Source organism: Prionailurus bengalensis, chromosome A1, assembly GCF_016509475.1.
Source record: "Prionailurus bengalensis isolate Pbe53 chromosome A1, Fcat_Pben_1.1_paternal_pri, whole genome shotgun sequence".
In the NCBI taxonomy this organism is placed as follows: domain Eukaryota; kingdom Metazoa; phylum Chordata; class Mammalia; order Carnivora; family Felidae; genus Prionailurus; species Prionailurus bengalensis.
This window is the reverse complement of record NC_057343.1, coordinates 73,924,795-74,210,162: the sequence shown is the minus strand read 5'-3', so window position 1 is coordinate 74,210,162 and position 285,368 is coordinate 73,924,795. Positions and strand designations below refer to the sequence as shown.

Sequence of the window (285,368 nt, the reverse complement as noted above, 5' to 3'; positions counted from 1 at the left end):
GGGTTAAAATCTGAGAAGGGAAACATGACCAAAGGGCACATCCTTGTGTTGCTTCATCTGTTTAATCAGCTGCCCTGCTGCTTGGAGAGATCTATTACCAGAATCCCACTGTTGCGGTTTGGGATGGTATAGGTTCTATTAAAGAGATTATCGCCCTGAACTTTGCTTTACAAAGTGCCATTGAACACGAGCCTCCTGACGTGATAGACATACAACTGGTGTGCGGTGGCCAAGCCCTTGATCCCACTCAGATGAATGGCCAGCCAGTCCGATCGTGGGTGACTCTCTGAGGGCCAGTGGAGACTCCAAACAATAACCCTGACTGTGGGACTTCCGGGCTCCATAAAAGTCCAGTCTGCAGGAAGGAATGGGAGACAGGAGCGAGGGAGGTCATCTCGACCAGAGGGAGCTGTTCAACACAACCACTCAAGTCCCAAATGCCTGTTGATCTCAACAGAGCCATCCCTGATGAAACACAATAGGAAACAGAAAGCTTGCCTTTCACAGTGATCTTCACGGCAAAGGCTCAGAAAGCTATTAAACGTTCACTACTCCAGTGCGATACAGGGGAACCAAATGGAAGCCTGAGCAGTTGAACTGACCCACAACCTGCCTGTGTCTCTACCTGTGGGGGCTGAAGCAGGAATGTGCAGCTGGCTTCTTGAAAATGGCCCCGTGCATGGAGAAAGTGATCAGGATAGACTGAGGAAGGTGACAGTGGAAATCAAGCCCCAGCCTCCTGACAGTGACACTCAGGTGCTCATCTGTTCCCTGATCTTGCATTGTAATTAAAAAGAATGATTTTTGCATATTTAGGTATTTTCCATTTATCCAGTCTGATGCCTGAATTTGAATGCAGCTGAAGTTAAGGGTACTAATTAATTGTGAATCCCTCCAATACTTGAATATGAGGCCTCTCGAGCCTAATGTGCAAATTTATGTAAAAACAATGTGAAAATTAGAAATGCATTGGCACATTTTTTTTAACCAGAACTGTAGCGTTCTGTCTAGTCAAACAGACTGCTCATTTGCAAGTTGTCTATATGCAAAGCATTCTGCCCCTGGGAGCCTCAAATCTCCTTAGCAAGCCATCTGAAATTTGAGAACAGCTTTGTTCTGAACCTGCTTTCTACTCTCTACACTTTGTCTCCTTTGCTTCCAGCAGAAAGGCTAAGTAGGAAGTTCACCCAGTGACCCAGCAGCAAGCCCAGAACAGGAAGCCCATCCTGGGAAAAATCCCAGCCACCCTGGAGTTTCCCCTAGCAGACCAGACCTGGTGAAGCGAAGAGGCTGTTGGGGGGTAGGTCCTAGGCTAGCTTTTTCACTCTCCAGGGCTGTTGGAGGTGAAAGCAGGACAGCTGCTTTGGAAGCTGATCTCCAGTCCTGTGGACGTGCCCAACCCAGCCCAGCCCAGGCACTGGGGGGCAGAGCCCGAGCTGGCAGGTGCCGAGCTGCGGCAGCAGGGGGAGTGTTCAGCTCCTGCCCTCGGCTGCCGGGCACCTGAGCCAAGAAGTGGGTCAGAGGTCAGTGCCAGGAGATGCTTGCAGGGCAGGGACCAAGTCATTCCACACACAGGAGTGAGAGGGGAGCCCTTGTGGGGATTCCCTAGCTAATCATTTAGCTGTGGGAGCAGGAAGGGTAGTGAGAGAGTCGGGACGATTTCCCGGGAACTGGCATGCAGCCAGGCAGAGCTAATGGGAGCCCACCCATGCCAGCAAAGGCGGCTGTGAAGCATGACAGCTAGAGAGGAGCACTCTGGGGACAGAAGCTGCACCATAAGGAGTGTGAATCATGGTCACCCCTTAAGGACACTCTTCGACATTTTCCCAGCAGCTCAATTCCAGATTAAAGAGACAGTGCCCCTAGGCCCCCAGCAGCTGGGACATCTGACACAAATGGATCCCTTTGCCGGGTGCTCACAGCTCATGTGTACTCAAGCGATGAGAAAGGTAATTCCCCGTATTGAGTCACTCTCTAAATGCTGTTCTCAGTTGTGACCGGTAAGCTCAGTTTCCACCACCTTGGGTGCCATGGTAGTCACCCTGACATTGGTATTCTGTGGCCTTGATGCTCACAGTGTGGTCCTCTGGATCGGCATCATCGCCATGAATGCCAAGCTTGTCAGAAATGCAGACATCCTGAGGCCCACCCCAGACTTCCGGAATCGGGATTTGTGCTGTAACAAGACCCCTGGAGGGTTCATGTGCACACTGAGTTTTGAGAAGTTCTGTTCTAAGGTACTGCTAATTTTCACCAAGCCAGACTGAGTTTCAGGATGTCGAGGTATCCGCTGGGTAGCTTTGAATAAAGCACTTCATTTCCTTGACCCTCAAGTCTTCATCCGTAAAATGGGGATGCTCATCTTCCTTAATTTAACATGATTAAATTCGACAACACATACATCTTGACGCAGTCGTTGGATTGTAAACTTCCGAGAACAGGAACAATCCCTCTCTCCCTCCTTTATCTTCCTTACACACCAAATACAGTGTTCTGTCTGCAGTGAGGTTGACTATTTGACATTCATAAAAATCAGCCTCCCTTGGAACCTCTATCCACCAGCCTGTTACCTTGACCTAATCCTCTGAGGCTTATTCCTCTAAATAATTGTATTGTCTCTACCTAAAAAAAAAAAAAAAAAAAAAAGTGCTTTGTTACCATGGCAACACACACAGAATCGCTTCTGTAATTGAGGGTGGCTCTACTCATCAGCTCCCTTCCCACCAGACCACATAGAGAACAGTCCACCCTCCTGCATGTTACTGTCCCATAGGTTTGCATCAAGACCCTACAGATTTCTGAAACTTACATGTACTTTAGGAAAACTATAGACCAATACAAGCAGACCAGTTGATTCAGTAGGAAGGCTCTTGGAGGGAGGAAATTCAAGGTCTAGGTCCCAGTTCAGAGCCTGACACTATTTTGCAATTTAACTCAGCACAGGACGTGACTTTTTCAGGACCCAATCTCCCTTATATGAGTGAACAATGTGCTTTCCTATGGCTTACACCCTCCAACGTTCTTTCGTTTTTCTTAGTTGTTTTTAAGTGTCACTTAACTGAAATTTCACAAACCTCCTCAGCATTAAACATTAACACGGCTCTTTTTATATGGTACGGTTCATTATCATGCCAATAAATGATTAATTATAATTCTCCAGCCGGACCAACAATTTGGCAGGACTTTTATGATTCATAATTTGTGCTGTGTTGTAATGTTACCTCTGGAAACTGACATACTGGCATTTATTGTTTTTTATTGCTTCTCTGAGGTGGCTTTTGAAAGAGACTCAAGTGACACATGTTTGAGAAGGGTTTAAAAGTTGGACACGGCTGGATGAGGCATTATTCGTCTGGTGAGGAGTGGAAGATTGGTACTTCTGTGGATGCGTGTGACCATTTGGGCACCAAATCCAGCAATGAATAATTCAACAGGCTGTTCGGCCAGTGCCACGGTTTGCAATGGGTCGTCCTGTGTGCTGACTGAGAGCAATTTTAATAACATCCTCAGCGTGGTCCTGAGCACTGTCTTGACCATCCTCTTGGCCATGGTGATGTTCTCCATGGGATGCAATGTGGAAATCAAGAAATTCCTAGGACACGTAAAGCGGCCGTGGGGCATATGCGTTGGCTTCCTCTGTCAGTTTGGAATCATGCCCCTCACGGGATTCATCCTGTCAGTGGCCTTTGACATCCTTCCTGTCCAAGCTGTAGTGGTACTCATCATGGGATGTTGTCCCGGAGGAACCGCCTCCAATATCTTGGCCTACTGGGTCGATGGCGACATGGACTTGAGGTAAGCTATCTAAGCCTCTCCTACTGTAATCACATTGAATTAATCTTGTCACGAGCCCACGTCACTGTGATGTCCATCTGACCAGCCTGATCTAGGGTACAGCTGAGGAACTAAACAGAAGACAATAAGTGCATTCCCTCAACTTCCTGTACAGCTGCTTAGCTATTGGAATTTGGGGGTTATACTTTATATTTGTGGTTTCTAATCCAACTCAGTGAACAGGGAGCTGGATAGTTGCCATTTATCTTTGGGGAAAGACTCAAAGTGTTTCAAAAAAGAAGTTTTTCCAAGCCACGAGCACACCTGAGAAAGTTTGCCCTGTTGGTATCAGCAAAAACAAAACGAGAAACAAACCAGACCTTTCTTTGTGGTGATGAGGAGCTCTGAGTGGAATCACGCGATCCAATTGTTCGTTACACATTAAAATCTATTCTAAGACAATATCAATAGTTGGTCAACTCACCAAATACAGCCAGTTCTTTGAACAAGTTTTTTCTTGGTATAAAGCCTCAGGAGGAATTTGTACATTCGCTTTGCTTCTACTGGCATTAAAAGAGAAAAAAAAAAAAAAACCTGCAGCAGCTTTTTTTAAATTATGCTTACCTTACTATAAAATAAACAGAAAATGGCTTCTCTGCTTCCCACAGAGTAATCTAAATTGCAATGTTTCCCCAATTCATCCTGTGCCAGTCTGAACTAGCACCAGAAAAAAAAAAAAACTAATAGAAATAAGATGAAGCATTAACGTGATGAGACCGAGAATTTTAATGCCTTACGTTGAATAGAAAAACGCCTTTTTCCTTACCTGACAATTCCTCATTTCCTGGGAAAGGTATGCATTTCTGCAAAGCAGCCAGGTGGTAATGTAACGCGTGCTTATTAAATACTATACAGTAGGCAGTCGGCTCTGTTAATCACCAGCTACTATGCTCAGAAGAGAGAAGCTTAAGGCGTAGAAATGTAACCACTGGAAAATGTAAAGCTTTATTCCGCGTTGACACAGTGCCTACTGAGCACTGTGTCATCTCAGCTGGGGTTGGTCCCCCCGAAGATTCAGAAAAGCCATACAACCTGTATGGCTTCACTTCACATACTTTTCACTTAAGGAAATACCATCTCTCCTTGCAATAGATTTTTCCCCCTAAGGAAGTCTTGTAAAGAACAAAGGATGGCAAGCGCTGTTCAGGTTTAGTTAATCTGTGAACCACCACAGAGCCATAAGGCCCTTCTAGACCTCAACTTGGGCTGATCTGGACATAAGCACACAGAGGTGACAATTCACCCACTAAGCCAAGGGGAGTGACCCAAATTGAATATGGGACTTTGAATTCCACCAAACAGCTTTTACAGAGTATTTGTAACTTTTCAATAAAATGGAAGAGTCTTCTACCTCAAGAGAATGCCCCACGTGTAATCCGTTTGTAAAACAGAAAAGTATGCACGAGGCTGGGTTATTTGGCTGTTGGAACAGATTTCTTCCTGCGGGCAAAAACTGCAGGGACCTAATCTAAGCTCCAACTGACACTTTTCTGTGGTGTCAAGGAAATCTTATTTGTCTTGAAACAGATGATTATGTAATCCTGTCTACCTCGTATAACAATTCCTGTAAAAAAATAAAAATATTTAGGAGAAAGAGCCAAAGTAAAACTTGAAACCTTGGTGGAAAACAGCCAGCTTAATCAGTGTATGTGAATCCTTCAGCAAGTCAGAATAATCCCTAAATGGGACATATGGCAGTGAAATTGTTCGTTTTCATTCTAGAAAGTGTGTTCTCCACAGATGCCCCTTGTCTTGTGAGTAACACCAACAGCTCTCCAGTCCAGCAGTCACCTTGCTAGCCATGCCCCCTATCCAGACCTCAAACAAAACCCAGGAAAAGATTCAATCCTGCTTAATGTCATAAATGTTCCTTGCGCAGGACCTTCTTAATCTCCTAATCCTAGAGCTCTGTTGTGCTATTTCTCAGCACAGAGGATGAGATATAAGAAGTGGGGTGGAGGTAGGGACGCCTGGGTGGCTCAGTCGGTTGGGCGTCCGACTTCGGCTCAGGTCATGATCTCACCGTTTGTGAGTTTGAGCCCAGCATCAGGCTCTATGCTGACATCTTGGAGCCTGGAGCCTGCTTCGGATTCTGTGTCTCCCTCTCTCTCTGCCCCTACCCTGCTCATATTCTGTCTCTCTCGCTCTCTCAAAAAATAAATAAACATTAAAAAAAAAAGAAGTGGGGTGGGGAGCAAGGTGCTAGTGGGGTGGTTCGGTGTCCCACAGCATCAAGTGGCCCCAAAAGCCTGACCTCAAGAGAGAGAACCAAAAATGCCCACAAAACGAAGAAGGCAACTCACAAAGTCACAGCAGCCGCTGCGTCCCTTAATCTAGGGACAAACAACTCTCTAAACACAAATGCCCAGAAGACATCGCTGTATTTTAGCGGAGCAAATAATAGTGTTTATCACAATGGCTCATAATCATTGAAAGCAGTTAAATTATGCCGCTCAGTACGATGATGAGATGATGACATTATGCATTGCATATGTTAAAGGAAGAACTGGTCAAATATTCCTTTAGAGTAAGTTAAGAGAGTATCACCTCAGCTTTTGGGAACCAGTTTTCCAACACTTTCTATTCTTCTGGAGTCAGTTCTGTGCTTTAAGAACTTTACCTTCGGGGTGCCTGGGTGGCTCAGTCGGTTAAGCATCCAACTTGGGCTCAGGTCCTGATCTCGAAGTTTTGTGAGTTGGAGCCACATGTGGGGCTCCACGCTGACAGTGCAGAGTCTGCTTGGAATTCTCTCTTACTCCTTCTCTCTCTACCCCTTCTCCACTTGTGCACGCTCTCTGTCTCTAAATAAACAAACAAACAAACAAACTTAAAAAAAATTAAGAACTTTACGTTCTCCATTTCCACTGGAACCGTACCAATCGCAGCCAGGATATGATTGTTTCACAACAGGTATCTGCATTGCTTACCAGTTGCTAGAACAGATACCACACCATGCAAGCAAAACAACTTCATCTACAGTGACTTTCCTGGGTGTGCTTTCTGGGAGAAGAAACCAAATCAACCCCCCCAGCCCACCCAGCCCCCTCTCCCTCTCCCCTTCACCCCATTGTCCCCCTAACACTGTTGTCTCCCCCTCTCCCGCTCATCCCCTCATTCCCCTGCCACCATTTCTTCTGAACCTGACAAGCCATTGCATTTTGCAATCTCCAGTGAAAAAAAAGAATAGACAACAACAACAACAACAACAACAACAAACTTAACAGTTATCCTTAATGAAATTATAGACCTTGCTCATTGAAATACAGCAAGTGATATTTGAGCTCCTTCTCAGACTGTTCCAGCCTAGAAAAGTGTTGCAGGAATGTGAGTAGAGTACAGGTATTTTCACCTGTTCTAGCTGTGCTGTGGGCATTCTATACACAAAATGTTTCTGGGAGAAATGAAGGTGACGTTTTCAGGCGAATCTGCCGGTGGCAGGACCCATAGTCCAGAGGACACAAAGACACCTGCCTCCTTTGAGGCTCTATTCCCAGAGATCCCCCATTTTTGAATCTCCTTTCAGCCACACCATGCAAGGACTTTTCCTTGTCGTTTTCCTTTCTTTGACTTCTTGGAGGGATCCCTGCTTATGTACCTTTCCTCCACTCCCCCCAACTCCATCTGGAGTTGCCATCTACTAGCTATACTCCCTTATACTATTTTCCAGTGTTAATCGTTTCTAGATTTTCCTTCCACATCCTTTGTTCTCTGGCTAAGATTGCTACATTTTTCATCTTCCAGGTCAGTTCATTGTTCATTGTTTATTGTTATTTTAGTTGTTCAAGATCCTCCACCCTCTGGCTTATCACAAATTTGAAGCAACCTCTCCCATTTAAATCACATAAATGTCCAGTTTCTCTCTACTCTAAGAACTAACCCAATAGTATTCGACTTTTTCTCTTTTTCCCCTCAAAGTCACCAAGCTTTGTTTCTCTTATGTAGCATTTATTTTTATTTTACTAGCTAGTATGTATTAGCTCACCATTATGAGCCACACACAGTACAAGGATTCCACATACATTGGTGTATTTAACCCTCGAGATAATCCTCTTGAAGTCAGTACTATTATTTTCTGCACTTGACAGATGATAAAATTAAGGTTCGTAACCTTAACCCCAGTCACAGAGGCAGTACATATCAGAGACAGATTTGAATCCAGACCTAGCCAGGTATCCTTATCCAGACTCTTAATCTTTGTTCAACATTTTTTCTATCACTTACCATCTCCCCACTTTCTAGCACCACCTACATACACTTCATTTGATCTGTCAAATTTGGTGTTTTACTTCTAATATGGTAACAGTCTTTACTTTCCTCATCAGTGACTTCACCTAATTCCTCAACATTTAGTGAATTCTCATTTATTGTCTTTATCTCCAAAAGAAAAGAAAAGAAAGGAAAACAAATTTCCCTGGTGGCAAATAGAGCTAAAGCCAAAAATTAAAGACAAGAGATTTTTTTTTCTTTTGTTACCTTTTTCCTCATTCCAGCATAAACTCATGGTAGTATTTCTATTGTTGATATCTATGCTTCTTATAAAACTTCAGATTTTATTCATAAAAGGATTTTTTTTCTTTTGCTGATCTATTCCCCTACACTGCTCCCTAAAATTATTACCTGTGAATTGTTTTTCATCTCATTTTGAGTGGTTTGATATTGTTCTCATGTTAGTTCAAATGGCATCAACTTCTGGCCACCTGTTCTCTTGCCCCTCTGCAGTGCCTCATGGTCAAGGTGGCCCACTAAAGCTAGACTATTCCCTTCTCCAGCTGCTGCCATGTCCTACCTCAGGGCCTCAAGAAACTACTCTTGCCAAACTCAAAACCATAACACAATTTCATAAACTGTCTTAGCAATAATTTAAAATTGAAGCTTTCCCAAGGAAATTTGAAAGAAAAAACAAAGAAAGAAACAGTTGTTCTCAGAGTTTAAAATAAAAAATCCTTACCCTTCTCTTTACTATATCATCCAGGTAGAAAACACTGCCCCTCCGTGCACCCCTCCCATCCCCTCTACTCTGGAAAGCACACTGGACATACTGGAATAAAATGATTTTATTATGGTGATAAATTTAATTTTTTTAATGTTTTTATTATTTATTTTTGAGAGAGAGAGAGACAGAGTGCAAGCAAGGGAGGAGCAGAGAGAGAGGGAGACACAGAATCTGAAGCAGGTTCCAGTCTCTGAGCTGTCAGCACAGAGCTCGACGTGGGGCTTGAACTCACAGGCTATGAGATCATGACCTGGGCCTAAGTCAGCTGCTCAACCCACTGAGCCACCCTGGCACCCCATGATGATAATTTTAAATCCATTCTAATTTATTTTTGAAATAAAAGATAAAAGAGAGAATGTCAAAGGAAGGGAGAGAGCTTACAAACTCCAATATTTTAATTATAAGCAAGACTATTTCTGAAAATTATTATTCTGGTTTAGGATGCTGCCTTAGCATCCGTTTTTTGTATCTAAATTAAGTTAATCTGTCCCATAACAGATGGAACTTCTTAGAAATGTTTCACATACATCTCCAGCACTTGTTGGTGTTATACTATTTTAGCTCCACGAAGACAAGTACTTTTATCCTAAATTCTTTTTTTTTATCCTAAATTCTTTAAACACATTTTAAGTGAGGTCATTCCCAGTTTTAAAAAAAAATGGTTATTAGCCAAGTTAAGCCCCCGTTAAGCGTTGCCACCACCCTTTATTTTTTGCCAAGACTGTGCTTAGTTGGATCCATTAAAATGAAATTCCTCACCCCTAGCTGTTTTCCTTAGCACTATGTAGTGTGGTTTTGGTGTTTGTGGAGCACAGCAGAGGGCAGGGTCACAGGTGATGTAAATAATTCTGCATTTTCCTTCAAGCCCACATATAATACCTTTAAGAAATTACTATTCTGATAGTCTCAATGCTACAGCTTTTGGAGAAAGGCCTTTCAGAAAAATGTCTCATTTCTGGATCCTGTATTTTGTTGGAACACAACACATGTGCGCGCGCGCGCACACACACACACACACACACACACACACTATGGCTGGAGAGCTAATACAGTAGTTGACTTTTAATGAGAGTCTTGCATTATTCTAAGTACTGGACTCACTGGGTCATTAGTCCTCACGGCCTATGAGGTGGCAATAGTTATAATCTTCATTTCACAGATAAGGAAGCTGGCCAAGAAAAGTCAAGTAAATTACCCAAAGAGCATAGTACTTATGTAGTAAGTGGCTACACCTGCTTCCAACCCCAGCAGTGTCTGGCTTTAGTGCCTGGCCCAGACATTTAACAGGTCTGTTCCCCAGGAAGAGAATGTGCCTCTGTGCACATGGCCCCTTGAGGGGAACCAGGAAGACCCGCCACCCAAACACCTGTCTTCCATCCATTGTCACATTGCGGAAGATAGCACCATTCCATGTAAACTCCTCCAGGTCCAAAGCCAAAATCCGCTCACCCAGCCAGTCCGCTCATTAAAACACAGATGCTCTCAGGAGTAATAGTATCAAACTCTGGTCCTTCTGAACACACATTGGGTAAATTTCTCAGCGGAAATAGAATCCAGGCCCACCACCCCTCCACCCCTGCTTGCATATTTTCTTTAGTTCTTCAAGTCAGCTTCCTCTTTCCTTTTAAGCTACAGGCATTGGGGCAGTAATCTGTCTGCCTTAAAAAAGACACTGAGGCTCCCTCCCTTGGACATGTGCTCTCCTCCGAGGGACCAGGGAGTCCCATCCCATCTCAACACGCACAGACACAGCAAAGCCCCTAAAGTTTCGGCTGGTATAGATGTGTTTGCTTTTCTCTGATTGGAGATCCAAAGCGTGGTGTGTCCAAGAACCCTGTACCTCTTCTAATAATGAATTTAAACAGTCATTAACTGTCTGCTCTGATCCTCGAGAACCAGTGGAGAGGGAGGAATGGCCCAAGACAGAGTAGAAAAACAACAAATCCAGATCTCCGCATTTTCCCCAAAGCTGGGACCTGTACAAAGATGGGCGCATGCACACATCCGTCCATCAGCCTAGAGGACGCTGCTGGTTGAGTCTTCCGCAGGATTTCCTAATCACGAATTGCAAGATGAAACTAAGTCTCCCCCTAGAAAACCCAGGCGGACGTATCAACCTGCCCATTTCCTTCCAGCATCAGTATGACCACATGCTCCACGCTGCTTGCCCTGGGAATGATGCCGCTGTGCCTCTTTATCTATACCAAAATGTGGGTCGACTCTGGGACCATCATAATTCCCTTTGATAACATAGGTAAGTCATTCCTCTGCAAGCTTTCTGAATATTACCCTCCTGTTCTCTGTTAACTTCGGGCCAGGCCCAGACCCAGCTAGTGTCTACCTCTCAAACCAGCGGCCGTTTTTACCCAATCAGGATTTCGTTACAGGTCATGCCTGCGACTGAATGAGAGTTGGCAGAATCCAAACCCCAAACTTTGACCCCAAGGGAGAACCTGGTTTTCCTCCACTGCAGGTACTAGAGGGAGGGCTGACTCAAGGCACGGCCGTCTGGACCTGAGGAAGCCAAAATTGCTGATGCGCAAGAGGCTGTGTCCTTCCCGTAACGCTCAGTACCATAGTTCACAGGAACATGAGTTTGCTCCCAGACACGCAGATAGAAGAAATATAACATAAATATATATACACACATTCCACTAATGATTTAAAATTAGGACACCTAGTGAGCAATCGTGGGTGTGGTGCTGGGAAACTACCCAACGAAACGTAATATAGGTAACACTCGACTGTGAGCCACATCTTGACTCAGAAGTTCGTTGCCTGGTGCAGTCTGTACGTGATGCCCCAGGAGTCAAATCTACCAGTCATGACTCTGTCTCCACTCATTTTGCTCCGAGATGTTCACCCCCACCCCAAAGGGGCTTTTTTTTTTTCCAGTTTCCGGTTCAACAGATAATGGTGAGAAATTAAGTCATTTGTGTAACATAGGGTCAAGGGTAAGACAAGACAGCTCCTGGCCTTCTCAAACCAGGCATTTCCCACACAGCTGTAGTCATAAAAGATGAGATATAGGTGAGATAGTTCTCTTGCAAACAGGTTGTAGGGTGACTCCACAGAATGCCCTGCTATGCCTCATGCTCCTTAACTCTCAGTCTGCTCCCTTAGAAAGCACCTTCCTTCAGGTTAAACAATGTAGACTTCCTGCATTGCAGGCCTCTCAGAGAACCTGTCTCTTGAGTAAGGACTTTTAATTCTATTATTACTTATTGTTTAACAAAATAATTTAAGCTTCAAAATATTCTCGTCGAGGGGCACCTGAGTGGCTCAGTCAGTTAAGTGTCTGACTTCGGCTCAGGTCATGATCTCGTGGTTCATGAGTTCAAGCTCCAAGTCAGGCTCTGTGCTGTCAGCTCAGTCTGGAGCCTGCTTTGGATTCTGTGTCACCCTCTGTCTGCCCCATCCCCCTCTTGCACTCTGTCTCTCACTCTGTTTCTAAAATAAACATTAAAAGAAAATTCTCTTCGTGATATTCATTCCCTTCTGGAAAATACTTCATGGCTATATTGAATAATTCTAACTGTAGTGTGAATGACTTATAACACGTCCTTTTTTAAAAAAATATTTGTTTGTTTATTTATTTATTTTGAGACAGAGAGAGAGCAGCAAGCAGAGGAGGGCAGAGAGAGGGAGAGAGAATCCAAAGCAGGCCCCACAACACCAGTGAACAGTGTGACAAGGGGTTCAATCTCACAAACCCCAGAGATCATGAGCTGAGCTGAAATCAAGAGTTGGATACTTAAACGACTGAGCCACCCAGGTGCCCAGCGCTTCCTTTAATGTGAATAAATTTTGAAAGGAACAGAAAATGAGACAGAGTAATTAGCACCTCCGTGGAGGTAACGGTCATCAGGAAAGAGGTCAGGGCAAAAAGAAAAGAGAAAAGGGCAAGATTTTTAAAACTGTTAAATGAGCTAGCAAAAACAAAGATACTGACTCTGCTTATTCACCATTTTACCCAGGCCTGTTTTCCAACCTAACCTTCTTGCTATTGGTTTTTCTAGTCCGTTAAGACAACAACCCAATCACTTCACAAGTTGTGCTCGTTACTTTTTAGACAAGGAAACTAAGGCCCAGGGTAAAGGTTTAATTTGCCCCAAATGAGTGCTGAGCTGGAAATGCCCCCTGGCCTTCACATTCTCTCTGTGGTCAGCGCTGCCCAGCCCAAGTTCCACACAATGCCCACCCCACTGTGCAGGTGCAGCACCATAGCCAAGCCCTTCCCATAGGGGGTTGGGGTGGAAGAGGGCGTCTCCCCAGCCTGTGGCACCGAGAACACGGAGACCAGTGGCTGTGGGGTGCTGTCCCTGCTCCCCTCTGCTGTCTGTTTAAAAGTGCCCAACGCTATGAACCGTACACCTGCTTCATCACCTAATTCCCATGGCAGCTGCGTGAGCTACTTATAATTCTACCCGCTTCACAAAGGGGGACACCAGGGCACAGAGAGGCAGTTTGCAGCCTTCCCACAGTTGGTCAGGTTCGGACCCCAGTCTCTCTGGCTCCAGTCCATGACTGTCCTCCTCTTGCTTTTATCCAAATTTCTTTCCTCCCAGACCTGCTCTGGGAACTCAAAACAAAAAGGCCACGTTACAGTTCCAGTGGCCCAACTGCTTTCCCATCGAACTGGACAGGCGTTAGACACGTGCTGCACAGGCACACAAGGAAGGGGGAGAAGGAGAGAGAAACTTTACCCCACGGGGAGTCAAGAATCACACCAACCCACCTTTCTGGGTGAGAACCACACACTGAATTTGAGGAAGGGCAAAGAGTGTCTTTAATGGCCAACTTCTGGTCCCAGAAAAACTGTCTCTGGCCTCACCCGGTTGGCAGAGGAAACACAATTTGGGCAGGTGGTCCGTGCGTTCATCTTGTAGCCTTGGGCCTCCCCAGAGAGGTAAAGACTCTCAGCAGGAGGGGCCCCAGCCTGGTGGGGCAGCGGGGGAAGGGAGCCCCTTTCACAGAAGGGACACATTAAAAATATACTATACCCTAACCACACTGGCATCCCAAGCACAGTATCTGCACCTGGATGTAAGCTACCAGAATACAATCAATTCGGATCAAGACAGTTTCAACTGGAGGCCTACAAACTTGCCACAATTTAAGTAGTCTGGACACCCCAGGGAAGAAGTCTCCTCCCAAAGTAGCAGGATGTAAGGATACCCAAAGGAGGTTCTTCTGGAAGCTCTTACCAGTATGACCATCAACCACTCTTTTCCATATCCTGTGTTCCACCATTTTCTCCTACCATCTTTTTTTTTTTTTCCTGTTATAGGTTTTCCCGGCCATTACTTAATCCCTTTGAGTAATTTCTGGGACAAAGTAACTGCTGACCTTTATACTGCCAGGAGGACCAGAAGGCTACAAAGAAATTGTTTTCATCACTGTTGTGTTCATTTTAAATTCATGTTTGCAGCCCTGGGATCTAGAATCCATTTTCCGGTCCTCATCAAATCTTCTCCAATGCAGAGCAACGACCACCCTCGAAACTTCATGATTCGATTGCACTTTCCCCTCCTGCTTTAAAAGGATATTTGACAAAGAAACAGCCCGTGAGAAGTTGAGGTTGTTGGCACACAATTATGTAAAAGCAGTGATTGGACAAAAAATAGTTAAATAACATGGGGTAACAAACCATCATGTGATGGGAACAGCAGTAAATTTAACACGAGGAAATTGAAGCATGGCTCTTTTATCTGGCTGGGTGAGCACGTTCCTGCAAAGAATTATAATTGCTTGAGAGGTCGCCAAATATATTATCTCACAGAAAATTTAAAGCATGCTTTTTTCAACCTCCTCTCTCACCTCTCTGCTGTAGATTTGAAGACCCGAACTCAGTCTTAACCAGAAGTCATCAGCCCACAGAATGCCTGGAGAATTCTGAACTTTTTGTTTGGTTTCCACTGCCGTGATGTAACAGGCAGACATAAAATACCCACATACACCCCAAGAACATAAACACACACACAAAGTTTAGAAAGGTATTTTTCCCATGATATCAAGATCCAGAGACCAAAGAAGCCAAGATTTTGACAAACTGAAAGTAAAAGATTGGCAGTGTAGAGAACCCTAAGAGGGATTTGTACCATCCATGTTAGCAATGCTTCACCAGGAAGATTAAATCTTCTGCCGGGGTGGATCAAGGAGAGTTTTATTACTGTTTTGCTTGAGTCTGTTTTGTGGATTCAAGAAGGGGGACTGATATACTACCTAAGCCTTTTGCAGGCTGCTTACTGTTTTGTCTTCCTTTTTCCTGGGCTACATATTTTGTTGATCAAATTGCTCTCCTGTCATTTTCAGGTACGTCTTTGGTCGCTCTTGTTGTTCCCGTTTCCATTGGAATATTTGTTAACCACAAATGGCCCCACAAAGCCAAGATCATTCTTAAGGTAAGTGCCCCATGCCATAGGTTGCAAATACTCCACAGTGTGAGTTTCAATAATTGATCTTTCCAGCGACGAAACCGGTTTTTTCAGTACATCATAAACCTCCATCTAGCGAGACTTCAAGTTGTTAGACATTGCAGCGAACTCTTCCAGAGTGAGTGCCCTTCCTGGTCCCACCTACAGGGCAGGATTCTATCCAACTCAAATGCCACCTCCTGCTTTTACTCTACCCTCTACTCCCAGGGCACCTTGCTCTGATCTCTGTTCTGTGGGTTTGTACTATAAATGTATCTAGACAGCTGTTTTCAAAAATAGATCAGATGTTTCTTATCTCTGAATCCATACAGCCAGTTCAGCATCTGGCAATTGGTAGATATTAGTACCCATTACTAATTAGTAACCATTCATTAGTAACCATTCATTCCCCTTCAGGAACTATATTCTAGCTAGTTGGTATGGATATGGATAAAGTGGTATAGATATAGACACAGATGATATAAATACAGAAATAAATGCAGATAAAGATATACATATATATAGATGGAGACATATATATATCCTACTGATTGGAAGACAAAATAAGCTAGTTGGTGTTCTTTATTTTTCTGGACAAAAAAAAAGTTATAATCTCCAAATTTTCTTGCTGTGAAAATAAGAAAACAGTAACAACAGTGGCTTTTGTTTATATATGATTTGTTAACTTTTGTAGAGTTTTATATCCCTTTTCTCATTATCATCATCACAAAAGGCATCTTGGGCAAGACTTGATCCTCAAGTACACATGAGGAAAGCAAGACTAAGAGACGTTGTAAGACTTACCAAAGGAAGGAGAGCAGGAAGATTTCAATCTGGAAGCCAGGTGTTCCAATTCTTCCTGAGTGGGTTTTGTTCTCCATCACAGCTGTCGGGTCTGCTTGTGTCTTCCTTCCAGATCGGGTCCATCACAGGTGCAATCCTTATCGTGCTCATAGCTGTCGTTGGAGGCATTCTATACCAGAGCGCCTGGACCATCGCTCCCAAACTGTGGATCATAGGGATGTTATTTCCTTTGGCTGGTTACTCCCTAGGGTTTTTACTGGCTAGAATAGCTGGTCAGTCCTGGCACAGGTATGGTGTTTTGATCAATCATACTGGGAATCTGCTTCTGTAATGGTTGTTGTATTCATTTGCTAGGACTGCTATAGAGAAGTACCCCAGCCAGAGTGGCTTAAAGAGTTTTGAGGTTAGAAGTCCAAGAAGCAACGTGTCAGCAAGATGCTTCCTTTGGAGGGATGTGAGGGGGAATCTGTCCCAGGCCTCTCTCCTTGGATTGAAGATGGCTGTCTTCACACTGTCTTTCTTCTAGAAGTGTCTCTGTGCCCAAACTTCTCCTTCCTATAAGGACACCAGTCATACTGGATTAGGGCTCACCCTAATCATGTTATCTTAACCAAGTATATCTGCAGTGACCCAATTTCCAACTCAGGTCACATTCTGAGGTCCTGGGGGTCAAGACTGCAGCACATGCATTTGGGAAGACACAATTCAACCATAACAGCTGTAAATACTGATAAGACATTCAAAATCTTTCACCTGTAATAACATTCACCCAATCATTCTAAATAGACTCAGGTCCCCCAGAAATAAAATACTGACGGACTCTTTTGCTCAGATTCTTGGGGACCATTCCCCACACAATGCAGACTGAGTCCTTCCATTGTCTCACGTCCTTATTCTCCAGGCAGAATAACTTCAACAAAAGCACTTAGGGTGGCCTGGTGACAAGGGGCCCTCCGTCCAGCAACAGGCGGAGCTCATCAATGACCCAAGGTGCAAACATCAGAGCTGGGTTTAGCATGGACAAGTCTAGTACCGAGTAAAAACTTTTCCTCCCCTGCCAGACCATCTGAGCCAATAGGCAGAAAGAAAAGCAGGTGTCGCAGCTGCAGCATGCCAGACATTGAGAAAGAGACAAGCAGGGCTGGGCAGTGGGGGGTGTTACACGTCGTCAGGCTGATCTGGGCTTGCACTCTGACCCACCGCCAACTGACCTTGGGAACCCCAGGGCAGGCATTCACTCTTCCTCTGACTTTTCTCGTCTGGAGAATGGAGCAGTACCACCTTCCTGGAAGACTTTTATCCAGCTTTCATCAGAAAAACAAAGCCAATTTAACAATGAAGCAACTATAACAAATACTCTATCTTGAGTGTCTTCTCGGCCCCTGCTCTGTGCTCTGCACTGGTACCAAGGGCATAATTGGAAAGAATGAAAGGAGTCCCCTTTGAATTCATGGAACACTAATATAAATGATCCTGCTCTTTTCATATGTATATTTTTATTTACATATATATCTGCTTTAAGTGAATATATATTAAGCAATATTACACTGTATGTTAACTAACTAAAATTTAAATTAAAAAATATGTTCACCTAAAAAATAAATAAAAGATAAATGTATATATTTATTCAACATGTAATTTTATTTGTACTGAATAAATATACTATTTGTTAATAAATATTATTATATAACATAATATAAATAAATATTATCTTTATATATAAGGTTATATACATGCATATACACATATATACATATATATAAGATGTGTACGTACATATTACATATGTATATATCATACACACATAGACATATAGATATATTCCACTGCTCAATGGGCAAAATAAGCTAGTCAGTGTTCTGTGTTTCTCTGGACAAAATGATGTCAAAAACTCTAAATTTTCTTTAATGTGGAAAGGAGAAAACAGCAACACCGGTTTTTGTTTGCATATGCTTTTTTAACTTTTGTGATGTTTTATATGGCTTTTCTCACGATCATAACAATCATAAAAGGTGACTAAGCCAAGATTGTATCTATGTATATATAGAGAGAATATTTATGCATACTGTATATAATCATATATATTAAGAAGTTATTTATCCATGTAATATAAGTAAAAGAATATGTTGAATAAATATATACCTTAAAAGCAGATAGCGAGCTACATACACATACACATATAAGCACTTGTTCTCATTGTATCTGCTTTCAGTGCCATGCAATAGCAAAGCACAAAATAATGACTGTAAGAGCATAAATCCTCTCAACGCGTCTTGCAGGTGCCGAACAGTTGCTTTGGAAACGGGGATGCAGAACACTCAGCTGTGCTCCACTATTGTGCAGCTCTCCTTCACCCAGGAGGAGCTCAACGTCGTGTTCACTTTCCCGCTCATCTACAGCATTTTCCAGCTCGCCTTTGCGGGAATCTTCCTAGGCAGTAAGGAGTAATGCTGATCACATGGCCCTGGTGATACTCCCCTTTGAGAGACCCTCGAGTGGATAATGTGGCATTGTGTTCGATCACCTTTTTCTTTTTTTTTTTTTTTTTTTTGGCGGTGAATTGTAGAAGTTAAATTAAGTACCTTTTCGTGGGTGGAGAAATAAAGGGGTGGGAAAAGTCATCTCTACTGTTACCACGAATTCCCAACAGCTAATGAAAAGGTGGCAATTTTATCAGAAGATTTTTGTAAAGATTATTGTTAAGTGAAAAGTAAGAGAGGTTCATTCATCTCCACAAACTTTTCTTTTTCTCCAGTAATTAGGGAGGCATATTAACCTGTTAGGACCATTTTATTGTGTGTCTTTCTATATGCTTCTAAGAACCCCGAACTGGCTGTTTTTTCCAAATCATCATCTTCATATGCTTTGTAAATATAGGATATTTTTCACAAAAGTGGTATTCAAGAGATATTTATCAGGCTAAGTTATATTAGAAGACAGATACATGAGCATGTGCACGTGTACATGTATTATGTAACATCCATATAATTATAAGAGTTAAGGCAAACATGTTCTTTATTTTAGGGACTAGGGATAGCTAATCTGATTTTTTAGAAGTTTATTTGTTTGTTTGTTTATTTATTTATTTTGAGAGAGAGAGATACAGACAGAGAGAGAACGAGCTGGGGAGGGACAGATTGAGAGGGGACAGAGGATCTGAAGCGGGATCTGTGCTGATAGCACAAAGACTGATGTGGGGCTCAAACACAAACTGTGAGATCATGACCTGAACTGAAGTCAGACGCTCAACTGACTGAGCCACCCAGGTGCCCCTAATTTGATGTTTAATTTTACTCTGCTGTCGCATACACTTCTGATCCTTGGCCCCTGCCACCTGCTGGCCTTCACCTAGGTGAAGCTTTCCTTACATTTCGTTCCCCAAGGATTCATGATGTCTAGCCTCTATTTTCAAATTTTATCTTCTCTTTAAAACGAGACTGATATTTTATGCTTCGTAGCAATTTAAGAGAGGTTATATAGTGAAGGTGAATGACAGAAATAATGGGAATGTTATGTTATAGACTGCCTGGCTGTCCAGTGTTGTTTGGGTTTGGTTTAATTTTTCACTTGGCTCTCAAGTTCTCAAGCTCTCATATTCAACTTGCCTATGGGTACTAATCGTTCTCTGTGTTACTGTCTTGAATGTTATCCTCAAAGCAGAGTTTTCCTTCTAGTATAAAAGACTCCCTGGATCCATTTGAAACTTTCCACTGATTTATCACTGACACAGGAGACAGGAGTCCATGGCCTAATTACTCTGTTGTCTTGTATGATAAAGACATATAGCCAATTTGAGTACCTTGAGGTTTTTCCACATAATTAGCTAGTGATGTCTACTAGAAAGCCAGAGAAAGCAGTCTGGCTGATGGAACAATTAAGTGAATTTACTAGTTGAATAACTAACTCAAAAGGGATTAGTAGATAAGTGGAAGGAATGATGGGAAGGCAGGTACTGGTATTGGTCTTATACTTTCCCACATTTTTATAAGTAAGAATAAAGATGAGGAAGCCATATTTGTTGATACATACAATGCCTGGAAACATATTTTGGTGAAAGAATTTTTTGGAACAAAGAAAGTAAGGAAAGAAGGGAATGAGGGAGGAAGAGAAGGAGAAAGAAAGGAAGGACAGAAAGAAGGAAAGAGGAAGGAATGAAGGAAGGAAGGAAGGAAGGAAGGAAGGAAGGAAGGAAGGAAGGAAGAAGGAAGGGAAGGGAAGGGAAGGGAAGAAGAAAGAAGAAAGAGAATAAACAATTTGGTTAAATAGAATTAGTGGTGTACGTGTGTTGAAGGGGTCCTGGCTGAAAACAGTTTGTAATAAAACTGTTGGGCTATTTTAATTAACCAAAAGCTCAATTCAATAGATTCAATAGCTCAGTGGCTTCAAAATTAATGTATTATAGAAGTGTAGGGACCAACAAGGAGACATGGATCTTGACATACTAAGACCTTTGAAGCACTCCTGAGCACTGACTATTCTCCCAGGGCCATACTAGGTACCTTACTATTTTATTTCACTTAATGTTCACAACTGCATTATGAGATAGACATTATTATGTACCGATTTTAAGTGTGAAGTTCCAATGATATAATACTTTTTCTTCCTCTGTTGACTTTGTAACCAATGAGAAGTAGAAGAAAAAAAATCATATATTTAGATAACAAAATAGCACTCATTCAGATAAAACTTAATTAGAAAATATGGCTCAAAAACCAACGGGGCCTATGAAGACCACCCCTCTCCCCTGCCCCATACATGGGCCCATAGCGCTTGTCTACACACATACACTGCTCTGCTCCCCTTGCCAGGCAGTGTGCCCAGGTGAGCTGGCCTCAAAACTACGCTGATAGACGCACTGCCACCAGAGACCAGCAGCTTCCCAGAAGAGAGGAAGGCTGATCCCAGCTCAGCCAAGGCTCCCGCTTCGGGGGAAGAAAGGAGTCAAGTCAGGGAGAGACGGAGTGTGATTCCAGCACAAGTCCTCCCACACAGAGCACTAGACCTAGGTGTTGGACCCTGCACCGTAGCATGGACCCTATTTACTGAGGACTGTAATAAGTAGGAAGTGGTAGGCACAGAATACGTGCCTGCTGTCATTCTTGACGAGCACCCACCGCAGGGCTGATGCCTGCAGAAGCCATGTGAGCAAGTGCTCCCCATGGCTGTGCTCCAGGTCTTCCAGAAGTACCATGACTGGTGTGCAACCTAAGAATGGCTTCTGCTCTCTCTAAGCAGCCCTCAGCCTACAGGAAGTGCAAGCTGATATCTGAGCCATAGATTATGATCACTGCCCAAAGAAAGTTTGCAGCTAATTGATACGAACCTTGATTAACCTCCTGTGTCTTGCCTTCTAGTTTATGTGGCATACAAGAAATGTCATGGAAAGAACGACATGGAATTTCCAGAAAGCAAAGACATCGAAACAGTCTCTGGGTCATCGTTCTCAAAGGTGAACGGAGGATTTCAGCCAGATAACAAGTAGACACCAAGTGGACAAAAAAGAAGAATTCTAAAGTACACGTTCTGCGATAACAGTATCTGTTTGTTTTTGTTGGGATACTTGGCAGGAAAGGGTTAAGGTGAAAATTTAAATTCCAATTGAATCCATATATTGGTTTTGGTACCAAGTGACTGGTGGCCCAAATCCTTAATGTGACAAATATTTATATGTATATATGTACTGTCTTTGAAATATGCCCGAGAAATGTCCTCAGACCACAGACTACACTTGACACTGGTAACACTGAGAACCTCTTAACTCCTAAACTGGATTCTTACTCAGAATCTCAAAATGCAGAGATGAACACCTGACTTTATGTATCTTAAGATAGATGCAACGAATTATTATTGTTATAAAGTGATCAAGATTTTCTTCAGTATTTATGATTGTAAGAAGATTGAAATGAACATCTTCCACTGACATGTTAATTATTATTTTGAAAATGTTGCAACCTATTTATTTATATGACTTTATCATGTAACATGGACAAGTAGCTGACTTCCTGCATTAAAAAAAAAAAATTAGCCTTCTCCAGTGACAGTCCAAGAGCAAAAATAAGAGAAAAGAGTTACTAAACAGAAATCAATTGTCAAATTAGGAGTCCATAATGCATCAGCGATGTTATACATTGGTTGCTCTGCCTCAGGAGTCCAACAATGCCACTAGATTTCTTTTTTTTAGGAAAAACAACTCTTTCCAATGGCTTGAATTTGGCAAAGAGCTCTTCAAGCCCTGGAGAGGGGCTTCCTCAAGGTCTGCCTGCAGGGGGCAGGTCAACGTTGGCTAGCGTGACAGCTATGGAGCGGACAGGTTGCAGAAGCATTGGAAAAAAACACCACTACTCCAGTCGGTGATTTTAGTTCAATGGGAGGTCATGGCGAACGCAAGGAAAAGCACAAATAATAAAGACCCACTTGAAATGCAGGACATGAGTCAGTTAGATGTGCACAAGTGAGTATCGATAAAAAGAAACATGAATGTTTGAGGAAGAAGACGACATGCCCAGGGCCCAGAAGTAGGAAGGGCGCTACCAGATGGGTTCTCTGGATGCTGTAAGTAAGTGTCACAAGAGGAAGCAGGGAGGATTTGATCAATGTCACCAGGGGTTTAATGTCAAGGGGGAAACAACTGGCCACGTGTTGGGTCTGATTTAATTTCTTTTCCTTCATTCTGCGGCAACATGGGGCACATTCTTAATTCAGTTCATGGTGGTTTTGTTCCATTTTCCATTTGGAAATTCTCCCTGCCTCATAGATTTCCTTTCAAATGTTTTGGCTCCAAACGGCCTTTGGCGTTTGGGTGAAGCGAGTTCAGATCCCGCTGGTGTTCTTCAGCATCACAAGAACATGAACGTCAACCCTTAGCTTCCGATAGGGGGTGAGGGAGGCTGCTTTGAACACCGTAATATGTATGCCTTTTTAGATGAGGTTCACATTTACGATTGGATAAAGTTCCTATATTTTTTTTCATCATTAGATTTATTAAAAGGGACTACAGCTTTTTATTAGAGGCCAGTAGGGAAGAGGTGGTATAGATTTTCTATCAAGGAGTGTCAAAGAATATGCTTCTGATGGCGCAGAAGGAAAACTTTGAGTCTGTCTGTTCAGTGCCTCCTACGCTTTCCTCATCAAACAGAAAATAGGCAGGTGTGCTAAGGCCACTGTGAATTCATATCAGCATTTCAGCATGGCCAGACAAGGGTCCGGAAGCCAGCAGCTGCAGCAGGCAGGATTTTCCTCCCTGCAGATCCAAATATGTGAGACAAAACTTGGCTTTCTTACATGGTGTGGTATTGTGTGAGTTGTGCTAGAGGGAAGAAAAATAGCTGAGCTTTGTAAAATGACAGCTCTCTATTTTTAAATGAGCTTGAAAAGCCTATTAAATTATGTATTTTATTGCCTCTGTGAGTATCATATTAAATGAATATTTTATTTTAAAGGCTTGAATAAATGCAAATAATTTTTGTAATGTTTGGTCTAGTTGAGTCCTTGTGACAAGTGTCAAGATTTCCTCACTGTTCAGTTGGAGAGATCTAAATAAGGTGGAGTTTCTCTACTATGAAATTGTTCTCTGAAAATTCCCTGAAAGAAACTCTTAATTGAATCCTCCAGTAATTAGGTCTCCCACTGATATAGACTGAGGTTTGTCCCCAAGCAAATAATACAGGGGGAAACATTAATCAAAGACTTAAAAACAGTGTGACAATTATAGCTGTTTTAAAATAATAATAAAAGTATGACACGTACTTGTAAATAAAACCACCATCACTTTTTATGAAAAATATAGAGTAATATATATATTCTCTATGAATATATATATGTACATTCATATATATTTGGAGAGACATGGAGAGACTCCAGTGATGGCCTTAGTGCACTAAAATCTTTCACCAACAGGATTGAAGAAATTCCATACATGAGCCTCATCTGACGCCTCAAAGACATCACCCTGTTGTCCCTCCAGGAACCCTTATTACTCTCCTCCAGCAGGAAACAATTTATCTTTCTTGGAATTTTTGACAGCCCATTGCTTGTCAAGCATTCCCTTCTTCAAAAACCACATTCATTTAGAACAAGAGTCTTCATATTCTGGTATGAGTACTCCTGGGAGTTCAGGAAATTGTCCCTGGGAGTTCAGGAAATTGTCCAAGGAATGTGAAGGCATGGATAGGGAATCCATTTCCATTTCTCCATTTTCCATATGTGTGCTTTCCCAAAACTTCCATGCTTGGGATGCCTCAGTGCTCCACTGGCCCTGGGTTCTGCATCCCCTGGCAGGGCTCTCCCCCTTGAACAGGAAATCCCTAATCTACCTGTGGTGGACAGACCTGGGGGAAAGACTTTCCAACACCAGCTGAAGGAACAATTCAGAATATCAGTGTCTGTGAAAGGATTCTTATATTTTTAATGGATTACGTATTTATTTAAGAATCTAGAAGCGACATTTTTCCCTGTGTTGGAATATTTCAAATATAGAAACACTATAGGGTGGGAGCGGAGACAAATTTCCGTGAACATGCTAGCACTTCCATCCTCCACTTTTTACCCCAAAAAGCATCACTCTGGAGGGTGATCCAAACCCATACTTATACATTTGTCAGAACTGAAAAATGAGGGGCACCTGGGTGGCTCAGTCGGTTGAGCATCCGCCTCTTGATTTTGGCTCAGGTCATGATCTCAGGTCATGAGATTGAGCCCCCCATTGGGCTCTGCACTAACAGTGCTAGAGACTGCTTGGGACTCTCTTTCTGTCTCTCTCTGTGTCCCTCCCCGACTCTCACACACACCCTCTCTCTAAATAAATAAATAAACATCTTTAAAAAAGAAAAATGAAGTCAGGTGTTTTTTCCTTCTGACAGAAAGTCTGATTTGGCAGATTGGCATGTGAAGGGCCCCTGCTTTGCTAATTATGAAATACGAAGGGCATTTTTCATAAATTAGATGAGCTAACTCTGCAGCTCCAAGGTTTTCAAAAGTATATTTAAAATATATGACAAGATAAAAAGCATATTTTAAAAATAATTGATCTATAATATCAAGGGACTCTTACAACCCAGTAATAAGAAGGAAAGTAAGTCAATTTTTTTAATGAACAAACGAATTTGAACAAATGAGCAAAGAATGGCAATGAAGCAAATAAGCACGTGGCAATGGCCAATGAATACATGAGAAGATGTTCAACATCATTAATAGTTGGATAAATGAAAAGCACAATGAGGTGCTACTGCTTGCCCAATAAAATAGCTAAAATGAAGGACGCCTGGGTGGCCCAGTCAGTTAAGCGTCTGACTGCAGCTTAACTGACTGCAGTCCGATCAGGTCATGATCTCATGGTTTGTGGGTTCGAGCCCCACATTGGGTTCTGTGCTGACAGCTCAGGGCCTGGAGCCTGCTTCAGATTCTGTCTCTCTCTCTCTCTCTCAATCTCTCTCTCTCTCAAAAATAAACATTAAAAAGTGTTAAATAAAAACAAAAGTCTGGTCAGTGTTATAAAGATGGTAGGGGAAGCTAAGGAATGATTGTCCTTTCTGCAGGTAAAATACACACAAACACAAACACAAACATATGTATTAACTATAAGCATTCCTAACTTACCCACCTGGTGATTAATATAATGGGAGATGCCTTGGGTAAAAGGTCCCCATGCAAACATCTGAGGAAGCAGTACTGTGGACAAGAGGAGGCTAATAGTTGTAGAGCACTGAAAAGATAAAAGTTTCATCATGTTAAGTTTTGCTCAGGGCACAAGGTGGCAAGTTCCATAAAGGCAGTGACTATAACATTCAATTTTCCATATCTCTTACCACAAAAGCAGCTCAAGACATACTTATGAAATTGAATACACTGGCCCTGAATCAGATTATGAAAAATATTGCTTATTTTTCAGCCAAAAGAATCTTCCCCATAAACTTAAACTGAAAGTAATAAACAGAAGTTGCAGATATAGGGAATAGGAAAATTTTTTTAATTATTTCCAAGTAGTTACTCCCAAGCTATGAGTTGTAATATTTCACTGTGTACCCAGCATGATTATAATTTTTATTAATTCTCCCCAGCTTGTGCAAATTTTTAAGGGATAATTACACTATTTGCTGTAACAAAAACAAAACCTTACCATATAGCATCAGGTGGGGTTGGAAGGATAGAAAACAAAAATTAAAATTACATAATTCTTGTGTGCATAGTAGTTTTGAAAGCTTCAGATACAGATTTATTAGATTGGGTTTCCAGCTGCACATGGAGTCATGATTCAGACTATTCTTTGACTATTGAGTAAATACACATTAGGCACTACTTTAAGCACTCATTATTAACTCCAAGCAGAATAAACCCATTAAGAGTGAGTCTATCGGTTTATCAAGTGTATCTAGACTAGATTCTTAGGAATGTGTCTAAGTGTTACATTTATTCATTAGACCTCACTAGAATCCCAAAGTCATGTATTCATTATGTCAGGGAATTTTTAATGTTCTGTGTCAAATGATGTTCTCCAAAATGCTGAAGTGATAAAATACGATTAACTTTATAACCCAGGTGTTAATTCTCATGACATAAAAAGGGCCATGAATGACTCACCAGTATTATAAAGAGCTTTGCTACCTTTGGTCTCTAAATGCCCCATACCTTGTCTTCCCAAACTTCTAGCCCCCACCTCAACATTGACACTAAAAACTTGGTCTCTTTCTTCTTCACCTGGAGATTCTCCTGTTGAACCTGAGAAATTTTCCTCAAACCAAACACTGATGCCTTCCACAGGCCACGGGGCAAAGTCCACTGCTGGAAGCTGCTCTTAAATCCAGGTTCCCTCTGGGAGAATCCTCCATCTATGTAGAGCCTGAGGAGGTGAAAACAAAAGCACTTGTCCACCATGAACCAGCATCTCTAAAGGAATCCTTTTATCTTACATAACACACATCACATTAACTAAGATGGTGAAAATTATTTAATTTTCAGACTTGGTTATCTCCTTATTACTCTGTACTCTCACAGTGTTTTATGATCTGCTCTATCACGTGGCACTTCCCAAAGACTTGCTTGATTAGTCTTCTCTCTCCTTCTCCAAGCCTCATGAAGAGTTAGGGCTTGATGAATATTCATTGAATAATGGATACTTTAAAGTATCATAGACCTTTTTTAAAAATTCAAAGTATTTTTATTCCTTTTTCATACCACCTGGCCAAAGGTTTCTGATTTCTGTGTTTCAAAAACCATTAGTCCTACAGCAGATTATTTCATAATTCACAAACTATACACTAGCTTCACACATAAGAATCTGCAGCCCACTTACAGTTATACCTTCTCGCTCATCCCCAGTGTTTCCTGGCTAAGCAAACAAGCATTTATCTACAGCTGGTATCTCTTACTTAACTGAATTACAAAATCCTTGGAAAGACCTACAAGTAATGACAGTAGTTACCAAAGGGCAAACTGTATGATTATGCACTTCATGTGTCTAATTAGTACAAATGGGATCCTGATATTTATGGGGAAGATGTCTTCCACGAGAAACAACACTACCTTTGCAAAAGCAAGTTACATATTTGCAAAGGAGAGATCTTTTATTACAACTTTCGTACGTGTTGTCATCTCCTGAAGCTCACTTCCCGTTGTTAATTACATTCTGTTCTGACAATTCAGAAAAGGCCATGTCTGGTAGTTAAAATCTGGTCAGCAGCTTCATTTCCAAGGTAATATGCCTTATGCACCTACTCCCTGCCCCACCTCTTCTGCAACTCCCTTTTTCAAGGACTTGAGCATTTTATGGACTTGTAAAGAAATTGTATTATATCTAATGACGATGATGTACATCAGTCATAATCCTAAAGTTCTGCTCATTCCTCACTCCACCTTATCTCCTTTTTATGACTCTATTTTACTGTCATTGGGATTACTGAATCGTAAACCTAAAGGGGAAAAAATGTTCCATTTAAAAATATCTTTTATACTATGGGGGTTACGCCCATATTTTGAATCCTCATAACATATTGCATATCGGTTCTTTAAAATGTCTGTGTTGTATCACATGAAACTAGAATATTCAACTTCCCTTGATTTCCCCCTATCTATACATAACCTCCATGAAGTCAGGGACATTCATACTCAATGCTACGTAACCTTAACACCTAAAGTTGTGCCTCGCTCATAATAGGTACCCAATGATGTTGTTAAATAAAAATCTATGAAAATCTATTGTTGAAAATACTGACCTTGAAACTTTTTGTTTTTCCCATTTCCTCCAATTACCCTGCTCCTTATGAGTCTTCTCTTCACCTTTTGGTGGCACCCCGTACCAGCTGTGGCCATCTCCATATGTGTTTCTCGGCCCTATGATCATCAACTACAGTAAATAAGTAATATGTCTCATTAAGTTAAATGCAACAACTTTAACTTTACCCTGTTAGCGATTCTAATGCCTACATTTCCAACCTTGAGCTCTAATTTGAGCTCTAGTCCTGTATCTCTAATTGCATGGAGGGAATGACCACTGTAAAATGATGTCTGTGCTCTTCCTACCAAAGTTGACCCATGTACCTAATCCCATTCTTTCTATCAATGGCATTCTCCAAGCCAGTCCAGCTTGAAAATCTACCTTTCCTTTATCCCCTATAGCCAACTAATTACAATGACCAACTCCATATTAATTCAACTAGCATCCTAAACCCAGCCCCTCCCCTTCAGTTCCACCACCATACTCCAACTCTGCCCTCATTTTCTCATATCCAGACAACTACATTAGCCTCTTGGTTTTCCTTCCTCCAGCTTCTCTTCCCTTCAAAATCCTGTACACCCAACATTTGACAGCATGTCCACAAATATTAGGAGCCAAGCATTATTTGTTCAATGAATGAACGGATGGACGGGTAATGGATAAATGCTCTATCATAACATGTGCCTTAGGTATTTAGTTCGTAACAGTCACCCCTGTCTTAATACGTTTCAACTCAGGCTTCAAATCTGTCCATAATCTGACTCTAACTTTTGTCTACTATGTCCCAACTTCCTCACTGTCCCCGGTAGCTTACCCTAAGCACACCAGAATCAAGCTTCTCTAGCTCTGAAAGCACCCCTCCCTCTTTTCACACATGCAAAGTTTGCCCTATTACCTCCTGAATAGATGTCTAGAATGACTTGTGTCCCCCATTAGCCGTCCATCTTCTCTGAATTCCTATAACATCCCCTACACAATAGTAATAAATTTGGGCATTCTAATGTGCATTGTCACTGCACTATTTCTTGCACATATGTCTTTTTCCCTCAGCTAGATTTACATAATCTTGGACACTATGTCTTAAGGTCTTTTTGCTTGACTGACTACAGTGATTTAAGGGACTAGGTATTTCTTTAACTCTCTACATACTTCATTTTGCCCTTATATGCTTCCTATGAAGAATAAAAAGGAAACAAATTTTAAAGCAGAACAAAACCTACACATAACAGGCTCCTGAAAAGAGAGAGCACTGTATGTTCTACACCAATTGATTAACATGAAGCATAAAACCCAAGAGAAGCTTTATAAGTAGAACTTCCTAAATGCTTACACTGATAGCCAGGAAATAGAGTGGAAAAGTAAGAAAAATCAAAATTAGAAACAGAATACCTTCCCTTTCTGCTATTACTTCCTGAAAACGCAAAACTGACTTACTATTTATGAGTAATCAGTTTCAAATGAGAATATATATATATATATAAACTTATTCCTGTTCTTGTATAATACATATGTAGAGAAGTTTATTTAATTTGATGGTTTTCTATGTACTTAAGAACAAAAAAATCTGTGCAACCTGTTTCTTAAAAGCATCCAGTAATAGTAATGTCAAAAGAAAGACAACAAACACAGATAGAAATCAATTATCAAAGAAAGCACCATATAATTTTATTAAGGATGCTTGTTCCTACAACTCAAAAGTTGAAAATGCTCTTATCAGATAAGTTTCAAAGATAAGAAGAACGACTGAAGAATGAGTTTATTTTTGACCCTCCAAAGTCTAGCGGCCATTTAGTAAAGCATTAAAAATAATAAAGGAAATAACTCACATTTTTTTGGCCTCAGGAAATACTCTGTTGTTTGTGGAAGTAATTCCCAATCTTTATCCCCTGTTTTTTCAGATAATTATTTCAGCTTTCATTGGGCTTTGGTGCTCAATCATAAAATAAGAATTTTTGAGGAAGGATCCCAACAAAAATACTAATATGTGAGCAGAGCCACCCCCAGGCCATCCTGTGAGATGAATTGTATATCTTCTCCTTCCTGGGCATTCTGCTGCCCTCTTCCTGCCAGATGCTCGCTGTGGGTCATTACAAATTTCTACTCTTGGCTTCCACCACTTTCCCAGGGGAAAACTTATTCTCCAGAAAGGTCAATCCACTCAATATTTCATAATGACTCCTCATAGGTACTTGACTCCCCACTTCAATATGAACCATTTCTGTCCTCCAATGTCTTCCTCTGGCCTCACTACTTATGCAGATTTTACCCTTCCTTCAGGGTCGCACTCAAGCCCCACCTCTTCTGTGGAGTCCCCACCCTCATCATATTAGAGTCTGCAGAAATGCTGCAGAGCTGTAGCATTCATGGAAATGCTGTCTTCTCTCCTCAAGAAATGCCTACCTATTCCTTTATGACTCTCCTCCACTTTTCTCCTCCTGTTAACTCTTCATGTCTTGTTGAGAGCCTTTCATTTTGGTTATAATTTGTGCTTAGACATTTCTCGTGCCCCTGACGATACAACAAGCTTCTTAAGAGGAAGGCTATGTCCTATATTATATGACTCAACCACCAGTATGAGCAGTATCATAAATATGCCAAGAAATACTGGGCCACTCTATAGACATCTGTTTAATAAAGGCAAAGTAGTGGTCTAGAGTTCAAAGATCTGGAATCAAATTATGACTTTGTTACTTACCAGCAGCAGCAGCGTGACCTTGGCTCTTTTGTTTGCCCTCTACTGGCCCCAGCTGCCGCAAATGTGGCATACAGTGTCATCAGCTATTTTCAGTGTTGTTTTTGCTATTGTTAGGGTTGTGGTGTCGCCAGCAGCCCCCTTTCAGCCATAACCAGAGGACGGGCATGTTGGTGGTGAGAGACAATTCTTTATTTAAGAAATCTTAGCTGTCCCATTAAACCCTATGTAGAAATTCACAGAGTCTCCTCACTGCATTTTTCTGAAGTTTTTCTTCCAAACTCACAAAAGGAAAGTATGGGAAGGCAATAATAACAAAAGGAAGGAAACATTTATAATATACATGTTCACTCTTTAAAACTCAAACAAATGATACGGAAAAGTCTTTACTGTCAAATATCACCTTGTAATCATTGATGGGCATCCAACCTCAGTTATGAACAATATGCCGGCTTCTGGAGATGATTTTATAGTTCACTGCAGTCTTGGTCAAAGTCTTTAACCCATGACCCTCGCTTCAGTGAAAAGGTTCAAAACCATGTTCAGTCATTTCAAACCTAACATTTGCTTGCTTTGTGCTATTGGAGTCATTCTTCAGCATAAAGGTACACCCAAAAGGGATGTGGGCAGCCAAGTGGCAGTCCATGGGGATGCTAATATTTGCATGCCTGAGTGACTCTGATTCTCACATGCCAAAACAATTAAAGAAGCAGGAGTGGACTAAAAATTGTGAGAAATTTTTTTCTCTTTCTAAGTCATTGCTCACAGTTCCTATGCATAATTTGTTTTCCGTTATACAGACTTTAACATCTTGTTTACCACCGCTCAGATGGAGTGTTTCTATTTAGAAAACTTTCTGAGTCTCTATGAATTGATTAAGAGTGGGATTACAGAATATAAGGCGTAGTAATTATTCAGTGTGTGTGACAAATGCTCATGCCCAGGAGGTGAGCTCAGCCCAGACCTGTCATTCATCTAAACATTACTTAGTTATTGAGCAAACGCTATATCCCAGGCGGTGTGCTAGACATTAGGAGTACCTCGATTGCTTTGCTTCAGGATCCTCTATATTGTCTTTTAATTGTCATTTGCAATTCTTGTCCTCTAAACTGTCATTTGCAATTCTTACTTAAGATGATCTGATTGACAAATCAAAGAGGAACACAATGCACTCTCAAAAATCAATCTGAACTTAACGAAAAGAGTTTATATTCAATCTCACAACAATGTGATATGGTCAAATGAACTTCCTGTACATGGTATTTGAAGGTGTCCTATAAAAGCGCCTCTCCAACATCATTCTCTAATCCTCTCCCATCTTTCAAGACATCACCTATATTATCTTAGCTTATCTCAGTTAGTCATAGCCTCTACACCAGAAAGGCACCCTTTGTTTTGCCCTTTTAACTTTTATTTCACTATGTTTTCCCATCCTCCCCACTCTTAGAAAACATTCTTTTTACTCTGTCTCTGCCAAACTGAGACCGCTTTTCTCAAATTCAAGCAACAGATTCATTTCTCCTGTGAAATCCTTTTATACATAGTTTCCGTCATGATGTTCACTTGAATAAAGGACATTCCAATCAATCTCAAATAGTAGCTAGATGATTCTAAAATATAAATGTAAATATGCATTCACTACGCACCTTACACAGAGCAGCTGTATAATTAATATCTGATGAATGCATAAAAATTCCTTTAATTTTTCATCTCTCTACATGAAGATCTTTCCAGTACACTATCATTCTCTATTAGTGTACATTTTGGCACACCAACAGCTTTGCTATGGAGAGAAACCAATTGTACAAAGTTATAAAGACCATTAGCAGTAGAAAAATTGTGCGAACTTTGTGGAAAGAGAAAGTAAAGGTTGAGTCATTTGACAGTGGGAGCCACTTCAAAGGGGTCTTAGATTTTTAGAAGTTAGTCCTGGAGAATGTAGACTGAGACTAATATAACAGATGCTTGACAAAACTAGACCCAACTTCCCTATGGAAACACACACACACACACACACACACTCACACATGCATACAAAACAATGACTGGTCAAGTCATAAATTGGTGTCTTTTGTCTAGGAATTTCAGTGGTAGACAGATAGATCCAGGAAATTTGTGCAGAGAAATACAGCTTTCCAAGTTAGTCACCCAACAGACATGGATCAGCAGAGCAGTTACTGTTCTTAACTGGCCTCCCAGAGGTCTCCTTGGTCAAGAATGGTGGAAGCCAGCAGAAACTTCTCAAATTATGCCAGAATCCTGGGATTGACCTGGAACAGAACCATAGGGAAGCAGGAACAGAAGCTGTTTGTTCATTTGCCAACATTTACCTCAGCATGAAACTGGCAAGTAAAAAGTGCCAACAAATTTTTAAGACAAGTACCCTTAACTACACAATGGTCAGAAGACTGAGCACAGAGTCAAATGCACATATTTATAGCGCCCTCTCCTGAGCATTGGATCTTGCCTAATGTCTGAGAGTAAAAAAATATCACTTCATCAGTTTGGTGTCATAATCAACCCCACGATAAGACCTTCAATCAGACCATGAAAAGTTGAGACTTTTTCTCACATAGGTCCAGTGATGATGAGAAACAAATATTAAAAGGGAAAAGACAAATTGGTAAGACCTAACTCCAGAAAACAAAAGGGTAAATATATATCTTCACTTAGGAAACATTATGTTCCTTTCAGCTGGATGTCTTGTGAAAACAATGGCAAAGTATAATGACTTGGTTATTGGCCCAAAGATACAGTTTTCTAGAAAAATGTATCTCAGTATGAGGTCACTTGGGATAGTGGGTCACAATTGGGTGCTTAAGGAATTTCAGTTAAAGATGCCTCCTTTATTGCATCGCAATAAAAATATACAAGTTAATCAAATGCCACAAAATTTTTCCTTGATGATCTACACAGCTCACACCGCATTGTCAAGTAGCTATTTAAATTTACAACTTCAAAGCAGGGGAATTTGCTGACAGGTATGACACAGAACATCTTGGTAGGAAAACAGCCTTGAAAGCATTTTTTTTTCATCATGTTATCAGTATCCTCATTCCCACCTATGCCCACAGCCCCAGGAACTTCCAGCTCTTCAGCAATTAAGTGCAATCTGTTAGCTTCAAACACTGAAGAGGCTGAACCAGAGCCATCTTTGGACTCTACTGTCCAGATACTGCATTATCTGTCTACTGTGTGACTCTCCACACGTGCCTTCTTGTGTCCCCTTACTCAGCTGTCCCCCTTTTTTTTAATGTTTATTTATTTCTGAGACAGAGAGAGACAGAGCATGAATGGGGGAGGGGAAGAGAGAGAGGGAGACACAGAATCCGAAGCAGGCTCCAAGTTCTGAGCTGTCAGCACAGAGCCCAACGCGGGGCTTGAACTCACAAACCATGAGATCATGACCTGAGCCGAAGTAGGTCACTCAACCGACTGAACCACCCAGGCGCCCCTCAGCTGTCCCCTTTAAGCATGCCTGCTTCGCTGAATAGTGGCAGTGAATCAATGAGGTTGGGTTAAGGAATTCCCCCAAGTAACTTCACTGTTGGCCTTAACCAGTACTATGCTACTCAGCCCTTAAATATAAAGGAGACCAGAAAAAAAAAAAAGCAGTATGTCCTTGGTAGTCTAATTAATTTCTATTTCAGCACATTCAGTTCTTTTCCATGCTTTGCTTTTATCTTTCACTCTTATTAAACTTAATAATCTAACACCATATCTGATTTTTTTAATTCTATATATACACACGCACACACAAAAAGGGAGTTGGGGTGGGGGGAGGTCAGACACATAAAAGTGTGATATCTCCAGTCAGAGCCAAATTCCTAAAGGGTTAGCCCATTCAATGGCCAAACAAAATAAGACACAATCAGCGCTAACTTCATTTTCAAAAGTTCCCACGTGCAGGTTTTATAAGTGCCCAGAGGGATGAGTTACCCTCAATTGTGTCTTGTTTAATTTGGCCATTGGAAGGACTAACCCCTTTCTAACTTGGCTCTGGTTGTAGATATCACACCTCTGCATGTCTGAACTTGATTCTTAACTTGGCTTTTTCAGTGCACATTAAATGTTTCTGATTTGGTATCACTCTAAAGGAATTTGTAAGTGGTTTCTTTGCACTAATGTCTGGACGGATTGGGGTCAGGTGTGATTGGTGAGCTTCCACTATTGAATTATTTCACACTCCCTCACCCCCACCTAATGGCTGTAACCTCAGAGTTCATCTTCTGCGTGGGAGGCCAAAATATTCTGAGATCACGCACTGCAGAAGTTATATCTACACATTGCAATTACAGCAAAACAAAAATGATATGTTGTGCTGTTGAATACATGTGTTATCTTAGCCAAAAGCTTCTCATTAACACTTTTTACTTGGAAAAAATAATGAGGAATTGCCTAATGCAGTAGATGGTATTCAGAGATTAAGTCCTTGTTTCTGTCCATTTCTTCATTTATTAAATGGGGAGGCTACTATTTATCACAAAATTACTTAGCTTATGATTTAGTAGAAAGAAACTCAACTGGAATTCACTCTGAAATTCTTCATGAAAATTAATTGTATTTCTTTTTCCCCCTGAAAAAGAATAAAATTTGGCCTATAGAGATACATAAAACACAGCAATATAACCTAAATTAGAATGGGTGAGAGAGAAGAAAACTCATGTAAAGATACAGAAGATGGAGTAAGGAATGGGTTGATAGACCATGAGTTTCAAGAGTCACAAAACGGCATTGCGTTCCTGACTTACTGGCTTTCTAACCAGTGGTAAGCCATTTAACCTCACTTCATACGTGTAAAATGGAAATTATAATAATTTCTACCTTACTGGGTTTTTGAGGGAATCACAGAAGACTATAGATATGAAAGTACTCTGTAGAGTATAAATCCCAACAGGATACTTCACTACTATCATAAAAGAATTAGAGAATGATTAAGGGCTAAATTATAGTGTGGCTATAAGAGTTCATAGAAAAAGGATATTGTATGGATTATAGAAGATTAGAAAGTGTTCTTAGAGCAGGTGCAATTTGAGGTAGACCTTGAAGGATGTGTCCAGTTTGAGAAAGTACAAGGGAAGAAGAAAGTCTTCTGGAGAAGAGAGGTAGGAAGGGGTTGGGGGAGAGGGGGCTAGTGGGCAGCAAGATGAGGAACATACAGGTAAAAGCACTGGGACTGGAAGAGGGGTGCTGGGAGGAAACTGGAGGTAAGGCTACATCTCAGGAGATACGGAAGTAAGGCTGAGGAGGCTGAAGGAGCCCTGTCAAGGGCTGAATGTTGGCATCCTCCCCAAAATCATACATTGAAGCCCTAACTCCCAATGTGATCATATTTGGAGATGGAGTCTTTGGGAGGCAGTTAAGGTCACATGAGATCAAGAGGGTGGGACCTTGGTCTCAAAGGATTAGTGCCTTTATAAGAAGAGACACCATGTGAGCCCAAAGAGTTCATGTGAGCACTCAGAGAGACGGCACCACCTCAAAGCCTCAGAATAAAACCTACCTTGCTGGCACCTTCATCTTGGACTTCGGGACGCCAGAACTCTGAAGCTCTGCTGTTTAAGCTGAGTTTACCAGTTTACCATATTTTTTTTTTTTTTTTTTTTTTTGGCGATCCATGCTGATGAAAACAAGCTCCAAAGAGGGAAAGCCTCAAAAATCAGACAGAGGGATTTGGCTGTAGTTTCCTGAGGGGAGTGGCAAAATGAAAGCGGTGTCTTTGGAATGTTACCTTGGTAATCATGTGCAGAGTGGAATAGAACGGAATAAGGCTGAGAGCAGAGAGGCAAGCTGAGAAGCTGTTTCTACAATCCATATATAATGTGATAAAAAACAATGATCTTAAACTTAGCACTGAGAGGAAGAGAGCAAATCCAATGGGTGATTTCTAAGACAAGCACAAAAGTATCCAGTGACAGGGAATAAAGGGAGGGAGAGTCAGCTTGAATCCTAAATTTAGCTCTTGTCTTCATATTTTTTTTAAATGGATAAGAGGCTTGGAGTGAGCAGTTTGGATTGTTCAAAATAAGAAACTTGAGCATTATTATGATAATCATTGCCTTCTTCATTATTAATACTGAGCACTAAGTCTTTACTTATGGGCTGGCCAAAGATTAGGAAGCTGGAAGAACTATGCTCAGTTTGGCTTAATTCCAAGTGCTATCTCTAACTTCAAAGTTTCCGAGAAAGTTGCTGCTACATGGCCCTGCTTCCACATCTAGCAAAATAGGAATAGCCAAACAGTCCCTTCTCAAGCTCATAAGTTTATTTGTAAATGAGTGAGACAGCATATGTGAATAATGGGAGCCCTGCAAAAATAGTATCACACAAACATAAAAATTAGTATGCTGAGACACACAACCATTATGAATAAGTATTCATGGTCAGCAGAGCAACTAACCTTTACAAATTAAGCATTTTTGATCAGGAAACTTTAGGAATCATAACTCAGAATGTCATCGTTGGGCTACACATGAGTTCTTCAAAGAATAAACTTAAAATTTAGATATTTAAATCCTAAAAGTTTCCTGCTTCATTAAATCGTGTTAATGGATGTTACCTCGAATTTATAAAGTAACCTTTCTTTCTCAGAGTCTGTGTTTTTATCATAGTCATTCAAAATATATCCGAGATATAAGCAGAAGAAAATGTTATATTCATCAGAGCAAAGAAATTACATTATCATTTCTTCATTACTAAAAAATTGGTTAAGTCATGTATTCTTATGTATGTACTATAGACACACATGTACACATATGCATATGTATATAGACACAGATCTATAAACTCTAACTCAGGACATTAGAACTAGGGATAGTTTACAGGTCATCTAGTATAATGCTTTTATCTGACAGATGAATCCATTGAGACCTAAGCTTCTATATTCATATTTCACCAAAGAAAAGAATGGAGGCAAGAGAATTCAAGGAATTTAGCAAGGTCATGTCTTGGGTAAGCAGTGGAGCTCAGACTCAAACACGAGTCCAGTCTTAAAACCTGTCCTTTCTAAAGCCCAAACCATGAACTTTTCATTATGTCATGCTGCCTGCCTGTCTTCTTCCCAGCCTATAATCCTGGAGGTGATATTAGGAACCCAAAGCCACCTCAGGAGAACTGGGTGAGGCCTCCCTGGGCCCAAAACACCCCAAGAAGCTCTAGGCCAATCCCCTGTCCAAGAGAAACAGTTGACTTGGAGAAGATGCACACTTCTCAGATTAGATTTCCCACGCAGTTACCGAGTGGAAGTCAAAAGCAGATCTGAAACTGAAGTCCAGAACAAATACGTTAACTCCTGTTTCTTCTGCCCTGCCCCTTCCTCTGGCATTCCTCAGAAAGCAAAACTGGAAACTAAGCAAAGCTTGCCTTCTTAACCCTCAGAACTCTCCTCTGTGTCCCTCCCAATGCCCCGGCCTCCTTGTTGCAGACACAGTCAGGCCCACCCTCTGCAGCTGTGATGTGCGTGCAGCCCCCACCTCACTTGACATCAGAACCTTCATTTCCCCCATCTACTCTCTCAGGTTCCAAGTGTGACAACCTAACTGTTACAAAGACGAAGTTTTCCAGGGCGCTTGGGTGGCTCAGTCAGTTAAGCATCCAACTCTTGATTTCAGCTCAGGTCGTGATCTTACGGTTTGTGAGTTCGAGCCTCATGTCAGGTTCTGCACTGACAGTACAGAACTTGCTTGGGAGTCTCTCCCTCTCTTTCTGCCCCTGCACTGCTCATTCTCTCTCTCTTTCTCTGTCTCTGTCTCTGTCTCTGTCTCTAAATAGACTTTATATATATATATATATATATATATATATATATATATATATAATTTATTTAAAAAATAAAACAAAGACAGAATTTTCCAAACTTGTTTCTGTGAACAAATAAAAAGCTTCTCAACCTCAAATAGGTTTTGGAAATTTTGTTGACTGTATTTCTTTCTTGGAGATTTATTCTACACATACTAAAATCTTTGGGAAATTTATAGCTTAAGAGAAGAAGAAGAAGAAGAAGAAGAAGAAGAAGAAGAAGAAGAAAGAGAAAAAGAAAGAGGTGGAGGAAGAGGAGAGAGTAAAGGTGGAAAAGGACAAGAAGGAAGAGGAGGAGCAAAGTAAAAAAGAATTTGTTCCCATTTAACCAAGCGTTTGCAAAACCCATCTGCCCATAGACTCCTTTGTTTACATAATTTCTCAGAGATAATATCCTGTTAGGTACATTTTAGAAAAATTTACATTAAGATCTTTATGCCTATTGGATTAGTGTGCTATATGTATGTCTCTGCTGACATTTTGTAATTTAACTTGGACTTCCTAGAAATATACCTTAACCCAAGCACACACTCCCTGGAAGGAGAATCTTATGCAACTGACAGTCCCTTGAGGGAACAGTGAGTGGCAGAACCTCTCCAGCCCCAGAAAATGTCATCAGGAAATGCAGCCGGGCTGGCCCAGCCCCCCGCAGCCCGTCCCTGCCTGGTCCCATGGCAAACACCTACCAGGGAGTTAGGAGTCATGATGGCAGAGCGTTTTTTTAAATCACATTTTTCCACATAAAAGCATATGGATATAAAATCCCCGAGGAGAAAATTGAAACGATATGGTTTATCACCCAGTTTTCTTTTTGCAGCATTTATTGAAAAAGGCATTATCACATGGAACCCTTTTGAATTGCATTTTGATTTTGTAATTTTATTTATTCATGGTTTTCTGATGTCAAAGTGTGGTGAGAGTTTAAAATTCTATTTCAGATCCACCTAATTGTGTTTGAAGAGATCTATGAAAACAGTCCCTACCACGTGAACTGTCTGTGTTGTCTGGGCGCTGGGTGAGGGCTGGCACAGCTTCCTGCGGGACCCAGCCCCACAGGCAGCCCTTTCCCTTAACACCCCATCCTCTGCACAACTTGCTCAAACTGAGCCAAATAAAGCCTGATCAGCACACCTCATGAGGACCCGTGTCCCTTCACTCGTGCTCAACTACCCATTTGGAAATGAAATGCTACTGCTTCTGATGCTGTCTTTATGCAATGCTGGGTAAAGTGAAGCCTCCGCTAACCTGTTCTGTTTCTCCTCCTGTTAACTGTCTACGGTCCTAGCCCATCAGTTACTCCCTCTGTTCCTGCACCTACCCCTGCAGCTCCGGTGGTGGATGGGCTGGGGCACAAACAGGGGTGAAATTCCTTCTCAGGCAGCCTAGCTCGCAGCAGCAGTGGGAGAGGTTTGCTGAAGCTTCAGACCATCTCGTGATATTGTCTATTTGCTTCTTTCTCAGTCACCTAACATTCACTCTCATTCGTCAAAGGTGGCAGAGGTTTGCTGAAGCTTCAGACCATCTCGTGATATTGTCTATTTGCTTCTTTCTCAGTCACCTAACATTCACTCTCATTCGTCAAAAAGAAAAATCAAGAGCCTGTTTGGCATATGACGAGGGCATATGACAAATTACAACCCACGGGCTTTTGATACAGTTTGGTATACAACCTTATCGCAAACAAAATGTTAATAATGACACAGTTGCAAAACAACAGTGCAAGCGATATCTCGGGTGATATTTTACTAAACCTATTCACTTTTTAAAAAACCATTACTTAGCTCCTACTATGTGCCAGGCAATACGCTTGGGGCTAGGGATGAATGGATGAAAGGAGAGTCCTTGCTGTCAAGGTGTTCACTGAGAGTCAAGGGAGAGAGAGAAAATAATTAACCAGCACCTGCAAGGCAGCAGGACAAGTGCTTTGAAAGAAGTATTTCAAGGGGTGCCTGGGTGGCTCTGTCGGTTGGGCATCCAACTCTTGATTTAGGCTCAGGTTATGATCTCACAGTTCACGAGTACAACCCTTGCACGGGGCTCTTCAGTGACAGGGCAGAGCCTGCTTGGGATTCTGTCTCCCCCTCTCTCTCTGCCCCTCCCCTGTTCTCTCTCTCTCTCTCTCTCTCTCAAAAAATAAGTAAATAAACTGAAAAAGAAAAAGAAAGAAGTATTTCAAGAATGCTGTAGGAAAATAGGAATTCTGGCCAAGGAGAGTCTAGAAAGCAAGACACCCTGGGTTGAGTTTTAAAAACAAGAGGAAGTTGGCCATGGGGGTAAAAGAGAGAAAGACACTTAAGGCAGAGGGGGCAGGGTGAAAAAAGGCATGGAAGTGAGGGAGAAAATGCTGAGCCCAAGGAACTGTGTTCATTGGCCATGGAGAGAGCATTTGTTACACACTGGGTGTCAGGGAACAGTGACGAGACAGCTGGCACTGGTCCAACTATGGAGGACCTGGAATCTGGACTTTGTCCTTAGGGTAGTGGAGAGTCATAGTATCATTTTAGACAAAGAAACTATACCATTTAAACTGAATATTACAAATATCACTGCAGCAGCAATACAGAAGGAGTTCAAGAAAGAGCTAGTGAGGGGGCGCCTGGGTGGCTCAGTCGGTTAAGCATCTGACTCTCGATCTGAGCTCAGGTCATGATCTCATAGTTCATGAGATCGAGCCCTGTGTCAGGCTCTCTGCTGACAGTGTGAGGCCTGCTTGGAATTCTTTCTCTCTCCCTCTCTCTGCCCCTCTTCCGCTTGTGTGAGCGCTCTCTCTCTCTCTCTCTCTCTCTCTCAAAATAAATACACTTAAGGAAGGAAGAAGAAAGAAAGAAAGAAAGAAAGAAAGAAAGAAAGAAAGAAAGAAAGAAAGAAAGAAAGAAAGAAAGAAAGAAAGAAAGAAAAGAACTAGTGTGGAAACAGAGGTAGCCTGAACAAGAAAAGATTAGTGAGGAATGTGGGGTAATTTCCAAACTTGTGGCTGCACAGAATGAGGACATCAAGGCTCATTTGAATATTGTCCGCATGTACGTGGCTGTCTGAATGTATGTGGCAATGGAAGCCAAGGCAAGTAGAAGACAGGAAATGCAAAGTGGCTGAGGAATGGTCCAGAGAGTGTTGGAGAACCAAGGTTAATTAATTAATTAATTAATTAATTAATTAAGCTACTAGGGAAGCAGCCCCCTCACACTGCTACCCTAAGTAAAAGGGGGGTTTCTCACATAATGTAGGCAGCACAGACCTTCCAAGGACTGCATATATCCTTGTTCCAGTTTCCTTCCTAGCTTGGTAGTAAATCAATGTGAAAGCCATCTGATTTGTCATCCTTATCTACCTGCAAACTGGGAAACATTTCTGTGGTCTCTCCTGCCCATTTAATTACCACTTTCATTTTACAGATAAGGAAGACAAGGCTCAGAGGTTGAGACATGGCTTCGCATACAGGCAACAAGAGTTAGCGCCAGCCCTCAACTCTCACCTGCCTTCAGATCCAGTCATTGTTCACTAGATCCCACCGGTTCTGATAACATTTCCCCATCTGTTCTCTTTTTTCCTTGCAAACACTTTCTTCCAAATGAACCCAAATTAAAACTAGACACTCTTTACAAAACTTGACCTTGCTGCCTTCACATAAATGGGAATCGCATTGCACATTCTTAAAAAAAAAAAAAAGGCTTATAAAAAACACAAACCAGTAAAGATTTTTAGTTGTCCTCACTATGTGAAAGCTCAGTGTTTCTTTCCTGTTTCCCCATCTGCTATTTGGGAAAGATTAAAGAAAAAAAATGAATGAATGAATGAATGAAAATGTCAACAAATTTCAGTCAGGAAATACTGCCTTAAGAATACCATTGATCACAATTTACCTTGAAAGGAACCTGAAGGGAAAATAAAAATCAATCTAGGTGAACATATATAAATGGTCTGCAAATAATACGCTAATAGAATTTTCATGACTATGTAACATATCCAGGAATGAGTCCCAGGAAAACCCTAAAAGGCAACTGGTCTCAGGTTTAATATTTTGTGAGTCAAGACCACTGTAATCTTGAATCAAATATACTGAGAAAGGCGGGGGGTGGGGGTTGGAGAGGGCGCCTGGGTGGCTCAGATTGTTAAGCGTCCGACTTCGGCTCAGGTCATGATCTCACAGTTCACAAGTTCGAGCCCTGCTTCGGGCTCTGTGCTGATGGCTCAGAGCCTGGAGCCTGTTTTGGGTTCTGTGTCTCCCTCTCTCTCTGCCCCTCCCCCACTCGTACTCTGTTTCTCTCTGTCTCTCAAAAATAAATAAAACATTAAAAATTTAAAAAAATAAATATACTGAGAATGGGATCCCGTGTAAGATTAGGTTGGATTAGGGACACTATTTTTGTTTAATCCAGGAGAACAACTTTTTTTTAAGGCTTCAGAATGTGTCTCTAGTGGTTTATATTACTGTGCTGTAATGAGGAAAGAAATTAGGTCAAAACTCATTATCAAGTGGCATTTCCACAAGCAGCGAGGGAATACACTGTTTCCTATCAGACATTACATCCAGAGTCTGGATAGGTTTCTTTCCTGAACCTGAGCCTAAAAAACTACTTCATTTCCTCACCTTTTCCCAGCATTTTTAAGTATCCAAGTTTCAACAGGGACCACAAATAGTAGACAAACTACTCCAATTCCCTGGGCTGTAAAACTTATTTTGAAAAGCGACTTGTAAATTCAGCAGCTTGCTTCAGTTTCTTCCTGTCAACCAATAATGGCCAACCATCCCCATTCTTATGGACAGACAGAGAGAAACTATCACAGCCAAAAATAATTTACTTTTTTTATTTAGAATAAATCATTTTTGGCACAACTTTGCTTCCATTTCTTCCTCTCTGGAGGATCATTATGGAAGTTAGTACTCTGGACTTGAATTATCAGCTTCGGTTTTTGCTTTAGGGCCATAACTGTAAGTTACTGAGAGCATTAATTGTGGTATTCTTTGTTCCACTGGCATCTTTCTTCTGAGAACTCCAAGCTAAACTGTTCGGTGTTTTATCTCTTGAATCCTCACAGAAGCCCTGGAAAATAGAAATACTACAATGGCTAATCTACTTTTTAAAAATATGTGCATCCTTCTACCCAATGATGTAAAATGCCTCCCAATTTATAACTTTATAATCAAATGAGAATTATCTATTCCTGATATTTAAGGTTTTATAAAAACAGATATTTTATGTTGTTGGATGGATGGATGGATGGATGGATGAATACATACCATAATCTTGGTATATCTTATCCTTTCCTCTATTTGTTTTATACCTGACAAAAGTGGCTGGCTGGCTGGCTGGATGGATTGATGGATGGATGGATGAATAGATGGATAATGTATGAATGGAAGAATGGAGAGGGGAGAGATGAGTGGATAATATATTAGAAGAATTGAGAAAAAGTAGTTCCTACAAGGGCTCCATTCTTAACAACAACAACAGAGTGAAGAAACAATCTGGGTAAAATGACCCATATTATTTATACGACATTATATTTGCTACAACTTGATCTCTCCTTCTCTGTCTTAACCTATAAATCCTATTATCAATGAATCCACTTAATCGATAATTTAGTGAGCATATTACGATTTGTTAAAACTTAGTGTTTTATAAAGATACTTATCACCCTTTATCCTTCTATGCCATTCCTAATGACATTTCATCAAAATGTTCCTTCTGGAATAAGAGTGCAGTCAAATAACTTTTTGAATGTGATATTTAAGATTATAATTTTCAAAATGAATAATATATTTCATAACTTCAAGAGAAAAAACAAGGTATATTTTCTTCCTTACTGCTATTTTAGGATGACCTCTAAAAAGCCACTTTAAAATGACTACTACAGAATCACATGGTCATTCCTTCAATAATCACTTGAGTACATACTCTGTGCCCAGCACCACGATAGATGCCTTCTGTTTTCACATATTTTTTTTTCAACGTTTATTTATTTTTGGGACAGAGAGAGACAGAGCATGAACGGGGAAGGGGCAGCGAGAGAGGGAGACACAGAATCGGAAACAGGCTCCAGGCTCTGAGCCATCAGCCCAGAGCCTGACGCGGGGCTCGAACTCACGGACTGCGAGATCGTGACCTGGCTGAAGTCGGACGCTTAACCGACTGCGCCACCCAGGCGCCCCTGTTTTCACATATTTTTGAATCTACTCAGGAAACAGACAAACAAGCAATGAAAATATGGTGCTTGGGACCATAGGGAGATGTACACGTGTAGCGGAGACATGAAAGAACACCTTAGTCTGCTTTAGGGTGTCAGGAAGAGATTAACAGGAAGAAGTCACGCTTGAAGTAACACTTGAAGGATGGGCAGTTTGCCATTATCATTAGTAGGACAAGCGAGTGCTTGAGAGAACAGTATGTGGATACGTGCAAAAGTACAGAAACACGAGAGATTCTCATGTGTTCAGAGACTACAGGAACTCAGGTACTGGAGGAGAGAAAAGCACAGGTGGCAGAAGATGAAAATAGACACGTGAAGGGAGAGGGGACGATGAAGAGTCTTGGGTTCCCTGCAAAGAAATTTGGACTTGATACCACAAAGAATTGCAAAAAGAGACGCATCATTACCATCTTTGCTTGTATGAGCTGCTGCAAAGCCCAGCTCAGACCCCTGACTGAAGAAAATTGCATCTAATCAGCAGAGCCTGAAGAATATGCAGTGTTTCTCTATGGAGATGCCAGCTCACCATTATTTCAATAGCCATAGTGTCAACGTGGTCATCTTCACTCCAAAGGCTGGTTGCAGACCCAAACAATCTAAGGAAAAATCCATCCCAAAACTACTCTATTATTGGGAGCTGGCCCCTTGTAGCGTCTGAAAACCTGTTCTTGTTTGAACAAATAACCTAAGCTTGGCAAACTGGGATACCCAGGTGCATGTAAGTACGGCATATCCTCCGGGGATGTCAATTTTGCTCAAATCAGTGTGGCAAAAATAAACTTGTAGATATTTCTCAAAATCAATATGATATTTCAAGATTAAAAACCTGCGATTCAAACTCTTCCCCCAAACACCCACCTCAACCCCCCACTCCCAGGGGCCAAAGTCATTCCTCCATACAGTTATGGGCAACAATGTAAATGTCAGAAAATCCAGCGCTCCATGAATTAATGTTTGGAAAAGGATATGCCCCTGAGGAAGAAACGCATTCTAGGGGGGCTCACACATATTTTATTCTTTGCTATGAGTCAACATTAGTCCGTATATAAGTTAACACCAAACATTTAAAGACGGGAATAGTAGCATGTCGGATTTTCTCCTCAACAGTTTAGCCCTCTTTCAACAGTCCTGCCGATTTCTCAAGGTTATTTTAAGGATTAAATGAGGAAATGAAAGCACTCTGTAAACTGTAAAGTGCTACCCTGATGTAATGTTTCATTAACAAATTAATTTACAAATGGCTAGGACAAGGTGCCTTCTGAATGACGGTTTTGTTCCCACATGAACTAGAAAAAAAAATGCTCTGGTGTGGTCTACCCAGCAAAATGAAGGGCTGTGGCATTCCCTGATGTCATGGCACAGATGTGCAGAATTCCGATTGTCTACATCAGACAGTAGCAATCAGGCAGCGTGTGGAAACCCATCTGGTTCTCATATTGTCTGAACGAGGTGGTGAAGTGGAGGGTTTTTACTTAGCTGAATTTGAACAAATCCTCCTGAGCTTTTACCAAATGATTAAAGACGGTGCAAACTGTCCTCAGCCTAGTCCCCATGCTTTGATGTGCCCTGTCAGCAAACCCTAGGCTCTCACGTAAGACAAAGGCTAAAGTGGTGGATGTCAGAATAGTGATTCCAGAGCTCCTGAGTGATTTTACTGAATTGTCACTGGTTCATTCAACTCCAAAGTTATACGTGAGACATTGGAGGTGAACCAAACATAAACCAGACCTACCCAATTTTTAATGTTCTCAGCTGTGTCTTTGTGGGAAATATATTTCTTGGAGGTTTGCCACTTCTTTGTTGAGTGCCGTGGCCGGGGTTTCTGCTTAATAGTTGGGGGAGGGGGCTGCTGCTGGTGACAGAAACGCTAAAGCCAAACACAGAAGCCTAGCTAAAGAAAACAAACTTTCTCTCAAGAAGACGCGCAATTAGCTCCATGTGTTAAAAGAAGGAAGTTATTAAATTATTTAGTCGGGCATTCATGTCAGATGCAAAATATTTTATTTAACCCTTTCTAAGACCACAGTATGTCCTTACTGGCAGATTATTCTGTGGAAGTAAAAAGATGGAACGCTGATGGTAAATGAAAGGACACACTGACATTTTAAAGGATTAATCCTGGTTCTTGGATGTTTAGGGTTTTTCACCAGGGTTATCCAAACTGAATCCAGACACGTAAAACCAAATTCTTACGTAGACCCTGAAATGTACCCGATCACTAATACATGTGTCAAGACCTAGTATACATGAGAAAATCTTATTTATCTTATTTACTAAAAGGTGAGCCCAGCCAGTAGCCGTTTAATATGACACCCATATTAAACTGAGCTTTGCACAAGGCTGAGAAGTGAAGGAGATTAAACCTCTCAAGAAATGGATGTTGATGTTGATGTTTGGTCTAACTAAAATAGCAGCCTACAAGGATACTTCCATTCCTCAACAAGATGAGGTTGAGGTCTATCTCAAAGACTCTCTTGATCAGGTTTTATCACTATTATTAGTAAGAATGAGAATAGCAAACATTTTAGAAAATATTCTATGTTACAAAGCACTGTACACTTATACTTATTGCTTTAAAAATCTTATAAAGTGGACATGATTAAAACCATCATCTCACAGAGAAGGAAGCTGGATCTCACAGGAGGTGATGTGATTTGCCCAAGAATATACAGTCAGTAAGTGACAGAAGAGAGATTGAAACTCAGATTTTTATTCCCTATCTTAGGAGTTTCCTACCACACCGATCTTTCTCTTTTTATGTAACCGTGTGTCATTCTTCTGCAGGTTACAGAATAAAGGACTACAGGAATGGCCTTTTCAACTCTGAAACTTTAATGAACACCTTCAGTTGCATGAAACGTTTTCTTGCTGCAGAGCAATTGCTCACCCTGGTCTTTCTCATCAGTCGGCTCACCTTCATTTAGCTATTTTCCACTAGCAAGATCATCCTACCCCTTTCTTATCACCCTCCAGAGGCCCTGGCAGAAGAGCAGCAGAAGCAGAGAGAGGTGAACATCGTGGTTTCTGGTCCATAGATTCTGACCCCATCACATATGTTGCTTCCCACATATGTCATCCCATAGACATCCGATATTATATATTACTCCTTAGGAGAGAACACTACTTGACTGAATTTGCTCACATGATCATAAATGTGAAACAGGAAGTCCAAATTGAACAATTAAGTTGGCTGTTTATTGAGAAGTCATCATCTTTTGACTAAAGAGCACTGGCCAACGTGACTCATGCAGTGAGAATCCCTTTGGCCTCCCATTTCATAAGGAAAGGTGAAGAAACCAGATGCTGCCTGACATTCTTTGGGCTTATCTCTAAGAACAGAGATAAGTAAGGAGATATAAGGAGAGTGAGAATCCACTCCCAAATTCTTCACCCAGCTCTGCCCCCTCAAGATTTCCTGCAGGCTGGGAACTACCCAGTGGTCTTCAATGAGCATTAGCAGGGGAATAAAGAATGAACCTTGCTGGGTTGGATGCCTTCAGACCCAAGATCTTCTGAGACCTGTCTATGATGGGCAGGAAAGGCCAAGTAAATGTCCCTCATGCAATCTGGGGTGCTTCCATGGCCCATACAAGCTACTAACAACCCTCATCCTCTTCATATCCAGGATCTATGACTCCAACTCCTTATGTAGAGACTTTCAGATTTTAAAGAATAGACACAAACAAATCAACAAAATACTTCTTCAGCAATACTTAAACTTGATCTTTACACCTGGCTTAAAGTAAACTGTTTGCATATGGCCACCTGCAGATTATGTGCTAAATCATGCACTCATTATAGAGAAAAATGTGCATGAACTTATGAACAGCTCACACGCCTCAAAACAGATGCTTTAGAAAAACATGTCAATCATGGTGCTGGAAAGATGCTGACTCCTGGCAGCTTTGGAAATTGTTGGGTCTGTTATTCCATGATCAATTGTTTTGTCTCTATTTAATCCAATGTTATTTCTTTGGTGCATATTCACTCTTAAATCTATTCATATACTTCACCCAAGGATTTCGGCAGGCTTTTGAACAAAGTGTCCATCTGATACTTAACAACCCTCTTATCTCAGATTTGGTAATTTAGTTTTAACCAGCAGCACTATTTCAATGTCACTTTATATCTGCCCATAAACCGTAATGAGAAAAAAGCTTCGCCTTCCAAATTATCAATAGCACGAAGCCTGGAACACAGTACTTGCTCAATAAATAATTGTTGAGTAGAAGTGAAATGAACTTCCCCGGTGGGATTCAGATCCCAGCAATGAGGAGGCATAGTCAAGCCTACCAACTATCCCAAGGGGCATTTCAAACCTCTACGTTACCCTGCAGACAAGAGTTGCCCAGTAGGGACTCAGATGAGACAGATATTTCATCAGAACACTCAGCAGACACACAACGCTCTCCTTTACCTCAAAACTTCACATTTCAGTTCTCTCTCCAGTACAGCAGGTCTTTCTGGGAAGTACTTACAAAATCTTTTCTCGAATCAGAGGCCTCCTTCAATTATTTGCTTTTCTAACAGAAAGTTTACCCAAGGGAACACCCATACATTTTTTTTTCTTTTGAAAGACTAGGAAAGTACATATACTTTATTAAAAGGAAAAAAAAATTTCATTTGGGTGAAGGTTGAGAAGGCTGGCTGGGTGTTCTTGCCATCTCAACAAGAAGTATCCTTGTTTTTCTTTCCCTTTTTCTCTCTGGGTTGAAAGTTCTGTGATATTATGAGAAACAACAAAAGGTTTTTACATAAATCATCTAAGTGCTAAGGTGACAGACACACTGAGGAGAACAGAATTAATGTTTTTGGCTCTCAAGCTTCAACAGAAGAAAGCCTTTGTTAACTTCCAGCAAGGATCCTTCTGTAAGCCATTGTCTCACTCTTAAGCAGTCTTCTCCAGAGAAATAAATGACTTATCACTAGTTAGACTCTAGATGCCTTCCAAACCCAGAGCAAAAATTATGGCTTACAAATGTCTTCATATATTGTTTCTTTGAGTATGCTTTAGGATCTGTCAAGCATTTCATCTGGAACCTCAAGAAGAGCAGGGCTCTAGCCTAGGCTGGGATCTCAGGAGCTGGATCTGTCTTCACAGAGAGAGAAGGAAAGGCAAATATGCATAAGGTGGCCTCAGAAAGTAAGAAACTGTTCAGATATGTCAAATTCATAAGGAAGAGATAAGACAACACTTATATTTTTCAAAAGTGCCTGGTACATAACAGGCATCCAATAAATAATCAGTGAAGGAAGGAAGGAATCAGAGCCAAACTATGTGATTCAGGCAGTACCTGCAATTGCATATGCTCAGGATATGAAATGAAATGAAATCGCCTATGTTTAGTGTGCCATCCAGGAAGCATGGAGTGAGGGAAGGAGGTACTGGGGAGTGTTGGTTCAAACAACACCACACCACCCACCCCACAATTACATGGCAATCATGGTCTGGGTTTCTGTAAATCCCTTGGGGGGACTCCTAATCCCTTCAACAAGAAGCCCTCTTCCTGATGGACTGTTCATGCTATGTTACTGGGAGTCAAGTACTGTCTGGACTTGTTCTCTCTCTCTTCAGTGAATAGCAGGGTCTCAGTGCATCAGGGAAAGCAGGATAGAGTGGATAATAAGAAGGGCAATTGCAATCTACAGGCCACAGAGATGATCTCCTTCCACCTTTAGGAGTCCCAGAAAACACTCTAAAACTCTGGCGTAAGAAGCTGGTGTTGATGTAATAAGGAGAGAACCAGACATGTTTCCACCGCCCGGCCCACTTTACATATTGGGTCTCCCCTAATGGACTTCCAGATCCCTTCTAAGACACCTGTATTTCACCCAGATACTGGCTGCCCTCCAGGATGTTGACAGTGTTATGAAGTAGGAAGAAGGAGTGGGGTGTAATGCCAAAGCAGTATCTGAATGGATGGGGTGCAGCTCACATTACTTTGTGGTACACAGGTCAAGAGCTAAAAGGCATTACCATAACAAGGATTTATCAAGTCCCCATTTTATGTGCTTTTGGGGGGCCATTTGTTTATGGATGGGAGATGTGAACAATAAACACAAACATGGGAAGCCTCAAAGAGTGCCCCACAACATCAAGAGACCAATAGGGTTTGCTGTTTGAAACCTGGGTACACAGTCTAGGGCTACGGAAGCCCTCACAGAATACATCTGCTGTGGCTGACGGACGCTGCAAATGAAGTGTGCCCTCTGAGTAGGTGTCAGCTTCCACCAGAAAAACACACCACGTGGTGGTGGGGGGAGGGGGGTTCAGTGCACAAAATCAGTTTGTGAATTTCAGTCCACAAAATCAACCGTGCAAGAAATGGCACATATCTTTATTCTCTATAAATCAATTTAATTGTGATTGTGAGTCTACTTTCTTCCACACTCAGAGGAAACCTCCATCATTCCGGGGGTCCCTCTGGTAGCCCAGGGCTGCTCATGGTTCAGTGCCTTACACAGGAAGCCAGCTGAGTCGTGCCCTTCACCTCTGCCTCGTTCTCCGACAGACTTTCTCAGCTTCTGTGCCTGCCTGGGGCAGGGACATGTTTGAGGAAACTCTTTATGAGTTCACTCTGCCAAGACACAGCAGGCAGTCATTCCTTTTAGGAGACATCCCCTGGGTGCTGCTCAGGGGATCATGCAAATTCCTGCTGCCCCTCTCACCCACCAGCTTTAGGAACTTCTTTTACTCCGGGGAAAATTCTTCTCTCGTCATATTTCTTCCAAGGCACTTTGCTGCTTTCTAAAAGGCATTTCTTCCCCTGGGACTTTGGCTCTTAGAAACAAACAAACAACAACAACAAAAGGAATTTTGTAGATGGCTTCTGCTTTCCACCCTGGGGCCACAGAATTTTCCTGGGGCAAGAAACACAAAGGTAGGCAAACACTATGCTAGGGTGTTAGAACCACAGAGAGAAAATAAATAAACTAATATTTAGCTATACATACAAAAAGGATGGACCGGAGAAAAAGTCCGCATTAACAGTATTCCAGATTTCCTCATTATAGGTCCTTATGCTGGACACAGGTGGTGCACAGTGCAACATCTGTAGTTTGCCTTAACATAGGGCCCACAGAACTCCGCACGGCCATGAATATCCAACGACCTTGAACGGATAACTGGCCACAGTAACTGGCCAGGTCATAATCACCTAGCTTACAGAGCAGGCCTGGCCAGCATCATGCCCTTCTCCAGCAGCTACCTGCGTGAACCTAGAGCTAGCTGACTGTGCCAAAAACATGAATGGTTTTTGTTCTCTGCAGTCGAACCGAATAACCATATTTTTCCAGATAAGCATCTGCTGAGGGAGGCTGTATTAACTTCCTCAACAAATTGCCATAAGCTGAGCAGCTTTAAATGACAAAAATGTATTCTTCATTGTTCTGGAGGCCAGAAGTCTGAAATCAAACTGTCAGCATGACCATGCTCCCTCTGAAGGCTCTAGAAAAGAATCCTTCCCTGCTTCTTTCAGTGTCTTCTGGTTCCTGGCAATCGTTGGAGTTCGTTGGCTCAAGGTGCATCACTTCCAATCCCTGCCTCCACTGCCTGTGGCGCTCTCCTTGTGTGCCTAAATTTCCTTCTTCTTATAAGAGCACCAAGTCATATGGGACTTAGTGCCCATCTTAATGAAGAATGACCTCACCTTAATTTGATTATGCCTACAGGGCGCTTGGGTGGCTCAGTCGATTAAGCGTCCAGCTTCAGCTCAGATCATGATCTCACAGTTCATGAGTTCGAGCCCTGCGTCAGGCTCTGTGCTGACAGCTTGGAGCCTGGAGCCTGCTTCAGATTCTGTGTTTCCCTCTCTCTCGGCCCCTTTCTCTCTTTCTCTCTCTCTCTCTCTCTCTCTCTCTCTCTCTTTATCTCTCTCAAAAATAAATAAACATTAAAAAAGAAAGAAAGAAAGATCATGAGTATGTCGGCAAAGACCCATTTCCAAATAGGGTTGCATTCATAGGTTCCAGGTAGACATGATTTTGGGCAGAACACTATTCAACTCAGTATAGAGGTTGGAAACCCAAAGCAATAGGAAAGGTTGACCTCTTTTGTTATGAACTGTGTTCTCCAGCTTGCTGTAGCTGCCTGGGGCTGCAACAGTCTCGGTGCACTGTCACTGAATGTCAGCAGGCCCTAGACTAGCCTCTGTATCTCAAAAGCAGCCTTGAAGGTAAGCAATTCTCTACTGTTTATGAGGCTGCCTTTTGGGAGAAATTAATACAGGGTTTAGGATTCTCAGACTGGGATCTACCAGCCACTGAGCCTCCCTGCCAGCCTTGCCTGATGAAGGAGGAAATTAGAAACTCCCCAAGAAGGGTGTGTTACCAGCCACAACTCTGTCCTCCAGTGGTTGGGGGCAGGGATAACGTTTAGATTCAGAAATTCAAACTGTCAGTTATAAGTTCTAGGGATCTCATGTATTGTGTAGCAATTATAGTTAATAATGCCATATAATACACTTGAAATTTGTTAAAAGAGTAAATGTGGTATTCTCACAACACACACACACACACACACACACACACATACACACGCACATGCACACACACACACACACACACAGAGTAACTATGTGAGATGATGGACAGGTTAATTAACTTGATTGTGGTGGTCCTTTTACAATAAATACATATATCAAATGATCATGCTGTGTACCTTTGAAAAGAATGCTGTACAACCTACACATATACCATTCTTATTTGACAACCCTACTTCATTGAAGCTGGAAAAGAAAATAAATAAATTTTGAAAACTCAAAAAGAAGTTCACACACAAGTGGCCTTGAATAGTTCCTGGACTGGGACACCACCAGCCACTCTCCAGCAGCCCACACCCCAGAGCTCCCCTAAAGGTCTGGTTTAAGAAAGTAACCCTAACTGTTGCTCACTGCACTGGAGATCTGGTACATCCCATGGACTGACACAAACTCATTTTCAAGAGAGTAGATGCAGAGAATAGGGTCTCTGGGTCTGCCGTGGTAAGGTTGATGCAAAATCTGCTGGGTCCTGATTGATAACAGTGACTCTGACTGAAGGTACGTGGCAACCCCCAGTGGCCAGTCATTTGGAATGAACACGTGTGGAAGGGGCTGAGATCTGGACCACACTGGGAGTCACTGCTGTTTTGCAATTAGCCACTGTAGGACACGAGAGCAAGCAGTCGGTCGACAAACCCTTTGCCCTCAGACAGTTTGCATGAAGCCCTCAGCTGTAAATGGGAGTTAAAGCTACAGGGCACCAAAGGAGCAGAGGCTGCCTGATGCAGCCATCTCTGAGGCCCCAGGACAACCACAAGGCATTGAGAAAACCCTGCCTGCCTTCCCTGTTACCTTGGACAGTGAGACTCAAACAAGAGGTAAAGTCTGACCTGGCAGTCAGCAGGATGGCCCTGAGATTGCAAAGGAAAACCAAAGGCCAAATCCCAGGTAAGGTGGCCTCTGGAAGCAAGAAGTCATTCAAAAGCTATGAAGAATATAAAGACCAAATTCATGATGTAAGGAATTCACACTGTTGAGAGAATCAACCAAATAGAAGATGTCCTTTCTCTCCAGAGCATTGGCCTAGGAAGGGGGAGTTGAGGGCAGCTGGTAAGAGACCCAAGATCGGACATGTATGAAGAGGCCAAGGACAAGACAGGGTACCCATAAGAATTCCTCTCAGTTTTCTATAGAGTCATTTCTCAAACTTAGAGTTTATTATAACCAATTAATCAATAATATATTGATTTTACTATATATGTATATTTATTAAAATATGTGTGTCAGTTTACTCTGCCTACACACTTTATTAAGATGTGGCAAGAATTAGGGACTTTGGTTTCTCTAAAACTGTCATCTCCTCACATTTAACCAGTACACTGAAGTGAGGAAAAAGAATGGTAATGTTATTGTTTTTCATTGCAAAATATGAATTTCCCTTCTCTCCTTCCGGATTCTTGGGGATTGGTTCCTTCCTGTTCTGCTCCACTCCCTCAGTGAATCATAATTCTGCTAAGACTTGAATCTTCTGTCCAACTTTAGGATTTCTCTCCTCTCCGGGAGTTAGTCTTCTGGGACCCCAAATGTAATACTAACTGGCTCAACAATCCCACAGCTGTGCACAAAATAATTGATAGAAATCTATTCTCTAGATCTGAAATCATGTTACAGCTTAATCCTTCCCTATATCGGGGCCAGGTGCTTCACATGGTAAAGCTGGACTCAAGAGCCTTACACAAGTGAGATGAGATTTTTGGTAAGCCAGGCAAATCGAAAGATATGATAAAGAGTTCTCCCTCTATTCAACCAAGAATAGTGATAAGGCAGCAGCTTTCTGCTAATGCTGCCCAAAAAGCATGACTTTGTTTAAATTCTCTACAAGTGTCCAAAAGGAAATGCTGATGCAAATGAATATAATGTGTTTCTGTTAAAATCTGCAGTATAACTTTGTGGGAAATGTAAGCTTCATAAATTAATCAAGTAAAACTTATCAATGCATCAACAAATATTTATTGTGCATTTCTGTGCCCTAAGCACTATACTAGGCTTGTTTATGGAACAAACCTAGAAAAATTATATACCACCGTGTCCAAACCCTCAAGGAGTACATTTTTTTTAAAAATTGCATGAAAAGATAACTAGCATAAAAGCAATGGAAGAAATCACAAAAGGAAAGATAGACTGACTACATGAAAATGTAAACCTTCTATTTCTCAAAATACAAGCTTATCAGATGATATAACACAAAGTGAAATATTTACATAATTATGTTGCACCAAAGATAAGCTCCTTGATATACAATGAGGTTATGTAATATAATACACTAAGATCCAGTAGATAAATGGTCCATGAGCATGACTTTCATAAGTGAGGACATATAGTGGTTTATACATATTTGAAAAAAAAATAACCTCAGTAATTAACCAAAGAAATGAAAATGAAAACAAACAACAAAAAAACAATTTAGCAACTTAGCCAAGACATTTTAAACAATAAGGGAGAAAATACAATCTTTTTTTTAATGTTTATTTATTTTTTGAGAATGAGAACTCACATGCAAATAGAGAAGGAGCAGAGAGAGAGAGGGAGAGAGAGAATCTCAAGCAGGCTCCTCACTGCCAGCACAGACCCTGACATGGGGCTTGATCCCACAAACCGTGAGATCATGACCTGAGCTGAAAACAAGAGACACTTAACCAACTGAGCCACCCAGGTGCCCCGAAAATACAATCTTTTTTGTCTGAATCTTAGAAGTGAGGAAAGAAACAAATTACCACCTTTATCTCCCAAGTACAGTAACAAAATGGGAGAGGAAATCCATATCAATAAGTAATGGAAGCGAGAACCCCTGAGAAAAAATATTTTTTTAATTAATAGAACTGGAGAATTGAAGGTTCTTAGATGGGAGCAGATTGTAACCTGAAAATCTGTTCCAGCTTCTGAGAAATTAGAGAACAACTGTGTCTGTGGGGAGCTGGGAAGAACAAGAAGACATGGAAAAGACTTCGTGTCCTGGTGTTATAGTGAGCAAGATATTCAACTCCATCCTTACTGTTGAAATAATTGTAAGTTTCAAATGGCACTCTTTCATGCTGGGCATCGTGATAGGATAAGACTTTCCTACCAAAATTATACTGAAGCATCTCTGCAGGGGGCCAGGACTAGGAGGTCTGGGCACCCGGTTTGTAGCTGCTATCACTTAACCTGAGAGATTTTAGACATCACAAGGAACAGATGGGCTGCATAGTCTTCAAAATCCACCCCCCCATTGAGTTTCTCAAAAATATCAAGGCAGTCAGTCTGGGTTGTTCCTTAGGTACAAACCCATATGGCTTCCCAGTCATGCTGGGGGTAAAGCCGACATTCCTTCTAAAAACTGTGGAGGATAACAAGGATCCATGTTTGACGAGAAAACCATTGCTTCTCTCCGAGGACCTGAGCTGAAGCCTAACTACTACAGGCAGGACCAAGAGTCTTCTGAAAAGATTATTATGAATCATAAAAATAAATGAGCACCCAAGAACCCAGAGGTCTACTCCTCTCTCCTGGTCACAACAATTCAGGCTAGAAAGCTTTCAGAGGAGGTATAAATATAATTCACCATGCTCAGAGAAAAATGTCAACAATGCACCCATGCAACACCTGACTTAGAGCAATGAGAAGCACCCTCCCAAACAAGCTGTAAAGCAATCCCTCTAGTGTATAAAATTCTTCTTGGATTATTTTTGGTGGGCCAATTAGATATTGAAGAGCGAGTACTCAAAATAGTAACTTTGGTTTTAGAATATGGATCTGTGGCCCTTATTTCTAGTGATAATTAGCTTTAAGGTCATTATATATCTTTTCAGGGCACTCTCCATTCAAGATCATAAAAGCTTAACACACCATGCAAGACTTTCTGTCTTCTACAGGAGGAGGGAGGTGATCCCACCTACTCAAAAGGAGTGTATGCTCTTTAAGAAACTAATTGAAAAGACAGCAGAAAGCATTCTTTTTTAATGCACATAAAAAATTTTTTACATTTCCATCTGGCAGGATTCCTTAGTCTGTTTGAATACAACTATGGGTTTATATTCATGCAGTTCATGCTGTTAGGTCCAAAACCAAATCCTACAAAATCAAAGCCTGAGGAAAAGTCAATAAACACCACATATATCCATCATTGATTCCAGATTATTATTATGTTTTCCAGGGGACTGAAGAGGATAAAGGCAGATTAAGATAGAATCAACATATCTCAGGTCCATATATTCCTCATAAAAATCACTGACCCAAGAAAGCCAGATTTGTAGTTTTTTTTTTCTTAAACAAGCAGCTAGCATCCTATTAAAGTGAAATGTCCAATAAACAAATGATTCTGTAATCTGACAGGATAAAAAGTGTACTAACTTTGAAAATAGGATAAACTACTTTTTAAAAAATAGGATAAACTATTTTTTAAAATAGGATAAATTACTTCACATAATCAATTTATTGAGAATGGAATCCCACCGTTGAGTAATTCCTCAAAAGCTCTCTCAACAAAACATTAGCTTCTCCTCCAGAGCACATTATTAAGCTTGATTTTTGTTTCATGATCAGAATTTCACTCCCCACACATTCACAACAGAGTTTCTCACCTTTTCATTTCTGCCCCCAAATATGCTTCTCTTCCATCTTTCAGATCTCAGGAAATGGCACCATCACCCCCACAGTTGCTCAGGCCAAAACCCTGCTATCTCACCCTCATGCTCCATGTCCAAACCCTCCACAAATCCCATTGGCTCTACCTTCAAGACCTAACCAAAAACAAACTTTTTCTTCTCATTTCCGCCACACTAGTCCAAGATGCCAACTCCTCCCACCTGGACCATGAAATAGTCTCCTGACTACATTTCCCACCTCCGCTTCTGTCTGCCTTCAGACAAAAGGATACACGGTGCGTGGAACAACTTCTAGAAGCTCAAATAATATGATGTCACTCTTGAACCCACCAAATCCTCCGTGGCCTTCTACTACTCTCATAATAAAACCCAAACTCTTGACTATGACCAACAACAACCTACATGATCCATCCACTGCCCATCCTGGAACCTCATATCCAACCACTTGCATATTGTACTCTGACTATAACATTCTACTGCCAGGTATTCACACAGCTCACACCCTCATTTCATCCAAGTCTCCACTGAAATGCTCCTTCAAAAGGCCTTCCCTGGCAACCCTTTCTAAAATATTCCCTGCAGGGGTGCCTGGGTGGCTCAGTTGGTTGAGTGTCCGACTTCGGCTTAGGTCATGATCTCACAGTTTGTGAGTTCGAGCCCCGCGTCGGGCTCTGTGCTGACAGCTCAGATCCTGGAACCTGCTTCGGATTCTGGGTCTCCCTCTCTCTCTGCTCCTCCCCCACTTGTGCTCTGTCTCTCTCTCTTTCTCAAAAATAAACAAATGTAAAAAAATTTTTTTAATAAAAAAAATAAAAAAATAAAGTATCCACCTGCAACCTCTACTCTGTTACTCTGTTCACATTCCCCTCCCTGCTTTGGGTATCCTCATAGTCCTTATCACCACATATCTTTGTTCATGTTATCTGTCTTTCCTGTTAGGGTGTTAATTCTATGAGTACAGGATCCTGGTTGTATTCACAGCTGTATTCCCAGCCTTCTGGGATGTACCCAAAACACAGTGTCCACTCAATGAATATTTGTTGAAAATTTGTGCCATTTAATGAAGACAATTACAAAAAGTGGGTGAGATCATTGCAAGCCTGTTATCAGCTAAAATCCATTCCACATAAAAGATGTACCTTGGTCTAGAGAGCATGTGAAAATAAGTGCCAAAAGACAAAAATGTTCATTATATCAATTTCATTACATTATAGTCATATATTTTAATTTGTAATAACGTAATTAATATATACAATGTCAATGGCATTATACTTCTCAATATCCATAACTATCTCTTTACTTTTTTATAATATATTGGGCATGTGCTGGCTCATTTGAGCCAGAAAAATAAATGTTTATTTTCACATTGACATAATGAAATATTTATCCTCCTTAGATTTGGTATTTCAAATTCTGGGAATTTGTCATAAGGCAACTATTCAAAACTTGAGCAAACATGTAAGCATAATGAAAAAAAATTCACAAACAATTTTACAAGAAAAATCTAACAATACCCCAGAGGTTTTAATTTCCATCTTCAACCAGCTAAGATGTCCTGACAGGTTATCTGTCATTTTAACTGGTCAGGGAAGTCCCCAAACTGCTAGATCAATCCCTAATCGTTCCACTGAACCCAAATCAGAACACCTATGTCTTTCTTCTTTCAAAATCTATATAAGCATGTGTTTAACAAGAAATGAGAAAACGTTATACAGTGAGTGCATGACAGAGGAGAATTCTAAAGGGATTTTTGTTGTTGTTGTTACTAAAAGAAAACAAAAATACAAAAGATATTAGGGCCTTTTCAAGATAGAAAGTGTCACAAATCTTAGAAATAGTTACTAATTGGTAATAACCTAGTTCTGACTAAAGACTAACATAAAAATATATCCAGAGTAAAGATATGCAAATAGTTCAATAGAACAGAAGTGAAAATTAAGAAATGTCCTTACATTTATGGTCAACTGATTCTTAACAGAGATTCCAACCCAATTCAGTGGGGAAAGAATAGTCTTTTCAACAAATTTCACCAGAACAATTACGTATCCATGTGACACATAATAAGTTCAGGCCCTTACCTCACACCATACACATACACAATTTACACATTCACCATCTACTGATCTTCAACAAGGGTGCCAAGACCCACAATGGGGAAAGGGCAGTTTCTTCAAAATGGAACTGGATATCCATTAAGAATGAAACTGGTCTCTTATCTCACACCATTTACAAAAATCAACTAAAAGTGGATCCAAGACTTAACTGTAAGACCCAAGACTGTAAAGCTACTAGAACAAAGCATAGAGAAAAAGCCTCCTGGCATTGGGCTGGGCAACGATTTTTTGGTTGTTTTTTGGAAAGCACAGGCACAAAACCAAACACAGACAAATGATATTTCACCACCAAAAAGTTTCTGCACATCAAAGGAAACAGTCAACAACCTACCTTACAGAATAGGAGAAAATACTTGCAAACCATATATCTGATAAAGGGTTAATATCCAAAATATAAAAGGAACTCAAACAGCTCAGTAGGAAAAAACAATGCTGTTAAAAAATGGACAAAAGATCTGAATGGACAGTTCTCTAAATGGCCAACAGGCATAGAAAAGGTGCTCAACATCACTAATAGTCAGAGAAATACAAACAAAATCACATTGAGATATCAACTCACACCTGTTAACTGGCTATTATCTAAAAGACAAAAGATAGGTATTGGCAAGGACACAAAGAAAAGCGTTGTGTACTGTTGGGGGTACAATCATTATGGTAAACAGTCTGGAGGCTCCTCAAAAAATTAGAAATAGAACCACCATGTGATGGGGCAATCCCACTTCTGGGTCTATATTCAAAGGCAATGAAATCAGTAGAGATATCTGCACTGTCATGTTCACTGCAGCACTATTCACAGTTGTCAGGATATGGAAACAACCTAAGTGTTTGTCGACAGATGAATGGATAAAGGAAACTGAATTTGTAATTCAGTCTCAAAAATAAGAAAATCCTTCCATTTGTGTTAGTATGGATGAAGCTGGAGAACATTATGCTAAGTGAAATAAGCCAGACACAGAAAGACAAATAGTGCATGATTTCACTTATGTGTGGAATCAAAAAAGTCCAACTCATAACATCAGAGATAGAATGGGGCTTTCCAGAGGCTGAGGGGAGAGGAAAATGGGGAGATATTGGTCAAAGTATACAAAGTTTCAGTTACACAGCATGAATAAATTCTGAAGATTCAATGTCCAGCATTATGACAATTGTTAATACTGTATTATATACCAGAAATTTGCTAAGAGAGTAGATCTTATGTGTTCTTAACACACACATACACTAAAAAAGTAACTCTGTGAGATGACAAATGTGGTAATTAGCTTGATGGTGGGGATCATTTCACAATGTATCAAATCATCACATGTACACCTTAAACATATACAATTTGTATTTGTCAATTATATCTCAATAAAGCTAGGAAAAGTAAAAAAAAAATGGTCATCAAAGAGTAAAATGGGGAAAAAAAGATAACAAAAATGTTTTCTTCATTCCAGCTGCCTCAATGTCTCATTTGACTCTCCAAACTTGACTTGGATGTTCCTAATATGCATTGAGTCATGCAGAGTATAAACTAATCAAACTGTTTGGTGCTAAGAAAAGAAGTAGGGCCCAGATCTAACAGACCCTCCTCCAGGGACCTTTGCCACATAGCTGCTGCCTGGGGGGGGGGGGGGGGGGGGGAGGAGGAGGAGGGTAGGAATAATCTAGCTCAGTGCAAGCCTAGCCCCTGAAGACCTGAAGGGATGGAATACATTGATTGGGACCCTGCCAACTCCTCTATCACTTATACATAAAGACAAGGAAACAGTCCAATTGTTATAATTATTGTATGTTTCAGATATATTTGATGTTTCATTGACAGATAAAAACTTGTCTGTTGGTGTAATTTAATGAGTATAGATGTTTCTTTTTTTAACTTTCTTTTTTTATTTAAATTCAAGTTATTTAACATAGAGTGTAGTCTTGGCTTCAGGAGTAGAACCCAGTGATTCATCTCTTACATATGTCACCGAGTGCTCTTCCCAAAAAATGCCCTCCTTTATGCCCATCACCCATTTAACCCATCCCCCCACCCACTTTCCCTCCAAGATGTTTTAAGTGGAAAGAGCTCCTTGCCCTCACAACAGCCCTTCCATCTACACTTAATGATATAATATTGGTAGAAGCATTATCAATCATGTAGCCATGTCATATACTGCTGTTATTTATACTTACATTATAGACCAACCCTACCTAGCAAGACACAAGAGGATATAGTTTGCTGTTACCATGGCCTGACTTTCTCCTCATATAGCTGAGTCATCAGTTCAAAACCTTCTGCAATAGAGAATCTGAGGTCAAGGGAGTATTCTAGACAGCATATCAAGAGAACCAGTCCAGTTCAAGACTGAATGACTAAGCACTATGTGACATCATGGTAATCAAGTCAGCACTAGCAAGAATATGAGCTCTGGATCAGAATTAACTATAGAGTCACCATAAAATAGAGCGAAAGTAGAAACTGGTCCTAGAAACTTCCATGCCCTAGAGAAAATTAAGAGGATCTTTTTAACTGTCTCTGTCTCTTTTTATCTAGAGACAAAGCAGAAAGGACAATTTGACACAAGCATTTCAATGCTTCCATATTTATGCACTTGTATAAAAATGAACATGACAAAATGTTAAAAGCACCATTTTTTATCCAATAATGTGAATAACAGAAACTGAACTCTACTCCAGCCCTGACCCCATCCTTGATCCCCCACCCCAAGGGACAGATTCAGTAATAGAATAAAGCTTGGGGATAAAGTAGTGATATCTGTTTTGCACATTACTTAGAATAATTTTTTAAGTGGAATATTTCACAAGTTCTTTTAAGGAGGCTGAAAATATATGCAAATAGCCACACCATCATGTTACATAACCAACCATAGGACGCAATCCACAGTTACTCTATCAGAGACTCAATCACAGAATTTCAGGGTGAGATATCAAATCAATACTCACCTTGTAACCTTTTTCCAACTTCCTTCCTGAGCAACGGATGAGACATGAGAAATTTGAATTTGGTGGAAGTTCCTGAATCAGCACCGAAGACAACATCACCAGAGATGAATGCTTTGTGATTGGATTAAACAATATCACCTGCCATAAGCTAAAAAGGCTTATCTGATAAAGCACAGAATTCTGATATTGAAACATGATTAAGTAAATCAGCAGCATGTTAAATATTAAGCATATCTTGGAACGTGATCATTGTGCTAGAGGTTACCGCATCATAGGAAATGAATCTTAAAAAAAAAAAAAAAAAAAAAAAAACAAGGTCTTTGGCTCTAAGACTCTGCTGAAGCATAAAAATGTACTTAAATGGGTTCTAGAACTGACCCTAGAAAGAAACACGACTGCTTGAGGGTGCATTATTTCTCAGACCCCCTAAATATTTTCTTTCCTAACTCCAATGATGTTGCCCTCAAATATCATCAGCTTTTAAGGAAATATAGCTAAATCCATCATCTTGGCAACCTTCAAATTAAGATACCCTTTTGACTTTGTATATTGTTCCCATTTGAAAATTTTCTCTCCCTCTTCCATAATATTATCAGACTCTCTGGCCTTCCATGATGCTACAACAAATCTATAGTCTATTTATTTTTTAAATACTTATCGAGTACCTACCAGGTGCCAAGTTCTGTTTTAGGCATTAGAGAGGTAAATTAGTAACCAGCAGGCCTTGCCATCCTTTGTGATCCATGACTTCACCAGTATTCTATTTTTCCTGCTTCAAGTCCATATTGTGTCTCCTCCATAATACTGGGGACTGTCTTATTGCCTGCCCCTAGTACTGTATAACCCATATTCCTCTAGCCCACAAGGATCTCCATACCCATAGTACCTGATTACTGTCCTCCCCTAAACAACCATGGCCAAATTTACCAGTTTCCATTTTAGGAGTTTCCATTCTCAATTACCATCCAGTAGAGCCATCCCCAATCCACTGTGTGCAATGTCCAACTTGCTGCTCACCTTCTCAGACGTGCTCACTTCAACTTTCTACCACTATGATCTCCACATAATCCATGACAGAACTATATCTTAGTTTAAGACACAAGTAGAGCTCATAATTATATTATTTATAGTTGCCCCTAATAACACTAATGATATGACCATCCACTTGTGGCTCAGTTTATAGAAAAATACTTGCCTATCACTTTTGCATCATTCAAGTACTCTCTTCTTTTTCCTTCTTCCTCCTTCTCTTTCTCCTCCTCCTCCTTCTTCTTTTCTTCTTCTTTTACTCCCCCTCCTCCTCCTCCTCCTCTCCTTCTCCTCCAACTCCTTCTTCTTCTTCCCTTCTTCTTCTTCTTTTTCTTCTTCTTCCTCTTCCTTCTCTTTCTTCTTTTTTTCCTCCTCTTTCTCCTACTCCTCTTTCCTCTTTTTCTTCTCTTTCTCCTTCTATGACTTCTCTTACTCCCCCCTCCTCCCTCTTTTTCTCCCCCTCTTCTTCCTCTTCCTCCTTCTTAGAGAACATCCTATAAGCTCAAATTTTCTATAAAAGTGTTTGCACTATTTCTAGAATTATTTTTTTTTAAAAAATCAGCATTGTTAATGGCATGAACATACCCTCCAAAATATTTACATTTCAAAAATATATTTTATGTGTTTATACCTGAACACGTTTCTGTTAGTAATTTAGTTGCTTATGTCCATTACTCCAGTCTATATTATTTTTTAAAATTTTTTAATGTTTTATTCATTATTTTTGAGAGAGAGAGAGTGTGTGTGTGTAAGCAGGGGAGGGGCAGAGAGAGAGGAAGACACAGAACTTGAAGCAGGCTCCGGGCTCTGAGCTGTCAGCGCAGAGCCCAGTGTGGGGCTCAAACCCATGGACTCTGAGATCATGACCTGAGCTGAAGTCAGACACCCAACCAACTGAGCCACCCAGGCGCCCGACTCCACTCTATATTATTGAATACAACTTCTTATGAATCCAATTACCTAGTAAATGGTAATTAATATTCTTTACTGTAAGCATGAAAGGTAAGAAATGGGACATAAAGGTAGAAAGAGAACAGCTGTCTGCCTACTCTACCATGTCTATGGAAAATAATGACTTGGAAGATAAAAGAAACTCTCCAGAAGAAAAAGAAACTAGCAAGTGAAGATTTCTGATCTTGGTTTTAGTTGGTGTTGGATTGTTGGGCTTAGGAAGAAGGGAGTTGGAGGGATTTTTTGATAAGTGAGAGGTCCTTTTATTTTATTTTTTATTAGATAGAGCACACAACCCAGAAAAGTTGGGTTAAGCCATGGACAATCTGTAGAACTTGACACCCTTGAGAAACCACTCCACATCTCTGCAACTTATTCCCCTTTTACGTCTGAAGTGACAGGGTTGTGCTAGAGGGCTCTCTGATCTCCTCAGAATAGGACAGTTATTCATGGTTTCCTGCAAACTGTACAACTTACCTGTATAATGATGTAGGCAGAAAGGGGTGCTCACATCATAACCCCCTTGTCTCCAGTTTGTATCTGATAGTCCAAGCACTGGAAGATGTTCTGAGGGCTTCAGAATACTCCACCAGTGATAAGCAATAACAAAAAGCATATGAAAAAGGGCTTTTGTTTCATTGCTAAACCTTGGGATACACCTTAAGAATCATCTATGATATTGGGGTGCCTGGGTGGCTCAGTCAGTTGAGTGTCCAGCTCTTGGTTTTAGCTCAGGTCATGATCTCATGGTTTCATGGGTTTGAGCCCCGTATCAGGCTCTGCACTGGCAGTGTGGATCCTGCTTCGGATTCTCTCTCCCTCTCCCTCTCTCTGTACCCTTCCCCCACTTGTGCTGTCTCTGTGTCTCTCAAAATAAATAAATAAAAATTAAAAAAAGAATCATCTAAGATATTATTGGAAGCTCTAATTAATGGGCAATAAATTATGTTGCATTACTTCTTAGGTAATATTAACAATTAACAATGAAGAAAAACAACCAAATATTTAGAATCACAGATATTTGCAAAACAGCATAGTATCACCATTTAAATTATCCACATGTGTGTGGACACTGAGTACATTAAAGGTTACTTCAAGTTTTCATCTAGTTATTACATAAGGTCAAAAAGGCCGCCAAGATAAAGAAGAGGGTGGGCAAGTGCTATAAATTACAATCCTTGCTTTAAACCGCAGTTCAGATTTAGAGATACAAAGGGAAAGAATAAAGTACTTGTGTGGAGGATATATGTGTTGAAAAGATAAAATAAACTGAACCAGTCTCATCTAAAGTGGTATTCTTCAGATGAGAGTTTAGTAAACACTCACCATGTGTTAGGCACAAACAAACCCTCCACTCACACTTGGAAGAATGCCCAGGGGCGCCCGGATGGCTCAGGCGGTCCCAAGCATCCAACTCTTGGTTTCAGCTCAGATCATGATCTCATGGTTTCATGGGTTCGAGCCCCACGTGGGCTCTGCACTGGAAGCATGGTGCCTGCTTGGATTCTCTCTCTCCCTCTCTCTCTTCCCCTTCCCCATGTATGCTGTCTCTTTCTCAAAATAAATAAATAAACTTTAAAAAAATTTTTAAATAAATAAAATTTTACAGTTCATGAGTTTGAGCCCTGTGTCAGGCTCTGTGTTGACAGCTCAGAGCCTAGAGCCTGCTTTGGATTCTGTGTCTCCCTCTCTCTGTCCCTCCCCCACTCATTCATTCTCTCTCTCTCTCTCTCTCTCTCTCTCTCTCTCTCTCTCTCTCTCAAAAATAGACATTAAATAAATAAAATTTTAAAAAATAAGATGCCCAAAATATGGGTCCATACAATCTATGAGCTTGTAGTCAGGTTGCTGAGAAAATGAACTAGCACTTAACCCACAATCAGGAAAATTACTAAATGCCAAACTCTTGGAGACTCATAAATTCATATAAATCAAGAGAGAGAGAGAGAAAAGATTCCTATAGTCTGGAATTATTGGACTCCCTAAAGAACAATGGGGTAAGTCAAAGCATCAGTGTTGGAAGTCTGACTCTCATTGGACACTTGCCTGTTGGGTGCCCTGGGTTGCCTATGCGGTAGAAATGGACATCTTCAAGAAGCCTGGGCAGTTTCTGTGTTGCAAATGAAGTACATGAATATACGAGGTGAGTACATGATCACTTGAAGTGCTTACAGAAGAATAATATAATTCTTGGTAATAGAGATGTTGGTAACCAAAGGGGGAAAGGGTAGCAATTTTGCCATGAAGAATTCCAATTTAGGATGGTTTTAGTCTAGCAATAATGTCAGGCTCTTCCCACAGTTAAGAGACAGACTCAATTAGGAATGTACCCTGTGGGCATTAGGTGCAATTGCCATCCTAGGGACAAACTGCACTCAATCAGCATGGAAAGAATTGCTGCTGTGCATCAAGCTTACAGCTCAATTCACTAACCCAGTAAAAGCTACATAAGGAGCAGCATCTAAAACACAGGCAGATTCCATTAACAGTTGGATCAGACACATAAAAAGTATTAAACTTTATAGTTATTTGTACTATGTAGAGTCTAAAAGAAAAAGGAGAGTAGCATTTGCTTTAGAACCTTCTTCCAACCATCCCCTTCCGAGTCCATTCCCCTCCATAACCAGAATGGCCTTGTGACTAGTCCCCTCTTTCTTGCTCTCCATGCTCCCAAACCATCACCCTCACTGCTGCTACACCAGTCTCCCTGAAATATAGCCGTAATTGCTCTTCTTACCCTGCTCAAAAGCCTTGCGTGATTCCCAGCCAGCCCCATGGTGTCTAAATTCCTGCTCTCTCCATTTCCTGTCTTGTTTCCCCAATAAGCTTAGCCTTAAGTTCATGTTCCCTGCACAGATCTCTAAATTTTCACTTCTGCCATGGTCTGTTCCCTTTCCCAAGTTGGATGCTCTCCCCTCATCTTCCTCAATCCCTTTGTGAAGGTTTTAGAAATATGTCCACAAATACTTTGCTACTCTTTCCAAGGAGAGGTGCAATCTAATTTCCCTCCTCTTGAATTTGGGGTAGACTTAGTGGCTCGCTTCTAACAAACAGAACCCAGTAGAAGTGATGATGACTCCTGGCCCACCTGGATAGAAATGCACCTAGAATCATGTAGGGTTGGACCTCTCTTGCAGAACTCCATATCTCTAGTATAGTGATGTGTATAACTTGCACAATTTTTTCTCTTATTAGAGGTTAAGATCTTTGAGGATTTGGCTCCAAATATTTCCTCTTACCACAGAAGTTAGGTGCAGGAAAAAAAGAAATGGTAAATATTTGTTGAGCAAGTGAGCAGCTAGATTCTAATCTGAAATTCCTTTCCTTACCTGAAGACCTATCTATCTGTGTTTATTGTTGTGATTTTAGTAAGGAATCACGTACAACTGAAGAAGCCAGACACAACGTAAGAAATACTTCATTCTTTCATAACTTTTACAAAAGGGGGAAAACGCTCCAAGAGACATAATTAGCATATTCAAATTTTCCAAGCAGATCAGGTAGGTAGAACTAAACCATCACCATTTTGATGCTAGTCCTTGTCCAAAGCAAGGTATGAATTGAGAGGCATGGAAATCAAGAGATGACCACGTTCCTGACCAAATCACAAAGTGCTCACCAATTTTTCTTCCCACTAAAGACAGAAACTTCTCTCTTTCCCATTGTTTGTGAGCTGACATCATCCCCTAGACCACTTTGACCCTCCTCACTATGGCCTCCGATTTGCTTTGTACAATATTAACCAGGAATCAACAGCAACATATGAAAAGTGAATAACCATTTTTGATTGTTTGTATCTAAAATCCAGGCTTCCCGTTTCCTCTGAGTAATGGAAAATGGGAAAACTGATTATGAACTGAGCATTAAATGTTCAGAGCATTTGGCTTTTAAAAATGAAAGCACAAAAAATCATTATGCTTTGTTGGAGCTCTCCAGACATAAGTACATAAAGAGAAGGATTCTTCCTGCCAGCCCTTGTCTTTGCCACTGGTAAGAGGACGTGCTGTCAGAGCCCGTGTCTCTGCTTCCTTTGACATATTTCTAAAGTGTCTATTATCAACCAATGTTCGGCCGTCAGGGAAGCTCAGATTCAGGCAGTAATCGCCTAAGTAGGCAAACTGTACCTATCTCTTATGCAACTGGATTTGATCCTTGATCTGAAGCAACCACAATAAACCTACTGAGACATTTTGTACAGGGATAATTGTTTTTATAGTAAATCAGTATCCATTTACAGATCATTATATACTGTAAAACAAGGAATATGCTATTTATGCGTGAACTCTCTTGCATTCTTGACAAGTAAGACATCAATTCAGCTGCCTCCCCTTTCCTGAGCAACAGTGACAGCAAAAAAAAATCAGTGAGTTCCTGAGTTTCAGTTCTTCCCAGCTTGCTTTCAAATGTTAAAATAACATTGTCTCAGTTCCAAATTCCTTTTTTTTTTAATTTTTCTAACGTTTATTTATTTTTGAGACAGAGACAAAGACAGAGCGCAAGTGAGGGAGGGGCAGAGAGAGAGGGATACATAGACTCTGAAGCAGGCTCCAGGCTCTGAGCTGTCAGCACAGAGCTCAAAGCGGGACTCGAACTCACAAGCCATGAGATCGTGACCTAAGCCAAAGTCGGATGTTTAACCCACTGAGCCACCCAGGTGCCCCTTCAGTTCCAAATTCTAATAAGATTTTTAAAAAGTGTCGTTTCTCAGTTTCCAAACTTCATCCTAAGGGTTTTGACTACTAGTGTTCCTACTCTCTACTCCCAAAATAGGGGTGGGAGAGGGGGCAAATTTTAAGGGACTGAAACCCTTTTGAGTAGTATTATTCCCACTGCCAAGTGTTAGACCAAGAGCACCTCTGCATTATTTTCTATGCTGGATAAATGAAATAAAGATTTAGGCAATAATTCAGGAAATTTAATCAATATTGCCCATCAATATGGGTGATTCAAGATAGTATAATTTCAGTGCTTGGTAGTATAAGTTTTCAGCCTGGATTCTCTAGATAAATAACTATATTTCTCTTTGTTGGTGTGGACAAAGCTTTAAGGTGAAACCTTGCTTTTTCTTTTTTCAGTAGACATACCTGCCATTCAAATCACCACACTTACAGCAGCATATTCTATCCAAACCAAACTAATGGACTCTAATGCACTGTTGTTATTAATTTTCCTTATGGGTAGTGAAAATAGGTTCTCCCACATCCGGCTCTTTGGTTATTTTAATAAATCTCACCTCAAGCCCTATTGAATTTTAACTGGCTGAAGAAAGTCAGCAAGAACATAGCCATAGATTAAAGCAACGCTCGTCATAATACAACTTCTTGAAATGGAAGTGTGAAGAGCGAGGACAGCAGAGAAACAATCACGTGAAGATTATGCAGATGGAAGTCAAGAGGGAGAGAAAAGTCGCAGAAGAAATATGAAGAAACTCAGTGTGGTAATACAAAATTCCTATGGGTGTCTGGAAAACACCACAGGAAAGCAACCGTGTGTCCCTAATATAGAGAATAACAGATAGTGACCAGATGTGGTTCTGAGAGGCTGTTTTTTTGAGTCAGGCTTTTTTTTGGAAATGATAAACCTAAAATATTTTCAGGATAAGAAAAGCTTCAGCATCACATTGGTCTGTTAATGGCTGCACATACAGATCAGTCACCATCACAAGGTGACTTGGTATTGTGGCTCGCCCAGGATCATGCCCGCTGTCCTAACAGTGTCATCTTTCACCCTCAAAAGTGCACCAGTTTGGAAAACAAATTATTTGATCACCCTAATTTTTAGTGGGTTAGTGTTTAGAGGGAAAGAACAATGACATAATAAATGCATGTATCATCTTAAAACCATCTCATCTACCTCCCTCATCTGATGTTCCTCAGACTTGGTGAGAATAACCAGTAAATATACTGCTTCTCAGAAGCCCTCAACCTGACCCTTTTAATCTAGCTAACACACACACACACACACACACACACACACACACACACACCACATATCTTCTTTGGTGATGCTTTTATGGAGATGTCCAAATTATTCCCCAAACAAGAATTGGCTCTTGTCTGCCAACAAGTGTTATCACTTTATCCGGCATCAAGATCAAGAACCACTGGTTCATTTGGTTTTACTGATCCTAGTTCATTCTGTCTCAATGGAGGCATATCCCATAAGTAAAAATACATTAACCATAAGTTGGATTCAACATAGATAAACAGTGACAAAATGCATTCCCCAAACCCTGGTGTGCTTGCGAAGATTATGGCTGTTGGCCAGTAGCTCCACTGCACTTGGGTTGCAGAGGCTTGGAGAAAAAATACCTCCGTCCCAAGGACTCATAATATCTGCAACCCTCTGCTTGAAAGGCACTAGATCCTATCAAGTTACAAACAAAATTTCTTGGCTTCATTTTTTTTAATCTATTTTTAATTTCTTTTATTTTGCTCTAAACCCCTGTAAGCCTTCTTAGATCCTTCTGCCACAGTGTGGAAAACACACCAATAACCAAAGATGGTTCTTGCCTGCATAGATCTTAAAATTTAGAAGAATAGGGAAAACAAACCACAGGTCTCTGGTACAGAACATGATATAACAAGCGCCATGAAATAGAGACAAAGTGCTATTACAGTTCAAAAGAAGGATGAAATCGTTTCCATGGGGGTGGGGGATGGATGATAAGAGAAGACTTGGCACTGGATGGTGGATGGTGCTGTAATTGGTTCTTGGGAGGTTATATAATGAGGTTAGATAATGGCAGAGATATTGAGGAACAGACTTTTTGGTGGAAACAGCATACATAACGGTCCAGGGATTGGGGCGCCTGGGTAACTCAGGAAGTTAAGCATCCGATTCTCGATGTGAGCTCGGGTCATGATCTCATGGTTTGTGAGACAGAGCCCACATCGGGCTCTGCACTGACAGTGTGGAGCCTGCTTGGGATTGTCTCTGTCCCTTTCTCCCTGACCCTCCCCATCTCGCCTGTGCTCTCTCTCTCACAATAAATAAACAAACAAATAAGGTCTAGGAGTTAAAAAGTGGAGAGTATAATTGGGATAAAACAGTAACTCAAACCAGCAGAATGGCTATTTAGGGGTAAGACTTGTCCTGTCTAAAAAGTGTAGACTTCTGATATATATCTGAGGATCCTAGACTGAGAAAGGAAAATGTACATGTTCATAGCATTGGAAGTGGGCGAGGCTACCTATAATCTTATTAAGAATGTACCTAAGGGGCACCTGGGTGGCCCAGTTGGTTAAGCATCTGACTCTTGATTTCAGCTCAAGCCATGATCTCATGGTTTGTGAAATCAAGCCCCACACCAGGCTCTGCACTCACAGCACAGAGCCTGCTTGGGATTCTCTCTCAATCTCTCTCTCTCTCTCTCCCTCTCTCTCTCTCTCTCTCTCAAGATAAATACATAAATAAACTTACAAAAAAGAAAATAACAAAAAAATAAATACATAAATAAACTTACAAAAAAGAAAATAAATATCTGTTATTCAGTGCACAATTACTAAAGCTCAAACAAAATGCAGGTACTGAATAGTCCACTACTGCATACACTCACACAATGGCTGCTTTCTGCTCAGACAGAGAAATTTGGCCATGAGCTCCAAAGAGACCACCCCCCCCCCACCTCCAACACAGATGCAGGGTGTGTGTGAGAATCAGGAGACAGAACAGCCCCTGGATCCACGCTCCTGTAGAATCCCATGTTCGTGTCAGGCAGCTGTGGTCCAGGATCACCCGTCCCAGCTCAGATCAGCTGCAGCGACGGATTTGACGCTCAGGCGAGAAGCAGAGCACCGGACACAGCATCGGGTCTCCCCACCTGCGTGACAGTCTCACTTTCCCCCACTCTAGGTCACCGTCAGTTTGACTGACGCACAGAACTGTTCGTCTCTCTCCTCCCCAGGGAGGGAAAGGAAGAGAGAGTGCAATATTGTAGAGTGAAAAGTGGTTTTATACGCATCATCTTAATTTTCAGTGATGGAGAAAGAAGAAAAAGAACAAGAATTCTAAGTAGCACAGAAAGGTTCAAGGTTAATTTGATTGGCAATATATGAAATGCCACTTACCTCAGGCCATTTCAAATTGCCCCTCATTCTCTCCACAGTGAATGAAATGATTTTTCCAAAGACAGGGGCATCAACTGATAATGGCTGCTATTACATATTCATACACCACTTTACATTCTGTAGCTTACTTGGCAGGAATTCTTACAAGTCCCTCTTCACAGATGTCAGAGGTGAGGTGGGGACCGAGCGCACTCTCACGGGCACTTTCAGCGGACAGAGGAACAGAGACTGGACAGCAGGTGGAGGAGTGAACCGCACCTGGTGTGCAAGTAGACTGTGCCTCTAACTGCCCGCCTTCCCACCTCAGCACATACTGGAAAATGCCCTTTCCAGAGACCTGGTGCTTTCTGTGTTATTAAGGACCATTTGCAGAACCCACAGCTTTAACAGTAAGGGGTACTTCTCAGTACTGGGAGGAGGAAGAAAGAATCATTTTATGCCTTGAAGAACAATGTGAGAATTATCTTTCTACATTAAGGATGATTTCCTTATCCTAGAGAAACTAAGAACATTTGGGTTTTTTTTTAAGGATTAAAAACAAAACAGGAGAAGTCATATCATGAGTTTCTATGCGCAGTTGACTTTCCCGGCTGCGATGCAACCAAACATTCTTCTCTGGAGCCCAAGCCCAGGGAAATGGAGTCCAGTCAGTTCCCCATGCGTTTCCTGTCTACTGAGCAGCAGGCACAACACAAGCCATTCTCATCCCCAGACAGGCCAGTTTACCCCGCACAAAGGTGCAGCCACAGGCAGAGTTCTGGAATAAGCCCATGGAAAGCTGAGAGGAAAATATGGGTGGCTCAGTGAATGCCCATCCCACCTTCAAAAGAAACAGAGCACAGGGATTATTTACACAGAATCATTAGCTTCACATTTTTAAACCATAATATTTCTCTCTCTCTCTCTCTCTGCCCCCCGCCCTCAGTTATTTAGTGACATGCCAATTGCTGAATTGCTTTTCATGATTAACTCTCTTATTTCAAGGTCAATGATTGCCCTTAGCGTGATGACAGGGCTCAAGGTTAACACACAATTCAGATAAACCTTGAAATGTTGACCTATCATAAGTTCCGTGTAATTAAAAGGTGTGCCTATGCCTGAGCCAACTGTTTGAAACATGTTTTCTAGAAACCTAATGTATCTGAACTTGGCCGGAACATCTGTTCATGCATTTCCTTCACAGACCCATTGTTCAGAGCAATTTTCATGAAGCCCTAAAAATCTGCATGAAATTAATGACAGCAAAATGAGCTTCAGCTTATTTTTTAAAACTAATTTTAAATAAGAATTTCTGGTTGAAAAATAGGAGGCAAGGACTTTGGGGTTATGTAGTGCCAGAAGATATAAGGTGGGTTCAAATGCTTTAGGAGTAAATGAGGCCCTGTTGGTAGACTCTGTGTTTTGACATGCAGTGGCATTTCTTGAAGAATTATTCCTTAGAGTTATTCTGACCACAATTGTCTTCAGTGAGATTGATTTTTTATTACTAATGGGATTGATGCTCCCAGGTATAAGACATAGAGAAGGAGAAAGTAAGAGAGAAAGAGATATTCCCCATGAAACTCTTCTAGAATAGTTTTGCCTCCCGCCTCTACGCATCATTCCAGGATGCCAGGACGCATTTTGGCCATGTGTGGGTTAGGAGGCACCCAGGGGCATTGCTTAAGGAACAAGAGGCAAAATTCTTACACCAAGAGAACAGTTGATCCATCCACGTTTGGCAGTAAATCAGCATGAAATGGTTGAAATTGAACAGGGCAACATGCTAAGAACAAGGAATGTGTCTGGGTAAACTAAATTCTTTGTGAAAAACACCTACCTAGGGTTTGTAATTTCAAATCTAAAATAATCATGTTATCCAGAGTGGTAAAGCCGGGAATTAGTGGCCAAACAGACTTAAGTTCTGAGAGAAAAGCTCGCCTGGGTAATAACTATGGTGATTTGTCCCACATCCATCAGACCCAGGGGCAAGAAAGGAAGGAAGCATGATGACACATACCAAATCATTCTGGAATCTCTAATACATGAGCTCGATTGCAAAACTAATATTATCTTTCTGGTTATTCTCCAAATTCTAAAATATTGATCGTCCATTCTTCACAGCACTAGAACAAATAACCCTAAAATGTGTATGGAACCAGAAAAGACCCCGAATAGCCAAAGCAATCTTGAAAAAGAAAACCAAAGCAGGAAGCATCACAATCCCAGACTTCAAGCCATACTACAAAGCTGTAATCGTAAAGACAGTATGGTACTGGCACAAGAACAGATACTCAGATCAATGGAACAGAATGGAAAACCCAGAAATGGACCCACAAACATATGGCCAACTAATCTTTGACAAAGCAGGAAAGAATATCCAATGGAATAAAGAAAGTCTCTTCATTCAACAAGTGGTGCTGGGAAAACTGGACAGCGACATGCAGAAGAATGAACCTGGACCACTTTCTTACACCAGACACCAAAATAAACTCAAAATGGATGAAAGACCTCAATGTAAGAGACAGGAAGCCATCAAAATCCTTGAGGAGAAACCAAGCAAAAACCTCTTTGATCTTGGCCGCAGCAACTTCTTACTCAACACGTCTCCCGAGGCAAAGGAAACAAAAGCAAAAATGAACTACTGGGACCTCATCAAAATAAAAAGCTTCTGCACAGCTAAGGAAACAATCAGCAAAACTAAAAGGCAACCGACAGAATGGGACAAGATATTTGCAAATGACATATCAGATAAAGGGTTAGTATCCAAAATCTATAAAGAACTTACCACACTCAACACCCAAAAAACAAATAATCCAGTGAAGAAATGGGCAGAAGACATGAATAGACACTTCCCCAAAGAAGACAACCAGATGGCCAACCGACCCATGAAAAAATGCTCCACATCACTCATCATCAGGGAAATATAAATCGAAACCACAATGAGATACCACCTCACACCTGTCAGAATGGCTAACATGAACAACTCAGGCAACAACAGATGTTGGTGAGGATGCAGAGAAAGAGGATCTCTTTTGCATTGTTGGTAGCAATGCAAGCTGGTGGAGCCACTCTGGAAAACAGTATGGAGGTTCCTCCAAAAATTAAAAAGAGAACAACCCTATGACTCAGCAATTGTACTACTAGGTATTTATCCAAGGGATACAGCATCCATCAAAGGGGCACATGCACCCCCATGTTTATAGCAGCACTATCAACAATAGCCAAAGTATGGAAAGAGCCCAAATGTCCTTTGATAGATGAATGGATAAAGAAGATGTGGCATACACACACACACACACACACACACACACACACACACACCATGGAGTATTACTCAGCAATCAAAAAGAATGAAATCTTGCCACTTGCAACTACGTGGATGGAACTGGAGGGTATTATGCTAAGCAAAATTAGTCAGCGAAAGACAAATATCATATGACTTCACTCATATGAAGAATTTAAGATACAAAACAGATGAACATAAGGGAAGGGAAACAAAAATAATATGAAAACCAGGAGGGGAACAAAACATAAGAGACTCTTATAGAGAACAAACAGAGGGTTACTGGAGAGGGTGTTGGAGGGGGGGATAGGCTAAATGGGTAAGGGATATTAAGGAATCTACTTCTGAAATCATTGTTGCACTGTATGCTAACTAATTTGGATATAAATTTTTAAAAATAAAATTTAAAAATTTTAAAAAAGATTGTCAAAGAAGTTTACAGGCTTAATAAAACAGGTTAGACAACTTCAAATATATATATATATATATATATATATATATATATATATTGATCGATAAAATGAAGATCATAATATCGGCCAGCTATGGTGGTTATGGGAGTGAAATAAATAAATATATATAGCTCAGCCTCGTGCTGGATGTACAGCGAACTCTCAACTAACAAATGTTGTCGCCATTATGACCATACGTATCGCTTTCACTCTTCGGTATTTAGCCATGAATAGATTTTATCGGAAAAGATGTATGTTTGATGATAGTCTTTTTTTTTCCCATTCACCGCAAGAGTATGTTTTGAGTGCCTTCTCTGTCTTAGGCACTGGGCAAGGCAGAGGGACTGAAATCCCAGGTGAGCAGAGTCATGCAGATCCATAATTCATGGTGGCTGATGGGGTGCTAAGACTGAAGACCCAGCCAGGAGATGTCAACTTACCACTTGGGAGGCCTTGCCAACCCAACTTTTAGACAAAAGGGAGTTATTTTTGCACAAATAAATAAAACTTTCATTTTAGCAAACCTAAGTAAGGTCTCTCTCAAAAGGATCCAAGTATACTGTAAGGAAGTATGAGCCAAACAGAAATGTAAGCAGTCAATTTGGGAGAACCTGTAAGCATCTGAAAGTCAGGAAAATGAGAAACATAAACTCACAGAATGGAAAGAGAGCCTCAGGCAACACTAAGCCATTAGGACTGATGGTTATTCCGGTACAAAAGACCTCAGAAGATGAAAGCATCATCTTCAGCCCTGTCCTGGGTTTAACCACATTGGTCCGCACCCACACCGCTGTTCACACTGGTTTTTCTCCCAGGCTATCCTGCAATGCACATTTGTCTCAAATACTGGTCCATATGCTGCCTTGCCAAGGCCTTCAAGTACATGTGCACATTCTAAATGATAAGCAAGTGACTGTATTAGCTTTAGTGAACACATTAAGCCTTAAGGGGAAAAAAAATGCATGACTAGCTTTTGTGGTCTTTAATACTGATGATGTTTTTCCTGCCTTTAAAACATTCTTTTTGATATCATTCCCTAAAAGCGTCCAATTTTATTCACAATAAAAATCTGCTATGTGCAATGCCATTGTCTCCTTATAATTATTCATAACATTTGAGAATAATTTCTGTTGCTTTTATCACAATGCTAGCCTTCCCAACCTCTCATTTTTACATTTTGAACATTGGTACCAATTTTAAATCTATTGAACCACCCATGGATAACCATAGCATTGCATTAAAAATCTTGTACCTCCCCTTTACATCAATTTACAATAATTCTTTGTTTTAATTGTCATTTAAATGTATCCCATACTTTTGTAAATTTCATCCTTCATCTGTATTAGTGCTAACTTTTCCATTTACATTTCTGCTTTTGTCAAGTACTCCAAAAAAAAAAAATACATAGGAACACCAAAGCAGAGGCTATTTATGAAATGGAAATGCTACCGATAATGTGGATGAAAAATGAGATTTCATAGTGAACTGTATGATTTTCCAGGTATCAGGTAGAAAGGGAAGTACTTTATACATACTATCTCATTTAATCTTCAAGACAATCTTATAAGGTGCTGCTGTCATCACACCCATTTTACAGATGAGAAACTGAGGCTGGAAGATATGCAGCCATTTGTCAAATGTCACAAAACTAAGAAGAGACAAAATTCAGAGCTCCATCTGTCTCGCTCCAAGACCTAAGCCTTTTAAGCATTATACCACGTGTAGGAAATTTTATGTGCACTTTTATGCATGTGCTTTTGTGCAAAATGATTTTCATTGTTGAGGCAGCCAGAGGAAATCCCACACAATGGAATAAAGGCTTTGGCACTTTTAAGCCTCTTTACACTTTCATTTTTTTCCTTCTAATGTACCCCTTGCTATTGCTTGGTTTCCATTCAATCACAGTTAGAATGTCATAAAAGAGGTAATAATACAAATGATACCTAAATAACACATCCAAAAATCCATGGAGAAAACAGAACAACATGAAAGCGTAGTCACAAAGCCCCTCACCTCGTGGTGGCTGCTGCCTGCCCAGCATCCTGGCTTTGCAGCCAGCAGCCACACGCAGCATCACTAAAATTTCCATCTCTAAGATGTTATTATGGGCCTCATAGAACAATCTGTGTAAGGTCATATTTGCATAAGTCAAGTGTTCCACAGTCTGTACAGCGTCTTTACCTAATGCAGGATGAAATCACTGGCGTGGACCATAATTAACCCTCCAGATTGCCTTAAATGCCAGCCAGCTTTCACTTAGAGATGTGGCCAGAACATGGAAGGAGTGAGGTGGAGTTGACTATAGTCAGCTCACAAAAGCCAACACACAGAGCTCAGAAACCATTCAAGAAATACCCTTCTACACACCAATGTCCTTTATGTAATACGTTAGTACAAACAAGGGAAAAGTTAGTGTGTGAGTTGGCAACAGTGAGGACTTCAGGGGACCGTGTATGATATTACCGATTGTCATCCTTGAGCCCAGTGGCGTCCTAACTGAATTTCCAGAAGCCCTGGTTTCCTACCTCACAGCTGCTTTAGGAATGAGAGAAAAAGACTCAATTAGGGGGCCTACGGGTCTTCAATGCTTCCCTCAACCAGTGTGACTTCACTTTTGTCTGTTAGGTATGCTGGGGTTTCACGCATGATTTGACTGGGAAGAGTATCTGATGCTAAGTATGAAGTCGGAACGCAGCTAAATCAGGGCAACGTCTACCTTTCACTTACATGCAGATGGTACTGGTCAAAGATTTATCATCCTGCCCAGTGAGTGAAGCCTGGCTAGAGGCAAAACCTAGACCGGAAACTAACTATTTGAATTCCTGCTCCAGCGCTTAGCCCACCACACCTTGAATCTCCATGCATGACTTCTACTTCTTTCTACTCCCACCCTCGAACATGCATGGTTATCTTTTCCAATTTGGATAAATGCATACATGTGAGAGAAACACAGGTGGTTCCTTCATCACACCTTTAAAAACTGGGCAGACCCAGGAACCATGTAGCCTTTGAAAGCAAGCATCCACATCCTGTATTACATGTCTGAGCTCGTGTGTATTAATCTATCTAGGCTTATTCCTTCAGCAATTACACTGTATGGTTCTCTAAGCTTTACCAAGCACGTGCACATATTTAGTCCCTGTGTAAAAACTGGCCCTTTTGCAGAGCAGTGGGAAATTATTTATCCTACTGGGAATGTTGAGGTTTACAGTTAGATGGGGCTTTACGGATGACCCAATCTAACTCTTCCAGTCTATAAGTGAGAAAACTGAAACCCAGAGAGGTTAAATATTAAATCAAATGATGTCATTAGGTCAGCACCGAAGACCAGATCAGCTGATTCCTAGCACCCCTCACACCATATGTTCCGATTCTATGCAGTGATACCTAGAGATTTCAGCGGGCCTTAGTGTTCCTGAAGATTTTGATGATTCCACTCATAGCTGAATATATTACCTGGCATATGGATACTTGACAGCTCAAAGGAAAGTTATTTGCTTCTTTGTAGGAGTACCTCTAGGGACCTGTAGGGACCTTTCCCATAATTATCATAAATCCTCATGCTTTCCTTCATAGTACCTATCACAGTTTTGTGATATTCATTCATTACTTACTTACTTAAATGCATTTATTTACTTAATGCATCTTTCTTTTTCTTTCTTTCTTTCTTTCTTTCTTTCTTTCTTTCTTTCTTTCCTGCTTTCTTTCTTTCTTTCTTATGAAAATATAAGTTCTATGAAGGCAGTTGCCAGTTCTGTCTTGTTTAACATTTTTTTTTCAGACTGTAGCACAATGGCTAGAACACTGCAAAAGTTGAATGAATGAATGAGGGAATGACGAATGAGCAAATGAATGAATTTCACAGTACCTTAAGAATATTTCTATTGCTACACCTATAATATAGTATTTAAACCATGCGCTTGTGGTTTAATAAACTAGGAGCTTCCTGAGGGTAGTATTTGTGCCCTCTTGTGTTGGCAATGCCTAGCTTATGTCTTATCAGTATGAAGAAGCCTGCCAATAAATGCTTATCAGATAAATAAATACATTCATTCATCAATAAAAATCTAATGATCCTACATATATAATAGGTATTCAAACACATTTATTGACTGCTTAAATGATTGGTTGGTTGGCTGATTGATTCATTGATAAAACTCCATAAAAGTCATATGTTTTCAGGGTGGCATTTTTAGAGAGCCTTCTCACCATCACAGAACCTAGTGTATTCATGAGCACCCAAACATGTTTATTTGAAATATGATTCCTCTGAATTTTATTGTTCTACCCTTCCTTTTCTTCTCTACTAGTTAAAACAGAAATATATCCATCTCATGGAATAAGTTTTTACGCCTATTCAGGGAACTGTACAAAGGTAAATCATTCAAGAGTGGGGTAGAGCAGTTTTCTCTATATACGTCACTTCAAGTTCATTGAATCTTTACTTTGAAAACCAAAAAGGGGCCAAAGTTCAGGGTAACCACTTATGACTGTGAGCATCACGGCATGTAATAAAATAGTCATAGAGCTACTGTTTATTGGATTTGAGAAGGTCATTCTGAGTAGGGCTCAAGGCTAAGTGCCTAAGTGTATCATGGGTAATGCCTTGGATTTGTCAGTACCTTTTAAGAACATCTTTGCAAAGCAGATGACAGCCGTGGAAAACAGAACACACATACACACATTCCCATAGATCTTTTCCACCAACCTTTTTGGCTTTTCTTTTGAAATTTTACAACCTCTATTCTACAAAATGCAAACATAATAGAGACAGTTTCTCAGCAGCTATTGAAGGAGAAAAAAGCAACAGGAGTTAGTCTTTGATCTTTCCACCATATTCCAGGTGGAATGAAAAAAAAAACCACTCTATTTGGCAACTGGCATGTATGTAGACATCTAAACACATATATATTGCATCTACTGTTAGCCCTGCTCTCCGGGGAGACCAGGGATTGATTGGTAATTGAGATCTGCCACTGATTTCAAACACTTCAATTCGTATAATCATTTTAGCCTCTCCCTTCACTGTAAACCTTGGTAAAATGTTATTTAAGCTGCTTTGCCTCCTTGTTTCTCCCCTTCAATTGGTAAAGGAGTTTTAAAAGCATGAACTCGCCAAGAGGCAGGCACCATGACATGATATAGAGAGGGTTAAATAAAGGACTGAATTATACATAAACTGTCCCTCAAAGCCTACATCATCAAAGGTCACCCATATTGTGGCTACATCACCTAATAGATGGTTCATACATGAAGGGGTACACTATTCAGCACGTTCAATACTCCATACACTTTGGGCCCCAGCAGGAACCTAGGGTTCCTGGGCGCATTCGGTGAATTGGTGTGGTAAGCCATCAGAAGCTTATTTGGAAGAGCTACTAAGGAGCTGCCTGTTAGAGACCTCACCAAAGGGCAGAAAGAGCATAAGCTGAAGGAAAGTCTCAGCATCAGAGCGTTCTCAGTGTGACTGAGGCCTACAGAAAGAGGGCACTACTGGGGGGAAGGAAGGGAATAGAAAAAGTTGTTTCACTAAAACCACAAGGCTTAGGAAGGTCCCCCTCTTCCACCTCCCAGAAATGATAATGCTGCTGCTGCTGCTGCTGATGATGATGATGATGATGATAATGGTGGGGGAGGACGAGCCAGAAGCCAGAGAGCAGCTGTCATTCTCTGCTTCACAATAAAATATAATGTAGCTCCCATCACCCTGGGACTCTGATCTGCAAACCACAAAACCCAGAGACTGCCTTGTTAAAGTGGAGGGGTTGCATTAACATCTGGCAGCAATAGACATGCTTATAAGCACATCTGGGGAATTTCTGAAGTATTCAAAGTCCTGTGTGAGCTTCTTGGGACAAGTGAAATTTGGGTCCATGTTCATGTTTAAGTGCTCTCATTTGTACCCAAAACACAGGGAGGCTAGAGGAATCTCGGGACATATATATCTTCCTTTGTAATACCTTAGAAACTTAAATGACCATCAGATATATGTGAGTTGGGATCTATAATCCACATGATCAAGTGCAAAGTGCATTTTCACAAAATTAATTAGCTGTCCACTCCCTATGAGGACACTGTGCTAAGTGCTCTATGGAACTTTAAAGTTTTTTAAATGGGGCACCTGGGTGGCTCGGTCGATTAAGCGTCCAGCTTCAGCTCAGGTCATGACCTCATGGTTCCAAAGTGTGAGCCCTGCATCAGGCTCTGTGCTGACAGCTCAGAGTCTGGAGCTGCTTTGGATTCTGTGTCTCCTTCTCTTCTCTGCCCTTCCCCTGCTCATGCTATCTCTCTCTCTCCCTCTCTCAAAAATAAATAAACCTTTAAAAAAATTTGAAGTTTTTTAAAATATGGTACTTTTTGGGGCGCCTGGGTGGCTCAGTCGGTTAAGCATCCAACTTCGGCTCAGGCCATGATCTTACGGTCTGTGAGTTCAAGCCCTACGTTGGGCTCTGTGCTGACAGCTCAGAGCCTGGAGCCTGTTTCAGATTCTGTGTCTCCCTCTCTCTCTGACCCTCCCCCGTTCATGCTCTATCTCTGTCTGTCTCAAAAATAAATAAACGTTAAAAAAAAATTTTAATATGGTACTTTTTGATACTGAACATGATATATTACTGATTTTATATTTGCATACAGTCATATATAAGAAACCCACCTCCCCACCTTCTACTTTGATTTCTGGCAACTCTAGACCTTAAAGTCACTGCCGTCAACCAAATAAATCAGTTACAAAGGAAAGTGTTGTCAGTAAGTCCATGCACTTTACACTCAGGAGAAAGAAAAATAAAGTCATTGTCAAGTGAGAACCGCAGGCTTAGTGTGATGCACAGATTTGGGGTCACTGATTTCTAGTTTAGCTACCTGCATTCCCCCGGTAACCAATAGCATAAGAAGTAACAACTGATGGCAAGGTGCGGGGGGCAGGGGGCCAGGCCAAGAAACTAAACACTATGACAGTCCCATGTCCTTGATTGATGTGATGGGCTGAGGTACCTCCAGGATCCCAAGGGCACATGCATGTCAACACATGTCAGCACAACGTCCCACCTTCAGCTAACATGTCCAAGTCATCACAAGGAGGTGGGTTGCATTCTGTCTGTTTTGGTGACCTGGGTGACATGTAGCTACGCCACACTGAAGATGCTCATAATTTCTCTAAAAATATGTCCAACTAACCAGTTCAAGGATATCCTTCACAAAACTGCAGTGACGTGCCCAGAAATTAAGACCTAGACAAAACCAAATGAGAATCCAGGTTCTGATACCCAAGTGGGATATGGATGGCAGTGACAGAGCTTGGAACCCAAACAAGATTGGCATCTCCAGCCTTACGTCCTGCAGGTGAAACCACTGAGATCTATAGAGAGAGAAGTGAGTTGCTCAAGGTCACAAGTCAGTGAACAGTAGGAATTGGGACAAGAGCACAGGTCTCAAGGATTCTAGGACTACCTTATTTTCATTGAAATACGCTGTCACTTTTCTAAGGTAGTTTAACAGAACTTCCATCCCATGGGCTAAAACCTGTTGTTCAGTCTCCAGCTCACAACTGGCCTGGTATTTGAAGGAGCTCCCGATCCTGCCTGCCTTCATCTAAGTAAAACCAGAGTAAGGAAATTGGCTGGATTAAATCCCTATGAGCACATGTACATCTTTCCATACATGACGTAGATACTTTAAGCAACTGCTGCCACATATGTTTTGATGTGAGAGATGTAACGAGGAGAAATTATGTCCTATCCACAACCTATGGGAACAAGTGTAGTAAAGGAAATGGGGGACAAGCATATACACGTCTTTTTCTGGTGTTCAAACATTTATTAAGAACCTACTATGTATCATGGCTCTGTCTACAGTTCAAGTATGCTAAGATCTTAAATGGAAATGCCTCAGAGTCTCAAAGGGTGACCCCAAGTCTTCTAATGGAGCCTGTGAAATTTAATAGTTGGGAGGCTAACACCAAATCTCATTTATTGCTGTTTTAAATGAAATAGATCACAGTTAATAAAGAGCCTGCAAATTAAAGTAACCCAGCAGTCTTAACTAGCAATTAAAATGACTTTTTTTTTCCCTATCAAAGGTGAAAGCATATGCTGGAGCGAATTTTGTCACGTACAAGATAAATGAGCAGTTTGGCTCAGCAGGGAATAATTCCAGTTCGTACTGAAGGATCAGTTTCAATATCAAAATCTTGTTCTCCCAATGTCAGGAGCCTGATACTGATTTCCTGAAGACACCAGGGCTCAAGAGCTTTCCCTCTGAGGACACAAGCCCGGGTATACCTTCCCCTCATCCCTCCCCACACACTCAGGGCAGTAAAGGAAGGAATAGAAGTGTGATATTATCTGGGTTGTGTTAAGAACCTAAATGCCAGCAAAAGGGTCACCTTCCTCACTGCTACTATGGGAGCACCCAACACTTACAGAAGTATGTAGGGAATGAGAAGCAGGCGGGGAGGGAAATGTGCCTGGCAACGTCTAATCTAGATGGATGCCCATTTTATTCAGCCAAAAAATTCCTAAGAGTGTGTTGGAAGGACTAAGATGAGCTCTGGGAAGCACCAATCATGCTTTAGGAGAGAAGAAGGTAGAGGCCCATGAAACTGGACATAATGAGCACATAATATTAATACAATAACGTGCAATACCTTCCGAGTTCAGCTATTTGGAACATTTCTTCCCAAGAACCTGACTTGCCTCTATGTGTTCATTTGCCTAGCTGGGAAAGAATAGAAGTAGTGGAGACTCCTGGGGGGCTCAGTCGGTTAAACGTCCGACTTCAGATCAGGTCATGATCTCATAGTTCCTGGGTTTGAACCCCATGTTGGGCTCTGGGCTGACAGCTCAGGGCCTAGAATCTGCTTCAGATTCTGTGTCTCCCTCTCTTTCCGCCCCTCCCCCACTCATTCTCTCTCTCCCTCTCTCTCTCTCTCTCTCTCAAGAATAAATAAACATTAAAAAAAAGAAAAAGAAACAATGGAGGTGGCATGCCTGATGGAAAGACAGGAAATTTTTACTGACAACAGAAGACAAGAAGAAGACGTATGCAGAAGAAAAAAAGAAAATATACATAAATAGAGGATATATGGACAGATGTTTACATGGATAGACGGATTTATCCACATGTACCCATAATAGATATGGGATGGATGGATGGGTGGGCCAGTGAATGATCAGTATGAAAGAGGAAGACACCATTGCTAGATTCCTACTTGGTTTCAGTCACTGAACATGGAGCTTCCTGTGCATCATCTCATGTCAACCATCTGCGACAGCATGGCTATTTTGCCTGTTTCGCACATAAAGAAACTATCAACACAATAACATCATCAGGGTTAGATTTGAAGTCTGGTTCTATGTAGCCACAAAACCTTTGGGTTTTCCACTACCCACACTGCTTCTCACTCAAGGTCATGCTGAAATTTGGAAGACACTATATTAGAGAATGGAACACAAGCCATGTAGACTTGTTCCATGAGTGCATAATTATAAACTATACCATCAAATCTACACAACCATTTAACATATGCATTCTACTGAACGCCAGGATAAAAAGGCAAAAGAACACAAGAGATTCGTCACAAATCTCTCCCTACTTGATAGCAAGCAGGTGAGAAGCACATTTCTGTCCAAGATTGTCTTTCACCACCTCTATGCTCCACACCCTGACAGTGCCCACACCCCCACCTCCCAGCCATTTTTTACTCCAACAGTGTTCACACTTTTTTGTATGGGCAAATTGCCTCAGATTTTGTTACAATGAAGATTCTGGTTCAGAAGATCTGGAATCTAAGACCCAGCAGTTCTAACAAGTTCCCCGATGATGTCAATGCTTCTCCTCTGAGGACTACATTTCAGGTAATTAACCTCCACTCTATACCCCATTGTTAGACAAAATCAACATGTTAACTGTAAAAGGCTATTTAGCACCATTCTGTGGGCACTGAGAACATTTAAAACTTGTAATAATAAGACATGTGATGTGGATGGAGGAGATTTGGGCTATCCATATATTTAAAGGAAGAGTATCTGTAAGTTGTAGAATCCTTCCAACCAGTCCCCAAGTCACTCAGCTGCCGTTTTACATTAATAAAACCAAGAACTGCACAGTAAAGAAAAGACGCCATCTTGATGCCATTTAAATATATATTTACTTCTTATTCATGATCTTTCACCCATTTAATTTTCTCTGAGAGATTATGCAGGTCACTTTTTAAATGGGTTTCAATGTTTCCAGGGCTGCAGCTCATTATAAAAATGTTCACAGCAGATAGAATCTTGCTTCAGCACAGCACTATTTTCAAACTGGCAGCCGCAGAAATCGGTATGCAGATATTGTACCATAAACATTAATTTAGTATTATGTGGAAGGTTGATTGATTAATAAATACATAAGCCAGGAAGCCTAATTTAACTCTTAATTCACTTTTTTTTTATTTCACAGAGAGGGAAAAATTAATCTAGAAGTGTTGATTGATTGAGAGTTTTAGTCTCGTCTAGACAGCCATGGAAAATGACTATGAACCTGGGACTTTGCAAACTGCATCATTTGCAAAATAAACCCAATCAACAAATTTCATCACACAGTGATTGATGGTCAGAAGGGAAAGGCTGTAGCGATCATGGAGGAGAAGAATATGTAATCATCCAAGGAAGCAGCTCGCCTTACAGAGTGGATAAAGGACAAAGAATTAGCAAATATTTTCAGCTCAGAGGTGGACACAATTGAAAGAAAATACGCTTGAAGGTTTTTTTTTTTTAATTAATGAGCATTAGAGCACTCCAGTAGACCAGCAAATTAGAATTAGTACATTGCATCCTTAAGAATGTACAGAATATAAACATGTTTTAGCTGTTGTGGTCCCACAGCAAAGACTGCCTGATGTAAAGAACCGACTTACACTCTTGCTATGATTAAAAGGTCACATTTAGAACCAACTGTTCTATATCAAGATTTGAATAGTGTTGAATTTTTTCTGAAAACAAGGGAAGCATGTTCATTGTTCTCTTTTTGAAGAGTAGCAATTAGGCTGAGCAAGGCAATTGCTTATAAATTAGACCTGCATCTCCTTCCTGTGATTCTGGTTTTCCTTTCCAGCTCATATTTACACAATGACAATCAAGGTCAAGTTCCAAGCCCTAAGCCTCAGAAGGCTGACATCAGAACCATCAATATTGTTTGCATTTAGTGTGTCCATGGAAGGAAATGGAAGGAAGGAAAGAAGGTAACATTTGAGGACCTGCTATAATAAGAACTGCTAAATATTCTGCCAGAGATTCTGATCTAAGTTCCCACATCAACACTTTGGTTTATTAACCCCATTTTACAAATGAGGAAAAAATATCAGGGATGTTAGGATGATTGGCTGACACTGCAACCATTTAGGTTGGGTTCCCTGCAGGCTCTAACGCATGCTCTTTCTATAGCATCAGAATAATCTGCAGAGCTTATGAAAACAGACTGTTGGGCCCTATGCTCAGAACTGATTCCGTCAGCGTATCTGTTTCCTATTGCTGCTGTAACAAATTACCACAGTCTTAATGGCTTTAAAACACAAGTTTGTTAGTCACAGTCCTGTGAGTCAGCACACAGCTTAAGTGGGTTCTCTGCTTAGAGTCTCAGGGGCCAGAAATCAAGGAGGTGCTGTGAGGACCACATTCTTTTTCAGAGCCTCAGGAAAGAATTTGCCTCCTGGGTCATTCAGTTTCTCATGCTTGTGGGACTGCATCCACATACCTTGCTGGCTGTCAATCAAGAGCCAAACTGGCCTCTAGAGGCTGCCTGCATTCTTTCCCATGATGTCCATGCAGTCCCCTCCAGCAGATCCCATCTCTCTCATATTTTGAACCTCTCAGACTTTCCTCTCCACTGCATCTCTCTGACTTCAGCCAGAGAGACATCTCTACTTTTAAGGACTCACTGTGATTAGAATGGGCCCACTAGATAATCCAGAATAATCTCCTTGTCTGAAAAGTTTATGAACCTCAATTGCACCTGCAAAGTTCCTCTTGTATGTGATATATTCACAGGCTCAATGGATTAGAGGGTGGACATCTTTGGTGTCCATTTCACCTGTTACAGTCAGTCTGGGCTAGGGCCCCACAATTTCCATTTCTAATATGTTTCTCGGTGATGCTGATGCTGCTGGCCCAAGACCACATTTTCAGAACCCCCGCTCTGGCTTCTTCTACTCCAAGTATGGCTCATAAATCAGCATGGTCTAGGAGCTTGTCAGAAATGCAGAATCCAGGGCCTCATCCCAGACTTTGTGGATAAGAAGTTGCAGCTTAGGGGCACCTGGGTGGCTCAGTTGGTTAAGCGTCCAACTTCGGCTCAGGTCATGATCTCATGGTTTGTAGGTTTGAGCCCCACATCAGGCTCTGCACTAACGGGGTAGAGCCTGCTTGGGATTCTCTCTTTCTCTCTCTCTCTCTCTCTCTCTCTCTCTGTCTCTCCCCCACTCACACTTTCTCTCTCTCTCAAAATAAAAAAAATAATAATAAACTTTAAAAAAAGTTTTTTAAAAAGTTGCAGCTTAACAAAGATTCCCCAGGTAATTTGTGTGCACATGAAAGTTTGAGAAGCACTGTCAGAGGCCAGTGAAAAACAGGGCAAAACATGGGAGTAAAGTATATGTTTTATTTATTCTAAAAACATTTTGGAAAGACACAACTCCTCCCTTGTCCAGTGATTGCCCTTTATTTTCTCTGGGAATGAATGAAGTGAAGATATTTTACCTACGAAGTTATATTCGTAAAGAATTCCTGCACTTTCTCTCTGAGTGCCTTTAATCTGCCTGTCCCTACTCCCAATTTTAATTCAAGAGAGGAAAAAAAATCTCCCTGTGAACTCAACCCCAGAAATGTTTGACAGCCTGGAAAAATTGCAGGTTGGATTCGATTATTCATTGGGCAGCTTTGACAGGGACATCCTCCTTTGGTCATATCCAAAGTGTGATGGGAATAGATGTCAAATGGCACTCAGACAGGATTGAGGACGAAATACGGTCCTGGCCATCACCTATGACCAGAGACAGGGTGGGCTCCAAGAAACACAGCATACTCTACTTTTACTCTGCCATTAATAGGATTTCCTCAGTCTTGGAAAAAGATTTAGCAAAATCTCAGGGTCCCAGAGGAGAAGGAAATATCATTAACCCTTTTATTGAGGATGCTATTGGTTTTCTGTGAATTGCCATTAGAGGAAAGTGACTGCAGTTAGAATATATTGAAGAAGACACAGAGCGAGACCGACAGCCTAGGACCAAACACTCGGCTGACTTCTATCTCTGGCCCAAAATGCCTGAATATAATTACTGAAATCTAATCATTAGACAGCCAGAGAATAGTGGAATATGTTTCAAGATGTAGACATTAACTGAAAATTAATTACCCCAAATTCTGTTTTTCCTTAATTTAAGGTGAGATAAAAAGAACACAACAAAAATGGACAGATGTTTTGGAGTGAAAATAAGAATATATGAGTACAGTGAAGTGCTATGAAGTTAACCCCATTGGTAAACCACAAGCTGACAATCTCTTTCTCTCTCTCTCTCTCTCTCTCTCTCTCTCTCTCTCTGTCCCTCTTTCTCTCTCTCTCTCTCTCTCTCTCTCTCTCTCTCTCTCTCACACACACACACACACACACACACACACACACACACAATGCTGTTTCTTTTTTAGCGTGCCAAGCTCCAGGTAATAAAGACCCATATTGTCTGCTTAAATTGGGCGTTTGTTCCAAAATGAGCATGAAGAACCATACAAACCATCTCTCAGTCCCAGTGCATTCTCTCTACCCTTGCACGTTTCCTCTTTGATCAGGTAAGGAGACTGTTTCCATTTCCAACACTAAACCAATCCTCTAAAACATTGCTAAATTCTCTGTGGGAACTCAGTAATAAAAGTACCATGGGCTGGCAAAGGATGTCAGCAGCCCAGAAATGCTTAATGAGGTACCTGAAAATGTATGCAAATTATACCAGCAAAGAGTCGATAAGGCACCGGGCCATTCAGGCAAGATATGGGACAAAAGCCAAAGAGATAAAAACCACTCCAGAAACCTTGAAGGGAAAAGCAGTTCCCACCTCCCTGATCAATGCCATTCCCCACCTCCCTTTCTGGAAACTATTTACCTCAAGAAGCATTTACAGAAGAAAAAAAAATCAGTTTCCTGAAATCTGTAGAGTGTTTACCTTTGAAAACCACCTGGCAAAATAGCTTAGCTTTCAACCCTTCACTGAATTGCCAGTGTTCTTTCTGATCCATGTTTAACAGCAGTGGAAGAAGAAGTAGGAGAGAGTCCAGATCAAAGGTAGGATCCCTCAGGGGTCACTGGGAAAACACAAGATGACCCTACACTGGATTTCTGACCCAACAGGCAGTAGTCAGAGGTTGGCATACAGTCAACAAACCTTATAATTTTTGCCCTGTACTTGAGGATTGGGCAATATTCTAATTCTGTTTGACAAGTGGTTAGTCTATGATGTGTCTCTTCTTTAGAGCCTGTGACATAATATTTGCATTTGTTTTGGACACGGCTGTTCAAAATGCTGCTACTGTTAGTAAGTCTCTTCTGGATATTCATGTGTGGGCTTCGCTGCACTTGTCCATGTAAGCACCATCATGAAAAGGGTTTTCTAATTCCTATCTCAACCATTTTTCCATTCCTCCCAGCTTCCCACCCATCTAACTTTTCTTTCTCTTTCTCTTCTCTTCCCAGCAATTCATTCCTGAAGTTATTAGCTGGGGCAGAGCAGGTGAGGAACTACAAAGATGTAGCCTGCAGTGGGCTGTCAGAGCCCCAGCAGGGGCAGGAGTGTGCTTACCCAAGAGGGGTGAGTCAGCACAGATGCGGGGTGGACCACAGGGAAGGAAAGTGCAGTGGCAACAGAGATCATTACATACTGAGGGATCAGTCAATACATTAATGGATGGGGGAGGCAGGTTTCTCACTGTTTGGGAGGGGAATTGTAAACACACAAAGGGAGAAAACTAAAGTGAATGCTGCAGTGTTGGATTGGAAGTGGAAGAATTGGTTTCAACTCATGTTTTCCATATATAAAATGGATTATAAAATATACATGCAAATGCATAAGGGTGTGTGTATTTATGTGTGTGTGTGTGTGTACATATATGTTCCCTAGTTCTAACCATTGAGATAGCTCACAAGGAGTGAGATTCCTGCAGCAATGAGCCCACTTAGTAGCCAGATCCCAGCTTCTAAATACCATTCTCCACTAAAAACAAAAACCAAGGCTCCTTGAGGAAATGACTAATTCTAAGACAGGGCCCAGAAAATTACAAGATGAGCCTGTGATATCTCATTAGACCAGCAAGCAATAGAGTCCTCAAAGGATGCTGGGGCCATATCAAAAGAACACAAGGCAGCTTGACTGAGATAGTACCAGCCAAATCAGAGACAATTTGAACATCAAAATAAATAATGATAATAACAGATTATAACTCTTGGAATAAAAAGAGGAAACCCATGAGTTCATATTGATATAAAGTAAATAATAATAATAATAATAATAATAATAATGAAAAAAGGTTTTGGTAAGGAGTGGGTTATTTCCATGATTTCAAAGTACCTTGCCCAAAGTACTTTTTTACAAAAGGCAAAGTAATAACTTTACAGTGGAGAAGGTTGGCAGACACAATAGTAATCAACTAATCAGTGTGAATACTATCAGTAATGGAACAAATACAAATCATTCACAACCTCGTAAGATGCAATGAGAAGACAGCACGAACTCCATGTTGTTCTTCCCTACAGTGTGTAACCTGCATCTAATTATAAGAAAGCACGGAACAAGCTCACACAGAGAAACATACTGCAAAATAATTGCCTTGCAATCTTCGAAAGAGTCAAGGTTATCAAAGTCGAAGAAAGGGTGAAAACGGGTTCCAGAATGAAGGAAAGAACAGAGCCAAGACAACTAAAGGCAACACGTAATTTTTGAACTGGATAATTTTTCTCTAACAGGCATTCTGGGGAAAATAGGAAAACTTGAACAGGGTCTAAAGTTTCAATGGTTAAAAAAAAAAAGAAAGAAAAAAGAGGAAGAAGTTCTTTTTACCATCCTTGCAACTTCTCTGTGGGTTTAGGGTTGTTTTATAGTAAATATAATTCTATGAAAGAAACTTAATAAAATAAATCACTTGAACCTTAATAATTCTCTCCTTTGATGATTTCATTCACTCTGAAGCATACCCCCATTTAATGCAGATGATTTTCTGCATTAGTGACCTGTGGCTGCGTGACAAATCACCCCAAAAATTTGTAGCTCAAAACCACCATCTACTGAGGTCAGTATTCTGTGGGTCAGAAATTTCACACGGGGTCAGCTGTGGTTTTTCAGGGATATGGGGCTGGGCTTACTCACATGTTTGTGGTCAGCTCCCAGTCCTGGGGTGCTCCTTCTTTGTGAATTTAGTGGGTGTCAGTTGGGACTACAAAGGCAAGAGGACGCATGGTTGGTTAGTATCTAGCCAGGTGGGCCAGGCCTGTTCCCATGGCTACTCAGGTCTCCAAGAAGAACAAGACAGCAAGGATGATTTCCAGGAGGAAATCATTTATTCACAATAAAAATGAGAATAAATATTTTGTAGGATTTTCATGGAGATTAAACAAGATAATGTACTGTTGACCCTTAACACGCAGTAGGCATTTAAAATTTTTTCCATACTCTTTTCTCCTTCCCTAGGCAAAACCTACTCCCCTCTTAGAATTTCTCTTGACATGTTCCCAATGGTGCAGGCTTGTGGAAACATGGTGGTCATTTTCAAACTGTCCTTTTCCCTTGTCCAATCATATTCAACCTGCCCACCTAACTAAAGGCTTATATCACAGTCCTCTAGAACTTTTTTTTAACTCTTAAAAGGTTTTTAATAATCAAATGCAGTTCATTCCATTTCTGCAATCTTATTCAACACACTATGGATGAACATCTCACCTTTCTGGCCCTTTTTCCAGAGCTGCCCTTCTCCCTTCACCCCCTGCATCAGGCCTGTCAGCGCCACAACCAGGCGAGTCAGATCATACACCTGAGCTCGCCTCCTCAGTGTGCCCAGCCACTTCGTTCAGATGATGCACCTGCAAGTTACGGCCTGGTGGTATGACACAGGGCTCAACTTGACTGGAATACCTGGATTCCAATTTCATCTCTACCACCTACTCACTGTGTGGCCATACACAAGGTCCTTAATTTCTCTTAGTTTCCTCGCCTATAAAATGGGGGTGAGGTGCTGCCTTAAGAGGCGTTGGAGGATCAAATGAGGAAACCCACAGAAAGCACTTAGCCTGTGCTTGGTACCTGCAAGGGCTTTAATAAGGGTTAGCCATTCTTATCGCCACCGTCCCCCCCCCCCCCACCCACCGCCGCCTTGAATACATTCTTTCCTTACCATCTCTGCTTGCTGCTCCCTCGGACCAGGAGCAGGACCAGGTAAGGTCCAGATCTTACCTTCCCCGAGGGCACCAGCACCAATAACACCTAACTGAAACCCAGCCTCTAGTGTGGCTTCCTCAAAACCATCCTCCCTCATCCCCACCGGAGAAACCAGTGAAAGTGGGAAAGTCCCAGACAACATTTCCCTACTAAAAGCTTCACCTGTAGCTGTCTTCCCAAACTATTTAGGATTAAGAACCAGTGCATTTCCCAACCAAATATCAATAACAGAACATATATTTGTAAAACGCAATGAAAACTAATTATTGGAAATTTTTCATGTAAAAAAACAAACAGAAAACACAAACCCAAGATTTCTATTATTACATTTAATAGATATAAATACTCCCTTGGATTGTTTTGACAGTTTCTAAACACACTTATTCCCAATTGCACTCATCTCCCTAGGGACTCATGGCAAAGAGTTGCTGAACTAAGAATGATCCTTTGTCCCTTCAGAAGTGCTGGTAGGTGTCCTACAGGACCTAGGCTCTGGCTAGTTTCTTGTTGAGTTGCCCCAACTCTTAATATTTATACATGTCATATACATACATATATGTGTACACATATATATGTATATGACATGTATAAATATTAAGAGATATATAAAGATATATAAGATTTATATTTATATATATAATGTGTGTATGTGTGTGTATGTACGTGTGTGTGTGTGTGTGTGTGTGTGTGTGTGTGTGTGTGTGTATATATATATATATATATATATATATATAATTACTTGGGGTTTCCCCCAACTTGCAACATTTCTATCTCTATTCTTTCCCACATGGGATTCCATTTCCCCTTTCCATTTTTGTGACCAGGAAACTCCTAAACATCTTTTGAGATTCTATTCAGATGTTGTACAGCCTAAAGTCTCGCATGTCTGCTGTTGGTATTGAGGCTCTGTCCCTGGCACTGTGGTTGATTGCCACCACTGTCCTGACGTGTTTGTCTGACTACCAGCACTCCAGTGGCTATGGTCCCACTCTGTCCTAGTAGCCATTGATTGCTAAGTCCCGCTACCTCCACCAAAGCTGCTACCTCCACCAAAGCTGCTAGAGCTTGAAGGAAAACATCCCCGAGTGACTAAAGCCACCGGAGACTTTTAGTGAATCCCACTTATCCCATTTTTCTGTCCCTTCTCCTAGGGTAGCTGGGACGATAAACTTGAAGACTGATCCAGAAAATATTTCAAGGACACCAGCCTGTACATCAAGAGTTTTGCCAAATACCTACTGCACCCCTGGCATGCAGCTGGATGTGGTAAATACAGAAGTAAAGACAGAGTCCCTTCAGAAAAGTAATGCTTAGAGCAGTTCAAGAAGCACTATAATCATAGAATGTGCAAGTCGTTGCAGTAATTCAAGGAACAGCACGTAAGTGGTAACACAGATTTTAGTGCTGGGTCTGCATGAGTCTCATTTCTGTACATCTTCTTCACAGAGGCACTGACAACCTTTTCTCTCTTTTCAAGGATGTTTATACAATGAACAGCTTTGGAAGATAGAAATAATGTCTTCTATAGCAGAGGGAAGAAATGTTTGTTGTGTAGTATAACAAAATTAGTGTCTCCCTCCTGGGAAAAAAATGGGCAGCTTTTCTGGCATCCCATCTATTGTAAAAGAGGTTTCCTAAGCTTGGGTTTCCTCAGCTTGAAGCAAACCCAGTACATAGGCAGCATCTAGGGCCATGTGTTGCACCCATGGTGCTTGGGGGTGCGAAAGTAGATGACATGAGCATGATGTGCATGCTGCTTGCTCTATGGGGAGTAATAAAGTCCTTTGTCTCTTACCTGGGAGTGTCGTGTCTTCTATCAAATCGATGAAACAATAGCAGACTAATGTGTTAGTGTGAAAGTAGGGTAAAATCTAAGAGCTATCAGAGTTCTTGATATTTAGATGGGTTCAAGGGAATTATTTCAGGGTCCTGACACCCACCTGAGCTAAAATATGTAGGGTTGTGTGTGTTTTTCTTTTTTTTAGTGTTTATTTATTTTTGAGAGAGAGAGAGAGAGAGAGACGGAGCGTGAGTGGGGGAGGGGCAGAGAGAGAGGGGGACACAGAATCCAAAGCAGGATCCAGTCTCTGAGGTATCAGCACAGGGCCCAACGTGGGGCTCCAGCTTGTGAACCATGAGATTACAACCTGAGCCAAAGTTGGACACTCAACCCACTGAGCCACCCAGGCACCCCTAAAACAGGCAGGCTTTGTGTAAGTTAGCCTCAAAGGCATTCTAGAACACAAAGTAAAGACCATATGGATGGTAAAGAAGGAATAACCACAAAATACATTTACAAAAATTCAAGTAGACAGGGTGCATGGGTGGCTCAGTCCATTAAGCGTCTGACTTTGGCTCAGGTGGTAATCTCATGGTTCATGAGTCCAAACCCCACGTGGGGCTCTGTGCTGACAGCTCAGAGCCTGGAGCCTGCTTCAGATTCTGTATCTCCCTCTCTGCCTTTCCTCTGCTCATGCTCTGTCTCCCTGTCTCTCTCAAAAATAAATAAACATTTAAAAACAAATTTTAAAAACAATTCAAGTAGAACAAGTTGACCAGATCACCATCAAGGGTTTTACACACAGTCACAAAACTAAATAAGTGTATCCAATTTGGCCTTAAGGTCTACTTTGAGATTAAACTTTTAATAATATTAACCACAGATGTACAATTAGCTAATACAGTATTTTCCAACCAAACTGATGAAGAAAAACTGTTCTGTGTCATGTTAATTGCTATGCCAATAAAAATAGACTTTCCTTAGTTTCTTAACTGGAAGGAAAGTTCAATAGGTTTTTGGTGTTTGAGTTGTTGTTATTGTTGCTGCTGTTTTTTCACTGAAGCCCTTCTTGATACTTCAAAATGGTAAAAAAATATTTTGAATCACCAAAGGGGAAAGTCAGCAGCATGCAGCCTAGACCAAGCTAATCTGATCAGGTATCCTTTGTTTGAGGAACTCTGATTAACAATTATTTACCAGACTCATTGTTCTGCTCCTCCTGATATGAGTGGTGTTTGTATAATCCATTTAAAAATCACTATGGCATTATAAGCAAACAAATGAAACGATAATTGAATAAAATTAATCGTTGGCTGGATTTGCCTTAAAATGTGTCTGTAGAATTAGGATTCTGTAGTCCTAAACCGTCATAACCTAAAATAAGTGAAATTCCATAAAGGTTTGTGTGTATCTGTTCTCTGCTCTGATGACCTACAAATTAACAAATCAAATATTAATTGCACAGGAACATTTAAGTATTTTAGTCATACATCTACATCTCTAGTTGACTAAACTGTTCCAAGATATCAATTCACTATGCATATATATATATATATATATTTGATTCAGACATTGTTTACTTTGCCAAAAGAGTGCACTTAGAGTTTTATTACACGCCAGGTCACTGAAAATGGAGCATAGCATATTTATATTAGTTCCATGTGGAAAGATATACAACATATGTAACAATATGTGTATCATATGAATATATATATATATATATATATCATACATACACATTTCAGAAACACCTATGCAAGGTCCTTCAACCCTAAAACTGAAAGGAATAGGAAACCAATTAGGACAAAATCGACAACCCTTTGATTGTAATCCTTTGACTGTTGATCACTTTTTAGCTGAAACAAGGGTTTAATCATTGTTACAAGGTCACACTACAATATAAATGTAAGTATCATTTCCTTAAAATTGTAAGAAAAATTGCTATTTCTCACACTGAAAAGCTCTCTTGGCCAAAAATATTTGGAAAATTTTTCATTACCTATTGAATGGCAAAGAGTCAACATATTGGCTCACTGCTGTCTATAAATTCACCCTTGAATCATCCCTAGCATGGAGCTATCATAGGGAAGGAAGACAGTCAATCGATATTTATTAAATAAGTAAATGAACTTTTCACCTTTTAGTTGATACGATGATATACAATTTTAAGTATATTTGCTGATGTCTATGAAATTCTTTACCACCAATCCATTTCATTCAAAGGATTTAAAAGTTTATTAGAAAAACATACAAATACAAAAGAAATGTTTAAATGGCTTATCAGACAATAATGAAATTACTGAAATCCTGAGGATTATATAAAATAAAACAATATACTAAACACAGATAATATTCTGCTTATATAAGTTATACATTTAAGTTGAAATGCAGACATGTTTGTCACTATAGTTTTTCTTTAATGAAATCATTACTCGAGTTTTACAATGTTCATTTATTTCCATTTTTTGAGCTTCTTATAGTGAGTGGCATTTATTTCATATAATTCTCTGGATTTTAACAAATTAATATTTTGTTATTGAAAATGTGATGCCAAGGAGTTACAAATTTAGGCTGAAATCAATAAAAGAGTTTAAAGCACATAGGTGACTTTTCTGTCCCTGTCCCCCAAATAATTTCTGTGTCTCTCTGGTTCATGGGCCTTGTTTCTTCATTTGTGTGAGCATTAGTTTTGATCTAGCCAGGATAATCCTCAGCTGCAAAGCCCTCTTCACCAGTGTGCATGTATGAGGACTCACTGCCACACCTATCCCTAAATTGTTTGTGCTTATTAGGCTCACATCTACAGAAAGATGAAAATCAACAATTCCCAGCCTCAATGAAGTTATGATCAATGTGAGAAGTCATATTTTAGATTCCAGGGAAGACAGTGGAGTTCAGGACCTTAGGCTCACCTTGTCCCACAAATGCAACTAGATAACACCCGCATCAGTGTAAATAATCCAGTGAACAAGCCAAGGGCTGGCAGAACAAACTGTCCACAGCTAAATGTAGAGAAGAGTCCACATGGAAAAGGGTAGGAAGGGTGGAGGCACCGTTGGGAGTTAAATGGCCCCAGAGGGCTATCTGCAAGAGGGAGAAATGGCAGGGTGGAGAGGGGAAAGAAATAGACACCCACATATACCCCAGGCACAGGGAAGACAAACCCCATAACATTTGGCTTTGAAAACCAGAGGGGCCAAATTTCAAGAATTTTTACAATTGGCAGGGCTTAACACCTGGAACTTTAAAAAAGTCACCAGGCTCCTGGGAAAGCCTGGAAGGTGAGAGGAAACTGAGTCCCCACCCTTAAAGAGACAGTACAACAAACAGCCCTACAGAGATACAGCATAGAAGCAGCAGTTTGAAAAATACCTGGGATTTGCAAGATGAAGATTTGTTTATTCATTTCAGAGCATGTTCTGGAGGATCAGAGATTTTGGGAGATTTCTCCAGGGACAAAGGAGATGCCAGGTACCGTTTCCCTTCTTTACCCCCCAGGATGAACACACAGACACCTGCGGAACCAGTCAGCACTTACACTCACCACCTAACATACTGTAAGTCCACCCCATGCCCACATTCTGCTGCAGACATGCTCCCTGCAGCCCAACCTTGCTCCAGGTCCCCTCCCACAACAAACCAACACAAACTTTGCTAACACCACATGTCCTACCACCTGCGTAGCTTCTGCAGATCTACCTCTTCTAACCTGGCCTGCTTCAGCCCCTAGCGGTTTCCCGCCTGCCAGCCCGGACCCCGCTGACACCACATGCACCAACCCCAGGTTCTACTATAGACCTGCCCCCTCTACTATGCACTAGCTGGAGCCCATCCAGAACAGTGCCACAAGCTCAGCAGTGTGTAAGCATATGTGACAGGTGTCAGAATGACTCCCACCTGGAAAGAGGGAAAGATAACCATACACATCAGTCTGACTAAGGCCCCACCAATGTTGTCCCTGGACAACAAAGGGAAATCACCTTGCGGTTCAGTGCTACTGCATGCTCTCTGGCAAACACCTGGCTTGACTCAACTCAAACCCAAGACAGCCCCAGACTGGCCCACCACCAGCACAGGCAAAGAGATCCATTACAGAGGCCTGGGCTGAGGGTGAAAGCAGCTCAGCCACACAGTAGGGCAGATGCAACACACATAGGAGACACCCTGAAGCACCAGATTCCAGGTAACAGAAGACATGGCACTGCAAGGCACTAGAGGACCACTTCTTCATAAAGGCCTTTACTTTCAAGAGCAGGAGACATAGCTGATTTTCCTAACACAGAGAAAAAGACAGGAAGACTTAGACAACATGAGGAGACAGAGGAATATGTCCCAAATGAAAGAATAGGACAAAATCACAGCAAGTGAGCTAAACAAAACAAAAATAAATAGTATTCCTGATAGAGAATTTAAAGTAATGGTCATAAAGATACTCACTGGACTTGGGCTTAAGAGAAGAGTGGAGGACCTCAGTGAGACCCCTAACAAAGAGATGGAAAACAAAAAAGAAATCCGTAAATGAAGAACTCAACAAATGAAACAAAATACACTAGAGAGAATAAATAGTAGACTACAGGAAGCAGAAGAACAGATTGGAAACCTGGAGGACAGAGTCATGGAAAGCAATCAAGCTGAACAAGAGAGATAAAAATAAGAAGAAAAAATAAAAATAGACTTAGGGAACTCAGCGACACCATCACATAATAACATTTGTCTTATAGGGATCACAGAAGGAGAAGAGAGAGAAAGGGGAACAGAAATTTTATTTTAAGAAATAATAGCTGAATAACAGCTTCCTAACTGTGGAGAAGAAAACAGAAATCCATATCCAGGAGGCACAAAAAGCCCCTATCAAAGTCAACCCAAGGAGCATCACACCAGGACACATAGTGATTAAAATGGCAAAAATTAGTGATAAGGAGAGAATTTTAAAAGAAGCAATACAAAAGAAAAGTTACATAAAAGGGACACCTCTTAAGACTATCAGCTTATTTTTCAGCAGAAACTTCACAGACCAGAAGTCATGACATATTCAAAGTTCTGGCATGGGGGAGGGAACCTGCAACCAAGAATACTCTATCCAGCAAGGCTATCATTTAGAATAGAAGGAGAGATAGAGAGTTTCCCAGAAAAACAAAAATTAAAGGAATCCATGGCCACTGAACCAGCCCTGAAATAAATGTTACAGGGGATCTTTGACTGGAAAGGAAAGCCCATAACTAAAAATAAGAAAAGTAGGAAACACAAAAGCCACAAAAATAAGCATATCTATAAAAATCAGTCAAGAGATTCAAAAAATAAAAGTATATAAAGCATGACACCATCAACTAAAATATGGGGAGTAAAAAATGGGTTGAAACTTAAGTGACCATCAACTTAATATAGACTGCTATATGCATAAGATGTTATATACAAACTTAATGGTAACTACAATTAAAAAACCAGTAATAGATATGCAAAACTTAAAGAGAAAGGATTCCAAGTAAATCACTAAAAAAGGCCAGCAAACCATTAGGGAAGATAGCAAGAAAAGGAACATAGAACTACGAAAACAACCATAAAACAACTAACAAAATGGCAATAAGTACACCCCTATCAATAATTACTTTCAAAAACATGACTTCAGATGTAAGTGGACTAAACGCTCCAATCAAAAGACCTAAGGTGATGGAATGGATAAATAAAAAAAAAAAAAAGCAAGATTCATCTACATGCTGCCTACAAGGGACTCATTTCACACATATAGACATCTGCAGATTGAAAGTAAATGGATGTAAGAGGATTTATCATGCAAATGAAAGTGAAAAGAAAGCCAGCATAGCAATACTTATATTGGACAAAATAGACTTTAAAACAAAGACTGTAACAAGAGACAAAGAAGGACACTATATAATCAAAAAGGGAACAATCCAGTAAGAAGATATAACAATTGTAAATATGGATGCACCATCATGGGAGCACCCAAGTACATAAGGCAGCTAATAACAAACATAAAGGAAGTAATTGATAGTAATATGATAAGAGTACGGGACTTTAACACCCCACTTACACCAATGGGTAGATCATCCAAACAGAAAATCAACAAGAAAACAGCGACTTTGAACAATATATTTGACCTGATGAATCTAACAGAAATATTCAGAACATCCCATCCTAAAAAAGCAGTATACACATTCTTTTCAAGTGCCCATGGAACATTCCCCAGAATAGATCATGTATTAAGCCACAAAACATGTCTCAACAAATTCAAAAAGATTAAAGTCAGAACATGCATCTTTTCTGAACACAATGCTATAAAACTAGAAATCAACACAAGAAAAAAATCTAGGAAGAACACAAATACATGGACATTAAATAACATACTAGTTAAATAACTAGACAGTGAATGAGTCAACCAAGAAATCAAAGAAGAAATAAAAAAATACACAGGGACAAATGAAAATGAAAATACAGCAGTCTAAAATCTTTGGGATACAGCAAAAGTTGTTTTAAGAGGGAAGTTTATAGCAATACAGGTCTACATCAAGAAGCAAGAAAAATCTCAACTAAACAACTTAACTCTACACCTAAAGGAGCTAGAAAAAGAAGAAAAAACAGTAGAAAAAAGAAAATATGAAAATTAAAGAAGAAATAAACAAAATAGAAACTAAAAAAAAAATATCATAGATCAAGGAAACCAGGAGCTGTTTCTTTGAAAAGATCAACAAAGTTGATAAATCTTTAGCTAGACTCATTAAAAAGAGAGAGGGGTGGGGGGACTCAGATAAGCAAAATCAGAAATGAAAGAGGATAAATAACAACAACACCACAGAAATACAAAATATTATAAGAGAATATTATAAAAAATTATATGCCAACAAATTGGACAACTAGAAGAAATGGATAAATTCCAACAAACATACAATCTCCCAAAACTGAATCAGGAAGAAACAGAAAATTGGAACAGACCAGCAACAAAATTGAATCAGTAATCAAAAAACTCCCAAAAAACAAAAGTCCAGGACCAGACAGCTTCCCAGGTAAATTCTATCAAACATTTAAAGGAGAGTTAATGCCTATTCTTTTCAAACTGTTCCAAAAAATAAACGAGGAAGAAAATCTTCCAAATTCATTCTAAGAGGAGAGAATTACCCTGATACTAAAGCCAGGAAAAGATACTACAGAAAAAAAGAACTACAAGCCAATATCTGTGATGAACATAGAAGCAAAAATCCTCAACAAAATATTAGCAAACCAAATCCAACAGGACACTAAAAAAATTATCCACCACAATCAAGTGGGATTCATTCCTGGGATGCAAGGATGGTTCAATATTTTCAAATCAATCAACATGATACATCATATCAACCAGAGAAAGGATAAAACCATACGATCATTTCAATAGATTCATAAAAAGCATTCGACAAAGTACAACATCCATTCATAGTAAAAACCCTCACAAAATAGGTCTAGATGGAACATACCTCAACAAAATAGAGGCCATATATGAAAAACCCATAGCTAACATCAGACTCAATGGTGGAAAACTGAGAGGTTTTCCATTAAAATCAAGAACAAGACAAGGATGTCCACTCTCACCACTTTTATTCAACATAGTACTGGAAGTCTAGCCACAGCAATAAGAGAATAAAAATAAATAAAGGCATCCAAATTAATAAAGAAAAAGTAAAATGTTCATGATTTGCAGATGACATGATACTACATATAGAAAATCCAAAAGACCACCAAAAAACAACCAGAACTGACAAATGAATTCAATAATGTTGCAGGATATAAAATCAATATACATAAATGTATTACATCTCTACACACTAATAAGGAAGTAGCAGAAAAGAAATAAAGAAAACAAGCCCATTTATAATTACAACAAAAATATTAAAATACCTAGGAATAAACTTTACTCTGAGAACTCTGAAAAACATTGACGAAAGAAATTGAAGATGACAAAATAAATGGAAAGACATTCCATGCTCATGGATTGGAAGAAAAAATATTGTTAAAATGTCCATACTACCCAAAGCAATCTACAGATTTAATGCAATCCCTATCAAAATACTAACAGTATTTTTCAAAGAACCAGAATAATCTTAAAATTTGTATGGAACCACAAAAGGCCCTGAATAGCCAAAGCAATCTTCAAAAAAACAAAATTGAAGGTATCATAATCCCAGATTTCAATATATACTACAAAGCTATAGTAATCAAAACAATGTGGTACTATTACAAAAATAGACACATATATCAACGGAACAGAATAGAGAGTTCAGAAACAAACCCATGATTATATAGTCAATTGATCTTTGACAAAGGAAGCAAGAATATACAATGAGAAAGAGACAGTTTCTTCAACAAATGGTGTTGAAAAAGTTTCATTCAGGGGCGCCTGGGTGGTGCAGTCGGTTAAGCGTCCGACTTCAGCCAGGTCACAATCTCGCGGTCCGTGAGTTCGAGCCCCGCGTCGGGCTCTGGGCTGATGGCTCAGAGCCTGGAGCCTGTTTCCGATTCTGTGTCTCCCTCTCTCTCTGCCCCTCCCCCGTTCATGCTCTGTCTCTCTCTGTCCCCAAAATAAATAAATGTTGAAAAAAAAAAATTTTTTTAAAAAAAGAAAAAGTTTCATTCATGCAAAAGAATGAAACTCTATCACTTTCTTACACCACACACAAGAATAAGCTCAAAATAAATTAAGGACCTAAATGTGAGATCAGAAACCAAAAAAAATCCTGGAAGAGAGCACAGGTAGTAATTTCTCTGGCATTGGCCATCGCAACATTTTTTTTATTTGTCTACCGTGGCAAGGGAAACAAAAGCAAAACTAAACTATTGGGATTACATCAGAATAAAAAGCTTCTGCACAACAAAGGAAAGAATCAGTAAAACTAAAAGATAACCTACCAAATGGGAGAAGATATTTGCAAATGATGTATCTGATAAAGGGTTAGTGTCCAAAATATATAAAGAACATATACAACTCAATACCAAAAAATAAATAATCCATTTTAAAAAATGAGCAGAGGACATACAGACATGAAAAGAGGCTCAACATCACTCATCATCAGGAAAATGCAAATTAAAACCACAATGAGATACCACCTCACACCTGACAGAATGGCTAAAATCAAAAACACAAGAAACAACAACTATTGGCAAGGATGTGGAGAAAAAGGAACCCTTGTGCACTGATGGTGGGAATGCAAACTGGTGCAGCCATTGTGGAAAACAGTATGGAGGTTTCTCAAAGAGTTAAAAATAGAATTATCATATGGGCCAGTAATTTCAGTACTGGGTATTTACCCAAAGAAAATGAAAATACTAATTCAAAAAGATACTTGCACTCCTATGTTTATTGTAGCATTATTGACAATAAACAAGATTTGGAAGTAACCCAAGTGTCCATTAATAGATGAATGGATATAAAAGATGTGATGATATAGATATAGATATAGATATAGATATAGATATAGATAGATACAATGGAATATTACTCATCCATAGAAAAGAATGAAATCTTGCCATTTGCAACAATATGCATGTGTCTAGAGTGTACAATGCTAAGTGAAATAAGTCAGTCAGAGAAAGACAAATACCATATGATTTCACTCATATGTGGAACTTTAGAAACAAAACAAATGAACAAAGAAAAAAAGAGGCAACCCTAAAAAGACTTTTAACTATAGAGAACAAACTGATGGTTACACAAGAGAGGGTAGGGGGATGGGTGAAATAGGTGAAGGGGATTAAGAGTCCATTGATCATGATGAGCAGTGAGCAACATATAGAATCATTGAATCACTATATTGTACACCTGAAACTAATATGTAACACTATATGTTAACTATACTAGAATTTTTAAAAAATTAACTGGTCTACAGAATAGAATTCATTTACTCATACATTCATTGAGTCATTATTGATTCATTCAGCAGTGTTTATTTAACACATATTATGGCCCACGTCCTGCAAAAGATACCTTAGATGCAAAAGCTAATAAAACATTGTAGCCCAATGTAATGTTTCTTATTCCCCTTACATTACCTCTGCCTCACCTTAGTCCAGGCCCCATAGCTCCTCAACAACCAAAAAAGACTATCACCTACAGTTTTCTCCAGAATCTCTGGCCAATAGGCAATTGTTCAATCCTCCTAATGCACAAATTTGTTTCTATAACTTCCTTCTTCAAAAACTTTCAGTTGCACCCCCCTAACCTATGAAGTAAATTATAAATTCCTTAAACGAAAATAATTTAAGAATCTCTCTATCTTGGTCCCAATATATCTTTGCAATCCTAAAAAACTAACACATAGAGGAGTGATTTACATTATTACCTCAGCCTTTCCATATATATTATTTCATATATATTAGCCTGGGCTCTTCACATACTTTATCTTCATAATAACACCAGAGATTCACAGGGCACTATTGTGTTCTCCCCCAGAACATTTCATTTTTGCCTGGGCACACCAAAGACTTGATTTTTAAGCCCTCCCAAGATCTAGGTGGAGCCACATGACTGGCTCTGGCCAACGGAATATGAACAGATTTCTAGGCCTGGTCCCTAAAAGATCTCCCACACTTTCTTCCTCTCGCTTCCCTTCTATAGTGAATTTGGGGACCAAGTATTAAGGACAATGGTGTCCCAAGATGGAGTCCCTAACAGCAGAGTTCCTCTCTGACCCTGCCTCACTGCCACCCCCCAAAATCTAAATGGGACTAAGATGTTAGGAAACATCCGGTTTTTATTGTTTTCAGTCACTGAGATTTGAGTTTATTTGTTGTTTCAGCGTAAACTATTTTATTCTGACAACGCAGCCAGAAATTAATTTGATATTCTTTTAGAAATGAAAACTAAGATTCCAAATGGCAAGTGACACATAAATTCATATATTAATAAGTAGGATTATAAATTCAGGTCTCTACTTTCTGTGATGATTTATATGTGAACTTCACTGGGCTCATGGATGCCCAGATAGCTAGTCACATATTACCTCTGGGTGTGTCTGTGAGGGTGCTTCTGGAAGAGATTAACATTTGAATCAGTAGACTAAGTAAAGATTATCCTGACCAATGCAAGCGGAGATTATCCAATTCATTGAGGGCTTGAATGGAACAAAAAGGCAGAGGAAGAGGGAATTTGCTCTCTGAGCTAAGTTACCTACCCTCTCCTGCCCTTGGGTACTGGGGCTATGTATAGTGTTGGGTTTATATTACCTTGCATATAAGTCACCCAATAATCATGTTGAATGAATAAATGTGGTGGTTTAACTGTTTAATCTATCATTAGTACATACATAGACTTACAGCAAATGTCAACGGAAGTCACTTCTGATAATAACACAGAGGAGTAATATATGCAAAGGATCTTCTGGACAAGATGTCCACTTTGATCTCCTTTTTAAATACGGGACATTAGTTCTGATTTTTAAAGTGTACTTTGAAATCCTCTGATCTTCTCTAATGAGCCACTTGATTATATAAGGCTGTGCCTCATGTTTCAGCAATGAATTTGGCACTGTGTTCACCAGAGCTGGGCTTAGCAAATTTGAATAGTGGAGGAGACTATTAACAAGCAGTTATTCCTGTGTTACTTCTTTTGCCACAAACCAATTTACTTCAGCAATTTTTACCTACTTAAAAAAAAACTACACAAATTAGAGCATGTCTTTAAAAATAAATTGCTTCTAAATAAACCTTAGATGCAATTAGAATTATGATACTTTTTATGAAGAGCCGTGTCTCCTTCCATTTGGTGCTAGTGACAAAGGTTAAAAATGCCCTCCTATAAAATACCACATAATTAAACAAAGCAATTTTGTAATTACCCACTACACAACTGGATAAATTCCAAGTTTCATAATTATTTTAACCTATAGATGATCTACTTGTATAAAAAAAATAAGTCCAATGGATAAAAGAATGGAATTTCTCTTCAGCACAATTTGGTTTTGTTCCCATTCTCTCAACTTAGGCTTCTTTTTTAAAAGAATGAAAATAACAAATAGCAAACAGTTTCTGCTCTTTGTATCTCCCTCCTCACATAACTATGTACAGATATGGGAGTAGAATGTCAAGGAGAAAGCTTGAAAATTTTTGCAACCTAGCACTGGAAATGAGACATGGTGGTACGAAGCATATTGAAAACCCAACCCCCACCATCAACAGGTGTAAGAATAATGCCAAAGGAGAAGTTGAAGGAACTCATGATAATAATCTGATGGAGACAAAACTCTACAAAACACAAATCCTTGTTTCCCAGGGATCAAATTACACCACTACGTAGGCAACTTTCCACCATGCCAACTTCCTGTGTTGAGCTTCCAAAAGTTTTCATCTAAAGTGCACACCATCTCCCCTCATCTTTGCAAAGTGCCCAGGCGGGCAGGCTCTCTCCCCACCAAGCTCCAGATAAATGTCCAGCTATCTCAGGGTCCACTCCCACTACCCCTGTCACACTAAGATGAAGACTGCCTATGAATAATTCTATAGAAGGAATCCATTCTGCACAATACAACACACTCTGGGATGACAAAGGGGAGAAAAACTCTTTTTTTAAAGAAAACCATCCTTCAGAATTTCCAGGTCACTGGATGATTTTAAAATCACAGTGATGACCAACCACTTTCATCAAATATCCATGATACACCTTAGGCATTTTGCAAAGTACTAATCCTAATACCTTAGCCAAATGTCACCATGGGGTAGGTACCCTGATTAATTATTTAGTCATTTTATTTTGAAAGCAGTATTCTTGCTTTAGGCTCAGACCATTACCCCACAGCACATTGAGCAAATATCCACAGATTCCAGGAGTTTCTATAAATGAAAAGTCTAAAACCTGATGACATCTGATGAAACTGCATTCAGATCTCACTAAAAGAGCTTGATAGTAACTTTTCCAGAAGGCTACTTTTACCTTCTGTAAAAGTGCACAACAGAACATGTTAACCAATGAGTCACAGGGTCCAAGTTCAATGTCCTTTGAAAACTCATCTCCCAGTCTGAGCATTTAGACTGAGGAAAAACAAGGGTCATTACATGACTACAGTGGTCCAGGCAAAGCAGCCTGGATTTGTCCCTCAGCCTGCCCCTCTTTCTGAGTTTTGGTATGAAAATAGATGTCTACATTATCTGATCTTCACATATATGGAACAGGAACACCCAGTGTAAGTTTCAGCTGGAAAACAACTTGAGATAACATAAAGTGAGCATGCATTTATTCATCACTTCTTTGGCTTACCATTTTAAATCCATACGACAAGACTTTTTTTTTTTCCATGAGAACTCGGAGGTTCTAAGAATTGAAGTGACTTTGTCAAGGTCACCTAATAAGAAAGTAATATAACTGAGCATTTGTCTCCACAGCCTACTGTCTTTCTACTATAGCATGTTAACTCCATGGATTTTAAGTTTAAAATGTTGACTTTATGTTTCTTAACCTCTAAATCTTTTTCTTTTTCTGTAAAATTGTAACATTCCCAAAATCACACAGCTGAAAATGGACAATTATGGGATGTGAAACACTGGCTTTGTATTTCTTTCTGACATACCACATTCAAACAACACTAGACATTTGGCCTTCCTCTGTCAATCCTCTTCTTCCTCTTGTCTCCTCAAAACCTGGCATCATCTCAAAAGCACCCTTCCTCTCAGTGACACACGTCTTATATACATCAAACAGATCTGGTAATTCTACCTTCAAAATCTTACTCACATCCGTCACTTTTCCATATCTCCATCTCTACCTTCAGGACTAGTTGCCATCATCTCCAGCTGAGGTAAGTGATGTCCATCACCAATCCAACCCTTCCCACAAGGCCAGGACCTTCTGGAAACATAAATCAGGCCATATATTACCTCAGTGCTTAAAACCCCTCAATGACCTCCTATTTCATTTAGGATTACCCCCTGGTCATTTCTCTCCTTTCTCCCACATGCCTTACTCATTATTCCTGTTCTTCATATGTATCAAGCCATTTTCTTTTTTTCCCCCTCTCCCATAAAATGTTTTATTAACTGAACATGACTGAACATGACATGGCCAGATATTATTTTATATCCTATGAGCCAAAAATATGATCTTCGTTGGTACAGATCCTCTTAGGAGGGCTTCTGTAAAGCATCTTGTTTCCTCTAGCATTTTTCAAGTATAATTGACATATAACATTCTATTAATTTCAGGTTTATGACTTAATGATTCAGTATTTGTATACACTGCAAAATGATTACCACAATAAGTTTAGAAACCAACTGTCACCAAAGTTATAACATTGTTTCTTGTGATGAGAACTTTTTAGATTTACTCTCTTGGCAACTTTCAAGTACACACTACAATTTTGTTGACTTATAGTCACCATGCTGTACGTTTTTTCCCCCGTGACATTTATTTTATAGCTGGAAATGTATGCCTCTTGATGCCCTTCACTCATTTCACCTACCCTCCTCTCCTCTGTTCTCTATATCTATGAGTTTGGTTTTCAAATGTATCAAGGCCTTGTCCACTTCAGGGGCTTCATACATGCTAATGCTTCTGCCTGGGGCCCTCTTACTCCTTCATCAATCCCACTTCACAGGTATTTCCTCACTGGAGATACCCTTGCTTCTCCTCTCCCATTTCTACTGGGCCCCCTCTTCCCCTCCTTCATAGTCTCCTGTATCAAAGCATTGGCTAAGTTTCAATAACAAAGAGATTCCAAAAAACCAATGAACTTAAATAAGATGGAAGTTCATTTCTCTGTCAGTTATAATACATGAGTCCAAGGCTACAAGGGACACCCTGCCATCTTCAAATTTCAGCCTCCACTTGTGATCCAGAACTTTTGTTTTAGTTCTCATCATTTCTAGCCAGCAGGAAGGGGGAAAGGGCCAGGGAATATATGTGATTCCTTTTTAAGATGCACCTCTAAAGTGCAAAAAAATAGTCCTGTTCCTATCCCATTGGCCAGAACTTAGTCATGTGGACAAGCCATAAGAGATGGTCAGTGTTTGGTGGTGATCTCAACCAAAACTCAAGCATTCTATCATTGAAGACAGGCAGAAGGGACATTGGTGAAAAACAAGCAGACTCTATACTTTCTCTTTACAGGACTTATTTCAACTAATAATGACATATTTATTTGGTCTACTATTTGTTCAATGTCTGTCTTCTCTTTCAATGACAGAGAAACATTTTACCAGTTTGGATGACCATAATGTCACCATGCCTGACACAGTTCCTGGAGTATACTAGTTGAGTCATAAATGTTTAATGATTGAGTGAATAGCTAAGAGTTCTTAAAGAATTGTGCAAACTAATATTTCTACCTTCCTCTAAATATATTCTCAGAGGATAGAATATATACTCTGTACATGTGGGTGTGTATCTCCATTGACCCTGCCAATTCCTATGATGCCTCTGCCCTTCAGCACCATTTCTTCCTTGGACACTTTATCTGGAACTTATTAACACTCCACTGCAACTTTTTTCCTGACCTAGTTTGCATTTGTCACTGCTGATGACCTTCTCATTGTTCTTACAATCCTTTCTGTCTTCGTTTCCCTGCTAACCAGTGTTACTTCTGCCCTCCACCCAGATGGGCCAGTTACCCTTCTTTCATGCCTCTACTACAATGAGGCTTTGCTCATTGGTATCAATTCCTTCTTCCATTCAACAACTTTTTGAATCGCCAATCTGCTTACCATGCTAGTCACCAAGACACGACATATGTGATATAATCTCATTCCCCAAGGAGTCTCCAAGTCTGTTTGGGAGGTAGACTAGAAAACAATTTGAATCCAAAGGAACAGGTGCCATAAAAAACGTTTGCTTAAAAAAAACATGGGAACTACCTCATTGTATCTGATATTATTATCATCAGGTCATCCAAACTTTAAGGATAAGGAGGCTAAAGCTCAGAGAGCTAAAGTAATTTGCTCAAAGTCAGACATCTCCAAGTGAGAAAGTAGAACTGCCAGTTCAAGGCAATCTGATAAGCTCACCATCTTTCCCCCTGACAAGCTCTAATGCAATGCTACTCTACTCTGCTATGGTCTATTCTCCCCTAAGTTTTTGACATGGCTGTCAGCTCAGCCTCTTCTCCTTGTCCACAAGCACCCAGCTCCAAACGGGCCCCGTCGTGCACTCCATATATTAGGGTAATGGCCTCTCATGTTATTTGCCTCAGTCTAGGACCTTATCAGAACAGTAGGCACCCCCGGATGCTGGGCGGTACAGAGAGAAATGACATCTGTTTGCTGGTGTGCCAATTACATCTCATGGCAAACTACCCCATACATTCAAAAATAATGCACTCATCTCTCTCATGGTTCTGAGGGTTGACAGGGCTCAGGTGGGTAGTCCTTGCTCAGGAGCTCTCAAGCACTTGCAGCAAGATGCTGGCTGGGACTCCTCACTCACATTTCAGGTGCCTGGGCTAAGATGGCTGGAAAAAATGGGAACCGGGTAGACGGCTCCATGCGGCTATCTTGGATTACCTCACAGCACGGCAGTCTCAGAGCAGCTGGGCTTCCCACATGGCATCAAGCTTCCCCAAAACATGCATTCCAAGAGGTCAGGGAGAAAGCTTTAGGCTTTTTTTTTTTAATCTAGACTTGTAAGTTCCAGAATGTCACTTCTGCTGAATTCATATAAATCTAATTAAGTCAAAAACATCAGTCCATATTCCAGGGAGGCAAGTTAGACTCTACTTCTCCATGAAAGAAGTCGCAAAAAAATTGGCAGCCTTCTTAATCAACCTCATGTGGAGTAACACAGATCTGGGCTCAAATCCCAGGTTTGCCACTTACTAACTGTGTGACCTTAAGCCAGTTACTAAACCTCTCTGAAACTCAGTGTTCTCACCTTCAAAATGTTGAAAACACTCTTTCTCTCACCAGGCTGCTGTGAAAACAAAGGGAAATTCAGTATGTGAAATGGCATGTGCCAGGCAGGTGCTCAGTAGGAATTAGTCTTTTTTCACCTCATGCTCTACCCTCACTCCCAAGCAGGTGGAAGAATAGGGTTTCCATAAACAGGGGCCAACGGAAAGAGCTCCCAGCTGCAAACGCTAAAGCAATCTAAACAGAAAAATGAATAGAGTAGTATTGGGTTATAACCCAAATTATAAAATAAATATTCCTGAGTCCATTCAGATGTAAATAAATACATAAATTTATAAATGGGGAGAAGAAACAAATATGCTCTGCAGAAGAATTCTAAATAATTTAGGTTAGAAATGGAGCATAACCCCCCATACCTCAACTGGGGACTAAGCATAGTGACTGTTTTCCAAAGAGTGTAGTACAGAAAGGGAGAAACCTGACCAACCCTACCCCAGCCAGGTGACCAAGGTCAGCATCAGTAGTTGTTAGTCATGTTGACAGTACGTGCTCCTCATATGATGTGATGGAAATGGTACTTAACCTCTGTGATCTTGCTCCAAACATCCATAACCCCAGTCCAACCATGAGAAAAACATCACACAAATCCTGAGAGATGAGTCCTTGACCAGTACTCCTGAAAACCCTCAAGGTCATCAAAAACAAGGAAAATTTAAGAAACCATCAGAACCAAGAGAAGCCTGAGGAGACATGACAACTAAATATGATATGGCATCCTAGATGAGATCCTGACACAGAAAATAAAAAGGAAATTAAGTTAAAACTAAAGAAATTTGAATAAACTATGGAATTTAGCCATCATAACGCATCATTGTTGGTTCTTTAATTGTAACACATGTATCATACCAATTTAATATAGCCCTTGATAAACACTAAAAAGACTGATGCCTTCTGAGGTGTTATTAGTCTTAGTGGTCATGCCAGGCGATGCTTGGGCTCAGAAGCCAGCATGCTGAGTTGAGTATCTGGGTTGAGTTGGGCAGGCTCTTCAGCTTGGAATCACATGTCATGCTAACCCAACACACTTGATTCCTGCCTTTTCTTCATCCATGGCACAGTCACCTCCCAGATCGCCCAGTTCAAGACTTCAGAGGCAGCCTTTCACTGTTTTTGTCCCACTTTCTAAGTCCAATTGTTTCTATTCATAATTTTATCTTAAACCCAGTACCTCAACTCAGTACCACTGTCCTAGTTCCGTCCTCAGCACCAGTCATCCACACCTTTATGATTCTTACTGTCCCCAAGCCTCCCTCCGATTTCAATCCATCCTCCAATGTCATCAGAATTGACTTCTCCAAAAAGGTATTTGATGGCACCAACCCCTGCTCAAAAGTCCCTCACTCCTTTCAGATAGAAGGCACACCTACTAGCACTCATAGAAGGGTCTTCACATTGGCCACAACTCACAGTTCTGCTTGCTTTCCCTGCCTGTCCCTCTGACACCTCTGGCAGTCAAACCAGATTGCCACTGCACTTCCTCACACGCGTCCTGGATTGTCAGGCCTTTGTGCCTTTGAGGGTCTTTTGACTCCACCAGGAATGCCCATGTCATCCCTTCCCCGTCTTTCCTCACTTGGTGGACCCCTCACCCCACAAACCTCACCTCAGAAGTTACCTCTTTCAAAGCTCTCTCTGACTCCCCAAGCAGAGACTCTCCCCAATAGCACCGCCTATGTGTGATTACACTTATTCTCACAAGAAGAGTCTGTCCTGTGAGGACCACCTGACATCCACCCGTGTCCTCCACACCTATAGCAACGCCATTCACACGGCGGGTATCCAATAAATGTGCACCAGATGCTTCTATTCTATGACTCACCCCAGCTGTTCTGGGCCACACACCCCGGGCCCCTTTGCTCCCATACACCACCACCTCCTACCCCCATTAGAACTTTCTCCCTTTGCTCCCATACACCACCACCTCCTACCCCCATTAGAACTTTCTTTTTAGATGACCGTCTCCCTGTTGGCTCTTCTGAGGGTCAACTAGGACTTTGCAGCAAGAGTCAGCAAAATGAGAAAAGAACTGACACCTTGAGCTTAACTTCAGAAGCTTCCAAAGCTCAAGAGGAGACCCAAATGGTGACAGTCTCTCTCCTCTTACGTGAAATATATTCCCTTGTGTCGTTGTTATATCCTGCTGACTCAAGATGAAATAGCTGCAGCCAAAGGAAAAGGTTTGTTTTACCTAATAACTGCAGCATCCCAAGGCTTCCTCCCTGACTAATCAGTCACAGATTCCAAGAGAGAGCACGAGAGCGCCCCCTGCCCAGGCCCAAGGCAATAACTGGTCTCCCACCAGCCTGGATGTCATGTTGGAGTCTCTTCATAGCCCTCAGAGTCTTTAAGACACTCCCCTAAAGCAGAGCGAGATACCATAGGAACACGGGTCCAAAAAAAATTGATAATATGCCATTAGAAACCAAATTAATGAGGGAGAGGAAATTACAAAATAAATTTCCTCAGATGAATCATACAGAAACCCAAACACATTCACATAAATTGGTGTTAAGAAGTAAGCTTAAATTTGGACCTCCAACCACTGAATACCAAAGGAATATCGAAGGCCACATCCAGATGTTTTCTGAAGTTCTTCTTAAAGAATTCTATTTTATCACAATGAGGCCATTTCTTTATTTTTGTATAACTGCTCTAATGATTTAAATTATAAATCATGTGAGATTTTTCCTCTTGTTTTGGTTTTTCATATATATTATCTCTTTTCCTAAATAGTAATTCTTATCCTTTAAAACACATAAGGCCAATGATGAGACATAGGGGGTGGAGACTGGCACAAAATTACTAGAGACCAGTGCTCCCCTACCAAGGGCCCAACTGTGGTGCATATCGGTAAAATTTCTTGCTGAAAAGCACTAATTTTTTTCCACTGGAACCCTAGGCCTTTTCTCCATGATCCTAACACCAAATGTGGATCTATGGCCAAAGCATAAATACAATGAATTAACATTCATTAAAGGTTAGCATTGTTATATATTATAATTTTCTTAATAAATCTTTATCAAATTTTATAAATAAGTCAGGAGTAACTAATATACTAATAGGAATCAAAATCACAAAGACCACAGGGTTTTTTTACTTCAATAGGTCTACATTTGATCATTAGCTTAGTAGTGATACAGAAAATTTCCTTTTTTTTTTTAATTCTCCAAACTGATATTTGCCTCAGAGATAGCAGCTGATAACAGAGAGATTATGAAAATTCTGGCTAAAATTAAAATGCCAAAACTGGATCTTCTGGATAATGAGAAACTGATTGCCTCTATTACTGGAGAGGAAATGAAAACAGCAATAGAAAAATTTGCAAGTAGCAAGCCTCCCGTGGTGATGAGTACCAATTGGAATAGGATAAAGCTTTTGAGGGAGAATCAAAAGATCTGTTATGCAGGATTTATGAGGACTGTCTACTTATGAGATCCATGAAAGCCCTAATGCAAGAGCCTTTGTTCTTATAATCTGTCAAAAGTACCAACGTCGCTCCTGTTTGCTTAATTAATTGCACTGGATTTAAAAAAAAAAAAAAGCCTTCCAGGTAGGAACTGGATGAAATAATTCAAGTTGAGATCAGTGGTGGTCTCTTGCATGGCTGCACTTATTATATGTGCAAAATGTCTAATTTACGAGTGCCAGCAAATAGATTTAGACCTCCCTTCTACTGCACAGAAAGTCTTTATCATGTAGAAGAGGAATATTTACAAAGGCTGCTAAACAAATTTCATTTTCAAGAACTTGAGTAAATGACATAAAAGGCATGAACCTCTTTGTGATACTACATCAGTTACCAGCAAGAGTGCTTCTTTCTCCAGAGAAGGAAACATGTGGGATATAGGTACCTTTTCACTTCATTTCATCTGTTGACAAAAGTTTATGTTTGATTCAATAGGGAAGTGATTCAAGGTAAAAGTTAAAAGTCAACCATCCTTGGAAATGGTGTACTTCATTTTAAAGTAATGTGTTCACTCCACTTTTCAAATTACTTGAAAAACCTCACCTTATCAACACCACAAGAATCTACAAGCAAACACTTAAAACAACAACAAAAAAGACAAAGACATAAAGCAATTGTGCTCAACAGCACTTAGCAAGTGGGAAAGAATAAAATCCAAATCTCTCCAGCTAAAGGTAACTTTTTTAACAGACAGTATCCAAATATTCTTTCTTTGAAAACTTTATAGTTGATCACTTGTTCATTGTCTTTGGTTTTTCTCAAACTAGAGCCCCACATTGGGTGAAGGAGAAGAGAAATTTTCATGTTGTTTCAATTGTGGAGATCACCCGATGAGACAATACAAACATATACCTGAAAGACCCACTTATGGAGACACCAGGGCCTCTCCCCCATTTCTCAGCACCTTTGGTTTCTGCCTGACCTCGAAAATCCTCACTGCACACAAACCATTCTGATGGCAGGTTCCACTTAAGGCAAGATTTTCCAGAATGGTAGCTTATTCAACCCAAAATATTGTATTTCTTTCCTTTTCTTACAATTTTTATTAAGTTATAAAGTACTATAATTATTAAGTTACTTGCTACTTACTTCTCAATGAAGTAAAAGGTAACCATAGCATATTATAAAGAGCAACCTCGTGTTTTACTGCAGCGTTATTTACAACAGCCAAGACGTGGAAGCAATCCTAAAAGTCCATCAACGGGGGCACCTGGGTGGCGCAGTCGGTTAAGCGTCCGACTTCAGCCAGGTCACGATCTCGCGGTCCGGGAGTTCGAGCCCCGCGTCAGGCTCTGGGCTGATGGCTCGGAGCCTGGAGCCTGCTTCCGATTCTGTGTCTCCCTCTCTCTCTGCCCCTCCCCCGTTCATGCTCTGTCTCTCTCTGTTCCAAAAATAAATAAACGTTGAAAAAAAATTAAAAAAAAAAAAAATGTTCCTAAAAGTCCATCAACGGATTAATGAATAAAGAAAATGTGGTGTAGATGCACAACTAGTCAGCCACAAAAAAAAAAAAAAAAAAAAAAAAAAAAAAGAATATAATCTCGCCATTTGCACAAACATGGATGGACCAAGAGGGCATTATGCTAAGTGAAATAAGTCAGACAGAGAAAGGCAAATACCATGTGATTTCACTTATTTGTGGAATATGAAAAAAAACACACACACAAAAAAGCAAACTCATGGATACAAAGCACAGATCTGTGGTTGCCAGAGGCAAGGGACAGGTGTTGGACAAAAAAGGTGAAGGTGGTCAAAAGGTACAAACTTCCCATTATAAAATAAACAGGGATGTGAGATACAGTATGGTGACTGTAGTTAATAATACCATGTTGCATATTTGAAAGTTGCTGAGAGAATACATCTTAATAGTTCTCATAACAAGAAAAAAATTATAACTATGTGTGGTGATGGATGTTAACTAGACTCATTGTAGTGATCATTTTGCTATATACACAAATATCGGATCATTATGTTGCAAACCTGAAACTAATATAATGTATGTCAATTTTATTTCAGAAAAAGAGAGGAATTAGGAACACTAAGTATACTTAAGGGTACTCACTGAAAGGATCTTTTAAAACATTAATAACCTTCTTATAACATATTTTTGACCTATGAACTCATTTTTTTGACATTTTCTTATCCTCTGTTTGCATGTGAAATTAATATCTCTACCTTTTGAATATCAAAACCAGGCTAACTAAAGAACTATTGTAGATTGTTATGATTATAGAAAGAGATTGTTATTTCACTTTGCCAAAACTATTGCAGATTCCTGGAGAAGTCATAACAAGAAACAAATTGCTAAGGAAGCTATTAACTATTTAGTATTTCCAGCCATATGGAAATTCTAATATTATGTGTCCATGTGGATATGATAGGCATACTTAGTATGAAATTAATATTCTCTCAGTGGAATGTTTTAGTTATTTTTGTTTTTGCTTTTGTTTTTAGTATTTTGGTCAGCTTCCCATAAATGCCACTGTCTTTCTTCTTTTTTTTTTTAATTTTATTTAAATACAAGTTAGTTTCAAAGTTGGCACAGTTAGGTTTCTCTCATGATATATCTGTATTTGGAAGATTGAATTCCAGAACAATTTATTATAGTTGTGAGAGCAGTTTCAACTGATTGGCTGACCTATCTAAGAAGGTGTATGTCAGATAGAGAAGGGTAACAAGCCATTGTTCAAGGGGGGGGGGTCAGGTCTTTAGGAATTCTCTAGGATTTCTTTGGGCCCCACACTAATGGCCCAGAATTAGCAGGCTCTTGTGCTTACTGAGCCAGACCCCAAACCTAGATTCAGCCCCAAATCAGGCTGGAAGCAGACACAAGATGGCCATAATCAAATGCAAAGTGCTGGGGGGAAAGGGGGTATGTATACACATCTGTGCCTACGTCTGGCAAAAGGTGGAAAGGGTCAGAAGAGGTAAGAAATGAGCAATACCTTGAAAGGTGATGAGGAAGATGCCTTATGAACAAGGAGGGGAAAGACATCCTCTAAGAGGGAAGTGAGGAGAAGTGGAGACACACAGAAGGGTGAGGAAGTCTGCTGAGTTAAGGGACAGTGAGATGTTCACTGGGACTTGACTGTAAGGTGCAAGGGGGGAAGGTAGTGGTGTCATGTGAATTTGTGGGAGGTCTCCTGGGAGAGCAGAATGCTTCTGGAGGAGCATCCTCCAGGACTGGCTTAGAGACACCAGCCAGCGTGTACAACCATTTAGACTCCGGAAGGGTTGACTTAAGAGCTCAGAATGGTATCATGTCAGCTGAGATGGTAGCTCAGATACTGGAGCATGCACATCCTGGCTTTGCCCCTTTCCAGCTTTGTGACCTTGGGCATGTTACTTACTCATCTGTGAAATGGGAACAGTCACAGTATCTTTGTGTCATTGTGAAAATTAAATGCGTTGATTATGTGTAAGGCATTTTGCATGCACCTGGCACAGGCTAACATTACCTAAGTGCTAGGTAAATAACCTCATGACTGCAGCCATTAAAGTACCAATTCCTTAGGAAAATCCGCTCTGGCTTCTAGGCTTAAAGGGAGCCCTATTTACAAAAATACATTCAAAGGATCACTGAGGTCTCTGACTCTAGAATCTTAACCCAATAACTTGCTCTGAGGAAGAATTCCAGTCTTGACCCAGGTGTTAACTGAACTGAACCTTATGTAAGAAGTTATAAGGGTTCATCCTAAAGTGGGTGCTTATTGGGCTCCCCAACAGAACTCAAGTAGAGTCTCTTGGTTTGCTTTAGCAGGCAGGGGAGAAGAAAGGCAGCAGAAGGATGAGTCCCAAGCAAAGCCAAGAGAAGAGATTTTTTCCCCCCTCAGGGCTCTCTGATTATCCTCCGCTTCTCTGAAAAGCAATCATTCCTTTTTATAGGTTCTTCAGAAAGAAATACAAGGTTATTAAGAACATTTTTTAATTCACATAGCCCAGATATTTGTGGGTAACTATGTCATAATTATTGAGTTATGTGTCCAGATTGTATATAAAATAAATTGCTGTATATATATGAGCAAATGAAAAATGAACTCCAATATTCTTTATAATTGCAGCTACAATCACCTAAATGGATCATTAAAATTTTTACAGGAACACTCTGGGTTGCATTTTGTCTTCAACTTAAGCCTGTGTGGCATGGGGTTCATCAAACCTCATTCGTACAAATAGAAATACAGAGTCATGTGGGACAATTTGCTTGCTAACTTCTTTTAGATTTGTGCTGCAAACGACTGACCTCTACTCAAAACAATGAAAAAGAGAACATGGCCAATTCTCCCCTAACAAAATAAATGCATGTATACATGTATGTAACACGAAATGCTTACTTTGAAATTCAGTCACACTAATGAATAATATGTCAGGACCAGAGTCTATTAACTAATTATTGTAGTTAACAGTGTTAGAATAAAAATCTCTTCCAAATGTTTACAACTCAGCCACTGAACATTTCTTTAAAATGGAAATTACTTTGAGTATTCCACATATGTCTCCCCCACCATACCATTAGCCCTGCCTAACTATAACTGTATGTATAAAAATAAGGGGTGATGGGGCGCTTGGGTGGCTCGGTTGATTAAGCGACCAACTTTGGCTCAGGTCATGATCTCGCAGTTTGTGAGTTGGAGCCCCACATGGGGCTCTGTGCTGACAGCTCAGAGCCTGGAGCCTGCTTCGGATTCTGTGTCTCCCCTTCTCACTACCCCTCCCCTGCTCACGCTCTGTGTCTCTCTGTCTCTCAATAATAAATAAACATTAAAAAAATAATAATAAGGGGTGAGAAAACCTGGCTAAAATATAATTTGTATGTAACTTGGGCTGGATGGAAATCATGAGAGTCTACTACTTTCCTATGGGATTTTTGGAAAAATAAATGCATCTGAAAATGTTTCATTTAATTAAATAATAAATTTTCTTTAAAAAAAAAAAGAAAAGAAAAGAAAATGAAGTCAGGGGAATTGCAAGAAGAATGCTTTCTAAAAGAGACTAACAAAAGGCTTCTGATGTCACAAATTATATTACCTTTCAATACAACTATGCTCCCTAGTGGGGACTTGTAAAAGGTTTAGTTTAAATTTTTTAGGAGTTTGTTTCATGTAAGCATCACCACATATGCCAAATGATCCATTAAGGATGTTCCATTATAGCTTAAAGAGTTTTGAGTTAAATACACAGGGTATCGTGGTCTAAGATGCTAAGAAAATATGCAGCTCAATTTCCATTTGATGTAACCCTGAAGGAAAGTATTACCCATGGAACATTTGCTGCATTAAGGCAAGCATTTATACAATGCCTTCAGAACTACTTGGATGCTTCTGACCCCTCTAGACAAAGTCCATCTGTCTCAACACTTTGGAAAGTTAGTCGATTCCCGTTATTCATATATGAGATATGCATTTATAAAGTGTGCATTGCAAACATGCCTAGAGACCTAAATTATATCTTCATGTTTTTATGAGGATTGTATATCACAGAGTCAATGCACCATCCTGGCCCACACTCCCCAAGACTCTGTATCTTGGGTCTTTCTCAAGCTAGCAGTTTTAGAGTTTGAAGTATGGACGTCCAGATTTTTCTCCAGTTATCCTGTTCTCATCTGTGCCCTCCACTGATAGTCAAGTGTCCTGGAAACACCTTTGAGGCCAGAATTACGTAAGTAGTGTCTGCATACTTTGAAAGAAAACTGATAGCCACAAGACACTGAGCATGCCCTGTGGATGTCCTACCACATGAGCCCTGAAGTCGGTTCAAAGTCAGTGGTGCAAAAATATACCCCGTGAATCTTGAACAAGTGCCATGTTGACAGAGGGAGACATCTGATACCCAAAAGGCCAAAGCAAAAGATGCATTTCTCAGAGGAAGATTAGACAGCTTACTTCTGGAAACTACAGTTCTTCCACATTGGTCTTTTATATTTGGCTTTCTTTCCACTCACTCTCTCTCTCACCGGAAATCACCAAACCCAGTTAGATTTTATGGGAAGAAATCCAAGAACCCCACTGGTCTGAGAGAGGTGAAGAGTAATCAGAGAAGACTGTATGGAGCAGGTAGGGTTCCATATAAGCTAGTTTAGACTTTTGTGTAGGTGTGGGTGAAGGAAGGCATTTTGTGCAGGTGAAGGAAGGCATTCTAAGTGGATAATAGCAAAACGAATAAGTCATAAAGACAGGAATGGCTGCAGAGTATTCAAGGAACAGTGAGTATACCTGCTTCTCCAGAGGCCACATTTGGGTTGGGGATAATGAGATTGGTTGGGGCCAGATAGTAGAGGTTCTTAACTATCCGCCTAAGTGGGTTGGAATCTATCACACAAAACTGAGAAGTCATTAAAGGCTTTTGAGATCATGAAAACCACATTTCAGGAAGGTTTATCTGATGATTATATGCAGGAGAGATTTGGAGGCAGAGGATGAGTTGTGGGAAACTGGAAATTGGGAAGTATCGATACATCCTAGGCCAAACCTCTCTCCCGTTAGCTCCATATGGTGACTTGGTCTCAGAGAAACCCAACAGAGGAAAAACAAACAGCCTCCCTCATCCCATCTCACCTTCTCCCCATTTCCCAGGGCTAGTCCAGTGACATCTGCTGGGACAACACCCCTGGGAGAATTCCAAGTCCAGTTAGGAGCTCCTCCCCTCCTATTCACTTACCAAAGACACGCAGATAGATAAGGAGAAGCCTTTCCTTTTAAGGGAACTGGATTCTCCTTAGCAGATAAGACAGCTTTAAGATTAGTAAGTCTCCACCTGGGACAGAGCCAGCTGAATAGACCTGAATTGCCCTGGATGAAAGACCTCAGTCTACAGAGGCTCCTTATCAAAGCTACTAATCTTTCTGCGTATTCTTCATGCTGTTCCCAGGCCTGTCGAATTCTCCCACCTGCCTATCAAGTTTTGGGTCCATAATGTGGCCTAATGCCAGATCAGACCTGCCAGTCTCATTCCCAGCATGGCTTACCTAACCCTCTCTCCAACAAGACTTGTGCTGCCATCAGCTTGCTTGACCTCAGCTTGTCTCTCCAGTGCTTCTGGTCTCCAGTGCCCACAGTGGCCCTGACCCACCTTCTCATAGGGATGCTGTCACATAAGGAAGTCAGAGAGGGCTTGCAGCCATCTGGTCATAAAGTGGTGAGGGTTGGGGTGCCTGGATGCCCCAGTCAGTTAAGCGGCAGACTCTTGATTTCGGCTCAGGTCATGATCTCACAGTTTGTGGGACTGAGCCCCACATCAGGCTGTGTGCTGACAGAACAGACCCTGCTTGGGATTCTCTCTCTCCTTCTCTTTCTGCCCCTCCCCCACACTTGGGCGTGCTCATGCTCGCTCTCTCTCTCTCTCAAAATAGATAAAGAAACATTTTTAAAAAATAAAAAAAATAATAATAAGGTGGAGCAGGTCTGAAACACACCAAGATTAATGGAAGGAAAAAGAAAGCCAGCAAATAAAGCATGCCTGATTTCTCCTATCATACATTAGTGAGAGGGCTATAGGCCAGTTCACTTGGAAGACAGCACCATGTACAGAGCATTTCCATGGCATCTGGTGATAAAAACATGTTAATGAAATTAAATCTCAAAATGTCTTTCTGGTAGTGATATTGAGTACCAAGACCTAGAAACTGTAATTATCTGCAATGAGACAGAATGAAAATGAGACTTCTTTACCTCTCTTCTTTCAACGTGATTTAAATTGGGTCACTGAAGAAAAACTCAGAATGCTGGCTCTCAAGTATTCTTTATGACTAAATCCAGGTCAATCTCATTTCTTTCCTGTAAACAAATGTGAAATTTTTTTTGTCATCATCTGTTTTGTAAAATATTTACATTCCAAAAATAAAATATATACATTCTAAATGAAGATGAGAGAAGGCAAAAAAAATGGAAAAATGGAATTGTTAACAGAATGCAATACAGGATAATATAGTTACTAAGGGACTTTGGTCTGTTCAGCCCCCTATACAGAATATCACAACACAAAAACAGCTTTCCACAAGTAAGCCTAGCCCAAAGTCCTGAAAATACAGGTGTGTCTGACAGTGATACCCAGGAATGTACAATGGAAGGTCTGAGTTTGTTCTTTCATTAAATAGTCAGTAAGTATGTCATATATATCAGGGACTTGTAAAAGTTTAAGAATATTGATGGAATTTTTTTAATACTTTCAATAGTAGCAAAACAATCTCTTGTGATAAATGCAACAAACACAAAATGCTATAGAAACACACAGAAGGGACACTTAATTCAAAAGCGGAGTCAGGGCAGACTTTCCTGGAGGCAGTGACTTGAAGACTGCCATGTTGAGGATGAGTGGGGACTGACAGGGCATGTCAGTGGACTGCAAGAGAAAGCAGCAGCAGGTGTAAAGGCACAGCACTGTGATTGTGCTGGAGACACACAGGGAACTAGAGATATTCCAGCTGATGAGGGCATGGAGCTCAAGGAAGGAAGTGCTAAGAGAGGGGCGGCGGACAAAGTAGGTAAGGACTGGACCATAGAAGACTTGGCTTGCCACGTTAGGGATTTGATTTTTATCGGGAAGGCAATGTGAAACCATGAAGGGTTTTTTTTTATTTTTTTTTAATGTTTATTTATTTTTGAGACAGAGAAAGACAGAGCATGAACGGGGGAGGGTCAGAGAGAGAGGGAGACACAGAATCTGAGCTGTCAGCACAGAGCCCAATGCAGGGCTCCAACTCACGGACCATAATATCGTGACCTGAGCTGAAGTCGGACACTTAACTGACTGAGCCACCCAGGTGCCCCAAAACCATGAAGGGGTTTTAGAGGCAATTGACATCATCTGATTTGCATTTAGAGCCCCCCTCACACTGGCTTCAGAACTGAGGGTAGCGTGAGGTGGGGTTAGAATGGGGACAGTGAAACTAGGCAGGACACTAGGAGGTGTTCCAGAAGAGACATACAAGGACTTCCCCCAACATGGTGGGAGCAAGAACACAAAAGAGGGAAGGGAAAGAGATGGGAAAGAGAAAGACTCAGCAGCACTGGGGATCTGGCTAAGTGAAGAGCCAGTCCCAAGGATTCATCACTTTGGGACTGTGTTCTAGATGAAGGGGAAGCCACTCCCCAAGATAAGGAGTGTGTCCGAAGAAACAGTGAGCTTGAATGTGAGGTTGGTCTGTGAGTTGCCCAAGTAGAAACTTCTTGGTCTGTCTGAATGTTCAACCTCAGAGGCTTACATCCAAGCATCTTTACATCTCTTGGGTCAAACTGAAAAGTTATCAACCACGGAATAACTTATCTCAGACTTTAAGGTATTAGATATTATGCACAGATACCAGCTTGTGGGGTAACGAGCTCTGTAAGCATATGACCCATGTGAAAAGTGCTTCTTGCTGCTCTGCAAAGTGAGCCTCACCATAAATTTCAGGAAATTACTGAGAATCTTACTGTTTAGATTTCTCAGTCCAGACAAAAACTCATTTCTCCTATTCTTCTTCTATTTTGTAAACAATGTCCTACCCAATGTACTTCCATTGTTAATAACTTTTTGTACAAAACACTGCTGAGAACTTTTTTAAAAGTCCAAATATATTGTCCGTTAGCATCTAAACTCCTTCAAAATTCTCTAATAAATTACTCAGATGGGATGCTTCTTGACCAAATCCAGGAAGGATTCCTTCCACATATCCTATGAAATACAGCAAAATGACTAAATTTCTAGCATGTATAATGACTCAGTACTAGCTCTTTTATAGGAAGATGGCTCATGTAAAACAAAGCAAGATTTTAGTCTAAATGGAGCTTATGCATTGTCATCATCCAAAAGCCTCCCAAATTATTCCCCATATTAATACTTTTATAGAAGCATTTCCAGAACATGTCTGAGTCTTAAGTTTCAGGCCACATTTGACTAGGATTAGCAAAGCACCATTCACCACAGCACGGCTCTGAGGCAAGCCTGCAGTAAGGCCTATCAAGGCGCGTCTCACATCGCCACTGCTATCCCCCTCAATCTTGCATGACTCATGGAAGCGTCTCCCCTCATCCACCAGTGCTCAGTCCTCATCTGCTCTCAACACAGCTGCCTGGGAAGCCTCTGCAATCACTGAGCTGAATTATATTCATCCTCTCTTCAAAACCCTCCAAGAGTTCTCTCTTTCATCCACAAAAAAAAAGCCAAAGTCCTCAATGGCGTTATGGTGCCCCCACAGACCTGCTCCCTTCCTAACTCCTTCACTTTCATCCCCTGTGATGCTCCCCCTTGCTTACTTCACTCCAGTCCCACTGGCTGCTATTCCTTCGAAACTCCTGGAACAGCCTTCCCTAGGACCTTTGCCCTGGCTGTTCCCTCTGCCGGGAATGAAGACACACTTATGGCTCAGTCACCCCACATCTTGCCAACTGTCACCTTCTCCGTGGGGTCTCTCCTGACCACTCTGTTTAAAACAGAATCACACTCCACTCTTGCCCAGAATTCCCAGAGCACTTAACACTGCTCTGTGTTTTAGAACACTCATTTACTTATTTGTTGCATTGGCTGATTATTGTCTCCTCACACTAGAATATAAAGTCAATGAGAAGAGGGATTTTTCGTCTGTGTTTTGGTCTTGACTTCTGGTGACTGGATCCATGCCTGGCACCTAATAGGCACTCAATAAATATTCATTGAATGAATGTGAGTGCATGGTACGTGAATTCTTCATTGCCAGCAAGAGTTTACTGTGTTCAGGTCTTATCCAGAAAGAAAATTTTAAAGCCAGAGTAAGAATGGCTAGGCAGGCTATGGTTTTCCAAAACTGCGCACCAAGAGCACATGTTGGGGTCCCCATCAGTCACCACTAGCAGATCTCTAGGGAACCAATCTCGCATTCTTCCTTTCAGCTATTCACTCATTTCTCATGCGTGCGTTTTCAGAAATCTTTGAGTGAAAAGACCTTTAAGTACTATACACGTTACTGCTGATATCTACTCAAACACAACTGAAAAAAATAAAACACATTATCTTCCTCTTGTGCTAACACCATGCTAGGTGCTACAGAGGGTTTTTTTTTTTTTTTTTTTAAGATGAAAAGAGTGGTTCTGGTGTTCAAGGAAAACACAGCCTGGGTAGGAGGACTGGAAAGTGATTATATCTGACTAGGGGTGAGCTAAGAGCCATCTTCCTAGAAAAGGGACATTCAATCTCAGCCTTGAGTATGACAATGAGTTCGGCAAGTGGAATATAAGAAGACAAGATTTCAAATAGAGGGAAGAGAAAGCATTAAGGCCTAGAGGCATAAAGAGACAAGAATCTACTTCCAGGCTTTCTTAGCCACCTGTCCGTGTTTGTTTCAATGGGGGTATATGACTTTTGAAAACTATAAAGAAATGAACAACTGTAAGGAACATTATAATTACTTCCTTCCTTTGGAAGCTTGATTTGTTCAATCTGTATTTCATTCCAGAGATATGAAAGATAATATAGGATATTAGGGACATTTTCCCTTTGGTTGACCATCGAGGAACTTAGTCCCATTTTTTTCCCTACTATTCTCTTCTTTCTCTACAGTTGTTCCTAATTTTGGTAGAATTGGACTCTTCTGAGAATCAACAAAAATTGTAGACCCTCTCTCCAGAAAACTGCACATATGCACTGCTTCTCAGAGTTTAATCCAAAGAACTGAATCCATTCAGAAATTATAGGTTTCTTTTTTATCCTTGTGTCCAATATAGTATGGGAAGACACAGTGGAAGAAGGGAAAGAGGTAAAAAGGCATAGAAAATTGGTGGATAGAAAGCAAGCACATGTACATGTACACCAATTCATAGGCTCCAAGCTCAAAACCTCCCCATGGAAATAGAGCCCATAAAACTCCAAGCCAAGCACAAGAGATACGATGCGTAGCACTCTGCACTGAGCACCAGAGAAAACCAGAATGTGGCTATTCTCTCATGTCAACCTTTCCAATTTACAGCCCATTCTGCAAAGGCTGAATTGTAAAACCAGCAGGAGGCTTCAAAGTCAGAGGATACAGTCCTGTAACTTGATCTTCAATTTCCTCATCTGTAAAATGGGTGTAAAAACAAAATCCTCTCCTAACTCCTCCTATTGCTGTGAAAATCATAATAGATAGCATATGTAGAAAAGTTCCTATGCTCTCAATGCTTACGAATGATGGTTATTATTATTATGTCTGATTCGATATATAGCTCACCCTTCAGGATCAATACTTCTACAGCTCACTTGAAGGAAAAGCCCTTACCTACTGAAGCGCTCTAATCAATAGTAAACTGTGCCTAATGAAATCAGCTGCTTCCACATAAGCCCCCCACATACTACCTAACTGGTCAAGTAGAAGTTCCACTACCGAATGTCTATCAAACCCAGGTGAATCAGCAATGTTATTATCCTACCAAACAGGTATACGGGGAATGACAGATGTGCCAGAATATTACTCAGAGGAAAACAAGCATGGGAGCTGACATTCAGCTTTCTGCTAGAAATGCACCAGAAACTCAAGAGACCTCAGCGGAACTCATGCCCTCCCTTTGTCACCATTCACAGTGCCCTGTCCACCTGGGTACGTTTTGGGTTTTTTTGTTTTGGTTTGGTTTGGTTTTTGTGGGTTTTTTGTAACATTTATTTATTTTTGAGAGAGCGACAGCTCATGTGAGCAGGGGAGAGAGGTGGACAGGGGATCCGAAGCAGGCTTTGTGCTGAAGACCAGCCACTCAGGCGATGGCTGGTTTCCATCTTTCCAACTCCACGTCCTCCCCTCCAGCACACACACACAGTAAGAACCAAATCCTATTACTGGAACCCTCCGTTCTGTCCGTTACAGTTCAGCAATACTGTTTTTGTCTACACCACATCCATCTCTTGGAGAAATTATGGCAGAATCATCCCTGATGTGAGCTCTTTATAATGGGAGCCTGGGAATTAGATCAAGCTTTTTAGGTTGTTGTTTGTTGCTACAACCTTACCCATTTTCATTTTGCACGAACCAATTACGGACAGGAGCGTGCTACAGATCTCCCACTATGATGGTGGGCTTGTCACTTTTGCCTTGTATTTATGTCAGTTTTTGCTGTCTAAATATAAGCTGCATTATTAGGTGATTTACAAGTTTTGAGTTGTTAGGTTCTCATATTTTCCTCCTGAATTATTCCCTTTGTCAAAATGTTGTAATCCTCTTTAGCCTTAACAATGCTTTTTGCCTTAAGGCCCATGTCTCTTGCTATTAATACAGCTAAACTAGCTTTTTTTCTGTTACTATTTAGCTGGTATATCGCTCTCTACTCTTTCAGTTCCAATTGCTATGGCCTTATATTTAGACATTACCCTTGTAAATTATATACAGCTGGCTTGGTGTTTTTATTTTTGCCTTTTGACTGTAAAGAATTTTCAATCCATCCCGATAATCCCTGGGTAAAAAGTGGTAAATTTAATGCAATTATATTTATTGTGCTTACTGCTGCTACCTTACTGGTATGTTTTCTTTTCCACTTTTTTTCTTCATTTTTTTCCTCCTTTTCAGTTTTGTATTGTTTTTATCAAGCTTTATTTATTCTTTTTCTCTCCTCTCCTTGGAACTTACAAGTTCTGTTTCTATCCTTTCGGTGTTTTGTGTTTTAGTATTTTGAAAAGCTGTCCCTGCCTCTGGGTACCCAGAACTAGGGCAGCTAACTGGGATAACAGGAATGGTGTCTAGTGTAAGGGCAGAAGGGGGTAGCCCACTTCCAAGCCTGGCCATACTCCTCCTGTGTGACACTCCACCCTCCTTCCTGTCCTCAGTGTGCAGAGAAGCCGTGTGCTAAAGGCAGTGGTGTCCCCAAGTGGAAGAAGTCCGACGTGCCGTGTCATCGCTTCAGAGGAAATCACTTTGAAATTTCAGGGCTTATATGTTGCCTCAGCATAGTCAAAAGCATTCTGAAGGCCCAAAGATAATCAATGTTTTCAACGTCAGACAACCTCGGAATGACTTAAGTGCGGACACTCCCTCCCCACCTTTTGTATTAGGATTGTGCAGTAATTTCATTCCATCCTGATTTTACCACCCTTCAAATTCATCTCCGCTCGTGTTGCTTATGCACATTTACCCACATGCTCAGCATTCTTTCTTACACTCCTCACTCCTTCCTTCTGGCTTCCATTCCCTTCTTCCTGGAGTAAATTAATGTCAATGTTTTTCATCAACAGTTTTGATGGTGGTACCCGACTCCGTCTTTCTTTACTTCTAAATGTCTTTATTTTGTCCTGCCCCTTGAGATATAGATTAACTGGTACAGAGTTTTTGCTAGCCACTATTTTCCCTTGGCACCTCGAAAAATATCATTCCGTTATATTCTAGCATCTATATCTGCTGATGATAAGTCTCTCATCAGCTTTTCAGTTATTCTTTTATAGTTGAGCAATGGTTTTTGTCTGGTTGCTTTTAAGATCTGTTTGCCTTTGGTGTTTCAAAATTTCATCAGGATATGTTTCGGTGTGGATTCATTTTCCTTATTCAGCTCTGGACACAGTGAATTTCCTAATCTGAAGACACATGTCTTTAGTCAATTTTTCCAGAGTTGCGGTCATCAAATCTTCAAGAATCTCCTTCTGCTCTTGTTTTCTTTTTTCACTCTGGAACTTCTACTAGAAACATGCTGGACCTTCCAGTTCTATCCTCTGCATCTCTAAACTTCCCTTTAACAAACTTCCACGTCCTACTCTTTCTGTGCTATATGCTTGATAATTTCAGATCAAGCTTCTAGTTCACGAATTCTCTCTTCATCTGATCACTACCGTTCTTTAGCTCTATTGCACTTTATTTATCTTACCTGCTGAGGTTTTTATTCTGATGACTATATTCTTTCATTTCTAGAAATTCTATTTGGTTCTTTGTCAAATAATTCCGGATCATTGTGAGAGTCTTGTTCTCATTCTGATCATTTGTTTTCTGCCTTTAAGTTTTCTGTACTTGTTGTCTGGTACTTCTACACCTCCATGATGTGCATGGAATCTAACCCCTCTATCTTCTTTGCTCACTCCTCACGACTTACTGTTTGTTGTTGTTGTTGAATTTTTTTTAATGTTTATTTATTTTTGAGGCAGAGCACGAATAGGGGAAGGACAGAGAGAGAGGGAGACACAGAACCCGAAGCAGGCTCCAGGCTCCGAGCTGTCAGCACAGAGCCTGATGTGGGGCTTGAACTCATGAACTGTGAGATCATGACCTGAGCTGAAGTTAGACACTTAACCGACTGAGCCACCCAGGCATTCCAGGACTTACTGTTTTCTAACAGGTTTGAGTCCTGGTTCTATAACTGAATAGACATGTATCTTGAGTGAATTACTTAACTAAATTTAGTTTCCTAGTCTGTAAAATGCAATTAAGGAGTAAAGCACCCATCCCACAGTAGGGTTGCAAGTAGCAAATCAGATAATATGTATATAACACTGTAAGCTCCAAAAACATAACTTTTGTTACAGATTTCAGCTCTGGATTTTCCCCACTACCTATCACAAGGTCTGATCAGTGAATATTTGATTAAAAAAATGTATACAAAATATAGATGGAAAAACTTTAAAACTTAAAAATATAGATTAAAAACATTGAAAGTTAAGTCAGTTATGATAAATTTTATTCTAAGGAGTTGTCCAAATGCTAGTACTCCTTGGGCTATGAATGCCCAACTTATAAATATCTCAAACACCCATTCATTCATTCATTCTCTATACAAGAATAGCCACTGTTCTAAAGATGAGATAAATAGAAATGAATGGTGCAGAGTTCCTGCTCTTACAGGGTTTGCATTGCAGTGGGAAGGAACCAACAATAAATAGATCATCTACCAGATAAGGAAGGAAAGAAGGGAGCAGAGAGGAAATAGATTATGATTAAGGCTTAGTCAGAAACAAACTAAATGGATGCATTTTGGAAAGCCGTTGAGTTAATAGTTTGCATTTAAAGGACTTGCTCTGTAGTGACTGAGCTGAGATTTGAAAAGAGGGAACCAGCTATTTGAAGATATAAGTAAGAGCAACCAGGCAAATAGGACAATGGCTGCAAAGGTTCTTGGGGAGCAGGTTTTGTTCTTTCAAAAAGTGCAGCAGCTCGTGTGTCTAGAATGTAGTCAGAGCAGGGGACTGGTAAGGTCAGGTCTGTATTTTGTAGGCCTTTGTAAACCAGGGTAAGGGGTCCAGAGTTTATTCTATTGGAGCAGGGAAGCCACTGGAAAGTTTTGAGCAAGAAAATGTCCTCATCTTGAGTTCCATTCTTACAAATATCACACTGGCTGATCGATCTCTGAGATGGAGGACTGTTTGAGGAGATGCAGCGAAAACAAAAGGGGGACACTTGCATACTTTCTGCCTGGTCCCCAATCTGCCCAGAAACTGCTGTTGCCACCAACACAGACCATACTAGCATCAGGCTGTCTATACAGAAAGCTCTGGTCTCATACCGCCATCTGGTGGCCAGTACTGGAACTGCTTGAGCCTATAGCCTCTCAAGATCTACCCGGCTCTTCCAGAAAATCCTCCAGTCTTCTACTTCTCAATCTCTTACCAAATTCTTTCCAGTCCTACTCTTAAAAGCATCTGTTATTCAATTTAGCAATTTTTCTGTTTCTACAAATAAAATATCAACAGGATCTCTTATTCTTTTTGATTGTAAGTAAAAACAAAGTCTGAATTAAATTAATAGACGAGGTTATAATCTTATTAGTGAAATTTATTATTAATTCTAATAGGCTTCGTGGAAATTGTGAGAATCAAGGTATCTTTCACCTTACAAACCACTAACAAACACTTGTAGAACATAACTATGGAATAAGCATTATAATTTATGATGTTACTTTACTAAAGAGATTGGAAGTCAATCTCCTGTATATATTTTTAGTGCAGAATGTGGTCCTAGATGTGTAATCATAACATCTGGAACAGCTGGTATGTGCTGAAAGAAGTTCACCATTTTTTTTCTTTGCTTAAGAAAGTAGCAATTTGAAAGATGAGGCTTTGTTTCGAATGGGAAAGCTATTTATAGCCGGCAATTGGCAATTGTTGAAGCATACTCCGGCTAACTGTGTGTATGTATGTATGTATGTATGTATGTGTGTGTGTATGTGTGTGTGTGTGTGTGTGTGTGAAACAAACTGCCTTTTACAGCAGTATAATGGTCAAATCTGAAAACTCTCAACTTTTTCTTGGCTAATACAAAGCAGCTCCTTTTATATTAATTTAAAAATATGACATTGGGGCCACCAATAGCCTTTGAGAGGAGTTGCCACTTGCAGTAATATGGCTAATTGCAGTGATTGATATAAGGAGACCTACTTCGTTACACTGATATTTTCTTATCCATCACATTGAAAGATCCTAAGAGCAATGCTTATTCAACTTTATTCAGGAAACTTTGACACATTCTAGCAAGTCTGTTAAACATTTATTTTGCCGGGCATAGGATCTCCTGCTGCTTTTGCTAGGCGGAGGTGAAGCCCTGAATTTTTACCCCAGACGTAATTAGATTGGCTCTTACTTTGGGGATACTTTTGGGTCCTTCCACATCAAAGTAAGATCTGGATAAGAAGTAGCAGGGGCGCCTGGGTGGCGCAGTCGGTTAAGCGTCCGACTTCAGCCAGGTCACGATCTCGCGGTCCCTGAGTTCGAGCCCCGCGTCGGGCTCTGGGCTGATGGCTCAGAGCCTGGAGCCTGTTTCCGATTCTGTGTCTCCCTCTCTCTCTGCCTCTCACCCGTTCATGCTCTGTCTCTCTCTGTCCCAAAAATAAATAAATGTTAAAAAAAAAAAAAAAGAAGTAGCAAAACTCCTCTTTCTGGGAAAATTAATTAAAGCATGATTTCAGTAGCTGTTAATGTACCATAATGAGACAGGCCTGTTGAAAACCACTGTGCTCTTGGTAATGATCTTCTTTTCCCCAGCCCAGCCTTATTGCTGTATTATCCCAAAGTACCTCCTCTCATGGGCATACTCTATATGAAATGAGTTAGGGGTCTCAGCCCTCTTCTTAGCAGAGACTTGTCACAGGATCTTGCACCACCATCGGCAGCAATTAGCACTAATTGGTACCCTGGGCAGCAGTCGAACTGAAAGGTCAGTGATGGAGTGAGCAGGCAGGACGAATTACCCTTTCGCCTCTGGAAGTGAACTTATTGGCTCTATGTGGCGCTGCTCCGTCCCTGCCACCTCTGCCCGGCCTAGAAGCTGGATTCAGGGGGAATTTATTCTCTGAGGCTGTCAAACAAGAGTATTGGGGAAGGTCAGTTCACCGAGTGGGCAAAACAAGACTGCTGAGTTATGACCACGGAACAGCCATAAATAGGTCTCCCCTCTCCACCCCATATTACCTCACCCCTTCCTATCTCTCCCTCTTGCTTTCAGTTTCTTCCTATAATACTATAAATCCAATCAAAGCAGGTGCTCTGTCAGCATTTTCCTCGCCCTTACCACAGAGCCCACACACTGTCTGTGCTCATTACGGTGCACACCCGGGTCACTCGATGGCTGGGAAGAGACGGTGTCATTTGTCTCAGCTTTCCTTCTCTGTCTGTTCGTCCTACCTGCTTCCTGAGAGAGGAGGGGGATGAAGTGAAGAGGAGTAAAATGAGGCCAGTGCAAAAGTCTCTCTTTATAGAATATTAATTCTGCTAAGCGCCTTTGTGTTTGTCATTCGAATACCTTTACCCTAGCTACTTTAAGTCAGCGGTTTGAGAAATCCTTGAGAGAACTGTCAGGGAACAATTAATAATCTTTTCCTCTGCTACAAGTAGCCACCACATGACTTGGCATCACTTTCAAGACAACAGAAGGCAAAGGAATGTTGGCTTTCTGCCACCTTATAAAACTTGCTCCTCCCGTTTACTTAACTCAGATGCCAGCACTATTCTGAAGGCTGAGCAGAGAGGAATATAGAAAGCGGAGTGAGCATCTGATTAACAAAATCACAAGTAAACTAGAATACCAGCATAGAAGCCAACGGCCTTCTTTCTGTCTTCATGCTCAAGAATGAATCTGAAATTCAACAAAAAAACGATTCTGTTTCTGCCTTTGCATTGCCTAGAAAACACTTCTCACCTAGATTTTGAAGCATTCACTTGGGGAAAAGAACCAAGACATGGTTGACCTGGAAATAACTCAGCCTTGCAGAGATGCGAGAGCCCAGGCGTTAGCCAAGCCCAAGAGGAACTTATCAAGATCGTTTATAACTAGATCCGTGTGTCAACCCGCCCTACCCTCAACTCACTCAAGTGTTGGTTGGACTTGAAAGATTAGCCCAAAAGTGAAACCGCCAGAAGCATGCAAGGAACCAAAGTTGTTCTGATGAGTCCTCTTTTCTTTCCCTAGAAACAATTCAAAATGAAGTTAATGAGGTGCCTGGTCTGAACCTCATTCTATCTCAAAGCCTGGCAAAACACCAGGCAATAGGAAGTGTGCAATACTGTTTGTGATATGAAAGAGTGGATAAATACCTGGATGGCCACATAAAAATCTAATAAAGGAGTGCATTTTATGGCAACTAATTGACTTCATTCCATTCAGCCAAATTGATGCTCTTGGCCAGAGTCCAGAATTAAAGTGCCTGGAGCAAAATGAGAAACGTGTAACACTAGCTAGAGGGGTGACGTGCTTTCGTTTATTCAGTCAACAAACCTTCATTCATGCTTATGATGTGGCAGACCCTGTGGTAGGCACTTGAGCAGAGATGAAAAGCATCAACTCTGCCTGAGTTTAGCATCCAGTCCAGTTGAGAGAGCAGAGATGGAAACAAATAATGACAAAGCAAGTGACCTACCTATCCTGGGTGGCACCAGGAGAGGGAGGGAAGGGGCTCCCAGCCCTGGGGAGTTGATACAGGAGGGACCTTGGAGCTGGGTCTTTAGAGAGGGAGCAGAAAACCAAGATGGGAAAGGAAACGGTGCTCCGGGCTGAGAGCAGGCAGAAGACTGAGCAGTGGACTGCGAGAGGTCACAGTGACCCTAGCAAGAGTGAATAGTTGTCCAGAAGGGAAAGGGAATGGGGCAGAGAAGAAAGGAGGCAGGAGGGGAGAAGGAGAAGGGAAAGAAGTGGGTGCAAACTCAGAGAGCTTGCCTGAGAAAGTCTGACAGGGGCCTGTGTGCTACCCGGAAACAAATCTGGTCTGTAAGCAGCAGGCACACATGAAAAGAGTCAAGTGGGGAAGCGACCCGATCACATCAGCGGGAGGACAATTCACTCAGTTTGGTCAGTGTCCCTTTTGTTCCTCCCTCACTCCCCCAGTAGCTTCGTGGGTGCTCAGAATGAATGAATGTTTGCAGAGAGATACTGCAAGATTCTGTTTAAACACACACACACACACACACACACACACACATACACATACACATACACACACACAACACAGTGGAGGAAATCTTCTGGAGTAGAAGAAAAGTAAAGTCAGGGAGACTGCTATTTTAAGGGCAATGTTTAGGGGCTAAAACTGATGAGCCTTGATGGTTAAATGCCCCACAAGTTAAGAGAGAAAATGGACTTGAAGGGAACTCTGAGGTTTCTAGAGGGAAGATGGGTGGTTGAAGAAATGCTTACCGGAAGAAGACCAAAACCTCTATGTGTAGTTCCAAAAAAGAAGCACTTGGCCCTCAAAAAAGTCTCAAAATTTCCCTCACTGTGTTGAACTACTATATGTTTAAAGGCACGAACAAATGGCATGTTTCCTATCAGTGCCAGAAAAAGAGCAAAAAAATACTTTAACCCAGATGAGCCTCGTAGAGATCAAGGGAAGTATTATCTTAAAATATTACAGTTTAAGAAAGGCATCATTTGTGCGTCCCGTTCCTACAGTTTATAAGAAGGCAAATGCGACATTTGGAGTTAAGGACAAGAACGTGTTTCAGTGATAAAACCCCATGTTCATTCACTCTGAACCTCCTGATTTTAAATGCAATCTCAGTTTTATCTCATCTGAGAAGAGTGTGCATTAGTTTTCCTATTAAAGTTGGAGCTCAGAAATCTGTGTAGCTGCCTGAGGTCTGGAAACAGTGAACAAGGTGCAAAGGTGAACCACATTTTATGCACATAGGAGACAGACAAGGGAGGCAGCAGGCCCGGGCCATGGTGGCCCCTCCCTCAGCCTCGCACACGTTTGCCTGCTCTGCACACCCCCGCTCCTTCGGGGATCCAGGCCTGTTCATTATTCATTTTGCCTTTGGCGCGCACAGCACACACTTTCAAACACTCGGACAGATGGATGGACACAGCGATGCAAATAGTCTCTTCCCTGTTGCAAAATGCACCTGAAAATCACATTTTCCCAAGCTTCCCCTCAGGCATTTTAAATACTCAAAACCAGGTAAATTTTTCAATTCACTCAGAAGTTAACAAGTACTCCACAATTCAGGAGCTCTACTCAATCCCAAACAGAAGAGGTACTTTTTTTTTTAAGTTATAAGCCACATAAGTATGATTTTGCACAATAAGCTAGTTCATTGGGTTTTTAATCTTTATCAAAACTGTAGAGTAAAATTATTACTACTTCCTAACTGGTTCTAGCAAAGGTTTACATTCTGCTCCTACTCTTTTCTCCACAATCCCAGGAAATTAAGGATAAAGCGTTTGTTAACAATGTTCATGTTACAAATGTAAACACAGGAAAGTCAGAAAACATTTTACTAAGGTTCTCAAAGTCATTATAATTTGCCCACTCTGCTCTTGTGCAAAATCATATATCCTTGTACTGTTTTCCAAATCTATAGTTTACCGAGTAATGGATATGTGTGAGTAAATCCCTGTTTGCAAAGAAAATCTTCATTTTTACTTTTGTTGACTTAAATTCGTAATTCACATCAACTGAGCTACTAAATTGTTTACCTAGACTCACAGTGAAGAACTTAATTTTTCTCATTGTAGGGCTTGGTAACTCCTATCAGGACAGTTGATCAAATCAACTATTCATAACCTACTCTGCCTCTGCAAAGCTGTGTTCTTTTTTCTCTCCAATTTGCTCTCTGAAACATACCAAAGATGATCTGAAGCATGAGCGAATTTAAATCCCACATGAATTGTGCCTGGCATCTGTACTTTGCTTTCACATTCAGGAAGAGCTTTTCTGATGAACTCTCTTACAGAGACTGTAAAGAAAACGGAAATGAGAGGTACCAAACTGAGCAGCCCACAGAGAGCCTAACAGAAGACCACAGATGCCATCCCCCCCACTCAGTTCTACCTGCACAGGATTTGTTAGTGGCAAACAATTTACTCTTTCTGAGCCCTGCATGAAACATTTTAAGGATCTAACTCCCAATACAACAGACTACCTGACACAGAATCACAGCTACCTGGTTGTATTGCTGCTAGTCTATTAAAATTCCAAATCAGCTTATTAGTGTCTTTGTGTTTCTTCGGTGAACAAAAACAAGGATTCTGAAAGAACTGTCTTTTTAAGCCAATAACAAAGCTGGAGCCTATCAAAATGATAAGGCACAAAAACCTAGAGAATTCATTTTAAGTTGCTATCAAAGGAAAACAAAAAATGTGGAGGTCTTTTGACATACCAACAACTTCTCCTAATAAAAAAGAAAATGACATGCATGAAGACACTGACCAAGACAAAGGAGGGAAGTTGTATCTGTTAAAGACTTTTCACCTAAGTGACCATTTTCATTTGATGATGCTGAGCATTGTTGAGAAATTTAAGTAGATTCAAGGCTTCACACCTACATGTGCCTATTTCCATGAAAGACTTGAAATAGTTTAAAACAAGATGGTGTGGTAAGAGGATCAACAAGACAAATAATATCTCTAGAAGAAACTGAAGTTAGAAAATAACTTCACTTCTCCCCAGTGACGTCATGGGGACCTATGCTCTGCTTGAAAGCTACTTGGTCAATAGAAATATAGCTACGAAAGGGACCTGTAAAAACTGGACGTGGAACAAAGACCCCCTGGGAATGCTGGCGAGGGTTTCTGTGACTCCTGGGAGAGCCAGTCACTGCTGAGGCCCATCAGGAGAATCAGAACCCTCTCCCAGCTTTGCAAAATCAAGCAAGCCTCTGGAGTTCTTGGACAATCCAAAGAGGAGAGCCATAATAAGACTAATATTCTTCCATTAACCCTGGAGATTGAAGAATACCAATTTGTTTGTAATCTTTCTTTTTTTAAAGTGAGAAACATGACATTTTTTTATACCAATATTATGGTTCATGTCTATTCAACAGAAAATTCAACTCAAATAAAAAGCTGACATAAATATGCCAACTCTAGTGGTCAATATGGTCTCTGTCTCTATGCTATTTTGCAATGATCAATCTGTGTTGAATGGTAAGCAGGATTTCTTTTTAAAAAGAAAGTCCCGGGGTGCTTGGGTGGCTCAGTGGGTTAAGCATCCAACTCTTGATTTCGGCTCAGGCCATGATCTCAGTTTGTGGGATGGAGTCCTGCGTCACACTCTGCACTGACAGTGTGGAGCCTGCTTGGGATTCTCTCTCTCCCTCTCTTTCTGCCCCTCTCCCACTCTCTCTGACTCTCTGAAAATAAATAAATAAACCTTTTTTTTAAAAAGAAAAACAAAAAGAAAGTGCCAAAGCAGGTTTATTATTGTGACTTTAACTTTCTGAAGAAAACATAGTTTTAAGAAAATATTGAATGTGGCTTTCAAATTTCCTATATATATATATATGTATCTATAAGTAGACAGACAGACAGACACAGGAAAAATACCTAATGTCAAATATAAAGATCGGGTCCCTTCTTTGACCCTTCATTTGGGAGCCAAGTTCAGGTAGGTACCTACAATTTCCCAGCTACTCCAGGATGATGACCACTCCTTCTTATCCATTACTCAACTCTTGCATGGTTTTGGGTAATTTCATCAGTTACCAAAAGGGAAACACTGGACTCTGATATTGCAAAGCAAATAATTCTTCGAGTTTATAGAGGGTATTTCCACAGGAAACCCCGGGTATCACCTCTCCTGGGTAGACCCAGGCACGTACACCAATGCCTTCCAGTACTGTATTTCCTACACACCAGAGCCAGATTCTAGAAGGAACATTTCTCCATCCCCACTTATATTCCATGGGTAAAATATTAAGTATGTTCAGAAAAAGTGCTCTCCATCTTGGTCAGGCCACCTCTGCAGCACTGCCTCAAGTTTGGGGGGCCACAGCTTGGTTTTGTTTTGTTTTTTTAAGTTTATTTGAGAGAGAGCAGGAAGGGGAGGGGCAGAGAGACAGCGAGGAAGAATCCCAAGCAGGCTCTGCACTGTCAGTGCAGAACCCAACTCAGGGCTTGATCTCAGGACTGTGAGATCATGACCTGAGCCGAAATCAAGGGTTAGACCCTTAACCTACTGAGCCACCCAGGTGCCCCAGGGGACCACAATTTAAAAGGAGGTATTGAGTGACTGGAGTATGTATAAGGGATATAATCAAGATTCTCAAAGTAACGTCAAATGACAAATGATTGAAAAAGGACTAGAGATGTTTAGCCTGAAAAAGACAGACTGTCTTCTATTCTTCTCATTATAGTTTTGTAGAAAAGGTTTGTTTTGTTTAGGAAAGGCCTCTTTTTTTGTTGGATATAAGGAGGCAAGCAGATTTCCATTCCATATAAGGAAGTACTTTCTTATAATTAGAATATACTGCCTTGTCAGCGATAGGGGTCCCCTCCCTGAAAAAATTTTCATTCACCATCTGTTAGCAATACTTTAGAAGACTATTTTGCACTAAATAAGAGTTCGAACTCGTAATCTCCAAGGTAGCTTGAAGTTCCAGGTTTCTAATAGTTTATATATTTGGTTAGTTCTAATATACTTAAAAAAAATTTTTTTGCATGAGAATTCTGAATCATTTCTGGAACCAATAGTTTCTTCTAAAGCAGTTCAATAAGCATCACTTGATCTGATTTGATGTCAGTAGGTATGATTCCCATTACCCTACAGATGGGGTAGTAGATAAAACTCTGAAAGCATGGGCTTCAATGTTTGACTTAAGTTCAAATCCCTACTCCGTTTGTAGCCTGTTGTGACCTAGGCAAGTCTCTTAAGCTCACTAAACTTTAATTTCCTCATCTGTAAAATAGGATAATACTATTTAGCTACAAGATTGTTGTAAGGATTAAGTGGGATAATGAACATAAAGAGCTTAGCAAAGTCCCTGGCTCAAGGAAACTCAATATAAGGCAGCTGTTATTATTAGACAACTCATATGCCCCTCAATGCTCCTGTGTCTGAGCAATGCACTATTGGAAGACGTTCCACGTGCATCCTCGATATCCACATATAGAAGAAGGTGGATGAGGGAGGGAAAGGACAAAAACCTCTGTGTGCATCAACCATGTATAGATAACTACATCTTAACATACATCTTTGTTTAATTTTTAATTTTGAGATAATTGTGGATTCACAGGAAGTTGTAAGGAATAATACAGAGATATCTCGTGTGCTCTTTACACATTACATGCCATTTTATGTAATGGCATTTTTTATGAAGTTAGTCATTGTTTTCAGGTTTTTCCCCCATCCACCTTACTGATGCAGAGTAGAAATAAATGTTGCTGAAAGCACAGAGAACCCCGGAGAGTGCCCACCCTTGGGACCTGTGCAGTCACTCTTGATTTTTCCCTTTAGCTTGATGCATCTCACTCACTGCTGAGACTTCCTTTCTACATAACACCTGTCCACAGCCTTGTGAAAAGCAGAACCCCTGTTCTGGGAGACTGAACTTGGGATGTTGGAAAATGGTGGTGTTGTGGCTCATTGAGCAAAGGATGTAGTTGGTGTTTAACATGGCAATATTCCAATTTCTATTGATTAGATCAATTAATATTCTAGTGCTGAGGTGAGGTAGTATGTTTTCCTTCATCCAAAAACAATTAATTAATCTGTATTGACTGAGCTCCAGGGGAAATGCATCTTAGGATATGCCTGGGGTTGGTTTCAATACAGTTGGAGGCTTTCATGTGGAAAATTCTCTATCTAGCAATTACATGCAATGAAAAAACTTGAAATTCATAAGTGATTCAGTAACTCAAAAGCCATGAAGAGTGCAGCAAGAGCCAAAGAGGGACAATCTGGGCATGATTAGTCAATACGCCAAACCAATAATTCCCCCCAAATGGCCAATCAACAGAGTCTGTGGAGAGCTTTGAAAAAAAAAACACAGATTTTTACACCAAAATGCACCCATCGCAGCCCCTCAGGGTTCTTATCCAGTGGGTTGAGGCTGGGCCAAGGAAACAGCATTTCTCTCCAGCTTCACAAGGGCTCTGATTGACGGCTAAGGGTGAACATTACTGCCTTGAGCACACTATTTCAACATGAGGAGTCTGTGTTCATATTAGAAAAGAGAAAATACACTTCCTTTCACACCTACTCCCAAAATTTTCTGATCGCTTTTATTTTAAAATCATTTTTTGCGATGATGATGATTTCCAGTTTTTCAAGTTACTTCATGGACATCGTCTACTTGGTGGTATTAGTATGCCAATTTCATGGAAGAATATGACTATTTCATCACAAATTTGAAAAAAGAAAAAAATACTATACTGTACTGCCAGAATAATTCATTTGTGGTAAAAATTCTCACCAAAGCCAACATCTCCCTTATCCAGCAAGTGGTGATGGTAGATGAAAACAGGGGTGCTTGCCCAGGTACACTTCTACACTGATGAGATCAGTAACTCTTCTCGGGGCACCTGGGTGGCTCAGTCAGTTAAGCGCCTGACCTCAGCTCAGCTCATGATCTCCAGGAGTTGGGGCCCCGGCGTTGGACTCTGTGCCGACAGCTTGGAGCCTGGAGCCTGCTTTGGATTCTGCGTCTCCCTCTCTCTCTGCCCCTCCCCCACTTGCACTCTGTCTCTCTCTCTCTCTCTCTCTCTCTCTCTCTCTCTCTCTCAAAAATAAATAAAAACGTTAAAAAAAAAAAAAACTCTTCTTGGCTGCGCTTCTCCCACCCCTGGCCTCCCCCTGACAAACTCCTTTGCACCACCAAGACTCCTGCCCCAAATGCTACCATTAGGTGTATATTGGAACTTCCCCTGTAAAGACTATATAAGGGTTGGGAGTCAAATCTCTGGTATAGGAGCATCAACACATTTTTTAATTAAAAGCCCATTTGAATATAGAGCTATTACATGCTATAGTAATAAAATCAAGCATTGACACTGTCTGTTCTTCAATAGCTTACAAGCATTTTATATTCAGAATCCCCAACCTAGAATTTCAAGAAGCATCCCCTTAGTCTTTGTGAAATAATCTACGTACCATTTTTCTCATTCCCTCTTTACTTCATAGTCTATTTATAACTATGCTTAAAGTGTTAGACTCAAAATGGACAGAAATGGTGCATAAACATAAAAGAACATTAAGTGTGGGGCACCTGGATGGCTCATTCAGTTAAGCATCCTGCTCTTGATTTTGGCTCAGGTCATGATCACACAGTCATGGGGATTCCACTGCTCAGGATTCTCTCTCTCTGCTCCTTCTCCCCCTCAAAATAAATAAATAAACTTTAAAAAAAAAAAAAGAACATTAAGTGCAAGTAAAAAAGATTAGTCCATAATTTGCAATATTGAATGAAGCTGTCCTCCCAACAAGTTAGAAAGAACGGAGCCTACAGGGACTTCCCTACGGGGGTTCGTGGAAGGTTTCATGGGGGAGAATGTTCATTTCAGGAAGAGGGTACCTCTTAAGATATGAATCGTCAGATACAAAAGATGAACTGAATAGGGGAAACATAGAACAATTAGATGGAGGCATCTCCCTTATATGCCTAAATGCCCTATACGCCAAAGGCTGGAATATAACGTATGACAACAGTGGTTCTCAAATGGGGTCCCCAGACCAGGAGCATCAGCATCACTGGGGAACCCATTAGAAATGCAAGTTCTCGGGACCCATTCCAGATCTACTGAATCAGAAACTCTGAGCCCAACAGGTTGTGCTTAATAAGCTCTCCAGGTGATTCTGATGCACGCTCAAGTTTGAGAATGAATGCATTATAAGAAATCAAAATCTGGCAAGTCCGGCCAGGTATTTTTTCTTCTCAGGCTGCAAGAATCCAAACCTGTCTTCCCCACTACAGGACAGTCTCTTTCAGCGACCCCTCCCCATTCTCTTACTCTTCTCTTCCTGCCTCCCCTCCTTCCTCCCTCACACAAGTACATAAACATGAACACTCACACACAGCCAGGTGAACACCTGTTCAGCATTCAAAGACCTGAAAATCAGCCCTTCCTTTTCTTTTCTTGGAGAGTTTATTTCCTAAGAGTGCGCAGTGCTGAGGCAAGGGGTGGAATTTAAACAATCCCTAATTAAGGAGGACGGCACCACATATTTATCACATTATACTGTTGTGTATTTACCCCTTGTCGCTCTGGATGCATTTGCATATAATCTTTCATAATTCAATTCACTTGTTTAAATCATTTCTTTTATTTTCACTTCTTTATTCGGAAGGGAATGTTTATTTTACAGAGCACTGGGGCCTCCCGGTGGCAATTTTAGGTAACTTCAGATTTTATTCTGGAAGCTTTGGAGGAATGGTATCCAAATCCTTAGCTTTTCACCTACTTGTCCGAAGAATAAGACGAAATCAAAGCAAGCTTTTTATCTGAGGTAGGTTATATTGGCACGAGAGCTGAAATGTCCTCAGATGTTGGCTTCGACTTCTTGCATGTATCAGACTCCTCGTTCAGTCACTGGCTTAGCAGAGACATCAGTCAGCAGGCGTCAGTTTCTGGTCGGTGTAAACATTGACCAGGAATACATCCAACAGAAAGACTATCAGAGACCAACGTACTCTGCGATTCCTTGTCCTCACTGACCTTGAGGCTTGCTCCCTGGAGTTTCCATCCCTACCATCCTGCCTTTGAAGTGACTGCCCAGGGAAGCCATCTCCCACCAGAAGTTTGAGACACATCGTTTTTCCTCCTCTCGATCCTGGAACATTCCGTGACTACACTGGCTGACGTCACTCTTCAGTGCCAACCTGCACAGTCCTCTGAGCTTCACCCTCACATGACAGCCTCTGAGAACTGCCAGCTTCTGGCACCATGGCAGCACCCGCTGAACCACATGGGCTTACATCCGGCCACCTGTCCAGACCCCTGGCCAGTGTTTGAGGCTCAGTCAGCAACATCAACCCCCCAGAACCAAGGTGCCTGTCATCGGATGAACCTCAGGCCATTTCCACTGAGACCAGCACTTTGCCGTGGAGATGCTGGTGAACGTCCAGTCTCCCCGTCAGAGTCCCTTTGCCCTCTTGTTTGGCTTCAAAAGCCTACACTGCCTGAGTCAAGGCTGCCCTCACCTTGAAAGATTGCTGAAAGGCAGTTTCTGGGAACCGGCATGCTCACATCACCCCGGGGCTTACCTCTGTGCTGAGGCAGTGAGCGTCAGCACCTAGTAACAGGCTTGTAAACACTAGCATCATTGACAGATCGGATGAGGTTTTAAAGTTCAGCCCCGCCCCCTTGGCCTTTTCTGCTGAGGAGTCACCTGAGGCCATCCAACACCCCTCCACTTCCTTCCCCCTGGGTTGTCTTTCAATAAAAGAACAGCTTGGCTTCCACCTCCATACCACCTTATACATGGGGTCTTTCTTTACCCCCACACTGGCTATTTGAAGATCACTACGTATCTTTAACTAATCCAGTATTTGTCCAATGTTCCATGCAAAGAAAAAGTTAAGTATTTTCTGGGTATATACACACATTTCTAAAATCATACTCTTCATGGCACATTGTGAAAGGGAGTTCATCTCAGTAGTGTTCCACTACAGCTAATTTGTGCTCAGGAGGCAAATAAAGATAATATTCAGTAAATTAGATTGCTCAGAATTAGCTAGAATAAAATTCAAATTCAGGATGTTCTTGCAGGGCTCAGAGGGGAAAAGGGACATGAAGCACCAGCTTTGGTGCCACAGGGACCGGTTTCCCATCTCAGTCTACCCACAGGTATAACCTTGGAGAAGCTGCTTACTGCCACTGAGCCTCGGTTTCTTCATACGTAAACTGGGCTAATGCCTCTAGGGTATTAAAAGGTATTCAGTGAGATGCCCTATGTAAAATATCTAAAATAGAGTGCAAAACAGTGAGTATTTCACAAATGGACTTATTTCAGCAAAGGGCAACAGAAGCCACAATTTTTTCCAGGGAGTAGTTCAAATGGGTCACTGTTGGCTGTCTGAAAAGCTTCCCACGTGATGTTCCTTCTGTCCAGAATGCATCCCCTCTCCCCTCTCCATCTCCAGCTATACGGGTCACTTATCCAGCAAGCCCTCATTGACTCCCTGGTTGGATGTTAGGTTCTCTCCTACCAGAACAGTCGGTTCCCCACCCCACTCCCCCAGGCACTGATCTCCCTGTCTGCCTGTTCACGTGGAACTTTAGATCTCTGGGAGGAGTGGCCCATCTACACTGTTCACTGTGTCTACAGCCCCTGCTTGGCATATTGTGAGTTTTCAACAAATATTGAATTAATGAATGAATGAATGACAGCCATCAGATGGCTTCCTGGAAGAGAAAGAATAAACTCCAAAGGAAGTAAAAGGTAGTTGTATTAGTTGTCTTCTTGTAATTGCCTTTAACCCTCCTTGAGTTCTTTCAAAAATATGAAATCTGTTCCTAGTACCTGTAGCTCTTTGCTCTCTCCACTCCGAGAATGCTGCCCATTCTTATTATATAAATTTATTACAACTGTATAATTATTATACCTAATTATAATCTTATAATTATTCCTCAATTCCTCCTTTTAATACATAATTATGAAATGCGTTTATCATGTTTGACATCCAATTCTTAAATTGAATACCTATTAATCACAGAGATCCTAAGGAAGGAGGAAATCCTTGGTTTAAAAACTGTTAATAATTTACTAGATGCAAAGTGTACTTTTACCTCTGAACACCAGGTGGGTAGAAAACATTACTCATGTTTTTTAATCTAAGAATTTCTTACATTTTTATGGCCTGTTGTTTGGGCTTATTTATGATGGTTTGTGACAAAGAGACAACCTTTGCCATCATGATTTATACTCTTCCAACAAAGGAAACACAGAAAGAGATAAGAAACCCAAATTAAATCATGGCACTAGATAAGAAAACCCAAATCATGACAGTAAAAAAAAAAAAAAAAAACCCACAACAGTGAAGGTAAGCGGCTGACTCATAAAACAAAGAAGAGTATAGCTTTATAGGCCGTGGACAATGAAAATATGAAAATTTTCAAACCCTAAACTACAAAATGTAGCATTTACCAAATAACTAGTTTTCAGAAGCCTTGTGTCCTATATTTGTGGCATTATGAAATAACAGCTGGCTATTAAGATATTTGTTAAGGGACTGTTTTAATCTTATTTGGCCGTGCTTCTGCTTGGAAAACCAGACAAAATGCTTTGGTATGGTAAAGTGTTAGTGGTGGCAGCAGACAGCCAGTATCTTTTCAAATTTTTTTTTCTTAATGTAATTTATCACAAAATTTGACCTGGACATCTGTTTTCATGTTTAATGATGCTTTTAAATTCCTTGATGTTTGAGCGCCAGTTCTAAAACTTGATTGGAGTTCATGTCAAGACAACTGCCTTAGAAACGAGGAAACTGGGAGGGCTGAGAGGTAAAAATCGTCCTGTGAGCTGTCCCGATGAAAGCACAGCTCATGACAGAGGCCAAAGGTCATTTGGGAGGAACGGACATCGGTGGTGTTATGTGTGCCCAGCAGTCTAAACCCTACACAGCTACACACAGTCTGAGGACACACCAGTGTCCAGCCGGGGAACTTTTCATAAAGGAACTAATAGGACAACACAACTAACCGGTGCTAACTAAGGCCCAACTGCCCTGTTAATACAGCCACGTAAGAATACAGAGCAATGTCTTCCATTTTGTCTGGCACCTGGAAGCAGAGCAGACACTGAAACTGGGCTTGCAGGTAAGTATTCTGTACTGAATTTCACATCACAAACTCAAAAATATGAAAACCCGGATGTGGAAACCATTTGTGAACAATTTCCAGGCTCCAAAAGAAGACCTAAAGAACTGGATCCACACACACACTCACAAGCATCTATGGTTTTTAAATCTTGCTTTGCCTGTATCCCCCTACACTGCGTGAAATTATTTATCTGTTCCAGGCCCAATCTTCTTTCTTATTTTTGCTTATAATTTGATGGAGGAAAAAAATGCACATATTTGACAATTATTTTCGTCCACATGCAGACTTCATTGAAAACTAAGTTTCAATGAAGGAGGAGGCACAGGATATTAATTTTCTTCTAAGCGTATCAATAAACCCATCTGATCTACTTAAGGTTGACTTTAAATCTTTTATTTCTAGAGGAAACAGGTTGGCTCAGTTGGTTAAGCGACCAACTTTGGCTCAGGTCATGATCTCATGGTTCATGAGTTAGAGCCCTGCATCAGGCTCTGTGCTGACAGCTCAGAGCCTGGAGCCTGCTTCAGATTCTATGTCTCCCTCTCTCTTTACCCTTCCCCTGCTCACGTTCTCTCTCTCTCTCTCTCTCTCAAAAATAAATAAACATTAAAAAAAACATTTTTTTAATCTTTTATTTCTGAAGCCCAAGGTTCCCAGTTTGCTTTCAATGTTAGCACATGTAAATCTTTTCTTGTATGAAAATCCTACCCAGTGGATATGTTTTACTTCCAAAGGATATTCAGAAATGATTTACCTGCTCATACACCAATGGTACTGTTTAAAACAAGTTGGAGGGGTGCCTGTGTGGCTCAGTTGGTTGGGCATCCGACTTCAGCTCAGGTCATGATCTCACAGCTTATGGGTTTGAGCCCTGCATCAGGCTCTGTGCCGACAGCTCGGAGCCAGGAGCCTGCTTCAGATTCTGTGTCTCCCTCTCTCTGCTCCTCCCCTGCTTGCCCTGTATCTCTCTCTCTCAAAAAATAAATGAACATTAAAAAAATAAAATAAAAAATTTTAAATAAAAAAATAAAACAACTAAAACAAGTTGGAAACGGTCTCTGCCCACAAAGACCAGGCACTTACAGAGAACTTCATGCTCCTGGAACCCAAGGATTTAAAAAAATTAAATTAAAATAAATTAAAATAAAATAAAATAAAATAAAATAAAGGAACATTCTGTTATGTTTCCTTTCCTGTTTTTTCCACAATAATGAATTTATACCATTGGCTCCAAATCTGTTCAGAAGTTACCCAATACCACAAATCTTTATCCCAAAAAAAGAATATAAATATGGAATAGAAACCAATTTTTTTTTAATTCTGGTTGACAAAAATTGGCACAAGTGAAATAGGACATATCAGTAAATTCTAAAATAGAAAATTTTTGTATAGTATGTAGTTTCCTAAAGTCAATTGATACTGGCTGGGGCACAGCAATTTTTTGTGTTTACCTGTGTGTAACATGTAAATTTTTCTTAATTTTTTTAATGTCTATTTATTTTTGAGAGAGAGACAGAGACAGAGTGTGAGCAGGGGAGGGGCAGAGAGAGAGGGAGACACAGACTCCAAAGCAAGCTCCAGGTTCTGAGCTGTCAGCACAGAACCTGATGTGGGGCTTGAACTCATGAATGGCGAGATCTATGACCTAAGCCGAAGTCAAAAACCCAACCGACTGAGCCCCCCAGGTGCCCCCATAAATTTTAAGCTGCAGAGAATCGCTAGCAAGTTGGTACGTCTGCTGTGAAGCAACAACTATTCTATGATAACCCTCTATTAAAACCTTGACAGTGTGTTTATTCTATTCGAAATCTGGAAAGTCACTGCAAGAATTGGACTAGGTTTTCAGTAGCATAGTTTAACTTGTCAAAAAAAAACACACACGCGCGCGCACACACACACACACACACACACACACACAGAAAAAGTGGAGTAAAGGCAAAATTCATAAACTACCTTGGACTAAAGTTAACAAATCAACTCCTAGCCATAAAATAAACTTGTAAGATAGAAAAGACTTCCTCAAATGACATCTTTTGAAATCAAATTATTATGAAACTGAATCTAGACAAGTGTGGAGAACCTAAAGCAAAAAGATAAAAGTAGACAGGCACACAGTGTGTGTGGGTGGGTGTTAAAATTTGCAAGTGAATGCTATAAACAGAATAAAACAATGGCTATGGAACATTGCATTTGACAGACTGACACTTAGGAAAAGAAGAACCATATGGCTGGCTTGGTCCTAACTCGGTCTTGGAAAAGAAGGACACTTTATCTATTCTACCTAAAAATAGCTGAGTAGTGATAGTCAAACATTTAGCAGAGGAGCCATTGTATTCACGTGTTAGCCCTGGATTCCTGCCACCACAGCTAAAACCGTCCTAGAAGCTCGCGAGTCAGCTGTGAGGAGATTTGGAACTCCGCTGACCCGTTTGAAACTGCTGTGGTTTCAAGAGTCAACAGATACTATCATAACTTGTGGGTGAGGGGCACAAGCTCAAATAAATCCCAAACACACCTATGTGTGCTCCTCATGCTGGCCAGCCTCGGGGCTCCATCTCTGCCTTCTTCTCCTTCCTCTTGCTCCATGAACGAGCTTTACAAACCATCTCTAAGCTGAGGACTCTAACATTACATCGAATAGCTGGGCTCAAACACTTTAGAATCACCTTTGACTCCTTGGCACGGAGGGAATGTCTGTTGGCTCTGGCTTCCAAATGCTTCTACAAATGACCACTTCTCACCACCTCTAGGGCTCATTCCTGCTGCGGGCTCTGCCCTCTTGGTTACCTGGACGGCTGCCACAACCTCCTAACTGGTCCCTTGGCCACTTCACAGTATTCTCCAAACGGCAGCCAGTGTGGTCCTCACCCGGACTGATGCTGTCTCCCTCTACTGCAATCATCCATTGATTCTCCACTTCACTGGAAAAAAGCCCAAGTGCTTTCAGTGGCCCTAGAGGCAGTGGTGCACACTGTGATGTGTTGCCCAAGTCCCCTTCCGGAAAACTTCTTACCTGGCTGCTCAAAGTGCTGCAGTAGACGGACCTCAGCTGTCAGCATCCTTGGGGATGCCGAAGTCACCTCACACGAGGTCACAGAGCCTTCCCAGGGCAGCGTGCATCCAGTGACTGAGTGATGTGGAGTCATCAAGGCCCAACACGGCCATTCAGGCCATTCTCAGTTCAGGGCCCCATGGGGCCAGGCCTGCACTGCAGCTCGACCTTCTGTCCCACCCCTTTCCACAAATCTAGATACCAACAAGCACCCCTTGATCAAGACTGGTGAACAAGACACCACCTCAGAGTCTGCTTCTGAAGAAGCCAGCCTGCAGTGACGATCAGACGTGACCTGGCCCCCTCAGCCCCTCTGACTAACCAGCGTCTCCCCTCGCCCTGCTCCAAAGCACACTGGCCTTCGCTGTTTCTGCTCAAGGACTGGCACGCTCCTATCTTAAGGTCCTGGCCTGGCTGCCCCTTCTGCATAGAACACACTTCCCTGGATATATGCACCGCTTCTTCCCTCACCTCCTTCCTGCTTTGCTTAAATGTCACCTTCCAAATTCACCTGCACGAACCACCCAGTTAAGGCAAGAAACAAGGAAAAATATAAGGAAGGGCGGTTCTCATTCTCCTAATGTCTTTGCTTACCTTTCTGGGGACTGATCCCATTTTGAAGAGATGACTTCACCCATTTACAAAGGAGCTTGAAAATTGCTGTTCTAAATACATAAAAGCAGTGCAGTTGTGAAGAACACAGTCCCTAGGGGCACCTGGGTGACTCAGTCGGTTAAGCGTCTAGACTTTTGACTTCGGCTCAGATCATGATCTCACAGCTTGTGAGATCGACCCCCCCCCCCATCAGTCTCTGTGCTGACAGTGCAGAGTCTGCTTGGGATTCTCTCTCTCCACCCCTCCCCTGCTCATGTACGCATGCTCACTCACTCTCTCTCACTCTCTGTCTCAAAATAAATAAATAAACTTAAAGAACACAGGCCCTCTTCTCAGACAAGCTGGGTCTGAGGCCCACCCTCTGGAGCTGTGTGCTTGGGGCAGGTGACCACCCTCACAGCCCCAGCAAGGCTGCCTGTGAGGCAGGGATAATGATAGTCCCTAGACTTCCTAGAAAAGTTGTGAGGATCACACAACTTTATGTAGTAATGGACTGTGAAACCAGAAAAGACCACATAAATGTCAGGAGTCCCTGGGAGACAGCCCTGTGGGCTGCACAGCCAAAAACCCACTGGGAGTACATCAGCCTCCTTCTTACACATCAGGACCCTAGGAAGTCCTTCTGTCAGCTCTGCTGGACCCTGAGTGGCTGACAACTTCCAGCAAAGCACAGGGCTGGGCTTAGGAGAAGAAGTACCAGCCTGAGGAACATCACAAAAGTGATAACCACCAACCAATGGAATCTGAACCACTGGTACAGAATCCTCGTTTTTTACCCTCCTTGCACTGACTTTAATTACATCGGTCTTTGTTCTAATCTCTAAGGTCTGTGTGAAGAAAATCACGTAGGATTTCAGGTATCCAGGTCTATATATGTGCATCAGAAAAGCTTTAAACTTTAAAACCAGCCCTGTATCTGGTTATTTGAGTTTAGGAGCCCAAATCTTTTCATGTGTATTTTCAACCCGAAGTTTTTATATTTATTTCTCTCTCTGTGATACAACATAACTGTACATGGCTTGAAAATTAAAAACAATTACTTCTCCAAAATCTCAACTGTGTTAATGTTTGCCTCCAGTCATTTTTCATTTACTAGAATGAAATGTCCTTGCCTGTAACCTCAGCTCCACATACATGATTGATTTCAGAGGTTGTGCTCGAGGCCTACCCTGCCAAGGAGAGACCATCGACCACCTATAAGGTGGCACTAAGGAAAACCACAAAACCTCCTAGTTACCATTATATTATGTATCTGCCTTTTCAGATTTACTTGCAGATCCCATTGTAATCCATTTCTTTATTTCTAAAGAATCAGATAAGCTCATGTCTAAAGCAATAGCAATGTTCATTTTAGAGATATTAAAAATTATCCTACAATTACACATTAAAAACAATAGTACCATTTAATAAAATGATAATAATAATAAATGGTGCTATTGAGGGATAAGAAAAGTCGACTGTGTCCTAACCAATGACCACACGGTACGGCTTAGCCATCTTCTAGACTCAGGTGCTATATGTGGGAAAATTCCTGTCTGGGGTGAGGCAAGTGTATGAGGCAAGTGACTTGGGAAAGTCACTGCTACATCAGATCATCCAGGGTCTTCTTTAAAGGAACACTCTTCTGGAAACCACCTTTCCTTTCCTTGCACTCCTCCGGCTTTTCTTCACAGCTTTATACAACTTAATATTCAGGCTGGGGAAACTGGAAATCTCCTCCAGGTCAAATAACTCCTTAAATCTATCTACAAATTTATTTTCTTTCTCCAACCTGAATTTCATGACCCAGAGGATGACGGTAGTTTCTTTGCACAGATGGTCAAAGGTAATGAGGAGTTCTTCCAGGAAAGGATGAGCGTAGACAACATCAGCTGCCAGGATGTAGTCAAAATTGTTGGAAGATCTGGGGAAGTTCTCATCTAAAGCTACACCCCAGGAGAGTTCTTTAACCTGAGGCAAATGCTTACATTTCATTTTGGTGTTTCGGGAAATATTATATTGCAGGTTTCCAAGTAATTCAGGTAAATCTGTGGCAGTCACATGTGCACCTATGAAACAAAGAACAGTAGGAAAAGTAACCCTCAAGGGATAAGGTAAAGCAATCAGGTTTCAGGCCAACATGCATTTATAATTCTGCACAATCGCTAACCCCACGGAAAAGACTGGTCACTACACACAGGAAGGAAATCTCTTCAAAACAGATGCTAAAGTAGCCTTATACATCCCCTTAAAAAAAAATTAGATTCCCATGGTACTTTTGCACTCCATTGCATTTTCTGTTCTCCTGGGGTTTTTGTTTTATTATTATTTCTGTTGTTATTTTCTATTTACTATACGCTAGGAGAAAAATAATCTAGAGAAAGGGAAAAGTCAAAGGATTTGGAAACTCCTGCATCAAAAACCATAAAATACCTAGGAATAAATCTAGCCAAAGAGATAAAAAATCTATACACTGAAAACTATAGAAAGCTTATGAAAGAAATTGAAGAAGACACAAAAAAATGGAAAAAAGATTCCATGCTCCTGGATAGGAAAAACAAATATTGATAAAACGTCAACACTACCCGAAGCAATCTACATATTCAATGCAATACGTATCAAAATAACACCAGCATTCCTCACAGAGCTAGAACAAATAATCCTAAAATTTGTATGGAACCAGAAAAGACCCCGAATAGCCAAGCAATCTTGAAAAAGAAAACCAAAGCTGGAAGCATCACAATCCCAGACTTCAAGTTGTATAACAAAGCTGTAATCATCAAGATAGTATGGTACTGGCACAAAAATAGGCACTCAGATCAATGGAACAGAATAGAAAACCCAGAAATGGACCCACAAGTGTATGGCCAACTAATCTTTGACAAAGCAGGAAAGAATATCCAATGGAATAAAGACAGTCTCTTCAGCAAGTGGTGCTGGGAAAACTGGATAGCGACATGCAGAATGAACCTGGACCACTTTCTTACACCAGACACCAAAATAAACTCAAAATGGATGAAAGACCTCAATGTAAGACAATGTAAGGAAGCCATCAAAATCCTCAAGGAGAAAGCCGGCAAAAACCTCTTTGATCCTGGCCGTAGCAACTTCTTACTCAACACGTCTCCAGAGGCAAGGGAAACAAAAGCAAAAATGAAATATTGGGACCTCATCAAAATAAAAAATCTCTCACAGCCAAGGAAACAATCAGCAAAACTAAAAGGCAACCGACAGAATAGGAGAAGATATTTGCAAATGACATATCAGACAAAAGGTTAGGATCCAAAATCTATAAAGAACTTATCAAACTCAACACCCAAACAGTGAATAATCCAGTGAAGAAATGGTCAGAAGACATGAATAGACACTTCTCCAAAGAAGACATCCAGATGGCCAGCCGACACATGAAAAAATGCTCCACATCACTCATCCACAAGGAAATACAAATCAAAACCGCAATGAGATACCACCTCACACCTGTCAAAATGGCTAACATTAACAACTCAGGCAACAACATGTTGGCAAGGATGCGGAGAGAGAGGATCTCTTGCACTGCTGGTGGGAATGCAAGCTGGTGGAGCCACGCTGGAAAACAGTATGGAGGCTCCTCAAAAAATTAAAAATAGAACTACCCTACGACCCAGCAATTGCACTACTAGGCATTTATCCACGGGATACAGGTGTGCTGTTTCGAAGGGACACATGCACCCCCATGTTTATAGCAGCACTATCAACAATAGCCAAAGTATGGAAAGAGCCCAAATGTCCATCGTTGGATGAATGGATAAAGAAGATGTGGTATATATGTACAATGGAGTATTACTCATCAATCAAAAAGGATGAAAGCTTGCCATTTGCAACTGTGTGGATGAAACTAGAGGGTATTAATGCAAACAAAATTAGAGAAAGACAAATATCATTTGGCTTCATTCATATGAAGAATTTAAGATACAAAACAGATGAACATAAGGGAAGGGAAGCAAAAATAATATAAAAACAGGGAGGGAGACAAAATATAAGAGACTCTTAAATATGGAGAATAAACAGAGGGTTGCCGGAGGGGTTGTGGGAGGAGGGATGGGCTAAATGCGTAAGGGACATTAAGGAATATACTCCTGAAATCATTGTTACACTATATGCTAACTAACTTGGATGTAAATTTAAAAATAAATAAATTTAAAAAAAAATAATAAAAATTAAAGAAAAAAGTATTTGGAACCCTCAATGGAAAAATCAGAAATCACTGCTGAAATAGGTTATTTCAGTACATAGGTTATTTGCAGTGCATAGGTTATTTGCTAAAAGAATGCTGAGCCCAAGTCATGTGAACCGAAATGAGGGTATATTACATGGGCATTCTATCACTGAACAGGAGGCACTCAGGTGCAGAAAGAATTTTTAATGCAATTACATTGGAAATGTCATGACATCCATGTTTATGCACAAGTTCTCAGCTTGACCACTTTACAAATATGAATCTTCCCATCAAAAGATGTTTAAAACCTAGCCCTGACACACACATAGTGTTCCTACAGCCAAGGACCACAGATGCAGGACAGAATACTCGTATGAAGAAGATGTGCACAGCCTCTGAGTGAAAAGCGAATAGTAGTGGTCATTTTCAGGAAGAAATTGGAAGAGGCAAAATTGTAAAAACCAATAACCAATAAAATTTGGCCCTTAAAGTAAAATTTGAGCAGTAGCAGAGACTGAATATAACGTGTAAATAAATCTAGGGACTGGCCAATTCCACATCATCAGACAAGAAAAGACTGGTGTAAGAAATAAGAAAGCAGAACTGGGAGAGAAGTATAGCACAGCCCAGACCAGTTAAGAAACCACTCCTTAGTCACGATGACAAGTTTCTCTGGCCATTGATTATGTTTTGTGGGAAATATGAAACATGCGTATCATTGGTAGAATCAGAGAAATATGAATTGTCACATTCTAGTGTGGGTGGGTCTATCATTTTCAACAAATCTCTTTAAAATCCCAAGATCAGGAAGACCTCCTCCCACCACCACCCCCAACTGCCCAGAGTGAATATGAACTACCTGACTATGAAGATCTTTGTGTCTAGAGAGCAGAACACCATCTGTCTCCATCTTTTGTTATTTGTGTTGTTATACAAGTAGCCTAAAAGGACCAATTATTTTTAATGGAACAAATGACTTTCTGAAGCACAAATGTGCTCCTGATCAGGAAGCCTTTGGGTACAAATCCAGTAGTACCTCTCTGAGTACCCATACTAAATGGAATACTGACTTCAGAAAGCAATATCTGAAGAAGCAATTTTAAAATATATATGGAAGACTTCAAGGGTCCTATATTTCCCCAGAATTTAGAAAATTGTAAATTGCTAAATTTTGAATTCCTCTCAAGATTGTAGACTGGCAGGTGTGCACTTCTAAAGATCAAGAAAACCAAGACAGACCTGGCGAGCACCCATCAGAGAAGGCAGCTAAACAGAGGCAATGCAACAGGTAACAACAAGAGAGGAAGTGAAGCAGGCTCAGGCGTATGTAGAGACTGTCACACATTCCATGAGACAAGGGAACACTGGTAAGAGAAGAAGGGGTCCCAGAAAAAGAACAGAGGTGAGCTGGGAAAAGGAATTCAAGGGGAAACACCTAAAATTAGAAGCAGACATGATTGATAATACTCCTTCTCTCTTCCAACAGGTACTTTTTCACGAAAGCACAGGGCTCCAAAACCCAAAAGGAATATCTGGCTGCTCAGGAATGTTGAAACAGGGCTACCATTTAAACAAAGATGGCCAGGGGCGCCTGGGTGGCGCAGTCGGTTAAGCGTCCGACTTCAGCCAGGTCACGATCTCGCGGTCCGGGAGTTCGAGCCCCGCGTCGGGCTCTGGGCTGATGATGGCTCGGAGCCTGGAGCCTGTTTCCGATTCTGTGTCTCCCTCTCTCTCTGCCCCTCCCCCGTTCATGCTCTGTCTCTCTCTGTCCCAAAAATAAATAAACGTTGAAACAAAAAAAATTAAAAAAAAAAAAAATAATAAAAAATAAACAAAGATGGCCAGAGCCAGCGCAAGACATCCCCCTGGGCCTTGTATCCCACATGACTCCCCTAGCAGCCAGGAGGCCTGAACACAGCTCCCAGTTACAATACACTCGTGACTTGGTTCTCCATGAGCAGAATTAATACAACTTCACAGAAAATTCTGAAAGAAACCAGTAAGGTGACTTTAAAATTGGCAGTGTTTCAGAATGCCTGGGTGACTCAGTCGCTTAAGTGTCTGGCTCTTGGTTTCAGCTCAGGTCATGATCTCACGGTTTCGTGAGTTCGAGCCCCACATCAAACTCTGCGCTGACAGTGTAGAGCCTGCTTGAGATTCTCTCTCTCCCTCTCTGCCCCTCCCCACTCGCTGTCTCTGTCTCTGTCTCAAAACAAACAAACAAAAAAATAAATAAATAAAATTGGCAGTGTTTCTTGATGAAGCCCATTCAAACAATTAAGGAGCTAAAAATTAGCCTAGGTTATAGTAAACTAGACAGCAAAAGCAAGTAATTACATCTGATCATGTAATTCTCTGACCCCATTCAATCAAGAATCCTTACTTACCAAGTAAACTTGCCACGATGGAGACCAGCCCTGTTCCAGCTCCAATTTCAATCACATTTTTGTCAACCATATTATAGTGCTTTACATTTGTTTCCAGAAAATAGCATAGAACAAGGGCCTATGAAAGTTAAAAAAAAAAAAAAAAAAGGGCTCGGCAAGTAACAACAGAAACTGAAATTAAAGTCTATTAGATAAATACACCATATACACTAATACTATATGTATGTACATGTGTGAACATGTTTATGTGTACATACACATCACAACAGAGGTACATCCTCCAATAGGTTCAATATTTAGACTAGAAAAAGTCCTTGGGTACTGTTGGGGAGATAAGAGAAATGAAACTATGGAACTCAATTGTGTAGGTTTGATTATCTTTAAATTTTTTTTAATGTTTTTTCTTTTTATTTTTGAGAGAGAGACAGAGAAGAAGAAGGGGGCGGATGGAGAGAGGGAGACACAGAATCTGAAGCAGGCTCCAGGCTCTGAGCTGTCAGCACAGAGCCCAACACGGGGCTCAAACTCATGAACTGCAAGATCATGACCTGAGCCTAAGTCAGATGCTCAACCAGCTGAGTCACCCAGATGCCCCTGATTATCTTTAAAGACAGCAACTTCTGGGGTGCCTGGGTGGCTCAGTCAGTTGAATGACCAACTTCCGCTCAGGTCATGATCATGGCTCGTAGGTTCAAGGCCCGTTTCAGGCTCTGTGCTGACAGTGACACCTGCTTGGGATTCTCTCTCTCTGCCCCTCCTCTACTCGTGCTCTCTCAAAAATAAATAAACATTTTTAAAAAATAAAATAAAACAAAGAAAGCAACTTCTAATAATAATAGTCATTTCAAAGAAGTGTGTGGGATTGGGGCAGACAGTGGTAGGGGGGGTCTGTCCCCTTCATGGACAATTGGTAAAGGATTGGTGACATTTTAGAACACTCTGCATGTTGAGACTAATAGATTTCATTATGACTATTTAACTCAAATGGAGCCAGTTTTAATGGGAAATAAAAATGTTTGCTATTGTAAACTCCAATGGTCACAAAACACTGGCAGTGTAAACAGTGCTTGTTGTCAATCAACCCTTCAAGTCAAAAATAGAACTGATTGCTGGAAGTGTTTTCCCAAGTTTTAGTGCTGTTTGAGGTCATAAACTAGAACAATAGAACCTATTTTCTTTCTTCCAAATAGTACACAGTAACTGGCTGAAAAATCATTGAAAGGTAGCAAATTCTATGTGAAATTATACCGATGGCCAAACGACAGCACCATAAGAATCCATGGCTTCAGTAATTCGAATCTCATGACCAACAAAATGAAATCCCTCCCAGGAGGTGGTTGTTATTAAACTTGGAACAAAACATCTTGCCATGATCTCTGCAACCACTTTCTTGCTGTCATCATCTCTCTTCTCTGAAAGGAAAAGAAGAAGTTAATGGTTGTGGTTGTTGTGTTAGTAAAAACCAGGAAAAAGAACTGATGGAAATGTAGCATTTCTACTTATTCTAAGTTACTTTTGAATATTCATTGACCTTATCTGCAGTATAAAAGCAAGGTGAACTATTTTAAAATAACTCATACTACAAGCTAACATTTCATATGTCCACAGCTTTCTGATTTTCACCAAAGTTGAAATCACCATTATTCATTTCTGCAAAGCCATGTGAAACAAACAATAATTGATATTTTTTTAAAAAGCAATGATTTTCAAAGGCTACCAATCTATTTATCTAAAACAAGAGAAAGATTGGCGATGAAACCTAAGATCTTGACTATTCATATTGGCTACACAATGCAATTGCAGCTATTTCAAAAATGCATCATAGTATTCCCTTTATGACAAAAGATATTCAATACCACCCAACAATATACCCTTGTATTATTTTATTATTACTTATTTTAAGTACATTACTTTGGGGCAATTAACGGCATCTTAATATCCAGGACACTGCATAAGATTCATAGGCAACATCACCAGTTACTGAGCACATTTTAAACATGCCAGACCATGTTAAATATATTATATATGTAACTTCATGTAATTTCTTTTATTTCATGTAATTTTTGCAACAGTTTTGTGAGGTAAGGCATTATTCTTTGTACTTTTACAGATAACAAAACTAAAATTCAGAGAGCTTTATTAACTTGACCAAGCTCATGCAACTTGTAAATGAAGGAGCTAAATTTGAATTCTTTTGGTGGCTCCAAAGCTCCTTCTCTACTCCTAAAAAGCTATAATGTAACTTTTAAAAACTAGCCATCTCTAAGAACTTAACAAATTAGTTACCGAGCAAGATACACACCTCTAAGTCTCTATTTCCTTATTTGTAAAACGTGACAGAAGAATCTACATCAAATAGTGTTGGGAGCTTTAAATAAGATGATTCATGTAAAGTGCTTAGCACCTTGACTGCTACCTAAAGCTTGATAAATTATTATCATTATTATAACTGTTATTGTACTTTGGTCATGAAACTAATAATATAACAAGATCACCATGTAAACAAAAATACTGGATTGTGAGGTACCAGACAGAAAATTCTATACTTCCTCATAGAAGCAGAGAGTAGAACGGTGATTGCCAGGGGCAGGGCTAGGGGCAAGGGGGAGATAGTGGTCAAAGGGTACAAAGTTTCCTTTATGCAAGATGAATAGTTCTAGAGATCCAATGTAGAGCATGGTGACTACAGTTAATAATAATGTATACTTGAAATTTGCTAAGAGAGTAGATCTTAAGTGTTCTTACAAAAAGAAAAACAGTAACAACGTGAAGTGATGGATATGTTAATTAGCTTGTCATGTTCATTTCCATATATCTATACATATAGACATATATATCTATTTTTACATATATGTAATATATATACATATATATACATACATATATATAATATATATCTATACATATATATAATATATAAGGGTGTGTGTATGTATATCTATGTGTGTGTGTGTGTATATATATATATATATATATATATATCTCAAAACATCAATCATACATCTTAAATGTATATAACCTCTATTTAATAGTCGATTATGCCTCAGTAAAGCTGGGGAATAAAAGAAAATTCCAGAGTTAAATAAAGAAGGGGTAACTCACCATGGTGGTGGTTACTAAGGGATGTCTTCACAAAGAAACTGTCTTAAGTTTAACCTTTGATCTATGATTTGCATTAACAGAGAAGCTATTTATTTCTTATACCAATCGTTAAATTCCATTGACTTTTCAAGTCTTGTTTCTGTGCTTTTGAGTCTGGCTAGTCCTTCTGGCCACTTCCCCCACCTCAGCACTGAATCCGGGTCTAGTTCTCTTCAACATAGTTCTTAACAGGTAAAAGAAGAAGGAGGGGAGGGGAGGGGAGGGGAGGGAAGAGGAGGAGAGGGGAGGGGAGGGAAGGAAGGGAGGGGAGGGGGAGGCAGGGGAGGAGAAGGGAAGGGGGAGGGGAGGAGGGGAGGAGGGGAGGGGAGGGGAGGGGGAGGCAGGGAAGGAGAAGGGAGGGGGGAGGGGGAGGAGAGGAGAAGGGAAGGGGGAGGGGAGGAGGGGGGAGGGGAGGGGAGGGAGGGAGGGAGGGAGGAAGGAAGGAAGGAAGGAAGGAAGGAAGGAAGGAAGGAAGGAAGGAACATACAGACAGATATACATACAACAGTGGAGTCTTGCCTGATGAGAGTGCATCATGACCTGATGGGGATGATTAACTCACACCTCAGTCCTGAGTCCAAAAATAAGCAAGTAAATAAACAAATAACAAATACAAGTATTTCCAAAAAACTGGGGAGCAGTATAAAAACTTCTCTTTCTGGTCTTCATAGAAAATAAGCTCCTGCTAGAAAATTTATTTCCCTAATCTCAAAAAGTTAAAAACTTTCACAGTTTCCAACATTGCAACTATTCAAAGTTTTAAAACAGATGCACCACTCAAAATTAAAATGTCATAGAATCCTAGAATGTCAAGATGGAAAACACCTCAGATACCTTCTAGCCGAACCTTACACCTAATTTGGGAACCTCATGTTCCTGTTGGGTGTAAACTACATAGTCAGCTTGTGCAACCTCTTTCAGCATTTCCAATGAAGATAAATGTGCTACTTCACGAGGTGCATTTAGAAAATGTGACTATTGAAAATTCTTCTCAATATTAAGCCAAAATCTGACACCAATTTTTGTGTCTATTATTCCTAAAAGTAAGCTTCATGGTGAGCAAACTTCTATTTTTAAAATGTGTTCTAAAATTTTAGCAAAGGGGAAAATATGCAAATACATACATGGCCCCAGTGCCAGTCTTAAAAATTCTGGACTCAAGAGTATGTGAAAGCCTCAAGTGGCTTTCAAACTTCTCCATTGCACTGAGGCAAGAATAGAAGTGACAGTCTTGAGTCCCTGAGTCCTAAGAGAAGATGTTATTGCCAGCTCTGTCCTCTTAGCTTCAGTAACATCATTCCCTAGTGTGCGGGGAGCAGAATGGCAAGATGGAGGTAGATCAAGTTTGACACTGTTGAAAACTTTCTTCAGAGGCCACAGTCACAGGAAGGACTTCCTGTCAACATGATTTCCCGTCCTAAATTCTGTGATCCTTCAGTAGAGTCCTTCCAAGGATCCACACAGAACCAGGTATCACCCCCAAAACACTCTAACTTAACAGCACACTATAGGAAGGGCCCAGTCTACACTCCAGTCTACAGCACCACAAACACTGACCCTTGGCAGAGATCTAGAAAAACTTAAGAAATGAAAAACCAATACTTTTAGTAAAAGCCACCCTTGTAATCAATTGCACTGCACTTTTTCAATGATAGCATGCATTCACATGCAAGAAGGACTCTAAGAACTAAATAATGTTGGTAATATGCTTTTCTTGAACTTTAACTTTCATCTCATTATATTCACATGCCTTGCTAAAATGGGGTAGGGGAGGAGGCAGATTTGCTGTGGATGTTCTTTAGGGAAAAGCAGAGAACATTAATTGCTTCCCTGACCTTTAGCTGAATGTGCCTTCTTGGACCTCCTAGCATACTCTCTGTAAATGCAGTGCTTTCTGAGAAGTTACCCAAGGTATCAGGGATTAATAGATGTTAGAGTACACTAAATCCCAGGAGTGTCTCCTAAAGTTCCAATCTTTGATATAAAAACTTTGCCAGTGAATATTTACTGCTACAACCTGACATCTCTGACGTTGCACTTTCTTTTAAAGGTTAGTAGACCAGATTAGTGCTGCTGTCCTAACAAGAGTGTAATAGCAAATGATTCCTGTTTTTTACAGTCTTTCTAAATAAACAAAACTAGTCATTTTTTTAAGAATGACTACAACTTTACCTTCATAAAGAAGTGAGATCTAAAAATATAGATGTGAATATATTATTATAATCAAATTATTTACACTTTCCAAAATAAAGGATCTCCAAAGAGATTAATGAAATAATAGCCACTATTAATTGCTTATATACTTAAAAGAGTACAACTCTACCCATATGTGGTCATTCAAAATTAATTATATACCTAGGATGCTATGTATCATACAGAAAATATTGTCAGGTTGAATAAAATTTAATTGATAATGTTTTATATTAATATTCTCTTCTACATTTAAATAATATACAAATACTATAGGCATTCCTTAAGAAGTAAGTCTCAGAAAAATTTAATGTAATTTATAACAGGAAACTACAATGTACCAAATTTGGCTTTTAAAATAATTTGTCTAGATGTAATATGTAGGATTTTAAAAAGTTGGGACACCTGGGTGGCTCAGTCAGTTAAGAGTCCGACTTCTACTCAGGTCATGATCTCACTGTTCTTGAGTTCGAGCCCCATGTCAGGCTCTGTGCTGACAGCTCAGAGCCTGAAGCCTACTTTGGATTCTGTGTCTTCTTCTCTCTCTGCCCCTCCCCCGCTCATGCTCTGTCTCTCTGTTTATCAAAACTGAATAAATGTTAAAAAAAAAAAAAAAAAAAGCAAATACACCCACCCACACACACGCAGTTATTTCTATCTTAAAACTTTGCTGTTTTTCAGCATAAACTTCTATTTAAAGATTTAAATAACAATTTTAACAGTAGTTATTTATTTAAATCAAAAGACATGTTTAATATTAAGTTTTAGCAATATCACCGCTTTGATGACAAGAGCCTCTGAACTGAAATCCAGTGGAAAGAGCTGCGTTAGTTATAAGGGCATTCTTACATGAAACTTGTAATAAAAAGGAGAAATCTATCCTCCAAACATAATATTCAAAGAATATGTTTTTTAAAATACATGCTTATGTGGCGCCTGGGTGGCTCAGTCCATTGAGTGTCCGACTTCATCTCAGGTCATGATCTCACGGTTCGTGGGTTCGAGCCCTGAATCGGGCTGTGTGCTGACAGCTCAGAGCCTGGAGCCTGCTTCAGATTCTGTGTGTGTCTCTCTCTGCCCTTCCCCCGCTCTCTCATGCGCTCATGCGTTCACTCTCTCTCTCTCTCTCTCTCTCCCTCTCTCTCTCAAAAATAAACGTTTAAAACCAATTTTTTTTTCAACGTTTATTTATTTTGGGGACAGAGAGAGACAGAGCATGAACGGGGGAGGGGCAGAGAGAGAGGGAGACACAGAATCGGAAACAGGCTCCAGGCTCCGAGCCATCAGCCCAGAGCCCGACGCGGGGCTCGAACTCACAGACCGCGAGATCGTGACCTGGCTGAAGTCCGACGCTTAACCGACTGCGCCACCCAGGTGCCCCTAAAACCAATTTTTAATAAAATAAAATGAATGCTTAGTTATTTGTTGAATATGGGAATGAATCTTAAGAAGATTAATGAATCAATAGATATTCTTTGGCCTTTAGTTAAGATTTGAAGAGAAATTTTTTCCAAAAAGTAGTATCGTTATCATACAATGGAATTCTAATTTATATTTCTGAAGAATATTTTTTCCACACATAGTCTCCCCTTGTTACCTAGCACTTAGGCCCTGGCACAAGTAACTAAAACTGAGTCATGTTACACAAAATGTTGAATCTTGACTTTCCGATACGAAAAGCAGAAAGCTTCTGATTATCTTTACTTTTAGATAAAAGTTATCTACTATAATCTTAAGAGTATTATTAATGAATTTAACATTGAAACAAATATCAAAACAAATTATAAATAAAACATAATTAAGACAGCATTACAATGAACTATGTTGCTATTTCGGGCTTACCTATTTTAATGCTCTTTGATACAAAAAAGTCTTAAGCACCATTTTCCTGCTATTAAAATCTTTGCTGACAGCGAATAAAATCTACCAGGTGCTCTTGTTCTCCTGAGAATTAAAGGTGTTTCAAGTATGAAGTGAAAATTAGCAGGATTCTGCTACATTATGATGATGCTTTTCTTAAGAGGAAAATTCACTTCAGAGACTGGATTGTAGTAAGCCTTCAAAAACAGGAGCTCTGTCTAGATTCTTCTCTTTTATACTTTTAAGGTCAATAACAACAGTAATAAATGGAAGGGTCAGATCACAGAAGTACACCCTCCCCCCCCTCCAAAAAAATGTCTTTAATAGCTCTGACAGGTGAATTTAAGCTTCCATTTAAGGGTTGTCATGAAAACCCGTCAGCAAAATTTAAAGTAAAAACCCCTCTACTAAATGAAAGAGCCTTGTCATTCAACTGAATCTTCTATTCAAAGATGAATGTCATGTGCTTTTTAGAAATAGCTAGAGATTTAAAAAAAAAAAAAAAAGATGTTAAAGATTTTATTTTCCAATTAGTAAATGGTCACAGGCTAACCTGAAAGAATTCTGGATGTCTCAGCAATGTCAAGGTCTTGGGCCTGATGTTAAAACTAATCCCCGAGAAGATTTCACAAATATTTTTTGTCTGGAGTTCTGCTTAGTTTCAAGAATATACAGAGGCCGTCACTTTGATGCAGTGGATCAAATGAGGTCACATTTACAGAAGAAAGACAATTCGCCCTTTACTAGATGGCTCAGGATGCAAATGGAAAGGAAAAAAAGAACCAAAATTAGTTGTACTCAAAGTTTGCTTGCTGGGATCCCCATGGGGACAGACACCTAAACAAATGTGAATGAAGTGTGACAAGCACAATAAAAAGTGTTTCTAAAGTGCTCTGGGAAGCACCAGTAGTGGGCGAATCTGGAGAAGCTGTTCTCAAGGAGGAGGGAAGAGGTAGGTGGCCAGGCAGAGAAGGGAGGAAGCAAGGTCAAGGGAGAGGAAAGTTCCCGGGGAGTGGTCAAAAGCCCCCCCAGAGTTGGTGTACAAGGTGCATGTTGGGGTGCTGTAGAAAATAAGTGGTTGCAGGGACAGGTTGGGGTTGGACTTGTGGGGACAAAGGGAACAAGTGTGTGCTTCTCAGGTGAGGAGCTGTGGCAGGAATTGACAGGAGCAAATTTAGCTGACAGCAGCAGTGAAGGCTAGGTGGAAGCTGATTAGTAGAACACAGTTGCAATGATCCTGGCAAGAGCCGCAAGAGTTGAACTAGGGCGACACTGGGTCCAGGAGCCAAGCCTGCTTTCACGAGCTGTAGAAGTTGTGGTAGATCCTCCCCTCGAGGGTAGCAATGGACATGCAAACGTGACACTCACCCTGGTGTTCTGAAGACGTCTGAGGCAGACTGTTATTTAAGAGTTATGTTTATTCAACATGTGGAGGATGTGTCAGTTTAGCAAATAGTTGTTCAGGCTGCTTATGAATGATTTCTCGCATTAGTAATTATATGTGCGGTCGTACTCCCCCTACTACGTAAAATTTATCACCTCAGACTATAGTTTGATATGTCCCCTAAACAGCAATACAATTACTAAAACTTTCTTCTTTATATATTAAGGTAATGTGGCTTATAAAAGCCATTGATCCAACTCTGGAAAGATTTATAAAGATGCTTGTGGAAGGTTTTCACCTGATATCCCTACAGAATACAGTATACTTGGTTCTGAAAAGAATCAACTGACTGGGGACCAGAAACAGATCATTCCTAATGAGCAAATTGTAAGTCCAGCCAATAGCCCCAGTTAGAGCTAATTCATTCATCCACTCATTTTACTGAGTACCTGGGCACTATGAATATAAAGATAGGGTAACACACACCTGTTATAGTAGAGATCTAACTAGTTCATTCAAAAATAGAAAGAGAAAGCTCAGGAAAGCAGGACCTGAGCCCTGATGATTATGAGTCCTGGAGTCAAATGAGAGAGGGCAAGACGTCATGCAGAGAAAACAACATGTGCAAAGGCCCATTGGCAAAGACTCTTGACCAATTTTCCGGTTTAGGAAACTCTGAGAACTAAAATGTAGGATGAGTGGGGGCGGAGGGCGGGGGGGTTGCAGGAGATAAAATTCTTAGGTCATGCTAAGAAGTCTTGATTTTGTCCTATTGAAAAGAATGAGACACTGAGGAATTTTAAGCACAAGGCAAATGTGACAAGATTTGAATTTTTGAAAAGATCCTGCAGCTATAAAGAAAGATGTACAGAAGATAAGAAGGGGGAGCTGGCCTAGAGTAGGGGCAGCCAGGTGGAAGACAGCTATGACAGTCATGAGAAGAAATAATAAACACCTGAATCAAGGTGACTGACGCTGTCCGGGGGCATGAGGAGTCGGGAAACAGGAGTCGGTAAAATTGATGGGAGATAGTGATGAAGGGTATAAGGAAGGACCAGGCTGATTCCAGATTTCTGGGTAGCCAGGGAATGAAGTTGCCATAAACTGAGACAGAAAAGATAGGTTGGGTGGGGGTGTAAATCTGCAAAAGGCAAAAAAATCATGCAGATTATCCTGCAGTAGGACATGCTAGCCACAGAGCTGTGCTGTTCAGACTAAGGGAGCCTGCCGCCGGGACCATAGCTGCCTGACAGCTCCCGCTGTGTCCCTCAGAAGCCATGTCTCCCCTTGGGGCTACCCGCTAAAGCCAGCCCGCTCCCATTCCACAGATGACCCGTACCTAGTGGGTGCCTCGCTCCCTCTCCTCTCGAACACGTCAGACCTGCACCGTGATCTGATGGCTTCCCCCTGCCCACTTCTGTTCCTTCCTTCCTTATTCTCCACAAACACTTCCCCCGGTAAATCTCCTGCAACATTTAATCCCATTTTGGTATCTGCTCTGATCTGACATGGCAGTAAGGCCGATTTGGGAGTCGTGCACAGAAATCACTGAGCCTTGGGTTAGGACTAACCTGTTCCAAGACTGCAGACCCTGAAGAGCTATTTTGTAACACATTGCTGTGCGGGCTAACAGCTGGAGAGTGGCTGTTGAGAGGTAGGCAACATAAGATATTTTGAAAAGTTAATGTGGATGAGGTGTTACACGGCTTGGACTCTTCATGTAGCATTAGAAACCAGATAGAGGACGTTTTAGTGTCTACCACAGTCCTAACTTTAATCCGTGTATAATTTAGGTGACATCCTAGAATTCTTGGACCTTCAGGACAGTGGCAAAATAGAAGAACTGGGCTATGGGTTTGCTCCATCTTTTCCAAGCACAAGACACTTAAGTTTAAGAGTGAGGACAGGGAAAGTCAATATCCTTTAGCACCCAAGAAGTGAGTGTTCCACTGGTTAGTGGAAGTCTTTCAACAAAATGCCATCTGATTCTCATGCCCCAGCAGCACACACTTACTCTGCCTGTGAACATATTTTTAAAGCTTTAATTGGCTCTGTAGATGATTATGGGGTGTGTTTTCTCATGTTATAAAATATTTTAATACTAGTTCTGTCTCAACCTTACCTTGAACCCCTTCCACTTCCTTTGTAACTTGCCAAATTATTGTACGCACAGTTGAAACCAAGTATTGTTACTAATGATAATGATAATGACGAAATTTTATTCATAAACTGCACAGAAATCGCATCTTCATTCAAATCACCTAAATGGCTGGATTCTCCAAGTGATCATGACTTTAAATGTTTAGGTTTGCAAAAATCACTACAGTAAAACTGTTTGTGTAGAAGCCACGTAGGCTGCCAACACTGGGCACCCACCCAGCTCTCTTGGCCTAAAGATATGCTCACCTAGGTAGAGGCCACCTGGTATACCTAAAAAAGGAAAAATTTTAAAAGCAGGACTACATTTCATAGAAAACTTCCACAGTGTATAGAAAAAGGAGAGAGAAGAAAGAAGCCAAGATAATTAAATTTGTATGACAAATGTTCTACAAAAACATAGTAGTCACTCCTCCAAGGCAGTCAAGAGTGTCTGTCTACACTTTTATCTCAAGGCAATGGGGACAGTTGCATTACACAACCCATGAAAAGTCACTCTTGATACTTAAAATGATGTAAAAATCAATTTCAAATAACTACTATTGCAGCAGAATTCAAACTTAAATTCCTCTATCCTCAGAGATCAAATTGCATGATGTACTTTTCTCTAATTAATACATCAGAGGAACCATAAACACAGACTTAAAATGTTTTTCTATAAGTCTAAATCATCTTTCATGCAGGCATTTATAAAAACTTGCAGCCCTACCTAAAACTACTTTTATCTCTCCTCCTATCTAAAAAGAAATAACTTAGAAATCACAGTCATGTATTTAGTGTGTAGCATGTGAGGAAAAATTTATTCTACTTTTTCGTATTTAAAAAAGACTCCAAGTACTTAGCAAGTCTATATATCTAATTTGTCTGTCAAAATTATCTATAACATATCATCAGGACCATAGGTACAGCAGTAGACATCACACATTATTATAGATTTTTTCAGGTTAGCAAATACAAGCCAAGATACAATATGCAATTGATAAGTCCTAGTTCTCTTGAAGACATTAGGGAACACTGGGGCGCCTGGGTGGCTCAGTCAGTTAAGCAACTGACCCTTGATTTCAGCTTAGGTCATGATCTCATGGTTTGTGAGTTCGAGCCCTGAGTCGGGCTCCACACTGACAGTGCAGAGGCCGCTTGGATCCTCTCTCCCTGTCTCTCTACCCCTCCCTGCCTCTCTCTCTCAAAAATAAACTTAAAAAAAAAAAAAAAAAGATGCTGGGGTGCCTGGGTGGCTCAGTCAGTTAAGTATCCAACCCTTGATTTGGGGCCAGGTCATGATCTCATAGTCATGAGATCAAGCCCCTCATTGGGCTCCACACTGGGCGTGGAGCCTGCTTGGGATTCTCTCTCTTTCTCATAAATAAATAAATAAATAAACTTAAAACAAAAAAGGCAAGACATTAGTAAATACCACAAACGTAAGCACTTATATTCTATTAGTCGTTTGTCTTCTTAGAATTGGCTAAATTACATAAAGAAACATAAAATAATTTACCTTTTTGAGTTCCTGAATCCATTAAGTGATGAACTAATGGATGGCTATATATTGACGTTTTCTTGATCATTTCTTGAAAACTAGGCAAATAATATAATAAAATATCAAATGGTAATAATTCAAAAGTGTGTTAAGTGCTTTTATATTTACCTAATAAAGCTTAAGTTAACATCAAATCTAGTATAGAAAATTCAATTAAAATTTCATATATTGATAAATCAGGATTTAAGATAGACCACCAAAACACAATCTATGCAATACAAATAAAAATTCGGACAGAGAAGAGTCAGAAGTTTTAGAAGCTACTGGAGAAAGAAAACATCCTTCACCAGGGACTACCTTAGCTATCACAAAAAAAGGCATCATCTTTATACTGACTGGTCAGATAGCAATCTTAACATTTAAGAGGTGATTAAAACATTGGGAGAAAATGGATTTTGTTCAGTGTAGTGAAAACCACAGTTTTCATCTGAAACAGCAGTAGATATAAAGTTCACTTGTTTCCATCACTGTATTAGTAGGAAGTACCCAGGTTCTAATAGTTCAACCACCAAATGGGCTTTTTAAGTAGCTTCTACTTTGAAGAACCAAATATGTCTAAAATTAATTATTCTGTGCCTCTCAAATAGAGCATATCCTGTGAACAAGCTGAAACAAGCTGTTATTCCAATTTAGGGAAGAAATGATTTGATGTTTTTCATCTCAGTTTTGGCTCCTATCATACGTAATCCCTGTAATACCATGGAGTTATAGAGCACTCCGTTCTTCCGGGGATCCCCAATCACTTTTCACAGCCACCACATTTTTCTTTGCAGTATGCCTCAATAAGTTAGAAGACCAATTATTTTCCCTACAGTTGACAAAGAAAACAAAAAGTCAAATGACATCCCCGCAGTCGCTGGTGAAACAACAGCAACAGTGGCCACGCTTCTGTCCCCGACTTCGTTCCTCTTCCACTAAAAGACGCAGTGTTTATTACACGTGTCTGCCTAAAGCTCAACATTTATTAAATGTGAAATCCAGACATACCTAAACGGGTGGGCTGAGTTTCTAGAAGTTTAAAAAGTATCATCCACAACTTTTGTTTTGCTGGAGAGACCACTGAGGGTGCATGAAAGGCGAGCCCAGAAGCACGCAGTTTGCTACTGTATACACTGGCAGCGAGTCCTTGTGGAAGGGATTAGAATCCTGACAGCTGCGGCTTTGGGAGCCTCTGGGTATACAGCAAGGAGGCTGGAATGCCTGTAAACAAGGGGGCTGAAGAACAGCAGGAACATTCCATGCGCGTGTCTCATGAATAGAGCTAGAGCCAGTAGGCGAATATAAACACTCGGACAGGTCCGTGAAGACTATGTGAGCAAAGTGATCCATTTTTGAACCTCCATGCCAAGAGTTATGTAAGACTTCACAGCCGTAATGTCCTGTGACGCAGAGGCCGCGGACTGTTTAGGTCACCTGCCCGGGTGTGAACATCATTTTTAGAATCACACAACCACGCCAGAATGTTAGAGAATGTGCTCTGGGCACTGGCATCAAGTTTCAATTCCTTCCTGCTCAGACTAAATAGGAAGGCTAAGGGTGCATGTTCCCTGTGCACCTGCACATGTATACGCCTGGCTGCACTTCGGAGCACATATACATTTCCCCAGGCACTGAAAATGCCCTTAAAAAGAAGTTACTATAGGTAACAAAATAGAGCAATATTATTAAGGTAAACAAAACTAGTGGACTGTGGGTAGATCTTCTAAGAAATACATTATATACCATGATGTATATACAAAGTTGACTTGGGGTCATGTTAATATATTGGACAGGACTAGCAGTCTGGGAACCTAATTTTAATTAGTCCTGTCAATAATCTGCTTATGATTTTAAGCATTTAATTTGTTCCTTGGTTCCCTCATCTATAAAACAAGGATGTAAAAGGTATGCAGTATTTGTGGGATGAAAAAAATGGCAGGTAAAAAAAAATATTCCACAAACTGCAAAATCCTAAACAATGAAAACTATTATTCATAGGTGGTTAATTCTAGGCAGAGGGCATTCTCTCTCTTTGGCTTTCTTTAAAACAAGAATAAAGAATCATTTGGTGAATAAAAATCACCTGTCTAGGGGCGACTGGGTGACTCAGTTAAGTGTTAGACTTCGGCTCAAGTCATGATCTTATAGTACATGAGCTCAAGCCCCGCGTCCGGCTCTGTGCTGACAACTCACAGCCTGGAGCCTGCTTAGGATTCTGTGTCTCCCTCTCTCTCTGCTCCTCCCCCGCTCACGTTCGGTCTCTCTCTCAAAAATAAAGAAACATTAAAAAAAAATTTTTTTTTAAACAGAACCTGCCTTTTTCAAGGGGTTGTTTAAAAGATCACGAGACCTCAGTGCTGGATTTCTTAAGAGGCAGAATCCCTAAATCGATCATTTAAAGTGACATGATAACAATGATCACTTCAGTTACACTGAACTGTCTGAAAAGTACATGGATACTTCTGCCTCCAACTGTAAGTAGCTTATAGCCTACCTCTGCTTCTGAGAACTAGAAAAGCAAATTACACACACACACACACACACACACACACACACACGAGAGGTCATCAGAGAGTTGTCAAGGCAACCAAGAATTCCAGGTTTTTGCTGACTATTGGGGTAAAGAGGCCGAGAGGGCAAAGGGGAGACAACAGGGAGGGATGCCAGTGGAATTTCAGGAGATCTCACAGAACCCAGGAGACAAAGTACAGTGTTTGGGGCCGGCAAGGTGGCCAGGAATTGGGAGCCCAAGATCCCAGAAAGCACAGAGAAATAAACCCCACACTCAGCACTGACTCTCCACTCAAGGCCTTTGCTCAATAAGATGTTTAGGGCAAGAGGCTAACTTCCCAACCAAAGAGTGGCTAGAAGCAGATGTAGCAGGGACCTAGACCTTCACGTTAGACAGCAGCCTAGGGGATGGCTGATCCTGGGACCCTGAATGACCTCATGGTGGACAGCTGCCCAACCAGCTCAGACTGGTCAGCCTGTTGACTGGGAGATGAATAACTGTCCAGCTTATCTAGGCCACTGCATATGAACATCTCTTTGCTACAGGAGCTCAGCCTTCACCCCAGCTATTGTAGGGCAAAACAAATGTAAATTATCTATTAAAGACAACAAAATTCAATTTTAACAAAAGTACTATCTACAAACACATATGCAGAAAACTCCCAATTATTAGGTAGCTTTGAGAAATGAGGATAATATGGAAAAGTTAATGTTCTCCCATTCCATCCCCAAAAAAGTGTTCTGCTTCAAATGCCTCCAGAGAAAAGAAGCATTAAAAACAGATCTGAGTATATTTACGTGGAAGCCATGGTTGACTCCAGAAGAAAGCTGCTAGAGAAGACTGGTAGAAGCAGACAAGATATTTCAAATTGGGAAAGAATAAGTAATAAGCAAGGAAAAGCAGCAGCTGCAGATCAACTATTTGAGAAGCTGGGCTAAAAGGTGAAAATAAACAAAAGCCTAAAAAAAAAAAAAAAGCAGCCAACAGTCAGTCAACGGTTGTTGAAAGGTATCTGTATTTAGCATTCATTGGTGATGATGTCGATTTATTTGAAGGCAGAGGAAGAAAATCAGTCAAGATGGAAAGACCAAAGATGTCAGAAAAGACACAGACTTGGGAAGACAGTACCTCTGAAGGCCAAAGAACCCAAGCTCAGCCTGCTCTTCACCATAAGCAATCAGAACTTTGAGAGCCGCTGTTGGGAGAGGTCTCAGCAGGAACAACACTAAAGTAACAGTGGCCAGGGTGCTCTAGAGCAATGTCTCTATCAACAGTAATCGACCTCTGGAAGCCACCCCTGAAGTCACCCACCTACATCGGTTCAGCCGCAGTCCTGAGCCCCCACAGCCACTTACACACAAGTCGGCTTGTGACAACCAAATCATCTTAAAAGAGAAACATTACGGTACAGAGGCTCCCGTATACAGTTAATACTCACAGGGGAATCACGCACCCCATTCCAGCTTCCTCATTATTTTGCTAGAACCACAGCAAACATACTTTTCAAAGGATGTGGCAGCAAAGTGAGGTTCCCTCCTGCTATCCTCTTACATGGCCGCTGAGGAAAAAGGGGAAGGTGCAGAAAACAGGACTTCACGTAGTTGTGGGCAACTGCCACTGTTATGGAATAAGAAATAAGGAGATCTTTCTTCTCATTGGGGTTGGAAAGTCAGGGGGAAATGCATATAGACACTGACCACTGACCAACAGAAATCCCTTCCTTTCTGTCAATGCTGTCAGAAAGCATCAGACACCGTATGATAATAGAAACATGAACAAAGACTGTGAATACAAGGAAATACTCAATGACGTGGAAAACACTAGAAAAACATATCAGAAAACAAGTAACTGTCAAGCTCTGCATCCGTAGTTTTACAAACCACACAATAAAAAAATTGTGCAAATACTTTTAATTGTACTATTTCATCACAACAAATTCATTACAAGATGTTAAGTTGTACCCAATGACGGAGAACACACTGGTTTAAATTAGCTTTTCTTCTTTCTCCCTCTGGTACCTCTCAGTTTGCCCTTTTTCTTCCCAAACACAGATCTGGCAGTCACCAGCACTGGTGCTGTCCCCGCTCGGTCATCACCACTAGAGCTGCTGCTGGTCGAGTCTTCGTCGTGGACAGGAGCAGGGCGCCCTGCTCTTGGCAAAGCCGGACGGCTGATGGGGGGCTCCTCGGCTGCTTTCCCCCTTTGCAGGTTCACCAAAGATACATACTCAGCATCCTCCCCAGAAGACGCCCCGGATGACGGCGAGAGGCAGGTGCCCCCCAGAAACCCACCACATTTATTCGCTTGGTTAGGATCTGAAAGCCTCTTTCTTTTCAGGTTTGATGACTCTTTCCGTTTATTTGCCATGCATCTCTTCTGGGTTTTTCCTTGTGCCGTATCCAGGAACTCACAGTCTTTCTCCATGGCAACAGACACCGCTTCTATTTCACTGGCCTCTTCTTCTCTTTCTTTTCTCAGCATACATGTCACAGCTCTGTTAAGTCTCTGGCTCCTAATACCCTTAGCATCTCGTCTCTCCTGTTGAGCTAATCTAAAGAAAGAATCAATTCGGAGCTGTGTCTAAAAAAATGAAATGAAATAAAAAATCAGCCAAGGAGGTAAACTTTCTAAAGCAAATCAAAGAGTTCCACCTTGATCACCAGCTTCGGAGGGCTGTTTCAGAGAATATGAATTCATTCTCTCTCAAAAGCCAAATCTCTCCTACGTGATTTGCTGGAGATAGGTTTTATTTTTCTAGATCATACTTAAAGCAGTACTTGTACCACCTCTGTCACCCCCAAGTCCCCCGTACACAGCTCAAATAAGAACCCCCTTCCAAGGCACGTAATGAGACTAAAATATTTCTCAGTAGCCAAAAAGACCACCTCCTCCAGGAGCAACACAGTGTCACAGCTCTGTTTCCAAATTTCACTCTTCCTTTCTTTTGAACTCATCATCCTCATGCGATACACTGAGGAGACAACCTCACAGCATATTGGGAGTCGTAGGAAACAGGCATGTGTTTTGGTTAGCAAACCCTCTTCTAGGAGGACAGTTGCATTCGGGAAAAGTTATATGCCTAATGTTCACCACACCATTATTTAGGAAAACCTGAAAATGGAGGGCCTGCTAAGTAAACTCAACCAGTAAGTGAAATCTCTTCAATGAAATGCAATCTGGTCACTTGAAATTATGAAACCTATGCAATACAGAAAACAGTCCTCTGTTATTAAGTATGGGGGGAGTCAGATCTATCAGACTGCACTTATGTGTGACAACAAATCTATGTGGGAATGGGGGTGGGGGGGTGGGAATAAAAGAAAATAGACCTAAATGTTAACATCTGTGTCAGAGAAAGTAAATAATGGATAATTTTAATGCATTTTTTTCACTCTCTAATTTAGGGGAAATAAATTTATACTAACTTCTACAAGGTAAGGGAAAAAACATATTATAATAAAATATATCTGAAATTAAGGAGTAATCAGTCACTAAGCCAAGAAGCTTTCCGAGTCTGTTGGCATACAACGTCTGTATTAGAGAGAGCCCTCAAATAAGCAACAGGAGACTCTTTCTGGAAAAGCATGTCAGTTTTATGTTTTGTTTTGTTTTTTTTCAAAACTAACCAAGCTTGATGACAATAGATTTAAATATAAGTATCTTACAGGATATGGTCCCATACGTACAGGTAAACCATTCAGTAGAAATATTTTGGAGGTTGTTCCTGGGGTAGGAACAGTTTTCTGTACGGGTAGGAACATACTCACAGATGAGCAAGACACAATTATCTACCAACTCGGGAGAACTGAGGAACATACAAAGGCCTCGTTTCTCCTCAAAAATCTCTCCTGCCAACATGCCATAATGATGATGATTCACATATAGAATTAAGGAGCATTAGTACTTGAGGAGAATTTAATGATCAGGATTGCTTTGGACTGGACACTTCCCCGACTTTTTAAAAATGAAAATAGCTCTGAAAAAGTAAAATATTCAACCATAAACACCTCAGTGTGTGATCCATTATTAGACTGTTTTTTTCAAAGTCAGAATGAATAATGCAAAGACACCAAAGTCCAGCCCTAAGAGTGAAATTCAAAAATTAAGACAAAGCGCAGTTTTCTTTTTCTGTTTTCCTCTGTACTCTTATCTAAAGCATAATAATTTTAAAATGGATGTCATATGCCCTAAGATAAAAGAGTAACTCATCTTTAACAGCTGCCACTCACAGCCTTCCTAAGTTCACTCCTCACCCTGAATTTAGGAAAAGAGCTGCCATGATTACCTGCTGGGCGTTCAGTTGCTTTAATACTGGAAACAGAGACTCATCTGTCTTTGTCCTATTCCAGCCAAAATAACGCTGACAAAATATGCAGGCAGTTAAGGCTTCTACATGTTTTTAAATATATTTAAACAAGTGATAAATAAAAAGGTCCAAAGAACTCACCCTAATTCCATTCCCCAGATCTTAGAGATTTTCATATTTATAAGGAATAAGTGGTAGAGAAAAGAATGACAATGACTTCAGTGTCCTCTAAGATAAGACATATCCAATTCTCATTTTAGGACATCAAAGACTCGTTACTATGGAAAACAGTTAACCTAGATTAAAAACAAGTTTCAGATATCATACATACGTCTCTGAGAGAAAAATATTGTAGTTAGACTAATACTGTTAAACGTTTAAACACCTATCCAAATCATTATTTAAATATGCAGAAAGGAACATATAAATAATAATAAAAAACAAAACTACTAATCTTTTCTATTCTTTCAGAATGAATTAATACTTAGTTTGTGGTAGTATTTATGAATGCTTATCACTACTTATTTCAGGAAAGACCTTGTTTAACGCTAAAGAGATTATTCATGATAGCTAAAACACGGAAGCAACGCAAGTAGCCACCTATAGATGGACAGATAAGCAAAATGTGGGGCATCCACACAACAGAGTGTTATTCAGCCTTAAAAGGAAGGAAACTCTGACACGTGCTACAACATGGATGAACTTTGAAGACATTACGCTAAGTGACATAAGTCAGACACAAAAAGACCAATACTGTAGGATTCCTTAGTCAAGGAGGTCCTTAGTCAAAATCACAGAGACAGCTGACTGTGGTCACCGAGAGCTGAGTGGAGGCAGAAGGGGAGTTACTGTGTAATGGGGACAGGGTTTCGGTTCTTTACGGATGAAAACAATATGGGGGTAGATGGTGGGGACTGGTGCACAACAATGTGAATGTATTTAATGGCACTGATGGGTACACTTAAAATGTTAAGATTATAAATTCTGTTCAGTGTATTTTACCACAAAAAAAAAAAAAAAGGAAAAGGAAAAATCCTAAGGAGAGAGAAAAAGGAGCATCTTAGATAGACAGAATGTTAAGAAAAAGTGGATCCTAGTGCACGTTCCCTCAGTTGCAAACGGAAACACATACTTGGCTCAGCATTCCTTTACGTTTAAAGAAGTAAAAGGATATTCTCTAATTTTGTCGAGATCTGGCTTCCCCCACAGAAATGACCCCCTGGAGTCATCCACCACAGGTTTGAGGTAAGCGTCTGCCACAGCTGGGTTGGGAAAGCCAGGTGTGAGTTGCAGCTTGCGTAATTTTTTTTTCACTTTGGTGTCATAGGGGTCAGGTCTTATCTTCTTACTTTTTTGAGCTTCATGCCACCACTCTCTAGAAGGCAAAGGAGACAGACCACGACATTATAGTGGAAACGCTGCAGATACAGGCCTATACTTAGATAGAAGACGCAACGTCAAGTCCCAACTCCAGAACAAATCCTATGACCCACAGAGAACAACTTCATCATTTTTAATGTTCTTCACCACAACATGTAACGATGGCAAACACTGACTGAAAGCCTACCATGCCTGGCACCGTGTTAGCTCTTCTACATGCCGTATACCACACGGCCACAGTCTGACCACTGTCCTCACATCACAGATGAAGAGCTGAATGCCAGCAGAAGTCACTACCTGCTCAAGATTTCACAGCTGGGACTGGGAGGGTCAGAACCTGAGGATCTCCCTCCAGAGCCCACAGCTTCTCTGGGTCTCTTTCTTGCAGTAAAATGAAGTAAACTGTATCATTTACCTCAAACCAACTATAGTAACAGACCCAAGAATATTTAAGAATATGTAAAAATGCCAAGAACATGTTAAATTTTTAAAAATGCAGAACATGAGCCTATATAAAGTCTAACATCAATTTTGGGGAAAATGCATATATGTGAGAAAGAGAAAACATAAGCAAGCCAATTTAAAATAAGAAAAACAGCAACAATTATTATTTTACTGTGGGCTAGGCAATGTTCTAAGCAAGGACAGAGCTGTTCATTTTCTTCTTCATATTTTATTCCTTCCTCAGTTTTTCCATTGTGACCATAAATTACCATGGCAAGTTCAAGAGAGCCACACGTTCCGTGACTCTCCTGCCATCCAGAAGTGGCTTGGCATCCCTTCCCTCGAGCCGGGTGGGCTCTGTGACCAAGGAAGTGATGCTGGGCCAGGTCTTCAGGGGCTGCAGTTTCCACATCCCAGCCCTGAGAATATCTGCCTTGGAAGCAGCTGACATGCTGTGAGGAAGCGCCCGCTAGTGAGGAGGTCCAGACGGACAGGGTCCACCATTCTGGCTGGGCTCCCGGCTGACAGCACCACTGGCCAGATCTGTGGCTCCAACTCCAGTGGATCCTCTAGCCCAGAGGAGCGGCCCCCCGACACACATGGAACCCAACAAGACACGTCCACACAGCCTCACCAAACTGCAGATTCATGGGCAAAATCAATGGCTGCTGCTGTCTGAAGCCGCTGAGGTTTAACGTTATTTTATAATACAGCAAGAGATAACCAGAAAAATTTATACAATTAGGAAACACGAATGGCATAAAGTTAAAATAAAAACATAAAGATAACCCTCACCAATCTATACACTCAATGGAACTTAAAAAAACAAAACCTCTATCTCATGCTTAACATGCTTAACATGCTTACTAGTATCAGAAACTAACTCAGGTTTGCTCTCAGCCAGCCCCACCTCACCGATGCAGGAGCGCCATCTAGTGTTACAAAAGACTAACTGCAGTCTTCGCCGCAGGGCCAAAAGGAAAAAGGAAAAAAGAATACCGTTTCCAAGAATGCACTAAGGGAATACCTGTAATTCTTCCCCACTCTTTTGAATTTTCACCTTTGAGATAAGTAATTCGGATTGTCCGCTAGGAAGAGCAGCACGACATGCTGAGCACTCCCCACAAGAAACAATCACCCTTCCTGAAAGCAAGAGGGCCAGGCACTCACATAAAGATGCAAGACAGTCGGCCAATCAGCCCTGCTGGCGGAAGCGACTGTGGTAAGACTGAAGGGTCTGGGCCTGGGCCAGGTCAGCAGGGTGGACTGCTGTTCTCTGGCCCTGCTCTTTCGGGGCTCTTTGGGCCCAGTGTTTTCAGACCTCATTTTCCCCCAAGCATCCAAAATGTTCTGTGAAATATCCCCCAGTTTAAATGTTGGTAGCCAATTCAAAATTAGAGCCCCTCTTTCGTGGTTGGCCAAACCATGCATAGCTGGGCTGAACTCGCAGGCGAGCCCAGAGCAGCTCCACCTTACAGGGGTGGAGGGTGACTGGCCAGGGCCCGCTTGGGAGAAAGGGAACGCAGAAATGAAAGCAAGGCAACGTCCTCAATTTTATTGCTCTTCAGCTTCTCTTCCTGCTCTTTAACTCCACATTGGCCTTAACGCTGCCCAGCCAGGCACAGCGAAGGCTGCTCCTCTCTGCCATCGACCAGCTAGACAAGCAAACCAGAAACGGCTAAAGTGGACTCTGAAAATGTACACCATTCAACTGACAACAAACAAGCAAAATTTACTGAGAGAGAAAAAATGGCATAAATAGGCATTCACTGTATCACAAATTCAAATTTTCACCAACAAAAAAAAATTGGGATATCAAATTGAAAACCTAAATACCATTTTTACTTATCCTAAAATAATTAGGTAAGAACCCAAATATAGGTCTATAAAGACACTCAAATCATGTTTGTTTAGACTTAAAAAAAATAAAAATAACAACCAGTTTCTGATTAAACTAATTAATCATGATACATCAAGACTACCACAGAGTCATTAAAAACTGATACTTGGGGCACCCATGTGGCTCAATCAGTTAAACGTCCAAGTCTTGATTTCTGCTCAGGTAATGATCTCATGGTAGTGAAATTGAGACCCGCATCAGGTTCTGCATTGGGCATGGAGCCTGCTTAAGATTCTCTCTCTCCCTCTGCCCCTCTCCCCTGCTCGTGCTCTCTCGCTCTCCCAAAAAATGTTTATTAAAAAAACTAAAAACTAAAAATTTAAAGAAGACCCTGATAATAACCTATACATTGTAAAAAGTAGATGAAATCATCCCATTCTTATAAAAAGAAATAATACACACTTATATGAGTACACATGCATGTATGTTTGTATATATACAATGAATAGAGTATACTGTGCATAGAAAAGTCTAAAATTATATAAATCAAAATATTAATTGCTTTAATTCATGTCATAATTTTTCTATTATTTGTATAATAAAGTTATTTGCAGTTTTTCAAGTTACTGATATACCATGACCTACAAGCTACCTAGTAAGTGACTTCCAGTATATTATTTCCTCAATAATATGCAAATAATGAAGACAGAGATAAAGAAAGCATAAAATACATACATTGATATGTATGCTACAGCTGGAGTACAGCGAATATTAAAACCATTTCTGTATTTAAGTTTTAATTTTAATCACTGATCCTTTAGAGACGAACATCTGAACATTTTTCAGACACAGGAGGCACATCTGGAAAGAACTCTAAAGAATCATTAAGTCAACTACTACCAAACAGTATCTCTTGACAAGGTGGTAGTTAGAAAATACCATCACAACCTCACAAATAAACTACAAGCCACTGAACTGTGAAATTTATGGTATATGACTTATATTCCAATTTTTTTTAAATGCGATCAATGACTAACCTGAAAGAAAGAAGGACTTTCACAGACATCGTCCTAACTACCATCTCAGTACCCGAAGGACAACACAACCTGGGCTCTGGCTGGAAGGCAGCCCCACCAGGGGACACACCTGAGTACACTCAGCAAGAAGGACAGCAGGGCCCAATACAAAGTTCTCAGCATCCTATTTCCATGCCTTCTCTGCCTGACCGTTCAGAACACCTGACACACACAAGTACAGGTACATGTTTGTTTCTCTTCTTCCCCAAGAGCATGGGGCACCGTGAGAGCGCAGTGGAGACTTAGTTATCACTCCTACCCCAGTCTCGCAGGCTGTCTGACACACAGTCCCTACTAAATAAATATCTGAATGAATGAAACAGAAATTTCTACTTGCCTATGAAATCCCATAGGCCTGGCTATGTACCCCTGAACTAGGATAAGTCTGGTGTCTCTAAAAACATTGTCTCTGATTTCATTGAACTATAGAAAAGGGAAAACAAGTTTAGTAACCCAATCTATTCCTCCTTCTGTTTTCCCAATGAACATTGATTTTTAACAGTTCATGATGTAAATAATAGTTCTGTTTGTTACACTGGGTATTTACATAAACATCTGAATTAAATAAATTAACAAAGAACTTACGAGAATTTTAGGAGAGGTTCCAGGCCATGTCCAGGGAATTCATTGAGAATTTCCATGGCTGTAACACAACCTACAGTTGGTATTCCTTCTGTATAATCACTTCCAAGCAAATAGGCCAAATTTATTAATTTATTCCGGTCTAATCCTATAAAAGTAAAAATCATTTTATATTTTTAACATTTTTACTAGAACACACCAAGCAAGCCTCTGCCTCAGGGCCTTTGAACTCTCTAGGGCCTTTGTCAGACACGCTCATCCCTAAGGTATGTACAACACTCACCACCTCTTTTTTTTAGGTCCTAGCCCAAAAGCTACCTATTAGTAGTCTTTCCTTAGCACAACTCTGTATACGACAGCACACACACTTCCTGTGCCTATAAGTCACCCTCTCCTCTTTTACAGCTTTATTTTTCTATATGGTACTTATGTCAAATTATGGTTTACACTTATCATCTGTTCCTCCTACCAGACTTTCATTCTCCGCTGTTTCCCCACTGCCAAGGACAATACCCAGCATAGAGGAATTGATATATATTTGTTAAATAAATGGGAAAAGGAAGAATCACTGCCAGAAAAGCCAACAGAGGGCCACGAAGCTCACGACTCCAGCAGGAGTGACTCCCCCCTGCCTCCCCATCTCTACCACCTTTGGTTTACTCTGGAGACCTCAGGTAACCAGTCAAAGTCTAAGCAGGTCAGGTAATTAAAAATGCAGAACATGCCTAAACATGACTAGGGTTTTAATTCTTAATTCTAATTTAAAAATCCTATTCCTCTATATAAGCAAAAGATCACTTACATGAAAACTTGTATAGACCAACCATTTCCATTAATACATCAAATTAGTTCCTTGGACAGGAAAAAATTCATAATACAAATTCAAAGTAATCATACTCTGAAGTCTTACCAAGTTGGTTGTGAAAGTCCACATATTGGTAATATTCTACAAACTTGTTTTTATTAAAAAAGTTTTTATAGACATGCCGTGCTCCAAACAGCCAAATATCACTATCATCAGTGATTGTCCCAGAAGTTTGATCAGTCAAATCCAGGATGGCGCACTGAGCCTCTGCTTCCATGGGAGCCTCAATGTAGGGAATGCCAAACAGGCGAAGAAGTTCCTGAGGAGTTACAGACACGCAATCACCCCTGTGGAATGCAGGACCTGGCCGTGACCAGAAATGGGAGCAGTGCGTAAACATTTCACTTATTGCATTCCCTTGGGGAATCTGATTAAGTACAAGCAGCGCTATGTACCGTTAAAGAAGGCTTGAGCTGGTACACCTACCTGGCTTTCCAGGAACATCTGCCCTGTCACGGTAGCAGCAATCCGTTCTTGCTGCTGTTTTTGTGCTTTCAGTGAATTCTGTTGTTCTAACAGGTTGCTCTCCAGAGTTTCCAGTTCCTCCTATAAAATAATTTCATCTGTAGATAATTATATTAATAGTCCAATTAAACTCATGTCTTACAAAAAGCTTGCATTTAGTCTGAGTAAATTACCAAATAAGCTCTCTTCCTTATGAAGTTTTCCACTTGGATTTCTGAGTAAGTCTGTAATTTCTTTAGAGTTCCCTCACTAAATCACACGGAAGTGGAGACCATCCCAGACAGCAACCTACACAAAACAGGAGCCATCAGCAAGAACAAGATGTATGCAAATAGAAACTGTGAGTAAAGAAACTGTGGTATAGGGGGGCCTGGCTGGCTCAGCCAATAGAGCATGGGATTCTTGATCTTAGGGTTGTGAGTTCAAGCCCCAAGTTGAGTGCAGAGATTACTTAAAAGCAAAATCTTTTTAAAAAAGAAAGAAAGCAAACTGTGTTATACATGCATACAATGAAAATACTATTCAGCCATAAAAAAACAATGAAATCTTGCCTTTTGTGACAACATGGATGGACCTTGAGGGCATTATGCTAGTAAAATAAATTAGAGAAAGACAATTACCACATGATCTTTCTTACAGGTGGAATCTAAAAAAATTTTTTTAATTAAAAAGATTTTAATAGGTTGTAGATACAGAGAATAAATTGGTGGTTGCTGGGGAGGCTGGGGAGGGGGAGAAATGGGTAAACTGTTGAGTTTTGGGTTTTTGAGTTTAAACAAATTGAATTTAAAAAAACCCTTGGGTAAGATACCACTTCCCATCCACTAGGATGACTAGAATCAAAAGAAGAGATATAACTGTGGAACCCTTGTGCACTGCTGGTGGGAATGGTGTAGCCACTTAGAAAACAGTCTGATGGGTCCTCAAAAGATTAAACACAGTTACCCTGTGACCCAGCAATTCTATCCCCTAGGTGTGGACCAAAGAGAAATGAAGACATACATCCTCACAAAAACCTGTACATGGAAGTTTATAACAACATTTTTCATAATAGCCAAAAAGTATAAACAACCCAAATGTCCACCAAATGATGAAGGAATAAAATGTGGTATGCATCCATATAGTGGAATACTATTTGGCAATAAAAAGAAATAAAGTCCTGGGGCATCTGGATGGCTCAGCCAGTTAAACGTCCAACTCTTGATTTCAGCTCAGGTCCTGATCTCTCGGTTTGTGAGTTAGAGCCCTGCATCCAGCTCTGCACTGACAATGCAGAGCCTGCTTGGGATTCATTCTCTCTCTCTCTCCCTCTCTCTCTCTCTCTGTCTCTGCTGCTCCCAGCTCACTCGTGCACGTGCACACTCTCTCTCTCTCCCAAAATAAATAAACTTAAAATTTTTTTTTTAATTAAAAAGAAAAAAAGAAGTACTAACACATGCTACAACATGGATGGACCTTGAAAACATTCTGCTAAATGAATGGAGCCAGAAACAAGTTGTATGCTCCCATTTATCTGGAATTTCCAGAAAAGACAAATCCACAGAGACAGAAAGTCAATGAGTGGACCACTGATGAGTGGTTCCCAGGAGCTGAGGGAAGACATGGGGTATGACCGCTAATCAGTACAAGGCTTCTTTTTGGGGTGATGCACAGGTTCTAAAACTGTGATGATTACATAACTGTGAATACACTAAAAGCTATAAACTGTAAAAACTAAAATCAATTTCTATAACATCAAAAATATGAAATACTTGGAGATGAATCTGACAAAGGATATGTAAGAGTTATACAAGGAAAACTGTAAAACACTGCTGAGAAAACTGTAAAAGATCTAAGTGAATCAAGATATATCCTGTATTCACTGATCAGAAGATACCTTGTTGCTAAGATGCTAATTCTCCCTAAATCGATCTGTTTATTCAACGCAATCTCATCAAAACTGAGAAGCTAATTCTAAAATTTATATGGAAATGCATAGGATTTATTACAGTGAAGCAACTTTGAAAAAACAAAGTCAGAAGACTCAACTTCACATTGCCTCAAAATTTGTGATGTTTTAGTTGGTTTTGGTATATCATACAAGGCACCAAAGCTCTTTTATTTTTCTAGCACCATTGAAATGACTATCCTTTCTCCATCCAACTGCCTTTGTAGCATTGTTGAAAATCTGTTGTCCATACACGCAAAGATCTATTTCTGTACTTTCTATTAAGTTCTGTTGATCTATGTGTCTACCTTTATGCCAAGAGTAAACTGTCTTCATTATTGTTACTTGGTTCTGTTGCTGGACTCTACTTTGTTCTACTGATCTATGTATTTACCCTTAGCCAATATAATACTGTCCTGATTACTGTAGCTTTATAGTAAATCCTGATATCAAGTAATATAAGTCCTCCAATTTTTTCTTTTTCAAAATTGTTTTGAGTACTCTAGTTTCGTTGCTTTTGCGCATAAATTTTAGAATTGGCTTGTTAATATCCAACAAAAATTTCTGTTGGGTTTTACTGGAATTCCATTAATCTATGGATCAGTTTGGGGAGAACTGGAATCTTAATGATATTGAGTCTTCCCATCCAAAACTACATGTATTTAGGTCTTCCCTGATTTCTATCATTAGTGTTTGCAGTTTTGAACGTTATCTTTCACATATGTTATAAGCTGCACACACAGTATTTTATGCTTTTAGGTGCTACTGTATGTGGTTCTTGCTGTGGACTGAATTGTGTTCCCCCAAATTTCACATGTTAAAGCCCTAATCCCAGATGTGACTGTATCTGGAGATAGTATCTTCAGGAGATAATTAAGGTTAAATGAGGTCATAAAGGTGGAGCCCTAATCTAATAGGACTGTAGCCTTAGAAAAAGAGATATCTCCTTCCCTCTCTCCCTACCCTCTTCCTCCCCTCCTCTACCAGCCCCCTCCCGCACCCCACTCCACCCGTACCATGTGAGGACATGGCAAGAAAGCAGCCATCTACAAGCCAGAAAAAGAGCTCTCACCAGGAACCAACAATAGCCTGCACCTTGATCTTAGACTTCCCAATCCCCAGAACTATGAAAAAATAAGTTATTTAAGGAAAAAAAAAAAAAAGCATGCAAATAGTTAATAAATGTTCATCCAGTAACTCCTTAAAGCTCAAAAGCTGTTTAACTTGGCTCTTTCTTAGCAATAAGTTAAAACTCAATGTTATATTATTACCAAATTAATATCTTGCCATTCATTGAGTGAACTGTCTGCATCTTTTTCAGCTTCGTCGCGTGGCTCAATATCCAAGGCCTCACTTCCAGAGTTGTGTCTTAGGGGTCCCTCAGAGTCACCAGAGGCTTCTTCCTTCTCAGTTCCTACTGGTTCCTCTTCATCTTGTTCAGAGGGAGGTCTGGAAGCTTCATGTGACTCAGCTTGAAGTTCATCACTACTAGGTACACTCTGGACCTCAATGAAACTTCCTGGACCAAAATGAACAAGATCACTTTATTTATAAGTGAAACATTAAAACTATCCTGAAATCATCAAGAGCTTTCCAAAGTATCCTTAAAAATGTTTCACGGTGGGACACCTGGGTGGTTCAGTTGGTTAAGTGTCCAACTCTTGATTTCGGCCCAGATCATGATCTCACAGTTTGAATTCAAGCCCCGCTTGGGATTCTCTCTCTCTCTCCCTCTCTCTCTGCCCCTCCCCTGCTCGTGCTATCTCTCTCAAAATATATAAATAAGCAAAAAAAATTTATAAAAAAATGTTTTACTCTCAAAAGATTTGAATTTAATAGAAAACATGTAACAATAACATATTACTATTAAACATATTTAATAATAAATATCTGTAACTTCACAATAAGCCTTTTCCATTAGGTAAACTGGCACTGCCTTTGAAGTTAGGAACCAAGCTTTCAAAGATTTGCATATAAGCTTTATGCAAATATGCTAAGTTAACTAATATTGTTTTAAAGTTCACAAAAGGGAATAATCAGAGATGTAAACAATCATGTAGGTTGTTAAATATGTTTTCATGCTACTTCACTAGAACATAGCAAAGAATGAAGCTGTGACTTAGCGGAAAGAATCCTGGATAAGTACTCAGGGGAAATAGCTCTTCTCTTACACTTGCCTTCCCTCCTCTCTTGTGTCTTTTCTTTTCTGTGAAAAAAATTGATTCCCTTCCTTCCCTTCAGGTGGAGGAGGCTGGATTTCAGGATGCAATCAGGACAGAGTGGGCTGGAGATCCCAGAGTGGGGACTGGAGCCAAGAAGACAGCCAGGACCAAGGAGGACACCAATGGGATCAGATGGTTACAAACTGAGAGAGAACAAGCAATTAGTTAATGTATTAAGGACAATAGGAGTCAGGTTTTTCACTGTTTGGAAAAGAAATTAGAACAAAGGTGGAAGCTAATATGAAATCTGTAATATTGGATTGGACTGCAGATACCAGTATGAACTTAACAGATTTGTACATGTGTAATTCATACTTATTTGTAGAGAAATAAATATAGATGGGTGTGTGCACGTTTGTGTGTATACATAAATATATTTCCTGGCTTTGTCCCTGAGAGGGCCTGAAGCAATGACACCCCAGTAACGGTGAACACACTCAGTGTCCAGACCTTGGTTTCCAAACATCATGCTCCATTACAAGGACGAGGGCTCTTTGGTAAACTGCTTGGACCCAGGGACAGGACAGGGCAGGATAAGTAGAAAAGAAATCTGGAATATCTTGACCAGAAAGTAAAGAAATGCTCAAAATATAATGCGGAATTGTCCAAAGTCACAGGAGCCAGCCTAAAGGGGCCCACACTGGCCAAAGCTGGGACAATTCCAGAAATAAAGTACGACAGCATCATAAATCACAATAATCATAATAAAGTAAGAATTCTTGGGTCCACATTGATATAAAAATAATAAATGGGGAAAGGGGGGAATCTTCCTTACAGAAGGATGTAAACCAAAAAATACATAAGGAACAATGAACAAAAACACTATCATTTGGCAAGAAGCCTTGGGTCGCTCAGTCGGTTGGTCATCCAGCTCTTGATTTCGGCTCAGGTCATGATCTCAGTTGCAAGATCGAGCCCACAGCAGGCTCTGAGCTGGCCATTGAGCCTGCTCAAGGTTCTCTCTCGCTCTCTCTCTGCCCCTTCCTGGCTGGCACACTCACACACTCTTTCTCTCTTTCAAAAAAAAAAAAAAAAAAACCCTACCATTTGGCAACATGATAGTAATCATTTAGGCAAAAATCATCAACGAATGCTAAAACAGGTGGTAAAGGTTTGTTCAGAAACAGCATATTTACACAGCCTCAAAAATTCCTTTCCATAAAATACTAATTACAAGCAAGAAACAGTATCTTTAGAATGAAACTCAGCAGACACCAGGAAAAAAGTGACCTTGTGTGTGTGTAGAGTCAATTCTCGCTATTCATTGCAGTATGTTCGATAAAGTCACTGCAAACTCCTAATCCATGAATAGTCATTGTTCACAGAGTAAATATATTTATAATCTCAAATCCTAATAACAACCTATCTTGGTAAATTCTGTTTTCTTTATCTTACAAAAGAGGAAATGAAGTTTAGGAGTGTTAAGAGACTTGCCTGAGGCTGCCCCACTAACAGGTGCCAAAACTGGGATTCAAACCCCATCCAACTAGACCCTGAGCCAGAGCTTTTGGTCTACACTTCCCTGCTCCCTTCCATATTCACGCTCTGGTCACCTCTGTAGGACAGCTGAAATAAGAAGGCACAGTGACATCTTGTTCAACCTCAACTGGGAACGGAATAGCAATTCTAACTTTTAGCCACTGTATTCAGGTCCAGGAATGACCACAAAGACACTACTGATAAGTATTGATTCTGCGTTACAAATAAATTTTAGTAAGTAGGCAACTTCACAAATAAAAACCTGTGAATAATGAGGATCGGCCATACATGGGGCACCTGGGTGACTCAGTCAGTTAAGCATCCGACTTCAGCTGAGGTCATGATCTCATGATTCATGGGTTCAAGCCCCATGTCTGGCTGTGCACTGACAGTGCAGAGCCTGGAGCCTGCTTCAGATTCTGTGTCTCCCTCTCTCACTCTGCCCCTCCCTTCCTTGTGCGCTCTCTCTCTCTCTCTCTCTCTCTCTGAAAAATAAACATTTTAAAAAAATGAGGTTAGCCATATAGAAGTCTATGTACATATAAATGTATATAGACAAAGAGATATGATAAAGCAAATGTGGTAAAATGCTAGCCACTGAGGTACTGGGTAAAGGAACTAAGATGTTTTGTAATGTCTTTCAATTTTATTAAGTGTGTTATTATTTCAAAACAAGAAGTTATAAAAAACTAAAAGACTCACCTTTACCTTTTCCAACTAAGGTACTCCCTCCTTTCATATTTTAATTTTTTTAATTTTTTAATGTTTTTTATTTATTTTTGAGAGAGACAGACAGACAGACAAGAGTACAAGGGGATGGGGGCAGAGAGAGAATAGAAGACACAGAATCCAAAGCAGGCTCCAGGCTCCCAGCTGTCAGCACAGAGCTCAATGCAGGGCTCGAACCCACGAAACATAAGATCATGACCTGAGCCGAAGTAGAACTCTTAACCAACTGGGACCCCAGGTCTCCCTTTAATTTTTTTTTAATGTTTATTTATTTTTGAGAGAGAGAGAAAGACAGAGAGAGAGAGAGCGTGAGCAGGGAACTCCCTCCTTTTAAAAACAACAACAGAAAGAACCAACTTTGTGTCCTTGGCAAAGTCATTTCACCTTTCTGGGTCCCTAGTTCATCACCAGAACAAAGCAGGAGCGAGACTACACTAAAGGATCCCTCGGCTCCTGCGGATGAGAAACCCTGCAGTTCCGAATCTCTGAAACAGCACAAGCACCTACCGTCAGATTCACTTTCTTCAGAGTCGATTTCCATTGGCTCCGTGGACTTTGGAACCGAAATGAAGTCCTGGTCTGCAGATTCCACTGGGTTCTTGGCTGCAGATTCTTGGACGGTTTTCAGGAAATTCTCATTCTCTTTAGCATCAAACAATCCCGCATCTTCCAAGTTCCTTTTTGCCTCTGAAGGGACAATTTGTGTATTACTCGTTTCGTTCAAAATGACAGTGCCAGTGATTTTAGAAAGAGGACTTTTTTCACATTCTGCTTCATCCTCACTTGAAAGAACAGAGGAAACATATTTTCTGCCCGATGGACAAAGGTCTGGTTGCAGCTCAGACACTTTGGCATATGTTTCATCTCTCGATACAGAACTCGAACTTGTCGGAGGTGTCGGAGTCCCTTCTCCTCCACTCTGGAGTCCGGGTGCATCGCTGTGTCTCTTCACTGTGCTTTCTGAAGGAACTGGATCTTTTCTACCCTTAACTGCGGACTCATCACTTGTCTGAAAGGCTGTGTTCGCCACAGTGAACCTCGGTGACATTTCTTCTTCTGGAACACGAGATTCGCTGACGGGCTGTGACACATGAGCCAAGTCTGCCAGCCTCTGGCTACTGTCAAGGCTGGTGTCGCACTCCTGTGCAGAGTTCACACAGGCCAGGTGGGGTCCTGCTGGCAACAGCATTCCTTTTCCATCAACTTTCTTAAGGCCTTCATCAGTTTCCTCATCAGAACCCTCCTCGGACGGCTTTTTCACTCCTGACGCTCCCGTCTGCACATCGTTTCCTGCGCGCATTTCCATGTCTTCATCGTCGTCGTCAAGAACCTTCTGAATAGCTAAGAGAGTGAGCGGTGACACGGGTACATTCTCCCCGTCAGACTGCCTTCGGCCCTCATTCTCCCACTCCTCCTCCGAGCTGCCCCCCAGCACGGCAGCTTGCACAGCCAGGGACGTTCTTGGAGGAGGAGGGGTGGTGGCAGGCTCTTCCTGTGGCTTTAGTTTTCCACATGGAGAGGACTTCACGTCAAAAGACTTGCTCTGCATTTCACTGGAAGAAGGAAGAGCCTCTGAACCCACCCCTGCAGCTTTCTTAGCTTGAATACCTGAGGAAGAATTAAAACATTTCTCATTACGTAGTTTTACAGTAAGACACTATACCTCTAGTATGATGACTAAAACAACGCTGCTTCTCATAAATGAAGTTACAATTTTTCATTTAATCAGCACTGAGTTAATTTATTAATTTTAAAGTGGGCTGGTACATGAACACTGAATAACGTATAGAACTGCTGGATCGCTATTACTGGAATTAAATGTTAAAGCAGTAAATTACAAGAATAAAAATAAAGAGGGTTGGTACAATAGTAGGTAATCCATTAACAACTACATACATTTATTACTGCACAAGTAGAGAATAGTTCATAGAATTCAGAAACACGATAGACTTTTGGTTTCCAACCATCAGGTAAGTGATGGTGCCTGATACCTCTTATCAAGATGTAATGTGAAGTGTCTTCAGAGACCACTCTCCTCGACTCTACCTCCTTCAAAAAGCCCCCTTCCTCTTCATATTGTCTTTGGATTTGTCCGGACTGTTGCTGATTCATTTCCCTTTGGACATTTTCTATGTGTTGGTTTAGATAGTTTTTTTTAAGCAAGCCTTTGAGCTGGTACTGTGAAAAGTCATTAGACTCCTAAAAGAAAATAAATAAATATAATGATTCTTTTGTATTAAATACAGATAATATTCCCATATTTCCATCCCTTTCCCCAAAAGGGGACAAAGAGCAATTGATTTTTCCCATTGGTGATATTTTTGGATTATAAAAGTAAAATTTGAATACTAGCAAAAAACTATAACTGCCTTATTAAAAAATAATCTTTAAAACAGAAAGAACTGGGCAAAAGAAATCATGGATACTGTTTATGACTTAATGATTTACTCAAAAAACATTTATTGAACATGCAATGCATGCCAGGCACTGTGACATTTTGATTACGGCTTAATAGATAGGCAACCTTCCAGAATGCAAGTAAGGTGCCTAGCATGGTCCCTGACCTATAAAAGACACCAAATAAATCACAACAGCCACAGTTATTAATGATAAGTTAACATTTATAAAGCATTTCCTGGGAAGGCATTCTTCTGAGAGCTTTTACGTGTCATCCCATATTATTTCCAACCACTCCACAAGACACATGCCATTATCTCCATTTACAGATGAAGAAGTTGAGACAAACATGTTAACTAACCTCCCTAGAGTTGCAAGGCTAGTAAGTGGTAGATACGGGATCAAAAACAGGTTGCCAACTTTATATTGCTTCTATTACTATTATGTTATTATTTACCATCATTACTATTACCAATATTGCATTTGCCCAATGTACAGATTATACAAAGGTCCCACCTGGATGACCTCGCACTTCCTTTTGCTATCAGAAACACAGATTCAATGGGCGGCTGAGCCACACTACCCTCCCATCTACAGACCCCAAGCTCCATGGTGGCAGGAAGAAAACAAAGGGGAGAAAATCATTAGGGACCATCTCCCTTCTTCCCATGTCTTCCCACCGTTGTTTACATAACCCAAACTGTATCTCCTCAAAGGCCAGCCAGAGATCTTTTCACACTTAAGAAATAAAGTACTTGATACACAGACTGAGCCTGGATTTTTCCCCTGAAATGAAAACAAATTTACTCCTAACCTTTGTATATCATTTCTGTGTACCTTCATATTTTCCTATGTTCACATACTTCGTGGAAAAACAAAGAAATGATAGGGAAAGAAAGAGCGCCTGTCTGCCTTTTGCATATTTTTGGTATCAATTTAAGAAATGTTCAAAAGTCTGTAGAAAAAAAAATGCTACATCCATTCATCAGGAATAATGCTGCTGCAAAATGCAGCACTGTCCTCCAGTGAGTTAGAGAATGATGTGAGAAATCATAGGTAGTAGCAGTAGAAAGGGAAACAAAGCTCATTTGCCCACTAAAGGCAGTAGTAACTTCTGGTGTAGCATGACCAAGAGACAAGCTTGACCCCAACTACGCACACCACCTGCTCCAGGTTTCTGTGGCTGTATGTAGAGCCAGCACAGATGCTCCAAGCTACGGATTGAACCACTACTGAACACTTATTATGTGAAAGATACCAACATAGGTGCTGAAATTACAGAAGTGAGCACGACAGGCACAAGTGAATGCTCAGAACCAGAAAGAAACATTACAGGGTGTTACAAGAAGACAGAGCAGGAGGCAAGACTTGGTCTTAAACGGTAAGTCAAAAGGCTTCTTTGAAGAAGTGTGTCTAAGTTCAAACTTATAAACATATGACGCTTCCTAAGATCTCGGAGACACAAATGCTGTTTACTAGAAGCAGATATTATATAAGTAATGCTTATCAATTTCCACTTTTTTCTAATTAAAAATCTTGCTGAAGTTCTTAATCGTAAGCATGGATATGCTGTTGTATATTTCACCTCTGGCATTGCTTCAAATAATGTTCTTCTTCGCTTGGTAAATTCTTTCATATCAGTCAAGATTTCATGCTTTATTTCAAGAGGCAAGCTGCTGAAGTCTTCAGATTCAATATCTATTGCATGAGGATTATGAAAGAACTCTTCCTGTAAAGAGTAAAACATAACACCGTGAAATTTACATTTCACACACTTAATTCTATTTATCCTGAGAGATATTTATTGCACTTACAAACATAGTTCTACATAATCTACAACAGACTAAACATAGTTGTACATAATCTGCACTAGGTACCAGTGAATAGACAGATTAAGGAATACAGCCATTCACTCACAGATTCATCCAGTAGAAAAAATACTTACCAGACACCCCTAATGTACCAGACACTGTTCTGGGTGCTAGGGTATTATGCAGCTCATGCCAGATAAAGTCCCTACTCTTAGGAGTGAACTAAAGACATAATAATGAAATAAATAAATAAGTGAATGAACAAGACAATAAAGCAAGTTAATCTGATTAAGAGAGTTGATTAGGAGAACAGGAAGAGAAAAAACATTTACTGGTAGACAGAAAAGACCTCATTAAAAAACGACCTGTGAGCAGGGACTTGAAAGACACCAACAAGCCTGATCAGGACATCCCAGGCTGCAGGAACAGCAAGTACAAAGGCCCTAAGGCAGGGATGAGCCTTTGATATTTAAACATTATTTGTAACTCCCTTAATTAGATTAGTTTTGCTTTGGTCTTAACCTATGATCAAAAGTGAAATAAAAAGTGAAAAATTCACAGACATGAAAAAGTATAAAACTTTTCTAAATTTTAACTCATTACCAAAAGTGCTTTAAAACTCTTCTATAAAGAAAATAAAATAATACAGTTAGCTTTCCTGTATGTAGGCATGGTGTATGTGTATGTCCAAAGCAGCCAGCACTGAGGACAGGCCAGTCATGCTCACAACACCCATGCTTTTCCCTCAGTAATGTTCCCAGCAGCCCTCTGAAGAAGCATCATTATTATTTTTCTTCTACAAAAAAAGAAAGAAAAGCAAGCCAGCCAGCCAGCCTTGGAGAAGTTACTATGTCTAAGATCACACAGCTAGTGAACAGGAGGGCCCACACTTAAATGCAGGACTTTCTGACCACAGTGCTCATGTCTTCACCAAGACTGCTATCTTTCACTACATTAATAATGCAGAACCTCTACAAGTTGAGGGATCCTGAGCCTGAGGTTTTAGCTCAAAGGTCTTTTTCCAGATGTACCAAAACAAGAGGAACATAAAAGACCAGTTAAGTTGGGAATCAAAGAATGTTACCCACTATTCAAGAAACTTGAAAAAAATTTTAAAAACTTGTATAGACATATACAATTCATAAAATTCATATGTATAGACATACACAATTCATAAAAATGTCATCCATTATAACATGTGTGGTCATGGTTTTAGAACATGACCACATATTCTCTGATCCCTCTTTTCATGTAATCCCTCCCCTTAAATAGGGGGCGGCCTGACTGACCAGCTTCTCACAGACAAGACGTGCAGGAGGGGAGACTGCACGACTTCTGAAGCCTGTCAGAAAAGGCACAGGGCCCTGCCAGGCACTGGCTCTTGGGATGCCTGCCCCTGGAACACAGTGCCACGCTGTGAACGAGCTCAGGCCACACGAAGAGGCCCCAGGCAGGTGTTCTGACTGACAGCATCAACCGGCAGACATGCAGTGAGGAAGCCCTAGAGGGGGCTCCAGCCCCAGCTACAGTCCGTCTGCATCTACCCGGCAGTCATGCAGACAGCACCGCCTCGCTGAGCTCACCAACCCCCGGAACGGGGAGAGAAGACGACACACAAACAACCATTTCCACGTCACCCGGTCACACGGCAATGGGCGAGTGGAACCTAAGCACAGATGTGGTTACACACGTACGCATACATGTATACCTGTCACATACAGATCACATACAGATGTACCCAGACACACACAAGTACTCAACCGAAATGAGGAGGGAGGGAGAATGGACTAACATATACCGAATTACCTGAAGTCATTTATGGGTGCTACCTTTTCTATATTTTTACACAGGTATGCATTACTATTTGTTGGTGGGTTGGTCGGTTGGTTGGTTGGTTGTAAAGGAAAGATGGCTTATTTTGGATATCTGGATATACATAAAGGCCAACCAACTCCACATAAATGTGCGTGGGTGCATGTGTACTCATACATATATTCACACGTGCACACTTATACACACATGCACAGTAAAGAAAGCGTCTGTTTTTCAGGAACTTTCATAAATTCACGCCACCTCATTATTCATTTTTGTGTCATTCATTTCAAATGGTAGAACATATTCTGAATTCAAAAATTACGTATGTACCTGTAATGCTTGTTTCTGACTCATTCTTTCTTGCCATTCTTTTTCGTCTTCTTCTTCTGAACTGAAAGCCAAGCATACGTTTACAGTATCTATGATATAATGACTTATGAAAATACTGCTTGAGGCAAGGGGCTGCTAGCTACAGGGGCTACAAGGGTGAGTAAGATGGCAAGACATGGGTTGCCCTTGTTCCCACAGTCTGGAGGGGACACGTGTGAGGGAGCAATTACAGTATGATCTAGTAACTTCCACCACAAGAGAAGAGTAATAAGGAGAGTCACCTCTCTCCAATCTGGGGAGTCCTAAAAGCATTCTGGAATCTGGCAATTACACTGCTTGCCCTGAGCCCCAAGTAAGTGAGAGGTCTAGTTGTAGGGCATGAGGAACATTCATGCAGAGAAGTATTCCAGGCAGAAACCAAAGTTCTATAAACATCTGGAAACATGGGAAAGAAAGCCTGCCTGTACACGGTATAAAAACAGCGGGTGGTGAGGATGAGAAGCATGTGATTAAGGGGCTGGAATTTATCCTCAAGAAATGAGAAGCTAGGAAGTGTTTTAGGCTACACAATGACATTATCAGATTTGGGTTTTAACAGATTCTACACTATAAAGAAGAGATTGAGCATGGTGGGTAGGAGTTCCAGCCAAGGGTAAGACCAACCAAAGACAAAGACAGAGAAAGAAGTGTAGAAGCCACTACGGTAATTGCAAGAAAGGACGATGGTGGCAGTGATGAAGATAAACAGAAATGGCCTGATTCAAAAGCTACTTGGGGTCTCAGGAACCCCTGGGAAAGGTATGGGGGCAGGTAGGGGCAGAGGCACACTCCAACCACAGAAGCTGCGACCATTAACAGTGAGCGAGAGGAAGTGCCAGAGGAAGAGGGGCGTGAGAAAGAGTGGCCAGAAAGGTTCCCAGGTAGCTGGACAGCACGGGCACCATGTCACACACGGCTGAAAAGTGCGGTCAGCTGAGGCCTGCAAAGCGTCTACTGGATTTAGCGAGGAGGACGCTGCGTGTGGTCTCTAAGCACGGTGGTAGGAGACAGAAGACACGGGCTGAGAAACAGGTAGAGACAGCAAGTGCATGCAAAGGGGATGAAACATGTGTACGAATGAAACATCAACAGTGCTAACACGGGGTCTGCAGAAAGAAGAGAACAATCAGCACAAACCAAAACACAAGTACAAGTTAGAATGAAAAATGAAAAACATTCTAAAAGGGACAGAGAATGCATTTTCAGTTGCATTCATTCCCACATGCCTCATCATGCAGATAAAACCCAAAGATTTAAGTCTGTCTAAATACACAGACAATTACTATTTGTAAAGAGTTAAACATTCACCTGTTTTTTTCCTCCTTCTGTAAAGGTGGCAAAGCATAGAGGTCATCTCTTTGAACTTGAGTAAGACTGGGGAGCGCTTCATCTCTGAAAAACACACACAGGCTTCGACACAGGTAACGGGATTTAGGATGTTAAGTCAGGATTTTGACGACACAAGCCCTGCTGAGGAGGTGAGAAGAGGGGAGACACAGGGCAACAGGTTTCTCGCTGCTGACCTGGCTGCCCAGGCCACTGTGGTGGGAAGTAAGCACGGCCTGGAGAGAAAGAGGGCGGCTCCCCAGCACCTCGGCCAGGGCCTCGGCTATAGGCATGGACACATGCCTCATACAAGTACAAAGTGCACGCAATGCATCATTACAGCCGTTCTCTCTCCTTATCAAAGCTGACACCCACCAGAGAATTTTCACAACTTCAAATTACCAGGTCAAATGGATACCCCACTTACCCCTCTCATGTTACCACCTATTATCTGCTGAGTTAAGGTTAGGGACAGCATTAACCCAACAAAAAATTAAAAGTTTTAAGTCTTTAAAATTAATGCAATTTGCCTCTTGCCTTTTGCTTTTTAAGGCAGTTTTGATAGCTTGTCTTTTCAAAAATGTTTTCAAAAGCTTCTCGGTAGTTTTTTTGGAATCACTGGTTGCCAAATCCTTTCTCTGCCTTCTCTTAGCCTGTGAAAAGAAAGAGTAGAGGATTCTATTTCAGGGTATTAGTATATTAAAAATATTTCTCTAATTTTTTTCTATAGAATGTGGGTTTGTCTGAGCTTTCAGACTATGGATGCTTTAGTATTTCCTCCAAAGTGTTGTTTATCAGTGAAAATGTTCAGGTCTCTGATATGTAAAGCACACCGAGTTTCCCTCTAGCAATTACTGAAAGAACTAACTAGTATACAGTATTTGGGAAATGATTAATTTATTTTCAGTTTCTTTTAAATATCCTTTAATGTCCCCAGAAGCCTAAAACTTAACAATATAGTTAAGTAAATGCTTCTCCAAAGGATTATATCAATTAACTAATGTATTGTGTAAAAATCACTGTTATGCCAAAACCAATTTCTGCTATTGGCCTTTATAAAATAACATTACTCAGATGCCACCCCGGCCCTCAACATCCAAGATTATATCATAAGAAATCCTAAATTATAGAGAAGTATCTTGTAAGTAATGTCCAAGTAGGAAAAAACAGAATAGTCTCCATGCTTACGGTAGAATATAAGGAAGAAACACAAAACATTCTCTTCCCTTCTAAATTAAGATATAACACTGTGGAAGTGTAAGGTGTACAATGTGTTGATTTGATACACATATATTACAAAATGATTACTACAGTAGTGTTAGCTAACACCTTTAATCATGGGGCAAGGGAATTGGGGAGATGTTTACTTTAGATAAATTCTGGAGTTCTTTCCTGTCTAATCCTTCCAAGGAGTGCCTGATACAGTGTATCCTGGATAATTTAAAACTGCAACATGCGAATCTACACCTTTTACTCAGGGAACAAATATCCCCAAGCTACTGCAGATCCTTACTTTTATCCTATATTCTCACTTACTTAGACAATGCCTGTCCAATCTAATTATGAAGTGATGAGCTGGCATTTTCAACACATAAAAGTCCTATGTCCAAATGGGTGCTATCATTTGGGGCATACACAATTACTCCAAAGTTCACGCCTTTGTTCCAACATTGTTTGAAACTACTTTCAGAATAAAGAAACTCCTGGGGCGCCTGGGTGGCTCAGTCAGTTGAGCATCCAACTCTTGAGTTAGGCTCAGGTCATGATCTCACAGTTTTTGGGATCAAGCCCAGAGTCAGGCTCTGCACTGACAACACAAAGTCTGCTTGGGATTCTCTCTCTGTCTCTCTCTTCCCCTTCCCCACTCTTGTTCTAGGAAGGAAGGAAGGAAGGAAGGAAGGAAGGAAGGAAGGAAGGAAGGAAGGAACTCATTATAATTGTTTTATATCCTGGCTAATTTCCTTCCTCGATAATCCACTTTAATCACACCTGGCACCACATAAAATCACCTATTCCTAACATCCCATCAGTGTTTAAACACTGGGGACCCACAATCTCAGATTCAGAGCATTTCCCCAACAGGTTCTCTGTAGCGCTCAGCAGCATAGCTGAAACATGCATAGAACAGCTACAAAGATACTCTAGAAGGAAAAATCCCAAGTGTAAGAATTTTAGTAGTTTTATTAAAAGTTGAATTTTAGCATTGCACCCAGGAGGTACTCTCACAAGTAATCCTTTTTGAAAAGAAAAAGTGTTGGGAAGCCTGGGTGGCTCAGTCGCTTAAGCCTCCAACTTCAGCTCAGGTCATGATCTCATGGCTCGTGAGTTTGAGCCCCACATCAGGCTCTGTGCTGACAGCTCAGAGCCTGGAGCCTGCTTCAGATTCTGTGTCTCCCTCTCTCTCTCTGCCCCTACCCTGCTCATGCTCTGTCTCTCAAAAGTAAACATTTTAAAAAAATTCTTTTAATAAAAAATAAAGAGAAAATTAAAATTATACATGAACTTTTTTAAATGTTTATTTATTCTGAGAGACAGCGAGCATGCGTTCATGCACAAGTAAGGGAGGGGCAGAGAGAGGACCCCAAGCAGGCTCTAGGCTAACACAAGGGCCCAATCCCACAACTGCGAGGTCATGACTTGAGCTGAAATCAAGAGTCAGAACCCAACTGACTGAGCCACCCAGGTGCCCTGAACTTTTCTTTCTCTCTAAGAATGCAGAAAGAAAAAAAAAAAAAAAAAAAAACAGATGACTCTTACCAAAGTCTGTTTCTTCAACAGTGGAGCATCCCCATCAAACACAAAAATAGGACGAATTCGAAAAAATAAGAGTTTGCAGAGCCGATGAAACAAAGTGAGAAGATGAGCATTTTCTATCGAGTTCCCATGGCGATCCCGGACTCCTCTTAGTGCCTGGTTCAACCAAATGCTAATATCTGGTAGAATTGTTAAAGGAAAGATTTTGGACTTTCTTCCCTCACCCCCACAATTTCAACTTCCCAATAACCGATATCATCTAAACATTGAAACTAAGCACTCATCACAATTCATTTGAAATTGGAGAATGTTTAGCCCTGATGGAATCTACCTAAAATCAGTTAATTTTATTTGAACCCTTGTTACTACTGTTCACATACTGCATTTTAAAATCTTACATCAATAGATGTGTCCTTTTAGAAAATCTAATTGCAAATAATTGCTTCTTTAAAGAAAACTAATCTCTACAGAATTTTCATAAATTAGCACAACTCTTTTGGAGAACAATTTGGCAATTCATAGCAAAAAAATGTAAAAAACTTGCATTCTATTTTACTACTTCTTCCAGACATTAGTCCTCAGAAAATCATCATAGACTTACAATAAGAGTTACTTTCATGAATGTTTACAGTAATAAAAACATGAAAAACAATGTAAAAGGTTTCCAACAGATCTTTAAACTAAATCATGATATACTGATTTGCTGAAATACCAAAGAGCCCTCAAAACTGGAAGCTACAGAAGCATATATATAGTGATAAGAAAGACAATCACAAAACATTAAAGGAGACACAACAGGTCACAAAACTCCGGAATGCATAATTACATTTTATAACATACAGGACACGTTAAATATAAAAAGCTAGAAGTTCAGGTACCAAAATATTAACAATAGTTACCTCTTTTGCAATTACAAGTAACTTACATCTTCTTGGAGTTTGCTTATATTTAACCTTTGTAAAAACTGCTTCTTACCAAATTACTTCCTACGTGTCCGCACGACAGAGGGATACAGCACGGCGGGTCCTCCCCTCCCCATCTCCTTGCCAGCTCCTCTAATTCTCCACTCAAGCCTGGCTTCAGCAGTGCTCTCCCTCAGGCCCTCTCCCCTCCTCCTGCTGCACAGGCTGCCTAGGCCACTTCAGCACCCCCACACCACACCCTCTCCCTATGTGAGCTCTGTCCTGACCCTCAGACTAGATGGCCTAGATGACACCTCTACCTGATGCCTCACAGATGTTCCCAACTTCACATGATCAAAACTAGACACAGGTCTTTTCTACCAGGCTGCTTACGTCCCCATTACAGTGAAACCTGTTCACTGGAGTCAGATCACTGAATGTCATCCCCTACACTCCCCTCATCCAAACACTACCAGATCCTATCAATTCCACCTTTCAGCCCGTCTTGAAGGTAGACCCTTCCTGCCTCCAGGGTCTTCTCACATGCCCCTTCTTCTGCCTGAGTTTCTCTCTCTTAGCCTAGTTATCTCCAACTCATAGGTCCCGGTCTATGCGTCACTTCCTCAGCCCAGACAAAGACCTCCACTTATGTGCTCCTATTCAAAACGTTTTGCTTATTATGTGGCAGAAAACCCACTGAGGATATAGCACTGAACAAAACAAGGGGTTTGCCCTTGTAGAGTTGACAATGTAGTGGAGGGAAAAACCAAACCATGGGCTCCATGCCTTGTCTAGACCATGTTTTTGTGCACTGCTCCCCTTTCACAGGACATATAGGAGTCAACAAATACTTGCTATTAAATGAGCTGAACAGTCAAGTATTTAAATGAATGTATATTACCTAATTTATAACTGTAAAACAAATTAGGGCAATCAACAATTAACTTAATAAATACTATGAAAAAAATAGTGGAAAGCAAGCTATTATTATATTCATTCCTATATTTGAGTGCTACTATGTGCCAGGCTTATCTAAGATCCCAAGATCTTGAGATAGAACAGTAAACATAGCCCTGAACAAAACAGATATGGTATCCATCTCCAAGAAATTTGCACTCCAATGGGGAAGATGAACAATAAAATAGAAGAAAAATGAATAGATACATATTATATATTATAGATATACTATAATACATATAGATATAATACAAAAAAAGCAAATAGAGCAGAGTAAAAGGACAAGGGGGGCGGGGATCAGTAGCTCTTTACTTAGGGAAAGCCTATGTGAAGAAATAGTGGAGTCCTGAATGAACAAGAGGAACAGTGAGATAAGAGGGACAGCAAATGTGAATGCCCTAAGAGAGAACCATGCTTCCACTGAAGGACAATGTGGCAAGATCTGAGCCAAAGGAGCAACAGAGTTGATGTGCATGTGCAGCCACCGGAATGTGACTTAAAGATCACCCCAGTGGACGAGTGAGGAATAAACTAATTATAATATCCCTAGTAAAAGCACACAGCAATGGTGGAGACAAGAAGTGGCAGGATAAAGGATCTACCTTGGAAGTAGGATTTGGTGTTGACTTAGTTCTATACTGTATTGGATAAAATATTCCTGCCTGGCTTGTTTCTGGTTGCTACACTGTTGGACAGTATTAAGTTTCTACTTAAACCATTATTTTGAATGTTATGATCAATGAGAAAACCTAATTTCAGATCAGTGGCTCTCAACTCTTCAAACTGGATAGGAAACTTTTAATTCATAGATTACTGAACATAGATATGCCTAAAATTCTAAATCAAAGATACTGAGATGAGTCTTTTTTTTTTTTTTTAATTAATCTTAAGTGGTCTCAGCTAGGGTTGAAAGCTCCAGCTTGAAATTACGTTTTAAAATTATATAAAACAAGGCATTCTGAAAATATTTGCATATTTTGACTTGCCTAATTTCAGTCAGTTTATTTAAAAAAAAAAAGGAGCATTAAATTCATCCCAGGGCTAGAAAAAAGTTAAATCCACAGCAAAGCCAGAATCACTTCATAGATAAGACCCAAAGGACCAATAACATTTTGAAACAAAAGATAAATTACTTTAGTTAGGTGATTTAAAATTTAATCTCCATTAGTATGTATAGCCTAAAGAGAGTATAATATTTTGCTAACAGAGTTAAATGCAGTTTACAAATGTTAAGGTCCACAAGAGTCAAAAGTTAAACCGTTAATTATTATTGGATGCATTTAGATTATATAAATAAACAAGGCACTCATCCACAGATGGTTTAAAAAAATGTATTTTAAGGATCCAAGAGTAAATTATGAACATAATGTGTCATGGAAAATTTCTTCATTAACATAGAAGACAAAAATATTGGAATATAGGTCAGATATTTGAATTCGAATTCCCATGAAAATGTTACAAAGCTGGAAAGAGCCCAAATGTCCATCGATGGATGAATGGATAAAGAAGATGTGGTGTATATATATACAATGGAGTATTACTCAGCAATCAAAAAGAATGAAATCTTGCCATTTGCAACTGCATGGATGAAACTAGAGGGTATTAATGCAAGCGAAATTAGTCAGAGAAAGACAAAAATCATATGACTTCACTCATATGAGGACTTTAAGATATAAAACAGATGAACATAAGGAAAGGGAAGCAAAAATAATATAAAAACAGGGAGGGGTACAAAACATAAGAGACTCTTAAATATGGAGAACAAACAGAGGGTTACTGGAGGCGATGGGGGGGGGGGTGGGCTAAATGGGTAAAGGGCATCAAGGAATCTACTCCTGAAATCATTGTTGCACTATATGCTAACTAACTTGAATGCAAATTAAAAAATAAATAAATATAAAAAAAGAAAATGAAACAAAGCAAAATCAACTATAGGACAGCAGTCAACTATTCTTTTTACGTATATATATTTATACACACACACATATATATACATATATATGTGTATATATATGTGTGTATATATATATATATATACACATATATAAGCTTGTATTTATAACTGGAGGATCATTGATAGTCCTCTTTAAATGGTTTGTTCTTTCAGACAAACTTAATAACCTCATGAAAATTATTTCATGTCCCAAAAGAGCTCCCGAGTCATCTAAAACACAGGTCACCTGAATTCTAAATTAAATGCTTTATCTTCCTTACTTTGATTTTCCCCGAAAATCAGAATGCTGAACTTCATGCGTCAGCTCAGTGATTTTACAAATCATCAATTCTTCATAGAGGCTGCCACATAAAATGCCTAAGTCTTTGCTGAAGTTTGAAGGGTTCCTGTCACCAAAAACTGCTTTCCTTCCCATAGAGTTCTATGAAGAAAATCTTTAGAAAGCAGTGAAGAACCACTAGAGGGCAGCAATAGCGCGTTGCTTTAAAACAACAACAGACTCTCCCTTTCCAGATACAAGGTATCCTTCAAAAACTTTTAAGCAAGGCAAAACTCATTACGGGTGTATTTCAAGATTACTCACACTGCAGAAAATATAATCATCATCTTACTTTATTTGAAAAACTATCAGTGTCACATCGTGTACAAGTTGTCTCCACACTAAATGACAGCTCCTCACTCAGTGGCCCCTTCTGCAGGACTCCCACATACTCTTAAACTGCATTTACCGCCGACAGCAAGTATTTGCAGGACTCTTGTCCTCCTAGATTACAGCTCCTGTGCCCACCTAGGGACTGGCACAAGGTACCACCAGCTTCCAGAACAGCCACTCAAAGGTGAAGGAGGAGGAGGAGGGAGAGAAGGATGCTTAACTTACAAAAAGACCAAAACTTCAGAAATAGCATTCACAGGTTTTGATAAAGCAGAAAAACACTTAATTTCAAAGACACACACAAAACCAGCCAGACATATGCACAAACGACAATCTTTTAAAAGCCTATCACAGAGGCCGGGAGGTTTAAAAAAAAAAAAAAAAGGCCACTGTGTACCTTTTGAAATCTTTTCACTGTTGTACTACATGAATTCCCTAGTCCAAAACTCATAATAAGAAATTGTAAAAGTTACTTTTGAAAAAGAAAAAAAGGTCAAACACCTGTCCACACTATCCTTGTTCTCTCTAATACGCGTAAGTGGAGCAGTGGAGCAGGGCTCAGGACCCGCGAGCAACACTACCGGTAGGAAGTCCGCCTCATTTAACTCCACGCTGACCCCCCCCCCCAAGCCGACCGATGCTTTTAACCTTTACAATATTAACTAAGCTTTCACTTAAATAACCCCTTTACTCCTCATACCAACCCCGCGTGCAGATACTATTACTACCTCCACTTTGCAGACGAGAGGAGGAAAGCACTGCCCCTAAGTAATAAAACCAGAGGACTGCAGCCCAGCGTGGCATTCCTGCAAAGCGGGGGAAAGCAGACACTTGAAGAAAAAACGTCGCGAAGGAGATGCCACTGCTACCCCGCGGGAGACCGTCGCCCTGCCAACACCACGCTGGGCCCAAAAAAGGGAGCCGGGAGTAACTGCCTGACGCGGGTCCCTGCACCCGAGAACCGACGATGCGTTAAGGATACCCACGGCGAGGATCTTCCCTTCCAGCGTCTCCGGGCTCACTTGCCGCCCGGAGCACTCCAGCAGCTTCCAGAGCCCCTGGACCCCCATGAGGCCTCCAGCGACACTCGGCGGCGGGGTCGCGGGAGACCTTCTATTCCGATCCTACCACAGCCTGCACCACCGCAGGGGCTCGGGCGGAGCTCCCCCTGCTCCCACCCAGGGAAGATGGAAAATAATACAGGGTTTCCAGGGAAAACCGGCACCGGCGAAAACGGCACTTCCTGGCGGCTGACACTGCCTCACGGAAGAAAGGCGGGAGCCCAGAGAATGGCCGGCGTCAGGGAGGCGCCAGTCCTCCTCTCTCCTAAGGTTTGGCCCAAATGTGTGCCCTCTTAGCGGAAGAGCAGTGAGGGGACTACGCAGACGAAACAGCCAGGGGGTCCCCCAACACCTACTGTCCCGTAGAGTTAACGCGTAAACCCACACAAAATGGGTTAGGCGGACGGGTCTCCGCTTCCATTTAATAGCTGCTCAGGGCGGAAGTCCCGCCTCACAGCCCTACGTATAGTCGCTGCGCCTTTTCCTTCCGGAAGCGAGGGGGCGGTGCAGCCTCGGTGTTTGTGTCCTGTCATTCCCGAGCTTGCTCCACGCTGGCGTTCTGTCGCAGCCAGATGTTGAAACTGTGCGCTGAGGTCATTGATTTCCATGTGGTTTTTCCGTACCATCCCCCCCCGCCCCCACCGGCCGCCACTTCTGCAAACTCTTAATACCAACTTTAGGACAAAACTATCAAAAACTGGTTTTTAGCAAAACCACTTCCCAAAGTGTTGTGTTTTTTTTGTTTGTTTTTTGCATTTCCTCCATGTGTGGAATAATCCCCACAAATTGTTCCTACTTGTATTTTACAGAGGTTAATATAATTGCCTATTCTATTTTTGTTCCCCCCCTCTCCCCACCTGCAACGTAGATTATAAACTTATTGAAACCAAGAATTATCTTGTTGACTGTTAGAGCCCCACTCCCAACACTTAGGGATTCCATAAATACCCCCTAAATGACCTCTGTCGGCCTCTAATCTAAAGCTCTCCAGTACATCTTGCACCCCCTGAAAGAGAATTTCCCCGCAAGCCTGGCAGCCTTTGGTCCAAATCCTGAGTGAGCCACACAAGAGCCCTGTGTTTGTGGGCTGAGTTGTGTGCACCTCTAAAATTTGGATGTTAAAGCCCTAAACCCCAGCCAGCACCTCAGAATGTGACTCTATTTGGAGATGGGGCCTTTTAAAGGTTAAAGTTAAAATGAGGTTGTGAGGGTAAACCTAATCCAATCTGACTGGCATCCTTATCAGGGAAATTTGGGGCACACAGAGAGAGACACCAGGGATGTGCACACTGGGGAGGACCATGTGAGGACACAGCTAGGAGGTGGCCATCTGCAAGCCAAAGAGAAAGGCTCGGGAAAAACCAAACCTGTCAACACCTTGATCTTGGACTTCCAGCCTCCAGAACTGTGAGAAAATAAATGTGTTATTTAAGCCACCTAGTCTGTATGGTAGAAGACACCATATGATCCTAAGCGAGTTTCTTCACCAATGAGAGTCTGAATAAAGTGGAGATGCCACCTCCCTGGGGTCGTTCTGAGGTCAGTGATTTAATATGAAACACCTAAGGGGTCATAGTGCTCAAATTAGTTTGTTGAGGGGGGCCTGGGTAGCTCAGTCGGTTAAGTGTCCAACTTGATCCTGGCTCAGGTCATGATCTCATAGTTCCTGAAATGGACCCAGCCCGGGACCCACGTGGAGCCTGCTGGGGTTCTCTCTCCCTCTCTCTCACCACTCCTCCCCCACTCATGCATGTGCATGCGCGCTCTCTCTCAAAACAAATAAACTTAAAAAAAGAATTGAAAATAAAATTAGTGTGTTAAATTAATGATTGAAGGAAAATATGCTACGGGTAAAACTAATGTACATGTGATGGCTCACAGAGCAACTTGCCTGAGCTCTGTTAGGTGTCTGGGAAAAGGAAAATTTGGAAGTGTTTTTGCTGCTGCACCAGCTTGGCCTAAAGATGGGACACAGTAGTAGGGAAAGGAACAGTTTCAGGATTTGATCTAAATGAACATTTTTTATGCCTAAGAGCTGAGTAAAAACAAATAGCCAATGAAGGCATTTGAGTATTAGAAGTGCTTTTAAAACCAGAGCAACATTTCTTGAGTACAAAATATTCTTTTGAAGGAACAGGAACTAAGGGGTGTATGTTTGACTTACAGTGAATTGGTTCCTTTAGATGCTGCTTAAAGGGCTCACTATCAACATTCTGAGCAGTAAAATACACATCTTTTGGAGAAATGATAGCAAGGACTATCTACAAATCACTGTTCTAAACACTGTACGTGCATTAACTTATTTATTCTTCAAAACAATTTGTAAAATAGATATTATCCCCATAATACCAATGAGGAAACAAACACAGAAATATTCATCTTAACATCCCCTACGTGATACAGCTAGCAAGTATAGAGCCAGTATTTGAGCCTTCAGTGCTTCTATGGAGACTCCTAGGAAGAGATGACCAATAAATCAAATAGGACAGGAGTGTTACTAATCTTGAAAGAGAAGTGTACAGTAACTTCCATATAGTTTTTGGGAAATTAGTCTCTGTAAACCTTACTATGCTCTTAATAACTGCCAAACTTGTATATCAAGTTATTAAGTAATCCTATATATCAAGACTTTTCTAAAATTATTTATGGCCAATAGGCAATCTGTATAAACTCATCCTCTTTTCCTAGGTGTCACTGTATTCTCCATGTTGCATTTGTCTCCTTTCCTCTTGGTTCCTCCTATCTACCTCTTCTCTTAAATATTTCATTAAACTCTATGAAACTGCTGATATTCAACCATGTTTGACCTACAAAAATGACAACTTTGTTTGGTCCAAGCTTATATAATTAAATTTTCTACTTCCTATTATGTAGTCTTACAGGAATCTAAAATTATAGTCATAATGTATATTGTTTCATTGATTATAAAAATCAGATATAAGATGGTTTCTTATACTACTTAGGCGGAATTGTCACGGGCTTCAAACCGAATTCCAAGGGTACTCCCTATGTAAAAGAAAGGTTCACAATATTCACATTATTAAAAGTAGAAAACAAAACTTTATTTGATGAAAACTTCTTAAAAGTTCCAGTGTGAAGTAACAAAATCAACAACCTACAAATCTCTCAGTCCTTTGCATTTCACGCAAAATATTCTCTTCAGAAAAATGACCATTTCACAATATATATCCCTGTCTGTAGGCTAGGCATGTCTGAGTGGATAAATGGATATAAAATTCAAAAGAGAAGAAAATGAAAATATTTTAAAAATAAAAATCTGAACCCTCTCCTTGAGGTGTATTGCAATATGGTTACCAACATATTCAGCACCTTGTAAGAATCAAGTTACTGATTTGAGTCATGAACAGCCCCTGAAATGAAAGAACATGTCACAGGCTGACAGCAGAAGAAACATTGACATCAACTAGAGAGGAGCTGAAATACATGAAATCCACTCTTTCTGAACTATTTAACACACTCACTACAAACAGCTAATTGTATGACTTAAAAAAGGAAGCAGCTCAGAGTTGGGAATATGGATATTTGTCCTCTGAGTGGCAATGGCATTCCTAATGCATCTTTAATGCTGTTAACAACATAGGACTCCACACTCAGGGACCAGTCAAATATTGGAAGATCTCATTTCACAGATTACCTTGGATATAGAAACTTTGAATTCCACTTTTCTTTTATTCTATCCCAAAACAAGGTTCACCGTAGACAGAAGTCTTTCAAGGCCTGAAGATCTTGTCAATGTTGGATGGTAACATACCAAGTCAAGAAAGCCAAGAATATCCCGAATCAATGCACCAATAGAAAAGATCAGTTTCTTGAGTCTTTGCTTTGCCTCTTTATTGAGGATCCTGAAAAAGTTAGTCAGGAAACAAATGAGGCAGGCAAGATGCTGCTTGCAAGTAAAAGAATTCTAGACTCGCTAAATAATTTTAAATGAGCTTTAACCATGAGAGAAAGCTAGAAATCAACAGCCCCAATTTTCTTTAAAAGGGCAGATGGTACCTTTTATCTTGAGTTTAGGAATAAAACTATCTGCAACAAATGTATGGCAATCGAGTTATAAGAAACCACTTCATGCTTAAGTATTTCAAATCATGATGCTATTAAGTGAATTTGTGTTTGATTTGTTTATATGTAATTTTATTGGATTTTGTGAAATTGTCCATAATGTTTGTATACTCTTTAAAAGAACAATAATCTGTGCTTACCTGCTTCTATATCTGAAATCACCCATCATAATCATATACAAGCTTATTTACTGGAGAACTACAAGGTTATATTTTGTACCACAAGCTCTGTTCCTATTTAGTGTAGACTTAATAAAACCTTCTACTGTCTTAATGCAGTCTTGTATAGAGCAGTCGTGTGTATAACACAAGTTGTTCAATACCCAACATGGTCAGTCATTCCCATCATAATCACTGTAACCCTGGTAACCACTGTTCCTTCTCTCATGGATACTGGACATCTTTTTCCATGCCGAGTCCTGATGGAAACTAGCACTGAAAGACCGGCCCAGGCGCCCATGCTGCTTCTTGGAGATATTATCTTCACTCTCAGATTTGGCTATTCCCTGGGCATGTGTTGGAGGTTGTGATTCTTGTCTAATGGTTCCAAATGGAAAGTTCCAAAGGCCAAATCGTTGCCAATTAAGTCTCTGGAATGCTATGATGCAATGCAAATTTCCCCCAACCTGAGAAGAAAAAAAAAAAAGGTTGGGTTAAGAAAGTGAAAGGAAGGGGCGCCTGGGTGGCGCAGTCGGTTAAGCGTCCGACTTCAGCCAGGTCACGATCTCGCGGTCCGGGAGTTCGAGCCCCACGTCGGGCTCTGGGCTGATGGCTCAGAGCCTAGAGCCTGTTTCTGATTCTGTGTCTCCCTCTGTCTCTGCCCCTCCCCTGTTCATGCTCTGTCTCTCTCTATCCCAAAAATAAATAAACGTTGAAAAAAAAAAAAAAAAAAAAGAAAGTGAAAGGAAATTAATTATACTAATAATGTGGGTTCCTATGAATTGCCTTATTTTTCCCCCTTCACCTGCCTCAAAACAGTACTTACCCTTTTCAGATACCATCAGATCACCTTATCCTGCATCATTCTTGACCAGCTGCCTTTACAAAAATATAACAATGCCCACAGGAGCCAAAACAACCCCCCACCACCCATATGACTCTCCACTGGTCACACACACTGCTGCTTCCCCATCTGCCCAGTCCAAACACCAAGATCATTCCTCTTCCTGTCTCCTATATGTTCTTGATGTTAGTAGGACCATATCAGTGGAATGTCAACTCAATCCACACAATCTACTTTCACTGAGCACCTCCCCAAGCCTCCTTGTTTGTACACATGACTCTGCTTCATGGCCACAGTTCATTTGGCTCAGAAGTGAACACCTGACCCAAGCTGGCCCAAAACTATGGGACTGAGCCTGGGCAGGCCACTCTCAGCCTATCTAGACTGCTCACCTGAAAGGGAGACATAAGTTGAAGTTCTTGATCTTCAGAAAGTAAATATTCAGACAGGTAAGAACAACATGTAACTCCCAGAAGAATGAGACAGAGAAGCTGCTTGGCCCCTGCCACCATTCTTTTACCAGGTACCAGTCCCTTCTGATTCCGGGCTATCCTCCTTGTGTTTTCATTCTAAAGATACCCCTCTTTCCTGAACATAATTTTCACTCTTCTATCTGAGATAATCTGAACTGGATTTCTGTTATTTACAACCTAAGGAGTACTGAGTAAAACAGTGCCTTTTGTCGGCTTGGGAAATATCTTCAGCTACAATGGTGTTCTTACCTTCTTTGTTTTTCGATACTGCAGCCCCCTCTCTAAGTGTCGGATATCTAGATATTCTGGATTTTGAGTGTTGAGATCAGTAACAATATCTGCCCACCTATAGTGAAAAAGGAAGGATAAAGCACACTTTTCTCTAAGTACAAAATACCACTGTAATGGAACTTTTCACATGAGCAATTTGCTACAATATTACCATAACGATAATTCTTTCATAACAAGATTGTTCCACATCCTAAGCACTAATTCTTTTTTTATGACAAGTCTGCTTAACCAACTATTGCCAAGATTCTCAGTTCAAAAAATGGCTACTTTCATTATGAAATACATATTTATCAACCCGTTAAATGACATCCTGCAGGCTAGAGTAGAAACAGCCCATATTTCCTTTTCAATTAGAGTTGAGTTTTCAAAAGATTTCAAAGTTAACATGTGTTTATTCACAGATAACATGATTGATTGTATAGAAAACACAAAGCAATTGCAAATTACTTTGGATTATAAAACTATTACTGGAATTGTGAGTGAGTCTGATAAAAATGCAAGATTCAAGGCCTATGTAGAAAAATAGATTGCATTTTTGTACACTACCAGAAACTAATTCAGAAGTGAAATTTTTTAAAGGAAGGTGCCAAGAGGTACAAACTTCCAGTTATAGGATAAATAAGTACTAGGGATGTAATATACAACATGGTGATTATAGCGAACACTGCTGTGTGACATACAGGGAAGTTGTTAAGAGAGTAGATCCTAAGAGTGCTCATCACAAGGAGAATTCTTTCGTTAACCTACTGTAGTCATCATTTCACAATATATGTAAATCAAACCATCATGTTCTACACCATTAACTTATATAGCGATATGTGTCAATTATGTCTCAATAAAACTGGAAAACAGACAAATTTTTTATTGCAAATGGTATCGATTTGCAATACCATCAAAAACATAACAAACTTATAGATCTGTACAGCATAATGGCTACAGTTAATACCATATGGTACACTTGAAACTTGCTGAGAGAGCAGATCTTAAGTGTTCTCACCACATATAGGCAGAAAAGGTAACTACGTAAGCTGATAGATATGTTAATTGACACTTGATTGTGGCAACCATTTCACAAAATGTAGATCAAATCAGCACACGGTACACTTTAAATATATACATTGTATTTGTGTATTACAACTCAATAAAGCCAGGAAAATAAAAAAAAAATAAGTAAAAAAAAAAAACAAAATAACAATATCAAATATTGGAGAAGATATAAAGAAAAGCTGGGTTCTCTATACATTGCCTGTAGGAGTATAAAATGGCATAACCCCACTGGAGAACTTTCTCCCAGCTTCATAAATACACAGCTATCCTATAATCAGCAACCCCAATCCTAGATACCTATCCAAGAGGAAGAAAACATATAAACATGTCCTCCAAAAACTTGCACAATAAAATGTGGCAGATCCATACAGCAGAAAATTATTTGGCCATATCAAGGAATGAAGTTCTGGTCTATGCCACAACACAGATGAACACTGAAAACATTACTCTAAGTGAAAAAAGATACAAAAGTCCACATATTGTATGATTCCATTTATAGGAAATGTCCATATCAGGCAAATGCACAGAGATAGAAAGTAGATCAGTGTTGCCAGGGAGTGAGGGGAGGGGGCTGGGGAATGACTGCTAATGGGTATGGGGTTTTAGTTCCTAGAATTAGATCGTGGTGGTTGATGCTCAACTCTGAATATACGAAAATCCACTGAATTGTATACATTTTTAAAAGGGTGAACCTTATGGTATGTGAATTTTATCTCAGTGAAGATGTTACCTAGAAATTTTCTAACGATATAAACATTGGCGTTCCTAATAGCTTTACCCACATAAGACCAAACTCAAAATAATCCAAATGGTCATCAACAGAAAAGTGGATAAAAAATCGTGGTACACTTACACTAGTTAATACCACTCAGCAGTAAAAAAAAAAAAAAAAAAAAAATCATGATATGCATGACAAAGTAGATGAATCTCACAAGGTTACTTAAATGATAGAAGCCAGATAAGAAAGAATATTTTATGACTCCATTTACATGAATTTCAAGAACATGCAAAGCAACCCATCATGACAGAGCAGAGGCTGTCTATGGGGACTGACAGGAAAGGAGAATGAGGGTACTTTCAATACAATGAAAATGTTCCATATCTTGATTGCAGTGATGATTACACAGGTATATTCATTTATCAAACTCCACCTAATTATACAATTAAGATCTGTGCATTTCACTATATGTAAATCTTACCTAAATTAAAGAGAATAAGGGAAGTTAACATACTTTTTACAGTGAATAGCAGGATGTTTTCTACTTGATTCTCCAATTAAGATCCAATACTCTACTTCTTGTGGTGAGAGGGGACCCCTGCTAAATATAAAACAGATTAAAAGTAGGCTTAATAAAGGTCATTCACTCCCTTGAAAGTATTGCTTCCACTATGTTAATAAAAAATATACTAAAGTTATTCAAAGATGACATTCATTAATACTAGCATAGATAATTGGAGTTTAAGCTTGAACAAACTTCTTAAGACCATTAAAGAGAAAGCATAAATAAAACTTAGGTCTTGATCTCAATTATAAAATCTAGGGATAAAAAAAAAAAAGAAAAAAAATGAAATATACCACCTCTTAGAATCTAAAAAAAGAGAAAAAATCCTAGCATCCTACAAGCATTCTTCAGCCACTCCTCTCCTTTCACTGTACATTTAGAAGTTTTCAAAAGGCATCCTAAAAATGAAACCCTAAAGTCAGATGCCTAAATCCCACTCCGGGAAATTCAAGTAGATCTAGAGGGATTTGCACAGTTGTAAAGGCATCTCAAGTGATGCTTAGGTACAGGCAGAGGTGTGGAACTCTCCCCTAATGGGTACAAAGTTGGACTACCTACTTTTTCATGTTTTATGTTTGATAGATGTCTGGAGTAAGGTGAAGCCTCAGGATGAAACCATAGAAGAAACAATATACCTCACCTCCAGAGAGATGAATAAAACATTTTAGGATTCAGAGAGATCAAGTACTTTCCCTCCTGTTCCTCATTCACAAAACTATAATGTCCAGCTTCCTGGTTCTCCCAGATCTCAGGATACTGCCCCAGCATCCCCCAACCCCACAGTGCCTTGAGAGGGACTCATGCTTGCATGGCCTCCAGCCTCAAAGAACCCATCCTATCCCCAGATGAGGAAGCCATGTTCTCCCTGGCTGACCTTCAGCCTTCACCAAAAGAAGAGGGCTGCCCTCTCCTCCTCCTCAATGACCGATGCTACCCACCCAGGAAAACACTGATAAATTCCACATTTTTCACTAGGAGGAAAGAAGATGCTTCTTAATGTGCTCAGTTGGGACAACTTTTTGACACAAGATCCCCTAACTCATTTTCCATGTGAACAATGGATGAAAACACAGTGACATAATACGTGAAGTCCTTTGCAATCATTTTGTAATAAAGGTAAAAGTGGTTTTTCAGATGTCTTTCATTGCACGAGTCTGAACAACAGCATCTAAGTGGATAATGTAAAAGCCCAATTAACCAAATGCAATTCTGCAAAAGAACTAGCTAAATATTTAGAGCATAGACTAACTTGATGCAAATGAAAGAAATAATCAAGGCTTCCAATTTCTGAGTGACTAAATATTTCCTAAATGCTTTCTTTTTTTGGTGAGTTACCCACATAAAATATGGAAATGCTTCTCTCAGTGAGTTATCCACATAAAATATGGAAATCCTTACCTGAATGCTTTATTAGCTTTAACAGGGGTTGCTTCGAAGCCAATTGGACAAAAATAATGATTTTGGCAATGATAGATATAAGCCAGTGATTCATCTTTCAATCCATGAGTTAACTTCGACAAGGCCCCAGAAGCTACACAAAACAAAAGCAAACAAACTGAGGAACCATAAAGCACTGTGGACGCTTTACGCAAATGACTAGCTAAGGACTGAAGGGAAGACATGACTTGGAAGACACTGACATTGCTGGGGGAAAAGGAGATTTATAGATACATAAAAATATGAATAAATGTAGTTTTAGTTTTACCCTTTTGACTGAAATTCAGATAAACTGAATAGGAAACTTAAGACCTGAAATACGTCCTTGCTTACCAAAATCTTCTAATAACACCTACTTGTCTACAGAATTTAATTACCACATAAAACCTAACACCTAGTGTGTACAACAATCGTCTCAACTTTTCTGGTTGTGCACATCTGTCACGGGAAATTTCTGAATCAACATGCCCATGAGAAGCATTTTTGTTTATGGATACTATGGTACTAATAGGACTTTATAGAAGACATACAAAAGGTAGGAATTTTGAAATTAAATTAAAATACTGACAATATAGGGGTGCCTGGGTGGCTCAGTTGGTTACATGTCCGACTTCAGCTCAGGTCATGATCTCACGGTTTATGGGTTCGACCCCCCCCCCCCCCCGGCATCAGGCTCTGTGCAGACAGCTCAGAGCCTGCTTTGGATTCTGTGTCTCCCTCTCTCTCTGCCCCTCCCCCACTCATGCTCGCCTGCTCTCTCTGTCTCTTTCAAAGATGAACAAACTTTAAAAAAATTTTTTTTTTAAATAATGACATTCTATTATGTTCTTCTCATTCCACACTGGTCATCTCACACAGTCCCAGGAATGTATACGTCCCCAGTTTGAAGAGCATTGATGTTGATGGGTAGATAGTACACAGACTCCAAAAATGCAGACTTTCCCCGCTAATACACACTTTAATGTTTCTACAAAAGTTACCCAGACAGGAGGGACAGGTTTCTCAAGCCAAGTAATGAGATAAGAACATCTCTCGGACAGGCTGATCATACCACAGACTCCTTCTTTTATATTTCCCACAGCTATATTAGTTGTGAAGTAATTTCAAAAGTAGTATCATAAGCAATAAGTTTTTACCAGCACTCAATATTTAAAGCCATTGACTGAGGTCTCATTAACATGCATCTCCCGGAAGAAACTAAATTATTCATGAACAAATAGCCCATTAAAACTGGAAAGCCTAAAAATAGGTGAAGTAGATGAAAGCTTGCAATTTGTGGTTTCTCTAATTGACTTTCTGGCCACTGAGATGGTTGGAGACCACTAAAAACAGCAGGTCAATAGCTGTAGCACAGCTAAGAAGGCAGGACCCCACCCTATCCCTGTAGATACACACGATTTGTGGGCTCCATGGAGACAATAACATTTCTGGCTTAAATTCTTTCTCCAAGGCTTCATGTAGGTCTTTCCCATAGATTTTACTTCATGGCCAGAAGCACCAGAACGTACCTGTATGGCAAGGTGATCTTTTCCACTAAAATCTCCATTTCATAATGACAAATGATAAATCTTTCTGCAGATTTTGGTTGACCTCCCCTGACAATTTAAAAACTGACACCCAAGGGCAGCTCTAAATGAAGAACCATCAGAACTAAAATTCAGAAGAGGGTCAGTATGTCACTTCCTTCATTACAGATGGGTTCTAGGATAGTGAGCAAACATAAATGTATGCATTTAGTCTCCTAACGGATTCAATAATTACAAAAGATGGTGACACACATAGTTGGTTTAGAAAAAACTCTTCAAACCTTTCTTAAAATTGTGAAAATGCCCCATAAAAAATTTTCTGAAATGACTAAAAGTTTTAATGAAAAGAATTTTTATTTTAGCTTCTTAATGGCTATCTTTAAGTATTTCACATTATCCTTCTTTAAGTCGAATGTAACACAAAACACCTGTGAACAGTAATGAGTCTAATTTCCTAGAATATATTCAGGATTTCAGAAGCAAATGAGATAACTAAGAAAATTTGCTCTCATTAACCTTCACATCTTTTTGTCCACTGTAAACACTCTTTGACCGTGTCCTCATTTTCTAGAAGACATGAGGTGATTTTTCTTCTGTAGCATAATGGTTATGGGCTTAGTGCTAGCCAGGGATGTTTCTGCTCCTTACCACAAGGTTCTGATTGATTTAGATTAGCAAGTTTTCTCTTAAAGGGCCAGAGAGTAAATATTTGAGGTTTGTGGGTCATGAGCACTACTCATACTACTCAACTCTGCCATTGTAGCATGGAAACAGCCATAGGCAATGTGTAAGCAAATGGATATGGCTGTGTTCCAATCAAACTTTATTTACAAAAAGGACTGTAGTTTGATGACCTCTAATTTAGATCAGTAATTTTCAGACTTTTTTCCATATGGAACCCTGCTGCAAGGAACGTTGACATGGCATGCTAGTGCATAAAAAAAGCCAAAAGCAAGTTGCTGTGGCCAAAAAGGAGGTAGGGAATCTAGATCCCAAGTTCTCCCCCGACCCTGCACCAAGGCACCACCATAGAATTCCCATGGCTCACCTGAGCACAATCTGAAAATCACCATATTTCCTATCAATGGAAGACCCAGCTCTTGAAAAAGAGGTTGGATAATGCCTCTTTAGAAAGACCACAGCAATAGTTCTCAAGCTTGACACACAGGACTTGTTAAACACCTGATGGCTGGTACCCAACCCCAGAGTGTCTGAGCCAGCAGGTCTGGAGCGGGGACCAAGAATTAGTAGGTCTAACAAGTTGCACAGGTGATGCTGATGTTGGCATTCTGAGAACTGGCCTAGAGTTAAAGGAAAATTTCATTTAATTCAATTCAGTAAGCAATTTCTGTGCACCTACTAAGTATACCAGGAACCGCAGGCAAACAAAAGGCAAGTGATACACAGCACCTGAAGCTGCCCTCAGAGGGAAGATAAAACAAGTAACCTTAATAGAGAGTGGGATAAGACAGAGCCACAGAAAAGGGTTGTAATTCAAAGGAGGAAAAGCACATCAGGTTTGAAGAATCAAGAAAGGGGACATTCAAGACAGAACTTCACCAAGTGGTAGGATTTCAGCAATCCGGACAGAGGAACGGGCATGAGGAAAAAACAGGGGAGGGATGTAATTAGGGAACAGCAAGTCATCTACTTTAGAATCTAGGGTGTGATAGCGTAGCAAGGCCTACCGTACAGCACCCCAAGAATTTCAGGACAAGGTCAGAAAAATGTCACCCTCTGAAATAAAAAGACAGTAAATGCAGTATTTACTACATTGAGGTAGTCATCTGAAGACGTAACTTCCAGTCAGGAGAAGACATATCAATGTATTACTCATGGAAACTAAATTCAGAACGATGTTCAGCCTAGACCAGAGAATTTCTAAAAAAATCTGACACTTAAGTAACAAAGCAATCACTTCCAAGTGCAGGACCATGATCTGTATGGCACACAGAAGAAGAAAAGAACTAGGAGAATCAGCTGGCCAGCTGAACGGTGAGGAGATTTCCTGAGCTGCAGACAAGAGAATTCCGGTGCCTTGGTTTATTATATCTCTCACTGTAAGTTAATATATAAACAGTCTGGGTTTTTTTTGTTTCTTTAGCGTGAATTTGTTCTATACAGGTTGATTGATCATCTATAGGAAAACTGTAGAGAAGTCTAGAAGAATACATCAGAATGTATTTTACACGTTCAAAGACAAGAACCAGGGGGTGCCTGGGTGGCTCAGTCCGTTAAGCGTCCAACTTCAGCTCAGGTCATGATCTCACGGTTTGTGAGTTTGAGTCCCAATTCAGGCTCTCTGCCATCAGCACAGAGCCTGCTTTGGATCCTATGTCCCCCTCTCCCCTTTCCCCTTCCCCCGCTTATGTGCACAGGTGCATGCTCTCTCTCGCACTCTCTCAAATAAAGAAACATTTTTAAAAAATCCTCCATTCCTTAAAAAATAAATAAAAACAAGAACCAGATTCTTTAACCCAGCACATAATATCATCCTACAAGACTCTTCCTCCCTTGACATCTTTTAAATACAACTGGTTCAGGGGCACCTGGGTGGCTCAGTCAGTGAAGCATCTGACTTCAGCTCAGGTCCTGATCTCACAGCTTGTGGCTTCAAGCCCTGAATCCAGCTCTGTGCTGACAGCTCAGAGCCTGGAGCCTGCTTCAGATTCTGTGTCTCCCTCTCTCTGCACCTTCCCTGCTCAGGCTGTGTCTCTGTCTCTGTCTTTCTCTCTCTCAGAAACAAACATTTAAAATATTTAAAAAATAATAAATAAATAGATAATAAATACAACTCGTTCATGTAGGACAGCAGTGAAAGGCCAGTCTGCATTGGCTTTGAGTGATGCTAACAATTTTATGCTTTAAGCAAGCACTAGAGAGCTCCTAAAATAGAAGGATCTATTAGCACTACTCTTTGAAAAGATCTACCTGCCACAGTGTCTAATAAGAATTGGAGAAACCAGTGGATGAGGAGAGCAGAATATTAATGCATCATCCAGCCGAGATGTGCTAAGGTTCTGTAGTAAGCTCATAGCAGTGGCCACGGTGAGAGTATCTGTGAGTAATATCGGGATAGAGCAGAGGTAGCTATTCTCTGTTACGCAAAATTAATGAGTTATGATACATACCAGAATAAAGATGACATACATGAACATTAGTATAACTGTTAAGCTAGCTGATTTTTAAAAATTAATCAAGGGGCGCCTGGGTGGCTCAGTCGATTAAGCGTCCTACTCTAGATTTTGGCTCAGGTCATGATCTCACGGTTTGTGAGTTCAAGCCCCATATCAGGCTCTGAACTGACAGCTCAGGGCCTGCTTGGGATTCTCAGTCTCTCTCTCTCTCTCTCTCTCTCTCTCTCTCTCTCTCTTTTCCCTTCCCCTCTGCGTGCTCTCTCTCTCAAAATAAACTTACAAAATAAGATGAATCGAGATTTGCCAGGCATCAATGTTGGTAGCTAAGTGAACCAAGAGTTTTAAGGTATCTGAAGAATAATAATAGTAATATAATGGTAAAACTGAACCACTAGTTTGAACTAGTTGCTGACAACTTACTCAGAGTTTTATTATGAGTAATTACATCTCTGAAAAAAAAATACTTCCCTTCATATCAACAGTTAAATCTGCTAATTGTATCAAAATCCCTGTGTTTTGTTTTTAGTCCATGAGTGAGCTCAGTTTCCACTGACTGAGGGACCGCTGCAAATGAGCAGGTCAGCAAACACTGGGGAGTTACAAAGTCGAAGAAACCTAGAACCAAGGAAAGCAGGCCTAACAGTCGTTACAGGATAACTTAAAAAGAGAATATACATTTCAAAGTATTTTTCAAGTGAACAGCAACCGGTGACAATGGTTTTCACTACTGAACAAATGAGACTACTCAGTCCACTGAGACAAATGAGAAAAGCCAATTTTAGAACTCTTTCTTCCACAAAGAGGGAGAACAGAAAGGTCTTCTGCTTGACACAGAAGCCCCTCCCTCTGACTACAATCAGAAGTTCTAGGGCGGCATGAGCGAGGTCACAGGGCACCACATGTGGACTCAAAGGGCTACCGAAGGCAGTCCTTGCGGTCAAGGAGCTGGACAGACACGTTAAAAAGATGAAACGTAAGGCTGCATATGCCAAATGGCCAATGACAAATGCAAATAATCAGTCCTATAGCAATTAAGAAGTGGCACCTTAAGTGGCAGGGAAAGCTTCAGCAATATAGCAGGGTTTGTACAGGATAACATTGTTGACAAGGAAGACCAGAAAATTCCACGGTGGGAAGCGGATCAATTATCCTTCAGGAAATACACACAGAAAAAGAAATAGTCAGGGAGGCACCCGGGTGGCTCAGTCAGTTGAGCGTCCAACTCTTGATTTCAGCTCAGGTCATGATCTCATGGTTTGTGAGATGAGTCCTGCGATGTTAGCATAGAGCCTGCTTAGGATTCTCTCTCTCTCTACCTTTCTCTCTCTCAAAATAAATAAATAAACTTTATTTTAAAAAAAGAAAAAGAGGGGTGCCTGGGTGGCTCAGTCAGTTAAGCGTCAATTCTTGATATTGGCTCAGGTCATGATACCACAGTTCATGGGTTCGAGCCCCACAATGGGCTCTGCACTGACAGTGTGGAGCCTGCTTGGGATTCTCTCTCTCCCTCTCTCTCTGCCCTTTCTCTCTCCCTCTCTCTTGCTTGCCCTTTCTCTCTCTCTCTCTCTCTCTCTCTCTCTCTCTCTCAAAATGAATAAATAAACATTAAAAAAAATTTAATAAAAAATTAAAAAAAGAAAAAGAAATAGGAGTTGAGTATTGTGATAGGGAACATGAAAATAGAAATAAAACCGTGAAAATATATGATTAAAATTCATTTGAAGAAATGGTAGCAATCCTACTCCCCATGCCAAGAAAAAGGGGTTGGGTCAGGGGAATAGGTGAATAGGTAGTTTATAACACTCCTCAGTGAAAAAGACTTCGTGTACGTTGGAGGAAGTTTAAACATACGGGTAAAAATGTCTGTAGAGCCCAGTGCCACACAGCCTAGATTATTAGGGGCGCTGGTTAATCTACACATTGAATCATTAAATTAAAAAAGTCATAAAGGACCCAAGAAATAAAATAAATAAAATAAATAAGATACAAACCCTCAAAAATCTGCAAATGAGAGTTTCTAATAAAAGTATGGCATAAAATCTTAAAGCTGGACAGGACATTTGGACAAAAATTGCTTAAAATTCCAGAAGAGTGGTTCCTAAACCAACTGTCTCCGGGGCCCTATTAGTATTTTCTTACATTCCATTAATAAATAACGACGTTTCTTAATTTGGGAATTTGATTAAATTTACATAACTGACGTTTCTGCTATACTCAGATTTTCTTTGATATCATATTCTTTCTGATATCACATTTCTTTCATATTATAATTCCTCTGAGTCTTCGTGATTCCCTTGATTTGCTTTAGTTTTATTGACCTTTCTCTGCATAGAACCTGCCTCTCTATCTAGATGCTTGCTGATATTCATACAACAAAAATCCACAAACTTCTCTGATGAAATCCTCTTCTGATCCATAGGCAATAAGCAAGAAAAGAAATCCTGAGTCTCAGGCTGGTGTCTCCCGGGCCCCTCCTCATAATGCAGTCTTGGGACACCACCCTGAGAACTGTGTTATGGTATTTTCCATTGTCTCAGACACATATGTGTGACATCCTCTCCATCAATTATTCCTTTATTTATAGAAAAGGTCTGCCAATCGCTGCTCTAGGTTAATGATTCACAGTGCGGACACATCCAAGTGGTTACACAAGACCTCTTGGGGCACAGAAACAAAATACTAGAACATTTACTTCTGTTTGTTGTCATACTTAGAAAAACTAAGCTCTACTAATATCTACTCTATGGATTGAGCATGCATGTCGCAAAAGGCCACATGTCACACACGTGCAGTCCCTAGAGAAGAGTCAGAGTCCCACAGAAGAGGTGCTGGCTTACATCAGTAATTACTGCTTAATGAATAGAATCATTATTATACTTTGTAATAATGAGAAAATGACTGTTCAAGTCTTTTGGGCCAGGAAACGATTCTACTTATTTTGCGAAAATAAACATAAAGGTCTTAAGGCCAAATTATCCATTTTCCTTCACAAAAAGTCAAACGTCCCAAACCCACTTATTTGATGACAATGACACTCCAGTAACACTGATGTCAATTACAGTCATCATGGCAGATGCTTTTAAAATATATATATTTTTTTTTTCGGGGTGCCCTGGGCAGCTTAGTTGGTTAAGCATTCAACTCTTGATTTTGGCTCAGGTCATGGTCTCACAGTTGCATGAGTTTGAGCCCCACATCGGGCTCTGCGCACTGACCACGTGGGGCCTGCTTGGGATTCTCCCTCTCTCCCTCTCTCTCTACCCCTTCCCTGCTCGTGCTTTCTGTCTCTCTCTAAATAAATAAATAAACTTAAAAAAAACCAAACATTTACTTATTTATTTTTAAGGGAGAGAGAGAGAGAGAGCACTCAAGCGGGGGAGGGTGGAGAGAGAGGAGGACAGAGGATCCAAGCAGGCTCCTGCTGACAGCAGAGAGCCTGGTGCAGACACAAAGCTCAAACTGGTGAACCCTGAGATCATTGACCTGAGCTGAAGTTGGATGCTTAATCGACTGAGCCACCCAGCTGCCCCTGACAGATACTTTTCTTAAAAAGAAAAAAATGTAACAATCTAAAAATCAAACAAAACCCCTGTGCTAAGGAGAAATAGAGCATTTGGGAGAAAAAATGTTCAGTAACATTTCTATTGGTATATAATTTTGTTGGTGAAAATGAGGTATGTTAATTATAAAAAATACTAGCCATATAATAGCTCTAAAATGTGCGAGGACCGTTAAAAGCAGCCAACACTAGGACCCACAGAGCAAGTGGTTAGGTTTGAGATCTGCAACCAGGAGACCTGATCTGACACCTAAAAATATCACTCACTAGTTGTGTAACTCTGTTCAGTTTATTGAACTTTCTGCACATCTCAGTTTCCTCATCAGTAAAGGGGGGAATGACACATCTGTGCAGGACTGATATGGAATTAATGCAAGTAAATCAGTACAGTGCCTAGCACAACTAAATTCCCACTAAAAGATGGTTTTACTACTATAAAGCCAATGCTTAAAAACTAAGAAATAATAATATATAGTAAAATGTATCAAAAATTCCCTTCATTTCAATGAAATTACCCTCGAAAGTTTACACCATATGGGCAAGGTGACAGTGGTCAATGTGATATACCATATGATCATGGCCATGATAAACATCTTTTTTTACAGGCTGATATTATAAGCTATCAACACCATAAACTAAAGTACAGACCTGGCAAGGGTAAAAATCTAGAACCAACATAATTAATATTATTTTCCTTTAACTTGAAAAGATAAGGTATAAGGTGTCTCTTTCCTAGAACAAAAAATATATACATTCTTAGGAAATGTGTCATCTGGCTAATAAGGAGAAATTACTAAATATTAGTAAAAAGTACATTAGGGAACACCAGGGTTACCAAAGATGTTCCTTACTTGTCAGTGCTGATGTGGCTCAGTCAGTTAAGGATCTGACTTTGGCTCAGGTCTTGATCTCATGGTTCATGAGTTCAAGCCCCACATTGGGCTCTCTGCTATCAGGACAGAGCCTGCCTTGGTTCCTCATGCTCTCTCTGTCTCTCAAAAAAAAACATTTTTTTTTTCAAGTTCAAAATTAAGCCAATAATCTAAATGATATGGAAAACTCTCTATATATCCATAACCAGTACTACTCCTGGTTAAACAGTGCTTGGTTTAGTTACTATATGCATATCGATGAATAAATCTGGCTTTAAGGAACAGATGTTGATCAGAATACATAAATTAATCACAGAAATAAGATAATATCCATGGTATATTGTTGTCTAAATAATTCTGAGTTTAGGACTGTTTCATACAACTAAACATACATAAATGTGAAAATAAACACAAATATATAAAATACAAAGTTTTTAAGCTGATACATCATTTTATCTTCCCTGTGATACATATACCCTACATCACCCTGCCAATGACATTACAAAAACACTGGTTAAAATATTGAAAAGATCGTTAAAATACGTAACTGATGCACTTCCAGAGATTAAAAAAGAGATAAAAATAGATCTTAAGAAGGCTTTTGTCCTGAGGGTTTCTGCTAAGCCCCATAAAATTTAAGGTACTTCAATGGGTGCAGGAAGGATGCAGGAAGTAAGCCTGGGGTTGCCCAGGATGGAGAGGGAAGGAAACCAGAATATGTCACCCAAAATATGCCTCTTTGACATAAAAATTATTTTGAGCTGAAGGCAATTAAGAAGCCACAAATGCAGGAAAAGCTCTCTCAACCCTCCCCCTCCCAACCTAAAGGCAGGATGTAAATTTTTCTTTTACTGGAGACAGACTCTTAGCCCAGAGATGGCACCAGAGGAATCTGCAAGCAAATCTTACTCCATTAGTGCCTTCCCAAAAATGTAACCTTCCCACAGTCTGCTGTCCTGGCACACTGAAAATGGCTTCCCTTTGTCCTGTCACTTCTTTACAAAGGTAATTGTTCTTTGTTGCAGAGGGTAAGTAAGCTGTCCTAAGCCACCACGCTGAGTTACTTTTCAGTGAAGTTTCTCCCACCTCAAGTTGTGCTGTAAGCATTCATAAACTGGCTTTCTCTTGTTAATCTGTCAAATATAACTAGCATATAACTAAACAATCCTTAAAATCAATTACTCTTGGGGCACCTGGGTGGCTCAGTTAAGCATCCGACTTCAGCTCAGGTCATGATCTCGCGGTCCGTGAGTTCGAGCCCTGCGTCAGGCTCTGGGCTGACGGCTCAGAGCCTGGAGCCTGATTCTGATTCTGTGTCTCCCTCTCTCTCTGCCCCTCCCCCGTACATGCTCTGTCTCTCTCTGTCTCAAAAATAAATAAAACGTTAAAAAAAAAATCAATTACTCTGTGATAGCCAAGACTATTCTATCATGGAACTTTGTCACTTTCAAAGTCCATTGTCCTGTTATTAGATGTTATTATGTAGGCCTAACATCAAATATTCTACAATCTTGGCATTCTTTTTTAGGAAGAGGAGCTACAAATTCCATGTTTCTTCCTGAAAGAGTTTTACCAGCATGCGTGCACGCGCACACACACACACACACCCCACAGGCCCAAATAATACAAATAATGTGTTGAAACAGTGTTTAGGACATGTTTCAAAACTCTAAAAGTTCTACATGCAAAGAGGAGGACAATTAAAAATATTCACCAGTATATGGGAAAGCACCCTACAGATTTCTATTACAATTTCCCCCTTGGATAAAGACATATAGAAGTAAAGACCGTGTTCAGGGTTTACAGAACGCCCCATTAATCAAATCAGCCAATCTTTGTGACGGATCCTAAAGTGTGTGTGTGTGTGTGTGTGTGTGTGTGTGTGTGTGTGTGTGTGTGTAAAAATCTTCCATGTGTTTACCTACCAGTTTCTCCGGCTGTTTTATTCTTCCCATGAGGCTTATATAGAACGTACGAGCATCCTTTTACGTGAAAGTGGTCATTAATTTGTCTAAACCATCTGCAAATGACAAGAAAATGTGCTCATAGCAATATTTCCATAGCACAGATAACATCAATGCCATTCCAGAGAAATTCGGGCAGCACCCAAGTTGGGCATATCCATAGCAGTTGGGGCCCAGCAGCTGGAAACCTGGTCCACAATCCCCTTCTACAGCACTGCTATTTCACAGAACTAGAAATAAGGTATTGTCTGTAAGGGAGGACTTCATACCTCATAAGTGTTGTATTTCCAGTGAAAGGGCCGAACCTAATATCTTCAAATGGAGGTTGAAAGCCCAAAATATGTAAAGCTTCTTCTTGGGTAACAGGTGGCAGACTAGAAAAGAAACATTGCCTTTCATTTTACAGTTCCAGTCGCATGCAAATGATAACCTGTCTCAACGTTCATATGTCCATCTGATTTGGTTTTTGTTTTGTTGTTATTTTTTTTTCTTCTTCTTCTTTTTTTTTTTTTTAATTTACACCTGAGTTAGCATAGAGTGCAACAATGATTTCAGGAGTAGGTTCCAGGGATTCATCCCTATGTGTAACACCCAGTGCTCATCCCAACAACTGTCCTGCATCTGATTTGTAAACAATTTTACTAATACAGGTGACCTTTGAACGATGTGGGTTTAAACTGTGCACTTACACACAGATTTTTTCTTTATAAATTCAGTGCAGAACTATAAATGTATTTTCTCTTTCTTAATGAATTTCTTAGTAACATCTTTGTTCTCTAGCTTACTTCATTGTAAAAATACAGCATATAATACATACAAAATACTACATACAAAATATGTGTTCATCTAGTTTACTTTATTGGTAAGGTTTCTGGTCAACGGTAGACTGTTACTAGTTAAGTTTTGGGGGAGTCAAAAATAATATGTGGATTTTAGACTGCCCTAACCCCTGCATTGTTTAAGGGTCAACTGCATTTTTAATGTTTATTTTGTCACAATAATGCATACTTACTTTTTTTTAATTTTTTTTTAACGTTTATTCATTTTTGAGAGACAGAGAGAGACAGAGCATGAGCGGGAAGGGGCAGAGAGAGGGAGACATATCTGAAACAGGCTCCAGGCTCTGAGCTGACAGCACAGAGCCTGACGTGGGGCTCGAACTCACAAAATTGCGAGATCCTGACCTGAGCCGAAGTCAGACGTTCAACCGACTGAACCACCCAGGCGCCCCAATAATGCATACTTATTATTTTCAGCTAAAGGCTTATAAAAAATAGCAATTTTCTTCTCGATTTATGAAAAATCTATTTTTAAAAATGTCCAATTACAGGAGTGCCTGGGTAGCTCAGTTGGTTGAGTATCTGGCTCAGGTCATGATCTCAGAGTCATAGGATCAAGCCCTGCGTGGTGCCTGCTTAAGATTCTCTCTCTCTCTCTCTCTCTCTCTCTCTCTCTCTCTCTCCCTCCCTCCCTCCCTCCCTCTGCCCCTCACCCCACTCTAAAAATAATAAAAATAAAATATTTAAAAAGAAATCTTCAATGACAGAAAAAGTAACACAAAGTAACTTTGGAATTTGGAGTTTAGGGATACCACTAAATTAACATACTTACTTTCCAGCTCCTATTGTGCTGTACAAGAAATTCCAACAAGAAATTAATGAGGAGATGCCACAAGAAGTCTTATATTGCGGTCGGCTTATGCAGTACCTGAGAAAACAAAACGTTGCTTTCTTCACTTGAATGAATACAAAATATGCATATAGAAATATAACACTCATGGCAACTAAATGTGTTAACATAATGAAAACTTCTCTCATTAAAGCCAAGGTAAAATCTTTACTCCCTTAAAATATTTTTGTATTTATTAAACATATCAGAAATGCATGCACAGCAACAATAAACCATCCAGTTTAATAAAGTTAGCTAAGTTTAACCACTAATTAAAGTAGATGTTCTCCAAACCAATGGAAAAAAATGATATATAAATGCAGATACCAACTACTAAAATTTCAGCATAAGTTACTAGTTGAGCTGCATACATGATTATTTGCAACTTCAAAAATACTGGAAAAATGAAACAAAGCATTGTCCCCATGTATCAACTTTTCAGAGATTTTTCAACTCAGACTACAAAACATCAATTTATCACCCACTGTGTCCAACTAAAACCAGCAGCTCCATTGTCACAGAGAATTTTTTCTTTTTAGAATTTTATTTTTTAATTTTATTTATTTATTTATTTATTTTTTATTTATTTTTTTTTTTTTTTTTTGAGAGAGAGCACGAGCTGGGGAGAGGCACAGAGAGACGAAGGCAGAGGATCAGAAGCAGACTCCACACTGACAGCAGAGAGCAGATGCAGGGCTTGAACTCACGAGCCGTGAGATCATGACCTGAGCCAAAGTCCAATGCTTAACCGACTAAGCCAGCCAGGTACCCCGTTATCACAGAGAATTTTAAAATGTAGCACAAAATCCTTCCATAGCACAATTTCATTGCACTGACTAATCCAGACAATTTTCCAGTCATGTGTCAAGAGAAGTGACCACAGCTAACATGAACAGAGGAGAAAAGAAGCAGACTATTCAATTTAAAAAAAAAAAAAGAAAGAAAGAAATAGTGGGGCACCTGGTGGCTCAGTCGACTAAGCATTTGACTTCAGCTCAGGTCATGGTCTCACAGCTTGTGGGTTTGAGCCCTGCATCAAGCTCTGTGTTGAGAGTTTAGAGCCTGGAGCCTGCTTCAGATTCTGTGTCTCCCTCTCTCTCTCTCTTGCCCTCCCCGGTCATGCTCTGTCTCTGTGTCTCTCAAAAATAAATAAGCATTAAAAAATTAAAAAAAAAAAATAGTATTGGGTTTCAAATTATTTCCCTAACTGCTTGCTTTCTTTCTTTTTTTTTTTTTTTTTTTTTTTTTTTTTTTTTTTTAAGTAATCTCTATACCCTTGAAGCTCAAACCCACAACCCTGAGATCAAGAGTCACAGGTTCTACTGACTAAGCCAGCCAGGCGCCTCTCCCAACTACTTTCTAATGAAGGTGCAAAACAAAAAGGAGAAACAAGATTTATCATCACTAAACACAGTTTTAGTATTACCTTACAATTAATTACAAAAAGAGGGGTGCCTGGGTGGCTCAGTTGTTGAAGCATCTGACTCTTGATTTCGGCTCAGGTCATGATCTCACGGTTGTGAGACTGTGCTCCTCCTTGGGCTCTGAGCTGAGTGAGGGGCCTGCCTGGGACTCTCTCCCTCTCTCTCTGCCCCTCCCCATGCTTGTGCATATGCTCAAGGGTGCATATGCGCTCTCTCTCTCTCTCTGTCTCGAAATAAATAAAAATATTTTAAAAATTAATTACAAAAAGAAAAATTGCAAGTGTACGTTTATTTGTATATGTGCATATAATATGCATAATGCACATACATAAGTCAACAATGACCCTTGTATCTACAGGCTTAAGATACAAAAGATGATTATGGTTACTAAACTATACGGTTATTATATAGCCACATAATACAGGGATTGTTATGGATTGAACTGCACCCACCTAAAAAAGATACACTGAAGTCCATGGGGCACCTGGGTGGCTCAGGCAGTTAAGAATCCAACTCTTGATTTTGGCTCAGGTCATTATCTCATGGTTTGTGAGACTGAGCCCCACATTGGGCTCTGCACTGACAGCATGCAGCCTGCTTGGGATTCTCTCTCCCTTTCTCTCTGCCCCTCACCCACTTGCAAGCACGTGCTCTCTGTCTCTTCTCTCTCTCTCTCTCTCTCTCTCTCTCTCTCTCTCTCTCTCTCTCAAAATAAATAAATAGGGGCACCTGGGTGGCTCAGTTGATTGAGCATCTGACTTCGGCTCAGGTCATGATCTCACGGCCCATGGGTTCGAGCCCCGCATCGGGCTCTGTGCTGACAGCTCGGAGCCTGGATCCTGCTTTGGATTCTGTGTCTCCCTCCCACTCTTCCCACCCCCCTCCCCCCACCACTCATACTCTGTCTCTATCTCAAAAATAAATAAACATTAACAAGTTTAAAAATAAATAAACAAACTTTTTTTGTTAATTAAAAAAAGATACGTTGAAGACCTAACCACAGGTACCTATGAATACAATCTAATTTGGAAATAAGGTCTTCACAGATAAAATCAAGTTAAGATGAAGTCATACTTGAGTAAGTGTGGGCTCTTAATCCAAGATGGCTGGTGTCCTTATAAAAAAGAAAAAAGGGACATGCAGAGAGGAGAGTGCCGTGTGAAGACCCAAACACATGAAGGGAAAACTCAGAGACAGAAGTGTCGCAGCAGCAAGCCTAGGAATACCAAGGACCGCCAACAAGGCACCAGAAGCTAGGATGAAGCAGAGTCTAGCCGTCGGATTTCAGAGGGAATGTGGCCCTCCCAACAGCTTGGGCTCTGACTCCCGACCTCCAGAACTATGAGCCAGTTCCTGTTGATTTAATCCAGCCAGTTTATGGCACTTTGTTATGGTAGCTCTAGGAAACTCATATGCTAATCATCATCCAGGAAACACTACAAACTGCTTTACATCCACAAAAGCAAAAAACCCTGAACACATTATGAATGGTTTTGTTTATAGCTATTTGCAAGGCTGTTTAAAAAAGAACTCCTCCCACAGAAATGACCCTGACTTGAGAAAGTGTTGGCGTTACAGGGCTCTCATATTTCACACTCAGAAGCTAACTTCCATAAGAGCTCATGTATTCATAGCTACCACCTACATTCTGTTCTGCAACTAAATTTCCAACAAATGGACTTAGCAGTCACCATGACTTGTTTCCTGATGCTCTTCCATTCCTTATTTTTTCTCACCAGATATCTTGGGTGGTTGACATTCCTTGTTGAGTGGCTAAGAGCTCATGGCCATTGCAGTCACTCAATTCTTGCATGACTGGGAGTCTGTTGCTTCCATACTTGAATGACAACATAAATAGGACACTTGGGTGACTTTTTCTGTCCTGAGAAACATGATTCCACTGTAGCCTGATAGCTAGTACTGCCATGATGTGAAGACTGAGACCAAAGGGGTAATTTCCCTTTGTACTGGTTTTGCACTGCAGACCCATGACTCCTTTTGCTTGAACTCTAGTAACTCCACCAGAACATGCCTTGGTGCTGATCAATCTGTATCGGTTTTCCTTTCCTGGGACACAGTTTGCACTTTTATATCTGTAGACTCTAGCTTTTCCTTCTTTTGGGAACGTTCCTTCCAATTGTGTCTTTCAATATTTTTTTTTTTTTCTATTTGTTCTGATCTCTTTCTCAGGAATACCAGTTACTGATATTTGGAGCCTCTGTCTGTTACCCATATCTATCTGTTGTTGTTGTTGCTGTTTTTAACAATTTTATTTTTAAGTAATATCTACAGCCAATGTGAGGCTCAAACTCATAACCCCAAGATCAAGATTCATATGCTCTACCTACTGAGCCAGTCAGGCGCCCCAATATTTATCTGTCCTTTAATCCTTTTTATATCTTTGTTATTTTCCATTTGGGTTTTGTGCAATTTCCTCACACTGACTCACCATTGACTTAATTATGTTTTTCACTGGGTTGGGTTTTTTTTTTCCTGCTTCTAATGTGGTTTTCACCTGTGCAATGACTTTGTCCTCCACTTCTTTCTGTGGGTCTGCCAATTATTTCCCCTTCTGTAGTCATATAATCTCTTCTTTGACTTCATTTTGAAAAATTGTATGAATTATAACTTTTTTGATATAAAGGGCTTATTGTCAATTTTAACTTTATTTCCTTGAATAACTCTTCCAAAGATGTATATGCCTTCCACAGTTGCCCGTTTTTATTTGCAATTTTTATACACATATATCAAGTTGCTTCCTCTGTCTTTCCTCATCCTTGAATAGAGCCGATTATCACTGAAGAGCTGTTTGCTGTCTTCAACACCCCATCATCAAATTTGTCAAGTCTGCCCCTCATTTTTGTTTTGTTTTTTTTTTATAATTTTGGTAAAGACACATAACATGAAATATACCATCTTAACCAGTTTTTAAGGGTACAGTTGAGTCATGTTAACTATATTCAGTGTTGTGAAAGAGATCTCTAGAATGTCTCCATCTTGCAAGACTGAAACTCTACACCCACTGGACAACACCTTTTTCCCCCCTCCCCCCAGCCTGTGACAAACACCATTCTACTTTCTGCTTTTATGAGTTTGACTACTTTATACTTCATATAAATGGAATCATACAGTATTTCTCTTTTTGTCACTGGTGACCACCATTATACATTCTTTCTCTTTCATTTTGACAACTCTTAAGTACCTCTTACAAATAGAATCACACATTATTAGCCATTTTGTGTCTGGCTTATTTCACCTAGCATAATGTCCTCAAAGTTCATCCATGTTGTACCGTGTGTCAGAATTCCTTTTATTTTAAGGCTGAATTAATATTCCATTGTGTGTATATACCACATTTTCTTTATTCCTTCAACTATCAATGGACACTTGGGCTGTTTCCCCTTCCCAGCTATTGTGAATAATGCTGCAATGAACACAGTATGCAAATATCTCTTCAAGATCCTGCTTTCAATTCTTTTGGATATATACCCAGAAGTGGGATTACAGGATCATATGGTATCTTAGCTCAGGCTGCTATAACAAATTATGACAGACTTAGTGGCTTCAACAACAAACAATTATTTATTTCCTATAGTTCTAGAAGCTAAGAAGTCCAAAACTGAGGTGCCAACGAATCTAATGTCTGGGGAGAAACTGCATATGGCCATCCTCTCATTGTGTCCTCACACAATGGAGCAGAGACAGAGGAGGAAGCAATCTCCCACTTCCTGTCCTTTACAAGGTACAAATCCCATTCATGGGGGCTCCCCCTTCATGACCCAATCACCTCCCAAAGACCCCATCTCTTAATACCGTCACATTGGGGGTTAGGATTCCAATATATGAATTGGGGGGAGACACAAACATTCAGCCACAACACACATTCTATTTTTAACTTTTCAAGAAACTTCCACACTATTTTCCATAGGGGCTGTACTATTTTAGATTTTTATATTCCTACCGACAGCACACAAAAGTTCTGATTTCTCCACATTCTTGCCAACAATTATTATTTTCTGGCTTTTTTCATAGTGGCCATCCTACTGGGTGTGAGGAAATACCATATTGCAATTTTGATTTGCCATTTCTCTGACAATGGTGTTGAGCATCTTTTTGTATGCTTGCTGTCCATTTGCATATTCTTTGGAAAAATGTCTGTTCAAGTCCTTTGCCCATGTTTTAATTGGGTTCTTTGGTATTTTTGTTGTTGAATTGTAGGAGTCCTTTACATATTCTGGATATTAACCCCTTATCAGATGTATGATCTGCAAAATATTTTCTCCCATTCTGTAGGATGCCTTTTCACTTTGATGGTTTTCTTTGATGCACAGAAGTTTTAAGGTTTGATATGATTCTATTTGTCTATTTTTGCTTTTGTTACCTGTGCTTTTGGTGTCATATCTCAGATATCGTTGTTAAATTCAATGTCATGAAATTTCCCCCTAAGTTTTCTTCTAGTTTCATAGTTTTAGGTCTTTACATTTATGTCTTTAATCTATTTTGAGTTAATTTTTGATAAGCAGGGTCAAGTTCATTCTTTTGCAGGTGGATATCCACTTTTCCCAGCACCATTTGCTGAAGAGACTGTCCTTTCTCTATTCCGTGGGCTTGGCACCCTTACGGAAGATTGTTTGCCCATGTACATGAGTGTTTCTCTCTGGGCTTTCTATTCTGACCCATTTGTCTACATATCTGTCTTTATGCCAGGATCACACTGTTTTGATTATGTAGCTCTGGGAGGTTTTGAAATCAGGAAGTGGGTGGCCTACGTTCCACTCTTGCCATCACTACCTTCCCAGCAATTCACTAGAGGCACTGTCCTTAGCTAGAAATTAGGAAGTAAAATAATCCAGTAGCGATCAGAGGAGCAGGATGTCTCCTTCCACAACCCCTACCTGCATTTCTGTAGTGCTGAACTGGATCTCCATCAAGAACTCTGATGTTCCTCCCCTGGTGCAGTGGCTCACACCCCTAGATCTAACCAAAGGGTCACCGGATGGTTTCAGGACTGCCACATGAACTTTAGGGAAACCTGTACCATTTGAGGCTAATAGTAGTCTTTGCAGTTCTTGGTGTCATCTCCCTGTTGGTCCAGAGTGCAGAGGATTTGAGAAGCATGTATTAGAGACTATGGTTTGGGGATATTGTTAATTCTTTGTTTCAGGGAAGATAAGAGTTTTCCCCTATTTTTTATTTTCTTGTTATTGTTTCCATGGGTTTGAGGCATAGAGGCCAAGGGCAGGCCACCCCAAGATGGGTCGCTTTGGCATGAACATTATTTTGAGCTGAAAGCAATCCAAACCCAGCAGATTCAGAAAAAGCTCATTATCCAGCCCCGCCCCCCCCCCCCCATCAACTGCCTGCTTTACCAGGAAGAGAGCTATTAACCAGAGACTCCCCTTTACCTGAGAAACTTATCTGCATAATAGGGTAATTTTTGTTTTTCAAAACATCTCCTTTCATCTCCCTACTAATAGCCTTCCTCCTCTTATCCACAGACTCCTACCCCTCTCCTTAGCTCACATAACCTTCATGTTACCTCAATGTCTTTAGAATTTCAATGTCTGTGTGAATTCCCTGTACATACGCTGAGTTTCTCCTGTTAATCTGTCTCATGTCAATTTGATTCTAAGTCCATCTAGAAGAGCCTTGAAGAGCAGAGGAAAGCTACCTCCCCAATAGAGAGAAGGAATGGAGTAAACAGACCTTATTCTGTCATATTTAAATCTCCAACTTCTATCCAAAACACCTCTTCACAAAGTCTTAGGGTCACTCCTAGACACCCTTAAGATTTTCCATATTTCTTCATCAGTCCAAACTTGTTTACTGGTCTTGTTCATGACCAGCCTAAAACTTTTACTGACTTTCTACTATCTCCTACGGGTGTTTCCATTCCAACCGTACTCTTGTAATATCTTCAGTGGGAAATGAGTTTGTCATCCTAACAGTGTTTCCCCTCAGGTTATTTCTCCCATCTATCCTTCCTCATCCAAGCCTTATGGTTTCACATGTTATACTATTAAAATACAATTACCCAAATTAGTTGTTAAAACAAATCTTAGGTCTAAGGGATTAGAAGCAAAAATGGGCAAAGGCTTTCTCCAAAGAAACTAAAATTACTGTTTTTGATTCTAATGCCTCTTCTCCAATACAATCTACATCCTGATTACTACCAATTAATCTTTTAAAATACCTTTTTGTTAAGAAATCATCAATGGCTTCTCTCTATGTCAGGAACAACAACAAAAAAAATCTAAATCCTTAGCCTGGTGTCCAAGATACAGATCATGACAGGTTACAAAGAAAGAATGTGAACTTTGGAGTCTGGCTCTCTTCAGTTTTAATACAAGATCTGCTTCTTCACCGTGTGATGTTAGGTAAGCTTCTTAGCTTCTGAACTTCACCCCAGACAAGCCTGTCTAATCTTCATTACCAATACGCAAGACACTCTCCTCCCATCCATGCAAAGACCTTTGGACCCTCCTCCATACCTCTCTTAAGACCCAGCTCCTCAGTGAAGCCTTTTGATGATCATTATTTCCTCTCATGTTGTAGTTTATTCATACCCATCTTGTCTGAATATTCATACCCATCTTTGTCTGAAACCTGTCTGAGATATTTTATATTTCTCTGCTTAGTCCCCATTTCTCACCTACATTTTAAATCTGAGAAAACAAACACCATGTTTTGTGTATCTCTGTATTCTCGGCCACAGTAAAGGGTCCAATATTTATTAAATAGGTGATAAAATCTAACATTTTTTAAACCTCACACAAATAATTTTTAAAATCTCAACCCATAGGAGCACCTGGGTGGCTCAGTTGGTTAAGCCTCTGACTTCGGCTCAGGTCATAATCTCACGGTTTGTGAGTTCAAGCCCTGCGTCAGGCTCTGTGCTGACAGCTCAGAGCCTGGCCTGAGCCTGCTTCAGATTCTGTGTCTCCCTCTCCCTCTGCCCCTCCCCTGCTCAGGCTCTGACTCTCTCTTTCAATAATAAATAAATGGTAAAAAAAAAATTTTTTTTAATCTCAAATCATAGACTAGTAATATCTAAAAGCCATCATTAATTAAACATTTTTTTCTTTCAAATAGGAACTGTATTCCAAGGTAACCAAACAGCCACAGTTGATGAGTGAAAGCTCTTCTTATTGGAAGAAGATCACTAACTAATAAAGGGAGAAGATATAAAAGAAATTTGAAATATCACCATTTTCTAGCAAGGATTCAGGTAACAATCATCAATGGGTTTGGCTAAAACCACTAGGTGAAAAGTTAATGGGGACAGGATATTAGCCTGATGCCACTGTCCCCCGTCCCCCCCCCCCCCCCCACTGATTATGTGATGGTTGCAGAAAGGAAGAAAAAAGAACTTGACAATGTGGGCTGACGCTGTCACCGCCTAAATCCAATAATCAGTCTTAGAATCTAGTACGGGACGACCAGATACTATGCATCCCCTGATGTGATGCAGTATGAAGAACAAAGGGTCACCGAGGCAGTACTGTTGCCTAAAATGTTCAATCAGAATCTAAACCAAGTCTGTATGTCTAACTTCCAGCTGTCAGGAAATACTGTGGCTATAGAAATAATTTAGACAACAGGGGGGAAATATCAGACAAATCCAGAAGGTAGGACACTCTAGAAGATATCTGGCCAAGTCTCTTTAAGAAGTTAATCTAGGGGCCCCTGGGTGGTTCAGTCAGTTAAGTGTCCAACTCTTGATTTTGGCTCAGGTCATGATCTCACAGTTTACGAGATTGAGCCTCGCTGTTGGGCTCTGCACTGACAGCATGGAGCGTGCTTGGGATTCTCTCTCTCTCTCTCTTTCTCTCTCTCTGCCCCTTCCCTGTACTCTCTCTCTCTAAATAAATAAATAAACATTAGAGAAAAAAAAAAGAAGTCAATCTCCTAGAATTTAAAAAACAAAAGTGAGGGGAGGGAGGCAGAGACTGTTCTAGGTTAAGAGACACATACAAGCCACAACAAGCAAACACTAAGTGTGGTTCATGTGGTTGGGAACCACAATGAACAACCAGTTGTGAAAATACTTCAAAACAATGTGGAAAACCTAAATTTAGCCTAGGAATTAGATACTATGGAAATATTATTAACTTTATTAAGTATGACAACGCTATTGTGTTAAGTGTGGTTAAGGAAAAAAGTCAATTTTTAGAGATTACCATCTTCTGAGATCTAATACTTTCCGCTGCTTAATATCTTCAAGAGGAGAATACTGAGGCCACTCCCTCTGATGTCTTCCTTTTTTGTCTGAAGTTTTTTTCTTGCAAATTTGTTTCTTTACATTGCCTAGACACAAGAATACAAAGTAAGCAAAATGCTCAGGATGAAATAAGCCATTATGGAGTATAATTAATTATGTAAAAGGGACCCCCGGGTGACACAGTTGGTTAAGCAACCAACTTCATCTCAGATCATGATCTTGAGGTTCACGAGTTTGAGTCCCACGTCGCATCGGGTTCTGTGCTGACAGCTCAGAGCCTGGAGCCTGCTTCAGATTCTGTGTGTGTCTCTCTCTGTGCCCCTCCCCAACTTGAGCTCTGACTCTCTCTCAAAAATAAATAAACATTTAAAAAATTATGTGACAAAATTAAAAAGTAACTGCCACTAGTTCTCAAAATGATATTGCAAACATGTTGAAGAAAGACATGTATCTTCAAGAATAGTCCCCTGGCTTAAAGAGAGAGAATAAATAAAAACAAGTTTAAGCAATCATGAGTGTAGTTCCTATCAGATTCTTACACTTCCAACTCCTGATCTAGTCCCTTCTCTAGGAAAAGAATGAATCGCAAAATCTTTGGTTTAGAAAATCAAATTACCAATGGTAAAATATTTAACTAGACCACTTTCCAGAAAATGAATCCCTTTCTACAAAACAATAAAACCACATTAATGTAACTCTGTTAAGAAAGTAAAAGCAATAGGTCCAATAATGCAATGATACGATATTTAAAAATACCTGCAGGCCTTACAGAGACCACAAAATGGATTAAGAATGATGCTCATGTGTACATTATGAAAACGTGACTTCAGCCCCAGGAACTAGAACGGAAAACAAAGTCTTCTTTCTGTGTGTGTGTACGTAATGAAGTGTGCACGCACACACACGCACGCATGTGCACACGTGAGCACATGCAAGCAAACACACACACACACACACACACACACACACACACACACACACCACTCTCTCCAAAAGACATGTAAAGCAAATAGCAGGGTCACCTAAGCGGGAGGAGAATTGGAAGCTAGACAAAAAGAAGACAAAACTGAGAATGAGACACTGCACTGTTTAATTTTTACACTTTTTGTTTCTGAACGATGCTAATGGATTACTCAGGCAAAAAAAAAAAAAAAAAACCCCACCTATTTAGTTAAAATCTTAACTATAGAGAAATGATGGTTACCAGAAGGGAGGTGGGTGGCTGTGGGGGAAATAGGTGATGGGGATTAAGGATGCACTTGTCGAGATGAGCACCAGGTGAGGTGTGGAATGTTGAATCCCTACATTGTATGCCTGAAACGAGTATTACACTTTCTGTTAACTGACTGGAATTTAAATTAAAACTTTAAAAAATATATTAATAAATAACATCCAACTTTCATGTCAGTAAAATACCATTAACATTTCAGACAGCTATGCTCAAATACTTGAATAAATTTCACACATACTACATTTTCGATGAAGTGATCAAACCTGATATGAAATTATATTAGAGCTAATATTTTATTTTTATGAGTTATTCACAATGATAAGACATAGATCATCGAGAGATATGTCTAGAAAACAAACACAGGAAGGGGTTTATTTCATTCGCCTTTCAATAAAACCCAAACCAGCTGGAACTCAGAAACTACGGTGACACAGGGGATTTCTCTGATTTTTGTAAGATGTCATAATGACAAACACTGTAATATCCAGACACCAGTTTTTCCCCACTGCCTCTAGCTATTCGAAGTCTTCACAGAGAACACACAATTTCCACAGAGCTCAACAACCAGTGGCAAATATGAGCTAAGTCCCATTCGGACAAGTTTCTTCCCCTAATAAAATACATCTTAGAGACTGACAAGATGGAAAAACTACTGTCCAGCATTTCTCCGATGTCTTGTCTTCACTGCCCCATAATGCCTTAATGCCCTACGCAGTTTTCCCAGCCACTTAAAACCTTAGAGGCTAATGAAGCGTGCTGATCAGTGCCCTCAGCACCCCCTGGGGTGGTCTGGCCCCACACGCTTTCCTCTGAGGCTACCTAAGCCTGCCCTCTGTCCCCTTCAACTTTACGCCCTGGAGCCCCCCGGGCTAAAGAAGTGTGTGTTCCAAATAAGCATCCTTGGTAAATCCACCTGTTGCCACACGGGCGAAATTCCATTCAGCTCGGGAGAGAGGAAAGCTCTGGCAAAGTGGGAGCTAAGTTTGAGAGAACGTAACATACCCACGCCTGAACACTGTCTCCCCATCTCATCAACCCCAAGAACCTCTGCCCACTGCTGTCTGTCACCGCCATATTCCTTCTTCCGTTCCCCACCTGGCCCACAACACAACCATACAGCTCTGACACCAAAAGGAACACACATACACACACAGCTACCTCTATTCACCACGCTGCCTTTTAGAGAAAGGTCTGAGCATAGCAAAAAGTAGAGTATCTGCCATCTTTTTGACTTGAGGAACCAGGGGACAGAGTTTGGGGCAATCACTGTCACTGGAAAGTGAGGCGGGTGGGCACCCCAGAAATAAAAGAGCCAGAAAAGGGGAGACTCAAATTCTGTGCATAAATTTGGCCCCAATCTTAGGCTGACTCTGGAACCATGCGTGCACAGAGCAGACCCCAAAGAGCACAGCTAAGGCCAAAAAATATTGGACAGAGATTTCAAATGTCCTTAAGGGACAGAATTTGTGGTTTTAGTCAAACCAAATCTATTGGTGCTAAAATTAAAAACAAACAAATGAACAAACTTGAAATAAAGCACTCTTTGGAGGAATATACAAGAATCCAAAATCAACACATTTCCAATACCCAGCATACAATCCAAAATTATTGAATATGTGAGGAAACTAGAAAATGTGACACCTTCTCAAGAAAAAAAGATTAGACCAACTCGAAGATGACCCAAATTTTAAAACTGGCAGATAAGGATTCTATCTTATCTTATTTTAAGTAGGTTTCACACCCAGCACAGAGCCCAACATGGGGCTTGAACTCACAACCCTGAGGTCAAGACCCGAGCTGAGATCTCAAGCTGAGATCTTAACTGACTGAGCCACCCAGACACCCCAGCAGATAAGGATTTTAAAGTGGATATTACAGGGGCACCTGGGTGGGTCTATCAGTCAAGCATCAGACTTTGGCTCAGGTCTTGATGTCATGGTTGGTGAGTGTGAGCCTTGCTATGGGTGAGCCCCACTTCTCTCTCTCTCCCTCACTCACTCTCCCTCTCTGCCCCCCATGGGATTCTCTCTCTCTCTCTCTGCCCTTTGCTCATTTGCACCCTCTCTCTCTCAAAAAAGAAAAAAGAAGAGAAAGAAAAGAAGGATGAAAAAAAGGAAAGAAGGAAGAAAAAAAAAGGAAAGGAAAAAAGAAAGTGGATATTGTATCTATGCTTTATGAGATAGATAAAATCTTCCAGTAAGGAATGAGAAGATAGGAAACCCAAGATAGGAAACAAAAACTACTTTAAAAATGTAAACTCCAGAACTAAAAAAAACAATAATCTAAAACAAATAATTCATGGAATATACTTATCTTTAAGAGATCCACTTTATCTTTTTCTTCAGCTATCAAGTTTTTATCAAAAGGAAGATGAATCATGTCTTTTCCGAGGCGAGCTGACTGACACACAATGTTACATTCGTTTCAAGTGTACAACATAGTGATTCAACAACTCTATATGCTACACTCACCGTAAGAGTGGCTACCATCTGTCACCACACCACACTATTACAGAACCTTGACTGTATCCCCTACGCTGTACCTCTTACTCCCATGAGGCATTCACTCTCTAACTGGAAGCCTGTATCTCTCACACCCCTTTACCAATTGTGCCTGTCCCCCACCCCTCTCTCCTCTGGCAACCATCACTCTGTTCTCTGTATTTGTAGGTCTGATTCTGCTTTGTTTGTTTGCTTGTTTACTCGTTAGTTTCAGGTTTTAGATTCCACGTTAAAGTAAAATCATACAGTATTTGTCTTTCCCTGTCTGAACTATTTCACTTAGCATGATACCCTCTAGATCCATCCATGTTGCAAACGGCAAATTCTCATCCTTTTTTATGGTTGAGCAGGAGAGATGCACTTTAAATATAAAAAGATACAAGTTGAAAATAAACAGACAGGAAAAGATACACCATGCAAGCACTAGTCAAAAGAAAGCTGGAGTAGCCAGATTAATATCAAACAACATAGCTTTCAGAACAAGAAATATTACCAGGAATAATGAGGGACATTTCATAACAATAAAAAAGGTCAATTCAACAAGAGGAAATAATACTCATATTGTGTGTGCACCTAATTAATAGAGCTTCAAATTACATGGAAGCAAAAATCAACAGAATTAAATGCAGAAAAGATAACAATCATAGCTGGAGATTTTTAACATTTCATTTTCTTTTTTTTTTTAATTTTTTTTTAACATTTATTTATTTTTGAGACAGGGAGAGACAGAGCATGAACAGGGGAGGGTCAGAGAGAGGGAGACACAGAATCTGAAACAGGCTCCAGGCTCTGAGCTGTCAGCACAGAGCCCGACGCGGGGCTTGAACCCACGGACCGCGAGATCGTGACCTGGGCCGAAGTCGGCTGCTTAACCGACCGAGCCACCCAGGCACCCCTTAACATTTCATTTTCAGCTGTGAAGAGAACAAGACAAAAATTCAGTAGTGACACAGAAGATGTGAACAACACTTTGACCCAATCACAAACACTTCGACCCAATGTGTATTTCTAGAACACTATACCCAACACCACACCCATCTTTTCAAATGCACATGGTACATTCACCAACATAGACTGTGTGTTGGGTCATAAAACAAGTCTCAGCCCATTTTAAAAGATGAGTTCATATGTCCTCTGTCCACAATGGAAATAAATTAGAAATCAATATTGGGGCACCTGGGTGGCTCAGTCAGTTGAGCATCAGACTCTTGATTTTGGCTCAGATCATGATCTCATGGTTCCTGGGATCAAACCCTGCATAGGGCTCTGGACTGACAGCGCAGAGCCTGCTTAGGATTTTCTTTCGGTCTCCCTCTCCCTCTGCCTCTCCCCTGCTCACGTGTGTGTGGGTGTGCACACACACACTCCCTCTCTCTCTCAAAATAAATAAACTTTAAAAGAATCAATATTTAGAAAAAGCCCCAAAGTATCTGGAAATTAAGCAGCATACTTCTCACAGTAACATATATATCGAAGAAAAAAATCACAAGGGAGATTATAAAATACTTCAAATTACATGATAATAAAAATACAGTGTATCAACCTTCGTGGTCTGTGGCTACCAGAGTACTTACAGAGCCATGTTAAGCACTAAATGCTGGAAGCAGAAAAGTTTTGAATCAAAACATTGGAAAAAGAAGAACAAAGTAAACCCGAAGTAAGTAGAAGAAAGAAAATAATAAAAAGCAAAAATCAATAGAATAGGAAACAAACAATTGAGAAAATTAACCAAGTTAAAAGCTGGTTATCTGAAAAGATGAGCAAAACTGATACACCCCTAACCAGAAGAAAAAGGGAGAGAACATAAATTACCACTATCAGGAAAGGAAAGAGGAATTATTGCTAAAAGACCCTATAGACATTACAGGGATAAAAAGGACTATTAGAAATAACTTTGGGGAGGGACACCTGGGTGGCTCAGTTGTTTAAGTAGCCAACTCTTGGTCTCGGTTCAGGTCACGATCTCATGGTTGGTGAGATCGAGCCCCGTGTTAGGTTCTGCACTGAGAGCTCGAAGTCTGCTTGGGATTCTCTCTCTCCCTCTCTCTCTCTCTCTCTCTGCTCCTCTCCTGCCCACGCCCCCCTCCCTCAAAATAAATAAAAAACATTTAAAAATATTTTAAAAATTACTTCGGGGGGCCTGGGTGGCTCAGTCAGTTAAGCGTGAGACTCTTGATTCTGGCTCAGGTCATGATCTCGCAGTTGGTGAGATTGAGCCCCGCATCGGACTCCACGTTGACAGTGTGGAGCCTTCTTGGGATTCTCTGTCCCCCTCTCTGTCCCTCCCCTGCTTGTGCTCACTCTCTCTCTCACTTGCTCGCTCTCTCAAAATAAATAAATAAACTTTAAAAAAGAAAAAAAAGAAAGAACTTCATGCCAACAAAATTGGCAGCTTAGATGAAATGGACAAACTAAACCTTGACAGAATCGATGGGAATCAAGACAACTCCATGATCACAGTTAGAGACTTGTTGCACCCCTCTGTAAAGCCCTCAGAAAATAGGAGAGAACACTTCCCAACTTGTCTTAGGAGACCTACATAGCCCTAATTCCAACAACCTGAAAAATATATTACAAAAAAATTATAGACCAATCACCTGTAAATATAGACACAAGGTGAAACCCCCCCTGACACGCTGAGAATACAAATTTACATGACATTCTGGGAAACAAGTCAAGCTGACAAACAAACAAGAAGTATGGAGGTTTTACAAAAAGAAGCCTAGAAGTAAAATACAAATCCCACCTCCACCTCCTCCTAGCTATCGTCTTTCCACAAGCAACTCAACCTCTCTGAGCCTCAATCTCTTTACCTATAAAATAAGAGTACCCACCACATAAAAATCCTGTATTACTGTGAGTTCAAAAGAAAGAAGTGAAAAGCAGTAGTGTCTGCCACAGGGCCACCACCCTGCAATTGCGAAGGCTTTGTATTGCACCCTGGGTGAATAGCGCCCTCTTAAGTTGTGCAGTACACAACCTAGTCAGTGGTACCTGGAGACCCTGCTGGGTGCTCAAACAATTTTAAAAGGAAAAAGCCACAGTTATACAGAAGAAAAAACTAAACGTTTAGTTGGGAAAGATGGATTCATGTCTCTGCAAAACTAAAAAAGAGTGGTATGTTATTCTAGCCACCTCATTAACCATTTCTAAGCTACTGTATACTTATCTGCAATACCGGTATTTTACAGCATTCTTAGATTTTTCAAAGCTCTCAAAATGCTAAGGTTATGTGTGCAGTTTCCAGTGGCAAGCCATTAATGAACTAAATGTCCTCTGCCCAAAGTTATTTCTTAACTACAGTAATAGACATGATAGCAATGGTCCTTGTATAGCAGCATAAAAAAGGAAACCATGCTTAATGGCAAGCTTAAACAAGATACATTGTTTTCTTATTATTTTCACATGGGAAATTCACGCCTCCTTCCTTACCTGATTTGTGTTTCAAATTTGTGGTCACCCCATCAAATTCAGACTTATCAATTTCCCATGCGAGAGGTAGCTTGCCCAGGCTATTGGATAAGTTGTCCAAGCTATTTTCTTCATTGTAGATGATCTCTGATGTACTAGTTGGGATGCCAATATATCTTGATGGGTTATTTCCCGCGGATAAAGAGGTACTATCAGGAAGACAAGAAGAGCGGGTTGAATTTGGAGGTTTATAGATTGAGGTTGCCTGGTTGAGAAAGGCATAGTCTGAACAGATGGCATAAATTTTCTCCCGAGTATGGGTCACTGGACAGCTCCACGGATAATGACCATCTCCTTTGGGGCCCAAGGGTGCCCCCGAGGCACGAGTGCAGAAAGACTGTACAGCACCGTGTAGATTCTCTTCAGGAGACTTTCTCTCGGATTTGTGCTCACCATTTCCAGAATCATTTGCCCTTTCTGCTTCTGCAACGTTAGGCATTGAATGCAACTATAAAAGTTCTGTTAAGGAGAAGTTGCAACTCTTTCTGCTACTCGAAAACCAACTGTGACAATCGTTTAGAGCATCCTACAGAAACTTGGGAGCTGCAAAATGGGATCCTAAGAAAAGAGGGAGGAGAAAGAAACATCAACAATCCGCTAGACACTACAAAAGACTAAGAAATATATCAAATGTTTCACACGGGTTCATTCAATGAATATTTTACAACTACTAAACACCTAGAGTCACAATCACCACCCATCTGCTTTATTAAAAAATTATTTTACAATAATGCTTTAGAATAATAAAAAAATACAAACAACTCAATTAAAAATGGGCAAAATATCTAGGGGCGCCTGGATGGCTCAGTCAGTTAAACATCCGACTTCAGCTCAGGTCATGATCTCGTGGTTCGTGAGTTCGAGCCCCACATCAGGCTCCGTGCTAACAGCTCAGAGCCTGGAGCCTGCTTCAGATTCTATATCTCCCTCTCTCTCTGCCCACCCCACGCAGGCTCTGTTTCTCTTTCTCTCAAAGATAAATAAAAACATTAAAAAAAATTTTTTTTAATAGGCAAAATATCTGAATAGTCACTTCTCCAAAGACAGTGTAGAAATGGTCAATAAACACAACGAAATGATGTTCAGCAGCATTAGCCATCTTGGAAATGCAAATCAAAACCACAATAAGACACTATGTCAACCCAGCAGGATGGCTCTAATGAAAAAGATAGACGATAAGGATTGTTGAGGATGTGGTGGAACTGGAACCCTCATACACGTCTGATGGAAATGCAGAATGGTCTAGTCACTTTGGAAAACAGTTCCTCAAACACTTACAGAGTGACCATATGATCAAGCAATTTCACTCCTAGGTATACAGCTACGAGAAATGAATACATATGTCCACACAAATGTTCATAGCGGCATTATTTATCATAGCCAAAAAGGAGAAACAACCCAAATATCCATCAATTGATGAATGGGTAAGATAAATAAAATGTAGTTTATCCATGCTACAGAATATTGGGCAATAAAAATAAATGAAATACTGACCCATGCTACAACACAGATGGCCCTTGAAAGCATTATGCTAAATGAATGAAGCCAGTCACAAAGGAGCAGACAGTGTATGATTCCATTTATATGAAATGTTCAGAATGGGCAAATCTCTAGTGACAGAAATTAGATTAGTGGGTTACCTACAGCTGGGAGGGAGGAGGAGGTTGGGGATGATGGGGTTTCTTTTTGTAATAATGAAACTATTCTATAATTGATTGAGGTGATGAATCCACAACATTATGAATATACTAAAAGCTACTGAACTGGACATTTGAAACAGGTGAATTGTATGATGTGTGAATCATATCCCAATAAAGCTGTGCATGCATCACAATTATAGTTAGTAGTCACTAACTTCTGGTCAGTCTCAGGAAAAACTCATTTCCAAGTCTACACCAGTTCCTTTGGGGAAGAAAACAGAACAGTTTAAATAGCAACCAAGGGCATTTGAGGAAGTCGAAGATTTACAGGACCTTGATGAGTCAGACCAGCACAGGTGGTACAGGAGGGCACAGGGTGCAGATGCCAGTTCTGAGTGTGCCCACCCCACAGGGCGCTAGTGATAGAAAAGTACTCAAGAGACACAGCCCGCCCCAGGTAACCAGTCTGATGTTCACTAGTCAATATCTCAGCCCATTCACTTTTTAAAAAATTAGAGGTGAGAATAATTTTCTTAGGTTACAGAAAATGGTTATATAAAACCCCTCATACAAATATTGAATGACAAAAACCTCTAAGGCCATAAGAAATAACAGAAGAAGGATTGCCACAAGAGCCGTGGTCCCTCTAAATCTGTGAGCAGAAACTAGTAAAGGTAAGGCATGTCCTACATGTAATTTAAGGTAACAGAGTTCATTACAAGAAGGACTCCACATATCCTACAAGAGATTCCATTCCCTTTATTTTTAAGGAATGCTTTCCTTTTTTCTTTTTTAATATTTACTTATTTTTGAGAGAAAGAGAGAGAGAGAGAGAGAGAGAGAACGAGTGGGGGGGGGGCAGAGAGGGGGGGAGAAGATCCAAAGCGGCTTCCAGGCTCTGAGCTGTCAGTACAGCTGACTAGAGTAGGACACTTAACCCACTGAGCCACCCAGGCACCCCAGGAAGGCTTTCCTTCCATTCAAACCTTTGGGGAGTGAGTTTTTTGGAACTGGTGCAGTTTATAGTTATTTGCAGAAAAGTCGGTTTGGCTGGAACCTCCCCACCAAAGATGGAACCCCCAACAGTATCATTTGGGAAACTTCTCTTGTTTTCAAGAAATCCTGGGAGTGCTAGCAGTGGATCTCTTCACAGAAAGCTTTAAGCCTTCTCTTTCTTCCTCATCTCCTGGTGTCATGGTGATGTTGGAGGAAGATGCAAAGAGAAGCTTGTATCTGAGGCTGTACAGACCACACTGGGCTTTTCTGAGGAGTCGATTTCTCTGATTCTTAGCAGATGACCTAACAAAGCACTTTCTACTGATCTGTTGTCCTGGTGCCTTTCTCTGAGAGCCAGCGTGGTGGACGGAGGTAGGTATTATTTGTGGCGTTGGGGCTGTATGGGTGGGTTGCGATAGGGTGCATAGGGCCCTGGTAAGTAAGGGGTAGTGACCCAAGGGTGTTGGAGTCCATCGGAGGGAGTGGTGGGGACAGAAATGCTCCGGGCACTGCCCTTGTCTCTTCATCTCAAGCTTAGTTTCTACTTTGTCACAGCTTCCTTCCTCAGATTTAATAGAAGTGTGCCCATGGGACCAGCTCTCTGTAGCGTGGGGATGTTATGAAGAATGCTCATTTGGAACATATAGAGAATATTCTTATCAAAAACATAGGCAAAAGGAAATTAGTGCATTTGAGCACAAAAGGTAGGGCTGAGGGGCGCTTGGGTGGCTCAGGTGGTTAAGCATCTGACTCTTGACTCTTGATTTCTGCTCAGGTCATGATCTCACTGTTCACGAGATGAAGCCCCACATCAGACTCTGTGCTGACAATGCAGAGCCTGCTTGGGATTCTCTCTCCCCCTCTACCCCTCTCCTGCTTGTGCTCTCTCTCTTGTGCGTGCTCTCTAAATAAATAAATAAATAAATAAATAAATAAATAAATAAACTTTTTCTTTAAAAAAAGGTAGGGCTGAACTTTCTGGAAGCTAAAGACAAGAAAGAACATAGCACTTAATTAACAAAAATTTAATAGTCTGGTTTTCTTTGCGTTTTGGGTTTGTTTGCTTTTAAATAATGGTCACTCAACAAGCATGATCGTTTTGGTTGCACTTCTACAAAAAAAAAAAAAGTGAAGATCATCCACATAAGGGCATAATTTATATCAATTGTCAATAAAAGCCAATACCGGTATGAAAACGTTCTCCTTTGAAGCATCGTTTATGGAAATTTCTCTTTGAAAAATTGTGTAATGTTTCTAGATTTTTATCACAGAAGTAAAACAAATGACAGAGAAAACTACTACAAAATACCCAGATATGACACAAAGAAAATGAAAATCATCCAACTCCCATGACCCAAACGCTGTTGATGTTTATTTTCTTCCCTTAATATCTGTCAGATCTGGGGAATGTTCTCCCCATGTCAGTGTGAGCCCCTGAAGCTAACTGATGTTTGTATTATCTATTATTATCGCGTCCTCAGGCTTTCCTACGAGTGAACTGAGCACAAGTTATTACTGATAACAGAATCATTAGAGACAGCAATCACTGTATTATGTTGTAATTATAGCCTCAGGAAACACTGAGGGACAAAGGTGCAGTTGTCCCTCCACTAAATAGCCTGTAGCTTCTCTGGTTTGGTCACACCTCATATCTCCTTTTGTTCCTATTTTGGTAAACCATTCCCAAGTCTATCCCCACTCCTAGCACCACCCCACCCCCGGGGATGATATTTCTAATCTGACCTGTGCAGAGTTATTAGAAAATAAAGCTTGGACACATATATATGCTCACGTAACTCCCCTGCCTAAAACCTTCGGCTCTTAGAACAAAAAGCCAACTCCTGGCCCCAGGATGGATCTCCTTAGCCCCATCCCTCTCTCAGAGCCCCCTTCCTCCTTCCAACTTTCCAATCTCTGGATGCGTTCTGCTCCTACTCACCCTCCAGTATTTGGTTAATCCCCATTTAATTGCTCATATCCTTCCATGTCACTTTCTGGGGATTCTTTCTTTGCTCCCCAGACCAGGCTAGGTCACCCTGTGCATACTCAGTACCTTTCCTTAACAAGTCTTACCAGGGCTATCCCCAGGGAAGAGCATTTTTTAAAAGTTTCATCAACAAAGACTTAACTTGTAAGTGCCTACATCATGCCAGGCATTATTTTAAGCCCCGGATTAGAAGCCTAGTAGATTCCAGGAAGATTTACTAGGAGAGGCTTTACGAATCAGGGGCTGGACATTAGGCTAAACAGCCTCTTTTTCCTCCTCCCTGGGTGTCGTCTGTGAGAATGATGCTTCCTAATCCAGGTAAGAGAGGAGATGCTCTATTACGATTTTACTAAGAATGTCAAAGGACCTAAGGCTCAATTTAATGATGCTGCCAACCATCATGGCACAGGCAACAGAAATACTGTTTAACTGTGAGTGAACAAAATTTTATAAAATGCACCTGTAAAGTAACGATTTTTAGAAGTCACTAGAACGAACTGTTCTGTCAAATAAACGCTCCATTTGTAAGGTCAGTATCCATCGCCTAGGCTACATTCTTTTCGGGTTATATTTCCAATCCGTATTTTAAAGTATCAAGTTGGCTTAGAGAACGAAAGACCTTCAGAAGTCTCTTCAGCAAGCCTCCCCATGTGACAACTATTATCTGTATTCCATACGGAAGGCCAGTGAAAGGTAATAGCATGGAAGTGACTTACTAACAGTGGAAAAGGCGCCCACGAGCTGGGCCAGACGCGCTAAGCCCCAGCGGGTCAGGTCTCGGTCCTCCTCCCCGGTGTCCTCCACACGCGCACTAGGCCCCTTGCCGGGCTCAGACCCGAGCCCCTTCCCGGGCTGCGGCCGCGGGCCTACGAAGGATACCGGGTCCTCCCGGCGGAGTGCAGCCCAGGCTCCCGGGGCAAGCGAGCGGAGCTCCCACCTCCCTGTTCTGCGAAGCTCGCGGCGCCGCCAGGCTCAGAGGCCGCCGGGACCCAAGCGACAGTCTCGCAGGCCGGTCCCCGCCACGCCGAGCCGGTGTGTGAGGAGGCGGCGCCGGGCGAGGGGAGGAGCCAGGCTGCGCTCCCAGCCCGCGCCCCTCCGGCGGCCTCCTCGGCCCGCGCGCGCTCTCCGGGACCCAGCCCCCCAGCCCCGGTCCCCGCAGCGAGGCCTCCGGGCCGCTCCGCCCGCCTCCCGCCTGGGCCGGAAGCCGGAGTCCGCCGCTAGGGGGAGCGCTGCGGACGCCCGCGGGGTGATCGCCTCCAACCCGCCCGGGGCCGCGGGAGGTTCCGGACTCTCGACGCTCCAGGGCGGGTGGGACGCGTCAGTTACTGCCCCCGGGCCAGGAGGGAGTCGCCTATTTGAGCTCTGAATGCACCAGTTGAAATCGATACTCAAGACAATTGCAAAAAATTAAAAAACAGACGAGCCCCGCCTGGACGCCCACCCAGGCCAGCTTTTGCCCGCGGAGCCCCCCGGCGGGTCTGGGTTTTCCGGGCAGCTGGCAGAGGTCCCGAGAGGGAAGTGGGAGGGAGAGCTGGAGGCTCTGGGTCCGATACCTGAGCTCCGTGACCCCTCCTGGTGACCTCCCCCCCCCCCCACCCCCGGCCAAGGGGCAGACGTGCGGGGAAGAAGGGACGGCCACGGCGCGCTCCCGGCCAGGCCCTGCCCGGCGTGGCGTGGACACCCGCGCCAGGCAGGAGCCACCGGTATCCACGCGGACATCTCCAAATCGGGCTTTGTTCCCGAGAGCACTCGCCCCTCATCTCCCTAACACTCCCCCCATGTTGCGGCCCAGCTCTTCACCCCACTTTTTCCCAGGAGGAGGACGGGCACGGATGCAGTGGCCACCGCTCGGACGGCCACGGGGCTCCAGGGAGCCCACGGCCCCCGGCAACCCAGGCGGCCACAGGCGGCGCCCAGGACAGGCGGGCAACAGCAGGCCCTGCCCGCGGCGCGCGAGTGCCGGGCGGATGGCCCCGCGCGCTGGGCGCACAGCAGCCCGCAGCCACCTCCGCCCGGCCCACAGCCCCGGGTACCTCTCGGCCTGTCCGGCGGGGTCGAGTCGCTGCGGCCGCCGCAGAGCCGGCACCGGACCCGGATCACAGCTTCCCGCGCGCTGCCCGCGACGTGCCTCCAGTTACCCTGGGGCTGGCGTCTCTCGTCCCATTGGAGCGCGCGGGGACAGCGCCCTGGACGGCTGTGCCCGGCGACCGGTTGTCAGATATCATTGACAACACCTTCCTTTCATCGTGTTTTATAATACCTGCCCTCTGCACGTGCGGAGGGTATGGTGACAATTTTTTTTCTTTACTCTTAGCTGTGCCCCCGCATGCCCCTCTGTTGGGCACCTTGTATGTAAGCGGTGACCGCAAAGTAAATAAACGAGTGAGAGTAGGTAAAACCTGGCAGGATTTCCGCTAGTCCTATCGCGAACTACATGTCCCAGGAAGCCGTGGAGCACGAACGCCACCGCGCCATCCACTTGGAGAGGGCCTTACTCAGCCCGGCGACACGCGGGCCAATCCCCTCGCCCTGCCCCTTGGGCTGGAGCCTGAGACCGATTCGCCCCCAAGGATGCTCCAGTTGTAAGAGCAACGCAAGTTTATCATTGTCGGGAGAAAGAGGAGCAGCGTGTTTGGAACGGGTGGCATCCTTCAGCCGGACCAGCCAGCGATCCGCCTGTGACTGTCCTGGGGGAGAGAGGAGACCCGCGCGCCTGCCCAGCCCAGCAAGCGACACCCTTTTGGAGTCGTGTTTCCTGCTGCGATCGGCCAACGTGCCCCTGCCCAAGCCGCCGCTGGTCCCGTCCACTTCTTCCACTTCATTTATCCGTGGATCATTTCGAGAGTCGGTCTTGTAAATGTTTAGCATTTTGCTGCTTTACTGCTTCTTTCTGGGGACAGTGCCAGCACTTGCCGAGACCGGCGGAGAGAGGCGACTGAGTCCGGAGAAGAGCGAAGTATGGGGACCCGGGCTGAAGGCAGCTGTCGTGCTTCCCGCTCGCTATTTCTACATTCAGGCGGTGGATACGTCAGGAAATAAGTAAGTCCAGAAACGGCTCCCTATTTTGGAATGCAGTGAAAATGGACCGTTTCTCCCTTTTTTTTTTTTTTTATCCGCCCAAGGTTTTTCCACAGCGGTTTAAATTCCAGGATATTTGGATGCTATCCACATGCGGTTGTAACAGTCTTTCCCCATCCCAATCAATTTTTCCCTGTAGCTTTAGAAATGTTTCCGGATTCCCTCTTCTCCTAGATATTCTGACAGGGGAGACAAAGCCTCTGCACTTTGCTGGAAGTTGTGTTTCTACCTACTTTTGCTTAAGCTGTTGTAAGGAATGTACACACCCAGCTGTGAAAAAGTCGGTTGGTTCATCCCTCTCTGGTGCTGCCCTCTGCTTTCAGGTAGACTTCTGCAGGTGAGCGAGTTTTGAAACACAGAGAAAAATGAAACACTATTTGAAACTTTACAGTTAAGAGGGAAAGTATCAGTGTGAGTCTCCTGTGTGTTTGTAACAAACATTATTGCATTCCTTTGAATTCAACCATTAAGATGATAACTTAAAACGGACTTTTAAAATTCACATACTTCTGGGGCACTTGGGTGGCTCAGTTCAGTCAGGAGAGCTTTCAGCTGAGGTCAAGATCTCAGGGTCCTAGGATCAAGCCTGGAGTCAGGCTCCACACTCAATATGGAGCCTGCTTACGATTCTCTCTCTCCTTCCCTCTGCCCCTCTCCCTAAAATAGAAATAGAAATAAATAAAATGCTCTGTCTCTCTCTCTCTCCCTAAAATAAAAATAAAATAAATTAGAATTCACATACTTCTGTGAAATGATTGTCTTTTTGTTATTCGAGGATGCTGACCACATATATTTTGTAAGGGGAAAAAAAAACATCTTGGGTATTCCAAGAAAAACTTACAGGAAGTTTTCCAAAGCAGAAAAAAAAAAAAAAGTTATCAATTGCGTCACTTGGGTATAACAATTGGGGAAACTAAATACCATTTTAACAATCTTAATAGCGGAAACACTCACTTAAAAAAAACTTTTAGGGGAGCCTGGGTGGCTCAGTCGCTTGACCACGGGCCTCTTAGTTTCAGCTCAGGTCATGAACTCACGGGGTTCATGGGTTCGGCCCACCAAAGGCTTATGCTAACAGTGTGGAACCTGCTTGGGATTCTCTCTCTTCTCTCTCTCTCTCTCTCTCTCTCTCTCTCTCTCTCTCTCTCTGCCCCTTGCCCACATGCACCCTCTCTCTAAGAAAGAAAGGAAGAGAGGGAGAGAGAGAAGAAAAAAAAGAAAAAGAAAGAATCATTGAAAGAGATTTTTCAAAAGGTTGTTATCTTTACAGGCACCATTTGACCACAAATTTCCAGATGCATGAAATAAATAGTAGGTGGACAAGAGGGTTTGTGTGTGTGTGTGTGTGTGTGTGTGTGTGTGTGTGTGTGTGTGTGTTTTGGTTTTTGGTTTTGTTTTAGGGAGAGACAGAATATTCAGCGGGCTCCACACTCAGCATAGAACCCAACGCGGGGCTTGATCCCACAACCTTGGGACCATGACCTGAGCTGGAAACAAGAGCCAAACACTCAACCTATTGAGCCACCCAGGCACCCCAAGAATATGTTTATATGTGGAATGCGTAAGTGGGTTCTATGTTTACATGAATATGTAGCCTTTAGATATTCCCTTGAAATTTTCTAATGAAATGTTTATGTTATTGTGGCCTTCTGCCATCCTCTTCTTTTTCTTAAATCTCTGATCCATCACATTCATTCCGGCACTACAAGCATATGAGAGAGGCAGCAAGCATATATGTTAGGGGGAGAGTTTGAGAAAAAGAGTAAGGCTGACAGACTGGAGAGCAGAATCTTTGTGCATTTGTGCCTTAAAATAATCTTTATATCTTACTGTTCTTCCCGTGACAGGTTCACATCTTCTCCAGGTGAAAAGGTGTTCCAAATTAAAATCTCAGCACCAGAAGAGCAGTTCACTAGAGTTGGAGTCCAGGTTTTAGATCGGAAGGATGGGTCCTTCATAGTAAGATACAGAATGTATGCAAGCTACCAAAACCTGAAGGTAGAAGTTAAATTCCAAGGTCAACATGTTGCCAAATCTCCATATATTTTAAAAGGTAATTTGGAATATAATTTTACAACAACAGTGTTAATGAAGCCATATAATGGATATTTGTTACGTGTTTTGAATGGTGAGTGAAATTGTTACGGTGATATTTTGTTACTTGTGTGTAATCAGGGCCAGTTTACCATGAAAACTGTGATTGTCCTTTGGAAGATAGTGCAGCCTGGTTGCAGGAGATGAACTGCCCAGAGACCATAACTCAGATTCAGAAAGATCTGGCACATTTTCCTACGGTCGATCCGGAAAAGATTGCAGCAGAAATCCCAAAAAGATTTGGACAAAGACAAAGCTTGTGTCATTATACCTTGAAGGACAACAAGGTACAATTAAGGTTTGCTTGTTTGACTTGGTGACTTTTTTTTATTTTGTTTTGTTTTCCTTTGACCTTTTGGCTCTAAGTAGCTACTGAGTTTTATTAAGTATCATTCAATGAGGAGCTGGCTGGTTCAGTGGGTGGAGCATGTGACTCTTGATCCGGGGGTTGTGGATTTGAACCCCATGTTGGGTGTAGAGGTTACTTAGAAATAAAAATCTTTTAAGGGGCACCTGGGTGGCTCAGTTGGTTAAGCGTCTGACTCTTGGTTTCAGCTCACAGGATGATCTCACAGTTTGTGAGTTCGAGCCCCACATCAGGCTCCGTGTTGCCAGTTCAGAGCCTGCTTGGAATTCTCGGTCTCCCTCTCCCTCTGTCCCTTCCCTGCGCGCGTGCTCTCTCTCTCTCTCTCTCTCTCTCTCTCTCTCTCTCTCTCTGAAAATAAATAAATAAACTTTAAAAAAAAAAATATTTTTAATACATAATTCTGGGGTGCCTGGGTGGCTCAGTCGGTTAAGTGTCCAACTTCGGCTCAGGTCACGATCTCACAATTCGTGAGTTCGAGCCCCACGTCGGGCTCTGTGCTGACAGCTCTGAGCCTGGAGTCTGCTTCAGATTCTGTGTCTCCCTCTCTCTCTGATCCTCCCCAACTCACGTTCTGTCTCTCTCAAAAATAAATAAATAGTAAAAAAATTGTTTTAAATCATTCTAAAGATCATTGTGATATACTTTACCTCATTGAAGTCTGCCAGTCCTGTTAGATTAATGTAATAAGTGTTCATTTCTCTTTTAGGTTTACATCAAGACTCACGGTGAACATGTAGGCTTTAGAATTTTCATGGATGCCATACTACTTTCTCTGACTAGAAAAGTAAGTTTTTTTTTTTTCCTCTCAGGTAAAGACACTTTCAGCCCAGGTTTTACAATATAATTTTTAAAAATAACAGCTTCAGTGGTACTCTATCCTGGAACCTTATTTAAAATACTATTCTTAAGCTTTATGTCCTGGAGAATACCTGCATTCATTTCCTACTGTTGCCGTCACAAAGTACTGCGAGCTTGGAGACGTAAAACAGCAGAAATTTTTGTTCTCTTGCAGTTCTGGAGGTTACAAGTCTGAGAGCAAAGTGTCAGCAGGGCCTTGCCCCCACCCCGACCCTCCTGAGAGCTGTAGGGGAGGACCCTTCCTTCCTCCCCCTGCTTCTCGTGGCGTGCCGGCCATCCTTGGCGCTCCTTGGTTTGCAGCCACATCACTCCAGCCTCTGCCCCATCATCGCACAGCCTTCCCTGCGTGTCTCTCTCTTCTAAGGACACCAGTCGTATTGAATCAGGGCCCACCCTACTCCAGTATGACCTCAGCTTAACTAATTATAACTGCAACAACCCTATTTCCAAAAAAGGTCTTTCTGAGATACTGGGGTTTGGGACTTTTGCTTATCTTTTGTAGGGGACAGAATTCGATCGATAACAATACTTTTGAAGGGAAAATGTCTTAAAATAAAGTTAGCTTAATACTCAACCTACTTTGAGCCCAAAGAAGACATCGTCTGTTGAATCCTGTTCCTTGGTATAATGAGCTTTCAGCAGGGTTCTGGTGGAGAACCTGACCGTGATAGTAAAATGGCCGATACGAAAAGCTCTACCCACATTTGTTACCAGTTGCTTAATAACAATTTATTAGATAATCTGTGTCTACATCTTGATTGAATTACTCATGGGAAATCATAGTATCTTCTCAGAATTGCATAGCATTTATAGTGAGTTCATCCTGAACATAGGTGGCTACATAGCATGCGTATTCTGCCTCCTTTAAGCTAAGACATCAGGGTGCTGCCAAGTTTTCCTTGCACGTGTATCAATCCATGGAAAAGTAAGACTGCCCTTCAGATATTTGCAAATGACATACAAGATAAAGGGTTAGTATCCAAAATCTATAAAGATCTTACCAAACTCAACACTCTGCCCCCCCAAAAAAAATTTATCCAGTGAAGAAATGGGCAGAAGCCATGAACAGACACTTTTCCAAAGAAGACTTATCCAGATGGCCAACAGACACATGAAAAGATGCTTAACATCACTCATCATCAGGAAATCAAAACCACAATGAGATACCACCTCACACCAGTCAGAATGGCTAAAATTAACAACTCAGGCAACAACAGATGTTGGCAAGGATGTGGAGAAAGGGGAACCCTCGTGCACTGCTGTGAATGCAAACTCATGAATGCAAACTGGTGCAGCCACTCTGGAGGGAAAAAAAAAAAAAAATATATATATATATATATATATATATATATATATATATATATATAAAACGGAATATTACTCAGCATTGAAAAAGAATGTAATCTTGCCATTTGCAACAATGTGGATAGAACTGGAGGGTATTATGCTAAGCAAAATAAGTCCTTTAGAGAAAGACAGATATCATGTGATTTCATTCATATGTGGAATTTGAGAAACTTAACAGAAGATCACAGGGGAAGGGAAAGAAAAATAAGACACAGAGAGGGAGGCAAACCATAAGAGACTCTTAAATACAGAGAACAAACTGAGGGTTGATAGCGGTGGGGTAATTGGGTGATGGGCATTAAGGAGGGCACTTGTTGGGATGAGCACTGGGTGTTGTATATAAGAGATGAATCACTAGGTTCTACTCCTAAAGCCAAACTACACTAAGTTAACTAACTTGAGAATAAAATTTTTTAAATAAATTTTAAAAAAAGAACATGAAAATATTACAGAACAATGTTGAGAAAGAATGTAAAAAAATACTGCCCTTTGGGACTCCAACTTCTCAAGATGCTTCTCAGACTGACCACAACAGTTCTTGCCTAAAAAGTAGGTCTTGGGGTGCCTGGGTGGCTCAGTCAGTTAAGTATCTGACTCTTGATTTCAGCTCAGGTCATGATCTCAGGGTCGTGAGATCCAGCCCCATGTCAGGCTTTGAGCTGAGCGTGTAGCCTGCTTGGGATTCTGTCTCTCCCTCTGCCCCTGTCCCAATCACAGGCTTGCACTCTCTATTTCTCTCTCTCCAAAAAAAAAAATATATATATATATATATACACACACACACACACATGCACACATATATCGATGTTTACCCCAAACATTTACCTGTGGCTTGATATAAAACCAGGATCTTTGAACATGTCTGTGCCACTTGTTGGTAGAAGCAGCCTAGCTTGGAGTGCCAGCTTTTGTGTCCGGCTTCCAGAGTTTAGAGTCTGGTCCCACCACCTACCTACCTGGGGTGTATTTTTTAAATGGGAATGTCTGGCTCATTAACCAGGAATGAAGGGTAGAGTCCCAAGTTCTTTTTTGTAATTTTTTGTGTTCTAATTGTTTTCCAGTAATTCTTTCTCTCTTTGATCATCACAGAGTCTCTTGGCAGCATTAAAACCGAAATTACCTTTGTCATTTCATTCCCCCCCCCAACTTTTCTTTTGAAAGAGAGAAAGAGAGAGAAGGAAAGTACATGCAAGGAGGGGAAGGGCAAGAGAGAATGTTTTTTTGGTGTTTGTTTTTTTTTTTAATTTGAGAGAGAGAGAGAAAGAGCACGAGTGGGGGAGAGGCTCAGAGGGAGACAGAATCTTAAGCAGGCTCCATGCCCAGCCCGAAGCCCAACGCAGGGCTGGGGCTCAATCTCACCACCGTCAGATCATGACCTGAGCTGACATCAAGAGTCGGACGCTTACCCAACTGAGCCATGCAGGCGCCCTTCATCCCTTTTTGAAGCAAGCCTATTGGCCACTGTGGAGGCACCACAGAAAGGAAATCTAGTATACTGAGGTATACAGTATTGTGAAAAATCACTCACTATTCAAATTGGCCTAATTATCATTACCTGAAGCTTGTAAAGCTGGCCTTTCATCTGGTAGGATTTCTCATTTGTGTTTCCCTGCTCCCCGGGTGGTCTGGCTGTGCTGCAGGATAGAACATTACAGGAATGCAGCCAAAGTGAAAAGGCAGAGAAATGCCACTGAGGAAGGAACCAGTGCAGGATTCGAGGTGGCTGAGAACAGGACAGCGTGCACACCACGGGGCAGGGGGTGTAGCGCTTCCTTGCAGAGAGGGAACGACATCCCGTCCCTTGCTGGGTGGCAGTCCCTGCACTATGGCTGTGTGCACCTCAGTTCGTGTCGCAGCCTAGCTCCCTGACCGCTCCCTGTGGGGTCTCAAGCACAGGGAGCTGGGGGCAGCCTGAGGGCCGGGGGCACCTGCACTTCAGCAGAACATGAAGCACATTCCCTCGCAAGGAGGTGAGTGCAGCCCAGACTGTGAGGGCTCCATTTCTTGGTAAAGAAGTGTTCCAGACCCGAGACCCGTTCTTCCCATTCTTCTGTGACCAGGCAGGGGCTGCAAGACTGCACGAGGCTGCCTTTCCCAACACATGGATCCATGGATGCTATTATCCACTGCAACGAATGTAAATAAGCTCTTCACTTTCTTTTTCCAGGTGAAGATGCCAGATGTGGAGTTTTTCGTTAATCTGGGAGACTGGCCTTTGGAAAAAAAGAAATCCACCTCGCACATCCATCCAATCTTTTCCTGGTGTGGCTCCACGGATTCCAAGGATATCGTGATGCCTACCTACGACCTGACTGACTCTGTTCTAGAAACCATGGGCCGGTGAGAGATGGGTCTAAGGTGACCCAGAGCCTTGGTGAGTTCTTTCCCAGCAGCCTTTGCAATGTGACGGTTTGGGAGGAAAATCTGTTGCACTTTTTGTCTTCCAGAGTAAGTCTGGATATGATGTCTGTGCAAGCTAACACAGGTCCTCCCTGGGAAAGCAAGAACTCCACCGCTGTCTGGAGAGGGCGAGACAGTCGCAAAGAGAGACTGGAACTGGTTAAGCTCAGCAGGAAACACCCAGAACTTATAGACGCTGCCTTCACCAACTTCTTCTTCTTTAAACATGATGAAAGCCTATATGGTCCTATCGTGAAACACATTTCATTTTTTGATTTCTTCAAGGTATGACATCAATTGTGTCCAATCCTTTCTGTTTTTCCAAATGTCTTCATTTGGGGGAAGGAAACTGAGGCCTATAAATTCTAGGGGGTGAAAGAGGTGAGCACAAAATTTAGCGAACATCAAGGCATGAGGCCCTGGGGACCACTTTGGCAGCGTGAGGGGTACAAGGTACCCAGACTTGACATTAAACATGCATCAAGGGAGGGAGGCCTGGGTGGCTCAGGTGGTTAAGCGTCTGACTCTTGGTTTTGGCTCAGGTCATGATCTCACGGTTCGTGAGTCCAAGCCCCAAATGGGGCTCTGTGCTGACAGTACAGGGCCTGCTTGGGATTCTCTCTCCCTTTCTCTCTCCGCCCCTCCCCTGCTCTCTCTCTCTCTCTCTCTCCTTCACTCTCTTTCAAAATAAATACATAAATTTTAAAAATATATGCATCGAGGAAGCTTTGGGCCTGGGTAGGGCTAGAATTTTTTCCCCAACTCACCCTCAAGGTAAGCACATTTCAGCTCCAAATCCTTTCTTATTAATAAATACATGTATGTGATTTTACAAATTCTTCTCCCCAGAGCATGGTAACAGTCTAAAGAAGAGATAAACCAAGTATCTCACATCAGACTTTCTGATGGGGAAGTGTCTTGAAACCCATGCAAATGATCTGCCTGGGAATCCTGGAGATTAGGGAGACCTTTCTGTGTCTAAAATGTGGACTGCTCTTTTTTCCTGTGGAGGGATCCTTTTTCTAACTCCTTCTTCTAGGCAGTGGGACGCTGCCCTATTCTCTAAACCACTAAGTGGTTTTTTTTTAATTTTTTTTAAGTTTATTTATTTTGAGAAAGAGAGAGCAAGTGGGGTAGGGGCAGAGGGGGGGGCGGGGAGAGAGAATCCCAAGCAGGCTCCACGCTGTCAACACAGCTGACACAGGGCTCAAACCCACAAACCACGAGATCATGACCTGAGCTGAAGTCAAGAGTCAGATGCTCAACCAACTGAGCCCCCCAGGCACCCCTAAGCCACTAAGTGGTTTTTAAAGACCCATGTCATGGAATGAAAGGTGGACAAAAGGTACTCACCTGTCCTCGGAATGTGGGAAAGTAAGTGATTCGTCAGCTCTATCTGCACCTGTGGCCAGGTTTTCTTTGGATAGGTTCCACGGCAGCAGGAAGTCCTAAATAAGGCCGTAAGTTGAATTGTCATCACTTCCTCCGTATGCATTTCACCAAGACTTGTGAAAGAAAGAGAGGTTGCCAGCCATCCCTCATCAGTGGGTGTTGTGCCAGGCCTTTGCACTTGCTACAGCTAGAGAGTAATTGTTACCATGGCTCTAGGCATATTTGTATTCATAGCTGCTCTTGCATATACGCTTGTTAATTTTCTCAAGACTTGTGTGTGGCCATCTGATGTTTAAAAGGTATGGTTGGGGCACCTGGGTGGCTCAGTCAGTGAAGCGTCTGATTCTTTTTTTAAAAATTTTTTTTTTCAATGTTTATTTATTTTTTGGGACAGAGAGAGACAGAGCATGAACAGGGGAGGGGCAGAGAGAGAGGGAGACACAGAATTGGAAACAGGCTCCAGGCTCTGAGCCACAGCCCAGAGCCTGATGCGGGGCTCGAACTCACGGACCGCGAGATCGTGACCTGGCTGAAGTCGGACGCTTAACCGACTGCGCCACCCAGGCGCCCCATGATTCTTGATTTCTACTCAGGTTATGATCTCACAGTTGTGTGATCGAGCCCTGCATAAGACTCCACACTGAGCATGGAGCCTGCTTGGGATATTCTCTCTCTCTCTCTCTCTCTCTCTCTCTGCCCCTCCCCCACTCTCTCTCTCTTAAAAAAAAATTAAAAGGTACGGTTAATATGGCATAGGCTACCATGCTTAGGTGCTCATACGTGATCAGTAAAGTATTAGAGGGATTACAAAATCACGATAAGCCTATCTTTCCTAGGTTGTGGCCTTTGGACAGCAGTCTTAGTATTGTACTGTCTGCTCTAATGTTAGACTTGTGGCCCCCTTGTGAAATTTGGGAGAGCATCACAATAAGCCTTTACCTCTAGGCCAGGTGTCAATATGATAGCACTTACTCCACGGCCAAGGCAGAGGGCAAAATCTGGCCAGTTCGTGTCTGCCAATGATGAGGCTTCAAGTGCGGAAAGAGGAGGGAGTAAAGAGAGTGGAGAAGGGAAGTGTGATGGAGGCTTCTCTTCTGCTGTTTTTCAGCACAAGTACCAAATAAACGTTGATGGCACTGTCGCAGCGTATCGCCTGCCGTACCTCCTCGTCGGTGACAGTGTTGTGCTGAAGCAGGACTCCATCTACTACGAGCACTTTTACAATGAGCTGCAGCCATGGAAGCACTACATTCCAGTGAAAAGCAACCTGAGCGATCTCCTGGAAAAACTTAAATGGGCAAAAGATCATGATGAAGAGGTAAGGTCAGTCTCTCCTGCCCCACCGTCACGGGCTCGTTTTAAATGTCTTGTGCCCGAAGAGCATCCCGGATGCTGAGCCATACACCCTTCCCTCTCAGTGGGAGGCCACGCCCCCCCACCCCCCCACCCCCGTAGCACATCTGTCCCCCTCAGGGTGAACGCCGGCATGGGGTCTGGATTAACTGTCCACTCTGCATTTGAGATAAAAAGCTAGAGGTTGGCCTTGAGGATGCTCTCTCTTTTTTCGGTCAGGTTGATCAGAGCCTCAGGCACTGCCTCCCCTTTACTAACAATATGAAAATGTTCAAACGGGCAGGAAGAAAAAGTTCCTGCAGGATTGCATGAAGTAAACTTCAGGAAAATTGCTGAGAATTGTTAAGGCAGTTAAGCTTTGTCTTGCATTTACTTTACAAAGTCATTGTTACCTCATTTAATGTGTGCCTTCTCTCTGCAAGAGAGGCTTCATTCTAGAAGGTCCAGTATGATTCCTCAAACTTTCAACTCTAAAAAAAAACCTCCCTTTAATTTGAACGTACTGTTGTTAAATGTTCCCTTTACCACATAACACTACCCTCAAAGATTTTTCCTGCCATTGTCCCAGGATACATGTACCCTGAAGATCAGTTTGCATATGTGTGCACGGGGAAAAAAACATGTTTCATTAAGGGACTTTGTGTTGTCATTGTTCCCACAGGCAAAGAAGATAGCAAAAGCAGGACAGGAATTTGCAAGAAATAATCTCATGGGCGATGACATATTCTGTTATTATTTTAAACTTTTCCAGGTCAGTATTTTCTAAGAAAACAGACATACTGTTTGCAGTTGGGCATGTTAAGAGCAAATAACATTTCACGTAATAGTTTCTAAAAGTATATTAATATAAAGAGATACATACACTTCTCTGTGGGCAAAAACCAGGGACCAACATCAAATCATAAAGAAAATAGTACAAACCCGACATTAGCTAGACAAGAATGCTACAACATTATGGGGAAAGTATTTATGTTAGCACTCTATTGTGTGGATAAGAAATTGGCCTCTGATCCTGCCAAGTTATTGTGCATGGATCTGTATTTTCTCTTCGTACAATCTTTTTTTTTTTTTTATTTTTTTTTAGTATTTATTTTTGAGAGAGGAGAGTGGGGGGGGGGGGGGCCAGAGAGAGAGGGAGACGCAGAATCAGAAGCAGGGTCCAGGCTCTGAGCTGTCAGCACAGAGCCTGATGTGCGGCTCAAACCCACAAATTGTGAGATCGTGACCTGAGCCAAAGTTGGAGGCTTACCCGCTTAACCGACTGAGCCACCCAGGCGCCCCTGCTCTTTGTACAATCTTGCCGCTGCTTTACCATTTCTTTGTCTAAACAGTGCCCAGTGTCTTCTGACCTATACTCCATATGAGCCATGGCTTCTCTTGGAAACTGTTTTCATGGGCCTAAGCATTTAGGGATTATAATCAAAGTATATCTGACAACTTAAAAGGGTATTTTTAAAAAATGCAGTAGTTAAAAAAATTAAAGCTAATAAAAAATTTTAAAAATGCAGTAGTTAAAAAAACTTAAAGATACTAAAAACTTTAAAAAATGCAGTAGTTAAAAAAATTAAAGATAATAAAAAATAAAATATAAAAAATGCAATAGTTAAAAAAAAATTAAAGATAAAAAAATAAAAAATGCAGTAGTAACAAGTAATTTCCTAATGATACTACTAGATCTAAATTAAGATTTTTTTTTAATCTCAAAATTGCAGGTATTGAGCCCCAAATCTTAGACTCCACTCCAGAACAGTTGATCTGTTTCTGGTCTGCACTGGCTCCTCCCCCTTTCTAACCTTCCCAGGGGCTGGTGAAGGGACGGAGAGGGTGAAGTGGAAGATTTACTGTCTGAATTCCTCAAGGTCCACAGGCTTGTGCTCAGTCATTCGGATTACATTTCCTAGAGCATCATCACCTGACCCAGAGCCTAACACACAGCAGGCGGATGATAGATCAAGGTGGTGGCCGAGCTGTGCAAGCCATGGTGGAAATATCTTCTAGCCTCAAATTCGCAGTCGAGGGCAGACCGTGTGCACAATTATTTTCACTTCAAGGCAGAAGCTGGCAAAACCAAAACCGTACAAGTCATATAAATGATGGGGGCACCTGGGTGGCTCAGTTAAGCATCTGACTTTGGCTCAGGTCATGATCTCAATTTGTGAGTTTGTGAGTTTGAGCCCTGAGTGGGGGGCTCTCTGCTGTCAGCACAGAGCTCGCTTTGGATTCTCTGCCCCGCCCCTCCTCTGTTCCTCCCCTTCTCTCTGCCCCTCCCCCCCCCCCCACACACACAGGGTTGTCTCTCTCTCAAAAAAATAAATAAATAAATACATTAAAAATAAATAAATGAAGGATAGAATAAGAAGAGGTGCAGTAGCAATCAGCAGCTGGTGTCCAAAGGACAGCCACCTCTCAGAAACTCTGTTATTGGGGGTTTAAGGGGAGTATGATGAATTTTGCTTCTCACAACTTGACACATATGAATTAAAAGGACCATATCCTAGCAAATTCCACTGTATCTGATTTGGTGGATGTGCTCTGAGTTACAAAAGGCACACTTCTGACTTGTTGCTTCCACAGGAATATGCCAATTTGCAAGTGAGTGAGCCCCAAATCCGAGAGGGCATGCAGAGGGTAGAAGCACAGACTGAAGATGACCTCTTTCCTTGCACGTGCCATAGGAAACAGGTAACCCGAACCGGCAGTGGCAGAGCAAGAACTAGTCTTGTTCCAAGTCCTCATCCGTCCCTTCAGTCCTTCAGTCGGGCAGCCACTATTTGAGCTTCTCTGGGGGCCTGCCTGCCCTTCAGTCTACCGGAGGGGCAGATGCCATGGGAACAACATGGCCAGAGAAAGGGCACTGAGATGCAGGTAGGGGAGAAGTCCAGGAGCCCCCGGCAAAGTGGAAGAGAGCCTTTTTTTAACGTGAGAATTCACATGGCCTTTGAATAGATGATTATAATTTTAAAAGTGTTTTCACATGTGTCACGGGAGATGGCTTTGGCAAAACTCATCATCTCAGTTTAGAGATGAAAAATATATGACCGTGATTATTCATATATTACCAGATTATGCATTTAAGAGCAATCTCTGTTCATACCACCAATATATACTGATTTCATTAACAAATGGTAGATTTACACAGACTTGTAAGGCTAAAAGGACCTTTTAGGGGGGCGCCTGGCTGGCTCAGTCAGTGGAGTGTGCGACTCTTCATCTTGGGGTTGTGAGTTTGAGGCCCATGTTGGGCACAGAGCCTACTAAAATATTTTTTAAAAATTAAAAAAGAAAAAAAAAAAAAGGACCTTAGGGGTCACCCAGGAAATGCCTTCATCTTATGGTTATAAAAACGAAGCCTAAAGAAGAATTTAGCTCATAACCACCCAGCTGGATTATAGCAAGGCTAGGACCAAGAACTAGTCTCCATCACCAGATTGTGTGCCTGGTTGTGTATAAAGACATGATGTGGCAGGGGAGGGTTGTTTTGATTGTAATGCTTTTTGTTTGAATGAATATATACTATATAAAATTGTAGTGTATATCTCTACACTCTATGTATACATATATATTACATAAACGTATACATATGTAATATATTGGTTTGACATTATTTTAAGCAATGTCATCATGTCTCTAAAAGAACAAACTCAAAACTGTGATATTGTGACCAAAAATGAGAAGGCAGATTTGGCAGTTATCATGCCTGACTCACAGGGGGTTTGAAACGAATTAAGTGACCACTATCCAGTGGTATGATAGAATCAGTTTATATAAGCTCACTGTCTGTTACATATTAGGAATTTTGCACACTAGTTAATTTCTGGTACCTTGGAATCTGCCTGGTGGGGGAGAGACACCATGACAACAGCAGGTGCTACAAATCAGTTTTGGTTATTTCATTTTTTTGTTTGGAGTGCAGACTTGCCACTAAGTAACTAACCAATCCCCTCACCCCCACCCAGAAACGGTTCTTCATCAGTGTTAACGCTTGTCAGTGCTGGAAGTTCATTAAATTAGTTAAAGCCATTGACCAAAAAAAAAAAAAACTTGCTAGACTTCGGGGCACCTGCCTGGCTCAGTCAGCAGAGCTTGCAACTCTTCATCTTGGATTGACCCCACATTGGGTGTAGAGATAACTTAAAAAATAAATAAAATGCTTAAAAAATAAAATCTTTTAAAAATTTTCCAGAATTGAAATGTACCTGCTCATGAAATTTGTGATTTGGTATCACAACACTTCTGTTGGCTCCAAATGAAACTGGGCGGCTTCCTTTCTCCAGTCCTCTTTTTTTATTTTTTATCTTTGTCTGAGTGATGCTAGGGAGTGCCAACACTGACCAGTGGACTTAGAGGCTTTGTTAATTTCCTCCTCCTTGTCTGCTGTAGCCCTTCACAGATAAGATACATAACACAAAGCCCTTTACAGTAATGCAAACACTTACATGTTTGTGTTCCCCATCAGCAGTCCGATAAAATACAATGTGACTTTCCCCAGGAGGGATTCCGAGCATAGTCCCAGGCCCTACAAACCTTTAGCGCCCACTTGCGCTGCTTCCACCTTTAGGGGAAAATAATTAACAGACTAATGTAAGTTATCTTGACGCATATAAGACTTCTTGATGGTACTAAATATTTTGCTTCTTAATTGCAGACCAAAGATGAACTCTGATGTGCAAAATACCTTCCCTTCAAATAATGGTGCTCTGAAGGCTCTTTTTAACTGACATAGAGGAATGTTTTTTAAATATTGATTCTGTGGACAATATAAAGTCTGCTCTGTGATTGGATTATGAACATATGTTTCTTCTTCTTATGCAGTATTCCTGTGACCATCCTTTAAAGCACAGTTTTAGAATTTTATAATAAAACCACTTTTATTTTAAAGACCTGTGTTGTGCTAATTATTAGCTGTGTTTGGACCGTGGAGCAGTACACAGAGGGAGTCTGGGCCCTGGCCTCCGTGTCGAGCATCACAGCAGCCACCACCTACGTGCACGCATGTTTTATATGACAAAGCAGTGACCTGCTGTCTGCATGCCACTGTTATTTTGGAGATTTCATCCACCATGACCAAACATAATTCCAAAAAATACACCTAATAAGGCCTGCATCTGCAATCCAGTTTCTTGCCACTTCCCAGTATGCATCTTACAGTCCAGCAAAACCAGCTGGACTGTTCTGTCCGTTCCTTATTTCTTACCTTCCTTGGTTATTTTTTCTCTTGGTCTGGAGTGCCATGACTCTCTTCTGGCTCAGTGACCGTCTGGTGCACATCTCTGAAATCACTCCTCCAAATCTCTGCATCTGTATACTTGAACCACTGTAGTTACCTGATGGTATTAGTGATCTCATCATTACCAGACTTTAAGCAGAGATTTGACTGCAGAGACCATGATCTTCCACATCATCTAAAAGGGTGCCCACAACTAGAAAAGCTCAATGAATATCGAATTGGTGAATACCAAAAATCACTGAAATGTGATTAAGAGAATTAAAAACAGGCTAAAAAGCCTAACATTGAACCATAATATAATGTGTATTAAATTTCTTTACCTAATGGTCTCCCTTCCATCTATCTTCCAGTTAAATAATCTATTGTTTTTTGTTTTTTTTTTACATTGTGGAATGTATCCTATGCACAGAAGACTATAAAACATGTATCTGCATTTTGAAAATAATTGCAAGAAAACACCCATGTAATTATTGTCAAAGATTCTTTGTTTGGCCAAGGTTTAGTCAAGTTCCTGAGCCTTCAAGGGCCATCTGGGCACTTCCTTATAAAATACGGTTTCAGCAAAAACTCTGCTGAGTCCATTTAGTAAGAATCCCCATCCTCCACATCCAATCACTCTTGGTATCTATTCGGGTTCCTGGTCCTCAACTATCCCCTCTAGGTGATTGATCAGATTGGCCTGTCCTTAGCAAGAATCCTGTTGGGTCAGATTTGCCAGAATCCCTCCATAACCCTGATGTATCCTCTTAGTAATTTTCTATCCACTGACCTCCACCCTGCTCCTTGGCTGTAAATCCCCACTTTTACACACTGTATTTGGAATTGAGCTGGTTCTATACTGAGATCTCTTCCCCGATTGCAATAGTCCTGAGTAACATTTTTTTTTTTTTTACCACTTTACTGTCTAGCTCTGATTTGCTTGGATATTACCACTCAGGTTCAGAAACGGAACACTGCTATTCCTTAGAAGTTCCCCCTGTCTCTCCCCCTATTATCTCCCACTCACCTGCTCCCATGTGGCCAAGATTGTGACGGTTGTGATCATCTTTTCCTTGTACAGTAAAATCTTGGTTTGGGAGCATAATTCACTCCAGAAACATGCTTGTAATCCAAAGCACTTGTATGTCAAAGCGAACTTCAAGAACCATTGGCTCAGTTGTGATCATGTGACGTTTGGCATCACCTAATACTCGTACTGCAAGACATTGCCTGTGTATCAAGTTAAAATATATTAGAAATGTTTGCTCATCTTGTGGAACACTCACAAAACAAGTTACTCGCAATCCAAGGTTTTACTGTACTTATTTATAGTTTTACCACCTACATATTCCTCCCTAAGCAATGTAGTTGAATTTTCTTTTTGTAAATTGATCTAAATTGGAATCATACTGAACATATTGTTATCATTACTTGCCTGTTGAAGCACAGAGTGGCAGCACATCCATTTATATATGTAGGCAGTATTTCATTGTATCAGTAGGATTCCTCTTTTAGCCATTCTGTTACACATGGACTTTTGGGTTGTTTCCATTTTTGACAATTCTAATCAAAGCTACTATGGGCATTCTTATTCATGTCTCCTGATTACATCAGCTTTGGAATAAAATTACTGGGTTATAGAGTATATATGTCTGCAATTTTGCTAGATAATGTCAAACAACTTTCCAACTTGATTGTCCCAATTTACATTCTCCAGCAGGGTACCGGATTTCCAGTTGCTCTACTTCCTTGCTAACACTTGCTGTTATCAGACTTTGAAATTTTTTGCTACTCTGGGGTAAAATGGTAACTTACTATGTTTTGATTTTCATGCTGACCATCTTTTCATGTGCTCACAAGCCATTTGTGTTGTGTTTCCTACTTTTTTTTTTATTTGTTTATTTACTTACTTTAGTTCATTTCCCTACTAAGTTGTTTGACTTCCTGATAGATTCATAGAAGTGTATTTTAGAGCAAGTACTTTGTTGATTGACTCTGCTGCATAATTCCTACTTTGTGGCATGTCTTAGATTCTTCTGGCAGTGTTTTTTCATGTTCAAAGGATGATGATTTTTTTCTTTCATAATTGAGTTTTTATCGGTTGTGCTGAGGACCAGTAAGACATCTCAATTTGTACACAATTCTTAACATACATATCAAAAATCTAAAAAAATCATATAGTTGTGATTCTTTTCTAAGTTATTCCAGTGACTTTCCAGCTTAAACTTTGGAGGCAAATTTTCCTTAACAGTATATCAAGTATCAGTATCTTCAAATGTTGACACACTGTTACATTATTAAGTCCCATTAATTCACAATTTAATATCATATACACTACATACACAGATTTATAATCCTGCACAGCACATTAACAAAGTTACTAGGAAAACCAACCAAGATGCTACAGAACTTACAAAATTCTGACAGGGAGAGTCAAGATCAAGGAGTGGTTTTCTTTAGGAAACAGTATTTTTTTTAATGTTCAAGACATATTAAATGCATGACAGACTCCCAATTGCCATTCAATATGCTTTGTACTGTAGAATATAAAAACACGCCTGGGTGGCGTAGTCGGTTAAGCGTCCGGCTTCAGCCAGGTCACGATCTCGCGGTCCGTGAGTTCGAGCCCCACGTCAGGCTCTGGGCTGATGGCTCAGAGCCTGGAGCCTGTTTCCAATTCTGTGTCTCCCTCTCTCTCTGCCCCTCCCCCGTTCATGCTGTGTCTCTCTCTGTCCCAAAAATAAATAAATGTTGAAAAAAAAAATTAAAAAAAAAAAAAAAAAACTACCCCATCTGTGAAATGTTGAGCTGATACCCAAGGCAGTCAAAGCCTCCCATATTCAATACCCCAATATTTTCTGATTGTACCAAAAAATACATAAATAACAAGAAAATGATTTCACCTCTTTAAAAAAAGCATTGACATTTAAGAAATGGGATGAAGTGGGTGTCTCTCCTTAAAAATGTTTCTAGAGCTACTAAAAAACTTGCATCTATAAAATAGTTGATCAAAGTACTCCTCTGGATTGTACAAGAAGGGGGACAGGGATGACTGATAAGACATGGTATGTATGATATTAATCAGACGTAGCTTCTTTCCCTCCTGCTTCATCAGGGGCTGGAATCTCCTCGTTTTTAGTGTCTCCATTTTCTGCAGGTAAGTCTCTTTCGTTTCTTGGTTAGCCACTTCAGCCTGGTTTCCCTTCGCTCCCCTTTTCCTCTTTGCTTGCACTTTTTTGTCTGAAGATTTATCCCTTCCTGCCCCCTTTTTTGGCTTCATTTCCATTTTTGCAGGAGCAGGTTTGGCTAACAACCTCCCCCCATCTCCTCTTGGACTCCTGCTTCGCAGCCCCCTTGGCAGAGCTGGCCTTCCTCTTGGGCATCCTGAGGGCGGGCTGGGCAGGCAGAGAGGCTTCTCGAAACCTAGCTGACTGGCCGCTGCACGTCCTCCCAGCCCACAAGATGGTGATTTCAACATAGAGGAATATATCAATCTTTTCTTTAGTGGCCAGGGCTTTTTGTAACTTGTTTAAGAAATTTTTTCGAATTGCTCTGTCACTAAGCGGGTTTCCTATGTTATTTTCTGTGTAAGTTTCTTAGGGCTGCTTTGGCCAATTATTACAAACTGGGTGACTTAAAACAGCAGAAATTTATTCTCTCAGAGTTTTGGAGGCCAGAGTCTGAAATCAAGGTGTTGGCAGTTTTGGTTCCTTCTAGGAGCTCTCTCTCTCCATGCCTCTCTTCTGGTGGCTTCTAGCAATTCTTGGTGCTTCCTGGCTTGTAGACACATCACTCCCATCTCTGCCTGGGTCTTCATAGTGTTCTTCCCCTCTGTGTGTCTCTGTATCTTCTCCTTTTCTGTCTCTTATAAAGACACTAGTCATTAGATTTAGGGCCCATCCTACAAACAGGATGATCTCATGTTGAGAGCTTTAATTATATGTGTAAAGACCTGATTTGTAAGTAGTTACATTTCACAGATAGGCATGTCAGGACTTGGACATATCTTTTTCTGGTCACTAATAATTCTGCCCACTACCTCTTCTAAAAACATTCCTCTTGAGGGACGGCTGGGTGCCTCAGTCAGTTAAGCTTCTGACTTCGGCTCAGGTCATGATCTCACAGTTTATGAGTTTGACCCCCGTGTCAGGCTCTGTGCTGACAGCTCAGTCTGGAGCCTACTTCAGATTCTGTCTGTCTGTCTGTCTCTTTCTCTACCTCTACCCTGCTCACATTCTGTCTCTCTCAAAAATAAATAAACATTAAAAAAAATAAAGAAAGGGGCATCTGGGTGGCTCAGTCAGTTGGGTGTCTGACTTCAGGCTCAGGTCCATGAGTTCGAGCCCCACATCAACCTCTGTGCTTGAAAGCGTATGAAATGCATACTTGAGGCATTGAATCTAACAAGAAATTGACAGGACTTTTATAGAGAAAATTATGAAAACTTGAAAAAAAAAGGTAATTAAATTGAAAAATATTACACGTTCAGGGATTGGCAAAATCAATAGTAAAGATGTTATTTCTCCCCCCAACCTGGTATATAGTCAGTGTAATGCCAACCAAAATATGCCCTGCCCCTTTTTATGTGGAACTTTTCAAACTTTTTCTTTAAAAATGTATGGGCCTGAAAAGTACAAGAAAAATTAAACACTCTTGAGGAAGGATGAATTATAAGAACTTTCCCTACTACGCAGCAAAACTTTTTATAATGCTATAGTATTCATCACCATGTGATGTTGGTGCAGGGATAGAAATATAGAACAATAGCAGAATAGTGATGCATAAACAGACCCAGCCCCACGTGTATGTGGAAACTCTATCTGCAATCAAGAACTGCTGAAAGGTTGGGGAAAGGTTGCACAATACAGTGCAGGGAGCTAGGATAGGAGGGTGTTAATGATTCTAGTACAAATTCCAATGTGAGGGGTGGTCTCCACACCACAAAGCAATTCTCAGACACAGCTGGGTGTCTTACAATTCAACTCAATTCTGACACTATCTACCTTGAGATAGCATCAGATTCCACAGGTTAAGAGCTTAGTCCCATAAGACTGCCCTTCACTTCAGACTGAAATCCCAAATCCAGGTTGTTACCCTTGCTTCTGACCGATTGGCTGTCTATAAATCATAGATTACCACAACCCCTTCTTTGGGTTCAATTAATTTGCTAGAAAGCCTCACAGAAATCAGGAAATCCGTTTACTCACTAGATTACTGGTTTTTACAAAGGATATCAAAGGATATTAATTAATAGCTAGATAAAGAAACACATAGGGTGAGATTCCCAACCAAGGAGCTTATGCGCTTGGGCTCAGTGGCCCATGATTCTGGTTCACCAGCCTGGAAACTCTCCAAACCCAGTCCTTTTGGGTTTTTATGGAGGTTTTATGATAGAGGCATGATCAGTCAAATCACTGACCATTAGTGATTGACTCAACCTCAAACTCCCTCTTCCCTCCCAAGGAGATTGGGGGTGGGGTTAAAAGTTCTAAACCACTAACATGATTTGTTCTGTTGGCAACCATCCTAGCTACTTTACAAAAGTCACCTCATTGCCATAACAAAAGACACATTATCACTCTCTTAGGAAATTCTAAGGGTTTTAGGAGCTCTGTGCCAGAAATGGGAATTAAGACCATGTATATATATTTCTTATTAAAATTCACAATATCACAGATACCCATATATGGAAGGAAAGCAACTGGATAGCTTGCACACAGTATATCACCAAAGGTCAGTTCCAGGGAGATTAGTGACAAAACACAAAACATAATATTTTTAATCAGCAAAGAGGCTATCTCTATATTGTACTAGTAGTAAAAACTTTAGTGGCTGAAATGGCTGAAGAATTATTATTCCTTCACTTTGTGGCTCTGATGAATAAAGCCTTAGGAGTTATTACTAAAAAATACCAACCCTAGAAGTTTCTGGAACATGTCTTTCTCATTATACAAATCTTTTTTCCCCTCAGTCTGAGAAGATTGTCATTTCAATCTATCACAATGGCACTGCCACAGATGACCTGTGTGTGTTCCCTGGGCCTCCAATGACACATCAGCATAGCAGGGATTCCCCTTCTGAACACCATGTCTGGTTGTAAAAATAAGTGAGAAGTGGGTGCTGACAAGATGGCTTTCATAATATGCCTCTGCTTGCCTTATAAATCTTTTGTTTATGTGTACATGAGGAGAGTTGAGATTACAGTAAGGAATTCAGGAGGAATGACTTGGGTTGATGAACGTGGAATGTGTGACCCGTTGATAGATGGGAAACTTGGCAAGTCTCACGGGCCAGTTCTCTAAACCAGACTTTCAGAGGGAGCCTTTGAATTAGGGTATGAGAAAGTGAATTGAAAGCTTCATATGCTCATATAAATGTGTATACAGTTTTCCTTCTCCAAAAAAACATTTTCTGCAACTTACTTTTTCACTCAACAATACAAGGATCATAGGAATATATGCCTGTAGTCATAATGCTTCGTGTAGTGTGAGAGGAGGGAAGTTTGGCGTGTCCCCAGAGTTACCCTGCCCATCAAGGGTTCATAGTAAAATGGCCCTACGGTTGACATCACAAAAAAAGAACAACAACAAAAGAAAGAAAAAGAAAGAAAGAAAGAAAGAAGAAAACCACAATACACCATGGATCTCTTTCTGAAAGAGGACTTTCGTTACTTCCATTTTGAACTCAAACTTTCTTTAAAAAAAAAAAGGTTTATTTAGTTATTTTGAGAGAGGAAGAGAGAGAGCACAAGCATGAATGAGGAGGGGCAGAGAGAGAATCTCAAGCAGGCTCCCCACTGCCAGCATGGAGCCCCATGTAGGGCTTGGATCCATGAACCATGAGATCATGACCTGAGCAGAAATCAAGAGTTGGATGCTCAGCTGATTGAGCCACCCAACCACCCCTGAACTCAAACTTTCTAATTGATTAAGTTCTTCTTTCCAGCTTTCTCTTCACTCTGGAAAAAGACCCTGAGGGCAAAGCACCCCCAGATGGGAACCGAAAGTACTCCCTCAGGCAATAAGGAGTTTCCTGAGCCAGCAAGACCTCATGTCATTGACTCCAAGACAAAGACCCACCAGACCTTCACTGCCCACCTGCATGTACCAGACCTTTGCCCCACATTTCCTCATATAAGCCTGGAAATATTTTTGGCACTTCGGTGACAGCCTTTGAGCCATTAGTCTGTGGTCTTCCGGGTGTCGGCCTCATGGAAATAAATTCCTCTCTTACTTCACCACCACTTGTCTCTGTGCCTTTGGGTTTTGCCGATGGTGAGTGGCTGTGCCTGGTCGGTTTGGGACTCCCCAGAGTCAGTTGCTCTTGCACCCCTGCATGCCAGCTACATTTCCACAGTCTTATGTTACATTTTTCTTAAAAAGGAATCCTGGATATGGAGAAAGGATGTGGCTATAAGAGGTGGTGTGAGGGATGCTTGTGATGCATCGGTCCTGTATCTTGATTATAGTGCTGTTACCCGAACATATCACGTGATCAAGCTACATAGAACTACACACACACAGGCACGCATACACAAACGAGTGACAGAAAAGAGGGCAGTTACCACCTGCCCTAGGCTTGGGGTAGATTTAGTCATTCAAGAAATATATGATCCCACACACAGGAGATTCGAGGCATAACAACAAAACACCCTGCCTTTATGGAGAGTTTACAGTTCTCTGAGGCGACAGCTACATTCACAGTATATTAGGTAATAAGGAGAGAAGGACAGGAAGTGTGGCTGAGGGGATGAGGGAAGGCCGCAATGAGAGAATGACTTGTAAGTGAAGAAGCCACCGAGATGCTGGGTTAGCCACTGTGAGGTGGGGAACAAAGGCAAGAAGGAAATGGTAGATAAAGTTAAATTTCCTTATAACCTGCAGCCCATTACTTGACAGAGGCAAAGTAGACCGGTTCTCCAGGAACTCCCTGTGTCTTAATGTTAATGCTTTGCCAGAGGGAAAAGCAACTTTAGCTCAACAGTAGCTAGGCCTCCAGGATCCTGGATCCTATGAGTCTTCTTTAGCATATGAAAACCCTTTTGGAAACTTCCCTGGACTTTACCTCCCCCCATCTGCCCCATATTTAATCAGTCACTCCTCACAATCTGCGGGAAGCTCTTTTTACCCAGGGGTCCTGTCCCTGTGCTTTAATGAAACCACTTTTTTGCCCCAAAGACATGTCAAGAATTGTTTCTTGGCTGATGGCTCCGAACCCCAACACTTCAAACCTCATCAACTGGAGGATGAACAGCCAGGGCAAAAGCCCTATACGGGGGCCCCGTCTGGTGGGTTTGGGGGTGACGATACCAAAGAGGCCTGGGTGCAAGGAGTCAGGGAAGGTGATCAGTGGGAAATAGAAAGGTAAGAAATGATAGGACTGATCATACCGTTAAAAAGAAAACCACAGGCCCCAAATGGAGTCACTCATAATAAAACCCCACGTCAGCAAGCCAAGACTTAACACTAACTTAACTGCAGTTTCGATCCCCGATCACCACCAATGTAGCCTTTAACCAGTCAACATGGAACTTCTTGGTCAGCACTACAGCACTAGGGAGTTTACTGATAGACCCCGTCCATTCCCCTTAGGAGGAGGACCTTGCCTAAAATAATGCATTACTTGCTAATAATTGCCTTCCTCTCCACCCCACCCCCACCTTTAAAAGCCTTTCCTCTTCTGTAGCTTGATGGAGCTCTCTTTCATTTGCTCAATGGGATACTGTCCAATTCATGAGTCATTCAGTAAGGCCAATTTGGCCTTTTAGGGGCCAAGGACAGACTGCCTTCAGACGTGCCACTTTGGCATATTGATTATTTTAAATAAATTTACTTAATGTGAGAAATAAGCCCACTGACCCAAAGGAGGGATGGGGAGACGCAGAGTGCAGTCAAGGGAGGCCTTAATCAATGCTTTCGCAAGAGCAGGTGTCTGATGGACAGGCACATGCGGGGCAGTTACAGCAGACAATTTGTCGCCTAGCGTGCAAGTCCCCCCCCCCCCCCCCCCCCCCCCCCCCCCGTCCCTCATTAGCGGAGCACTGCAGAGGTTACAGCCTTGCCCAGATGTCATCCATGCCCCGTAAGGCAAAAAGTATTCAGACTGGAACAAATGTACGTTCCTTGAGGTGCTGCAGAGACTTCAGTTCTTTGGCGCATGCTCATCGCAAAGCTCGCAAAAAAATAAGTCCCTGGAATGGAGAGGGGAAGGAGAACCTGGACGTGTCTAAGGGTGTGGGACTCCATTGTGGGGGGAGGGTTGGTAGGTATTTGCAATACGTTGTAAACCTATTGTTAACTAGACAGCACAGCTTTCATTTGGTATTTCTGAAAATGAATCATCTCATTTCTCATACTTAAGAGACAGCCAGTACAACCAGGACACTCAGACCCTCCTCTGCCCCCCTGAAAGCAAGAAATGAATTTCCCATGCGAGTGATACCCTCCCTGTACAAGGAGGTAATGAGTCATCCTTATCACCAGAAATGGGAAACTTAGAGCTGAGAAAGTTGTGTAAACAATCCTTGTTACTTTTTACTAACTTACTTCAACACCCAAATTCTGTTTAGAATTCCTTACTAATTGAAGCTCCCAAAGTTTTCTTTGTCCTGTCAGTTCTTCACAGATTTATTGTCTCTTTGTCTAAAAAGTAGACAAACTGGCTGCCTCAGTCACTTCTTCAGGTCTCAATTTCATAAATGAGCCTCTATGCGTATGTAATAAAATTTGGGTGTTTTTTTTTCTCCTGTTGATCTGCCTTATGTAAATTTAATTTTTAGGCCACCTAGAAGATCCTGAAAGACAATTTCTCCTTCGCTTCAATCTATTAAATTAGTCAGTTGAGTTCTTATTGTTTACAACATAAAACTGAGGAGCTAATGGCAGAGTAGTAGGAAGAGCCTAGGCTTGCCTTTTTCCTTGAACACAGCTAGATAAATACCTCATCGTTCTGAACAACCAAGAAATCAACCTGAGGACTGAAATAACAAACTGCACAACTACAGGGAGAGAAGAAGCCACATCGTGGAAGGTAGGAGGTGTGGAGATGTGGTTTGGGGGAGAAGTGGATTGAAGAGGCTGCAGAGGGGAGGGAGCCCTGTTCATGGAGAGAGGTGAGAGAGAGAGAGAGAGAGAGAGAGGAGCGCACAGGAGATTGCACAAGGAAAACACTTCCCCAAAGCCATTGACTGGGAAAATGAGAGGGGCTGATTTTTGTGAGATTCTACAACCAGCAGGGCTCAAAGACTAGAGTTTTAGAGGTCTGTGGTGTGGCCGGCATGGAGCCTGGAGGGCACTGCAGTGCTCCTGTGGAGAAGGAGGGCAGATAGCCTCGTAGTGGACAGCCCGATCTGAGGGTTCCCTGGGATGCACTGGGAGAGATGGTCCCCTCTTCTGAGAGTGCATCTGGGAGAGGAAGCATCGGCTCTCCGGGAACAAAAGAGCCAGTGGGCACCATTTCGCTCCCCCACCCCTCAGGATAGGTGCAGAGACACCTGCTGAGGACAGCTAACCTGGACACTGGCTCTTTGCTGCACTTTACTCCAAACTCCATGCCCCTGTGCTTTGGTGGAAACTCCCCTTCTGGGATGAGCCTGCACCAGCCTCAGAGTGGTGAGATCCTCCCACAGAGGACCAGCATAGGTCTGCACCACATTGGGTCCCTAAAACTTGGAGTTTTAAAACTCAGCCAGCCTGCGTGGGATAGAACACAGGTGCACTGCATTACTGTGTGGGCAGAGGGCCCAGACACAGACAGGGTGGAAACAGGGATGTGAGGGACACCTGAGACACACAAGTGGAGGTTGTTCCCTCTTCTGGAAGGGCCTCCCAGGCAGTGATGGTCACAAACTCCCCTTTCTGGGGAGTGGAAGGGGGCTGGTGCCATTTCTCTCCCCCACCCTTCAGCATAAACTAACTTCAGTAAGCAGCACAATTGCCAATACTGGCGGCCTAAACTGCTTACACCAAACCCTGTCCCCTTGCATTCTGCAGGTGCTGCTTTTCTCTGGTAAGTGTGCCTGAGAACCAGTGCAACAGGCCCCTGCCTCAGAAGACCAGCACAAACACCTCCACATGCACCACATCTACTGACCATAGAGTTCTGCAAAGCTTCAGCTTTAGTGGAAACAGCATCAGGTTGCTTTTAACAAGCAGACCAGAGCACACCTAGTTGAAACTTGCCACACTCTGGCCAAGGTCCTAAAACACTCCCCACTTCAGGCAAGGAGAAGCTCTGCGGAGGACTGACCTGAGGGAAAGAGCAGCCAAAACACAGCAGCAGAGTGCACACAGCATACACCAGAGACACTTCCTAGAGTGCCAGGCCCCGGGGAATATATGACCTCTTCTTTATAAAGCCATTACTCTCAGGAACAGGAAACATAAACAGGCTTTCCTAACACAAAGAAGAAGACAGAGACCTAGACAAAATGCCAAGATGGAGAAATTCATCCCAGACAAGAAAAGGCCACAGCCAGGGATCTAATTGAAACAGAAATAAGTATATGCCTGATCCAGAATTAAAAGCAGTAATCATAAGGATACTAGCTGGGCTTGAGAAAATCAAAGAAGACATTAGGGAGTCCCTTACTGCAGACTTCTGAGACGTAAAAACTAGGCAGGCCAAGATGAAAAATGCAACAACCAAGATTTGAAACTGACTGGGTAATGACCACAAGGATGGAAATAGCAGAGGAATGAATAAGTGATGTAGAAGATAAAATTATGGGAAATAATGAAGCTGAAAAGAACAGGGAAAGAAAAATATTAGATCATGAATGTAGACCCAGGGTACTCAGTAACTCCATACATTCATACCATAGGAGCCCCAGAAGAGGAAGAGATGGAAAAGGGGGCAGAAGGTTTACTTGAGGAAATTATAGCTGAAAACTTCTCTAATCTGGGAAAGGAAACAGACATGCAAATCCCGTAGGCACAGAGAACTCCCATCAAAATCAACGAAAGTGGGCCAACACTAAGACATATTGTAGTTAAATTTGCAAAATATAAAAATAAAGAAAAATCCTAAAGAACCAAGACAAAAGTAGTCCTTAACTTACAAGGGAAGACAAATACGGTTAGTAGCAGATATCTCCACAGAAACTTGGCAGGCAAGAAGGGAGTGGCATGATATGTTTAATGTGCTGAATCAGAAAAATATACAGCCAAGCATACACTATCCAGTAAATCTATTCTTCAGAAAGAGAGATAAAGGGTTTCCCAGACAAACAAAAACTAAAGGAGTCCATGACCACTAAACCAGCCCTGCAAGAAATATTAAAGGGGACTCTTTGAGTGGGAAAGGAAGACCAAAAGTTACAAAGACTAGAAAGGAATAGAGAATATCTGCAGAAACAATGACAAACCAAGTAATAAAATGGCACCAAATACATATCTATCAATAATTACTCTCAATGTAAATGGACTAAATACTCCAATCAAAAGCCATAGGGTGCCAGAATGGATTAAAAAAAAAATCTATATGCTGCCTATAGGACACTCGGTTTAGACCTAAAGACACCTGCAGATTGAAAGTGAGGGGATGGAGAACAATCTTTCATGCAAATGGATGTCAAAAGAAAACCAGAGTAGCCATACTTATATCACACAAACTAGATTTTAAACCAAAGACCATACGAAGAGATGAAGAAAGGAACTATATCATAATAAAAGGGTCTATCCAACAAAAAGATCTAACAACTGTAAATATTTATGCCCTCAACGTGAAAGCCCCCAAATATATAAAACAATTAAGAACAAACATAAAGGAACTCATTGATAATACAACAATAGTAGAGGACTTTAACACCCCACTTACATCAATGGACAGATCATCTAAGCAGAAAATCAACAAGGAAACAATGGCTTTGAATGGCATACTGGAACAGATGTACTTAACAGATATATTCAGAACATTTTGTCCTCAAGCAGCAGAGTACACATTCTTTTTGAACGCACATGGGACATTCTCCAGAACAGATCACATACCAGGTCACAACTCAGGCCTCAACAAATACAAAAAGACTGAGATCCTGCCATGCATATTTTCTGATGACAACACTATGAAATGTGAAGTCAACCACAAGAAAAAAATTTGGAAAGACCAGAAATACATGGAGGTTAAAGAACATCCTACTAAAGAACGAATGGGTCAATGAGGAAATTAAAGAAGAAATTAAAAAAACACATGGAAACAAAAGGAAATGAAAACACAACAGTCCAAAACCTTTGTGATGCAGCAAAAGCAATCATAATAGGGAAGTATGTAGCAATACAGGCCTACATCAAGAAGCAATAAAAGTCTTGGGGGTGCCTGGGTGACTCAGTAAGTTAAGTGTTCAACTCACGATTTTGACTCAGGTCATGATCTCACCATTCATGAGTTCGAGCCCCAAATTGAGCTCTACACTGACAGTGTAGAGTCTGCTTCAGATTCTCTCTCTTCCTCTCTCTCTCTGCCCCTCCCCTGCTCTCTCTCTGAAAAAATAAATTAAAAAAAAAAAATCTTAAATATACACCCTAACCTTTCACCTAATGAAGCTAGAAAAAGAACAACAAACGAATCCTAAAGCCAGCAGAAGAAGGGAAATAATAAAGATTAGAGCAGAAATAAATGACATGGAAACAACAACAGCAAGAAAAAAACAGCAGAACAGATCAATGAAATAAGGAGCTGGTTCTTGGAAAGAATAAATTGATAAACCCTTAGCCAGACTTATCAAAAGAAAAGAGAAAAAAAACGCAAATAAATAAAATCATGAATGAGAAAGGAGAGATCACAGTCACCACTGCAGAAATACAAACACTTAGGGGCGCCTGGGCGGCGCAGTCGGTTGAGCGTCCGACTTCAGCCAGGTCACGATCTCGCGCTCTGTGAGTTCGAGCCCCGCGTCAGGCTCTGGGCTGATGGCTCAGAGCCTGGAGCCTGTTTCCGATTCTGTGTCTCCCTCTCTCTCTGCCCCTCCCCCGTTCATGTTCTGTCTCTCTCTATCCCAAAAATAAATAAACGTTGAAAAAAAAATTAAAAAAAAAAAAAAAGAAATACAAACACTTATAATGAGACTATTATGAAAAATTATATGCCAACAAATTGGGCAATCTAGAAGACATGGATAAATTCCTAGAAATATATAAGCTACCAGAACTGGAACAGGAAGAAATAGAACACTTGAATAGACAGATAACGAGCAAAGAAATTGAATCAGTAATCAAAAATATCCCAACAAACAAAAGTCCAGGGCCAGATGGCTTCACAGAGGAATTCTACCAAACATTTAAAGAAGAGTTAATACCTATTCTTCTCCAACTGTTCCAAAATATATATATATAGAAGGGAAACTTTCAAATTCATCCTACAAGGCCAGCATTACCTTGATTGCAAAACCAAAGACCCAACCAAAAATGAGAATTACGGGTTAATATCCCTGATGAACATGGGTGCAAAAATTTTCAACAAAATACTAGCAAATTGAATCCAACACTACATTAAAAGAATTACTCACCACAATAAAGTGGGATTCATTCCTGGGATTTAAAGTGGTTCAATATTTGCAAATCAATCAACATGTATATGATATTAATAAAAGAAAGGATAAGAACCATACAATCCTCTCAACAGATGCAGATAAAGCATTTGACAAAGTACAGCATCCATTCATAATAAAAATCCTCAACAAAGTAAGGATAGAGGGAACACACCTCAACCTCATAAAGGCCATATATGAAAGACCCACAGCTAATATCATCTTCAATGAGAAAAAACTGAGAGCTTTTCCTCTATGGTCAGGAACAAGACAGGGATGTCTACTCTCACCACTGTTTTTTAACATAGTAGTGGAAGTCCTAGCCTCAGCAATCAGACAACAAAAAGAAATAAAAGGCATCCATAGTGGCAAGGAAGAAGTCAAACTTTCACTATTTGCAGACTACTATGTAGAAAACCCAAAAGACTCCACCAAAAAAATTGCTATAACTGATACACGAATTCAGTAAAGTCACAGGATACAAAATCAACATACAGAAATGGTTGCATTTCCAAACATCAATAATCAAGCAGCAGAAAGAGAAATCAAGGAATAGATCCCATTTACAATTTCACCCCCCCCCCAAGAAAAAGATAGATAGGAATAAGCCTAACCAAAGAGGTAAAAGATATGAACTCTGAAAACTATAGAACACTTCTGAAAGAAATAGAAGAGGACAAAAAGAAATGGAAAAGCATTCCAGGCTCATGGATTGAAAGAGCAAATATTATTAAAATGTCTATAATACCCAAGGCAATCTGCACATTTAATGCAATCCCTGTCAAAGTACCACCAGAATTTTTCACAGATCCAGAATAAGCTATCCTAAAATTTGTATGGAACCACAAAGACCCTGGATAGCCAAAACAAACTTGAAAAAGAAAAGCAAAGCTGGAGGCTTCACAATCCTAGACTTCAAGTTATATTACAAAGTCATAGTTATCAAGACACTATGGTACTGTCACAAAAAGATACACAGAGCAATGGAACAAGATAGAAAATCCAGAAATGGTCAACTAATATTCGACAAAGCAGGAAAGGATATACAATGGAAAAATGACAGTCTCTTCAATAAGTGGTGTTGGAAAAAATGGACAGCAACATGGAAAAGAATGAAACTGGACTACTTTCCTACACCACACACAAAATAAATTCAAAATGGATGAAAGATTTAAATGTGAGACAGGAAACGATCAAAATCCTAGAGAGTACAGGCAGCAACCTCTCTGACTTTGGTTGTACCAATTTTGTACTAGGCACGTCTCCAGAGGCAAAGGAAACAAAAGCAAATATGAATTAGTGGGACTTCATCAAGATAAAAAGCTTTTGCACAGCAAAAGAAACAATCAGCAAAACTAAAAGACAACCTTTGGAATGGGAGAAAATATTTACAAATGACATTTCGGATAAAGGGTTAGTATCCAAAGCTAATCAAACACAACACCCAAAAAATAAATAATCCAGTTAGGAAATGGGCAAAAGACACAGACAGACATTTTTCCAGAGAAGACAGACATACAGACATCTAACAGACACAGAAAAAGATGCCCAACATCACTCATTATCAGGGAAATACAAATCAAAACTACAATGAGATATCACCTCACACCTGTGAGAATTGCTAAAATTAACAACACAGAAAACAGCAGGTGTTGGCAAGGATATGGAAAAAGGGGAGCCCTCTTGCACTGTTGGTGAAAATACAAACTGATGCAGACACTCTGGAAAATAGCATGGAGGTGCCTCAGAAAGTTAAAAATAGAACTACCCTTTGATCCAGCAATTGTACTACTAGGTATTTACCCAAAGGATACAAAGATACTGATTCAAAGGGATACATGCACCATGATGTTTATAGCATCATTATGAACAATAGCCAAATTATGGAAATATCCCAAATGTCCATCCACTGATGAATGGATAAAGAAGATGTGGTATGTGTATATACAATGGAATATTACTCAGCCATAAAAAAAAAATGAAATGTTGACAGTTGCAGTGTGTGGATGGAGCTAGAGTATATTATGCTAAGCGAAATAAGTCAGGACAGAGAAAGACAAATACCATATGGTTTCACTCATTTGTGGAATTTAAGAACAGATAAACATAGGGGGAAAGAGAGAGGCAAACCATAAAACACACTCTTAATTACAGTGCACAAACGGAGCGTTGCTGAAGAGGAAGCGGATGGGAGATGATCTAATGGGTGATGCTCATTAAGGAGGGCACTTGTTATGAATACTGGGTGTTAAGTGCAAGTTATGAATCACTAAATTCTACTTCCGAAACTAATACTACAGTATATGTTAGCTAACTGGAATTTAAATAAAAACTTGAAACAAAAAATATGTGTAAACAATATAA

At 40.9% G+C, this 285,368-nt stretch overlaps 4 protein-coding genes and 1 pseudogene across 7 annotated transcripts; 2 read left to right on the top strand and 3 right to left on the bottom strand.

Moving 5' to 3' along the window:
- Window positions 1-3,180: 3,180 nt before the first annotated feature.
- On the top strand, window positions 3,181-22,519 carry SLC10A2 (solute carrier family 10 member 2). Its single transcript, XM_043582738.1, has 6 exons — window positions 3,181-3,795; window positions 10,963-11,081; window positions 15,143-15,231; window positions 16,160-16,335; window positions 18,327-18,484; window positions 21,402-22,519. Exons 1-6 carry the CDS (start codon window positions 3,386-3,388, stop codon window positions 21,527-21,529), a joined length of 1,080 nt encoding a protein of 359 aa, XP_043438673.1. The 5' UTR covers window positions 3,181-3,385; the 3' UTR covers window positions 21,530-22,519.
- A 130,745-nt stretch (window positions 22,520-153,264) lies between these two features.
- Window positions 153,265-175,046, bottom strand: LOC122484778. Its single transcript, XM_043582727.1, has 5 exons — window positions 171,759-175,046; window positions 170,730-170,809; window positions 159,748-159,911; window positions 158,500-158,617; window positions 153,265-153,986 (listed from the first exon to the last, which is right to left on the bottom strand). The coding sequence occupies exons 2-5, from the start codon at window positions 170,797-170,799 to the stop codon at window positions 153,547-153,549; spliced, it is 792 nt and encodes a 263-aa protein (XP_043438662.1). The 5' UTR covers window positions 170,800-170,809; window positions 171,759-175,046; the 3' UTR covers window positions 153,265-153,546.
- Window positions 175,047-175,155: 109 nt separating this feature from the next.
- On the bottom strand, window positions 175,156-251,537 carry LOC122484740 (basic immunoglobulin-like variable motif-containing protein). 3 transcript variants are annotated; one of them, XM_043582698.1, is made up of 24 exons: window positions 251,105-251,525; window positions 245,727-246,323; window positions 238,522-238,648; window positions 228,861-228,956; window positions 227,519-227,623; window positions 227,211-227,305; window positions 216,153-216,285; window positions 214,704-214,790; window positions 212,383-212,479; window positions 211,052-211,283; window positions 201,053-201,228; window positions 198,833-198,948; window positions 198,278-198,361; window positions 196,931-196,991; window positions 194,560-194,703; window positions 192,569-192,776; window positions 191,085-192,185; window positions 187,419-187,666; window positions 184,182-184,301; window positions 183,801-184,014; window positions 182,894-183,038; window positions 178,743-178,943; window positions 177,548-177,632; window positions 175,156-175,842 (listed from the first exon to the last, which is right to left on the bottom strand). In XM_043582698.1, exons 2-24 carry the CDS (start codon window positions 246,202-246,204, stop codon window positions 175,252-175,254), a joined length of 4,944 nt encoding a protein of 1,647 aa, XP_043438633.1. In that variant the 5' UTR covers window positions 246,205-246,323; window positions 251,105-251,525; the 3' UTR covers window positions 175,156-175,251. The 3 variants fall into 3 exon arrangements, with proteins under 3 accessions (XP_043438633.1, XP_043438621.1, XP_043438628.1); XM_043582686.1 differs by lacking the exons at window positions 211,052-211,283; window positions 212,383-212,479; window positions 214,704-214,790; ... (5 more) ...; window positions 245,727-246,323; window positions 251,105-251,525 and adding an exon at window positions 206,497-207,030; XM_043582693.1 differs by lacking the exons at window positions 175,156-175,842; window positions 177,548-177,632; window positions 178,743-178,943; ... (9 more) ...; window positions 198,833-198,948; window positions 201,053-201,228 and having other exon boundaries at window positions 209,616-211,283; window positions 251,109-251,537.
- Window positions 251,538-252,886: 1,349 nt separating this feature from the next.
- Window positions 252,887-268,155, top strand: POGLUT2 (protein O-glucosyltransferase 2). 2 transcript variants are annotated; one of them, XM_043582706.1, is made up of 10 exons: window positions 252,887-253,427; window positions 255,314-255,519; window positions 255,642-255,847; window positions 256,634-256,711; window positions 260,300-260,472; window positions 260,580-260,817; window positions 263,033-263,242; window positions 263,939-264,028; window positions 265,852-265,959; window positions 267,923-268,155. In XM_043582706.1, the coding sequence occupies exons 1-10, from the start codon at window positions 253,246-253,248 to the stop codon at window positions 267,938-267,940; spliced, it is 1,509 nt and encodes a 502-aa protein (XP_043438641.1). In that variant the 5' UTR covers window positions 252,887-253,245; the 3' UTR covers window positions 267,941-268,155. The 2 variants fall into 2 exon arrangements, with proteins under 2 accessions (XP_043438641.1, XP_043438649.1); XM_043582714.1 differs by lacking the exon at window positions 252,887-253,427 and adding an exon at window positions 253,532-253,803.
- Window positions 268,156-271,560: 3,405 nt separating this feature from the next.
- LOC122468264 lies at window positions 271,561-271,866 on the bottom strand (annotated as a pseudogene).
- Between the last annotated feature and the right edge of the window lie 13,502 nt (window positions 271,867-285,368).

What these genes read in the sequence shown, in the direction of transcription:
- LOC122484778 (XM_043582727.1), bottom strand. Translation starts at nt 170,799, where the DNA reads ATGATCAAGAAAACGTCAATATATAGCCATCCATTAGTTCATCACTTA. An exon ending in GTGCTGTCGTTTGGCCATCG is followed by an intron (nt 158,618 to 159,747) that starts GTATAATTTCAC and finishes TAACTTTCATAG; the next exon opens with GCCCTTGTTCTATGCTATTT. An exon ending in CATCGTGGCAAGTTTACTTG is followed by an intron (nt 153,987 to 158,499) that starts GTAAGTAAGGAT and finishes TTTGTTTCATAG; the next exon opens with GTGCACATGTGACTGCCACA.
- POGLUT2 (XM_043582714.1), top strand. Translation starts at nt 253,547, where the DNA reads ATGCTATCCACATGCGGTTGTAACAGTCTTTCCCCATCCCAATCAATT. An exon ending in TTTCAGGTAGACTTCTGCAG is followed by an intron (nt 253,804 to 255,313) that starts GTGAGCGAGTTT and finishes TTCCCGTGACAG; the next exon opens with GTTCACATCTTCTCCAGGTG. An exon ending in TACTTTCTCTGACTAGAAAA is followed by an intron (nt 256,712 to 260,299) that starts GTAAGTTTTTTT and finishes TTCTTTTTCCAG; the next exon opens with GTGAAGATGCCAGATGTGGA.
- LOC122484740 (XM_043582698.1), bottom strand. Translation starts at nt 246,204, where the DNA reads ATGCCTAACGTTGCAGAAGCAGAAAGGGCAAATGATTCTGGAAATGGT. An exon ending in CCTGCTATTCACTGTAAAAA is followed by an intron (nt 212,480 to 214,703) that starts GTATGTTAACTT and finishes TTTTCACTATAG; the next exon opens with GTGGGCAGATATTGTTACTG. An exon ending in TGAAGAAAGTGAATCTGACG is followed by an intron (nt 187,667 to 191,084) that starts GTAGGTGCTTGT and finishes ATTTTGGTCCAG; the next exon opens with GAAGTTTCATTGAGGTCCAG.
- SLC10A2 (XM_043582738.1), top strand. Translation starts at nt 3,386, where the DNA reads ATGCGTGTGACCATTTGGGCACCAAATCCAGCAATGAATAATTCAACA. An exon ending in GATGGCGACATGGACTTGAG is followed by an intron (nt 3,796 to 10,962) that starts GTAAGCTATCTA and finishes ATTTCCTTCCAG; the next exon opens with CATCAGTATGACCACATGCT. An exon ending in TGCGGGAATCTTCCTAGGCA is followed by an intron (nt 18,485 to 21,401) that starts GTAAGGAGTAAT and finishes CTTGCCTTCTAG; the next exon opens with TTTATGTGGCATACAAGAAA.